The sequence below is a fragment of the Tachyglossus aculeatus genome, chromosome 2 (assembly GCF_015852505.1).
Source record: "Tachyglossus aculeatus isolate mTacAcu1 chromosome 2, mTacAcu1.pri, whole genome shotgun sequence".
Taxonomy (NCBI): Eukaryota; Metazoa; Chordata; class Mammalia; order Monotremata; family Tachyglossidae; genus Tachyglossus; species Tachyglossus aculeatus.
In genome coordinates, this window is record NC_052067.1 from 98,428,694 (window position 1) to 98,717,051 (window position 288,358).

Genomic DNA, 288,358 nt, shown 5'->3' on the forward strand with positions numbered 1-288,358 from the left:
GTCAATGGCCTGGGTCTACGCTCTGCCCGGCGGCTCCTAAGACCTGATTAAACGGCTACAAATTAGCGTCCTAAAAATGAGTAAAAAAGAAGACTACAAACATTTGGCTTACAAAATAAATACTAAAAAAGCAGAGAAAACAAAAAATGGAGGGAAATGGAGGGATGTAAACATGAAGAATTAATCCCCAATCTTTCAGGGCCTTGGGCCCCAGGGACAGGATGCCCAGAGAGTGGGATTTAATTGGTGGGGAAAGGAGCAGGGAGAATAGGGTGGGGGGGGGGGGGGCCCAAAGGGGTGGGCGCTCCAGGGATTTGAGGTGATTAAAAACCTATTGCTATGGTGGGGGGTGCAGGGGAGCAGAGGTGGTGACGGAGGAATCCAAACAGCGCAATAGTCCTGCCCTCCCCCACCACTCCCATCTCTAGGGTGTGTGTCCCCTGGAGAGGAAGGTTGGATCTGGGCCAGACTGCCCTTCTTAGGACACACCAGTGGGCAGACCCTGCCCCTGAGGGTCAGTGCTTTGGTGAGACCCTCTCCCAGAGTCTGCATCAAACCTCTCCCCTCCGCCGTCCATTGGAATAAACTCAAATGAGGTGGCTCGTTTGGCAAAACCCAGAGCTTCTTGTCTTGCTAGAGCATTCCCGCCTGGGCCACCGCTTTCTCCCACCCTAATGCTTGCCTTGGATTCCATTAAAAACTTCAGGGAAAGTCCTTCCGGAAGGGGCCCTGCGAGGATCACAAAGGGATGGAGAGGGAATCCGCCCAATTGCTGGCTTTGATTGTTGTTTTTAGTCAATGGCAGACCATCCTGAGTCAGTCTGGTTCAGGACTCTGTCTGAAACAGGGTCACCAGGGCTCCCACCCTCCTGGACACCCACCCTCATGGTCAGGGTTGGACAATCTAACACTTCTTACTCTCCCTACCTTGTCTCTACTGTTCCCTCTGGTGACCCAAAGTGAACTCTCTCTGGTTTTCCTAGATCCTTGACTTTTTTCCCTAAAGTCTGCCGCTCCAACGAGGGCCCTCTTGGCTGTGGGGACCCGCAAGGAAACTACCCAGGCTGGCATAAGGATGTTCTTGATTCCTGAAAGTGTGATTGTGCCAGCTCATCCAGATGGCCCTGAGTTTCCTGTATTAATAAATACCAGTGAACAGCTTCGGGGGATTGAAATGTGTACCAGAAAACCCAAATGTAGTCACCTGCACAACCATCGTCTAGGAAAACCATGTCTGGAAGAAGGGACGGGGGATTCAGCCACACTTTTCAAGTATGCCCCAAGAGTAGGCAGCCAGGGAGGGCTGAAGGGTGGGATCACCAGGCCGGTGGACCCAGCTCCCCTTCAATTTCGGCACAACTGCTTGTTCTCAGCGTCCTACACGTAGGTCTCCAGGCAGCCGAGGGTGTTTCCATGGTGGAAATGTTCCCCTCTTGGTCGTTAGGATGGGAAAGGTCACCGAGTGGCTCCTGGCAATCCGAAGTCCGAGCCGGGGAGAGGCTGGGCCTCCCCGGGCCCTCCGCGTCACACGTTTCATCAGCAGGAAGAGCCTTGCTCGGTGGAGGGGATGGAAAACCAGGGGGAGGGGATTGCCTCAGTAGGCCCCCGTTTGACCCAACTCTAAACAATGAAATCCCAAAGTCGAAAGATCCCGTTTCCCGGAATGGGCGGTGGATTACAAGAGGTCAAAAATGCTCACTGGACATCCCCCGCTGGAACAGAGGCTGGGGCGGTCGGAAGCCTGACCTCCCCTCAAAAGCTGCCCACCAATCCCCCTCCCTGCCCTGCCCAGTCGAGGACCACTGGAGCCACGTCTGTGGGAGAGCAGGGTCCTGGGAGGTCTGAGGGAGTCAGACCCTCACCTGCTCTGGGAAAGGCCAGAAGGACAGACGTCCAGGGGTTGGGCGGGCAGCTCTGTGGGGCCCCGGCAACGTTTCCCAGGGCCGCAGAATCCCCTTGTGTTCAGGGGTTGTGGCCCCTCAAAGGAGGGGGGGTGGGTGGGATGGAAGGGCAGAGTCAGAGGCCACAGGCCCCGGAGATCCCACAGGGGCAGCTGCAGGACAGTCTACTGGTCCCCTCGGGAACTTCTGGTCCGGATCCTGGAGGCCCCAGGGCAAGGAGCTCCAGCAAATACCTTTCTCCGGGGGCAGGCGGGAGGGCCGGCCATGACTCATGCCACGCGCACGTGGGGCTCCTCTTCCATCTCCTGGCCCAGGCTGGTGTAGGTGACCGCGGGCTCCGTCGGGGCCGGGGTCAGCAGGTCGACCACGGGGCCGGCCGGGTTGCGGAACTGCTTGTACACGCGGGGGTCCTGGGCCACGTAGGTGGACGTGGAGGAGTAGAGCAGTAGCCCGATGAGGATCGTGAAGAAGGACAGGAGGTAAAGGCCTGAAAACTGAGACACAAAGAAGAGTCATATCATGGTTGGGCACTGGGGCTCATGGCCCCCAAAGTGGGGTCAGCTGGACCCTGGACCTGCCCATCCCCCTTCTTTGACCAGCCCCGAGAAGGCCCAGGTGAGGATTAGGGAGGCCCAAAGGCAGATCTCTGGACTTTTAGGGCCCCAATTCCTGCCCCCTCCCAGCCCCCAGCCCCACTGAATTCTGCCCCCTTTCCTCCCCAACGCTCACAATGAAAAGTTGGCACTTTGGCTGCCAAACCTCAGGGAAGGTGCAGCCCCGGGAGGGATGCTGAGAAGAGGAAGCGGGCAAAGGGGGTAAGCGGGTAGGGGGCATTCTGAGAAGCAGCACGGCTCAGTGGAAAGAGCATGGGCTTTGGAGTCAGAGGTCATGGGTTCAAATCCCGCCTCCGCCAATTGTCAGCTGTGTGACTTTGGGCAAGTCACTTAACTTCTCTGTGCCTCAGTTACCTCATCTGTAAAATGGGGATGAAGACTGTGAGCCCCAGGTGGGACAACTTGTTCACCTTGTAACCTCCCCAGCACTTAGAACAGTGCTTTGCACATAGGAAGTGCTTAATAAATGCCATTCTTCTTATTATTATTCTGGATCATCTTTCTGTTTGGCCTCTTGTTGCAGGTGAATTTCTGCCCCTAGCCCCGCCTGGTCTCATCAAGTAACTGCTATTTCTTTTCATTATACTTCCCCAAGCAGCAATGGAGACAGTGCCCTGCTCACAGCTGGCATCCACCCCGCCCCACCCAGTGCTCTGTAGCCAGCAGGTGCCCAGCCTTGCCCCATCCCATCCAGGAACCTGCTTCCAGCAGATGCCCAATCCCTCCGCACCCAGTACTCCTCACCTAACAGGTGCCTAGCTCTGCCCGCCCAGCGATCTGCAGGTGGCAGTTTCCCACTCCCCGCCAGACCTGCATTCCATATATCATCATCATCAATCGTATTTATTGAGAGCTTACTGTGTGCAGAGCACTGTACTAAGCGCTTGGGAAGTACAGATATAATATATATATATAATATATGTATATATATATATAATATAGCATTTGTTCTTATACTATAATATAGTAATATAGTATTTGTTAAGCACTATGTGCAAAGCACTGTTCTAAGCGCTGGGGGATACAAGGTGATCAGGTTGTCCCACTTGGGGCTCACAGTCTTAATCCCCATTTTACAGATGAGGGAACTGAGGCACAGAGAAGTGAAGTGACTTGCCCAAAGTCACACAGCTGACAATTGGCAGAGTCAGGATTTGAACCCATGACCTCTGACTCCAAAGCCCATACTCTTTCCACTGAGCCACGCCGCTTCTCCTGCTCACTCTGCTCAGTGCTTTACCCCAAGCAGGCCCCTAGCCCCCCTCTGTCCTGCACTCTGCTTAAAGGAGGTACTCAATGTTTCTTCTTTTAATCCCAAACTAGCTTTTGAGACCTCTTCACTAATTCTCTCTCTCTAGCACAGGGCAAGGTAGCAAAACCAAAATACAGATTCAGAACAACGAAGCAGGTGAAAGGGAAGACAGAAACGGCAACCTCAGCCTTGGAAGGAAATGGAACTATGTTGGTAATGATAATAATAATAATAATTGTGGTATTTGCTAAGCACTTACTACGTGCCAGGCACTCTGCTAAGTGCTGGGGTGCATACAGGCAAATCAGGTTGGACACAGTCTCTGCCCCACGTGTAATCCCCATATTACAGATGAGGGAACTGAGGCACGGAGAAATAAGTGGCCTGCCTAAGGTCACACTGTAGACAAGTCGCGGAGCTGGGATTGGAACCCATGGCTTTCTGACTCCTAGGCCTGTGCTCTATCCAACCAATCAATCAATCAATCGTATTTATTGAGCGCTTACTGTGTGCAGAGCACTGTACTAAGCGCTTGGGAAGGACAAGTTGGCAACATATGGAGACGGTCCCTACCCAACAGTGGGCTCACAGTCTAGAAGGGGGAGACAGAGAACAAAACCAAACATATTAACAAAATAAAATAAATAGAATAGATATGTACAAGTCAAATAAATAAATAAATAAATAGAGTAATAAATATGTATCCACCACGCATTGTGGTACTAAATTGGTAGTATAAGGCCCATAAGAATTGGGACCCTCTGATTTCTAACCAATCCCAACTCTGCCACTTGTCTGCTGTGTGGCCTTGGGAAAGTCACTTCACTACCCTGGGCTTCAGTTATCTCACCTGTGATTAAGACTGTGAGCCCCATGTAGGACAGGGGCTGTGTTCAACCCGATTTGTTTTACCCACCCCAGCACTTAGTACAGTGCCTGACAGTAAACACTTAACAAATACCACCATTATTATTAATTATTATTATTATTACCTAATTCAGGCGCTCAATTCTCTGGAAGGGTTTTTCATTGGCTTTTGAGACACTTTTCATAGCTAGCATGCTAGAGAGTGGGGCAGATAGTCCAACCTGGTGGACGGCATTCAGATATAAGGTGGTCATCTAGAACAGTCCTCCAGACTGTAAGCTTCTTGTGGGCTGGGAAAGTTGTTGCTATATTATATTCATTCATTCAATCATATTTCTTAAGTGCTTACTGCATGCCGAGCACTCTACTAAGTGCTTGGGAAAGTACAATACAACAATAAACCGTGGAATTCCCTGCCCACAAACAAGCTCACAATTTAGAGGGACTAATAATAATTGCAATAGTTATTGTAGTTGTAACAATAATAATAGTAATAATTGTAATAATAATAATAACTGTGGTATTTGTTAAGCACGGACTTTGTGCCAGGCACTGTACTAAGTGCTGGGGTGGATACAAGCAAATTGGGTTGGACACAGTCCTTGTCCCATGTGGAGCTCACAACTCTCCCAAGCGCTTAGTATAGTGCTGTGCACACAATAAGCCTTCAATAAATACCAGTTAATCTACGCATCAGGCAAAAACTCCTCACTCTTGGCTTCAAGGCTGTCCATCCCCTCGCCCCCTCCTACCTCACCTCCCTTCTCTCCTTCTCCAGCCCAGCCCGCACCCTCCGCTCCTCTGCCGCTAATCTCCTCACTGTGCCTCGTTCTCGCCTGTCCCGCCATCGACCCCGACCCCCTCGTTTATTTAGAGAAGCAACATGGCTCAGTGGAAAGAGCCCGGGCTTGGGAGTCAGAGGTCGTGGGTTCTAATCCCGGCTCCACCACTTGTCAGCTGTGTGACTTTGGGCAAGTCACTTAACTTCTCTGTGCCTCAGTTACTTCATCTGTCAAATGGGGATTAAGACTGTGGGCCCCACGTGGGACAACCTAATGACCTTGTATCTCCCCCAGAGCTTAGAACAACTTTTGGCACATAGTAAGTGCTTAACAAATGCCAACATTATTATTATTCTTATTGAGCGCTGTCTGTGTCCAGAGCACTGTACTAAGCACTGGGGAGAGTGCTTCTTCTTCTCCCACTCCCCCAGACTCACCGGAAAAGGAGGAGGTGTCGGTTTCCTTCTCGCCCCCCAATGTCGCTTTTGCACTATCCCTCCTCCCCCTTCCCTTTCCTTCCATTCCTTTGAAGCCCTCTACCACCCCCTCCAGATTCTTGTAGCCATCATCTACCACCCTCCCAGCCCCACTTCCAACTTCTTTAACGACTTGGACCCCTTCCTCACCTTCCTTCTGTCCTTCTCCATGCCCACTCTGATCCTCGGAGACTTCAATATCCACATGGATATCCCTAACGACTCCTGTGCCACCCGCCTTCTATCTCTCCTTGATGCTGCCAACCTCTTCCTCCACCCCACCTCACCCACTCACCAACTTGGTCATACCCTCGACCTCATCATCTCCTACCGCTGCACTGTGTCCACCCTCACCAACTCTGAAATCCCTCTCTCTGATCATAATCTTCTCACCTGCCTCCTCACTCACACTCCTTTCCCTGTAAATCCGTATTACTCCCTCACAGAGATCTCCGCTCTCTGGACCCCACCCATCTTTCGGAGCGCCTCACACCCCACCTCGCCGCCCTCTCCTCTCTACCCAGTCTTGATGATCAGATTACTGCTCTCAACTCTACCCTTTCTACTCAGCTAGACTCACTCGCTCCCCTTTCCCTTCGCCACTCTCGTACCACTAACCCACAGCCCTGGATCACTGCCACTGTCCGCCTCCTTCGCTCTTATGCTCGAGCTGCCGAATGCTGCTGGCGAAAGTCTAAACACCATGCCAATCTCGTTCACTACAAGTTTATCCTTTCCTGCCTTAACTCAGCCCTCTCTTCTGCCAGACAAAACTATTTCTCCTCCCTTATTGACACCCATGCCCATCACCCCCGCCAGCTCTTCCGTACATTCAACTCCCTTCTCAGGCCCCCGGTTCCTCCCCCTCCTCCTTCCCTCACCCCCAACAAACTGGCCTCCTACTTCATTAACAAAATTAAATCCATCAGGTCCGACCTCCCCAAAGTCACTTCCCCCCCTTCTCCAACCCCCCGGCTCTCAACACTCTCTGCTACTCTCCCATCCTTCCCAGCAGTATCCTCAGAGGAGCTCTCCTCCCTCCTCACAAGTGCTACTCGGGCCACCTGTGCTTCTGTGCTTCTCATCTCATGAAATCTCTCGCTCCATCCCTTCTCCCCTCCTTAACTTCCATCTTCAACCACTCACTCTCCACTGGTTCCTTCCCCTCTGCCTTCAAACATGCCCATGTCTCTCCCGTCCTAAAAAAACCCTCTCTTGACCCCACCTCACCTTCTAGTTATCGCCCCATATCCCTCCTACCATTCCTTTCCAAACTCCTTGAACGAGTTGTCTACACACGCTGCATAGAATTCCTCAATAACAACTCTCTCCTCGACCCCCTCCAGTCTGGCTTCCGTCCCCTACATTCCATGGAAACTGCCCTCTCAAAGGTCACCAATGACCTCCTGCTTGCCAAATCCAACGGCTCATACTCTGTCCTAATCCTCCTCGACCTCTCAGCTGCCTTTGACACTGTGGACCACCCCCTTCTCCTCAACACACTATCTGACCTTGGCTTCACAGACTCCGTCCTCTCCCGGTTCTCCTCTTATCTCTCCGGTCGTTCATTCTCAGTCTCTTTTGCAGGCTCCTCCTCCCCCTCCCATCCCCTTAATGTGGGGTTTCCCCAAGATTCAGTGCTTGGTCCCCTTCTGTTCTCGATCTACACGCACTCCCTTGGTAGCCTCTTTCGCTCCCACGGCTTCAACTATCATCTCTACGCTGATGACACCCAGATCTACATCTCTGCCCCTGCTCTCTCCCCCTCCCTCCAGGCTCGCATCTCCTCCTGCCTTCAGGACATCTCCATCTGGATGTCTCCTGCCACCTAAAGCTCAACATGTTGAAGACTGAACTCCTTGTCTTCCCTCCCAAACCTTGCCCTCCCCCTGACTTTCCCATCTCTGTTGACGGCACTACCATCCTTCCTGTCTCACAAGCCTGCAACCTTGGTGTCATCCTCAACTCCGCTCTCTCATTCACCCCTCACATCCAAGCCGTCACCAAAACCTGCCGATCTCAGCTCCGCAACATTGCCAAGATCCGCCCTTTCCTCTCCATCCATACCGCTACCCTGCTCATTCAAGCTCTCATCCTATCCCGTCTGGACTACTGCATCAGCCTTCTCTCTGATCTCCCATCCTTGTGTCTCTCTCCACTTCAATCCATACTTCATGCTGCTGCCCGGATTATCTTTGTCCAGAAATGCTCTGGGCATATTACTCCCCTCCTCAATAATCTCCAGTGGCTACCAATGAATCTGCACATCAGGCAGAAACTCCTCACCCTGGGCTTCAAGGCTGTCCATCACCTTGCCCCCTCCTACCTCACCTCCCTTCTCTCCTTCTCCAGCCCAGCCCGCACCCTCCACTCCTCCGCCACTAATCTCCTCACCGTACCTCGTTCTCGCCTGTCCCGCCATCGACCCCCGGCCCACGTCATCCCCCGGGCCTGGAATGCTCTCCCTCTTCCCATCCGCCAAGCTAGCTCTCTTCCTCCCTTCAAGGCCCTACTGAGAGCTCACCTCCTCCAGGAGGCCTTCCCAGACTAAGCCCCTTCCTTCCTCTCCCCCTCGTCCCCCTCTCCATCCCCCCCATCTTACCTCCTTCCCTTCCCCACAGCACCTGTATATATGTATATATGTTTGTACATATTTATTACTCTATTTATTTATTTATTTATTTATTTTACTTGTACAGATCTATTCTATTTATTTTATTCTGTTAGTATGTTTGGTTTTGCTCTGTCTCCCCCTGTTAGACTGTGAGCCCACTGTCAGTCCCACTGTAGGGACTGTCTCTATATGTTGCCAACTTGTACTTCCCAAGCGCTTAGGATGGGAGAGACATGGGCATGTTCGAAGGCAGAGGGGAAGGATCCAGTGCTCTGCACATAGTAAGTGCTCAATAAATACGATTGATGATGTACAAGTAAAATAAATAAATAAATAGAGTAATATGTACAAACATATATACAGGTATATACATATATACAGGTGTGTGTGTATATATATATATATATATATATATATACATATATACACTACTGTCTGGATGAGCCCCTGGATGGTGGGCAACAAGGGCATTGGCTGGACTTGCCTTCCTAGCTACTCTAGATTGTAAGCTCGTGGTGGGAATGTGTTATATGGCTACATCGTACTCTCCCAAGCGCTTAGTACGGCTTTGTGCGCACAGTAAACACTCAATAAATGAGACTGATGGATTAATTTCCAAGGAGAAGGAATTACCAAGTGAGAAGCAACATGGCTTTGTGGGTAGAGCACAGGCCTGGGAGTCAGAAGGACCTGGGTTCTAATCCTGGCTCCGCCACCTGCCTGCTGTGTGACTCTGGGCAAATCACTTAACTTCTCTGGGCCTCAAGATTTTCCATCTCCTTGCTCCATGGGGCAGGTATTCAGGCCGTCCTGATTTCAAGAAGGCCAAACACCCCTCCAGGCTACACTGTATCACTTTTTTTTTTGTTTATAGCATTTGTTAAGACCTAATGGGGGAAAACCCAGATATAAATGGTCACATACAATTTTCAAGAGAGTGAGAGCAACTGTACAAGGTATACAGAGAAGCAGCGTGGCTTAGCGGAAAGGGCCTGGGCTTGGGAGTCAGAGGTCGTGGGTTCTAATCCCGACTCTGCCACTTATCAGCTGTGTGACTTTGGACAAGTCACTTAACTTCTCTGTTCCTCAGTTACCTTATCTGTAAAATGGGGAATAAGACTGTGAGCCCCACGTGGCACAACTTCATTACCTTGTGTCAACTCCAGTGCTTAGAACAGTGCTTGGCACATAGTAAGCACTTAACAAATACCATCATTATTATTCTTATTATCATTATAATTATTATACAGGTAAAGGTTAGTGATGCAGTAAATAATTGATAGATCTATGTGAGCCCTGAGGTGGCTGGGGTGCTCTGCACACAGTAAGCGCTCAATAAATACGATTGATTGATTATTGATTGATTGATTGGGGTGGTGGGAGACGGAGAAGGTATGACCGGGAAGGTGGGGGGATCAATCGGGGAAGGTCACCTGGAGGGGGTGACTTTTGAGGTTGGCTTTGAAGGAGGGAAGGATATGGTTGAGAGCAGGGTGGAGTCTAGACCCATGGCAAGTCTGCAGTCTCACCCCACCCCACCACCTCTGGGCCACAGGACTTGAGCCCAGACCAGACCAGAAAGCCAGCTCATCCCAGCTCCTCAGAGACACCTGCTAGGGTTGGGAAAGATGCCAGCTCCCTCAGATCAAATTCCCACTGGGCTCTTCCCACTGAGCCCCAGGAAAATCAGCCCATCGTTCGGTTTCCTGGCTTCCGGAACCGAACCTCCACGCCAGAGGGGAGAGGAGCTTTCTCAGAGAAACCGGAGTCTCCGGTTCCAGCTTCTTTCATTCATTCATTCAATCGTATTTATTGAGCGCTTACTGTGTGCAGAGCACTGTACTAAGCGCTTGGGAAGTACAAGTTGGCAACATATAGAGATGGTCCCTACCCAACAGTGGGCTCACAGTCTAGAAATATGTACAAGATATGAGATAATTGGGTTGGATACAGTGCCTGTCCCACACGGGGCTTACTGTCTCAACCCCCATTTTACAGATGAGGCACCTGAGGCACAGAGAATTTAAGTGACTTCTTCTGCCCCAAAAGTGCCTAGCCAGCCACACCTCTCTGGGGCATAGGCACCAGGAGGCTTATCTGACTTTATGAACATAGATCTCATGTTGGGTGGATTCCCTGAGATTCACTGTTTTAGAGGTGGCTTTACAAAGTGATAACTCCCTTTCTCAACTCCTTGAAAGCTTAATTTTGGCATTCCTAATGAGGAAGGGGCAGGGAGGGAGGAATAGCAGTGTGGCTCGATGGAAAAAGCCCAGGCTTGGGAGTCAGAGGTCATGGGTTCTAATCCCAGCTCTGCCACTTGTCGTCTGACTTTGGGCAAGTCACTTAATTTCTTTGTGCCTCAGTTAGCTCATCTGTAAAATGGTGATGAAGACTGTTAGCCCCACAGTCTTGTATCCACCCCAGTGCTTAGAACAGTGCTTTGCACATAGTAAGCACTTAAAAAATGACACTTTTTAAAAAAGGCAGAGTAGGGTAGGGTCCTTACCTCTACACCTCAGAGTCCTACCTACCCAGAGACCACCCACTCATCCCCAATTTTCCGGATCTGGAAACCTGGGTCCTGAGCCTGTATAACTCAGCTCAGATTTACCCTCCCAGGTTCCTTGCCTAACAAAAGGCTCTAATAATAATTATGATATTTGCTAAATGCTTACTATGTGCCAGGTACTGTATTAAATGATAGAAATGATGCAGCAAATCGGGTTCGACACAGTCTCTATCTCACGTGGGGCTCACAGTCTCAATCCCCATTTTACAGGTGAGGTAACAGGCATCGCATCTACTTCACAAAGCGCCGCACCCCTGCCCGCCTCACTGGCTTGGTGCCTGCCTTGATCTGGAGAGAACACAATGCCAGAGAAAGAGGATGAGAGAAGTGATGCCCAAACCATCATCATTATCATCAATTTCTTCATGTAAATTCTCAATCCTAGAAGGTCCGAGCTGAGTTCACCCCTCATTTCTGAGCACTGAGCGGCGTGGCTCAGTGGAAAGAGCCCGGGCTTTGGAGTCAGAGGTCATGGGTTCAAACCCCCGCTCCGCCACTTGTCATCTGTGTGACTTTGGGCAAGTCACTTAGCTTTTCTGTGCCTCAGTTACCTCATCTGTAAAATGGGGATTAAGGCTGTGAGCCCCAGATGGGACAACCTGATCACCTTGTAACCTCCCCAGAGCCTAGAACAGTGCTTTGCACATGGTAAGCGCTTAATAAATGCCATTATCATCATCATAGAGAAGTGAAGTGACTTGCCCAAGGTCACACAGCAGACAAGGGGACAAGTGATGGAGCCGGGATTAGAATCCATGACCTTCTGACTTCCAAACCCATGCTCTATCCTCACTCACTCACTCAATCCTATTTATTGAGTGCTTACTGTGTGCAGAGCACTGTACTAAGCGCTTGGGAAGTACAAGTTGGCAACATATAGAGACGGTCCCTACCCCAAAATGGGCTCACAGTCTAGAAGGGGGAGACAGACAACAAAACAAAACACGTGGACAAGTGTCAAGTCATCAGAACAAATAATAATAATAATAATATTGGTATTTGTTAAGCGCTTACTATGTGCCAAGCACTGTTCCAAGCACTGGGGGAGATACAAGGTGATCAGGTTGTCCCACATGGGGCTCACAGTCTTAATCCCATTTTCCAGATGAGGTAACTGAGGCACAGAGAAGTCAAGTGACGCGCAAAGTCACTATACCAAGCTGCTTCTCTAATTCTTGGACAGGGGCTGGAGAATATTTTTTGCTTTCCCTCCCACTTGTTTGCAGTTCATGTTGGAACTGGTTCTTATCCAGGTCTACCAAATCATCATCATCATCATCATCAATCGTATTTATTGAGCGCTTACTGTGTGCAGAGCACTGTACTAAGCGCTTGGGAAGTACAAGTTGGCAACATATAGAGACAGTCCCTACCCAACAGTGGGCTCAGTCTAAAATGGGGAGACAAAACCAAATGCTTTGGCACTCTGCCAGGCTTTAGAGGGGAGGAAAACACGTCTCTTCCGTGCCACACTTCTGTTCTTCCAGTAGCCTGATCTTACTTCCTGACCCCATTCTCTGCCCTCTCCCTTTCCCGAGATCTCTCCCGAACACCAGGAATTTCATGCAGACTGTTCACATCTCCCCCTGCCCTCTGCAGTTTCTGATTTCCCATTGCACTGGGAAATTGAGGATGCCTGCTGTCAAGAGAAGCAGGTTACAGTGGGCACCAAGGATGATAGAGGGCAGACTGGGAATAAGAGAATAAGGTTGTGCACAGGGAATGTGCATGTTTATTGTTATATTGTATTCTCCCAAGCACTTAGTACACTGCTCTGCACACAGTAAGCTCTCAAAAAATACGATTGAATGAATAAATGAATGAATGAATGAATGAAAGTACGTGTGTTTGAGGGAGGGAGCTGGGCTGGTGGTGTGGAGGGACACACTAGCACAGGCCTGGGAGCCAGAAGGACCTGAGTTCTAATCCCGGTTCTGCCACTTGTCTGCTGTATGACCTTGGGCAAGTCACTTAACTTCTCTGTGCCGCAGATAACAGTAATAATAATAATAATAATGATGGCACTTATTAAGCACTTACTATGTGCCAAGCACTGTTCTAAGTGCTGGGGAGGTTACAAGGGGATCAGGTGGTCCCATGGGGGGCTCACAGTCTTCATCCCCATTTTCCAGATGAGGGAACTGAGGCCCAGAGAAGTGAAGTGACTCGCCCACAGTCACACAGCTGACAAGTGGTGGAGTGGGATTCGAACCCATGACCTCTGACCCCCAAGCCCGGGCTCTTTCCACTGAGCCACGCTGCATCTCTAATCATAATAACAGTAATAACTGTGGTATTTTTTAAGCACTTCAGGCACTGTACTAAGTGCTGGTGTGGATACAGGCAAATCGGGTTCACTCATTCATTCATTCAATCATATTTATTGAGTGCTTACTGTGTGCAGAGGCCGAGGGCTTCACCCACGAGTACTCCCTTCATTTTCCTGAATCACGTCTGTCTGGCACCTGTCTGAATTGACAGACTCTCTCCTTCCCTCTTCCTTTTCTTTGCCTTCAACAGCTCTCTCCCTCGTCCCTTGATTTTACTTGTTTGCAGCAGTCTCGGTGGGAGACTGCTGGCAGCTCTCTCTGAGGAAGCATTTATGCACAGACGCACACCCACACACCCACCCATACACCCACACACCCATACACATACACACACACACCCCAACTCTCCTCCCCACCCCTCCGCTCCCCCCGAGCCCAGAAAGGCAGAGAGCAGGAGAAAGTGAGAGAGGGGGAATGAGGGAAAACCATACAGGGAGGAGTCAGGCAAACACACAAGATCAGGAGACAGATGGAGACAGAGACATGAATGGGAACACACAATACACACACACACACACACACACATATTTTTCTCCCTGAGGCTGTCCAAGGATTGAACTCTGCCATCTCAGCAAGCAGTCGTCCAGAGACAGGGAGAGGAAAAAGCTCTTTCTCTTTCTCTCTCTCTCTCCCCTCTACCTCTATTCCTTTCTCTCTCTCGCTCCCCCCTCCCTCTACCCCTCCCTCTCTCCCTCCCTCTCTCTCTCTCTCTCTGTGTCTCTCTCCATCTCTTTCTCCCTCTCCCTCTGTCCCTTTCTCTCTCTCCCCTTCTCTCTTCATCTCCCTCTCCCTCTCCCTCTATCCCGTTCTCTCTCCCCTTCCCTCTTTGCCTTTCTTTCTCTTTCTCTCCTCTCCCTCTTTCTTCCCCTTCCCTCCAGCCTCTCTCTCCCCCTCTCTTCATCTCTCCCTCTATCCTTTTCTCTCTCCTCCCCTCCCTCTATGCCTTTCTTTCTTGCTTTCTCTCCTTCTCCCTCTTTCTTCCCCTTCCCTCCAGCCTCTCTCTCTCCCCCTCTTTCCATCTCTCTCCCCCTCTTTCCATCTCTCTCTCCCCCTCTATCCCTTTCTCTCTCTCTCCCTCTCCCTCTGTGCCTTTCTTTCTCTCTTTCTCTCCCTCTTTCTTCGCCTTCCCTCCAGCCTCTATCTCTCCCCCTCCCTCTCATCTCCCTCTCCCTCTATCCTTTTCTCTCTCTCCCCCCATGCCTTTCTTTCTTTCTCTCCCTCTCCCTCTTTTTTCCCCTTCCCTCCAGCCTCTCTCTCTCTCTCCCTCTTCCTCCCCTCCCCCATCTCTCCTTCTCTCTCTTCCCCATGCTCTATCCTCTGTCCAGAGCCAGAGGGATTGAGAGTGTGTGCATGTAAATGCTGCAATTGGAGAATGAGGCTCTGTTTTTAGTGCCCTCAGCTACATCCCAGAACCACAGAAGGAGGATAAGGAGGCTGACTCTCCTGGGCGATGATGCTCAGGAACCGTGGAGATGAGAGCAACCTCTGTTCCTCCCTCACTCACTTCCCACCCCAGGCCCCCTCACCAGTCCTCCACTCGAAGCAGTCACATGCCCTCCATGCCCTCCTAGAGCTGAGAGCCACTCTCTGGGCCTCAGTTCTTCCTGCCCCCGGCTCCTCTCCGGGCCTACGTGACCCTCACCTCAGAGGAGATGCCACAGGGGGGAGGAGGGCCATGTTGATGGCAGAATCCCCAATCCCGCCCTCCCCCTCTGCCTCATCACACCCCGTCCCCCATGAGGTGATGGTCCCCAGGGCCAGGAGGCAGGGATGCTCCTTGGCACTCACAAGACCCCCCACTCATCTCCCTCCCTGCCCCCCACTCGTGTTTCCCCATGGGGTCCAGTAAGGTGGGAGTCCCTGCAGCCAGCAAACCCTCCTTGACATGATCTGCAGCCAACCCAAGGGTGAGGCGGATGCCCGAGGGGGCTGGGGATGGGCGAGGCCAGCCTGCCACAGAAACAGGAGAAGCAGCGTGGCTTAGTGGAAAGAGTCCAGGCCTGGGAGTCAGAAGGACCTGAGTTCTAATCCTGACTCTGTCACATATCTGCTGGGTGACCTTGGTCAAGTCACTTGACTTCCCTGGGCCTCAGTTACCTCATCTGTAGAACAGGGATTGAGACTGTGAGCCCCATGTCGGACAGAGACTGTGTCTGACCTGATTACCTTGTATCTACCCCACCTCTTAGAAAAGTGCTAGGCACAAAGTAAGTGTCTAATAAATACATACAAAACCCCCCAAAACCAGCCTCCACTCATGACTTACTGCTTGAGAGCAAGGATTGTGTTTAACTACTTTGTGCACAGTGTTCTGCACACAGTAAGAGCCCAATAAATACCACTGATCGATTGGCTGCTAGTTAACAAACTTTCCTGGATCATCATGGTTTTCCCTTGAAAAATGTGAGTGGAGAGAGGAATCCAGGCAGAAATGAGAGAGGGATCCAGGCAGAAGCATTATGACCTCTTACCCCAGGTGAATGTGAAGCCTCAGTGGGAAATAATAATAATAATAATAATTATAATGGTATTCGTTAATCACTTACTATGTTCCAGACACTGTACTAAGCACTGGGTGGATACGAGCAAATCAGGTTGAACACGGTCCCTGTCCCACGTGGGGCTCACGGTCTCAATCCCCATTTGACAGATGAGGTAACTGAGGCTCCGAGAAGTGATTTGCCCAAGGTCACACAGCAGACATGGGGCAGAGCCACGATTAGAACCCATGACCTCTCTAGCCACTAGGCCTATTGGATGGCATGAGTTGGTTCTGGTGCCTGGAAGGATGGAGGCCAGGACACACACAAAGTGGCAGGAGGAGCCCAGTTCATGACCCATTACTCATAAAGGCTAACAGCTCCTAAATGTCAGCCCTAGAATGTTTTTTTTTTTCCTGCCCAGGGGAATTCCTGCAGTTAAACCCTGTGTTTGCAAAGTGATGGCAGGTTGGAAAATATTTCCCAGATTCTCTGGGTCTCAGGACTAATGGAATCCATCTCATTAGTCAGTAAGCAAAGTGAGCTACCAGGAGTCTATTTCATTAACAACAGTGCCTGGAACATAATAAGCACTTAACAAATACTATTATTATTATTATTATGATCAGGGTAAGCCCATGTAGCATACTTTCCCTGAGAAATAGCCTCCTGGACCATGAGTTCTGATTGGTCCAGGAGTCCACCTAATTGACAGTTACTGCCTGGAGGTACCAGGGATGCATGACCTCCTCTAAACAGCTGCCATCTACCTAGCTGGGGTCCGGAGATGATCCAGAGGCTACCCAGGATGGTAGCAGGGTGGATGGCTGGGGCTTGGGAGTGGGTAAACTGTCAGTGGCATCAGGCGAATGTTTTGATGTCATGATTCCTGAGTTTTGGCTTGAGGGCTGATGGAATAACAATAGTAATTGTTGCATTTGTTAAGCACTTACTATGTGCCAAGGTTTGGGGTAGCCACAGGAAAATCAGATTGAACACAATCCCTGTCCCAAATGGGGCTCACAGTCTAAGTAGGAAGGAGAACAGGTGTTGAATCCCCATTTTACAAATGAGGAAAGTGAGGCACAGAGATGTGAAGTGACTTGCCTGAGGTCACACAGCAGAGCCAGGATTCGAACCCAGGTCTCCTGACTCCCAGGCCCGGGCTATTTCCACTAGGCCACGTTGCTTCCTAAACACCAGTCTTGTCTGCACAGCCCAATCTTCACTTAACTTGCCCGGCCTGAAGTGGATTTTTCTTTCCACAAATACTACTACTACTGCTACTAATAATGGTAATATTATTACCATTAATGGCATTAATTAATTACCATTAATGGCATTAATATAAATGCCATTATTATTATAATATTCACTCAATCATATTTATTGAGCATTTACTGTGTGCAGAGCACTATACTAAGCACTTGGGAAGTACAAGTTGGTAACATATAGAGACAGTCCCTACCCAACAATGGGCTCACAGTCTAGAAGGACTCCCAGTCTAATAATAATAATAAAAACTGTAGCATTTGTTAAACGCTATGTGCCAGGCACTGTACTAAGCGCGGGGATAGATCCAAGCAAAGAGGATTACCTCGTAGATCCTCAGGCTGGTGGGTCCAGCGGTCAGCTGGGGCCGGCCAAGAAGGGCTCCCCGCCCGGCCCTGCCTTACCTTGTAGTTGAAGAGGAACAGGCCGCAGAAGAGGCTGTACAGATCTGCCGTGAGCAGGGAGAGGTTGACGGATGTGGCGCTGGTCTTCTTCAGAACCACTGGCATGAAGCTGTACAGGCCGAACATGCAGGCACTGAAGCCCACGTACAGCAGCCCTGGGGGAGAGAGCATGAGGTGGCCAAGTGGCAGGCATCTGTCCTCCTCCTCTCCCTCTCCCTCCCGGGACAGGGCACCCTCAGGGTAGAGAGGGCTAGAGGAGGAAGGAATGGGATGCACTTCCCTGCCTCCAAAAGTAATGTTTAATTTCAGGATCCCTCTGCTTGAGGGACTTTGTAGCCAAAATGGGCCAGAAAAACGGAGCTCTGTCACAGTTCAGTTTTTGGTTGTTTTTTTTCCTTGGATGGCCTTTAAATGACAGGCACTGTACTGAACGCTGAGGTAGATACAAGATAATCAGGTTGGACACAGTTCATGTCCCACATGAGGCTCACAATCTTAATCTCTATCTTACAGATGAGGAAACTGAGCACAGAGGATGATAATAATAATAATCATTCTGGTATTTGTTAAGCGCTTAATATGTGCCAGGCACTTTGCTAAGTGGTGGGGTGGATAAAAGAGAATCAGGTTGGACGCAGTCCATGTCCCACTTGGGGCTCACAGTCTCAACCCCCATTTTACAGAGGAGGTAACTGAGGACCAGAGAAGTGAAGTGTCTTTCCCAGTGTCACATAGCAGACCATTGTCATCATCATCATCATCAATTGTATTTATTGAGCGCTTACTATGTGCAGAGCACTGTACTAAGCGCTTGGGAAGTACAAATTGGCAACATATAGAGACAGTCCCTACCCAACAGTGGGCTCACAGTCTAAAAGGGGGGAGACAGAGAACAAAACCAAACATACTAACAAAATAACATAAATAGAATAGATATGTACAAGTAAAATAAATAGAGTAATAAATATGTACAAACATATATACATATATACAGGTGCTGTGGGGAAGGGAAGGAGGTAAGATGGGGGATGGAGAGGGGGAGGAGGGGGAGAGGAAGGAAGGGGCTCAGTCTGGGAAGGCCTCCTGGAGGAGGTGAGCTCTTAGTAGGGCCTTGAAGGGAGGAAGAGAGCTAGCTTGGCGGATGGGCAGAGGGAGGGCATTCCAGGCCGGGGGGATGATGTGGGCCAGGGGTCGATGGAGGGACAGGCGAGACCAGAGGTGGAGCCAGGATTAGAACCAAGGTCCCTTCGGCTCTCAGGCCCATGCCCTATCCACTAGGCCATACTGCATTATGCTGCTACTGACTCTCCAGTATTATGGAGGGGATGGACAAGGTGAACCTAGAACCGTCCTCCCCAAAATTCCATCGGATCAGGGCGAGGGGCATCTCTGGTGGTGGATCTGTAACAAACACAGGGTATACTCCTTCTCCCAGCAGGGCGGGAGCAAAGGAAGCATGGATGAGCGATTCCGGCTGGCTCCCTCGAGGGGGAGAGGAAGTATGGAGAGGGGATAGTTTAGGCGTGGAGTGATCCACCCCTGACCCTGAGTGTGGGTGTCCAAAGGGTGACCGGCACATGGTTCCTGACATGATTCATGTTAGAGTCCTGGGCTGTGGGACATCACTTGGGGTCTGACTGCCTGAACCTCTGCTTGCCTGCCTGCAGGCAACTTCAGACTCAACTCTTACCCTCCTTTCCCCACCCCCTCCCATGGGAAAATCTCCCTCCCCCCTACCCCACCCACCCAGCCGCCCCTTCCCAGGCTGAGCCTTACCAATCTGCCAGTCCCAGGCCACCTTCAACAGCTCCTTGTGCTCCATGATGGCCCTGGGGGAGGGGACGGCAGACAAGGGTGAGCAGGAGCCTGACCGACCCTTGGGTTTCACCTCCTCTCCCCATCCTCCCTCCAGCCCAAGCCCCGGTCTAAGTGCTACAGAATGAGTCCCCACCTGAAGTAGATTTTTCTTTGCACAAATGATAATAATAACAATAACAAAAAATTGTAATGATGGTATTTGTTAAGTGCTTACTATGTGCCAGGCACTATATGCCAGCTGGAGGGATACAAGCAAATTGGGCTGGACACAGTCCCTGTCCCACTTGGGGCTCACGGTCTCAATCCTCATTTTACAGACGAGGTAACTGAGGCCCAGAGAAATGAAGTGACTTGCCCAAGGTCACAAAGCAGACAAGTGGCAGAGAACCCATGACTCCCAGGCAAGCACTTACTATATGCTGGCCACTGTACTAAGCACTGGGGTAGATCCAAGCAAATAGTGTTATCTCAGAGAGCCTCTTTCTCCTGGGTCCAGCGGTCAGCTGAGGCCAGCTCAGGAAGGGCCCTGCCCCATCCCATCCCACCTCTCCTTACCTTGTAGTGGAAGAGAAACAGGCCACAGCAGACCACACCCTCTGTCCTGGAACACTCTCCTTCCTCAAATCCGACAGACAATTATTCTCCCCTGCTTCAAAGCCTTATTAAAGACACATCTCCTCCAAGAGGCCTTCCCTGCCTAAGCCCACCTTTCCTCTTCTCCCACTTCCTTCTGCATCGCCCTGACTTGCTCCCTTCATTCACCCCCCCTCCCAGCCCCACGGCAAGTATGTACATAACTGTAATTTATTTATTTACATCACTGTCTGTCTCCCGCTCTAGACTGTAAGCTCGTTGTGGGCAGGGAATGTGTCTGTTTATTGTTATATTGTACTCTCCCAAGCTCTTAGTATAGTGCTCTGCCCACAGTAAGCGCTCAATAAATACAAGTGAAAGAATGAATGGGCTAACCGGGCAGTGTCCAGCCTCAGCACTTGTTTATGCCCACCCTCCGGGCAATCCTCTAGACCGTGAGCTCACTTTGGGCAGGAATGTATCTATTTGTTGTTATGTTGTCCTCTCCCAAGTGCTTAGTAGAGTGCTTTGCACACGGTAAGTGCTCAATAAACATATCCCCTTCCTTCCTCTCCCCATCCTCCCCCTCCCCATCCCCCCCACCTTACCTCCTTCCCCTCCCCACAGCACCTGTATATATGTATATATGTTTGTACATATTTATAACTTTATTTATTTATTTTACTTGTACATAATAATAACAATAATGTTGGTATCTGTTAAACGCTTACTATGTGCAAAGCACTGTTCTAAACGCTGGGGTAGATACAAGGTAATCAGGTTGTCCCACGTGGGACTCACAGTCTTCATCCCCATTTTACAGATGAGGGAACTGAGGCCCAGAGAAGTTAAGTGACTTGCCCAAAGTCGCACAGCTGACAAGTGGCAGAGCCGGAATTTGAACCCACCACCTCTGACTCCAAAGCCCGTTCTCTTTCCACTGAGCCACGCTGCTTCCCCATATTATTTATATTTATTTATTTATTTATATTTATATATCCCTCCATACATGTTTATTCTATTTATTTTATTTTGTTAATAAGTTTTGTTTTGTTGTCTGTCTCCCCCTTCTAGACTGTGAGCCCGCTGTTGGGTAGGGACCGTCTCTATATGTTGCCAACTTGTACTTCCCAAGCGCTTAGTACAGTGCTCTGCACACAGTAAGCGCTCAATAAATACGATTGAATGAATGAATGAATGAATGAATGAATGAATGAGCAAACTATGCCTCTGACAGGGGCCAACTTGTCCCAGCCCGAGAGGAGGGATGCCTTTTATATCGTTCAAGAGTATTTCCTGAACGCTCACTGGGTGCAGAGCACCCTATCGAGCTCTTGGAAGAGTACGATACAGTTAGTAGACAAGATCCCTGCCCTTAAGGAGCTTGCAGTCTAGCAGGGAAGCAGGCAGCACAATTAATTGCAGGTAATGGAAGCTATAGAGTTTAGAGTTTAAAATTTGAGAAGCACCATGGCCTAGTGGCAAGAGCACGGGCTTGGGAGTCAAAGGGCCTGGGTTCTAAGCCCGGCTCCTCCACTTGTCTCCGCTGTGTGACCTTGGGTAAGTCACTTAACTTCTCTGTGCCTCAGTTACCGCCTCTGTAAAATGGGGATGAAGACTGTGAGCCCCATGTGGGACCACCTGATTACCTTGTATCTACCCCACCCCTTAGAACAGTGCTTAGCACATAGTAAGGGTTTAACAAATACCATTATTATTATTATTTAAGAATATGGGCATGAAATCACTACATTGGAGTGAATGCCCAGTGCTTTGGGGGTGAGAACTCACGAATACAGGTTATGCAGATGGGTTGAGGGTTGAGGTGGCAGTAGTTGGGGAAAATAGGGTAGGGGGATGAGAGATTAATTAGAGAAGGCCTCCTGGAGGAGGGGTGATTTTTTTGTAGGGCTTTGAAGATGGGGAGAGAAGTAGTCTGCCAGAGGTGAAGGAGAGAGGGAGTCTTGGGAGGGGGGAAGGTCTGAGCAAGAGTTCTACAGGAGAGAGTTAAGAATGAGGAACAGTCATGGTCTAGTGGCAAAACCATGGACCTGAGAGTCTGAGGAGTGGGTTCTAATCCTGGATCTACCACATGTCTGCTGTGTGATCTTGGGAAAGTCACTTCACTTCTCTGTGCCTCAGTTATCTTATCGGTAAATTAAGACTGTGAGCCTCATGTGGGACAGGGACCGTGTCCAACGAGATTATCTCTCATTTGTCCCAGTGCTTACAACAGTGCTTGGCACATAGTAAGTGCTTAACAAATACCACCATTTTTATTACGTTATTAACTATGTTGACTTTCAAAAGACGAATAAGGTGAGCTGGATTGTAATGGAAGAGGAGCAAGGATAGGTAAAAGGAGGTGTGCTGATTGAGTGACCTAAGGCCAATGGTTTTCTTCTTGATGCTTTCTGCAGGAGTTTCTGCTTGATGCTCCCTGACTCCTTTGCTCCCTTGTTCCCCCATAACCTCACTTATCCGTTCCTTGCTTCCCCTCCCTCTGCCCCCCCATTACCTCACTTCCCCGTTCCCTGCTTCCCTGCTGCCCCCCATTTCCCCATTTCCTTCTCCCTCATTCCCTCACTTCTGCACTCCCTGTTCCCCCACTCCCTCACTTCCCCATTCCCTTCTCCCTCATCCCCTCACTTCCCTGCTCCTCTGCTCCTTCACTTCTCCATTCCCTTCTCCCTCATTCCCTCACTTCCCTGCTCCTCTGCTCCTTCACTTCCCCAATCCCTGCTCCTCCGGCCCCTGGTTCCCCTTGTCCCTCACCCCCATGGCCCAGGATGCTACTCTGCTACTCACAGCTGGATGCCGCTGAAGAAGGAGCCGAAGAGGCCGATCATGCCCAGGAACTCCACGCGGCTCAGGTTGCGCACGATGTACTCCTCGCACACGTTGGAGATGCCATACAGCGTCGCGCCCCCCAGCACCAGGAGGTCCCCGATCAGCTTGTTTTCTCCTGGGGACCCAACGTGGCTCCTGGTAACCATTGGGCTGGGACCTCCCAAGGGAGACCCCCTGCCCTCATCCCCAGGGAGAAATCCTCCCACCCTTGGCCATCCGGAGGGTCTGAGCTTGTGATGGTGGGGGCCAACACCCCTCAGAGATGACAGTAGGCTGGAATGAGCATTCACCTACCTGGGGGCTACCCAAGCTACCAAGGGAGAGGAGGTGGCAGTGCCCAGCTCTGCCATCTGCCCAGCTCAAATGCACTGTTCCCTCACTAGGGTCAGGTATTCATTTGCCTCTCTAGACTGCAAGTTCCTCTAGACTGTAAGCTCATTTGTGGGCAGGGAATGTGTCTATTTTTATATAGAGCCACGCTTAGAGAAGCAGCGTGGCTCAGTGGAAAGAGCCCGGGCTTGGGAGTCAGAAGTCATGCGTTCCAATCCCGGCTCCGCCACATGTCTGCTGGGTGACCTTGGGCAACTCACTTCACTTCTCTGAGCCTCAGTTACCTCTTCTGTAAAATAGGGAGGAAGACTGTGAGCCCCACGTGGAACAATCTGATCACCTTGCATCTCCCCCAGCACTTTTAGAACAGTGCTTTGCACATAGTAAGCGCTTAACAAATTCATTCATTCATTCAATTGTATTTATTGAGCACGTACTGTGTGCAGAGCACTGTACTAAGCGCTTGAGAAGTACAAGTTGGCAACATATCGAGACAGTCCCTACCCAACAATGGGCTCACAGTCTAGAGGATCAATCAATCAATCAATCGTATTTATTGAGCGCTTACTATGTGCAGAGCACTGTACTAAGCGCTTGGGAAGTACAAATTGGCATCACATAGAGACAGTCCCTACCCAACAGTGGGCTCACAGTCTAAAAGGGGAAGACAGAGAACAGAACCAAACATACCAACAAAATAAAATAAGTAGGATAGAAATGTACAAGAAAAATAAATAAATAAATAAATAAATAAATAGAGTAATAAATATGTACAACCATATATACATATATACAGGTGCTGTGGGGAAGGGAAGGAGGTAAGACGGGGGGATGGAGAGGGGGACGAGGGGGAGAGGAAAGAAGGGGCTCAGTCTGGGAAGGCCTCCTGGAGGAGGTGAGCTCTCAGCAGGGCCTTGAAGGGAGGAAGAGAGCTAGCTTGGCGGATGGGCAGAGGGAGGGCATTCCAGGCCCGGGGGATGACGTGGGCCGGGGGTCGATGGCGGGACAGGCGAGAGCGAGGTACAGTGAGGAGATTAGTGGTGGAGGAGCGGAGGGTGCGGGCTGGGCAGTAGAAGGAGAGAAGGGAGGTGAGGTAGGAGGGGGCGAGGTGATGGACAGCCTTGAAGCCCAGGGTGAGGAGTTTCTGCCTGATGCGCAGATTGATCGGTAGCCATTGGAGGTTTTTGAGGAGGGGAGTAATATGTCCAGAGCGTTTCTGGACAAAGATAATCCGGGCAGCAGCATGAAGTATGGATTGAAGTGGAGAGAGACACGAGGATGGGAGATCAGAGAGAAGGCTAGTGCAGTAGTCCAGACGGGATAGGATGAGAGCTTGAATTAGCAGGGTAGCGGTTTGGATGGAGAGGAAATGGCGGATCTTGGCAATGTTGCGGATGCCATTAGAGGATGTCATTATTATTATTATCATTTTGTACTCTCCCAAGTGCTTAGTACAGTGCCCTGCAACACAGTAAGCACTCAGTAAATACAATTGACTGACTGACTGACTCTCTACCTTCCTACCATGCCTCCACTTTGTGGCCCCACGAAGTGTTGTGAGGGAATAAGGAGGGCCTGCTGGCTTGGAAGCAGCTCTTTGGCCAAACACCTCCTTTACAGTTCCTTAACTCTCTCCTCCAGGAGGTCTTCCCTGTTGTTGGACCATCCAGCTTCCTGATCAAGCGATCCCATCAGTCGCCTCAGCACTCACATGTAATAATAATAATAATAATAATGGCATTTATTAAGTTCTTATTATGTGCAAAGCACTGTTCTAAGCACTGGGGAGATTGCAAGGAGCTCAGGTTGTCCCACAGGGGGCTCACAGTCTTAATCCCCATTTTACAGATGAGGGAACTGAGGCACAGAGAAGTGAAATGACTTGCCCAAAGTCACGAAGCTGACAATGGGCAGAGCAGGGATTCAAACCCATGATCCCTGACTCCCAAGCCTGGGCTCTTTCCACTGAGACACGCTGCCCTGTTGTGTCAGCTGTTACTCTTTCATTTAACAATTTGGGTTCATCTTTATATTTGTTTTATTGCTCTTAAGGATGATAAAGCCATCCCTTTATGGCTGCTGTCTCTACCAACAGACTAAGTTTACTGAGGGTGGGCAGCACATCTTTCCCTTCCTCTGACTGTTCACTAGGTCCCTAGCATACCACTCTCCACCCAGTACACACCCGAACCTGTTGTTGGGTAGGGATTGTGTCTATTTGTTGCCAAATTGTACTTTCCAAGTGCTTAGTACAGTGCTCTGCACACATTAAGTGCTCAATAAGTATGACTGAATGAATGAATGAATATAGCGCTCTGCACACATTAAGTGCTCAATAAGTATGACTGACTGAATGAATGAATATAGCGCTCTGCACACAATAGGCACTCAGTACAACATTCTGCATTCAAGAGGAACTCCGTACAGCACTCTTGACACAGTAGGCATGCAGTACAGTATTTTGCATACAACAAACACTCAGTACAGCATTCTGCATTCAGGAGGGATTTGGTACAACACTCTCAATACAGTAGACACCGTGTACAGTGCTCTGCACACAGTAGGCACCCAGGACAGTGGTCTGCACACAAAAGGCACTCAGTACAACATTCTGCATTCAAGAGGGACTCAGTACAGAACTCTTGACACAATAGACATCCAGTACAGTGCTCTGTACACAGTAGGCAACCAGTAAGGCGCTCTGCATACAATAATATTGATACTGTTAATTCAAGGAACAGTCTTTATTGCTCCATCCAATGAGTGTGAGGAAAGAGTTCCAATTCTGAATTTATTTGTGCTGCCTTTCTTTCAGGGAACTCCACTGTCTGTAACAAACTTTTTATCTTACTTCCCCGTCTTTTTATTCCCTCTTTCTTTTGATCTGTGGCTCCCACAGCTGCTTATCGGACTGTGCCCTGCTCCAGTTAAGCTTCTGGGTGATGTGAGAACTTTAAAAAGATAAATGGGTGTGCATATCTGAGGGTGTAAGGGGTAAATATGTGCATATATGTATATACAAACACCTATATTCATTCATTCATTCAATCTCATTTATTGAGCGCTTACTGTGTGCAGAGCACTGTACTAAACGCTGTTCATGCATACATATATGCACATATTTACCCCTTACATCCATTATTGGCCATGAAAATCCACAGAACAGAATAGCATAACGGACTTTGCACATAGTAAGCGCTTAATAAATGCCATTATTATTATTATTATTATTATTATTATTATTATTATTATCTCTTGACAGTAAGCTCACTGTGGGCAGGGAACTTGTCTGCCAACTCTGTTGTATTGCACTCTTTCAAGCGTTTAGAACAGTGCTCTACTCATAGTAAGCATTCAATAAATACCACTGTTCTTTATTGGGTGGTGGATGAGGTGTTTGCTCAATTGATTGATGGCACACCATGTGTAAACACCTGATTGTCACCCCACCTTCAGCCCTGCAGCACTTACACAGATATCCAAAATTTATTTTAATGCCTGTCTCCCCCTCTAGTTATGTTCTAGTGGGCAGGGAACACGACTACCAACTCTGTTGTATTGCATTCTCCCAAGCACTAAGTACAGTGCTGTGCACATGGAAAGCACTCAACAAATACCATTGATTGATTGATTGAAAAACTGGTTTTATTTTTCCTTAGATCTTCCCCATCAATTATCTCTTTGTGTTCTCACCACATCCCTGTGAGGTGGCAGGAGGCTGAGATAATTATCCTCATTTTACAGATGGAAAACTGAGGCACAGAGAAGTGAAGTGACTCTGCCCAAGGTCTCATAGCAGGTCGTCATAGGGCTGGGACTAGAACCTCTGTATAGACATCCTTCCCTCCTTCTCTATATCCCTAGAGGTATGTAGCTGTATAATCTTGTTGCCTTTGGGTTTGAAGACGTGGCTACTTATGATGAGTCATTTATGCATTCATTCATTCAATCATATTTATTGGGCACTTACTGGGTGCAGAGCACCATACTACCAGAATAAACAGAGAAGAAGGAGAAGGAGGAGAAGGAGGAGAAGGAGGAGAAGGAGGAGAAGAAGAAGAAGAAGAAAAAGAAGAAGAAGAAGAAAAGAAGAAGAAGAAGAAGAAGAAGAAGAAGAAGAAGAAGAAGAAGAAGAAGAAGAAGGAGAAGGAGAAGAAGGAGAAGGAGAAGGAGAAGGAGGAGAAGGAGAAGAAGAAGAAGGAGAAGAAGAAGAAGAAGAAGAAGAAGGAGAAGAAGAAGGAAAAGGAGGAGGAGGAGGAGAAGAAGAAGAAGAAGAAGAAGAAGAAGAAGAAGAAGAAGAAGAAGAAGAAGAAAGAAGAAGAAGAAGAAAGAAGAAGAAGAAGAAAGAAGAAGAAGAAGAAGAAAGAAGAGAAGAAGAGAGGAGGAGGAGAAGCAGCGTGGGTCAGTGGAAAGAGTATGGACTTGGGAGTCAGAGGTCATGAGTTTAAATCCCGGCTCTGCCACTTGTCAGCTGTGTGACTTTGGGCAAGTCACTTAACTTCTCTGTGCCTCAGTTCCCTCATCTGTAAAATGGGGGTGAAGACTGTGAGCCCCACATGGGACAACCTGATCACCTTGTATCCTCCCCAGCATTTAGAACAGTGCTCTGCACATAGTAAATGCTTAACAAATGCAATCATTATTATTATAATAAACAGAACTATTCCCTGCCCAAAATGAGCTGACAGTCTAGATGGGGGTGAGACAGACATTAATGTAGATAAATAAATGACAGCTATGTCCATAAGTGCTGTGGGGATGGAAAGGGGGATGAACAAAGGGAGAAAGTCAAAGTCACGTAGAAGGGAGTGGGAGAGGGGCAAAGACGGGGGTGCCTTCTGAAGGAGATGTGCCTTCAATATGGCTTTGAAGCCAGGGGGAGAGTAATTCCCCCTTCTAGACTGTGAGCCCGTTGTTGGGTAGGGACCATCTCTCTCTGTTGCCGACTTGTACTTCCCAAGCACTTAGTACAGTGCTCTGCACACAGTAAGCACTCAATAAATACAATTGAATGAATGAATGAATTATCTGTTGGATTTGAGGAGGGAGGGTGCTCCAGACCAGAAGCAGGACATGGACCAGGGGTCAGCAGTGAAAAGCAGCGTGGCTCAGTGGAAAGAGCCCGGGCTTTGGAGTCAGAGGTCATGGGTTCGAATCCTGGCTCTGCCACTTGTCAGCTGTGTGACTTTGGGCAAGTCACTTAACTTCTCTGGGCCTCGGTTCCCTCATCTGTAAAATGGGGATTAAGATGGTGAGCCCCACTTGGGACAACTTGATCACTTTGTCGTCCCCGCCCCCCCCCCCCCCCCCAGGGTTTAGAACAGTACTTCGCACATAGTAAGCACTATTGCATTACTCAATTGCATTAATTGACATCGTTAGCAGGAGTAAAGCATTTGAAGCTACTGCCTGATAAACAAATGTCCTAAGAGTTCCTGGCTCTGCCACTTGTCTGTTGTGTGACTTTGGGCAAGCCACTTAACTTCTCTAGGCCTCAGTTCCCTCATCTGTAAAATGGGGATTAAGACTGTGAGTCCCACCTGGGACAACCTGATAATCTTGTATCTCCCCCAGTGCTTAGAACAGTGCTTGGCACATAGTAAGTGCTTAACAAATATCATCATCGTCATCATCATCATCATAGATGAGATGGAGGCACAGTGAGAAGGTGAGCACTGTGACTGTATCAGTGTGAGCAGGTGCAAGTGATACGATGATGGGTGAATCACTGTTCTGTAAGGAACAGTTGCTTTTTGTTGGGTGGGTGTCCAGATAAATGCCCTCTGAGCCAATCCTGTTTGAAAACACAGCCTGTCTGGGGGAGGGGGAGAGAATAATAATAATAATGATAGCATTTTTTAAGTGCTTACTATTTGCAAAGCACTGTTCTAAGCGCTGGGGAGGTTACAAGGTAATCAGGTTGTCCCACGGGGGGCTCACAGTCTTAATCCCAGTTTTACAGATGAGGGAACTGAGGCCCAGAGAAGTGAAGTGACTTGCCCAAAGTCACACAGCTGGCAATTGGTGGAGCCGGGATTTGAACCCATGACCTCTGACTCCAAAGCCCGGGCTCTTTCGACTAAGCCACGCTGCTGCTAGCCCTGCACCTTCTGCCATGTCTACTATGCCCAGGGCCCAGTCCTGGTTGCTTTCTGTGTGCAAAGTGCTGTACTGGCTTTCTGTATGCAGAGCCCTGACCTGATCCCTACTGCAGGCAGAGCACTGTACTGGACCCTTTTTCATTCATTCATTCATTCATTCATTCATTCAATCAATCATACTTATTGAATGCGTACTGTGTGCAGACTACTGTAGTAAGCTCTTGGGAAAGTACAGTGCAACAATAAACAGTGACATTCCCTGCCCACAGTGAATTTATAGTCTGGGGGAGGCAGGGGTGGAGAGATGGACATCAATACAAATAAATAAAATGACAGATATGTACATAAGTGCTGTAGGGCTGGGAGGTGGGAAGAGCAAAGGGAACAAGTCAGGGCGACACAGAAGGGGGTGGGAGATGAGGAAAAGTGGGGCCTAGCCTGGGGCTTAGCCTTCTGTGTGCAGAACACTGTACTGGACCTTTCTGTGTGCAGAACACTGTACTGAACCTTTCTGTGTTCAGAGCCCTGTCCCAGGTGCCTTCTGTGTACAGAGCTCTGTACTTGGTAGATGCACAGAAGTAAAGGATCCAATTCCTGCCCTTGAGGAACTGACAACCAGTAGAAAGAAAGGGACAAGTACACCAACTTTGGAGGGTGAGAGTAGATGCCAACAGCGCTGAGGTGGCTGATGAGGTGGCCCAGCAGGGAAGGTAGGGGCTTCATCAGGGAAGGCCTCCTGGCAGTGGTGACATTTTAGGAGTCAAGGAGATGGGGGCCCACGTGTGACCCCAACACTACATGTGGAAACTGGAGGCGTTCTCTCCCCGAAAGATGTCTTGGTCCCCAGACGCAAAGGTTAATGGGAAACTCCTACCCTCACAGCAGGGCATCCCGGTCTGTTTCCGCCCACCCACCCACTCGGGCCCCATCCCCTGCCCACCTGCGTCTGCTTGGGGCCCAATGCCCACTCAGAGCCACGCACACCAGCTCAGGGCCCGCCTGACCTCCAACCACCCTTCCCCAAACAGGGGCCTGCTTCCCCTTCTTCCCCCCGTTGGGGACCAGCCCCCCTCCTCCAGCCCCACCGAGCCTGGGCTGACCTGATCCCTGCTGGCGGCCCGCCAGGACGTCGGCCCCGGCCATGCAGCCCATGCCCAGGATGCACACGACGATCCCGACGCAGTGCACGACCTTGTACCGCACCAGCAGGAAGAACCAGGACAGCAAGATGACCACGGGGATGACGAAGCAGTCCAGCAGCTGCAGGGAAGAGAGGGGAGCGGCGCAATGGGTGGTCACGGTGCCCAGGGGACCACCCATCACTCACCTGACACGCTTCTAGCACAGCAGGCTGGGCCGCCCAGGGCTGAGGGTCACCGAAGGAGTTCATTTCATTCATTCATTCAATTGTATTTGTTTATAATAATAATATTATTATTATTATGGTATTTGTAAAGTGCTTACTATATGCCAAGCACTGTTCTAAGCGCTGGGGTAGGTACAAGGTAATCAGGTTGGCACAGTCCCTGTCTCATATGGGACTCACAGACTCCATCCCCATTTTACAGATGAGGTAACTGAGGTCCAGAGAAATGAAGTGACTTGTCCAAGGTCACACAACAGACAAGGGGTGGAGCCGGGATTAGAACCCATGACCTCTGACTCCTTTAACCCATGTTTTTCCACTAGGCCATGCTGCTTCTCTGTTTAATGAGTGCTTACTGTGTGCAAAGCACTGTATTAAGTGCTTGGGAGAGTACAATATAACAATAAACAGATGTTTTCCCTGCCCACAGTGAGCTTGATTGACGCAAGCCCAGAGCAAATCCTCAAGGCAGTCACCAGCCTCAGAGCTTCACACCTCCAGGCCCCAGGCCCTCCTGCTCTCTGGCCCACCTAGAATTTCAGATTTCTCCCCTGCCAAAGAGGGAGAGGATCAGACTGCCTCTTTGCAGCAGGAAGGAAGCCAGGAGCAAAGGGAAGCAGCAGTGCTTTGCACATAGTAAGCGCTTAACAAATACCATCATAAAAAGCAGCATGGCCTAGTGAAGAGAAAACAAGCCCGGGAGTCAGAAAGACATGGTTTCTAATCCTGGCTCTGCCACGTGTCTGTTGTGTGACATTGGGAGTCACTTTACTTCTCTAGGCCTTAGTTCCCTCATCTGTAAAATGGGGATTAAGACTGTGAGCCCCATGTGGGAAGGGGACAGTGTCCGTGTATCTATCCTCCTGTTTAGTACAGTGCTTGGCATGCAGTAAGTGTTTAACAAGTACTGTAATTATTATTTTTACTAGAAAGCCCAGGCCTGAGAGTCAGGGGGCCTGGGCTCTAATGCCGGCTCCGCCACATCGTCATCAATCGTATTTATTGAGCGCTTACTGTGTGCAGAGCACTGTACTAAGCGCTTGGGAAGTACATGTTGGCAACAGATAGAGACAGTCCCTACCCAATAGTGGGCTCACAGTCACACATGTCTGTTGTGTGACGTTGGGAGTCACTTCACTTCTCTAGGCCTCAGTTCCCTCATCTGTAAAATGGGGATTAAGCCTGTGAGCTCCATGTGGGACAGGGACTGGGTCCAACCTGATTAGCTTGTATCTACTCCAGGGCTTAGAACAGTACTGGGCACATAATAAGTGCTTAACAAGTTCCGTAATTATTATTATTGTTATTATTATTATTACATTCAGCTGTGCTGGCCTGCTCCCAAAGGGAAGTGACCTCCTTGGGTTCTCAGCCTTGGGGGTCGTGGGGACCGACGCCCCCCCAGGTTCCTCAGGCAATGGGGTGGTGCGGTCCAGTGGTCTCCGGGTCCCCCCACCAGTGGTCATCCCGGACCTCCAACCAGACCTGAGAATCTCCCTGAGGAGCTGGTTGCTCTGCCCAGTCCTGCCCGCCCCTCCCTTCCCCATCCTGCTCCCTCTTTCTCAAGATGGACAGGCAGCCCAGCATGTCCTGGGGCCAGGCACCTATCCAGGTTCTGGATGTTGGCTGCCTCCTAATAATAATAATTATAATATTTGTTAAGTGCTTACTGAGTTCCAGGAGCGGGGTCGACACAAGCTAATCAGGTTGGACACAGTCCCTGCCCCAGGTGGGGCTCGCAGTCTCGATCCCCATTTTACAGATAAGGTACCTGAGCCCCAGAGAAGTGAAGTGACTTCGCCAAGGTCACACAGCAGACAAGTGGCGGAATAGAGCTGGTTCTGGGCAGGAAATGCAACAGCTATAGTGCTATATCGTACTCACCCTAGCGCTTAACACAGGCTCTACACACAGTAAGTGCTCAATAAATATGATTGACTGATAGATTGACAGCAGGAAACCAGGAGGACAGTGGCCAGGGGTGCAGCTAACCAAGGAGGTGGGCTTGGGGTCACTCCTACCTGGACACTGGTCAGCGTGGTGTACTGGTAAGCCTTGACTACCAAGTAATTCGCTTCAATGTCAACGATGCCCAGGATCATGTACTTCCACCATCGCCGCTTCAGAATGGCCAGCAAATTTTCTTCTCCTGCATGGAGGACAGGAGAGGGGAGGGGTGAGGCTCCAATCATCAATCAATCAATCGTATTTATTGAGAGCTTACTGTGTGCAGAGCACTGTACTAAGCGCTTGGGAAGTAACACATAGAGACGGTCCCTACCCAACAGTGGGCTCACAGTCTAGAAGGGGGAGACAGAGAACAAAACATATTAACAAAATAAAATAAATATAATAAATATGTACAAATAAAATAGAGTGATGGTAGCAGTGTTCTGTCAGAAGGATGCGTTCCAGCTAAAATGTTTAATTAGCATGGCTCGCCCCATGTTCAACACCTTCCTAAAAATCCCTTTTCCTTCAGCAAGCTTTCCCTGCTAACTCCCAACACCCCAAGTAATAACTCAGCCAGTGCAAACACTAATGTATTTATTTATACCATTCCTCAACACTAGTGACTGTGTTTAATCAATGCGCAATTAATGATGCATTTCTATGCCCGTCTTCCTCATTAAAGTGCAAGCCCCTTGTGGGCAAGGACTCTCATACATCTGCTGTCCTTTCTCTAGCCCTGGCGGGCTGTGGGGTGGAAAGGACCCCGACGTCCCAATCTGCTGTCCCTGTGGGCCCAGCCTCTCCGGCCTTTAACCGGGCCTTTAACTGCGGTCCAGCCCACAGATCTCTTCAGGAATTCACCTCTCCGGTCTTTAACCGAGCAGTGGTGGACCGGTCCATGAGCCCCATGGAGAATCCGCCTCTCTGACCTATACATTACCTGGGAAAAATCCACATCCAGGGCAGGATGGAAGAAGGATATAGTTCTTCTCGAGAGCAAAACATGGTTAGCATGAGTATTTGGAAAGTTCATCCCGGGACTTTAGACATGACAGGATGGCTGGGAAAGAAACATAAAGGCCTAGTGGATAGAGCATGGGCCGGGAGGCAGTAGATCTGTGTTAAAGTCCCAGCTCCACCACTTCATTCATTCATTCATTCAGACGTATTTATTGAGTGCTTACTGTGTGCAGAGCACTGTACTAAGCGCTTGGGAAGTACAAATTGGCGACATATAGAGACGGTCCCTACCCAACAACGGGCTCACAGTCTAGAAAGGGGAGACGGACAACAGAACAAAACATGTAGACAGGTGTCAAAATGGTCAGAACAAATAGAATTAAAGCTAAATGCACATCATTAACAAAATAAATAGAATAGTAAATATGGACAAGTAAAATAGAGTAATAAATCTGTACAAACATATATACAGGTGCCATGGGGAGGGGAAGGAGGAGAGTCTACTGTAAACCCTTGGGCAACTCAGTTTATTTCTCTGTGCCTCAGTTACCTCATCTGTAACATAAAAATGACTATGGTATTTGTTAAGCGCTTACTATGTGCTAAACACTGTTCTAAGTGCTGATGGGAATGAAGATTGTATATATATATATATGTATATATATATATATATGTTTGTACATATTTATTACTCTATTTATTTTACTTGTACATATCTATTCTAATTATTTTATTTTGTTAATATGTTTGGTTTTGTTCTCTGTCTCCCCCTTCTAGACTGTGAGCCCACTGTTGGGTAGGGACTCTCTCTATATGTTGCCAACTTGTACTTCCCAAGTGCTTAGTACAGTGCTCTGCACACAGTAAGTGCTCAATTAAATACGATTGATTGATTGATTGATTGATTGAAGATTGTGAGCCCCATGTGGGAAAGAAACATAATGGCCTAGTGGATAGAGCAAGGGCCTGAGAGTCAGAAGGTAATGGGTTCTAATCCTGGCTTCACCACTTCTCTGCTGTGTGCCTTTGGGCAAGTTACTTTATTTCTCTGTGCCTCAGTTATCTCATCTGTAAAATGGGGATGAAGACTGTGAGCCCCATGTGGAACAGGGAAGGTGTCCAACCTGATTAACTTGTATCTATCCCGGCACTTAGAATAGTGCATGCACATAGTAAGTGCTTAACAAATGCCATCATCATCATCATTGAACAGCAGTGAGCCCAAGTGCTTAGTACAGTGATTTTTTAATGGTATTTGTTAAGCACCTACTTTGAGCCAGGCACTGTAGTAAGTACTGGATAGATACAAGGTAAGCAGGTTGGACATAGTTCCTGTCCCACATGGGGCTCATAGTCTGAATCCCCAGTTTAAGAGTGGGTAACTGAGGCACAGAGAAGTTAGGTGACTTGCCCAAGGTCTCACAGAAGACAAATGGCAGAGCTGAGATTAGAACCCATATCCTTCTGACTCAGCTCTTAAAACAGTGCTTTGCACATAGTAAGCGCTTAATAAATGCCACTATTATTATTATTATTATTTATCCACTAGAACATGCTACTTCTCAGTGCTCTGCGCACAGAACGTTTAATAAAAACCACTGATTGATTGATTGATTGTTGCCAACTTGTACTTCCCAAGCGCTTAGTACAGTGCTCTGCACACAGTAAGCGCTCAATAAATACGATTGATTGATTGAAAGCAGATGTGGCCCCAGAAAGGGTTGGGATGCCAGAAGAGACAGGGAAGGGCCCTTTCTATCAGAGACATCAACTTTCCCTACTCAGTGATAGGCCGGAATGGCACAGAGATTTTACGGGGATGCAGGCCAGGATCAACAGACTTCCAAGGAGCCACCATTTTGGGTCTTTTCAGCCCTGTTTGGACACTCTTAGGTCTGGTCAGCACCTGTATATATGTATATATGTTTGTACATATTTATTACTCTATTTATTTATTTTACTTGTACATATCTATTCTATTTATTTTGTTAGTATGTTTGGTTTTGTTCTGTCTCCCCCTTTTAGACTGTGAGCCCACTGTTGGGTAGGGACTGTCTCTATATTTGCCAACTTGTACTTCCCAAGCGCTTAGTACAGTGCTCTGCACACAGTAAGCGCTCAATAAATACGATTGATTGATTGATTGATTGGTCAGGGACCTGGGGAGAAGGAAGCTGAGAGATTGGCAAAAAACGGCCATCAGGTCATCGCCCCAAATGCCTCCATCGCCCGTCCCCTTCACCCCCTAGGAGCTGTGCAAGTATGCTACCTGCCTTCCTATTTCAATCCAAATCAACAGCTACTCCACGAGTGGATTGAGGGGCCATGCTGTACTGAACGCCAACTCCGAAGAAGTGAAAGACAAGGCCTCTGATCTCCAGGGGCTTACAGTCAGACTTAAAGGGAGGTCATTTGACGTAAGTGAAGTGAGCAGATAGAGCTAAGTAATTGACATGTGAATAAATAAACTAAAATAAATACATATGGGGATCAGAGTACTGAGGGATGGTTGGGGGTGGTATAACTGGGATGGTCAGATAGATCAGTCAGAGAAGACCCTCTGGAGGGGCATTTCAGGATGGCCAGTCCATTCACAGGCTTGGCCCCTCCGACATTCTGGGATGTGTGGTCATTTCACTAAGTTGATCAATGATATTTATTGAGCGCTCGCTGTGTGTAGAGCACTGTGCTAAGTACTTGGGAGCGTACAATGCAACAGAGTTGGTAGATACGTTCCCTGCCCATAGTCAGCCCAGGCTACCACAGCATTCTGGGATTTTCAGAAGACTGAAAACTAGAGATTAGATTGTAATCTGCTACATGGTAAACTCCTTCAGGGCAGGGATCATGTCAACTAACTCTTGTACACTCCCAAACACTTAGTGCTCTGTGCAGAGTGTGTGTTCAATAAATACTATTAATGTGTTTTTATTAATGTCTGTCTTCCCCTCCAGACTGTAAGCTTGTTATGGGCAGGGAACGTGTCTGCTAATTTTGTTGTTTATACTCTCCCAAGCACTTAGTACAGTACTCTGCCCATAGTAAGCACTAAATAAATATCAGTGATTGATTGATTACTGGATTGAGTGAAGGATTGTAGTAGAGTCCTGGTATCCTGATGGGATCTTCAGTTCCTGCACTTTCCTCCCTCCCACTTTAATAGTCACTGAGAGGTAAGGGGAAGGTGTGCAAATTTAGGGTGGTAATCTTACTTTTTAACAAAAGTATGAAATAGTCTGATCTGTTCATAGGGTGGCTGTCAACAGCCCCGGGGATAAGATGGTCTGTTTGTAAGATGGCCATTGACGGCACAGGGATAATATGGTCTGTCAGTAGAATAGCCATCTACAGCCCGGGGATAGTACGGTCTCTAGACTGTAAACTCGTTATGAGCAGGTAATGTGTCCATTTATTGTTATATTGTACTCTCCCCAAGCACTTAGTACTTTGCATGCAGAAAATGCTCAATGAATACGATTGAATGAATGAATGAATGAACGAAAGAAGATGGCCAGGGGATAATATGTTCTATCCGTAGAGTGGTCATTGACAGCCAAGGGGTAATATGGTCTGGGCATGGGGTGCTCATCAGTGACCTGGGACTCACAGACACACGCGCCGTCAAATGCAGTATGCCAGGCCCACAACTAAACAGTGATATCATACGTGCTATTTTATAGGACCCTCACTGAGTCTACCCAGAACTAAGCCGTCTCGCTTGGGTGATCCCCAGTCCCTGCAACTTGATCAAGAGTAATGATGGTCCCAGCTGAACAGGGGTGCCATTTCTGAGCCAGGCACCGAGGAGGAGGGAGGTTGGGTGCTGAAAATAAAAGTAAAGATGTCCAGTGCCACATCTATTCCAGATGGCAGATGGACCAGCTGAAAAACCAGACTATCTGGTAGAGAGCCAGCTGAAGGGAGACCTTTCTATCTTCCTCTGGAGAGGACCTGCAGGCCACAGAACTAAGGCTGTAATCGGTAGAAGGGTGATGATGATGGCATTTGTTAAGCGCTTACTATGTGTAAAGCACTGTTCTAAGCGCTGGGGGGGATACAATGTGATCAAGTTGTCCCACGTGGGGCTCACAGTCTTAATCCCCATTTTTACAGATGAGGTAACTGAGGCTCAGAGAAATTAAGTGACTTGCCCAAGGTCACACAGCAGACTTGTGGTGGAGCCGGGATTCGAACCCATGACCTCTGACTCCAAAGACCGGGCTCTTTCCACTGAGCCACTCTGCTTCTCTAGCAGGATAGCAGGTGCTCCATTTTTCCTCTCCTTCTCCCCTTCCTATCGCCCCCACTCCCTCCCTCTGCCCTCCCCCTTTCCCCTCCCCACAGCACCTGTATATATTTGTACATATTTATTATTTAATTTATTTTACTTGTACATATTTACTACTCTATTTTATTAATGATGTGTATATGGCTATAATTCTGTTTATTCTGAGGGTTTTGACACCTGTCTACTTGTTTGGTTTTGTTGTCTGTCTCCCCCTTCTAGACTGTGAGCCCGTTGTTGGGTAAGGACCGTCTCTATATGTTGCCGACTTGTACTTCCCAAGCGCTTAGTAAAGTGTTCGGCACATAGTAAGCACTCAATAAATGCGATTGAATGAATGCATGCTCCTAGCCCAGCCCAATTAATTCAGCCACAGGGCATTACTGCAACTGACCTCTGCTAGAGAGGCCACCCAGAACCCTCACCCCAGAATTGTAGCAAGCCAGAAGCAGAATGGCATAATGGATAGAGCCTAGGCCTAGAAATCAGAAGGTCATGGGTTCTAGTCCCAGTTTTGCCACTTGTCTGCTGTGTGACCTCGGGCAAGTCACTTCACTTCTCTGGGCCTCAGTTACCTCATCTGTAAAATGGGGATTAAGGCTGTGAGCCCCATGTGGGACAGGGACTGTGTCCAACCCAATTTGCTTGTATCCACCCCAGCGCTTAGTACAGTGCCTGGCACACAGCAAGCACCTAACAAACACCACAATTATTATAATTATTAACAGCCCTCCAAAAAATTTGTCAGCGGTGGAGATCCTTCCCTTGATAGCGAAGGTTCCTGCTAGAATAAATATGACACATCGGGTTTTGTTTGTTTTTTTATGGGTTATTTTATGACCAAGGAAGCTAGCTAATCCCTTTATTGGTTTTTGCTAAAGAAAATCTAATCATCATAAAATCCTGGCCAAGTGAACAGCTTAATGAGGCCGATGAGCGATGTCAGATGAGATGGCAAGAGTGATTAAGCCACCGTAGGGGGTGAGGTGGGGGAAGAACAGGGCTGAAGATGAATAAATGTTTCTGTCTGGCTCTCAAAATGACACATCTTTGCTGGTGGCACCTCCTAAGTATGCTGAGGGAAGAAGCAGCGTGGCTCAGTGGAGAGAGCCTGGGTTTGGGAGTCAGAGGTCGTGGTTTCTAATGCCAACTCTGCCACGTGTCTGCTGTGTGACCTTGGGCAAGTCGCTTAACTTCTCTGAGCCTCAGTGATCACATCTGTAAAATGGGGATGAAGACTGGGAGCCCCACGTGGGACAACCTGATTACCTTGTATCCCCCCCAGTGCTTAGAACAGTGCTTCACACATAGTAAGCGCTTAACAAATGCCATCATTATTATAAGAAAACCACCCCCCCAACACACCTTTCCCCACATAACGGGGAGTCCCAAGCACCTCTTTAGTCCTCTGTTTGCCCTGCTTCATGCTAATTGGAAATGAACACTGTTCCCAAAGTGGCCAGCTTCCCAGTTCCCCTCCTATTTTTTTAAAATGGTATTTGTTAAGTGCTTACTATGTGCCAGGCACTGTACTAAGCACTAGGGCAGATACAAACTAATCATGTTGGACACAGTCCATGTCCCTCATGGGTCTCACAGTCTAAATCCCCATTTTGCAGATGATGTAACTGAGGTAGAGAGAAGTAAAGTGACTTTTCCAAGGTCAGACAGCAGACAAATGGTGGAGCCTGGATTAGAACCCAGATTCCTATGCTTTTTCCACTAGACCACGCTGCTTCTCAATTCTTTCCAGGATCCCATTTCCTTAGCAGGCTGGCCCAGTCAAAGGGAGCAATTCCTTTTAAAAAGGTTACAAAAGTAATGATACCGTAATAATAATACCATTGTTATTATTAATACTACTGGTAATAATGGTATTTATTAAGGGCTTATTATGTGCCAGGCACTGTACTAATCACTGGGGTGGAAAAAAGCAAATTGGATTGGACACAGTCCCTGTCCCTGGTGGGGCTCACAGTCTCAATCCCCATTTTACAGATGACATAACTAAGGCACAGAGAAGTAAAGCAACAGAGAAGTGAAGTGACTGGCTTAGAGCCCCACAGCATGTCTGCCCTCCACTGGGCGGCCCTGCCTCTACCGAATAATAATATAACAATAATAATAATGGTATTTCTTAAGTGCTTACTATGTGTTGGGCACTGTACAAGAGAAGCAGAGAAGCAGCGTGGCTCAGTGGAAAAAGCCCGGGCTTGGGAGTTCATTCATTCATTCATTCAATTGTATTTATTGAGTGCTTACTGTGTGCAGAGCACTGTACTAAGTGCTTGGGAAGTACAAGTTGGCAACATATAGAGACGGTCCCTACCCAACAATGGGCTCACAGTCTAGAAGGGGGAGACACAACAAAACAAAACATATTAACAAAATAAATAGAATAAACATGTACAAATAAAATAAATACACAGAGTAATAAGTACGTACAAACATATATACATATATACAGGTGCTGTGGGGAGGGGAAGGAGGTAAGGCGGGGGGGATGGGGAGGGGAGGATGGGGAGTCAGAGGTCATGGGTTCAAATCCCAGCTCCGCCACTTGTCAGCTGTGTGACTTTGGGCAAGTGACTTCACTTCTCTTAACCTCAGTTCCCTCATCTGGAAAATGGGGATGAAGACTGTGAGCCCCACTTGGGACACCCTGATTACCTTGTATCCCCCCAGTGCTTAGAACAGTGCTTTGCATGTAGTAAGCGCTTAACAAATACCATTATTATTATTACAAAGCGCTGGAGTGGATACAAGCAAATCGAGTTGGACACAGTCCCTGCCCTACAAAGGGTTCACGGTCTTCATCCCCATTTTATAGATGAGGTAACTGAGGCCCAGAGAAGTGAAGTGACTTGCCCAAGGTCACCCAGGAGAGTCAGGATTAGAACCCATGACCTTCTGACTCCTAGGCCCATGCTCTAGCCACTATGCCATACCACTCCTCAAGCAGCAAGCTGTGTTTGTTCACCCATGCTGCCCACCGTGTTCTGCACACTGAGTGAATTTAAGTGGGTCAAATTTCCACCCCTTTCCCCGCGCTGGGGTGGTCGGTCCCTGGGAGGGGCTGGGAAAAGTGTTACAAGTGTTAAAGAGGTGTGAAAGATGGAGCCAGACTCAGCTGGCATCTACAAGGAGCTAAAGGAGTGTTACAGGACACTGCCCCAATCAGGAACTTGGTTTTGTTTTATTGAATCGTAATAATAATAATTATACCGTTGGTATTTGTTAAGCGCTTACTATGTTCTGATCACTGTTCTAAGCGCTGGGGTAGATACAGGGTAATCAGGTTGTCCCACGTGGGGCTCACAGTCTTAATCCCCATTTTACAGACAAGGGAACTGAGGCACCGAGAAGTTGTGACTTGCCTAAAATCACACAGCTGACAAGTGGCGGAGTCGGTCTTAGAACCCAGGCCCTCTGACTCCCAAACCCGTGCTCTTTCCACTAAGCCACACTGCTTCTGGGATTTATTTATTGAGCATTCACTGTGTGCAAAGCACTGTACTATATAACAACAAAAACAGATACATTCTCACCCACCACTTCACGAGGCCCCCTCCCACTTCTAGACTGTGAGCCCATTGTTGGGTAGGGATTGTCTCTGTTTGTTGCCAAATTGTACTTTCCAAGCGCTTAGTACAGTGCTCTGCACACAGTAAGCGCTCAATCAATATGATTGAATGAATGAATGAGGCTCATGGTCTATTATTTGTTAAGCACTTACTATATGGTTCTAAGCACTGGGGAAGGTACAATTAAATAGGACACAGTGCTTGGCACATAGTAACCACTATACACAAATCACAATTATTATTATTATTACTACTACTACTATTACTACTAATAATAATTTAATAATAGTAATGTTGGTATTTGTGGAGTGCTTACCAAGCATTGTTCTAAGCGCTGGGGTAGATACAAGGTAATCAGGTTGAACTCTGTGGGACTTACATTCTTAATCTCCATTTTACAGATAAGGTAACTGAGGCAAGAGTTGGCAGCGAGATGGATGAGATCAAGGTACAGTGAGAAGGTTAGCATTAGAGGAACAAAATGTGTGGGCTGGATTGTATTAGGAGAGTAGTGAGGTGAGGTAGGAGGGGGGCAAGGTGATTGACTGCTTTAAAGTTAATGGTGGGGAGTTTTTGTTTGATGCAGAGGTGGATGGGCAACCAGTGGAGTTTCTTGAGGAGTGGGAAAACATGGTTTGATTGTTTTTGAAGGAAAATGATTGGGGCAGCAGAATGGAATATGGACTGGAGTGGGGCGAGACAGGAGGCGGGGAAGTCAGCAAGGAGGCTGATACAATAATCAAGGCATGATAGGATCCGTGCTTGCATTAATGTGGTAGCAATTTGGACGGAAAGGGAGGGGTGGATTTTGGAGATGCTGTGAAGATGCTAACAGGATTTAATGAGGGCTTGAAAATGTGGGTGGAACGATAGAAAGGAAGTCAAGGAAAACGCCAAGGTTACGGTCTTGTGAGACAGGATGGGAAAGTGAGCAGGAGGACAGGGTTTGGGTGGGAAGATAAGAAGTTCAGTTTTAGCCATAATAAGTTTGAGGTGATAGGAGAACATTAAAGTAGAGATGTTTTGAAGGAAGGAGGAAATGTGAGACTGCAGAGAGGGAGAGAGATCAGGGCTGGAGATGTAGATTTGGGTGTCATCAGTATAGAGGTGATAGTTGAAGCCGTGGGAGTGAATGAATATTCCAAGGGAGTGGGTGTAGATGGAGAAAAAAAGGGGAACTAGAACTGAACTTTGAGAGCCACACGCAGTTAGGGGGTGGTCGGCAGAGGAGAAGCCTGCGAAAGAGACTGAGAGTGAACTGCCAGGGAGATAGGAGGAAAACCAGGAGGGGACAGTGTCAGTGAAGCCAAGGCTGGATAATGTTTCCAGGAGAAAGGAGTGGTCAGTAGTGTCAGTGGCAGCTGACAAAGATGATTAGATGGAGTAGAGGCCATTGGATCTCTATCTACTCCTGCCTTCAGAACAGCTCCACCTGGATGTCTGCCCGCCACCTAAATGTCCAAGACCGAGCTCCTTATCTTCCCTCCCAAACCCTGTGTTCTCCCTGACTTCCCCATCATTGTGGACAGCATTACCATCCTTCCCATCTCACAAGCCCGCAACCTTGGTATCATCCTTGACTCTGCTCTCTCATTCTCCCCAAACATCCAATCCATCATCAAAACCTGCCGGTCTCACCTTCACAACATCTTCAAGATCTTCCCTTCTTCTCCATCTAAACCACTGCCATGCTAGTACAGTCTCTCATCCTATCCCGACTGGATTACTGCAATAGCCTCCTTTCTGATCTCCCAACCTCCTGTCTCTCCCGCTTCAGTCTATACTTTACTCTGCTGCCAGGATTATCTTTCTGCAGAAACACTCTGGGCATGTCACTCCCCTCTTCAAAAATCTCCAGTGGTTGCCCCTTCAACCTTCACATGAAGCAAAAACTCCTCACTCTCGTCTTCAAAGCTTTCCATCACCTCACCCCCTCCTACCTCACCTCCTTTCTCTCCTTCTACAGCCCAGCCCACACACTGCATTCCTCTGCCACTAGCCTCCTCAATGGGACCTCATTCTCACCTGTCCCTCCATCAACCCCTGGCCCACATCCTACCTCTGGCCTGAAATGCTCTCCCTCTGCATATCCACCAAACTAGCTCTCTTCCTTCCTTCAGAGCCCTACTGAGAGCTCACCTCCTTCAGGAGGCCTTCCCAGACTGAGCCCCACCTTTTCCTGTGCTCCTTCTCCCCTCCGCATCATCCCCACTCCCTCCCTCTGCCCTAACTTCTTCCCTTCCCCAAAGCACTTCTGTATATTTGTACATATTTTAACTCTATTTATTATATTAATGATGTGTACATATCTATAATTCTATTTACCTATTTTGATGGTGACACCTGTTTACTTGTTTTGTTTTGTTGTCTGTCTCCCCCTCCTAGGCTGTGAGCCTGTTGTTGGGTAGGGACTGTATCTGTTGCCAAATTGTACTTTCTAAGCATAGTGCTCTGCTCACAGTAAGCGCTCAATAAATACGATTGAATGAATGAATGAATGATTTGCCAAGGAGGCGATCATTAGTGACCTTTGAGAGGGTGGTTTCTGTGGAGTGAAGAGAACGGAAGCCAGATTGGAGAGGGTCAAGGAGAGAATTGGAGGAGAGGAACTTGAGGTTGCTCAAGGATTTGGAGAGAAATGGTAGGTGTGAGATGGAGCAATAACCAGAGGGAGCCATGGGGTCAAGGGAGGGTTTTTTTTAGGATGGGGAGATACGGGCATGTTTAAAAGTAGTGGGAAGAAGCCATTGGAGAGTGAACAGTTGAAGATGGCAGATAGGGAGGGAAAAAGGAAAGGGCAGGTGAGTGCTTTGCACATAGTAGGCACTTAACAAATGCCATTATTATTATTATTATTATTATTATTAGTGATGATGTGCAAAGGAATGGGGTCCTATGCACAGCCAGAAGGGGTGGATTTTGAGAGAAAGCAGGAGATTTCCTCTGGAGATAGTGCCGAGAAAGATGGTAGAGATGAAGAAGGGGCAGGAGAGGGGAGGGACTGGAAAGGGTCAGGGGAGATTTTCAGGAGATCAGGCCTGACGGTGTTCATTTTGTTGATGAAGTAAGTAGCCAGGACATTGGGGGCAAGAGATGGGGAAGGCAGGGGGACAGGGAACCAGAGGAGGGAGTTAAATGTCTGGAACAACTGGCGAGAACGATGGGCATGCGTGTCAAGAAGGGTGGAGAAAAGTTTTGCCGGGCAGAGGAGAGGGCAGAGTTAAAACATGGAAGGATAAATTTGAAGTGGACAAAATCTAGGCCTGACATCTAGATTTCCTCCAGTAAGCACACAGTACGCATTCAATAAATACGACTGATTGATGTGATTGGTAGATATGATCCCTGCCTTCAGGGAGTTTATATTAATAATAGTAATAATAATAATAATTGCAGTATTTGTTAAGGGCTTACTATGTGCCAGGCATTGTACTAAGCACTGGGGTAGATACAATGAAATCAGGTTGGACACAGTCCCTGTCCCATGTGGGGCTCATAATCTCAATCCCCATTTTACAGATGAGGTAACAGAGGTAGAGAGAAGTAAAGTGACTTGCCCAAGGTCACACAGCAGACATGTGGCAGAGCTGGGATTAGAACCCATGACCTTTTGGCTCCCAGGCCCTTGCTCTAACCATTATGCAAGATTGCTTCTCTAATCTACAGAGGGAGAAAGACACTAAATTTGATTACACATAGGAGAAATAGGAATAGTCTAAGTATTTACATAAGTGCTTCTTGGGCTGGGATGAGTATTCAAGTGCTTAAGGGCTACACAGGCTAGTGCATAGTCAACACAGAGGGAAGGGCAGGTAGATGAAATAAAGGACCTAATCTGAGAAGGCCTCTTGGAAGAGATGTGATATTAGGAGGGTTTTGAAGGTGAGTGGAGTGACAGACTGTCAGATTTATTCATTCATTCATTCAATCATATTTATTAAGCACTTACTGTGTGCAGAGCACTGTACTAAGCACTTGGGAAGTACAAGTTAGCAACATAGAGAGACAGTCCCTACCCAACAATGGGCTCACAGTCTAGAAGGGGGAGACAGACAACAAAACAAAACCTGTAGACAGGTGTCAAAACTGCCAGACTAAATAGAATTATAGTTATATGCACATCATTAACAAAATAGAGTAGTAAATATGTACAAGTAAAATAAATAGAGTAATACATCTGTACAAATATATACAAGTGCTGTGGGGAAGGGAAGGAGGTAGGGCGGGGGGGGACGGTGAGGAAAGTAAAAAGGGGGCTCAGTCTGGGAAGGCCTCCTGGGGGAGGTGAGCTCTCAGTAGGACTTTGAAGGGAAGAAGACAGCTAGCTTGGCAGATGTGTGGAGGGAGGACATTCCAGGCCAGAGGTAGGACGTGGGCCGGGGGTCGATGGCGGGACAGGTGAGAATGAGGTACAGTGAGAAGGTTAGCGGCAGAGGAGTGGAGGGAGCGGGCTGATCTGGAGAAGGAGAGAAAGAAGGAGAGAAGGGAGGTGAGGTAGGAGGGGGCGAGGTGATGGAGATCCTTGAAGCCGAGAGTGAGAAGTTTTTGCCTGATGCATAGGTTGACAGGCAACCACTGGAGATTTTTGAGGAGGGGAGTGACATGCCCAGAGCTTTTCTGTACAAAGATAATCTGGGCTGCAGAGTGAAGTATAGACTGAAGCTGGGAGAGACAAGAGGATAGGAGATCAGAGAGGAGGTTGATACAGTAATCAGGATAGGATAAGAGATTGAACCAGCAAGGTAACGGTTTGGATGGAGAGGAAAGGGCAGATCTTGGCGATGTTGTGGAGGTGAGACTGGCAGGTTTTGGTGACGGATTGAATGTGAGGGGTGAACGAGAGAGCAGAGTCGTGGATGACACCAAGATTGCAGGCTTGTGAGACGGGAAGGATGGTAGTGCCGTCAACAGTGATGGGAAAGTCAGGGAGAGGGCAGGGTTTGGGAGGGAAGATAAGGAATTCAGTCTTGGACATATTGAGTTTTAGATGGCGGGCAGACATCCAGATGGAGATGTCTTGAAGGCAGGAAGAGATACGAGCCTGGAGGGAGGGAGAGAGAGCAGGGGCAGAGATGTAGATTTGGGTGCCATCAGTGTAGAGATGATAGTTGAAGTCATGGGAGTGAATGAGTTCACAAAGGGAGTGAGTGTAGATAACAGAAGGGGACCAAGAACTGATATAAAGGGGCCTGAAGACTAGACTGTAAGTGCCTCGTTGGCAGGAAATGTACTTACCAACTCTTATATTGCGCTCTCCCAACTACTTAGTACAGTGCTCTGTGCACAGAAAGTTCTCTCGTTGTGGGCAGGGAATGTGCTTAGTACAATGCTCTGCACACAGTAAGTGCTCAATAAATATGATAGACTGGCCGACTGACAATAAATACAATTGATTGAGTGATTGAGAGAGCAGGAAAGGGATTGGTGGTGAGATAGATGAGCTTGAGATACAGAAAGTAGCTAGGTGTGTGGGATGGGTTGTAGTAAGAGATGAGTGACGTTAGGAAGGTGGGAGAAAGCTGAGGCATTCAGTAGATGCTATCGATTTATTAATTCTGAGCCTTTTTTTAAAAACACATTTCTAGATTTTTCTCAGTGACAACCAACTCCAGTGAGTTTTCTAGCCCCAGAAGTCAACCCTCTGGGACAAAGAGGCCTCTGTCATCCTGAGCTGCTTAAAAGCATTAGCCTCCAAGGCTCTGCCCGGGTCACATAGCAGCCTCAGTGGTCAATGGGAGTAGGAGAGAGAACTGACTGAGCCTTTGGACCCATCAGATACTGAGAAACAACGAGACTTAGTGGATAGAGCATAGGCCTGTGAGTCAGAAGGACCTGGGGTTCTAATCTTGGCTCCACCATGTCTGCTGTGTGACCTTGGGCACGTCACTTAACTTCCCTGGGCCTCGGTTACTCATCTGTAAAATGGGTATTAAGAGTATGAGCCCTATATAGGTCAGGGACTGTGTCCAACATGATTAATTTGTATCTACCCCAGCACTTAGAACAGTGTTTGGTATATACTAAGTGCCCCTGGCCTGGAATGCCTTCCCTCCACACATCCCCCAAGCTAGCTCTCTTCCTCCCTTCAAAGCCCTGAGAGCTCACTTCCTCCAGGAGGCCTTCCCAGACTGAGCCTCCTTTTTCCTTTCCTCCTCCCCATCCCCTCCACCCTACCTCCTTCCCCTCCCCACAACACCTGTATATATGTTTGTACAGATTTATTACTCTATTTATTTTACTTGTACATATTTACTATTCTATTTTGTTAATGATGTGCATATAACTATAATTCTATTTATTCTGACAGTTTTGACACCTGTCTACAGGTTTTGTTTTGTTGTCTGTCTCCCCCTTCTAGACTGTGAGCCCGTTGTTGGGTAGGGACCATCTCTATATTTTGCCAACTTGTACTTCCCGAGTGATTAGTACACTGCTCTGCACACAGTAAGCGCTCCATAAATACGATTGAATAAATGAATTAATGCATGCTTAACAAATGCCATTATTATTATTCCACATCAGTGTGAGTTGGAAACAGAGGACACTGGAGTGAAGGCAGCAGTTGAGGTTTTGTTTCGGGGGAGTGCTTTGGTGCCACAGAAGAACTCAGAGGTAGGGCCACCATGTTCCAAATTTGTACTGATTCGAACCTAGGACCCCGAATCCTGAGCCACGCTACCCAGGTTCAGCCCCAAACAACCAATTAGTCAGTCAGTAGTATTTAAGTGAGCGCTTACTGCGTGCAGAGTACTGTACAAAGTACTTGGAAGAGTTCAATAGAACAGAGTTGGTAGACACGTATGTATATATATTTGTACATATTTATTACTCTATTTATTTATTTTACTTGTACATATCTATTCTATTTATTTTATTTTGTTAGTATGTTTGGTTTTGTTCTCTGTCTCCCCCTTTTAGACTGTGAGCCCACTGTTGGGTAGGGACTGTCTCTATATGTTGCCAACTTGTACTTCCCAAGCGCTTAGTACAGTGCTCTGCACACAGTAAGCGCTCAATAAATACGATTGATTGATTGATTGATTGATTCCCACAGTGAGCCTTAAGGTTCATGTTGTCCACATATTTCTTCTGACAGAGGAGACAGAGAGAGAAGAGGAACCGACCCCCACCCTCATGAGTAGGGTGGATGATTCACCTGATAATAAGAGTAATAATGGTGCTATTTGTTAAACAATCAGACCATCACATTTATTGAGCACTTACTGTGTGCAGAACACTGTACTAAGTGCTTGGGAGAGTACGATATAGCTGAGTTGATAGACATGTTCCCTGTCCAGAATTTATTGTGTGCCGAGGGTTGGACTAAATGCTGGGGTGGATATATGAAAATCAGTTTGGACACAGTCCCTGCCCCTCATGTAGTTCGCAGCCTTAGAGGAAGGGAGAAGAGGTGTTTAATCCCCATTTTACAGGTGAGGAAACTCAGCCATGGAGAAGTTGAGTGACTGGCCCAAGGTCACACACAACAAAGTGGCAGAGCCGGATTGGAACTGAAGGCCCCGGACTTCCAGGCCCTCATTCCACTAGATCACACAGCTTCTCTAATTCAGCTAACTCACCTCCCTTCTTCATTCCTGTTGTACCTTCAGTAATTCGGTATGGTCCAGTCAGTCAGTCAATCATAGTTATTGAGCACTTTGTGCAGAAAACTGTAGTAAGTGCTTGCAAGTGTACAATACAACAATATAACAGACATATTCCCTGCCCACAATGAGCTTACAGTCTAGAAGGACAGATAAATATTAATAGAAATAAATAAATTTCAGATATGTGCATAAGCTCTGTGGGCCTGGGGTGGGGACAGATGAATAAAGGGACTAAGTCAGGGTGATGCAGAATAGAGTGGAAGAAGAGGAAAGGAGGGCTTAGTCATGGAAGTCTTCTTGGAGGAGATGTGCCTTCAATAAGGGTTGGAAGTTGGGGAGAGTAATTGTCTGTTGGAAAGCTTTCCAGGCCAGAAGAAGGATGTGGGCAAGAGGTCACTCATCCATGATTTGGAGCAAACCAAACCTCTGGGCGAGGGGCCGCAACCTACAGCGAGCCACTCCAGAAGCCCCCAGCCCTGCAAGTCACCAGCTTGTTGGTAGCTTGGGTTTGTCAGCATCGAAGCTCGGTGACAAAGTCACTGATAAAGTCACGTCACAAAGTCACAAAGTTACGAAGCTCCCAGTCACTAGGGCCTATTACTGGGAAGCTCCTGGTGTGACTGGCATCACCCTCTCCAATAATAATAATAATTTTGGTATTTGTTAAGTGCTTACTACGTGCCAAGCACTGTTCTAAGTGCTGGGGTAGATATAGGGTAATCAGGTTGTCCCACATGGGGCTTACAGTTTTAATCCCCATTTTACAGATGAGGGAACTGAGGCACAGAGAAGTTAAGCGGCTTGCCCAAGGTCACATACCAGACAAGTAGGGAAGCTGGGATTAGAACCCATGTCCTCTGACTCCCAAGCCCTTGCTCTTTCCGTTAAGCCATGCTGCTTCTTAATGATTATAATGGTGGTATTAGTTAAGCACTTACTGTGTGTCAAGCACTGTTATACTGTTATAAGCACTGGGTTAGATACAAGTTAATCAGGTTGGACACAGTCCCTGTCCCAGAAGGGGCTTATGATCTTAATCCCCATTTTACAGATGAGGTAACTGAGAAGTGAAGTAAGTGAAGTGATTTGCCCAGCAGAAAGATGGAGGAGACAGATGAGAACCCCGGTCCTTCTGACTACTGGGCCTGGGCTCTATCCATTAAGCCACGTTGTAGGGAAGTGAAATGCCTTGCCCAAGGTCATACAGCAGACATGTGTTGGATCGGGATTAGAACCCAGGTCCTTCTGACTCCCAAGCCAGTGCTCTACCCACTAGGCCATGCTGCTTCTGGACAATGATCTTATAGTCCAAAGAGATCAATTTGGTTTTGATCTGAGCCAGCCCATCCCAACCAGACATGGAGCATGGGAAACTCAGCCTATCGTCTCCTGGATCACTTTCAAACACTCCAGATCAACTTCCCCCCACCTCTCCAGCCCCTACCCCCATCCTGGCCCCCTGGCCCACCCCTCACCCCTAGACCTCAGCTCCAGCCGCTATCCTGACCCTCAGCTTCTGCCCCTGGAGAGGGGTAACCCCTACCCCAAGTCCAGCATCAGTCATGGACAGTGAGGAGCTGGAAGAAGAGTCACAGGCTGAAGCCCAAGGCTCAGCCCAAGAACAGAGCTAACAGAAACTTGTGACCATCGGCTTCCAGGCTCCCTGCCAGCTAGCTCCTCCTTACCCATCTGCTACCTCCTCCCACCACATCCCAGCTCACACACATTGCTTTTCACAAGATAATCTGCTTTTGGCTTTCCAGACGGTGACCCCTTCCTCCCACCCTCCAAATCCAGCAGAACCCAGCCCTCCCCATCATCAAAGCCTCTGAAGAGCCACCTCCTGCCCCTAACTCTCTAGACTGTGAGCTCCTTGTGGGCAGAGAATGTGTCTGTTTGTTGTATTTGCACACAGTAGTGCTTTGCACACAGTAAGCGTTCAATAAATACAATTGAATGAGTGAATGAATGAATTCATTCTCATATCTTCCTAGTTATGCCACTCCATTAACTGCTCATTTATTCATTTAATTGCTTATTTTGGTTATATCATTGCCAGCTGTGATCTGACTGTTTTATTTATGACCCATTAGGCAATCACCCGTGATGTCTACCCTTTAGAGTGTAAACTTCAGTGCATGTTTCCAAGTGTCTACTACAACACCCTGCAAAGAATAGATGTCCAGTACAGTGCTCTACCCAGAATATTAGCCACTAGTTGGAGCAGAAAAACTCCTCACCCCATCCCCATCCAGCAGGAGAAAAGTTTTTCTTCTCCTTCTCCTTTTTTTTAAAATGATATTTGTTAAGCATTTACTACGTGCCAAGCACTGATTTAAGGTCTGGGGTAGATACAAGTGAATCAGGTTGGGCACAGCCCATTTTCCACCTAAGGCTCATAGTCTTAACCCCCATGTTAAAGATGAGGTAAGTGAGGCACAGAAACGTTAAATGACTTGCCCCAGGTCACACAGCAGACAAGTGGCAGAGTCGGTATTAGAACCCAGGTTTTTCTGTCTCCCAGGCTTGCTCTATCCAGTAGGCTACGCTGTTTCTTCTCCTTCTCCTCCTTCTCTTTCTCCTTACGTTTTCATCTTCTCCTTCAGTTTCAACTGAGTGCCTACTGTATGAAGAACACTGCACAAAGTAGTTGGAAGCACTTGGGAGTACTCAGGGTCCTGTCTTGCTTACTCTCAAATGGGAGAGACCGGCAGGTGAGGATCATTCGCGAACATTGGGTTCAAGAAACAACACATACTACAACTGGTGACTAAGAAGTCAGTGAAGAATAAATTTATGAATGAATAAAGAAATGATCCACACACAGGTGAAGGCCAAGGGTGGATGGTGGGGTGACTGGATTAGGGATGTGGGGATAAGTGGGGGGATGGTCCCACGCCCCTCTCCCGAGCAGAACACCAGCAGGGCTCTGTTCCCTTCTATCTTGGTTGCCTAGAAACACCCCAGTCTTTTCTGGGCCCACAAATCCCCCTGCATACCCAACTGGGAAGGTGGAGAGAAAGAGAAAGAGAAAGAGAGAAAGAGAGAGAGAGAGAGAGAGAGAGAGAGAGAGAGAGAGAGAAAGAGAGAGAGAAAGAGAGAGAGAAAGAGAGAGAGAGAGAGAGTTCTCTCACTTGCATTATTCAAAGCTCCAGAAATGCTCTTTCCTCCTAGGCATGTCAAATGGCCACTCTGGCGAACATCCAGGACAGACCAGAGAAGGCAAAGCTTTCTCCATTCCCTGGAAATTTCTCCCCTCGCCTGCTTCCTCCCCTCACAGATGAACCAAATATAGCCTCGGAGAAGAAGTTCGAAGAGGAGAGGGCGGGGAAAGAGGGGAAAGATCGGGGAGAAGGAGGAGGTCAGTGCAAAGGACATGTCTGGAGAGGGAATGGAGGCACAACTGGTTTCGACACCTGTCTACTTGTTTTGTTTCGTTGTCTGTCTCCCCCATCTAGACTGTGAGCCCGCTGTTGGGTAGGGACCATCTCTCTCTGTTGCCGACTTGTTCTTCCTAAGAGCTTAGTACAGTGCTCTGCAAACAGTAAATGCTCAGTAAATATGATTGAATGAATAAATGAATGAATTGCTTCCCTTTCTGCCAGGTTGGCTGTGGAAGGAAAGAGCCATTTGAATGCCCCTCCAGTTTCTCTAGAGCATTTCTCTGGTACCGCCCCCGTCCACCCGCTGGCTCACCCAGAACCACTGTTTTTCCTCCCAGGTTCCTGTTCACCCAGACTCCATTTATGACTTGAGCAGAGGGAGACTGGACATTTCCAAATTTTCAGCCCCAGTGACCCATGACCTCTCTTCCCAGACGGCAACTGCACAAGCCTGGAAATCAGGTGGTCATGGGTTCTAATCCTGGTTCTGCCATTTGTCTGCTGTGTGGCTTTGGGTAAGTCACTTCGCTTCTCTGAGCCTCAATTCCTTCATCTGTAAAATGGAGATTAAGGGGCATGGCTTGTATCCACTCCAGTGCTTAGTACAGTGCCTGGCACATAGTGAGCACTTAACAAATACCACAATTATTATTGATTATTATTCACTTTTCCACCTGAAGCCGGCCCTTGGGTACCCCCTCCATCCATCCAGCTCAGGACTCTTTCTCCAACATGGTTGCCAAGATGCTTGGAAGAAACGTGTGCCAGTTGCCCCCATTACACCCACTCTTACCATTCCGTATCCCTAGCTCAACCCTCTCCATTAATTAATTAATTATGGTATTTGTTTAGCTCTTACTATGTGTTGAGCACTGTTTTAAGTACTGGGGAGATACAAGCTAATCAGATTGGACACAGTCTCTGCCCCTCATGGAGCTCTCAATCTAGGAAGGAGGGTTTAGAGTTTAATCACCATTTTACAGTTGAGGAACCTGAAGCCTAGAGAAGTTAAATGCCTTGCCCAAGGTAACAGAACAGACAGGTGTTGGAGCTGGGATTAGAACCCAGGACCTATGACTCCGAGGCCCGCGCTCTATACACTAGGTCAAGCTGCTTCTTTATCCCTGACTTTCCAGTGTTGTGAGATTTGAAGAGCAATAATTCTGTGTCACCCATGCCCACCCTTTTCCTGGTTTTGTAAAATCCAATCTGGCCTCCTGAAGCTGCATCTCTCCAGAATGCAGAGTCCTGACCCTTTCAATTCATCCTCTATAAAGGAAGCACTTCATCCTCTCTGTAAAATGGGGATTAAAATTGTGAGTCCCATCTGGGACAGGGACTATGCCTGATTTGCTTGTATCCACCCCAGCACTTAGTAGAGTGCCTGGCACATAGTAAGCACTTAACAAATACCTTAATTATTATTATTATTTATCATCCACTGCCCTCTCCTGGTTCTCCTCCTTTCTCTTTGGCTGCTTCTTCTCAATCTCTTTCGTGGGCTCCTCCTCTGTCTCCCACCCCCTAACTGTGGGAGTCCTTCAAGTTTCAGTACTGGGTCTCTTTCTATTCTCCATCTACACCCAATCTGTTGGAGAACCCATTCGCTTCCAGAGCTTCAACTACCATCTCTTCCCTGATGATTCCCAAATCTACCTCTCCAGCCTCAACCTCTCTCCTCTGCAGTCTCACATTTCTTCCTGACTTCAGGACATCTCTACTTGGATGCCCCGCTGACACCTCAAACTAAATATGTCCAAAACCTGTGCTCTTCTACTTTCCCATCACTGTAGGAAACGTGACCACTCTTTCTGTCTCACAAACCTTATCTTCTTACCTTATCTTATCCTTTATCACACACTTGATCTCATCATCTCTAGTCACCATACAATGTCACGTGGCTCAGTGTAAAAAGCCCGGGCTTGGGAGTCAGAGGTCGTGGGTTCAAATCCCAACTCCACCGCCTGTCAGCTGTGTGACTTTGGGCAAGTCACTTAACTTCTATGGACCTCAGTTACCTCATCTGTAAAATGGGGATTAAGACTGCGGGGCAACCTGATCACCTTGTAACCTCCTCAGTGCTTAGAACAGTTCTTTGCACATAGTAAGTGCCTAACAAATGCCATTATTATTATTATTATTATTATTACCCTCACCTCCTCTGAAATCCCTCTATCTGACTCTACCTCCTCCCCGCAAATCTGTGCTGTTCCCCCAAAGAAACCTCTGATCTTCTGACCCCTTCCATTTTCTTAAGTTATCATGCCCCATTTATCCTCCATGCCCAAACTACCTGCCCTCGATGACCAAATTGACACTGTCAACTCCACCATATCTACTGAAAGCAACTCTCTCGCTCCCCTATCCCTTCACCAATCTCATACCAATAGCTCACAGCCCTGGATTACCTCCGCTGTCCACTTCCTTCGCTCCTATGCATGAACGGCTGAGCATTGCTGGTGGAAATCCTTGCATGTTTTAATGCTGCTCTTTCCTCTGCCCAGCAAAAATTGTGTCTCCATTCTTATTTATACCCATGACCATTGCCCTCACCAGTTGTTCCAGACATTTAACTCCCTCCTCAAGCCACCTGTACCCTGGGCTCCCTCATCCCTTGCCTTTAATGACATGGCTTGCCCAAGATCACACAGCAGACCAAGTGGCAGAGCTGGGATTAGAATCCAGGTCCCTCTAACTCCCAGGCCCGTGGTCTAGCCCCTAGACCATGCTACTTCTCCATGCTACTCCTTATTAGCTCTCTTTCCCTCCTTTCCTCCCAAGTGAACTTTATCACTGTACCTTTCTCTGGCCCTTTGCTCATATCCTTTCCTGAGCCCAGAACTCCCTCCCCACCTTCAAATCTTCCAGATCACAGCTCTCTCCATCTTCAAAACCCTCTGAGAAGTGCTTAATAAATGTCATTGATTGATTGCATTTCCACCTCCTCCAGGAGGCATTCCCCAACTAATCTCCTTCCAAGTTTTGAATCAGTCCAATGACTGCCATTTGCTTCAACGTTTCTATACCTACTCTCAGCACACAGGGATATCTTATGTTCACTGATGCTCATTCTGAAACAGCTTGGCTCAGTGGAAAGAGCCCAGGCTTCAGAGTCAGAGATCATGGGTTTTAATCCCAGCTCCGCCAATTGTCAGCTGTGTGACTTTGGGCAAGTCACTTAACCACTCTGGGCCTCAGTTACCTCATCTGTAAAATGGGGATTAAGACTGTGAGCCCCCCGTGGGACAATCTGATCACCTCGTAACCTCTCCAGCGCTTAGAACAGTGCTTTGCACATAGTAAGTGCTTACTAAATGCCATTATTATTATTATTATTATTATTATTATTATTATTATTACCCATGCAATCAGTGGTTGGCATGTCACCCATTCTTCTCTTACTACTGCCAATAATTTATCACTTTCTGTCTCCCCTGTCTAGAGCATAAGCTTCTCAAGGGCAATCAATCAATCAATCAATCAATTGTATTGAGCACTTTCTGTATGCAGAGCACTGTACTAAGTGCTAGGGAGAATACAACATAACAGAGTTGGTGACAGGTTCCCTGCCCAGAATAACTTTACAGTCTAGAGGGGAGGGATCATGGCTTCTATTTTTATTACATTCTCGCAAGTGCTCAGGACAATGTTCAACACACAGTAGGCAAACCACTGTACTGGACACCCACAAATTCTTATCCCAACTGGTTTGGCTTTCACTTACCTATTTTTCTAGCTCCCAAGGCTCTTTTTTCTAACTCATTTGGTCCTGCAAGATCTTGCTAGAAATCAGGTTGGTAATAATAATTTAATAATTTAATAATAATGTAATAATTTAATATTGGCATTCGTTAAGCACTTTCTACGTGCCAAGCCCCATTCTAAGTGCTGGGGGAGATACAAGGTAATCAGGTTGTCCCATGTGGGGCTTGCACTCTTAATCCCCATTTTACAGATGAGGTAACTGAGGCACAAAGAAGCAAGCACTTAGTACAGTGCCTCAGTGCTTAGTACAGTGCCTGGGAAATAGTAAAAACTTAACAAATACCATTATTATTATTATTAAGTGGCTTGCCCAAGGTCATACAGTTGACCGATGGCAGAGCTGGGATTAGAACCCATGTCCTCTGACTCCCAAGCCCATGCTCTAGGAATAATAGTGCCTGTTAAGCGCTTACTACATGCCAAGCACTGCGCTAAGCATTGTAAGGTAAGGCACAGTCTCTTTACCACAGTGGGGCTCAGAGACTTAGGAAGGGGAAGGATAGGTATTAAATCTCAGTCAATCAATGGCATTTATTGAGCATTTATTGTGTACAGAGCACTACACTAAGTGCTTGGGAGGGAACATTACAGTAGAGTTGGAAGGCATGACCCCTGCCCACAACAAGCTCTGTTTTAATGATGTGGAGGTTGGGGCACAGAAAAGTGAGTGGCTTGTCCAAAATCCTGGGCAGGCAAGTGGCGGAACCAGGATTAGAAAACAGGTCCTCTAGACTGTAAGCTCACTGTGGGAAGGGAATGTGACTGTTTACTTTTACATCGTATTCTCCCAAGGACTTAGTACAGTGTTCTGCACTCAGTAAGTGCTCAGTAAATACGATTGACTGGCTGACTGACTTCCAGATCTGTGCTCTTCCTCTGGACTCTACACTCCTTGTGGGCAGGAAATGTGTCTGCTATATTGTTAAACTGTACTCTGTCAAGGCCCCACTCAGTATCACACTTGGAGGGTGTCCAGTACTCTATCAGTCTCGGCAATGGAAGAGAGTCAAGCAGAGGCATACTCATTCCAATCCTAGCTTGGCCCATGGCTAGCGAGTGGAAGGCAATCTGCTACAAGTCAAAACTCCCCTGTGCTGGACAGTAGAGTCATGGGACAGAGTCATGAGTTTACTGCGCAGAAGGTGGTGATGGTTAAGCCCCTTCCATATTTTTACCAAGAAAACTGTATGGATACACTACCAGAACGACTGCCGACGGAGAGCGGGGAGGTCTGGGAGAAATGTGTCCATGGAGTCGTTATGGGTTGGAGACAACTCAACAGCCTAAGACAAGACAAGATTCTCCCAAGAGCTTAGTACAGTGCTCTGCTTACAGTAAGTGCTTAATAAATGCGATTGACTGACTGATTGACTTCCCATTAGGTCAAGCTGCTCTTCTGTTCCATCTCTCACGTGGGTTTGCATTGAAAATGAGTTCATTCATTCATTCATTCAATCATATTTATTGAGCATTTTGGCTCAGTGGAAAGAGCACGGGCTCCTTCGCTCTTATGCTCGAGCTGTTGAACACTGCTGGCGAAAGTCTAAACACCAAGCCAACCTCGTTCACTTCAAGTTTATCCTTTCCTGCCTTAACTCTATCCTCTCCTCTGCCAGACAAAACTATTTCTCCTCCCTTATTGACACCCATGCCCATCATCCCTGTCAGCTCTTCCATACATTTAATTTCCTTCTCAGACCCTCTGTTCTTCCCTCACCCCAAACGATCTGGCCTCCTACTTCATTAGTAAAATTAGCTCCATCAGGTCTGAGCTCCCTAAAGTCACTCCTCCCCCTTCTCCAACCCCCAGGCTCTCAACCCTCTCCTCTACTCTCCCATCCTTCCCAGCAGCATCCTCAGATGAGATCTCCTCCCTCCTCTCAAGTGCTACTCTGGCCACCTGTGCTTCTGACCCCATTCCCTCTCATCTTATGAAATCTCTCACCCCTTCCCTCCTCCCCTCCTTAACTTCCATCTTCAACCGCTCACTCTCCACTGGTTTCTTCCCCTCTGCCTTCAAACATGCCCACATCTCCCCCATCCTAAAAATACCCTCTCTTGATCCCACCTCTCCTTCTAGTTATCACCCTATCTCCCTCCTACCCTTCCTTTCCAAACTCCTTGAACGAGTCATCTACACCCGCTGCCTCGAATTCCTCAACACCAACTTTCTACTAGACCCCCTCCAATCTGGCTTCTGTCCCCTACATTCCACCGAAACTGCCCTCTCAAAGGTCACCAATGACCTCCTGCTTGCCAAATCCAATGGCTCATACTCTATCCTAATCCTCCTCGACCTCTCAGCTGCCTTTGACACTGTGGACCACCCCCTTCTCCTCAACATGCTATCCAACCTTGGCTTCACAGACTCTGTCCTCTCCTGGTTCTCCTCATCTCTCCAGCCATTCATTCTCAGTCTCCTTTGTGGGCTCATCCTCCCCCTCCCATCCCCTTACTGTAGGGGTTCCTCAAGGGTGAGTTCTTGGTCCCCTTCTGTTCTCTATCTACACTCACTCCCTTGGTGAACTCATTCGCTCCCACGGCTTCAACTATCATCTCTACGCTGATGACACCCAAATCTACATCTCTAGGCTCGTGTCTCCTCCTGCCTTCAAGACATCTCCATCTGGATGTCTGCCCACCATCTAAAACTCAATATGTCCAAGACTGAACTCCTTATCTTCCCTCCCAAACCCTGCCCTCTTCCTGACTTTCCCACCACTGTAGACAGCATTACCATCCTTCCTGTCTCACAAGCCTGCAAACTTGGTGTCATCCTCGACTCTGCCCTCTCGTTCACCCCTCACATCCAATCCATACCAAAACCTGCTGGTCTTACCTACACAATATGGCCAAGATCTGCCCTTTCCTCTCCATCCAAACCGCTATCCTGCTGGTTCAATCTCTCATCCTATCCCGACTGGATTACTGCATCAGCTTCCTCTCTGATCTCCCATCCTCCTGTCTCTCCCCACTTCAGCCTATACTTCACGCTGCTGCCCGGATCATCTTTGTGCAGAAACGCTCTGGGCATGTTACTCCCCTCCTCAAAAATCTCCAATGGCTCCCAGTCAACCTACGCATCAGGCAAACACTCCTCACTCTCAGCTTCAAGGCTGTCCATCACCTCGCCCCCTCCTACTTCACCTCCCTTCTCTCCTTCTCCAGCCCAGCCCGCACCCTCCACTCCTCTGCCGCTAACCTCCTCACTGGGCCTTGTTCTTGCCTGTCCCACCATCGACCACCAGCCCATGTCCTCCCCCTGGCCTGGAATGCCCTCCCTCCACACATCCGCCAAGCTAGCTCTCTTCCTCCCTTCAAAGCCCTACTGAGAGCTCACCTCCTCCTGGAGGCCTTCCCACACTGAGCTCCCACCTTCCTCTCCCCCTCCCCATCCCCCCGCCCTACCTCCTTCCCCTCCCCACAGCACCTGTATATATGTTTGTACAGATTTATTACTCTATTTATTTTACTTGAACGTATTTACTATTCTATTTATTTTGTTAATGATGTGCATCTAGCTTTACTTCTATTTATTCTGATGACTTGACACCTGTCCACATGTTTTGTTTTATGGTCTATCTCCACCTTCTAGACTGTGAGCCCATTGTTGGGTAGGGACCATCTCTATATGTTGCCAACTTGTACTTCCCAAGCGCTTAGTACGGTGCTCCGCACAGAGTAAGTGCTCAATAAATACTATTGAATGAATGAATGAGTCAAAGATCATGGGTTCAAATCCCGACTCCTCCAATTGTCAGCTGTGTGACTTTGGGCAAATCACTTAACTTCTCTGGGCCTCAGTTACCTCATCTGTAAAATGGGGATTAAGACTGTGAGCCCCCTGTGGGACAACCTGATCACCTTGTAACCTCCCCAGCGCTTAGAACAGTGCTTTGCACATAGTAAGCGCTTAATAAATGCTATTATTATTATTATTTACTCTGTACAAAGTGCTGCACTAAGCACTTGGGAGAGTATAATATAACAATAAACATACACATTCCCTGTCCACAACGAGCTCACAGTCTAGAGGGGGAGATAGCCTTTAACATAAATAAATAAATATATAAATAAATAGATAGATAGATAAATTACAGGATTCCATGGTCCCTGGGCTTACCCCTGGACAGAATCACACCTGTACCATTAAAGGGTAAGCTCAATGTGAGTAAACTATTAGAGGGTAAACTCAAGCAATTAGTACAGTGTACTGCACTGAGTGGGCACTCAATCATTGTTACTTCCACTTGGACTATGGTGAGAAAGGCAGGTCACGGCTGACAGGAATCAGAGAGGTTGATTGCCCTTTTTTCCCATCCTCAGAAGAGGAGCACAGCGGGAGAAGGAGGGATATTGCGCTGGGCTGCTGTGGCTCATTCACTCTCATTTTCATTTTCTGTTTAAGGGTCACGGAGGAGAATGATACCATCCAGGGGGAGCGAGAGATGATCATCACCTCCCGGAAATCATGACCGAAATCAGCTCTTGGCCCTGGCGGGGAAAACTGACCATTTGAAACCCAATGAAGCGATGAAGAAATAACAAAAAAATGTTTTCTCAGGAGATATGTTTCCTCCCGAACAGAAGTGGGGATAACCCCAGACACGAGTCTATTTCTTGGAAAGGAAATCAGGCTTGAAAATCGCTGGACCTCCAGAAAGTCTTGCTAATGATACCAGCATCATTTCGGTTGTGAATTCTGCACACTCAGTATTGATCCTAGGCTGCTTTGGGTGTCAAACGTGCCCCAGGCCAGCCGATGAAAGCGGGCCCACATACCCTAGACCTTTAGGGAGGAAGCTCTGAAGCTTGAAGGCCATTTTGTCAAAATGAACATTATTTTTTACAAATGACGGTCTTTTCCTAGGCTCTTACTAAGTGTCCAGCATCACTCTTGACGGCACTACCATCCTTCCCATTTCACAAGCCTGCAACCTTGGTGTCATCCTCGACTCTGCTCTCTCGTTCACCCCTCACATCCAACCTGTCACCAAAACCTGCCAGTCTCATCCCCGCAACATTGCCAAGATTCACCCTTTCCTCTCCATCCAAACCGCTACCCTGCTCATTCAAGCTCTCATCCTATCCCATCTAGATTAATGTATCAGCCTCCTCTCCGATCTCCCATCCTCCTGTCTCTCCCCTCTTCAATCTGTACTTCACGCCACTGCCTGGATAGTCTTTGTCCAGAAATGTTCTGGGCATGTTACTCCCCTCCTCAAAAATCTCCAGTGACTACCAATCAACCTACACATCAGGCAGAAACTCCTCACCCTCAGTTTCAAGGCTGTCCATCACCTCGCCCCCTCCTACCTCACCTCCCTTTTCTCCTTCTACAGCCCAGCCTGCATCCTCCGCTCCTCTGCCACTAATCTCCTCACTGTGCCTCGTTCTCACCTGTCCCGCCGTCGACCCCCAGCCCACGTCATCCCTCTGGCCTGGAATGCCCTCCCTCCGCACATCCGCCAAGCTAGCTCTCTTCCTCCCTTCAAGGCCCTACTGAGAGCTCACCTTCTCCCGGAGGCCTTCCCAGGCTGAGCCCCCTCCTTCCTGTCCCCCTCTTTCTCCTCTCCATCCTCCCCACCTTATCTCCTTCCCCTCCCCATAGCACCTGTATATATGTATATATGTTTGTACGCATTTACTACTCTATTTATTTATTTTATTTGTACATATTTATTCTATTTATTTTATTTTGTTAATATGTTTTGTTTTGTTCTCTGTCTCCCCCTTCTAGACTGTGAGCCCACTGTTGGGTAGGGACTGTCTCTATATGTTGCCAACTTGTACTTCCCAAGTGTTTAGTACAGTGCTCTGCACACAGTAAGCACTCAATAAATATGATTGAATGAATGAATGAATGAGACACAAGAAGGCCGTCTTCCACCAGTTGGTGTGGGTCACATTGAAGAGAAATTCTTTGGGTTCCAAGACTCAAGCTCGGAGACTTGTCTGCTGTATGACCTTGGGCAAGTCACTTCACTTCTCTGGGTCTCAGTTACCTTGTAAGCCCCACTTGGGACTGTGTCTAACTAGATTATCTTGCATCTATCCCATTGATTAGTACAGTGCCTGGCACACAGTAAGCGCTTAACAAATACTACAATCAACATACAAGATGCCAAGCAGTGGCCTAGATGCCGGAGAAGCCGCTTTGGAAATCAGTCACGTTTGCATCTCAGAGGAAACATAACTGAGCAAAGATGGGGACTGGGAAACTTTGGAGGAGTCAGGGGGGAGGGGAGGAAGGTTCTTTGAGGGGGATGGCAGATTTAGGTCCTGGGGTTGCTGTGGGAGCAGAGAGCCTGAGGCAGCTGCTCCTTCCATCCATTGGTTACTACCGCCAGGTGGGAGGACATTGCGGTCAGCAGGGATGATTGAAGACCCCCATGAACAAAGAGACGCTCAGATGGTCAGCCCATTAGATTCCAGAATCTCCCACTTTGTGGGCCAGGGAAAACAGCCCAAATCTAGACTGGAAGCTCTTCGTGGGAAGGGAATGTGACTATCAATTCTGTTATATTCTACTCTCAGGGAAGCTTGCTATTCTCAGAGAAGGGAATAGAGCACGGGCCTGGGAGTTGGAAGGACTTGGGTTCTAATCCCAGCTCTGCCATTTGCTTGCTATGTGACCCTGGACAAGTCACTTAACTTCTCTGTGCCTCAGTTACCTTGTCTGTAAAATGAGGATTAAGAGCGTGAGCCCCATGTGGGACAGGGATGCTGTCCAACCTGATTTGCTTATGTCTACCCCAGCACTTAGTACAGTGCCTGGCACATAGCATGGGCTTAACAAATACATTATTATTATGATTAATTATTATTATTACTTTCCCAAGTGCTTAGTATAATGCTATGCGCAGAGCACTACAGTAAGCACTAAATACATATGATTGATTGATCAGGGAAAAATGAAAGACTCGCCCACCCCCCTTCTCCTATATCCAATCAAGCAGACTAGAGGAGAGGAGCTCTAAACTATAGGCAGAGGCCTCAGTATCCTTTTGCGTCCCAGTTGGCATGACTGGGACACGTGTATGTAGGGGTGTGTGTGGATGGGGGCCAGGAAAGACCCACGTCCCATTTTCACTGGCCATCCCTGTTCTTCTGCAGGTGGGAAGGGCCAAAGCATTTCTAAACTCAGTGACCAAAGGGCAGGACATCACCAGGATCAATACCCCCATGTCCTGGCAGGTATAATCTCCCAATCCCCCTGTGAGGAGGGCGAGCCTTTCAGCGGGGACCCCACGGATCCAGTTTGTGGCGATGACATCAACTGCAAAGGCAGTGGGTGCTTGGGTTGACATCATTACTCCACCAAGTGTTTGGAAAAGAGCTTGGGGTAGTTTGGGAGGAGAGCAGCATGGCCTAGTGGATAGAGCTTGGGCCTGAGAGACAGAAGACCTGGGTTCTAATTCTGGCTCCGCCACTTGCTGCTGTGTGCCCTTGGACAAGTCACTTCACTTCTCTGTTCCTCAATTCCCTAATCTGTAAAATGGGGATTAAGATTGTGAGCTCCACGTGGGAAAGGGACTACATCAAACCCAATTATCTTGTGTCTATCTCAGTGCTTAGAACAGTGCCTGGCACATGGCAAGCATTTAACAAATGCAATAATAATAATAACAATAATAATGGCATTTGTTCAACCCCAGCACTTAGTACCATTAATCATATTTATTATTGATAAAATCATAATAATAATAACAACAATAATTATGATTGCTTACTATGCACAAAGTACTGTACTAAGTGCTTGGGAGAGTACAATACAACTGAATCAGCAGACACTCTCCCTGCCCATACCGAGCCTACAGTATAGTGCCAGCACATAATAAGCACTTAACAAATATTAATTAAAAAAAAACCCATAAAACAAAACAATAGAAAGAAAAAAGAAACCCATGCCATGGTTTTCCTATACCATCCTACAGTTTGGGTGGAGATTCCAGAGTCCAGAAAGGAGCAAAGCGGCTCCTTTTTGAAAACTCAGGCTCTGGGAAGTCTGCTTTGTATGATGAAGGGGCGGGCCCCCAGAGAGGGAGGCAGATCTCAAGAAAAAGCACATTTTTCTGGGCCTTTGGGGGGATTTGGAGGGATGGTGAAGGGCTGGCGGTTTGGGGACGGAGAAGAGACCCTTTTCACCTCGTCTGTTCATCTGTGAGAACAGGAGCATTGCAAATCCTCCAGCAGCCCCTATAACAGACTCCCGCTGCTGGGGAAACCCGGGGGGCTCTGTGGGGGGGTCCCGGGGGGGGCCCAGGCTGTTCTAGAAAGTGGGCTTTTCAGATGCAAAGTAGGTTATTTTTTCCTCCTCTTCCCTGCTGGAAGCGGACAATTTAAGCCTTCAAAATTCCCCCCTTTTCCGTTGGGTGAACATTTGTAAGAGGCCGGAACAATGGAGGCCCAGAAGCGGGGTCTTTGTGCAAGCAGCTGCCCTGCCTTCTGGGGGAGGAACCCTCCCTCCAAGACAGGCGGGCAGCTGTCAGTCTCACCCTCCAACCGGCCTTGGAGAGCCCCGGCTGAGGCCCTGGGGTTTACACCTACGTGGGCACCCAAAGGGCAGAGGGGCCCTGCAAGGAGAGAGGACTCTTAGATCTCTCGAAGTGCAGGGGTCGGGACTCAAATGAAGTCCCCAAAATGGAACAATGGGTGGATTGTGGACAGAGCAGTACCAACGGCCATCACCGAGATGCTCCTGGCATAGTTGTGCCCAGGTACCCCACCTTGGGGGAGGTTAGAATAATAATAAGTTCAGTATTTGTTAAGCACTTACTATCATCATCATCATCAATCATATTTATTGAGCGCTTACTATGTGCAGAGCACTGTACTAAGCGCTTGGGAAGTACAAATTGGCAACATATAGAGCCAGTCCCTACCCAACAGTGGGCTCACAGTCTAAAAGGGGGAGACGGAGAACAAAACCAAACATACTAACAAAATAAAATAAATAGAATAGATATGTACAAGTAAAATAAATGGAGTAATAAATATGTACAAACATATCTACATATATACAGGTGCTGTGGGGAAGGGAAGGAGGTAAGATGGGGGGGATGGAGAGGGGGACGAGGGGGAGAGGAAGGAAGGGGCTCAGTCTGGGAAGGCCTCCTGTAGGAGGTGAGCTCTCAGTAGGGCCAGGCACAGTATTAAGCACTGGGGTAAATACGAGAAAATCAGGTTAGACCCGATCCCTGTCCCACATGGGGAGAAGCAGCGTGGCTCAATGGAAAGAGCCCGGGCTTGGGAGCCAGAGGTCATGGGTTCAAATCCAGGCTCTACCAGTTGTCAGCTGTGTGACTTTGGGCAAGTCAGTTAACTTCTCTGTGCCTCAGTTACCTCATCTGTAAAATAGGGATTAAGACTGTGAGCCCCACGTGGGACAACTTGATCACCTTGTGTCCTCCCCAGGGCTTAGAACAGTGCTTTGCACATAGTAAGCACTTAACAAATGCCATCATTATTATGGGGCTCACAGTCTTAATCCCCATTTTCCAGATGAGGGAACTGAGGCCCAGAGAAGTGAAATGACTTGCCCAAGGTAACACAGCAGACAAGTGGCAGAGTTGAGATTAGAACTCAGGTCCTTCTGACTCCCAGGTTCGTGCTCTATCCACTAGGCCACGATGCTTCTAGTTATGGTTGTGCATCATGCTTACTATTTATAGAGCACTGCACTAGATGTCTACCATATGGTGAGCACTGTACCAAGCAGCTATTGTATTGCATTGTATTTTATTATATTGAGAAGCAGCATGGCATAGTGAAATAGAGCACGGGCCTTGGAGTCAGAAGGTCATGGGTTCTAGTCCCGGCACCACCACTTGTCTGTTTTGTGACCTTGGGCAAGTCACTCTACTTCTCTGGGCCTCAGTTACCTCATCTGTAAAATGAGAATCGAGATAGTGAGACCCATATGAGACTGTGCCCAAACTGATTTGCTTGTATCCACCCCAGCTCTTAGTACAGTACCTGGAACATAATAAGAGTTTAACAAATACCATAATTATTAATATAATTGTTATTAACCCCACACAAATACCATAATTATTATTATTATTATTAACTCCCTGGACCTCTGCTAGTGGGCTTCCCAGACTGGGTCCTGGTCAATGTCCGGAACTTTAAAAACTTGAGTGGGAATCTCCTTGCTATACTGGGAACAATTTGAGGGCAGAAATGGTGCCTATTTTATCAATCAGTTGTGCTCAGTGTTTAGAACAGTGCTCAGCATTTAGAACAGTGCTTGGCACATAGTAAGTGCTTAACGAATACCATCGTTATTAACTACATTTATTGAGTGCTTACTGTTGTTGTTGTTAATGGTATTTGTTAAACACTTACTCTGTGCCGGGCACTGAGCTAAACTCTGGGGCAGATGCAAGCTAATCAGGTTGGACACGGTCCCTGTCCCACGTGGGGCTCACAGTCTCAATCCTCATTTTACAGATGAGGAAACTGAGGCACAGAGAAGTGAAGATACTTGCCCAAGGTCACACAGCAGACAAGTGGCAGAGCTGGGATTGGGAAGCAGCATGGTCTAGTGGAAAGAGCACAGACCTTGGAGTCAGAAGGATCTGGGTTCTAATCCAGCTCCACCATTTGTCTGCTGTGTGACCTTGGGTAAGTTACTTCACCTCTCTCTACCTCAGTTACATCATCTGTAAAATGGGGGTTAAGACTGCAAGCCTCATGTGGGACATGAACTGTGTCCAACCTGATTGCTTTGTATCTATCCCAGCACTTAGAACAGTGCTTGACACTTAGTAAGTGTTTAGCAAATGTCATCATTATTATTATTAGGATTAGAACTCAGGTCCTTCTGGCTCCCATGCCTGTGCTCTTTCCTCTAGGCCTCACTGCTTCCTCTCTTTTCCTTCTGTACGAAAACCATCTGGGATGGTTTGTCACCCCCATTAAATTGTAAATTGAAAACACCTTCAGGGTAGAGACTGGTTCTTCTCCTTTTATGAAGTGTTCTGCCACTTGCCTGCTGTGGGGTCTCAGGGAAGTCACTTAACTGTAACTCTGCCTCAGTAACATCATATGTAAAATGTGGATTAAATCCTACTTAGAATGGGAGCCCCAATGTAGGACCTACCTACCCCAGATACTGTTTGGCATACAGTAAGCACTTAACAAGACCCACCGCAATAATAATAATTATTAATAATTATTAATAATTATTAATAATAATCCCTGGAAGGCAGTAACAACCAGCAACAAAAAAAGGAGTAAAAAAAATGAAAAAAGGAAGGAATAAATGCAATAAGTAACGTGACATATAAATGGTCAGCTTGGACTTGGGCTGGTGAGCAGGGGCATACAGTTAGGCATCAGCCTTCTCTCCGCCCCCAGTTGGGTTAAAGGGGCCACTGTTTTGGGGTAAAAGGAGTCTATCCATACTTCACTCTGCAGTCCAGATAATTTTCATTAAAACTGTTTAATCATTCATTCATTCATTCAATCTTATTTATTAAGTGCTCCTGGTGTGTAGAGCACTGTACTACGTGCTTGGGAAACTACAATACAACAATAAACAGTGATATTCCCTGCCTACAACAAGCTGACAGTCTAGATCAGGGGAGAGAGACATCAATAATAATAGCAAATAAATAGCATAAAATAAATAGAAATAAATAATAAATAGCAAATAAACAAATAAATAAAATGATATGTACATAAGTGCTGTGAGGCTGGAATGGGAGCAGAGAGGGCGGTGAAGAACAGAGAGAACAAGACAGGGCAAAGAAGAGGGGAGTGTGGGTTCAAATCTCGGCTCCGCCACTTGTCAGCTGTGTGACTTTGGGCAAGTCACTTAACTTCTCTGTGCCTCAGTTACCTCATCTGTAAAATGGGGATTAAGATTGTGAGCCCCACATGGGACAACCTGACCACCTTGTATCCTCCCCAGTGCTTAGAACAGTTCTTTGCACATAGTAAGCGCTTAACAAAAGCTATTATTATTATTATTATGATTATTATTATTATTATTATGAGGAAAAGTGAGGATTACTCTGGGAAGGCCTCTTGGAGGAGATGTGCCTTCAGTAAGGCTTTGAAGGTGGGGGGAGCAATTGTCTGGAGGATTTGAGGAAGGAGGGCGTTCCAGGCCAGAAGCAAGACATGGGCCAGGGGTCGGCATTGAGACAGACAGACATCTCCCCACTCCTCAGGAGCCTCCAGTGGTTGCTCCACATTGAACAGAAACTTCTCACCACTGACTTTAAAGCACTCGATCACCTTGCTCCCTCCTATCTCACCTTCCTGCTCTCCTACTATGACCCAGCCTGCACATGTGTTCCAGCTTACTCCCTGTACTTCGATCTCATCTATCCCACCACCGACCCCTCGCCCACAAGCTCACTCTGGGCTGGAACTCCCTCCCGCTTCAAAGCTAACTTTCCCCACCTTCAAAGCCCTAGTCAAATCATTCCTTTTTCAAGCTGTCTTCCCTAAATCCTCACCTCCCTGTGCCACTGGTGGTCCTTTGAGGGAGGAAGGGGAGTGACAGAAAAACGAAATTGCCCAGGCATTTGGCGGTGGAGCTGAGATTAAATTCCCCAGACCCTGCTGGCAGTTTTTTCCCTGGCATCTGCGAGGCTTTGCTAGAAGGGAGCAATCCATGTGCCGTTCACTTTTCATTACCGATACTATCTCTCTGGGAAAGTCAAATGGATTATCCATGATGCTCTCCATTTTATTTTGCTCCACTGGTACCATCAATTCTTACAGACTTCATTTGCCCGCCCATGCAGCAACAACCCAGTTAAATAAAAACAACTACAGAAAATGCTCCAGGAGCAATGTTTCCTGCAATCTCTGCCTTTCCGGCCACTCTAGGCTGCCTCAACCAGCGTGAGTTCCTCTAGGAAGAGTCATTCAGTCAGTCAGTTGCTTTTTTTGGGAGCTTCCTGTGCATAGAGCACTGTGCTAAGCGCTTGGGAGAGTACAATGCAACAATAAACAGCACATTCCCTGCACACAACGAGCTAACAGCCTAGAGGGGGAGGAATTGTGTGCCACCTTCAGGGGCTCTGTCTCGGAGGCCCCTCCTCACGACTTCGTCTTGGGGTCCCCTCCTTTCTCACAGTTGCCGGGGGTCAGAGCCATGGCCTATGCTGCTGCTGTGTGGGTCAGGACCACTGAAGGAGGCCATTGGGGAGCTGGCATCTTTGGGAAAGAGGCCACTCCGGCCTCCCACATAAGGCTTGGTTGCGTTTTCCACTTGGGGAGGGGGAGGCTGGCTCCAAGGGGGCAGAGCACGGACCCCTTCGGCCTCATCGACTGAATCTTTGGCTGTGAACACTCATCTCGGAGGTCTTTGAGATGAGTCCAGTGGAGGTGCCCCCTCAGCCGTGGTGCACAAGCCAGCAGGGCCGGCTTCAGGCCGCCAGCACAGAGGGCCACTTGGCTGGTTGCTGGCAGGGAATGTGTCTGTTTGCTGTAGTATTGTACTCTTCCAAGTGCTTAGTACAGTGCTCTGCACACAGTAAGCAGCCCAGTGGATAAAACACGGGCCTCGGAGTCAGAAGAACCTGGCTTCTAATCCCGGCTCTGCCACTTGTTTGCTATGTGAACTTGGGAACAACACTTCACTTCTCTGTGCCTCAGTTCCCTCCTCTGTAAAATAGGGATTAAGACTGTGAGCCCTGTGTTAGATGGTGTCCAAACCAATTAGCTTGAATCTATCCCAATGCTTGGAACAGTGCCTGACACACAGTAAGTGCTTAACAAATATTATGATTACTATTATTATTATTATCAATACAATTGACTGACTGACTGATGACTCCATCCTGGGGTAATGCTTGAGGTAAGTTCATTGTGGGGAGGGAACGTGTCTATTCATTGTTATATTGTACTCTCCCAAGTGCTTAGTACAGCGCTTTGCACACAGTAAGTGCTCAATAAATACTATTGAATGAATGGATGAATGAAAGTTAAGGTTCGGGGTGGGTGGGGGAGGGCAGTTTACCAGAGAGAGCAAAGGAAACAGTGAGTGGTGGTACAATTCTCCTCAGGATCGACCCTCAGATCCCTGCCTGTTTGAAAAGCCCATTCCCCAGCAGGTTTGACTGTGGGCCTGTCCTGGGGGAGGGTGGGCCCATGGCTGGGCAAACACTAGCCCAGGGCACATTTAGGAGGAGTTCTGTTTCTTCTTTCATTCATTCAACCGTATTTATTGAGTGCTTACTGTGTGCAGAGCACTGTACTAAGCGCTTGGGAAGTACAAGTTTGCAACATATAGGGACGGTCCCTAGCCAACAGCAGGCTCACAGTCTAGAAGGGGGAGACAGAGAACAAAACAAAACTTATTAACAAAATAAAATATATAGAATAAATATGTACAAATAAAATAGAGTAATAAATACATACAAACATATATACATATATACAGGTGCTGTGGAGAGGGGAAGGAGGTAAGGCCAGGGGGGTGGGGAGGGGAGCAGTCAAGCTCTGCATTGACTTTCCCAGTGTCAATTTTGATCCCTCCTATCTGTACCCTCCCAAGCACTTAGTACAGTGCTCTGCACATAGAAAGCACTCAATAAATACCATTGACTGATTGATTGATTGATTCGTGGTAAAGAGAGAAAGATGAGGAACCAGGATTTCTGAGGTTTGGAGTGGAGGAGGTGGAGTTGATTCTGGAAAAGCACATGGGAGTTTGGCTTTGCTTTCAAAGAGTCTGCTTAGAGAGGAGCGAGATACGCAAGTTTGCTGCTGCTCCCAGAACCTGCGATTGAATGTGTCGTCTCCAAATTAATGTAATTACTGTGTTGACTTCCAGATGTTAACTTAATGCCAAACTGTTTCAACCACTCTGACTGCAGATTAAAACAAACAGATATTCCACATAAACAAAGTCCCCAGAGGAAAGGTGTCTGCACACTCTCTTGGGCCTTGGGTGGGAAGAGGGGAGGGGGACAGAAGGGAGAGTTCACTCTTTCCAGGCCTCACTGCACTTCCACAGCCCCGTCATGGCTGGACCCTCTGTCCTCACAGATTCCTCTGCAGCATCTTTGTTCTGAGGATCTGACAGCTCAGGCAGAGAGACTGGACAGTTGGAGGAATTATCTGAGAATTTCCAGCTTGGGAAAAGCATTTTTTTTCAATGGTATTCATGAAGAGCTTACTATATGCCAGGAATTGTACTAAGCGCTGAAGTAGACACAAGATAATCAGGTTGGATACAGTTTATGTTCCACACGAGGCTCGCAGTCTTAATCCCCATTTTACAGATGAAGGATCTGAGGCATGGAGCACTTAAGTGACTTGCTTAAGTGACAGCAGATAAGTAGCAGAGCCAGGATTAATAATATTAATAACTATGGTATTTGTTAAGCACTAACTATGTACCTGGTCCTGTATTAAGCCCTGGGGTGGATACAAGCAAATTAGGTTGGACACAGTCCCTGTTCCATGTGGGGCTTACAGTCTCAACCCCCATTTTACAGATGAGATAACTGAGGCACAGGGAAATAGAACCCTGATCCTCTGATTACCAGGCCTGGACTCTTTCCACTAGGCCGTGCTCCTTCTCCTCAATTTATCGCAACCATTCTAGTTATACATATTTTTAAAGTTGTCTCAATCACTGGAGTGTAAGATCTCTGTGGGCAGGGAGTGTGCCATTTGGTTATTCTGTACTTTCCAAGCACCAAGCAAGGACTTAATAATAATGATCAATAATTATGGTACTTGTTAAGGGCTGGCCAGGTACCGAGCACTGTGATAAGCCAAGCACTGCTCTAAGTGCTGGGGTAGATACAAGGTTATCAGGTTGTCCCTCATGGGGCTCACAGTCTTAATCCCTCTTTTACAGATGAGGTAACTGAGGCACAGAGAAGTGAAGTGACTTGCCCAAAGTCACACAGCTGAAAAGTGGTGGAGCCGGGATTAGAATCCATGACCTCTCACTCCCAAGCCTGGGCTTCTTCCTCTAAGCCACGCTAGTGCTGGGATAGATACAAGTTAATCAGGTCCCAAATGGGGCTCACAGTCTATGAAGGAGAGAGAACAGGTATTGAGGGAACTGTAGCACAGAGAAGTTAAGTGACTTGGCAAAGGTCACACACTAGACAAGTGGCAGTGGCAGGATTGGAACCCAGATCATGGCTCTTTCCACTAGGCCACGCTGCTTCTCATTTTTAACACCGTGTTTAGACTCCAGTTCCCCTTGCCTAGCCTGGAGTGGACAAAAAGTCACTATAGTTCCCCAGGCTGGGGAGAGGCTGTGTCCTGTTTGATGAAAGAGTGGAAGCATTACGAGACGCAGAAGGGTCTAAGAGGAAAAAACAGAGGACCTAGGTTCTAATCCCGGCTCCGCCATTCGTCTGCTGCATGATCTTGGGCATGTCACCTAAATTCTCTATGCCTCAGTGACCTCATCTATAAAATGGGGATTCAGTGCCCTGTTCTCCCTTCCTCTTAGACTGTGAGCCCCATTTGGGATAGCGTCTGTGTTCAAGCAGTTTCTATTGTATCAACCCCAGTGCTTGGCCCATAGTAAGCACTTGTTGAAAACCACACTCATTATTATGGAGGGCAGGCTGCATTTCCCCCATCCCCACCCCAGGGCAGACCTCGTGTCCTCTTTGCCCCACCCAGAGCCATGCCCAGGTCTGCTGAGGAGCCAAAAGAAAAAAAAATCTGCTTTCAAATAGTTCAAGATGGAATGGGTGATCTGGCAGGGAATGTGTCTTGTCTTATGCTGTTGAGTCATCTCTGACCCATAACGATGCCATGGACACATCTCTCCTAGGACATCTCACCTCTATCTGCAATCTTTCTGGTGGTGTAAAAATATGGAAACAATTTACCATTGCTTCCTTCTATACAGTGAACCAGAGTCCCCACACTTGATTCTCTTCCGTGCCGCTGCTGCCCAGCACAGGGGAGTTTTGACTTGTAGCTGATTGCCTTCCACTTGCTAGCCACTGCCCAAGCTAGAAACGGAATGAATATGCCTCTGCTTCACTCCCTTGGCCGAGACTGGTAGAGTACTGGAAACTCTGTGTGACCCTGAGAGGGGAGGGAATGTGTCTACCAACTCTGTTATGTTGCACTTCTCCAAGGCACTTAGCATGGTGCTCTGCAGGCAGTTAGTGCTCAATAATTACAATTGATTGATTGATTGATCTGGCACTTATTCTCTTACCAGTGCCCTGTTCTGGACTGGTCTGCTTTTCCCACGCTCCTGTTTCTGTCTCTTTTAACTATGGATTTCACCAATTAGACCAACACGTCTTTAATCTGAGAGCAAACTCATTCATTCAATCATATTTATTGAGTGCTTACTGTGTGCTAAGCACGGTACTAAGCACCTGGCAGAGTACACTATAACAACAAACATTCCCTGCTCAAAGTGAGCTCACAGTCTAGAGAGGGAGACAGATATTAACATAAGTAAATAAATAAATACACAGATCTATACATATGTGCCATGGGGATGGAAGGGAGGTGAATGGAGGGGGCAAGTAAGGGTGAAACAGAAGTAGGCCTACCGGCATGGAAACTAGACTCATCTCAACCCAAATGATCCAATAGTCATAGGGTACCCAGGCAGCAGCTGCATGGTGGGTGGAAGTGACTCAAAGTTTGGGGGATAGAGGAAATGCTTTAAGGATACAATAAAACAAAGGCTTAGGCAAAGCTCCATCTGGCTGAAAGTTGGGAGGAGAAGCGAGGTCTAATGGAAAGCGCACGGATCTAAGAGTCCACAAATCTCTGCTCTAATCTCTGCTCCATCACTTTTGTGCTGTGTGAACTCGGGCGAGTCACTTAGCTTCACTGTGTTATTGCTTGTATCCACTCCAGTGCTTAGTATGGTGCTTGTCACATAGTAAGTGCTTAACAAATACCAGGATGATGATGATGATGATTATTATTATTATTATTATTATTAATTGCCCCAGAGAGACCAGCCTGGCCATCTAGAAAGAAATGACTTTTTCCAAGCAGACACTCCAGCAGGGTCTTGAGGCAAAGGAGCAAAAGTGAAAACAGCACCAGACCCTACAAACAAGACAGCACACCACAGCACAGACTATTTATGTGATAATGAAGGTTGTAGCATTTGTCAGCCCCCTCAGGATGGCACCTGGAATGTTTTGAATACTCTACCAGTCTTGGCTATGGGAGGGAGAGTGGAGCAGAGGCCTAACCATTCCATTCCTAGCTTGGCCAGTGGCTAAAGAGTGGAAGGCAATCTCCTAAAAGTCAAAACTCACTTGTGCTGGGCAGCAGCAGCATGGGAAAGAGTTGAGGGCAGCAACTCAAGTTTACTGCCCAGAAGAAGGCAATGGCACTTCCATACTTTTACCAGGAAAACTCTATGAATACACTATCAGATTGATTGCAGATTGAGGTGGGGTATTCTGGGAGATGTATGCCCATGGAGCTCCCCTCCCTCATCTCAAGTGCTACTCTGGCCACCTGTGCGTCTGACCCCATTCCCTCTCATCTCATGAAATCTCTTGCTCCATCCCTTCTCCCCTCCTTAACTTCCATCTTCAACCGCTCACTCTCCACTGGTTCCTTCCCCTCTGCCTTCAAACATACCCACGTCTCTCCCATCCTAAAAAAAACCCTCTCTCGATTCCACCTCACCTTCTAGTTACCGCCCTATCTCCCTCCTACCATTCCTTTCCAAGCTCCTTGAATGAGTCGTCTATACGCACTGCCTCGAATTCCTCAATGCCAACTCTCTCCTCGACCCCCTCCAAGCTGGCTTCCGTCCCCTACATTCCACGGAAACTACCCTCTCAAAGGTCACCAATGACCTCCTGCTTGCCAAATCCAACGGCTCATACTCTATCCTAATCCTCCTCGACATCTCAGCTGCCTTCGACACTGTGAACCACCTCCTTCTCCTCAACACGCTATCCAACCTTGGCTTCACAGACTCCGTCCTCTCCTTGTTCTCCTCTTATCTCTCCAGACGTTCATTCTCAGTGTCTTTCGCAGGCTCCTCCTCCCCCTCTCATCCCCTTACTGTGGGGGTTCCCCAAGGTTCAGTGCTTGGTCCCCTTCTGTTCTCGATCTACACGCACTCCCTTGGTGACCTCATTCGCTCCCACGGCTTCAACTATCATCTCTACGCTGATGACACCCAGATCTACATCTCTGCCCCTGCTCCCTCCCCCTCTCTCCAGGCTCGCATCTCCTCCTGCCTTCAGGACATCTCCATCTGGATGTCTGCCCGCCACCTAAAACTCAATATGTCCAAGACTGAACTCCTTATCTTCCCTCCCAAACCCTGCCCTCTCCCTGACTTTCCCATCACTGTTGACAGCACTACCATCCTTCCCGTCTCACAAGCCCGCAACCTTTGTGTCATCCTCGACTCTGCTCTCTCGTTCACCCCTCACATCCAAGCCGTCACCAAAACCTGCCGGTCTCACCTCCGCAACATTGCCAAGATCCGCCCTTTCCTCTCCATCCAAACTGCTACCCTGCTTGTTCAAGCTCTCATCCTATCCCATCTGGATTACTGTATCAGCCTCCTCTCCAATCTCCCATCCTCCTGTCTCTCCCCACTTCAATCCATACTTCACGCCGCTTCCCGGATTGTCTTTGTCCAGAAATGCTCTGGGCATGTTACTCCCCTCCTCAAAAATCTCCAGTGGCTAGAAATCAACCTATGCATCAGGCAGAAACTCCTCACCCTCGGCTTCAAGGCTCTCCATCACCTCGCCCCCTCCTACCTCACCTCCCTTCTCTCCTTCTACAGCCCAGCCTGCACCCTCTGCTCCTCTGCTGCTAATCTCCTCACCGTGCCTCATTCTTGCCTGTCCCGCCGTCGACCCCTGGCCCCTGTCATCCCCCTGGCCTGGAATGCCCTCCCTCCGCACATCCGCCAAGCTAGTTCTCTTCCTCCCTTCAAGGCCCTACTGAGAGCTCACCTCCTACAGGAGGCCTTTCCAGACTGAGCTCCCTCCTTCCTCTGCCCCTCGTCCCCCTCTCCATCCCCCCACCTTACCTCCTTCCCCTCCCCACAGCACCTATTTATATGTATATATGTTTGTATGTATTTATTACTCTATTTATTTTACTTGTACATATCTATTCTATTTATTTTATTTTGTTAGTATGTTTTGTTTTGTTGTCTGTCTCCCCCTTCTAGACTGAGAGCCCACTGTTGGGTAGGGACCTTCTTTATATGTTACCAACTTGTACTCCCCAAGCGCTTAGTACAGTGATCTGCATACAGTAAGTGCTCAATAAATACAATTGAATGAATGAATGAATGGAGTCGCTATGGGTCGGAAATGACTAGATAGCATAAGACAAGACAAGCATTTGTTAAGTGCTTACTATATGGCACGCACTGTACTGAGTTCTGGGGTAGACAAAAGATAAGCAAGTCAGATAATCAGCACCTAAGAAATACTACAAAACAAGAAAAGAGGGGAGGAGGAGAGGCAGAAGCTCCCAAGAATGGCAGAGACGCCTCGCTAACTGGAATGCCCACTGGACATACCACAGGACAGGTGAAGGTTTTTGCTTTTGGGGGGGTTTATTTAATGGTATTTGTTAAGTGCTTACTATGTGCCAGGCACTGTACTAAGCACTAAGGTAGATACAAGCTAATCAGGTTGGACACAGTCCAAGTCCCACATGAGGCTCACAGTCTTAATCCCCGTTTTACAGATGAGGGAATTGAAGCGCAGAGAAGTTAAGTGACTTGCCCAAGGTCAAACCTCAGAAAAATGTCAGAGCCAGAATTAGAACCCAGGTCCTCAGATTCCCAGGCCTGTACTCTTTCCACTAGGCCATGTTGCTTCTTGCTGCTGGTTCTGAAGGTCTAGACTGTAGACTATAAACTCCTTGTGTACAGGGAACAAACATTTCTACCAACTCTGTTATATTGTACTCTCCCAAGCACTTAATACAATGCTCTGCACACAGAAAGCGCTCAATAAATACCACTGATTGAGAGTCAGAGGTCATGGGTTCTAATCCCAGCTCTTCCACTTGTCTGCTGTGTGACCTTGGATAAGTCACTTAACTGCTCTGTGCCTCAGTTACCTCATCTGTAAAATGGGGGTTAAGACTGGGAGCCCCACAAGGGACAACCTGATTGCCTTGTAACTATCCAGTGTTTAGAACAGTGCTTGGCACATAGTAAACGCTTAACAGATATCATTATTATTATTACTGGTTGATTGAAGGCCCAGTTGGTTCGTCTGCCTCTCCAACTCTGAGAAGCTAGGCCCAGAAGAGTGCTCTCTCTTAGCCTCTCTACTTCAGACATTTTAAATCTAGGCCCAACTTGACTAACTCCTTCTCCTCGTCATGCCTGCCCTTTCCTCACCTGGACCCCCCTCTCTCCCCAACCCCAAATCCCAAGTCAGACTGAAGAGAAAATGCCACAAGTGCTCTCTGCAGGGATAGGCCATAGATTAGAATGCAAACTCTCTGAGGGCAGGGACTGTGTCTTTTTCCAGTGGTGTGCTCTCTCCAGGGATTAGTGGCATTGTTCTGCCCCCATTAGGTCCTCGATAAACTCTACCAATTGGTTGAATGCTTGGGATGAGTCACAGTATGGCTAAATCAGGGCGGAGGGAGGAATCCAGTCAGCAGGAAACAAGAAGAAGCAGGTCTCCCAGCATCTGACTAGGTCCTCATTTCCGCTTCCCCAACTGTGTCACCCTTGCACTTGGATTTGCACTCTTTATTAACCTCTCTCTCAGCCTCACAGCACTTATGGGCATATCCATAATTTTATTTATTTACATTAATGTCAATCTCCTCCTCTGGACTGAATGCTCGTGGTGGGCAGGAGATGTGTCTATCAACTCTGTTATATTGTACATCCCAAGAACTTAGTACAGCACCCTGCACACAGTAAATGCTCAGTAAATATGCTTAAATGTTTGATTGATCTCTTAGCCTCTATGCCTGCATTCATTCGTTAGTTCAATTGTATTTATTGAGCACTTACTGTGTGCAGAGCACTGTACTAAGTGCTTGGGAAGTACAAGTTGGCAACATATACAGACGGTCCCTATCCAACAATGGGCTTACAGGCTAGAAGTGGGAGAACAGTCTAGAAGGTGGAGAGATACATTCCTGGCCACTCTCAGAGCTGGATCCACAGTCGGCGTTGGCTCCCAGGGTGGTTCTGAGAGTCAGGGTGCTCCCCCCAGGCTGGAGCTAATTGGGCTGGGGCTGATTGGGAAAGGGTTGACTGTAGGATTGGGCTAGGGTTGGCATGTTCCCCCACAGAAGCACACAGGTCATTGCGGGTACCCCCGGGATACCCCGCCTTTCTTGGGATCCCCCATCCCCACTCCATTTCTCCGGAGGTCCAGAAAGGAAGGAAAGGCGAGCACCTACCTTGCCGGACTGCCAATGTGGTAGTGTAGACCAAGAACAGGAGGATATAGTTGAGAAAACTCTGAAAGACCGGGGTGTTGGCATGGAAGTCCTCTGACAGGTATTTGCTGGTCAGGCCAATGCCACAGATGAGCAGGGAAAGAACCTGGCCCAGCGCCACGGAGACCAGAAGCTCCCTGCAAAAGAAGCAGAGAGAAGAGAGAAGGGGGTGAGCACAGGGGTGAAGAGTTAGCGGGCAGCCCATGTGGGGTCACCTTAGGGGACAGGCTCCACCATTTTGCACAGTGTTCCCCAGGAGCAACCAAGGGGCAACAGTGGCTCTAGGGCAGCCGACCCATCCGGAGTTGACCAGGCCGGGGCTGATTGGGCTAGGGATGACTGGACCAGAGCTGATTGAGCCAGCTCTGATTGGGCCAGGGCTAATCAGGCAGAAACTCCTCACCCTCAGCTTCAAGGCTGTCCATCACCTCGCCCCCTCCTACCTCACCTCCTTTCTCTCCTTCTCCAGCCCAGCCCGCACCCTCCACTCCTCTGCCGCTAATCTCCTCACCGTGCCTCGTTCTCGCCTGTCCCGCCGTCCACCCCTGGCCCACGTCATCCCCCTGGCCTGGAATGCCCTCCCTCCGCACATCCGCCAAGCTAGCTCTCTTCCTCCCTTCAAGGCCCTACTGATTGCTCACCTCCTCCAGGAGGCCTTCCCAGACTGAGCTCTCTTCTTCCTCTCCCCCTCCTCCCCGTCTCCATCCCCCCCGCTTTACCTCCTTCCCTTCCCCACAGCACCTGTATCTGTCTCTATATGTTGCCAATTTGTACTTCCCAAGCACTTAGTACAGTGCTCTGCACATAGGAAGCGCTCAATAAATACGATTGATGATGATGATGATGTATATATGTTTGTACGTATTTATTACTCTATTTATTTATTTTACTTGTACATATTCTATTTATTTTATTTTGTTAATATGTTTTGTTTTGTTCTCTGTCTCCCCCTTCTAGACTGTGAGCCCACTGTTGGGTTGGGACCGTCTCTATATGTTGTCAACTTGTACTTCCCAAGCACTTAATACAGTGCTCTGTACACAGTAAGTGCTCAATAAATACGATTGAATGAATGAATGAATGAATAATAGGGCTGGCTCTGACTGGGCTGGTGCTGACCGGACCAGGGCTGACTGGGCCAGGGCTGATTGGGCCAGCGCTGATGAGGCTGAGGCTGCCAAGGCCAGGGCTGGCAAAGCCGGGGCTGGTGGTTCCAGGCTGGCAGGTGATGCAGAGACTGCACAGCTGCAGCAGCCCGCAATGGTCACCCCATTTTGTCCCTGATAAATTCCCCATCAAAGCCTTATTAAAATCACATCTCCAAGAGGACTTCCCCGACTAAGCCCTGATTACTGGTTCTCTGATTCCCTTCTGCATCGTCTTTGCACTTGGTTTTGCACCCTTTATTCACTCCACCCTCAGCCCCACAACTGTTACGTACATATCCGTAATTTATTTATTTATTTACATTAATGTCTGTCTTCCCCTCTAGACTGTAAGCTCCTTGTGGCAAGGAACATGGCTTACAACTCCAGCATACTGGACTCTCCCAAGAGTTTAGTACAGTGCTCTGCACACATTAAGTACCCAGTAAATATGATTGATTGATTGATTGATGGATCCCCCAAGCTGCTAGACAGGAGGATGGGTGATCAGAAAGTAAGGAGGCTGTTGCAGTAAACCAGTAGGGATAGGGTGAGAGATTGTACCAACAAGGTAGTGGTTTGGATGGAGAGGAAAGGGCGGATCTTGGTGATGTTGTGAAGATGAGACTGGCAGGTTTTGGTGATGGATTGGATGTGTGGGGTGAATGAGAGAACAGAGTCAAGGATGACACCAAGTATGCCAGCTTGTGAGAAGAGAAGAATGATAGTGATTAGAACCCAGGTCCTTCTGACCTCCAGGTATGGGCCCTATCCATTAGGCCACATTGCTTTTCTTCTGTGCCCTCTCCCATTTCTTCCCTTTCCTCCAAATGATAATAATAATACTAGTGGCATTTGTTAAGCACTTTACCTGTACCAAACACCGTACAAAGCCCTGGGGTAGTCACCGTATAATCAGACCGGACACGGTCCCTGTCCCACTCTGAGCTCACATTCTAAATAGGTGGGAAAACATGTATTCAATCCTCTACTTTTCATTTGAGGAAACTGAGGCAAGAGAAGCTAAATTACTTTCCAAGGCCACACAGTGGGAAAACCAGGATTAGAACCCTGGTCCTCGGACTCAGAAGACACTGAAAACTGTGCTCTTGCCACTAAGCTGCACAGCTCCTTGTCCCCTCCATCTCCTCTTTCTCCCAATCAATTCCTCCCCCACACCTCAAAGCCCCAGGTTCAATTTCCCCTACCCCCCGATCCCCAATCCCCAATTTTTCCCTGCAATCAAAATGAAAAATGGCACCCTGGAACCTGTTTTGTGCCAAGAAATGTCCTGAGTATCTACTGGGTACAGTGTACTGTAATGGATGCTTACTGGGCACAAGGTACTGAAAGAACACGGGCTTTGGAGTCGGACATCATGGGTTCAAATCCCGGCTCCACCAACTGTCAGCTGTGTGACTTTGGGCAAGTCACTTAACTTCTCTGTGCCTCAGTTACCTCATCTGTAAAATGGGGATTGAAACGTGAGCCCCCCCCATTGGACAACCTGATCACCTTGTAACCTCCCCAGCGCTTAGAACAGTGCTTTGCACATAGTAAGTGCTTAACAAATACCATCATCATTATTATTATTATTAATTAGAGCCTTACTGTGAGCAAAGCATTGTGTGCAGAGCACTATCCTGGCCGCTTTGGAGCAGGTACTAGAAGTTGAAGGACATGGCCCCTGTCCTCTAGGAGTCCAGTCACTCAGTCAGTCAATTGTATTTATTGAATGCTTACTGTGTGCAGAGCACTAAGCGCTTGGGAGAGTACAAATATAGCAATATAACAGACACATTTCCTGCCCACAATGAATTTACAGCCTAGAGGGAAAAACAGACATTAAAATAAATCAATAAATCACAGATATGTACACAAGTGCTGTGGTGCTGGGAGGGAGGATGAATAAAGGGAGTGAGTCAAGGCGAAGTAGAAGGGAGTGGAAGAAAAAGGAAAGAGGGCTTAGTTAGGGAAGGTCCCTTGGAGGAGATGGGTCTTCAAAAAGGCTTTGAAGAAGGGGAGAGTAATTGTCTGATATGAAGAGCGGGGGCATTTCAGGCCAGAGGCAGGATGTGGGTGAGAGTTTGGCAGCGAGAGAGACAAGATCGAGGCACAGTAAGAAGGTTGTCATTAGAGGAGTGAAGTGCACGGGCTGGGTTGTACTAGGAGTCTATCAATCAATCAATCAATCGTATTTATTGAGCGCTTACTGTGTGTAGAGCACTGTACTAAGCGCTTGGGAAGTACAAATTGACAACATATAGAGACAGTCCCTACCCAACAGTGGGCTCACAGTCTAAAAGGGGCAGACAGAGAACAAAACCAAACATACTAACAAAATAAAATAAATAGAATAGATATGTACAAGTAAAATAAATAAATAAATAGAGTAATGAATATGTACAAACATATATACAGGTGCTGTGGGGAAGGGAAGGAGGTAAGATGGGGGGATGGAGAGGGCGACGAGGGGGAGAGAAAGGAAGTCTACAAGACGGGCCCCCATTTGAACGGGTTGATAACTGGACAGATGGATGGAAGCTCTTGTATCTACCTCAGCACTTAGAACAGTGCTTGACACATACTAAGTGCTTAACAAGTACCATAATTGTACATATTTCCTATTCTCTTGTACATACTTACTAGTCTCTTGTACATATTTACTATTCTGTTTATGTTTTTAATGATGTGCATTTAGCTTTAATTCTATTTGTTCTGATGACTTAATAATAATAATAATGGCATTTATTAAGCACTTACTATGCGCAAAGCACTGTTCTAAGTGCTGGGGAGGTTACAAGGTGATCAGGTTGTCCCACGTGGGACTCACAGTCTTCATCCCCATTTTACAGATGGGGTAATTGAGGCCCAGAGAAGTTAAGTGACTTACCTAAAGTCACACAACTGACAAGTGGCAGAGCCAGGATTTGAACCCATGACCTCTGACTCCAAAGCCTGGGCTCTTTCCACTGAGCCACACTGCTTCTTTGACTCCTGTCCACACGCTTTGTTTTGTTGTCTGTCTCCCCCTTCTAGACCGTGAGCCTGTTGTTGGGTAGGGATCATCTCTATATGTTGCCAACTTGTACTTCCCAAGTGCTTAATACAGTGCTCTGCACACAGTAAGCGCTCAATAAGTACGATTGAATGAATGAATGAATAACTATTACTACTACTAGAGCCAGAGAGCACTCAGCACCTGTTCCCGACTCTCTTCAAAGCAGCAGCACCAGTGCAGAGCGGAGCTGCTGAATTCCATTTTCTGCTTTTAATTAGTTAGTGACCGTGTCATTCTGCGGCACTTGGGCTGGTGCGATCTGTGATGTTCATTATGGGGTTTCCCGCCTCGCTAATGAGCAGAACGTGTAGGACAGGAAGGGGGCCGGCTCTCCCCCAGCTTCTGAGGGAGGGGACTGGAGTCATTGTAGGAGTTGCGGCAGGTCGGGTCCGTCAGCCACCAAGCAAGGATTTTTCCAGCGTTCTTCCTGAGTTTCCCACTCATCCTACTGCCCCAAAAGCAGTGTTAATCCCTTAGGGTTCATCCACAAAGCCCAAATGTCCATCTGGAATAAGGATCACGCACACTGGGTGAGGAGGACATGGGATTGAGTCCAAACAGGTTATGCGGACTCTTCCCTGTGTGAGGCCTACAGTGTTTGGAAAGCAAAATCTGCCTTCATGCAAACTTTGGCTTGGCATAGTGAGCGCTTAACACATATTACTATTATTATTATCATCATCATCATCATCAACAGGCTGAATGTGAGAGAGAAAAGAGAAGTGTAAAAGAGGGTCAAAAGTTTTGAGGGAATTCAGTTGTATTTATTGAGCACCTACTGTGGGCAGAGCACTATATTAAGCGCTTGGGAGAGTACAATATAATAATATAACAGACCCATTCCCTGCCCACAGTGACCTTATAGACTTAAGGAAAGGTGGCAGTATTGTCGACTGGGATGGGAAAGTTAGGTGGAAGAGTTTCTTTTTTTTATGGTATTTGTTAGGCACTTACACTACTGTACTAAGTTCTGGGATAGACGCAAGGTAATCAGGTTGGATAGTCTGTGTCCCTCCTTAGAACAGTGCTTGGCTCATAGTAAGCACTTAACAAATACCGTAATTATTATTATTACTATGGGGCTCACAGTCGTAATTCTCATTTTACAGATGAGGTAACTGAGGCACAGAAAACTTAAGTGACTTGCCCAAGGTCCCTCAGCAGACAAGCGATGGAGCTGGGATTAGAACCTAGGCCCTTCTGATTCCCAGGACTGTGCTCTATGCACTAGGCAAAGCTGCTTCTCGTGGAGGAGGAAAGATGAGAAGTTCAGTTTTTGCTATACTGAGTTTCATATACTGGCAGGTTGTCCATATTAAGATGTCCCAGAGGTAAGAGGAAACAGAGGGTTTTAGATTTGAAGAAAGATAAGGACTGGAGTCGGGGTTAGATCTCAGAATCATCCATACTGTGGTGAGAGTTCAAGTCATGGAGTAGTTGAGCTTCCTGACAGAATAATAGTAGAGCTGGGAGACTGTGACTGTGAGCCCACTGTTGGGTAGGGACTGTCTCTATGTGTTGCCAACTTGTACTTCCCAAGCTCTTAGTACAGTGCTCTGCACACAGTAAGTGCACAATAAATACGATTGATTGATTGATTGAGAAGTAGGAGACCCAGAATTCAATTCAATTCAATTGTATTTATTGAGTGCCAGAACAGAGCCTTGTGCTAGAGGGGGTGGGGAGGAAAAAAAAAAAGCTAGCCACAAAGACTGAAGGATGCTTGGACAGTTAGGAAGGGAATGTAAGGGAAAGCAAGACTGGAGAAAGCTTCTAGGAGAAGGAAATCATCAGCTGTGCCCAAGGTAGCGGAGGGGTTTTGGCCCGAGTGGGGCCTATCTACCTGAAAGGAGGGTCAATGGGGAGTCTGGGGAGTCAGTGGAACAAGGGAAAGGAAAGCTCCCTTGAAGGAAGGAGAGGAGAGAGAGTTGGAAGGGAATGAAGCCAGTAAGAGCACACAGCTCCATCAGGAATTGGGGGCAGTGGGCAGGGGAGGGAGCTAGATAGGGTGAAATACTATCACAGCCCAGCCCACTCTTCACTCCTCTAGTGTCAGCTTCCAACCCCTTTTTCACATCCTCCATCAACCAATCAATTAATTGTATTTACTGAGCGCTTACTGTGTGCAGAGCACTGTACTAAGCGCTTGGGAAGTACAAGTCGGCAACACATAGAGACAGTCCCTACCCAACAGTGGGCTCACAGTCTAGAAGGGGGAGAAATTCTCAAATCCACCAGTGACTCTCCCCCCCATTCAAAGCCTTAGCGAAGGCCCATCTCCTCCAAGAAGCCTTCCCTGACTGCGCCCTCCTCTCCTCTTCTCCCGCTCCCTTCTGCGCTGCTCTGCCTCGCTCCCTTCCTTCATCCATTGGAGAAGCGGCGTGCTTCAGTGGAAAAGAGCCTGGGCTTTGGAGTCAGAGGTCACGGGTTCAAATTCTGGCTCCGCCAATTGTCAGCTGGGTGACTTTGGGCGAGTCACTTCAGAGCCCGGGCTTGGGAGTCAGAGGTCATGCCTGGAACGCTAGCCTGGAACTCCCTCCCTCTCCATATATGCAAGACCTCCACCCTCCTCAACTTCAAAGCATTATTATAATCACCTTTCCTCCAAGAGGTCTTCCGCGATTAAGCCCTCTTTTCCCCAGCCCCCTTTCCCTTCTACGCCATCTATGCACTTGGATCTGTGACCATTGGTCAGTTGATATTCGTCCCACCCTTAGCCCCATAGAACTCAACTACATATCTATAAATTATTTATTCAGAGTAATATTTGTCTCCCCCTCTAGACCGTAAGCTTGTTGTGGGCAGGGAATGTCCTTTTTAACTCTATTATACTGTGCAAGTGCTTAGAACAGTGTTTGGAACACAGTAAGTGCAGTAAATGAGAAGCAGCATGGCTCGGTTGAAAGAGCACGGGCTTTGGAGTCAGAGGTCATGGGTTCAAATTCTGGCTCCGCCAATTTTCAACTATGTGACTTTGGGCAAGTCACTTAACTTCTCTGTGCCTCAGTTACCTCATCTGTAAAATGGGCATTAAGACTGTGAGCCCCCCCTGAGACAACCTGATCCCCTTGTAACCTCTCCAGGGCTTAGAACAGTGCCTTCCACATAGTAAGCACTTAATAAATGTCATTATTATTATTATTATTAAATGAATACGATTGATCGACTGATTCAAGAGGCCTTCCGCAATTAAGCCCCCTTTTCCCCAGCTCCCTCTCCCTTCTGCATCATTTATGCACTTGGACCTGTGACCACTGGACATTTGATATTCGTCCCACCCACAGCCCCACAGCACTTAAGTACATATCCATAAATTATTTATTTATATCAATGTTCTGTCTTCCTCTCTACCTCGTTGTGGGCAGAGAACATATCCACCAACTCCACTGTACTCTCCCAAGCTCTTAACACACTGCTCTGCACACGGTAAGTGCTCAATAAATGCCACTGATTGAAATCCTGGGGTTGTGGAAGTATTGAGAGACGATGTTCATTTCACTGGGGATGTTGCTTAATCAGTTGTTTTCAAAGTCTAACAGGCAATGAGGCTCTTTGATGAGAGGCCGCTGCCCCAGCCCGGGAAAGCAAAGGAGCTTGTCAGATTCGATTAGTTCCTTGCACATTCCTAACACCGTGCAGGAAGAGGCGTAGAGAACAAGGGTAGCAAATCGGTCAAATTAGATTCCATTAAATGCTGACCCTCTCTGCCCAGAATTAGAAGCTGTTTGGGGAACAGCGGCCAATCAACTGGGATTGGTAAAGGCTCTCCTTCCTCTCCCCCTTGTCCCCCTCTCCATCCCCCCATCTTACCTCCTTCCCTTCCCCACAGCACCTGTATATATGTATATATGTTTGTACGTATTTATTACTCTTTGTATTTATTTATTTTACTTGTCCATATCTATTCTATTTATTTTATTTTGTTAGTATGTTTGGTTTTGTTCTCTGTCTCCCGCTTCTAGACTGTGAGCCCACTGTTGGGTAGGGACTGTCTCTATATGTTGCCAACTTGTACTTCCCAAGTGCTTAGTACAGTGCTCTGCACACAGTAAGCGCTCAATAAATACGATTGATGATGATGAGGAGGAGGAGGAGCAGTCCAGTGAAGGGAAAGGCCCGTAGGGAGGGGCTGGATTGGGAACATGCTGTGTACCAGACACTGGGGAGGAGGCTGGAGCTGCTGAGAAGCAGCTTGGCCTAGTGAAAAGGGCACGTCCTGGGAGTCAAAAACCTCCAATGGCTACCGATCAATCTGCGCATCAGGCAGAAACTCCTCACCCTGGGCTTCAAGGCTGTCCATCACCTCGCCCCCTCCTACCTCACCTCCCTTCTCTCCTTCTACTGCCCAGCCCGCACCCTCCGCTCCTCCACCACTAATCTCCTCACTGTACCTCGCTCTCGCCTGTCCCGCCATCGACCCCCGGCCCACGTCATCCCCCGGGCCTGGAATGCCCTCCCTCTGCCCATCCGCCAAGCTAGCTCTCTTCCTCCCTTCAAGGCCCTGCTGAGAGCTCACCTCCTCCAGGAGGCCTTCCCAGACTGAGCCCCTTCTTTCCTCTCCCCCTCGTCCCCCTCTCCATCCCCCCGTCTTACCTCCTTCCCTTCCCCACAGCACCTGTATATATGTATATACGGTTGCACATATTTATTACTCTATTTATTTATTTATTTATTTATTTATTTATTTTACTTGTACATTTCTATCCTACTTATTTTATTTTGTTGGTATGTTTGGTTCTGTTCTCTGTCTCCCCCTTTTAGACTGTGAGCCCACTGTTGGGTAGGGACTGTCTCTATGTGATGCCAATTTGTACTTCCCAAGCGCTTAGTACAGTGCTCTGCACATAGTAAGCGCTCAATAAATACGATTGATTGATTGATTGATTGAGTCTCAGGACCAGGGTTCTAAACCCGGCTCTGCCACTTGCCTGCTGTAAACTCCCTCTAGACTGTAAACTCGTTGTGGGCAGGTATTGTACCCTCTCAAGTTCTTAGTGCAGTGCTCTACACACAGTAAGCGCTCAATAAATTTGATTGGCAGGCTGCTGCACAACCTTGGGCAAGTCACTTAACTTACGAGAAGCAGCGTGGCGGGCCTGGGATTCAGAAGGTCATGGGTTCTAATCCCCGGCTCTGCCACTTGTCTGTGTGCGACCTTGAGTAAGTCACTTCACTTCTCTGTGCCTCAGTTCCCTCTGTAAAATGGGGATTGAGACTGTGACCCCCATGTAGGATGGGGACTGTGTCTAACCCAATATGCTCATACCCACTCCAGGGTTTAGAACAGTGCCTGGGACATAGTAAGTGCTTACCAAATGCAATAATAAAAAACGCTTAAAAATACCATAATAATAATAATAATTATTCTTTGTATCTCTGTTTCCTCATCTGTAAAATAGGGATTCATTAGCTGTTGTCCCTCCAACTTAGACTGTGAGCCCCTTGTGGAACAGGAACTGGGTCCAACCTGAGGATCTTGCATCTGCCCCAAGACTTAGTAGAATGCGTGGCACATAGTAATCACTTAACGAACACCACAGTTATTATTACTAGGACCTCTCCGGCATTGAAATCAATCTATCAATCAATCGTATTTATTGAGTGCTTACTGTGTGCAGAGCACTGTAGTAAGCGCTTGGGAAGTACAAGTTGGCAACATATAGAGACGGTCCCTACCCAACAGTGGGCTCACAGTCTAGAAGGGGGAGACAGAGAATAAAACAAAACATATTAACAAAATAAATAGAATAGATATGTACAAGTAAAATAAATAAATGGAGTAATAATTGAAACCCTTGTGGTACCTGATACCACAATGGTGGGGGATGGACGATGGAAAGGAACATGCTTGCCAGGTGACAGGAGATCCATGACCCATGATCCATGACTCCCTGGCTGGGGAGGATTCCCAGGAACTGGGCAGGATCTTTGGGGACCCTAGAGGAAGCCACACTGACCACACTGATCACCCTGGGTTTCCTCTGACCCAAGACATTTCAGCCACTTTCCAAGCCTAGATGTGGATGGCCAAATCAGCATCCTTAGGCAAAAGAGGCAGGGATTCTTCTGCCTAACCGGTGAGCCCAGCACGGCCCTAGTGGACCAAACACAGACCTGGGAGTAAGAGGACCTGGATTTTAATCCCACCTCTGCCACATCCTGCTGTGTGACCCTGGGCAAGTCACTCAATTTCTCTGCTTCTCTGTGTCTGTACACCCTACTCATTGGACTCCGTGTCCTATGTGGAACAGGGACTGTGACCTACCTGATTGTCTTGTATCTACCCCAGACACATGATAAATACCATTTTTACAAAAAAGCTATTCTTAGATGTGTAGAGTGATTGTTTATGTTCCCAAAGGATTTCCACCTCTCTCATCTCATTCAACCCTCCCAACAGCCCTGTGAGCTTGGAAGAGGTGGGTGTGATTCTCTCTATTTTACAAATTAGGAAACTGTGGCCAGAGAGGTTGAATGACCTGTCTGAGGTCGCCCCGCAGGCCAGGGGCAGAACTGGAACTAGAACCCAAGTCCTCTGACTCACAGATTTCATGCTCTTCCATTAGACCAGCCTGAGAAGCCCTACACCTAGTGGATAGGGCATAAACCAGGTAGACAGAGGACCTAGGTTCTAATCCAGACCCTGCCACTTGTCTTCTGCGTGGCCTTGGGCAAGTCAGTTAACTTCTCTGTGCCTCAGTTACCTCATCTGCACAATGGGGATTAAGACTGTGAGCACCACATGGGACATGGACTGTGTTCAACCTGATGAGTTTGTATCTACCCTGGCTACTGTTTAGAGATAAGCTCTCCGTATAAGTAAAATCCTTCCATTTTAACTGCACAGGTGTTTTTAAAAATGGGATTATTTTCACTTCGGACACTTTAGGTTCCAACAAAATTCTCAGGTTTTCCTCCCTGACTAGTGAAACAGGTGAGGCTGTGATCAACTGGCTAGCGAGGGGCAGTTCTGCAAACTCAGTATTTGATCGCCATATGGCCTGGAGTAACTGAGCTATCTCCCACGTTAGACTGTGCACTCCTCAAGGACTGGTACAATAGTGCACTATCTTCCCTCGGGATGTCCCCTGAGCAGTTGGCACAGAATTCAGCACTCAGTACGGGCCCAGTAAGGTGCTCTGCTCCTGTTGCTTCTGTTGGTGATGATGATGATGATGATGATGATGATGATGATAAGAGAAGCAGTATGGCTTAGAGGATAAATAATAATAATAATAATAGTGGTATTTGTTAAGCACTTACTATGTGCCAAGCACTGTTCTAAGCACTGGGGGAGAGGCAAGGTAATCAGGTTGTCCCACATGGGGCTCACAGTCTTCATCCCCATTTTACAGATGAGGTAACTGAGGCACAGAGAAGTTAAGTGACCTGTCCAAAGTCACACAGCTGACAAGTGGCAGAGACAGGATTAGAACCCATGACTTCTGACTCCCAAGGCCATGGTCTTTCCACTAAGCCACGCTGATACAGCACGGGCCTGGGAGTCAGAAGGACCTTGGTTCTAATCCCGGTTCCGCCACGTCTGCTGTGTGACTTTGGACAGGTCACTTAACTTTTCTGTGCCTCAGTTACCTCATCTGTAAAATGGAGATTAAGACTGTGAGTCCCATGTGGGACAACCTGATCACCTTGTGTCCTCTCCAGCACTTAGAACAGTGCTTTGCACATAGTAAGCACTTAACAAATGCCAGCATTATTATTATTTTCCGGGCCTCAATTACCACATCTGTAAAATGGGGATTAAGAGTGTGAGCCCCATGTGGGACAGGGACTATGTCTAACCCAATTAACTTGTATTTATCCCAGCGCTTAGAACAGTATTTGGAATACAGGAAGTGCTTAACAGGAAACATAATAATAATAATTAGTATTGATAATGATGATCAATAATTCAATGGTATTTATGGAGTGTTTACTGGGTGCAGAGCACTGATCCAAGTGCTTGAAAAAAATTAATACCTTAGTTTTCTATAACTTTTTCCTCCCAAGGCACTCTCACATTAATTCCTTTTTGTCCCACAACAACCCTGCGAAGTAGGAAATTCAGGTGCTATTGTCCCCATTTTGTAAATGAGGTAACTGAGGTTCAGAAAGTTAAGTGACTTGCCCAGGGTCACACGTCAGTTTGGCAGCAGAGCTTGGACTCAAACCTGAGTCCTCCCACACCCAGACCTGCACTCTGCCACTCTGTCACGCTGCTTCCGATGATGATGATGCTGACGATGATAATGAAATCAAGATTTACATTTTGAAGCACAGAAGAGTAAGGATGCCAGAGCATTACGATCCAAATAGAAAGGAAGGAAGAACTCCAACTTCCTACCCTGCCACGCCTCTCCTCCATCCCAGGGGAGCTGGGAAAACAGACATCTGTCTGTCACAGAGACAAAACTCTGCAAGTTTGTGCCGGGTGAAAATGCAACTGCCTCTATCACCACTCAGAAGCTTAGTGGGGAAAGTGATTCTTTTCCAGACATAAATAGTTCTGCATCTTAATTCTGTAAAAATATTCCATGCAGTTACAGGGCTCCACCCCCATGGGGGTTTGCTGTCGGTTTCTGCATTCGTGAGCTGTTTCTGGCCTAGCTCTGCCGACCCAATCTTCTTTCCCTCCTCAACCTCCATCCACCCCACACTCCCAAATCCTTTGAGTCCTGGCTTGGGGTCAGCCTCAAGTGAACTCTGAGCCTTCCCATCCCCCCGTCACCCGGGAGTGCCGGGGATGGGTCAGGGAAGCGGTGTCGCCCGGAGCTGGTGAGGAGTGGACTTGAGTGCAGCTGGTGAGGAATGGACTTGTCCATCAAAGGTCACGGCAATGAGGTGGAAGGCCAGGTCCAAAACGTGGCAAGGGGTGGTCTTCGGATCCTGAGGCTGTTAGATCCGATCAGGTGAGGTCAAATGCAGCCCCCATAACTCTCCATTACCCCTGGCTGCTGCCTGGGTTCCTCAGCTGGTAAAACCCAGTAAGGGAGTAGGGAGGAAGGGAAGCCGGCTCTTTGTTAAAGTGAGCTCCATTCACTTTGGGGCTCATAGTCTTAATCCCCATTTTACAGATGAGGTAAACTGAAGTACAGAGAAGTGAAGCGACTTGCCCAAGGTCACACAGCAGACAAGAGGAAAAGTCAGGATTAGAACCCAGTTCTTTCAGACTCCTAGAACCAACCCCCTAGAAGTAGGGTGGGGAAGGAAATATCTTGGTGTCCATGGCTGGACTAGCCTACTTAAGGGAAAACAGCTCACGAGGCCAGTTCTTGCTGGTGCTGCCAAGCAGATGGATGGCTATAAATACTGTGGCATCACATGTCTGTACACCCTTAAGAACATGGAAGTGTAGCGTGTCCTTAGTAAGAATATTTTAATTTGGAATGCTTTCTTTCTGTCTTTCTGTCTCTGGGTGAGGAGTTTATCTTGGGAAGAAAACTAAAGAGTGCTTTGCAAGGCAAGACGAAAGTTTGTCTGTGCAGGTTGGAAATCTCCGTCCATAGGCCATGAGGGACACCCTCAGCCCACCCGGCTCAGGATTCTGACTCTGACAGCGACACTCGGACGCTTGGAGAAACACTGTGGTGGTCACCCTCCTGCTGAGGGAAGGGTTACCCAACACCTAAACTGTCCCCACTCCATCCTTAACTTTCCCTCAAGTGACCCAGCATGTGACGCCCAGCCCTAGCTTACCCACATATTCGCATATTCATATATTCCATCTGTCACCAAATCCTGTCGGTTCGACCTTCACGACATCGCTAAAATCTGCCCTTTTCTCCTCATCCAAACTGCTGCCACGTTAATCCAAGCAATTATTCTATCCTGCCTTGATAATTGCATCAGTTTTCTTGTTGACCACCCCCTCCCCGGCTCCTGTCTCTCCCCACTGAAGTCCATACTTCACTCTGCTGTCTAGATCATTTTTCTACAGAACTGTTCAGTCCATGTTTCCCCATTCCTCAAGAACCTCCAGGGGTTGCCCATCCACCCCCTCATCAAAAAGAAACTCCTTATCATTGGCTTTAAAGCAGTCAACCCCTTGCCCGCTCCTCCCCTACCACCCTGCTTTCCTAATACAACCCAGCCTGAACAACTGCGCTCCTCTAATGCCAGCCCACTCACTGTACCTCAATCTCGTCTATCTCGCTGCCAACCCCTCGCCCACGTCCTACCTCTGTCCTGAATTCCCTCTCTTTTTGTATCCAACAGATGATCACGCTCCCCACCTTCAAAACCTTATTAAAAACAATTCTGCTCCGAGACCTTCTCCCGACTAAGCTCTCATTTCCTCTTCTACCATCCCCTTCTGCATCCCCCTTGCACTTCATTCATTCATTCATTGAATCATATTTATTGAGCACTTACTGTGTGCAGAGCACTGTACTAAGCGCTTGGAAAGTACAAGTTGGTAACATATAGAGACGGTCCCTACCCAACAATGGGCTCACAGTCTAGAAGGGGGAGACAGACAACAAAACTAAACACGTGGACAGGTGTCAAGTCATCAGAATAAATAGAAATACAGCTAGATGCACATCATTAACAAAATAAATAGAATAGTAAATATGTACAAGTAAAATAGAGTAATGAATCTGTACAAATATATATACACTTAGATTTGCACCCATTATTCACCCCTCCCTCAGCCCCATAGGACCTAAGTACATGTCTGTAATTAATTAATTTATTTACATTAATGTCAGTTTCCCCCTTTAAACTGCAAGCTTGTTGTGGGCTTACAATGTCTACCAAGTTATACTGTACTCTCCCAAAGCTTAGTTCACTGCTCTGCACATGGTAAGTGCTCAATAAATTCAATTGACTGATTGATTACCCTGTAGAGTCATGAGTTGGTTATGTTTTGGCACTGTGTTTTGGAACATCCCAAATCTGGCCAGTAGCTCTTTCAGCTGCCCCAGCAGCCACAGACCTGTCAGCACTCGAGCCTGAGGTACAAGGCTGAAACACAAGTTATCTGCTGCTCCCGTCCACGGAGGGGATGCTGATGCTGGGGAACAAGGGGGGCTGTGATGTCATTGCTTGCTCGTTTCCCAGGAACATCGACCACAACAACGAGAGAGAGAGAGAGAGAGAGGAAGTCAGAGGAGAGAGGGAGAGGAAAACAGAAAGAGTCAGAGAAAGAGAGAGTCAGAGGGAGAGGGAGAGGAAGACAGAAAGAGAAGGAGAGAGGAAGTCAGAGAGAGATGGAGACAGAATGGGAGTTGGAGAGGAATACAGAGAGAGAGAGAAAGACCAAGAGAGGGAGAGAGAGAGAGTCAGAGAGAAAGAGAGAGAAAGGGAGAGGGAGATACAGAGGGAAAGAGAGAGGGAGACAGAGTGAGAGAGAAAGAGTGGGAGAGAGGCATAGGGAGACATGGAGAGAGAGAAAGAGGGGGAGACAGATAGAGTGAGAGAGAGAGTGGGAATGGGGGAGAGGGAGGTGGATGGAGAGAGGTTGAGGAAAACAGAAAGAGGGAGATGGAGAAAGGAAATGGAGAGGGAGTCAAAGAGAGGGTGAGGAAGACAGAGAGAGAATGGGAGAGGGATACACAGAGAGGGAGACAGAGAGGAGAGAGAGGAGAGAGGGGGTGGAAGAAAAAGAGGCAAAGAGGGAATCAGAGGCAGGTGGAGACCGAGAGAGGAAGAGAGAGAGAGAGGAAGAGAGAGAGAGAGAGAGAGAGAGAGAGAGAGAGAGAGAGAGAGCGAGCTGGGAAAAGCCCTGAAGCAGCATGGCTCAGTGGAAAGAGCACGGGCTTTGGGGTCAGAGGTCATGGGTTCAAATCCTACCTCCATCACTTGTCAGCTGTGTGACTTTGGGCAAGTCACTTAACTTCTCTGTGCCTCAGTTCCCTCAGCTATAAAATGGGGATGAAGACTGTGAGCCCCCCGTGGGACAAACTGATCACCTTGTAACCTCCCCAGCGCTTAGAACAGTGATTTGCACATAGTAAGCACTTAATAAATGCCATCAAAGATAAACCACAGGGAAATGGAAGAAGTCAGTTCTTCCCATTTCCATCCACAAAGGGAATACCACATCCCCTCCCTCCTCAGGACACAGATCAGCCCCTCAGCTTCAGGGTGTGGTGCTATGATATCTGCCTTATGTTTCTCTCTCTCTCCCTTTCTCCCTCTGGGAACATTGATTAAGCCAGGGGAAAGGACTGGCTGAACTTCCATGGCCCACCTCTGACTCAGAACAAGCCAATGCATAAGCACGTGCAGACATGTCTGTGTGTGCATGCGTGCCCAGATGTAGGAACAGATCACTAGCCTTGAGAATCCCCGCTGCCTTTCCCCAAATCCATTGCATCCTAGAGGCCCAGCTCTGCAGGAATTGGAGAAAATGGGGATTAGTGATGATGAGGGATGGACTCCCCCATTAAGAATGATGGATGAGTCCCCGCCTCGACACTTCAGGCCCAAGAACCTGCAGGGAGGAATTGATTGTAGAGCTAGAGGTTTGTTTAGCGCCACTCTCTCATCCCTGTTATTCATGTTCCTGGTTATCTCCCACTCCCTTCTGCATCTCCCTGACTCACTCCCTTTGCTCTTCCCCCCTCCCATCCCCACAGCACTTATGGACATATTTGTAATTTTATTTATAATAATAATAATGGCATTTATTAAGCACTTACTATGCGCAAAGCACTGTTGTAAGCACTGGGGAGGTTACAAGGTGATCAGATTGTCCCACGCGGAGCTCACCATCTTAATCCCCATTTTACAGATGAGGTAACTGAGGCCCAGAGAAGTGAAGTGACTTGCCCAAAGTCACACAGCTGACAAATGGCAGATCCAGGATTGGTGTCTGTCTCCCCACACCCCCCAGACTGTAAACTCATTGTGGGCAGGGAATGCCACTGTTTATTGTTGTGTTGTACTTTCCCAAGCACTTAGTACAGTGCTCTGCACACAGTAAGTTCTCAATAAATATGAATAAATGAATGATTGAATGAATGAATGAATGTTCCCATAGTGCCTGGAGCACAACTAGCAAGCAAGTAGATATGAGGGCAGTACACTGCTGAGTTCTCACAAAAGTTTGCTTTTTTTTCCCCATGCAGGACTTATTTGGCCAGAGAGACCACAGCACAGTGCTAATGTTCTGCCCTAGAGCTGTGACCTAGAAGGCAGTTGCCTTGGTAGTCACCAACGGTCTTCTCTGCCCCTGTTAGCCAGCTATTTTTCAAAATGCCTGTCCACCCCATGGAAGGATCTAGGTGATTCTTTGGTCGGAAATCTTCATTATTGATGGCCTGGCCCCAGTGGGATGAACCAGTGCTCTGCACACAGTAAGTGTTTAATAAATTTAATAATTTAATAATTTAATTTAATAATGCATTTAATAAATGAATGAATGAACTAGGCATTGAACCCAGGTCTCCTGAGGCTCAGTGCTGTGCTTTTTCCACTAGATTGACAGCAAGACTACGGGCGGTGATTGAGCCAAATCAAATGGGGAGCAAAAGCAAAATTATCAGAAACTTCAGCATGAGGGAATCGGAGTGTGGCCAATGCAGGGAGACAACTCCTCTCACCCGTCCATGTGGGTCAGGACTGGAGAAGGCTGAAACTCCTGGCTCCTGAGGGGGCAACTCAGACCCTTCCCCTGAGCTGGTATGATCCCATGCCCACCTCTTCCTCATCTTCTCTCCCCCTGGGCACCACTCTCTTGACACAGGGCATTTGATTAGAATATACTTGAAAGTTCATCTCTGAATAAAAAGCAGACCTTCAGCTTCAATTCTAAGGAATCGATCATTCAGTGGTATTTACTGAGCACTTACTATGTGCAGAGCACTCGGAAGAGTACAATACAACAGAGTTGGGAAACACATCCCTTCCCCATAATGAGCTTATTCTAGAACCTTGCCTTCTAAGGACATCTGTGAGAACATTTGACTGCACTGATTGTTTACCCAATATTACTCTTGCTTCCTTCCTGAAAATTAGTTAATGACCATTGCACACTGCAACATGGTTCTGAACTGTTCTGTGTTATATTTGCTTTAAAAATGTTCCCAAGAGTCAATCACCCAGCTTGCCAGCGTCTGACGCTTTATCATGGATTTGAAGGTCGCCTTATGCTGCTTTGGAGAGACACGTGCCCAAGGAGGAAAAAACAGTTTTCTTTCCTTGCTGTGGCAGAGACCAACTCCTTCACCCTTCAGCTCAGATGGGGCTCGGTCTCACCACCTCAGGGGTCAACTCAGGAATGAGGGAATCCACCTAATAATAACAATAATAATCTTTTTTTGGTATTTGGTAAGCACTTATTATATGCCAAGCACTGTTCTAAGTGCTGGGGTAGATGCAAGCTAACCAGACTGGACACAGTCCCTGACCCACATGGGGCTCACACTCTTAATCCCCATTTTACTAATGGGATAAATGAGGCCCAGAGAAGTTAAGTGACTTGCCCAAGGTCACACAGCTGACATGTGGTTGAGCCAGGGTTAGAACCCAGATCCTTCTGACTCCCAGGATCATGCTCTAATCAGGAAGCCATGCTGATTAGCCTGTCAAGGCAGAAGCATTGGCCCCGGGTGAGTTGGACTGTGAGTTGAGTGTGGGGAATGGATCCGCTCCTGGACCGCATTGTCTCGTCATCAAACACTGTAAGCAATGCGATAATAATTCTGGTATTTGTTAAGCACTTACTACGTGGTGGGAACTGTACCAGGTGCTGGGGTGGATACAAACAGTTCGGGTTGGACACAGTCCCTGTCCCACATGGGGCTTACAGTCTCAATCCCCGTTTTACTGATGAGGTAACTGAGGCACAGAGAAGTGAAATGATTTGTCCAACATCACGCAACAGAAAGGTGTTGGAGCTGGAATTAGAACCCATGACCTTCCAACTTCCAGGCCTGTACTCTATCTACTAGTTCATGCTGCTTCCCAGTGTAAACAGTGTGGGAGGCAATGCGGCCTAGTTAGCGGAAAAGGCATTGGTCTGGGAGCTACAGGACTTGGGTTCTATTTCCGGCTTCTCCATCCATCTGCTGCAGATTCTGGACAAGTCATTTAATTTTTCTGTGCTTCACTTTCCACATCTGTCAATGGGCGGATTTGATATCTATTCTCCCAGCCACAGAGCAGGGAGGAGCCCCGCGTGGGACAGGGACTGTAACTGCCACAACTATCTCGGTTCTACCCCAGTGCTTAGTGCAGTGTGATTGGCTCTGTGAAGCTCTCAACAAATACCATTATCATTATTATAATTACCGTATTTGTTCACTTAGCTGCGTAACTGGACTTCAAATATATCACATCCACGAAACCATGAACAATCACAGGCTGAGAAGGGGCAGAGTTGGAGTTCACAGAACCATGGAGGGGGTGGGCAGAGTTAATCCAGAATTGCTGTTCCTCAAATCCCATCCCACCAGGGTGAAGGACTCCCATTGATTTGAGAAGGTGTCAGGTTCGAAACGAGCTAATGGAAACACTTTCTCCAGCAGCAGATGCTGTGCAACCAGAAACGTCTGCAGGTTCTAGAGAGGTTTGGACAGATCCATGGACAGGTGGTCAAAGTTGGGTCAGAGAGGGAAAGTCAGCGATGGAAAGGGGAAGTTAAGGATGTTAAGTGGCTCCATCCCTAGCCAGAAGAGTATACATCTCAGTAGTAGAGGTACTGGAGTGAATAAACCATGGGATTGATGCAGTGGGACCTTGCTCATGTCTGATAGATACGAAATTTAGGAAACCAAGCTTCTTGATTTCTGGGAACTGTAGTCTCCAAGGACTCCTCAGCCCAACCCAATCTTGCAGCGGTTCTCTAGTTTTAGGCCCTGAATGTGGAGGGGACCCCAGCCCCAAGTTGAGGACAGACAGGACCATCCTTTCAGGAGAAGCTAATGAGTCTGTTTGCCCCCCCTCACTAAATTGAAAGCTCCTCAAGGGCAGAGACCATGAATTCTACTCATAGTGTATGTTCCCAAGTGGTTAGAATGGTTCTGCTCACATATTATGCACTCAGCATAGTCCTCTGCACTCAGAAGATGATAATGATGATGAGGAGGATGATTAGGGTACTTGTTAAGCACTTACTATGCACCAAGCATGTTCTAAGTGATGGGATAGACACAACGTAATCAGATTGGACAAAGTCCCTGTCCCACAAGGGGCTCACACTCTCAATCCCCATTTTATGGATGAGGTAACTGAGGCCCAGAGAAGTTAAGTGATTTGCCCAAAGTCACACAGCGGACAAGTGGCAGAGCTGGGATCAGAACCCAGGTCTTTCTGACACCCAGGCCCGTGCTCTTTCCACTAAGCGACGCTGCCCAGAACAGTGTTCTGCATTCAGTAGGTGCTCAGTACAGATGATGGTGAAAAGGAGGAGGAGGAATAGAATGACAAGGAGAAGGAAAAGGAAAGTAAAGAGGAGGTGGGGAAAAAGAAGGAGGGAGAGAAGTAAGAAGAGGAGAAATCAAAGGAGGAGGATGAGGACAAGGAAGAAAAAAAGGATCGGGAGAGGTGGAGGAGTAAAAGAGGAAGGAGGATAAGGTGGAGGAAGAGGAGCATGATTGTACTCTCCCAAGCACTTAGTACAGTGCTCTGCACAAGGTAAGTGCTCAGAAGTACAACCGAATGAATGAATGAATGAGAAGACCTGACGTGGGACAGGGACTGTGTTCAAGCCAATTTGCTTGTATCTACCCCAGCGCTTAGTACAGTGCCTGGCACATAGTAAGCGCTTAATACCATAATTATTAATTATTAGAAGAGGAGAGAGGATGATGAGGAGGGGAAAGGGGAGGATAAGGAGGAGGAAGAGAGGGAGGAGAAGTAGGAAGGAAGAAAATGAGGAGGAGGAGGAGGAGAACAAAAAGGAGGTGGAAGAGGAGGAGGACATTGCATATACACGTGCCTACGTGGGTGTGGGAGGAACCTGGGCTCACAGCACGATTCAGACTGAACACAGTCCTATCTGAACCAACTGAATCCTGGCAGAAGTTTAATTTTCACAGCGTGAGAAAACAGCCTTTCAAAGTGTCAGTGTAAGATGAGAAGTTAAATGCATTTCCACTGCCGCCGTTCGCTAAGAATAACCAGTCCCGAATGAGCTGGGCTGAAACATTTGTCTCCGGCAGGCAGACCGAGCGGCGGGGAGTAGGGCCCGCCAGTCACCCACCTTCCAGGAATGGCTCCAGGGGACTGGGGGAGTCTCCGAGACCTCTGACCCCAGTTCCACATACATACATTCATTCATTCAATCATATTTATTGAGCTTTTACTGTGTGCAAAGCACTGCACTAAGCACTTGGGAGAGTACATATGGAAAGAAAGCTCTAATAATAATTAATATTTGTTAAGCACTTACTATGTGCCAGGCACTAAGTGCTAGGATAGACACGAGATAATTGGCTTGGACACAGTCCCTGTCCCACATGGGACTCATAGTTTAATCCCAGTATTACAGCTGAGGTAACTGAGGCACAGAAAAGTGAAGTGTCTTTTCCATGGTTACAGCTTTCTCTTCCTTCAACCCCTTGTCAGTGTGCAGGTGTCTACCAACTCCATCATACTGTACTCTGTGAGCCCCCCTTCTAGAGGAGCCCCCGTTCTAGACTGTGAGCTCATTGTTGGGTAGTGACCGTCTCTATATGTTGCCAGCTTGTAATTCCCAAGCACTTAGTACAGTGCTCTGCAAGCGCTCAGTAAATACGATTAAATGAATGAATGAATGAACACTACAATAAATAGCTATAATTCTATTTATTCTGACGGTTTTGACACCTGTCCACTGGTTTTGTTTTGTTGTCTGTCTCCCCCTTCAAGACTGTGAGCCCGTTGTTGGGTAGGGACCGTCTCTATAGGTTGCCGACTTGTCCTCTCCCAAGAACTTAGTACAGTGCTCTGCTCACAGTAAGCGCTCAATAAATACGATGGAATGAATGAATGAATGAACAATGTTGCATCTACCGACTCTATTGCATTGTGCATTTGTTGCCGAATTGTACTTTCCAAGCGCTTAGTACAGTGCTCCGCACACTGTAAGCACTCAATAAATTCTATTGAATGAATGAAGCATGTAGAACAATGCCCTGCACACATACACCAATAAGCATTCATTAAATATCATTGATTGATTGATTGATCACTTTGTGAGAGCTAGGGAAATATGTCTGCCACACATGGTGATGGAAACTTCTCCAGTCCTGGCAGCCGTCCATGCCAATAGCTCCACATTCTCAGAGGCCCAAATTCGGCCAGATTCGGTCAAATGAGACTTGACCAAAGAGGCCAAGGCCTTGAGAAATACCGCCCTTGGTCAGCCCCTGACCCACTAGGTCCAGGACTGTCTCCAACATCTACTTAACCTGCTCTCTCTCTCTCTCTCCCTCTCTCTCCTCTACACTGGCTGGCCAGTCCAATCAGGGAAATAGTTTTCCTTCCCTAATCTGAACCCCTTTAGACAACCAAGAAGATGCTGTGTTTTGGGTTCCACCGAATGCCAAGGAAAAGGAAGCCACAACATAATGCTGAACATAAAACGGTTTGTAGAGGAAGCCTTGGTTCCTGACACTCTGGAAGCAAAGGTATTTAGGCCAGGAGCCCCATAGAAGACAGAATTCTAGATTGTAAGATCACTGTGGTCAGGGAGTATGCCTACCAACTCTGTTATAGAGTACTCACCCAAACAATTAATAAGGTAGTCCACACACGGTAGGTGTTCAATCCAATCTATCCAGAGCTTAATTTAAGCCTTGGCTCATAGTAAGTACTTAAAGGATACCAGTACTAGTAGTTCCTCTAGACTGTAAACTCACTGTGGGCAGGGAATGTGACTGCTGTTATATTGTATTCTTCCATGAGCTATGCACCAAGTGCTCAATAAATATGACTGACTTGCTAACAAGTTGCCCAGTACAGTGCTCTGTTCTCAGAAGGCAACTGATTCAGCACTTTGCCCAGAGCAGGAACCCAGGGAATGCCTCTGCTGCTGCTGATGATATGTTCATAAAAAGGCATACTCCACTTAGCACTGCCAGGATCAATCATCAGTCAGTGGTATTTACTGAGTACTTACCATGTACAAAGTACTATGGTAAAAGGATGGGAGAGTACAAAACAATAGAGAAGGAAGTAGGCCATGAGAAACAACGTGGCCTAGTGGAGAAAGCACAGGCCTGGGAGTGGAAAGGACCTGACTCGCTTTGCCACTTGCCTGCTGTGTGACCTTGGACAAGTCACTTAACTTTTCTGGGCCTCAGCTCTTCTTTAAAATGGGGATTAAGAATGTGATCCCCAGGTGGGATGTGTACTGTGTCCAACCTGATAAGTTTATATCTGCCCAGTGCTTAGTACAGTGCCTGACACTTGGTAAGTACTTAACAAATACCATAAAAAAGTAGATAGAGACTATTCCTGGCCACAAGGAGCTTACAGTCCTAGAAGGGAATACAGACATTAAAGTAAATTACAGCTGGACATGTACCTAAATGCTGAGGGGCTGAGGGTAGGGTCAGTGGGACCAGTGGACCGAGGACCCAAGTCAGCCAGTCCAGTGCTCGAGGGGTTGCCAACTTGGAGGACTCCAGCTCCCAGGCATACATTTCCATTTCATCGCTCAAAGCAGTTGATCTGCCTCCTCTCGGGAGCAAGAGAGAAGAGTCAGTGAGCGAGAGTGAGAACCCAGACTATTCATTCATTCATTCATTCAATCGTATTTATTGAGCACTTACTGTGTGCAGAGCACTGTACTAAGTGCTTGGAAAGTACAATACAACAATAAAGAGAGATAATCCCTGGCCACAATGGGCTCACAGTCTAGGGTGGGGCGGGAGACAGACATCAATACAAGTAAATTGGCAGAAGTGATTTAATATTGCCTCCTTCCACGCAGTCAACTTGAGTCTCCACCCTCTACTCTCTCCCATGCGACTGCTGCCCAGCACAGGGAAGTTTTGACTGGTAGCAGATTGCCTTCCACTCTCTAGCCACTGCCTAAGCCAGGAATGGAAGGGACAGGCCTCTGCTTGACGCTCCCTCCCGTAGCCGAGACTGGTAGAGTACTGGAAACTCTCCAGGTATGATCCTGACAGGGGGCAGAGCACTGTACTAAATGTTTAAATACCACTGATGATGATGATGATGAAGAAGAAGTCTCCTACAGTCTTCAGGATTCCCAATCCCATTAAAGAAGGCCTCCTGAGTTCTTGGTCCTTCATACTTGAGCTAGGGGGAAGATTTCTCACGGACCTTCGTACTCTCCCAAGTGCTTATACGTTCTCTACACTCAGTAAGCGCTCAGTAAATACGATCGATGTATGACCTGGTGAATACCTCATGGTAGCAGGTTGCCAGAGCCCAGATTTGCTGGTGACACCAAATGCTTTTGTAAAGATCTACTGATGTAGAATAGAGGTCTCGATAGGCTTTTCTGCACTTTTTCTGAACTCCATTGCCTCCCCCTGCAGCCCTCTCTGAAACAATACAGAAGAGAAAACTCCTTGCCGGTACCCTAAGCAGTGGATCCAATAAAAACATTATGAATATTAAACCATCTGCGTGACAGACCCACTTTTAGCTCACAGCCCACAGGAACTGCAAAAACAAACACAATTTTTCTGGAAGGCAGGAGGGGACGCAGAGTGCCTGTTTCTGCCCTAATGTTAAGCATCATTACCTACATATGTGTTGAGTGGAACTAGTTGATAGGGAATTTGGCTATAATGAAGCTTTCCAAATTGCTTTTTTTGTGGTTTGTTAAGTACTTCCTATGTGCCAGGCCCTGTACTAAGCGTGCTTCTTTCAGTACCGCTTCCTGCTGGAGTTCCAGTGCTAATGTAATGGGGTTCCCTGCGTAATGGGGTTTCTGAGCTGCTTGGCCTTGTTCAAATTAGCCTAACATGTATATCTCATTATAATAATGCTCATTAATAATAATTGTAAATAATAACAAATAAATAAATGTAATAAATGCTTACTGTGTGCCAAGCACTTTAATAAAGAATAATAATCATTGAGGTATTTGTTAAACAATTACTACGTGCCAGGTACTGTACTGAGCGCTGGGGTGGACACAGGTAAATCAGATTGGGCATAGTCCAGGTCCCACATGGGGCTCACAGTCTTAATCTTCCTTTTACAGCTGAGGTAACTGAAGCATAGAGAGGTGAAATGACTTGCCAGAGATCAAGCGCTGAGGTCAAGATAATCAGGTCTCACACGGGGCACTCACAGTCTAAGTAGGAGGGAGAATGGGTATTTAATCTCCATTTTATAGATGAAGGAGCTGAGGCTCAGAGAAGTTAAGTGACTTGCCCAAGGTCACACAGCAGGAACATGGCAGATGTTAAGAACCCCTACCCTCTAACTCCCAGGCCTGGGCTCTTTCCACTAGGCTATGCTGCTTCTCCGGAACAAAGAGTGTGTCCAACCTGGATATCTTGTACTTAGGATATCTGGATAACTGTCCAACCTGGATATCTCAGCACTTAGGACAGTGCTCGGCACATAGTAAGCACTTAAAAAATACCACAATTAATTCATTCATGGCATTTGTTAAGCACTACACATCAAACTGTTCCAAGCGCTGGGGTAGATACAGTATATCTACAGTATATCAAGCCCCTCTCAGGGTTGTGTCTGAAGAGTTTCCAGTCCTCTAGCAGTCCCGACTATGGGAGGAAGAGTCAAGTAGAGGCCTGTCCATTCCATTCCTAGCTTGGCCAGTGGCTAGCAAGTGGAAGGCAATCGGCTACAAAATCATCTGTGCTGGGCAGCAGCGGCATGGGAGGGTCGAGGTACGGCGCGGAAGGAGGTAATGGTAAACCACTTCCGTATTTTTGCCAAGAAAACTCTGTGGATACACTACCAGACGGATTGTAGATGGAGGTGGGGCGTTCTGGAAGAGATACGTCCATGGCGTCGCTATGGGTTGGAGACGACTCTAGGTCCACACATCCACCAAGTTAGCTCTCTTCCTTCAAAGCCCTACTGAGAGCTCACCTCCACCAGGAGGCCTTCCCAGACTGAGCCCCTTTTTCCTCTCCTCCTCCCCATCCCCCCAGTGCCCTACCTCCTTCCCCTCCCCACAGCACCTGTATATATTCATTCATTCATTCAATCGTATTTATTGAGCGCTTACTGTGTGCAGAGCACTGTACTAAGTGCTTGCGAAGTATAAGTTGTCAATATATGGAGACGGTCCCTACCCAACAGCAGGTTCACAGTCTAGAAGGGGGAGACAGACAACAAAACAAAACATATTAACAAACTAAAATAAATAGAATAAATATGTACAAGTAAAATAGAGTAATAAATATGTACAAACATATATACATATATATAGGTGCTGTGGGAGGGGAAGGAGGTAAGGCGGGGGAATGGGGAGGGGGAGGAGGGGGAGAGGAAGGAGCGGGTACCTGTATATATTAATTCATTCATTCAATCGTATTTATTGAGCTCTTACTATGTGCAGAGCACTGTACTAAGCGCTTGGGAAGTACAAGTTGGCAACATAGAGAGACGGTCCCTACCCAACAGCGGTCTCACAGTCTAGAAGGGGGACAGATTTGTACAGATTTATTACTCTATTTTACTTGTACATATTCACTATTCTATTTATTTTGTTAATGATCATCATCATCAATCGTATTTATTGAGCGCTTTCTATGTGCAGAGCACTGTACTAAGCGCTTTGTGCACCTAGCTTTATTTCTATTTATTCTGATGACTTGACACCTGTCCACATGTTTTGTTTTGTTGTCTGTCTCCCCCTTCTAGACTGTGAGCTTGTTGTTAGGTAGGGACCATCTCTATATCAATCAATCACATTTATTGAGTGCTTACTGTGTGCAGAGCACTGTACTAAGCGCTTGGGAAGTACAGGTTGGCAACATATAGATATAGATATATGTTGGCAACATATAGATGTTTCCAACTTATACTTCCCAAGCGCTTAGTACAGTGCTCTGCACACAGTAAGCGCTCAATAAATACGATTGAATGAATAAATGAATAAGACAAGATAAGACCACATATCAGACACAGTCCCAGCCTCACCTGGGGCTCACAGTCTAAAAGGGAGGGAAAATGGGTATTTTAACCCCATTTCATAGATGAGGAAATTGAGGTAAAGAGAAGGCAAGCTAACCATTATTATTATTACCATCATTCATTTACTTGGATACTCATAATAAGAATTGTGGGATTTGTTAAGCTCTAACTTCGTGCCAAACACCATGCTAAGTGTGCTACATGATAGGCATGAGAGTCACCGTTTAAGTGGGAAGGGGAAGAGGTACTGAATCCCCATTTGGCAGATGAGAAGTTAAGTAGCTTGTCTGAGGTCACCCAACAGACATGTGGTGGAGTCAGGATTAGAACCTGGGCCCTCTGATTTCTAAGTCAATGCTTTCTTCACTAAGTTGTGCTGCCTTGTGAGTGGTGGATTATCAGGTGCTGATTTTTACCTGACTTCCCTCTGACCCTCTCACTCTGAGACCCCCCACTGTTCTCAACAGCAGATCTCTCCGAGACTGCAAAACTCAGGACTGCCTCCTGGCTTTCTTACCCTCTCTCCTGAAGGCCTTAGGGGTCTCCAGTCCTTGGCTTATTGATTTGTATTGTCTGCTGTTTTGCGTTTTCCCATGTTATTCCTGCAGATCTGGAGAGAGTCTATTGGCTTTGAAGGGCTCTGAGCCCCTCGAAAGAAAATCAAAAAACAAAATCCATTCAGAGGAGTCGTGTGGCGTAGTGGAAACATCACAGACCCAGGAGTCGGATAACCTGAGTTCTAATACCAAAGCATTCATTCATTCATTCAATCGTATTTATTAAGCGCTTACTGTGTGCAGAGCACTGTACTAAGCACTTGGGAAAGTACAATACAACAATAAACAGTGACAATCCCTGCCCACAACGAGCTCACAGTCTTGGGGGAAGAGGGGTAGGGTCAGGGGGAAGAGAAAGACATCAATAAAAATAAATAAAATGACAGATATATACATAAGTGCTTGGGGCTGCGAAAGGGGGGAAGAGCAGAGAGAGCAAGTCAGAGGGGTGCAGAAACCTGTTGTATGATCTTGGGCAAGCCACTTAACTTCTCTGTGCCTCTGTGAAATGGAGATTCAATACCTGTTTTCCCCAGTGCTTAGAACAGTGCTTGACACGTAGTAAGTGTTTAACAAATACCACAGTTATTGTAATCATCATCATCGTCATCATTATTATTATACTGCTCATTGTGGGCAAGGAACATGTCTGCTAATTCTGTTGCATTGTGCTCTCCCAACCACTTAGTACAATGCTCCACACGCGGTAAGTGCTCAATAAATACCACTGATGGATTAATACTGCAGAAGACAACAACTGCAGCAGGGTCCTGCTCAACTTAAATTTGGAGCAATCATCCAAAGTCTCAAATCTCTCTTATGAGCCCCACCTGGAGGGCAGGCCCCAGGAAAGTCCATGAGGTGAGAAGCAGTGTTGCTCAGTGGAAAGAGCATGGGCTTGGGAGTCAGAGGTCATGGGTTCTAATCCCAGCTCCGCCACTTGTCTGTTGCGTGACTTTGGGCAAGTCACTTAACTTCTCTGTGCCTATCTCATGTGTAAAATGGGGATTAAGACTGTGAGACCCACCTGGGGCAACCTGTAACCTTATATCTTCCCTAGTGCTTAGAACAGTGCTTGGCACATAGTAAGCACTTTACACATAGCATTATTATTATTAGCAGGGGTGCTCTCTGGGGGTGAGGCCACAGAGGATCGTCTGTGGGAGAAAACTGTGGGTGCTGCCACCCGCCTTGCTCATTCCGCCTACCTGCCTTTTCCTCTTCTGCTGGGCAGAGGGGCAAAACCAGGAGAGAGTCCTGCTGGACAGAGGGGTGAAGCCAGGGCATCTCCCTCACATCCTGTCTTTGGCCTGGAACACCCTTCCTCCTCAATCCGACAGACAATTACTCTCCCTTCAAAGTCTTACTGAAGGCCCATCTCCTCCAAGAAGCTTTCCCTGATTAAGCCCTCCTTTTCTCTTCTCCCTTCTGTATCACCCTGACTTGCTCTCTTTGTTCATCCCCCGTTCCAGCCCCACAGCACTTATGGCTATATCCGTCATTTATTTATTTCTATTAATGTCTGTCTCTTCCTCTAGACCGTAAGCTCGTCATGGGCAGGGAATGTATCTGTTTATTGTTATTATGTACTCTCCCAAGTGCTTAGTACAGTGCTCTGCACACAATAAGCGCTCAATAAATACGAACAAATGAATGAGTGAATAAGTGCTGCAGAAGCAGGCTCCATTCCTCTCCCTCTGGGCAGAGGCAGCCAGTTAGAGCTGACCCTGCTCAGACCACCGATCAGAAGGCATATTCCTCCCCAAGGCCACCTTGCTCTACCTGGGCTTTTCCAAATCTCTGCTCTCTTGATACATAAATCCACACCTCAATATGGGATTGGAGTCAGAGGACCTGAGTTCTAATCCTGCCACTTGTCTGCTGGCAGATCTCTAAGAAGCAGTATGGCGTAGTGGAAAGAGAAAGGTACTGGGAGCCAGTAAGTTATGGGTTCTAATCCTGGCTCCGCCACTTGTTTGTTGTGTGACCTTGGGCAAATCACTTCACTTCTCTGGGCCTCAGTTACCTCATTTGTAAAATGGGGATTGAGACTGTGAGTACCTCGTTCTCGCCTGTCTGGCCGTCGACCCCGGGCCCACGTCATCCCCCGGGCCTGGAATGCCCTCCCTCTGCCCATCCACCAAGCTAGCTCTCTTCCTCCCTTCAAGGCCCTACTGAGAGCTCACCTCCTCCAGCAGGCCTTCCCAGACTGAGCCCCTTCCTTCCTCTCCCCCTCGTCCCCCTCTCCATCCCCCATCTTACCTCCTTCCCTTCCCCACAGCACCTGTATATATGTATATATGCTTGTACATATTTATTTATTTTATTTTACTTGTACATAGCTATTCTATTTATTTTATTTTGTTAGTATGTTTGGTTTTGTTCTCTGTCTCCCCCTTTCAGACTGTGAGCCCACTGTTGGGTAGGGACTGTCTCTATATGTTGCCAACTTGTACTGCCCAAGCGCTTAGTACAGTGCTCTGCACACAGTAAGCGCTCAATAAATACAATTGATGACTGTGAGTCCAGGTGGGACAGGGACTGCGTCCAACCCGATTTAGTTGTATCCACCCCAGTGCTTGATACAATGCTCGGTATATTCTTTCTAGACTGTGAGCCCATTGTTGGGCAGGGATTGTCTCTGCATGTTGCCGACTTGTACTTCCCAAGCACTTAATACAGTGCTCTGCACACAGTATGCGCTCAGTAAATACGATTGAACTCATTCATTCATTCAATCATAATTATTTAGTGCTTAATGTGTGCAGAGCACTGTACTAAGCGCTTGGAAAGTACAATTCAGCAACAAGTAGAGACAATCCCTGTCCACAATGGGCTCACAGTCTAGAAGGGTCACAGTCTAGAAGGGGTAAGCACTTAACTACCACAGTTATTATTATTTCACTTCATCTGTTCCTGGGCTCGTGCTGAAGAGTGTCATTGGTGGAAATCCAGACACTAGACCAATTCCTGCCCATTTCACATTCACCTTTGCTTGCACCGACTCTGCCCCTTTTTCTGCTCGGAAATAATACTATCAATAATAATAATTATTATCCTAATAATACTCCTATGCTCGTTGCACTCATCAATTATTTCCATTCCTGAAACCCACATTTCCACCTCCCTGCTCTCTTGTCTCTGGTAACCTCACTGATTACTCTACTGTTTTTTGGTGTGTTTTTTTAATGATTACTTGATAAGCACTTATTATGTTCCAGGCACTGTATATAGTACTGGGGTAGATACAACTTAATCGTGTTGGACACAATCCATGTCCCCTGTGGGGCTCACAGTCTTGATCCCCATTTTACAAATGAGGTAACTGAGGGACAGAGCAGTGAAGCAACTTGTCCAAGGTCACACAGCAGGCATGTAGCAGAGTTGGGATTAGAACCCAGGCTCACTGACTTCCAGGATCATGTTCTTTCCACTAAACCATGCTACATAATAATAGTGGTGTTTGTTAAGGGCTTATTATGTGCCAAGCACTGTTCTAAGTGCTACTGTTAAAATTGAAACCATCATGTGTGAGCAAACCCAAACTTTCTCCCTCACCTTCTCAACTCCCTCCTACCCGTACATCCACCAGTTTCCTTCCCAGTCATCTCTCAGGAGATCTCCTGCCTCCTTTTCCAATCTTCTTCCTTTGCCTCCGACCTTATCCCTTCCCACCTTCTAAAAATACTTGCTTCCATTCTTCCCTCCTGAACCATCAGTTTCAATCACTTACTCTCTATTGGTTCCATCCCTCCACCTTCAAATGCTTTTAAGTTTCTCCTATACTTAAAAAGCCTTCTCTGGATCCTTCCTCATATCCTCATTTCTTCATATCCCTGCTCCAATTCCTGTCCAAACTCTTTCCACTGGTTATATACATCTGCTGCCTTACCTTTATCCCTTTGTCTGTCCCTACGGACTGTAATCTCCTTGTGGGCAAGGTTTGTGTTTATTCATTCATTCAATTGTATTTAAAAAGTGCTTACTTTGTGCTGAGCACTGTACTAAGTGCTTGGGAAAGTACAATACAGCGATAAACAGTGACAGTCCCTGACCACAGTGAACTTACAGTCTAGAGGGTGGGAGACAGACAGCAATACAAATAGACATCAACACAAATAAATAAAATGACAGATATATGCATAAGTGCTGTGGGGCAGGGAAGGGGGAGAGAAAAAGCAGCAAGTCAGGGCAATGCACAAGAGAGTGGGAGAAGAGTTTAATCAACTTTTTTGTATTGTGCTTAGCTTAGTGTGCTCTGCACACAGTGAGTGCTCAATAAATGCCATTAATCAATTCATTTCCTCTCCTCCAACTCTCTTCTCAGCCAACTACAATCTGATTTCAACCCTTTTAACTCCACTGGCAATTCAATTTCCAAGTCACAATGATATCTTGTTTGCTATAATGAACTCTCTGTCCCAATCCACCTTGACCCCTTTAATGCCGTGAGCAATTCCTTCCTCCTGGAAAAGCTACCTGACCTTCCTGTCTAACGGTATCCATTCTGATTATCTTGCACCTACCCCAGTGCTTTGTACAGTGTTTGGCACATAGTAAGCACATAACAATTACCATTAGAAAAAAAAAAAACAACCTTTCATTCTTTCATTCAATCATACTTATTGAGCGCTTACTGTGTGCAGAACACTGTAATAAGCATTTGGGAAGTACAAGTCAGCAACATATAGAGATGGTCCCTACCCAACAATGGGCTCACAGTCTAGAAGGGGAGACAAACAACAAAACAAAACAAGTAGACAGGTGTCAATACCATCAGAATAAATAGAATTATAGCTATATACACAGCATTAATAAAATAAATAGAATAGTAAATATGTACAAGTAAAATAGAGCAATAAATCTGTACAAACATATATACAGGTGCTGTGGGTAGGGGAAGGAGGTAGGTTGGGGGGATGGGGAGGAGGAGAGGAACCTTCAATGAATCCTGATTCTAATACTAAATCCCACTGTAAGCAGGGAGTTTGTCTACCAACTCTGTTATATTGTACCCTCCCAAGCGCTTAGTATAGTGCTCCACACACAGTAAGTGCTCAATAAATGCAATTGATTGACTGATGCCCCGGATGCTCCTTCTTGAGTGTGTTTGCTGTCTTCTTCCTCCACTCACTCCCTAACTGTGAGTGTCTCTCCAGGCTGGGTTCTGCGTCCCCTTCTATTATCACTTTATGTTCATTCACTCATGGAGTTATAATAATAATAATGGTATTTGTTAAGAACTTACTATGTACTAAGCGCTGGGGTGGATACAAGCCTATCAGGTTGGACACAGTCCCTGTCCCACATGGGGCTCACAGTCTCAATTCTGAGTCCCCTTCTATTGTCACTTTATGTTCACTCTCTCAGTGAGTAATAATAATAATAATAATAATAATAATAATAATAATAATAATGGCATATGTTAAGCACTTACTATGTACTAAGCGCTGGGGTGGATACAAGCCTATCAGGTTGGACATTGGGCCTCAGTTCCCTGTCTGTAAAATGGAGACACAATAGCCCTTCTCCCTGCCTTTTAGACTGTGAGCCTTGAGGGGGACTGGGACACTATCTGATCTGATTATCTCGTGTTTACCCCCAGAATTTAGCCCTGTGCTTGAACTGTAGTAAGCACTTAGCGAATACTATCATCATTATCACTTAATACAGTGCTCTGCACATAGTAAGCACTGGTTAATTGATTAAGAGTGAGAGAAGAGTGATAAATAACAGAAACAGGAAAATAGAGCGATCAATAACAAATCAATGGAAAATGCATGTATGATCAGATGGTTGATGAGTCTCCTTGGGCAAGGCACTTAACTGATCCTCCTGAACCCTCATTCTCAGGATGGGGGACGGGCCATCTTACACCCCAACTCTCCTCTGTCCATCCCTAACACTTCCCTTCAATGATCCAGTATAGACATAAGGCCATCAGGCTTGGTTCAACCCCATAAGTCGCTCAGCCAAGGGTTATGTTTCCAACAAAAGCAGCGTGGGAAGCAGCATGGCATAGTGGATAGTGGATTTCCACGGCCTGGAAGTCAAAAGATCATGGGTTCTAAACTTGGCTCTGCCACTTGTCTGCTGCGTGACCTAGGGCAAGTCGTTTCACTTCTCTGGGCCTCAGTCTCCTCATCTGTAAAATGGGGATTGAGACTGTGAACCCCACATAGGACAGGGAATGTTTCCAAACCAATTTGCTTGCATCCACCCCAGTGCTTAGTACAGTGTCCGGCACCTAGTAAGCACTTAACAAATACCATAATTACTATTATAACAACAACAATAATATTTGTTAGGCCCTTTCACTATGCCAAACACTGTACTAAGCACTACCTCTTTGCTTATTTTGTTTTGTTGTCTGTCTCCCCCCTTCTAGACTGTCAGCCCATTGTTGGGTAGGGATTGTCTCTATCTGTTGCCGAATTGTAATAATAATAATTATAATGATGGTATTTGTTAAGCACTTACTATGTGCCAAGCACTGTTCAAAGTGCTGGGCTAGACACAATGTAATCAGATTGTTCCACATGGGGCTCACAGTCTTAATCCCCATTTTCCAGATGAGGTAACTGAGGCCCAGAGAAGTTAAGTGACTTGCCCAAAGTCACACAGCTAAGTGGTGGAGCTGAGATTAGAACCCATGACCTCTGACTCCCAAGCCCAGGCTCTTTCCACTAAGCCACGCTGCTTCTCTGTACTTTCCAAGCACTTAATATAGTGCTCCGCACACCATAAGCGCTCAATAAATACGATTGAATGAACGAATGAATGACAGATGCAATATAAGCAGATCGGACAGGACCCTTGGAGAAACCATATGCTGTTTGTCATGGTTAGAGGTGAACCATCCAACATTCCTTCCGCCTATAAGATCATAAGCTCACTCTGCCTTCATCCTCATTTTAAAACAATCACAAATCAGGAATCCAGACACGGTAAGCAGGCCGACAGTTTCTAGGTCCTAGGAGAGAATCTTCCCATTCTCCCCAGATGACTCCAAAATCCAGCTGGGAGAGGACCCATAGGGGAAGGCTGAAGTTCAAACACGGCAAAATCATTTTTTAACCCCCCGTCTTGTTCGTTCAGAAACAATAATTCACACTACTCAATTTACAGGCACTCAGAATGGAGTTATTTTTAAAACCCCCTAAATCAGATGAAAGCCTCCATGTAGAGCGGTTATAATTAGCCAGCAGTGTTAGGGGAAGCAATATAAGTATAAGAACCAACTGGAATCTGAATTTAGAGTCCTCAGTGGTGGTTGATTTTAGGGTGCTGGGTTTCTGGTGAAAGTTGTATTTCTACACTGTGTCAGCACGAAGTGGGGAGAAACCTCAAAAAATTCATTGGTCTGTGAAGTTTTGTGAGTTTCCAAATGCCACTCTGGGGCACTAGTTGCTAGTGGCCCTTTGTGCCCAGTTTATCATTATTATTATTAGTGTTATTATTGTTTAATATTTTTATTGTATATTTGTTAAGTGCTTACTACGTACCAAGCCCTGTTCTAAGCACTGGGATAGATACGATTGAACTCAGTCCCTGTCTCACATGGGATTCACAGTCTAAGCCAGAGGGAGAACAGGTATAGAGTCCCTATTGTTCAGTTGAGGAAAGTGACTTGTCCAAGGTCACACAGCAAGCAATTAGCAGAGTCGGGATTAGAACCCATGTCCTCTGTCTCTTAGGCTGGTGCTCTTTCCTCTAGGTCATGCTGCCTCTCAACTTAAATGTAGAGCCCAACCCCAACACAGGAAGTTTGAGCCGGTGCCATAGAACAGGTTCTACAAAATAATCTACCTCTCCCTCCCTCCCCACCTAACCTCTCCCCTTCCCTACACACTTCACTCACCTTTCTCTCTAATTACCATCGTCATTGTTAACAGTAAGTGTCCAGTACAAAACTGTAGATTATAAGCACCCAGAGGGACAGGGACCAGGTCCTAATCCTCCTCGACCTCTCAGCTGCCTTCAACACTGCGGACCACCCCCTTCTCCTGGTAACGATATCCAACCTTGGCTTCACTGATACTGTCCTCTCCTGGTTCTCCTCCTATCTCTCCAACTGCTCCTTCTCTGTCTCTTTCGCGGGCTCCTCCTCTGCCTCCCACATCCTAACTTTAGGAATCCAGCAAGGTTTAGTTCCGGGTTCCCTTCAATTTGCTATCTACACCCATTCTCTTGAAGAGCCCCTGCTCTTTCTCTCTCCCTCCCTCCAAACTCATGTCTCCTCCTGCCTTCAGGACATCTCCATTTGGATGTCTGCCTGCCATCTGAAACTCAGTATGTACAAGACTGAACTCTTTATCTTCCCTCCCAAACTCTTCCCTCTCCCTGACTTTCCCGTCACTGTAGACGGCACTACCATCCTTCCCATCTCACAAGCCTGCAACCTTGGTGTCATCCTCGACTCCGCTCTCTCATTCACCCCACACATCGAATCCGTCACCAAAACCTGCCGGTCTCACCTCCGCAACATCACCAAGATCTGCCCTTTCCTCTCCATCCAAACCGCTACCCTGCTGGATCAATCTCTCATCCTATCCTGACTGGATTACTGCATCAGTCTCCTCTCTGATCTCCCATCCTCCTGCCTCTCCCCACTTCAGTCTATACTTCACTCTGCTGCCTTGACTGCTGGTGCCCTTAGGCTAGTCAATTTTTTTTTTCAGTAGTATTTGTTAAGCACTTACTACGTGCTTGACTTCACTGACTGTCTTTTCCTGGTTCTCCTCTCAACTCTCTGGCTGTTCATTCTCAGACTCCTTTGTGGGCTCCTACTCTGCTTCCCAACCACCTGGGTCATATTTGTGCAGAAATGCTCGGGGCATGTTACTCCCCTCCTCAAAAATCTCCAGAGGCTACCAATCAACCTACGCATCAGGCAGAAACTCCTCACCCTCGGCTTCAAGGCTCTCCATCACCTTGCCCCCTCCTACCTCACCTCCCTTCTTTCCTTAATAATAATAGTAATGGCATTTATTAAGTGCTTACTATGTGCAAAGCACTGCTCTAAGCGCTGGGGAGGTTACAAGGTGATCAGGTTGTTCCACGTGGGACTCACAGTCTTAATCCCCATTTTACAGATGAGGTAACTGAGGCACAGAGAAGTTAAGTGACTTGCCCAAAGTCACACAGCTGACAATTGGCAGAGCCGGGATTCGAACCCATGGCCTCTGACTCCAAAGCCCGTGCTCTTTCCACTGAGCATGCTGCTTCTCTACAGCTTCTCGGCTTCTCTACCTGCTGCTTCTTTACAGCAGAGAAGCTTCTCAGCTTCTCTTCTTTCCTTCTACAGCCCAGCCCACACCCTCCACTCCTCCACCGCTAACCTCCTTCCCCTGGCCTGGAATGTCCTCCCTCCACACATCGGCCAAGCTAGCTCTCTTCAAAGCCCTACTGAGACCTCACCTCCTCCAGGAGGCCTTCCCAGACTGAGATCCCTTTTTCCTCTCCTCCTTCCCCTCCCCACAGCACCTGTATATATATATATATATATATATTTGTACAGCTTTATTACCCTATTTATTTAACTTGTACATATTTACTATTTATTTTGTTAATGATGTGCATATAGCTTTAATTCTATTTGTTCTGATGATTTTGACTCCTGTCTACATGTTTTGTTTTGTTGTCTGTCTCCCCCTTCTAGACTGTGAGCCCGTTGTTGGGTAGGGACCGTCTCTGCATGTTGCTGACTTGTACTTCCCAAGTGCTTAGTACAGTGCTCTGCACACAGCAAGCGCTCAATAAATACAACTGAATGAATGAATGAATGAATCTCTAAACTAATGACACCTAAATCTACATCTCTGCCCCTGCTCTCTCTCCTTCCCTGAATGAATGAATGAATGAACTAATTCACTCCCACGGTTTAACTACCACCTCTGTGCAGATGATTCTACAACTCCAGCCCTGATCTCTCTCCTTCTCTCCAGGCTCACATTTCTTCCTGTCTTCAGGATATCTCTACTTCGATGTCTTGCCATCACCTCAAACTTAACATATCCAAAACAGAACTCCTCATCTTCCCACCCAAACCCTAACCTTCCCGTTACTTTCCCATTACTGTAGACAGCACCACCATCCTCTCTGTCTCACAAGCCCGTAACTTTGGCGTTAACCTCGACTGTTACCTAATATCCCCCTGCTTCCTTACTTCCTTGATTTCCTACTACAAGCCACCCCACACAATTCACCTCTCTAATGCCAACCTACTCACTGTCCCTTGGCCTCATCTATCTCACCACTGACCCTTTACTCACGTACTACCCTCTTGATATCCACAGATCACTCTCCCCACCTTCAAGTCCTTTTTGAAGGCTCATCTCCTCCAAGAGGCCTTCCCCGACTCATTTCCCCTTCCTCCACTCCTTTGTAAGTCACCCTTGCACTTGGATTTGCACTCTTTAGTCACCCCTCCTTCAGACCCACAGCACTTATGTGACTTTGGGCAAGTCACTTAACTTCTCTGTGCCTCCGTTACCTCATCTGTAAAAGGGGGATTAAGATTGCCAGCCCCACGTGGACAACCTGATCACCTTGTATCCCCCCAGTGCTTAGAACAGTGCTTTGCACATAGTAAGCGCTTAACAAATACCATTATTATTATTATTATTATGTACATATCCCTAATTTATTTATTATTATTATTGTCTGTCTCCCCAACTAGACTGTAAACTCACCATTGTCAGGGAACGTGCATATCAACTCCGTTATACGGTACTCTCCCAAGTGCTTAGTACAGTGGTCCACACACAGTAAGCCCTTAATAAATACGATTGATTGATTGAGTCTCACCTGGGTATTCTCTCCCAGCTCTTAGTATAGTGCTCTGCCCACAGTAAGCGCTTAATAAATACTATTATTACTAATAATACTGCTATATAGAACAGGTGCTCCATATAATCAAATACACACTGAAGGTTCCCAGTACAGTGATCTACAAACAATAGGTAACCAGCAAAGCACCTACATCCAATAGGCACACAGTAGATGCTTAGTACAGTGCTTTGCACACTGTACGTGCTCAATAAATGCTGCTGCTGTTGACAAATAATTAAGTAATCAAATAGCTATCAAACAAGCAGATATAATAGAGAAGCCACATCGACTAGTGGTTAGAAGATGGGCCTGAGAGTCAGAGGAGCTCTGCCACTTGTCCACCGTGTGACTTTGGGCAAGCTACTTAACTTCACTGTGCCTCAGATACCTCATCTGAAAACTGAGGATTAAGACTGTGAGCTCCATGTGGGACAGGAACTGTGTCCAACCCGATCTGCTTGTATCCACCCCAAGGCTTAGTACCGTGCCTGGCACACAGCAAGCACTTTATGTCCTCCATTTCAGTTAGAGGACTTACCTGACCGGAATGTGATTTAAATGATGACAGACATTTTAGCCCTCCCACATCCTAGGGAAAGCATTAGGGAAAGCCTAGTACCAACCTTGATTTGTCTCAGCCCAGAGAGGAATCATTTGCAGGGGCTGATGAAAGGAAGAAAAGCCCTCCTATACTATGAAATGTTTATGAACTTCAAGTTTCATAAAGCTCGCTGTTGTAGATCATCAGAGGTTCTCCTAGCCACTGGCAGTGTGGGCAGATTACATGCCTCTGAGTAGCAAGGAAGAAAAGCGTAACGAGATGGAGCCTTGTGAGCCACAGGGAGCCAGGGAGTAGGCTTGAGGGGCGGCACTGTTGGCATTGAAGAAGTAGGTGAGGCGTTTGAGAGCGCTCTGGAGGCTGTGGATCAAGCGTATTAAATAGAAAGGGTTGGGGGCAGGAATGCTTCAAGAAAGTGAAAAGGAAAAGCAGCATGGCTAGGAGAAGCAGCGTGACTCCGTGGAAAGAGCATGGGCTTTGGAGTCAGAGATCATGGGTTCAAATCCCAGCTCCGCCACTTGTCAGCTGTGTGACTTTGGACGTCGTTTAACTTCTCTGGGCCTCAGTTACCTCCTCTGTAAAATGGGGATTAAGACTGTGAGCCCCCATTTGGACAACCTGATCACCTTGTAACCACCCCAGCGCTTAGAACAGTGCTTTGCACATAGTAAGCACTTAATAAATGCCATAATTATTATTATTATTGTTATTATTATCTACCTCATCTACTCTACCTACTGTACCTGTGGGTGCTGAAATGGCTGAGGAGATTATCTGAGGAAGCAGGGATCAATCAAGGAAGGCCTTCTGAAGGAGGCGGCTTTCAGGAGGCTTTGAAGAAAGGGAGGGGCCTAGTCTGGCAGATCTGAGAGAGTCCAATCAGGTAGTTAACTGACTCCTACTTAATGGCTTGGGAGTGATGAGGACTTTGTTTTTAGCAGTTTGAATTCTAGCTTTTGGATCATCCAGTCCATGAAGGAAGGACACCCTCAATGCCATCTGCTTTTTCCCCAGCTCTGACCCTGTTTCCCGCATTTCCACCCACCCAGAACCCTTCCTCCCTGTCATCCTTTTAGACTGTGAGCCCACTGTTGGGTAGGGACTGTCTCTATATGTTGCCAACTTGTACTTCCCAAGCGCTTAGTACAGTGCTCTGCACACAGTAAGCGCTCAATAAATACGATTGATGATGACGATGATGATCCTGGCCCACCACCTTCTCCTGCCCTCCCATCCACCTAGCTCATGATGGTCAGGGAACATGTCTACCAACTCTTCCACGAGCTTAGTACAGTGCTCTGCACACCATACATGCTCGATAAATACGCTTGATTGATATGACTGATTGGGACTCCACCTGTCCCCTCCATTCACCACCCGCTGCTGACCACCTCCCCTGCCCACAACCATTGATCTGCCCCAATGCCCAGATCTCATGAGCTTGTTATGGGCAGGGAATGTGCTTGTTTATTGTTACATTGTACTCTCCCAAGCACTTAGTACAGTGCTCTGAGCACCATAAGCACTCAATAAATACGATTCACTGACTGAATGAATGATGTCTAAATAAAAACATGTAGAAAACAAACCTTGTGGCCAAGACTTATGTCAGGGGACAGTTAGGAGGATGAGGGAGAGGGAGGGTCACTGTGAAGGAAATAGAGATGGCTGCCAGGCATGAGCTACTGCAGCAGAGGAAATGCAGGGACTCTGAGCATGCATAGAGGCCATCTTGATGAGGGACTCTAGATCGGGTGCCTTTTTGAATAGCCCAAGAGGCAGTCATCTTGATTACATCAAGGAAACTTACTACCATCCCCCATGTGTGCCACTCTGAAGCAACTTCTTCTATGCTGCTGCTGTCTGAAGTCACCCCTGATGGAGAGGGGAGAGTTAGAGGGGGTGGATCATACTAAGCACTGGGGTGGATACAAGATGATGAGGTTGGACACAGTCCTTGCCCAGTGAGGGGCTCCCAGTCTCAATCCCCATTTTCCAGATGAGGTAACTGAGCCCAGAGAAGTGAAGTGGCCCGAGGTCACACAGCAGACAAGCGGCAGAGCTGGAATTAGAACTAAGCCACATTGACCTCTACACCACTCAGAGAAGTGTCAGAAAGCAGGTGGCAGCTTCATTCATTGGAAGACTGGCATAGTGGATAGAGCATGGGCCTACGAGTCAGAAGGTCATGGGTTCTAATCCCGGCTCTGCCACTTGTCTGCTGTGTGGCCTTAGGGAAGCCACTTCACGTCTCTGTGCCTCCATCACCTCTTCTGTAAAATGAGGATGAAGACCGTGAGCCCTATGTGGGACAGGGACTGTGCCCAACCCAATTTGCTTGTATCCATCCCAGGGCTTAGCACAGTGCCCGGCACACAGTAAGCACTTAACAAATACCATAATAATAATAATATTATTATTCATTCCCGAGACCTTGCCTTTCTCCCTGTTCCTCCCTGAGACAGCTGATGAGTGGGGCTCAGCATACCCAGCCCATGTCCTGTCCCTGGATTACACAGATTACCCTTGTGCTAAACCCAGTGGGAAGTAGTATGAATAATACTACTTGCTGAGGGCCCACTGCCTGCAATGCACTGCACTCCATACACTGAAAGCTCCCTGTGGGCAGGGAATGTATCTACCAACTCTGTTATATTGTACTCTCCCAAGTGCTTAGTTCAATGCTCTGCACATAGTAAGTGCTCAATAAATACCATTGATTGACTGACTCATATTTACAACTAGTTATATATATATTTGAATAAACATATGCACAAATGTGCTGCTGGAGGTGTAAATAGATACTTTAGTGTTGAAAATGGCTGATAGGAGCTCAATAAATATCATTAATTGATTGATTGATTGATTGGTGGGTTTGCATGCTAGGGGTTTGGGGGGAGAACTAGAGACAGGAAGACCAGTGAGGAGGCTGATTCAGTAGTCTAGCTATGATGTGATGAAAGCTTGGACCACAGTGGAGGCTATTTAGGTGGAGAAGAAGAGGCAGATCTGGGAAATATTGTTTAGGAAGAATTAGCAGTAGAATGAATGAGTGGAAAGATTGCAAAGAGTTGAGGCTGGCACTAAGGTAGGGATAGGGATAGGGATGATGGTGATGTTATTGACAGAAATGGAAAAAGTGAGGAGGAGGAGAATGACAACGAAGACACCGAAAAAGAAGAGGAGGAGGAGGAGGTTGGGGAAGGAAGTCAAAGATGAGTAGCTCTGTTTCAGACATGATGAGTTTGAGGTGGGACATCCAAGGGGAGGTGTTCTGGAGGTAAGAGGTCATAAGGGATGAAAAATTAGATAAGAACTCAGAAATAGAAAGGTAGATTTGGGAGCCAGTCACATCGCAGTGGTATTTGAAGCTGGGTAAGTGGATGAGTTCTCGGAGAAAATAAGAGTAGCACCAAAAGAGCAGGGGATCCAGAATAGAACTTTGTGGAAAGCCTACAAAAGAGGGTGAGAGGCAGAAGAGAAGACAGCGAGCTCCAGTACTTTACTGCTGGTGCCCTTAGGCTGGTCACTTTTTTTTCAATAGTATTTGTTAAGCACTTACTACGGGCTGGGCACTGTACTAAGTGCTGGGGTAGATACCTTGACTTCACTGACTGTCCTTTCCTGGTTCTCCTTTCAACTCTCTGGCCATTCATTCTCAGACTCCTTCATGGGCTCTTCCTCTGACTCCCTCCCCCTAACTGTGGGATCCCTCAAGGTTAGGTTCTGGGTCCCCTTCTATTCTCCATCTACATTCTTTCCTTTGGAGAACTCATTCACTCCCACGGCTTCAACTACCAACTCTATACAGATGACACCCAAATCTACAACTCCAGCCCTGATCGCTCTACCTCTCTGCAGTCTCATATTTCCTCCTGCCTTCAAGACATCTCTACTTGGCTGTCCTCCTGTCACCTCAAGCTTAACATTTCCAAAACAGAACTTCTTATCTTCCCACCCAAACCCTGTCCTCCCCCTGATTTCTCATCACTGTAGACGGCACCACCATTCTTCCTGTTTCACAAGCCCGTAATCTTGGCATTATATTTGACTTCTCTCTCTCATTCAACCCATTCAATCTATCACTAAATCCTGTCGTTCCCACCTTCACAACATCACTAAAATCTACCTTTTCTTCTCCATCCAAACTGCTACCACGTTAGTACAATCACTCATCCTAACCCACCTGGATTACTGCATCAGGCTCCTTGCTGACCTCCCAGCCTCCCTGCATCTTCCCACTCCAGTCCATACTTCACTCTGCTGCCTGGATCATTTAGTCCATGTCTCCCCACTTCTCAAGAACCTTCAGTGGTTGCCCAACCACCGCTGCATCCAACAAAAACTCCTCACCGTTGGCTTTAAAGCACTCCATCACCTTGCCTCCCTCCATCCTCACCACACTACTTTCCTACTACAACCCAACCCCGCACACCCTGCTCCTCTGGTGCTAACCTCACTGTGCCTCCATCTCGCTTATCTTGCCACCGACCCCTGGCCCACATTCTGTCTCTGGACTTGAATGCCCTCCCTCTTCAAATCTGACAGACAATTACTCTCCTCCACTTCGAAACCTTTTTGAAGGCACATGTCCTCCCCTATCTTCCCCGAGTAATTCCCCCCTTTCCTCTTCTTCCACTCCTTTCTGTGTCACCCTGACTTGCTCCTTTTTCTTCCTTCCCCAAGCCCCACAGCACTTATGATGATGATTTTTTGTTGAGCACTTACTATATAATAATAAATAAATAATAAGTAATAATGGCATTTATTAAGCGCTTACTATGTGCAAAGCGCTGTTGTAAACACTGTGCTGATACAAGGTAATCAGGTTGTCCCACATGGGACTCACAGTCTTAGTCCCCATTTTACAGATGAGGGAACTGAGGCACAAAGAAGTTAAGTGACTTGCCCAAAGTCACACAGCTGATAAGTGGTGGAGCTGGGATTAGAACCCATATATTCCAGGTACTGTACCTATCTGTAATTTACTTATTTATATTAATGTCTGTCTCCCCCCAGCCCCCAGACTGTAAGCTCACTGTGGGCAGGGAATGTGTCTATTTCTTGCTATATGGTATTCTCTCTAGTGCTTAGTACAGTGCTCTGCATACAGTAAATGCTCCATAAATATGATTGAATGAATGAATGAATACAAGATAATCAGGTTGGATACAATCCCTGTCCTGCATGGTGTTCACAGTCTTAATCCCCATTTTACAGATGAGGTAACTAAGGTACAGAGAAGTTAAGTGACTTGACCAAGGTCATGTGGGAGGCAAGTGGTGGACCCAGGATTAGAACCCAGGCTCTCTGATTCCTGGGCCCATGCTCTTTCCACTACATCACACTGCTTCTCACTTAATTTCTTTGAGATGGTGCAAAATGAGGATTTGATACCTATTTTCCCTCCTGTTAAGACTGTGAGCCCTGTATGGGACAAGGACTATGCCCAGTCTAATTTTCTTGTATCGATCCCAGCACTTAGTACAGTGTCTGGCATATAATAACGGTATTTGTTAAGCATTTACTATGTGCCAAGCACTGTTCTAAGCCCTGGGGTAGATACAAGGTGATTAGGTTGGACACAGTCCCTGTCCCACATTGGGCTCACAATCTTACTCCCCATTTTACAGATGAGAGAACTGAGTCACAGTGAAGTGAAGTGACTTGCCCAGTATAGTAAGGGCTTAACAAATATAATAAAATAATAATGATAAAAATACTAATACTACTACACTGAGAAGAAGCCATCAGAGAGGCTGGAATAAAACCAGGTCAACAAGGTGTCAGCACAAGTGTAAAAATTATGTCAAGGAGAAGGAGTGGTCCACAGTGTCAGTGGCAGCTGGGAGGTAGAGAGGATTAGGATTTGGATTTGACTCTGAAGAAGTCGTTGGTGACTTTAGGCAGGGCCTTCTCAATTGAGTGAAGGGGCGGAGAGAGCCTGTTGGCAACCGGACAAGAAGAGAGTTGATGGAGAAGAAGGAAAGCCATTTCAGGAGTCTGAAGAGGAACAGGAGCAGGGAGGTGGAGAGAAAGCTGGAAGGGGCTGTGGGATCCTGAGAATATACAATCCTCTCCCTCTTGAACTGGCTGAGGGCTCCTTCCTGAAGACCTGAGTCTCCTGCCCCTCCTCCCCAGGTGTCCTGGGGGCTGCCAAGACCACCCCCTCACCCAGCCCTTCAACCTTGGATGCATCGTGCCCCGGGTTAGGGGGCTGGGGTGGGGGGGGTGGGGGGCTAGAGGCCTAGCGGGTCTGGGGGTGATCTCAGTGCTGGGTACCAGGACCTCCTCTCTCCTCTGCCAGCCCCTGGACCGATCGGTTCACTGCCCTGCGAGAAGCTGTGCCCATTGGGTCCACCACGGGCGGGTATTTCAGTCCTCGGCCCCGGGGGGCCTTGGGGAAAACTATAAAAAGCAGGAAGAGGCTGGGAAGGGAGGGAGAAAATGAAATGGCATTCAGCCGGGAAATGCAATCTAGCATATTTCCTGGGTGAAGTCATCAGAAACATAAATAAGGAGAGAAAAACTGGGGACTCAGCAGTGCTGGAGAGAATGGAGTGGGGGCAAGGGCCGCAAATGGAGTAAATGAATTTGTGAACCCGATTCTGAGCCACAGATGCCTTAAGCCTGTTTGTTAGGTGTGTTTGACCTGCTTTTATCTGAAGCTGCTGTTCTCATATCCTCCATCCAACTGGCAGCATGGACTATCTTCTCGCTCTGTCCCTCTCCCTAAGCCCAGTACTGTTTGTCTATGTATGTGTGGGTGTGTGTGCGCACACACACACACACACACAGAGACTTTGTGCATATCTGCAATTTTATGTATTTGTATTGATGTCCGTCTCCTTGTCTCTAGACTGTAAGCTCATTGTGGGCAGGGAATATCACTGTTTCTTGTTGTACTGTACTTCCCCAAGTGCCTAGTACAGTGCTCTGCACACAGTAAACATGTTTGAATGAATGAATGAACGAATGAATGTGTAGGTGTATGGGTGCATGTGTCTGTCTGTCTGTCTTTGTGTCTGGGTCACTTGCCCCATTCTCCCTTTCTAGACTGTAAGCTCCTTGTGGGCAGGGGTCACATCTACCAACTCTGTTCTAATTGCCTTCCGTTCTTACTGTCCTCTGCACACAATAAGCGCTCAATAATTACCGTTGATTGATTAACTGATCTGACCGACAGTTCCAAGAGGGCAGGGACAGTCTTCTCCTCCCTCTGTCCCATTCCCCAGAGTGTGTGTGTGTGTGTGTGTGTGTGTGTGTGTGTGTGTGTGTGTGTGAGAGAGAGAGAGAGAGAGAGAGAGAGAGAGAGAGAGAGATGTCCCCCGTCAGAGTGTCCCCCATTATGGGAAGCAGCATAGCATAGTGGAAAGAGCACAGGCTTGGGAGTCAGAAGGACCCGCATTCTAATCCCACCTCCATCACTCATTAATTCATTCAATCGTATTTATTGAGTGCTTACTGTGTGCAGAGCACTGTACTAAGCACTTGGAAAGTACAGTTCAACAGCAAAGAGAGACAATCCCTGCCCACAATGGGCTTACAGTCTAGAAGCGGGGTGACAGACATCAAAACAAGTAAACAGGCATCAATAGCATCAATATAAATAGAAAATTATAGATATATATGCATCAAAACAAGTAAATGGGCATTAATAAAAATAAATTGAATTATAGATATGTACATATATACACTACTGCTGTGGGGCAGGGAGGGGGAAGGGGCAAAAAAAGTGAGTCGGGGCGATGGTGCGGAGGGGGAGCTGCGGAAAAGGGAGGCTTAATCAGGGAAGGCTTCCTGGAGGAGGTGAGCCTTCGGTAGGGCTTTGAAGGGGGGAAGTGTGATTGTTTGGTGGATTTGAGGAGGGAGGGCATTCCAGGCCAGAGGTAGGTCATGGGCCAGGGGTTGATGGTGGGACAGGCGAGATCGAGGCCCAGTGAGGAGGTGAGAGGCAGAGAAGTGGAGGGTGCAGGGTGAAGGAGAGAAGGGAGGTGAGGTAAGAAGGGGCAAGGGGATGGATGGAGAGCTTTGGAGCCAATAGTGAGGAGTTTTTGCTTCATATGGAGTTTGATAGGCAACCCCTGGAGATTTTTGAGGAGGGAGGTGACATGCCCAGAATGCTTCTGTAGAAGGATAATCTGGGCAGCAGAGTGAAGTATAGATTGAAGCAGGGAGAGACAGGTGGATGGAAGATCAGAAAGGAGGCTGATGCAGAAATCCAGTCGGGATAAGATGAGAGATTGTACCAACAAGGTAGCAGTTTGGATAGAGAGGAAAGGGCGGATGTTGGTGATGTTGTGGAGGTGAGACCGGCCAGTTTTGGTGATGGATTGGATGTGAGGGGTGAATGAGAGAGTGGAGTCAAGGATGACACCAAGGTTGCGGGCTTGTGAGACAGGAAGGATGGTAGTGCCATCCATAGTGACGGGAAAGTCAGGGAGAGGACAGGGTTTGGGAGGGAAGATAAGAAGCTACGTCTTGGCCTTGAGTTTTAGATGGTGGGAGGACATCCAGGTGGAGATGTCCTGAAGGCAGGAGGAGATGCGAGCCTGGAGGGAGGGAGAGAGAACAGGGGAAGAGATGTAGATTTCGGTGTCATCTGCAGAGAGACGATGGTTGAAGCTGTGGGAGCGAATGAGTTCACTAAGGGAGTGAGTATAGATGAAGAAGAGAAGGGGATCAAGGACTGATCCTTGAGGAAACCCTACAGTAAGGGGATGGGAGGGGGAGGAGGAGCCGGTGAAGGAGACTGAGAATGAGCGGCCAGAGAGATGAGAGGGGAACCAGGAGAAGACAGTGTCAGTGAAGCTAAGGGCAGTGAAGCCAAGGTTGGATAATGTAACAAGGGGAAGGGTATGATCCACAGTGTCAAAGGCAGCTGAGGGGTCGAGGAGGATTAGGATGGAGTAGGAGCTGTTGGATTTGGCAAGAAGGAGGTCATTGGTGACTTTTGAGAGGGCAGTTTTGGTGGAGTGGAGAGGACCAAAGCCAGATTAGAGGGGGTCCAGAAGAGAATTGGAGGAGAGGAATTTGAGGCAGCGAGTGTAGATGACTTGCTCCAGGAGTTCGGAAAGGAAGGGTAGGAGGGAGACAGGGCGATAACTGGAGGGGTCAAGGGAGGGTTTTTTTAGGACAGGGGGAGATGTGGGCATGTTTGAAGGCAGAGGGAAAGAAGCTGTTGGAGAGTGAGCGGTTGAAGATGGAAGTTAAGGAAGGGAGGAGGGAAGGGGCGAGAATTTTCATTAGGTGAGAGGGGATAGGGTCTGAAGCACATGTGGGGGGGAAACACTTTGAGTGGAGGGGGTTGCACTTTGAGAGGAGGGAGGAGATCTCTGAAGATACTGCTGGGAAGGATGGGAAAGTAGAAGAGGGGGCTGAGAGGAGGGGGATAGAGGAGGGGGAGAGGTGATTTTGGGGAGCTCAGACCTGATGGCGTTAATTTTCCTAATGAAGTAGGTGGCCAGATCTTTGCGGGTGGGGGAGGCACAGGGGGCCTGGGAAGGGAGTTAAATGTCCGGAACAGCTGACAAGGATGACGGGCATGGGTGTCAGTAAGTGAAGAAACCACCTGTCTTCTGTGTGACCTTGGTCAAGTCACTTCACTTCTCTGGGCCTCAGTTACCTCAGCTGTAAAAAATGGGGATGAAGAGTGTGAGCCTCATATGGGACAGGGACTGTGTCCAACTTGATTAACTTGCATCCTCCCTCCCAGTGCTTAGAACAGTGCTTGGCATAGAGAAGCAGCATGGCTCAGTGGAAAGAGCCTGGTTTGGAGTCAGAGGTCATGGGTTCAAATCCTGGTCCCACCAATTGTCAGCTGTGTGACTTTGGGCAAGTCACTAAACTTTTCTGTGCCTCAATTGCCTCATCTGGAAAATTGGGATTAAGACTGTGAGCCCCCCGTGGGACAACCTGATCACCTTGTAACCTCCCCAGTATTTAGAACTGTGCTTTGCATATAGTAAGCACTTAATAAATGCCATCATTACATAGTAAGTGCTTAACAAGTACTATCATGATTATTATTATTATTACTATTATCTCATCGAAGGTAGTAACCCCTTAGCGCTTGTTTCACTTTCCCCAACTGTTCCCACTCTCCACCGTCCCAATTTCCCACCCACCCACTCTCCACCCTCTAGAGGGGCTCGACGAACTCCTTGTGGGCAGGGAACCAATCAATCGTATTTATTGAGCGTTTACAATGTGCTAAGCACTACATTAAGCACTTGGGAGAGTACAATACAATCGAATTAACAGTCACCTTCCCTGCCCATTATGAGTTTACAATCTAGAGGGAGCGGCAGATATTAATATGAATAAATAAGTAATTTATAACATAATTAAAAGATATGCACGCGTATCTTAAATGTGCTTAATTTAAAGACACGTGGGAGAATTGGGGGTGTGGAGAATTGTTATATTCCTACCCTCCTAAGCGCTTAGTGCAGTACTTTGCCCATTGCAAGAGCTCAATAATAGGATTGAATGAAGTGTCCAGAGGTCACAGACTGAGGTACATAGACGACGCAGAAGGGAGAGTGAGCCCTGGGAAAAGAGTGAATGTGTCTACTACTACTACTACTACTACTACTACTACTACTACTAATTACTCTAATAATTAGAGTACTAATTAAGCACTTACTCTGTGTCAAGCACTGTTCTAAGCGCTGGGGTAGATACAAGGTAATCAGGTTGTCCCAGGAGGGGTTCACAGTCTACCAACTGTGTTATGTTGTCCTCTCCGAAGCGCTTAGTGCGGTGCGACCTCTCTCCCATGCCCCCTCTCCACCTCCTCCCCCGATCCTCCTCCCTAGCCCCCGTGCCCCTCTCTAGGCCCTCACCCCTTACCATCTGTGCCTCTTGCCCCTTCCATCCCCGTCTCACGCCCCCCATGTGCCCCTGCTCCCTTTCCACCCCTTCCCCATGTCCCGCCCATGCCCCCAATCAATCAATCGTATTTATTGAGCGCTTACTGTGTGCAGAGCACTGTACTAGGTGCTTGGGAAGTACAAGTTGGCAACATATAGAGACAGTCCCTACCCAACAGTGGGCTCACAGTCTAAAACTGTGCCCATGTGCCACTCACCCCCTCTCCACCCTTCCCCCATCCCTCTCCCTCGCCCCCAATGTGCCCCTCACCCCCTCTCCACCCTTTCCCCATCCTCCCTTGCCCCCTCCGTGCCCCTCACCCCCCTCCATATCCCTGCCCTGCCCCCCTTGTGCCCCTGCCCCCTTCCACCCCTCTCCCCATCCTCCCTCGCCCCCTCCGTGCCCTTCACCCCCACTCCATCCCCCTCCCTCGCCCCCTCCGTGCCCCTCACCCCTTCTCCATCCCGTTCCCCGGGGTCCCACAATCCCGCCATTCATGGCCCGGGCACACAGGCCCCCATTGAGCCCTGGGCACTGGCCCCACCCGGCCCGGCTGCCCGCTCCACCCTCGGACGCCATGGGCAGCGCAGACCCTGCTTGCTGGGCGCCAGGAGTCCCAGGGCAGAGGACTGGCAGGACAGGACAGGGAGGAGGAGCATGGAGGACCGCCAGGAGGAGGAGGAGGACCGGGAGGGCCAGGAGGAGGACCAGGAGGGCCAGGAAGAGGATGGACAGGAGGAGGAGGAGGACCAGGAGGAGGAGGGTGAAGAAGAGGAAGAGGAGGAGGACCAGGAGGAGGAGGGTGAGGAAGAGGAGGGAAGGAGGAGGAGGAGCAGGAGGACCAGGAGGAGGAGGACCAGGAGGAGGGCAAGGATGACCAGGAGAAGGAGGACCAGGAGAAGGAGGACCAGGAGAAGGAGGAGAAGAGTGAGGAGGCGGAGGACGAAGAGGAAGAGGAGGAGGAGGAAGAGGAGGAGTATGAAGGATGGAGGAGGGTAAGGAGGAGGAAGACCAGGAGAAGCAGGAGGAGGAAGGTGAGGAGGAGAAGAGTAAGGAGGAGGAGGAGGAGGAGGAGGAGGGTAAGGAGGAGGAGGACCAGGAGAAGCAGGAGGAGGAAGGTGAGGAGGAGGAGAGTGAGGAGGAGAAGGAGGGTGAAGAGGAGGAGGAGGAGAGTGAGAAGGAGGAGGAGGAGAGTGAGGAGGAGGAGGAGGAGAGTGAGGAGGAGGAGGAGGGTGTGGAGGAGGAGGACCAGGAGGAGGATCAGGAGGACCAGGAGGAGGAGAACCAGGAGGAGGGGAAGGACCAGGAGGACCAGAAGAACCAGGAGGAGGAGGAGGTGGAGGGAGGGGAAGGGAGGGGGAGAGGCAGGCAGGAGGAAGGCTATGGTCTACTCTCACCATTGCTGTCATCCTGGACTGCACCCCCTCCCCTCCCTTCTCCCCTCCTCACCCCCGTCCACTGCCCACCTCCCCACCACAATTCCCAAAACCGGACAAAGGTAGAGGCAGGAGACAGATGGGGGAGGGCGGGCAGAGAATTGGGGGGTTCTGGCCACCACTGCAGCTCCATCTTGCCTGAGGGGAATGGCCATGGTGGAAACTGAGGGGTTAATGGGGGAGGATGGGTGGAAGAATGGGTGGATGGATGGATGAATGAATGAATCCACTATAAAGCAGTTTCCTCCCTCCTCCCCTCTCCGCAGTGACCCCGCAATGAGCCTCGCAGAGAAACCATGGCTGAGAAAGCAGACGAAAAAAACAGAGTGGTGTCTACTGCTCCAGGGGTTCTGCAGAGAGATCTGGTCCTCCTTCTCTCACCGACCGCAACCCTAAGGGTGGCCAGTTGGCTCAAGATACCCGCTGCACAAGAAACACAAGATTCACAAGCAGACCGGGCAAGGGGGCACAAACTCTTGCCACCTCACGCAGGAAAAATCTATCTTTTTGTTGCCATCATTAACTGTAAAAATAGGAACACAACTTCCACTACTAGAGCATGCCACTGATCAATCAATCAATTTATGGAGTGCTTACTGTGGACCGAACACTGTAATAGCTCTTAGGAGAATATTAGAGAAGCAGCATGGCCTAGTGGATAGCACACAGGCCCAAGACTCAGAAGAACCTGGGTTCTAATCCCAGCTCTGCCACTTGTCTGCTGTGTGATCTTGGGCAAGTCACTTCACTTCTCTGTGCCTTAGTTCCCTCATCTGTAAAATGGGGATTAAAATTGTGAGCCCCACATGGGACAGGGATAGTGTCCAACTGGATTACCTTGTATCTACCCCAGTGCTTAGTACGGTCCTGGCACATAGTAAGCACTTAACAAATACCAGTATATTATTTTTATTACTATAAAACAGAGTTGGTAGACATGTCCCTTGCCCACTGAGCTTCCAGGATAACATCCTCTTATTCCCATTGAAGATGTACCGTCTCCAACCTTAGACTGTAAACTCCTAGAGGCCAGGGGCTCTTCATTTTACTTTCATTGTTCTGATTGCAAACAACCAGTTCAGTGCTCTGCATTAATAATACTAGTATTTGTTAAGTGCTTACTAGGTGCCAGACCCTGTTCTAAGCGCTGGGGTAGTTACAAGACAATCGGGTTGGACACAGTCCCTGTTCCACGTGGGGCTCACAGCCTCAATCACCATTCTACAGATGAGAGAACTGAGGTCCAGAGAGGTGAAGTGACTTGTCCAAGGTCACATGGCAGACAAGTGGCAGAGATGGGATTAGAGCCCGTGCTCTAGCCTCTATCCCATGCTCACCTCCTTACATAAAATAGGTACCAGTATAGTGCTCTGCACTTCATTCATTCATTCATTCATTCATTCAGTTGTATTTATTGAGAGCTTACTGTGTGCAGAGCACTGTACTAAATGCATGGGAAGTACAAGTTGGTAACATATAGAGACAGTCCCTACCCAACAGCAGGCTCACAGTCTAGAAGGGGGAGACAGACAACAAAACAAAACATATTAACAAAATAAAATAAATAGAATAAATATGTACAAGTAAAATAAATAGAGTAATAAATATGTACAAACATATATACATATATACAGGTGCTGTGGGGAGGGGAAGGAGGTATGGCGGGGGGATGGGGAGGGGGAGTAGGGGGAGAGCTCTTTCCTACTGGAGATTGCTCTACTGGTTGTCTAGAGCACTGTACTAGATGTCTGTGAGTAGAACAATGAAAGTAGAAGACATGACCCCACCCCACAAGAAGCTTGCCATCTAAATGTGGAGACGGGTAGACACAGGAGTGCACAAACCAGGGGAATAAGAGGGAAAACATAGATACGTCTGGCAGTAACAATGATGGTATTTGTTAATCGCTTACTATGTGCCAGGTCCTGTATTAAGTGCTAGGTGGATACAAGCAAATCGGGTTGGACACAGTCCCCGTCTCACGTGGGGCTCACGGTCCCAATCCCCATTTTACAGATGAGGTAACTGAGGCACAGAGAAGTTAAGTGACTTTCCCAAAGTCACACAGCTAAGTGGTGGAGCTGGGGTTAGAACCCATGACCTCTGACTTCCAAGCCCGTGCTCTTTCCACTGAGCCACACTGCTTCTCCAATGCAAGGCTTAGACCACTGTGCTGCCACAAAGGTCAAGTTAACAATGTCAGATAGCTTCTCCCTAACTGTACAGCAATGAGCACACATTTTCTCCAAGCGGCCTGGTGCCCTTTTCAGAGACAGTCCTGGGCTATAAGAAACCTGAGGCTGGCCCTCAGTGGGGTTGCTCATTCATTCATTCAATCGTATTGAGTGCTTACTCTGTGCAGAGCACTGAACTAAGCACTTGGGAAAGTATTTATTTATTTATTTATTTTACTTGTACATATCTATTCTATTTTATTTTGTAGTATGTTTGGTTTTGTCTCCCCCTTTTAGACTGTGAGCCCACTGTTGGGTAGGGACTGTTTCTATATGTTGCCAATTTGTACTTCCCAAGCGCTTAGTACAGTGCTCTGCACACAGTAAGCGCTCAGTAAATACGATTGATGATATTCCCTGACCGTGGTCCTATCATCCTGTGGGTCAGGAATAAAACACAACTCTAGTACTGGTTGGCCTTCTAAGCCAAGATGTCACTGCTACTCTGCTAAAGCAGCTTTAAGTCATTTTCTAGGTCCCGTACTCCTGCCTTTGAAATGTTTTTAATTAGCTAAACTAAATGTAAACATCTCGTGTGCTGGCGTTTTAGATCCGTAGGGGCAAATTCTCCATAAGCTGCTTGTCCATTTCCATATCATTATAACACTCGAATGCAAATGTGCACGCGATGTAGTACGGGGAGCATTATTGGAGTCTCCTCTCAAGTCTCCAGGAAAACATTCATTTTTATGGAAGCTTGGAGGGCAAATTAATCTCTGAGAAGAGGTTGCTTTTTTTTTCCCTGCAAATATGGTTTTGCAATTTGGGTTAGACCCAATTTGGCAAGTGGTAGAAGATACCATCGAAATTAATGGGCCACGGTTTTGACACAGTATTTCGGAACAGATGTAGCTCTGCTACCGTGGGTAGATTTGGGGATAGGAAGTTGAAGAACCGAGGGATTGCTAGGAAGCAACTACCTCTTGACTTCCTGGATCTGTTCCTTACTTGACATGACTTTCTCAGCCTGTCTCCTATTCATCACCCTCCACTTCACATTAGGATACCCAGATCTGAAGGGTATAAATGTCCACTATGGTAACTGTGAGCTGCGAGACCAACCCCTCAGAGGCATGGGAGTCGCACTGGCAGAGCACGTAGGGTCATGAAATTAGGGTCTTAGAATGTGAGCTCATCGAGGTGGGGATCACTCCTCAAGAGTTCTAACTGTGCCCCAAGAATTCAGTCAAGATGGGTGCCAAGTCCATTCTGATGAACCTGTTTATATTGATTCTGGACGTGCATTAGACTCTCCCTCTGAACTATCCCAGGCGCATAGCCTCTTCATTCATTCAACTGTATTTACTGAGCACTTACTGTGCACAGATCACTGTCCTAAGCACTTGGGAAGTACAATTCAGCAACAAATAGAGACAATCCCTGCTCACAGTGGGCTCACAGTCTAGAAGGGGGTGGGAGACAGACATCGAAACAAGTAAACAGGCATCAGTAGCATCATTATAAATGAATAGAACTATAGCTATATACACACCATTAATAAAATAGATTTACAATGATAAATATGTACATATATACACAAGTACTATGGGGCATGGGGGTGGGGTAGAGCAAAGGGAGAGAGTTGGGGCGATGGGGAGGGGAGGGGGATCCTCTTGCCCTCAGCTTGCCCATTTGTTAGAAGAGTGTTTCATTTCCTATCTGGGTTACCAATCATTCATTAATCACTCCATCATATTTATTGAGCACTTATTGTCTGCAGAACACTCTACTAAGCACTTGGGAGAGTTCAAAACAACAATAAACAGACACATTCCCTGCCCACAGAAAGCTTCGAGTCTAGAGGGGGAGACAGACATTAATATAAATAATAAATAAATTACAGATTCATATATAAGTGCGTATATTATAAGTGGGTGAGAACTGCATCTTGCAATGTGGGGCTAGGTTTGAACCTTTCTAGTCTCTTCTAGACTGTGAGCCCGTTGTTGGGTGGGGACCATCTCTATATGTTGCCGATTTGTACTTCTCAAGTGCTTAGTACAGTGCTCTGCACACAGTAAGTGCTTAATAAATTCAATTGAATGAATGAATCTTATATAAGTATCTATATAAGTACATATATAAGTACATTTATTAATATAAATAAATTACAGATACGTATCTAAGTACTGGTCACAGTCAAGAACAGCCATAAATGATCCAGCAGGAAACAGAGAGCTGGGAGATTCCAACAACAGGCAGACCAGTGTGGCATGCTGCAGCCAGAACTGGGATGACGTTCCTGGATTCAAGGCTTTGGGTAAACTGGGAAACCCAGAGGCAAATTCAAAAATAGGCAATGCATACTATAAAAAGCAAACACATCAGGATGGTATTTTTGTTCACATGGGGAGAATAGAGTCATGTGTTCAGCTGTTGAGCTGACAAAATCTGGTGGTCAATAGCATCATCTTCAAAAGCCTGACATACATGTAATATAAACAGATTATATAATTAGGGTCAAAATTAAGGTGCACTTGGATTTGCACCCTTTATTCACCCTTTACCCAGCCCCAAGGCACTTATGTACATATCTATAATTTATTTATTCATATTAATGTCTTGCACTGCTTCCTAGACTGTAATCTCAATGTGGGCGGGGTATGTGTCTACCAACTCTGTTATACTGTACTATCCCACATGCTTAGTACAGTGCTCTGCACACAGTAAACACTTAATACAATTGACTGATTGAAGAAATACTTTCTAACCCCAAAACAGAGAATATACTCTGAAGCAGTGTGGCCTTGAGAGAAGATGCTGGGCTTGGGAGTCTGGAGACCTTGGTTTTAATCCTGGCTCTCCCATTTGCCCCCTCTGTGACCTCGGGCAAGTCACTTAACTGCTCTGTACCTCACCTTCTTCATTCATTCATTCATTCAATCATTTATTGAGCACTTTCTGTGTGCAGAGCACTGTACTAAGCGCTTGGGAAGTACAAGTCGGCATCTGTAAAATGGTGATGAAATACCTGCTCTCCTTCCCACCACCTTACAGGCTGAGTCCCGTGTGGAGCAGGACGTGTCTGATCTGATTATCCTGCATCTACCCCAACACTTAGCAGAGTGCTTGGCACAGAGTAATGGTTTAACAAACACCACAGATAGTATTATTATCATTATTAATATTATTGTCATTATTATCATTATCATTATTATTACTAGACTCAGTCCATCTGGAATCTTATGAAAGCTCTTCATCTCTGAATGATCTAAAACTCTTCTCTCTGAATGATCTAAAATTCTTCATCTAAAACTCTTCATCTTTCACTGAATGATTGTCACATGAACAGGCAGACTGTTGCTCCAGTGAAACTGCAGAGATATCACTTCAGAAGAAATGAAGTTAGGAAAAAAGCAAGATTAAAGCTAGCCCACCCGATTCCCCCTTAATTGCATATGGATGGTTCTAAGACTGGTTCCAGTCATTAATGACCGTTTGCTTTGGTCTGTCCACTTTGGTCTATCACTAAAAATGGAAAGGAATGAAGATCTGGAAGATTATAAAGCTCACAATTTAGCTCCATTACGAGGAAATTAAAAGGCCTGAAAGGTCTTCTGGAAATGAGCTCACCCTGCTGATGTGGACACTTTGCAGGAGAGACGCACAAGGACTAGTTGATGTGTTTACAGCCTCTGGGATATTGGGAAGGGAAATGAATGCTTCCCGGCCCAAAGAAACCAGTATTCCTATGGTTTCAGGTGCTAGCACATTGAGCAATTTGGACACCAAGAAGAGATATAGTTTATGATTTCAGAAAACCTCTTGCGTCTCAATTTGGGGGAGAAATTTCCTGGCATAGAATTTACTCAGCCCAGGCAGCTTTATGCTGAGTTTACAGAAAAGCCCCTCTAATAGCCTCATAAAATTGCAGCCATTACCCCTGCATAAAAACAGAATGTAAGAGAATGTCACAAATACTAGCAATAGAATATTATGTTTGTAAAGGAGATTTTTACATCCAAAGCTCTAAACATTTTTCTTTAAGCACAGCCAAACTTCTCTTTTCACAAGCCCACGTTGCTTCAGAGCATATTCTCCGTTTTCAGGCTGCAAAGTACTTTTTCAATCAATCAATCAATCATATTTGTTGAGTGCTTTCTGTGTGCAGAGCACTGTACTAAGCATACGGGACCGTGCAAATCCCTAAGTCCTCTCTCTTCTTCTTCTCCCATTCCCTTCTGGGACTGAGTTGTTCGTTTTATTCATCCCCCCTCCCAGCCCCACAGCACTTATGTATATATCTGTAATTTATTTATATTAATGTCTGTCTCCCCATTTAGACTGTGCTCACTGTGGGCAGGGACTGTGTCTGTTAATTGTTATATTGTACTCTCTCAAGCATTCAGTACAGTGCTCTGCACACAGTAAATGCTCAATAACTACAATTGACGGAGTGACTTCTTACAATATAACAGAGTTGGTAGACACATTCCCTGCCCACAACAAACTCACAGTCTAGGGAGCAGAGACAGACATTAATTTGAAATTAATAAATAAATGCAAGGGCTGAAATACCTTTTTTGGCAGAGGAAGTGAGGGGGAGATTCATTTGTTTATGAATGTTAGAGAACTCCTGGATGGCAATCAATCAGTGAATGACACTGATTGAGTGTTTACTGTGTGAAGAGCACTATACTAAGTGGAAGAGTACTTAGTGTATTCTATTTGGGAGAGTATAATACAGTAAGTGGAGTTGGTAGACGTGTTCTCTGCCCACAAGGAGCTTACAATCTAGAAGGGGAGACAGACATTAAAATAAAAAACTGCTACATATATAAGTGCTGTGAAGCTGAAGGTGGGGTGACTGCCCAGTGCTTAGAACAGTGCCCAGCACTTAGAACAGTGCTTTGCACATAGTAAGCGCTTAACAAATACCATCATTATTATTATTATTATGGGCTTTAAAGGATACAGATTCAGATGCACAGGCAAGGCAAAATTGCAAGGGAGCAGGGAAATGAGGGTTTAATCTGGGAAGGCCTCAGAGGAGAAGTGATTTTTGAAAGTGGAGAGAGTGGTGGTCTGTTGAATATGAAGGGGGAGGAAGTTGGTAAGGGGTCAGTGGTGAGATAGACGAGATGGAGAAACAGTGAGTAGGATGGTATTAGAGGAGCGAAGTGCGAGGGCTGTGTTGGGGGAAGGAAATCGGTGAGGTAAATTAGGAGGGGGAACTCGGATTGAGTGCCTGAAAGCCGATGGTAAGGAGTTTTTGTTTGATGAGAAGTGGACGGGCAACTGCTGGAGGTTCTGGGGACTGGGGAAACAGTTATTTAGAAAATATATCCAGGCAGCAGGGCAAAAAATGGACTGGAGTGGGGAAAGACAGGAGGAAGGGAAGTCAGCGAGGAAGGTGATGCAGCAGTCAAGGCAGGTTAAGAGAAAGGCTTGAATCAGTGTGGTGGCAATTTGGAAGGGGAGATAAGGGTGGATTTTAGAAATGTTCTGAAGGTAGAACCGATAGGACTTGGTGACCGATCGAATATGCGGGTTGAATGAAAGGTGAGTCGAGGATAGTGGGCTTGTGAGGGCATGGCTTTGTAGATAGAGCACGGATCTGGAAGTCGGAAGGTCATGAGTTCTAATCCCTCTCTGTCACATGTCTGCTGTGTCACCTAGGGCAAGTCGCTTCACTCCTCTGGGCCTCAGTTACCTCATCGGTAAAATGGAGATTGAGACTGTGAGCCCCACGGGGGCCAGGAACTGTGTCCAACCCTTTTTTGCTTGTATTCACCCCTGCGCTTAGTCCAGCCCTTGGTACATACTAAGTGCTTAACAAATACCACATTTATTAGAGAAGCAGTGTGGCTCAGTGGAAAGAGCACAGGCTTTGGAGTCAGAGGTCATGGGTTCAAATCCTGACTCTGCCACATGTCTGCTGTGTCACCTAGGGCAAGTCACTTCACTCCTCTGGGCCTCAGTTACCTCATCGGTAAAATGGAGATTGAGACTGTGAACCCCACGGGGGCCAGGAACTGTGTCCAACCCGATTTGCTTGTATTCACCCCTGCGCTTAGTCCAGCCCTTGGTACATACTAAGTGCTTAACAAATACCACATTTATTAGAGAAGCAGCGTGGCTCAGTGGAAAGAGCATGGGCTTTGGAGTCAGAGGTCATGGTTTGAATCCTGACTCTGCCACATGTCTGCTGTTTGACCTTGGGCAAGTCACTTAACTTCTCTGAGCCTCAGTTACCTCATCTGTAAAATGGGGATGAAGACTGTGAGCCCCATGTGGGACAACTTGGTCACCTTGTATCCCCCCCCCAGCGCTTAGAACAGTGCTCTGCACATAGAAAGCGCTTAACAAATGCCATTATTATTATTGTTATTATTAATAGAAATACCACATTTATTATTATGGGCTCTGTGAAACATGGAGGAGGGGGGTGTTGTCTACAGTGATGGGAAAGACTGGGAGGACAAGGTTTGGGTGGGAAGATGAGCATCTCTGTTTTGGACGTATTTAGTCTGAGGTGTTGGTGGGACATTCAAGTATGTCCTGAAGGCAGTAAGAAAGGCAGGACTGAAAAGGAGAAAGGTGGATTAAAGGGAATCATGGAAATCACCTTATTGTCCTTTGGCTGTGAGATGATGCTAGGTTGCTGAGCGGACGTGATTGACAGGCCCTCACTCTGGTATCCAGGTAGAGAATACTCCCCGCTGCACTGATGCATTCACTACCCTTGTGGCCTGGGTCTCTCCCTCTAGGTACAGTGATCTTCCCGAAGCCTTGGTTTTAAAATGGTAGCCCTATTTCTGATTGTTGAACAGCAGGTTAATCAAGTTGATGCTGATGCCACCCAATTGCCCCCAGCTGAAGCACATCTCAACTCTGCTCCTCTGCAGGCTCTGAGTGGGCAGGGATCTCGTCTACCCACTCTGTTGTATTGTGAGCATTTCCCAAGCATTTAGGATTCTACTCTGTACAGAGTAAGTGCTCAATAAATACCATTGATTGATCAATCAGGTATAGGATTAGGGAATGGCAGCCTCAGTCCAAAGGCGGCAAATCACATCCAGTGAGTGACTGGATGAAACATAAAACCTTGGGCAAGTCACTTAACTTCTCTGAGCCTCAGTTCCCTCAACAGTAAAAAGGGGATAATGGTTCTCTCCTCCTACTTAGACTGTGAACCCCATGCAGGACAGAGACCGTGTCCAACCTAATTAACTTGTAGCTACCCCAGTGCTTAGAAGAGTGTCTGACAGGTAGTAAGTGCTTAGTGAATACCATTTTAAAAAATGTCACAGATATGACCCTACTAAATAGTTGCAGGGCCCTAAAGACAGTTTTATCCTGTCACCTGGATGGGATTTAGGATCCAAAATTCCTGTTCTAATAAACCTCCTTTTCCTTCCTCAATCAAGCAATCGATCAAACATACTTATTGAGCACTTACTGTGCACAGAGCACTGTATGAAGCGCTTGGGAGAGAACAATGTAACAGGGTTGGTAGACATGTTCCCTGCCCACAACAAGCTCTCTAGGGTTTTGCTTTGCAATGTTGCAGCATTCCAAGAGTTTGGAGTGTGGTACACTGTAACCAGTGGATACTGAATAAATACCATTTCTACTATTCCAAAAACATTGTCAGGATAGCAACACAAAGTCCAAGCTGATTTTCTCCATGGGATCATCATTCAATCAATCAATCAATCAATCAATCGTATTTATCGAGCGCTTACTATGTGCAGAGCACTGTACTAAGCGCTTGGGAAGTACAAATTGGCAACACATAGAGACAGTCCCTACCCAACAGTGGGCTCACAGTCTAAAAGGGGGAGACAGAGAACAGAACCAAACATACCAACAAAATAAAATAAATAGGATAGAAATGTACAAGTAAAATAAATAAATAAATAAATAAATAGAGTAATAAATATGTACAACCATATATACATATATACAGGTGCTGTGGGGAAGGGAAGGAGGTAAGATGGGGGGATGGAGAGGGGGACGAGGGGGAGAGGAGGGAAAGGGCTCAGTCTGGGAAGGCCTCCTGGAGGAGGTGAGCTCTCAGCAGGGCCTTGAAGGGAGGAAGAGAGCTAGCTTGGCGGAGGGGGAAAGGGAGGGCATTCCAGGCCCGGGAGATGACGTGGGCCGGGGGTCGACGGCGGGACAGGCGAGAACGAGGTACAGTGAGGAGATTAGCGGTGGAGGAGCGGAGGGTGCGGGCTGGGCAGTAGAAGGAGAGAAGGGAGGTGAGGTAGGAGGGGGCGAGGGGATGGACAGCCTTGAAGCCCAGGGTAAGGAGTTTCTGCCTGATGCGCAGATTGATTGGTAGCCACTGGAGATTTTTGAGGAGGGGAGTAATATGCCCAGAGCATTTCTGGACAAAGATAATCCCGGCAGCAGCATGAAGTATGAAGTATCATTCCCACCTAATGGTCACTTGAGGATCCACTCCACTTCCATGTTACTTTAAAAGGCAATTATTTCCCATTTCAAATCTACATTAGATAGAATTTGATCCTCCTAGCAAACCCAGGATGGGGCAGGGGAGGGAACAGTAAGGAAACATGAAGATTATCCTCCAAACCCTCTGCTGTTGCCCAGAGAATTAATAATGAATTAATAACGGTGGCATTTAATAGCGGTATTTGTTAAGTACTTACTAGGCACCAAGAACTATACTAAGCACTGGGGTAAGTAAAGATAATCAGGTCAGACACAGTTCCTGTCCCATAGCAGGTTCACAGTCGAAGGAGAGGAAGAACAGGTATTGAATTCCTACTTTACAGTTGAAGAAACTGAGGCAGAGCAGCCAAGTAACTGCCCAAGGTTACACTACGGGAAAATGGCAGCATAATCTAGAATATAGACCGAGGGCCTGGGAGTCAGAAGGTCGTGGGTTCTAATCCCAGCTCTGCCACTTGTCTGCTGTGTGACCCTGTGTGACAGCATGATATAATCATCATCCCAGAAGAGTAATCACAGGACTTGGGGGATTCTGCATTTCTCAATTTTTTGGTCATTGGATGGCCTCTCAGTCAATCAATCAATCAATTGAATTGATTGAGTGCTTACTGTGTGCAGAACACTGTACTAAGTGCTTCTTTGTGCCTCAGTTACCTCATCTGTAAAATGGGAATTAAGACTGTGAGCCTCCTATGTGGGACCAGGGACTGTGTCCAACCCCATTTGCTTGTATTCCCCCCCAGTGCTTAGTACAGTGCCTGGCACACAGTAAGCACTTGAGAAGTACCATAATTATTATTATTATGGCAGAGGCAGAATTAGAACCCGGGTCCCCTGACTTTGAGGCCCGTGCTCTTTCCTCCCTTCTCCCTAAAGACACAACATTGAAAAATGATAGAATTTTCTTAGTTTTACAAGGGATATGCAGTTTATGGGTGGGGTGGGGGGAGCTAAAAGGACCCTTTTGAAGACCACTGGGATTGCTTTGAGCTAACTTGGGGGCTACAAACCTCAGCCTTCCTGGGCCAGAGTCAGGCCGGCACACTACATCCGAACCACTCAACCTTCCCGATGTTTGCCAGGAAAAAGTACAGAAGAGACGTCAGCAGCTTCAGCAACCTCGAGAACCCCAGGGCCATTTTCTCCTTTAAAGCCAGCGAAAAAAACAATGTTTTCGAAATAGCCCAGAAATGGTCTGAATGATTTCTCAGGATTGGGATATTTATATTGTTCAAGGGACCACTTCTCTACCATCGCCTCAGCTCTTCCCTGGAACTGAACCCATCCCAGAGAAGACCAGCAGCCTATGAGAGCCTCTCTTTGATTGTGTCTCTCCAGGAAGGAGCAAAAGTTATTCACTCCCTTAGAGTGAGAGCTTCTACTTGTACTAAGCATTTGAATGGCTAGGGAAATAGAGATCTAAAGCCAAGTCCACTCCAATCGTGGAACAGCGTAATGTAATCATCATCCCAGAAGAGTAATCGCAGGACTTGGGGGATTCTGCATTTCTCGATTTTTTGGTTGTTGGACGGCCTCTCAATCAATCAATCAATCAATTGAATTGATTGAGTGCGTACTGTGTGCAGAGCATGGTACTAAGCACTTCGGAGAGTTTGATGTGACAGAGTTTGTAAACACATTCCCTGCCCATCGAAACACAGCAATTTGAGAATTGATTCTTACTATTAATAATAATAATTGTGGTATTTGTTAAGCACTTACTATGTGCCAGTCACTGTATTAAGAGCTGGGGTGGATATAAGCAAATTGGGTTGGATCTAATCCCTGTCCCACGTGGGGCTAACACTCTCAATCCCCATTTTACAGATGAAGCAACCGAGGCAAAAAGAAGCAAAGTGAGTTGCCCAAGGTCACACAGCAGACAAGTGGCAGAGCTGGGATTAGGACCCATGACCCTCTGACTCCCAAGCCCGTGCTTTATCCACTAGGCCATGCTGCTTATTCCAACCCCCGCCCTTCCCATCCTGTGGAAAGAGTCGTGTCTCTTCTGAAGACCCCATTTCTGCTCACACACAACCAACTCCCCTTTAAAATGTGGAGAGCACAAAGGCAACCTTCTAAGTGGCCTCCTAAATAGAAGACCTAATGTCACTGAATTCTGCTACTTAAGCAATTTACTGTCCTCAGGTAGCAGATGACGGGAGAAGCAAGGGCCTGGGAGTAAGAAGGAACTGGGTTCTAATCCCAGTTCTGCCACTTGACTGCTGTGTGACCTTGGGCAAGTCACTTCACTTCTCTGTGCCTCAGTTAGGAGAAGCAGCATGGCTCAGTGGAAAAAGCACGGCCTTGGGAGTTGGAGGTCATGGGTTCTAATCCCGGCTCCGCCACTTGTCAGCTGTGTGACTTTGGGCAAGTCACTTAACTTCTCTGTGCCTCAGTTACCTCATCTGTAAAATGGGGATGAAGACTGTGAGCCCCCAGTGGGACAACTTGATAACCTTGTATCTTTCCCAGTGCTTAGAACAGTGCCTGGCACATAGTAAGCACTTAACAAATACCATCATTATTATTATTATACTTATTACCTCATCTGTAAAATGGGAATTTAGACTGTGAGCCCCATATGGGACAGAGACTGGGTCCAACCCGATTTCTTTGTGCCCACCACAGCTCTTAGTACAGGGCCTGGCACACAGTAAACACTTAACAAATACCATGATTATTATTATTATGATGATGATGATGACGTGGGGTGGGGGGGAGTAGAAAACATAATCAAGGAAGTTAGAATGGACTTTGGGAGACCTACAGACAGAGTTGGTTGAATACAGGCTCTGAGCTTCAAACTAAACATCCAAATTGAAGATGTCCAAAGTAGAGTGTGTCTACCCTTCTATAGGTCTGTAAGATCTGGACTTGCTCCTCTGGGCATATCCAGCTTCTTGAGCAATTTCAGCAAAAACACCTCTTAGTCAAAAAAGGCAGGGCAGGGTCATTACCAATGAAGTCTTGGATCCCAATTATTTCACCGTCACTAAAGCAATGCTCACAGGAACACAGCTTTGCTAGGCAGGACAGGTGAAGAGTAGAGATGACAGCAGAATTCCCAAGCAGCTGCTGTATAGGGAATGGGAATGGGGCACACCCCGACAGGGAGGGTAGAATAGAGCTTTGACTGGTTTAATGAAGCACAGAGTCATCAACATGAGATGAATCAGTGGACTGTACAGGATAACAGAGTGGCTCAATAGAAAGAGCTCTGGACTAGGAACTAAGAGATTCAGGTTTTAGATCCATCTGTCTTTGGCCCGCTGTGTGACCTTGGGCAAGTCATTTAGCTTCTGTGTGCTTAGAGTTTTCTTGTTTGTAAAATGAAGATAAGACACCTGTCCTCCCTCCCTCTTAGACTGTGATGTCTAGGTGGGTCAGGGATTGTCTGGTCTGATTTTTTTTTTGTTTCTGTCCCTGGGTTTAGCACGGTTCTTGGCACATAATAAGCAACCAAGATATTATGGTTATTATTATTATAACAGACAGACAGGTGGATGGGTTGCTCTCATTGAGAAGCTTCAGGAAACTTCAGGAAACCTGAATCAAAAACAGCTCGAGGCACTGCAGAGAACAAGAATGATCTTTATGAGTATAGGGTAGAAGGGATTGTCCATCACACACTGGCCTTTCGAAACACCCAACAGGCACATCCTCTGACAGGAAGGATGACGACTCATAGACACCCACAGCTCTGTTTCCATTGGAAGCTGTGGGAATGGAATTCCCTTAGCACTTTGCACAGGGCAGGAGAAAACCCCACTAGATGCTTAATCAGGGGCCAAGAACTCGGCAGATTGTATGCTCCTTGTGGGCAAGGATCACGTCTACCAACTGTACCATCTTCTCCCAAGCACTTAGTAGAGTGCTCTGAAAACAGTGTGCCCTCAATAAATTCCAATAATGAATAGATCGGTCGAGGTTGCCCCACTAAGATAGGGAGAGATCAGCAGGGGGAGAAGATCTGAGCCTCTTTTCCCACCTCACAGCCTGCTCACACTCAACCGTTGAACCGTGGAAGAAAGAGGACTCTACAGAAATTCTGGGAGCTAATACAACTGCGGTAGGTAGCGGATTCCTTGTTCTAATTCTTGTTTCATTAAGAGCATGCTGTTGTTCTTTTTTCCCCTAACCTTTCTACTGGTCTCTTGGGCCACAACTCAGAAAGAACTAGCTGAAGAGCCGGGGCAGCCTCTGTAAGGGGCTGATGCTGAAGAGCCCCATCTCCAGCGCTTAGAATAATAATAATAATAATAATAATAATGATAATGGCATTTGTTAAGCGCTTACTATGTGCAAAGCACTGTTCTAAACGCTGGGGAGGATACAAGGTGATCAGGTTGTTCCACTTGGGGCTCACAGTCTTAATCCCCATTTTACAGATGAGGTAACTGGGGCCCAGAGAAGTTAAGTGACTTGCCCAGAGTCACACAGCTGACAATTGGCGGAGCCAGGATTTGAACCCATGACCTCTAACTCCAAAGCCCGTGCTCTTTCCAATGAGCCATGCTGCTTCTCTGTAACAGTGCTTTGCACATAGTAAGAACAGTGCTTTGCACATAGCTAGAACAGTGCTTTGCACATAGTAAGCGCTTAACAAATACCATCATTATTATTAGTAGTAGCCAATTACACACTCGCTGAAGGGAGGAATTTTGCTTCCACGTCTTCTCCCTGTACCACCTATTCTGCCCCTTGGAGCAAGAAACACACACACACACACACACACACACACACACACACACACACACACACACACACACACACACACACACACACACACTCCTACTTAGACTTAGACTCCTACTTAGGGAAGCCACAAGAGCGATTCAGGAGGGGAAGAGTGAGAAGGATTACAGAACAGCAGCAGAGCACATTGGATAGAGCACAAGTCTGGGATTTAGAAGGTCATGGGTTCTAATCCTGGCTCCGCCACTCATTTGCTCTGTGACCTTGGGCAAGTCACTTGACTTCACTCACGAGCCCCCTTTTTCCTCTCCTCCTCCCCAACCCCCCCGCCCTACCTCCTTCCCTCCCCACAGCACCTGTATATGTGTTTGTACAGATTTATTACTCTATTTATTTTACTTGTACATATATACTATTCTATTTATTTTGTTAATGATGTGCATCTAGCTTTAATTCTGTTTGTTCTGATGACTTGACACCTGTCCACATGTTTTGTTTTGTTTTGTTGTCTGTCTCCCCCTTCTAGACTGTGAGCCCGTTGTTGGGTAGGGACCGTCTCTATGTGTTGCTAACTTGTACTTCCCAAGTGCTTAGTACAGTGCTCTGCACACAGTAAGTGCTCAATAAATGCGATTGAATGAATGAATGAATGAATGAACTTCTCTGTGTCTCAGTTAACTCATCTGTGAAATGGAGATTAAGACTGTGAGCCCCATGCAGGACAAGGACTGTTTACAACCTGATTTGCTTGTATCCATCCCAGAGCTTGGTATGGTGCCTGGTATACAGTAAACACATAATAATAATAATAATAATAATAATGATATTTATTAAGTGCTTACTATGTGCAAAGCACTGTTATAAGCACTGAGCACTGTTCTAAGCACTGAGCAGTGTTCTAAGCGCTGAACAAATACCATAATTTTTATTGTTATTACTATTATTATTATTATTATTAAGGATTAGGTTTTATGATCATCACCTACAGGGGATGCCTGGGCTGGTGGGTTTATTCTTTCTTTGACATGGGTTTTTTTTGCCATTTTCCCAGTGGGTATTGCCTAAAGTAACCAGTCTCAACTACAGGAGGGAGAGTCAGGCAGAGGCATATCCATTCTATTCCTAGCTTGGGCCATGGCTAGCAAGTGGCAGGCAATCTGCTACAAATCAAAAGTCACCTGTGCTGGGCAGCAGTGGCACGAGAGAGAATCAAGGGCAAAGACTCAAGTTCACTGCATGGAAGGAGGCAATGGTAAACCACTTCCATATTTTTACCAAGAAAACTCTATGGATCCACTACCAGAACGATTGCAGATGGAGGTGGAGTGTTCTCAGAGAGATGAGTCCATGGTGTGGCTATGGGTCGAAGACAACTCGATGGCATAAGACAAGACAATTGCCTAAAGTCAGACCTGCACAAATCCATATAAAAGCATCCCAGACGGATAATCTCCCCAAGCCGGCCCACCCCAATCTGCTCAGTGATGGATGACTACGGTCCATCCCTAAGAGTCACTCGGTCTGCAGTGAAACTCAAGGAATCTCCACGTTGTTCCACAGAGGAGAGATGGGAATATCTTCCCATTCTCTTCTCCATAGAGCAGAGTCAATGGGGTGGAAACTGTGGGGTGGAGGCTTGGGAGAGAATAAGTGGCTAGCACAAGGCTCTGCACATAGTGATGACCTGCTGTTGACTGACTATTGAGAGGGAGAGATGGGTGAGAGGATAGACGGGAAGGAGGTTTGGCCAATAGCAACTGATCAATCGATCATTTTATTAAGCACTCTCTGTGTGCAGAGTATGTTATTAAGTGTTTAGGAGAGTACAGTATAACAGGGTTGGTAGACACGTTCCCTGCCTACAATAATCTTACAGTTACTACAGCCATCTAACTCTTTTTTTATGGTATTTTTTAAGTGCTTACTATGTGCCAGGCACTACACTAAGTGCTGGGATAGATACAAGCTAATCCGGTTGGACACAGTCCCCATCCCACATGGGGTTCCCAGTCTTAATCCCCATTTTACAGATAAGGTAATTGAGGCACAGAGAAGTGAAGTGACTTGCCCAAAGCCACACAGCAGACAAGTGGGAGAGCAAGGATTAGAACCCAGGTCCTTATGACTTCAAGGCCTGTACTCTATCCACTTGGCCATGGCTGTTTCCCAGACACTCAATACTATGCTCTACACATGGGGCTCACAGTCTTAATTCCCATTTTACAGATGAGGAAACTGAGGCACAGGGAAGTTAAGTGATTTGCCCTCTTCCTATCTCTGGAGCAGGCTAGTCCCCTCAGAGGTGTTCAAAACGTCTCGGGGGGTCTTGCCCCCGGCTTAAAGCTCCCAGCTTGGAAGGTCCCGGTTTAAATACACAGCATCTGAAGCATGAGAAGCAATTGTGGCTTAATCAATCAATCAATCAATCAATCGTATTTATTGAGCACTTACTGTGTGCAGAGTACTGTACTAAGCGCTTAAAGAGCATGGGCTTGGGAGTCAGAGGCCTGGGTTCTAATCCCGGCTCTGCCACTGTCAGCTATGTGACTTTGGGTAAGTCATTTAACTTCTCTGTGACTCAGTTACCTCATCTGTAAAATGGGGATTAAGACTGTGAGCCCCATGTGGGACAACCTGATTACCATGTATCTACCCCAGAGCTTAGAACAGTGCTTGGCACGTAGTAAGCGCTTAACAAATACCATAATAATAATTATTATTATTATTGAAGAGAGTCTGGTAGAAGCTCCCATCCAAGACAGCCAGTAGATGGGTGACAATATCTAGTTTCCCTCAGAACACATGCTCGCTCCCATGGCTCACCCAATTTGGTCCACAGAATGGACTCTGATGATCAGGTATTCCCGGAAAGGTTCTTTGTGCTAGCCCTCTCCCTTTCCAATCACGGCTGTCTGCCTGGTGATTTGCGATAACAGGAACCGCCGCCTCCATCGTTTACTACTCTCCCTCACTTTACTGAGTGATGATCAGGAGGATGGGGCTGCTTCCTTGAGGGAATGGAGTGAAAAGGACAAGACTCTGCAGACTGCAGGGATGCAGGCTGAGAGAGGATAGAATTTACAGAATCTCGAAGGGTAGGGATGCTGTTCCCCAAATCCCACCACACCAGAAGGAGGGACACCCCTTAAGGAGCTGCATAGCCTAGTGGAAACCAGTTAGAGGACCCCGCAAAATCTTCTTGGTAGACTATAAGAGACACGACAGCCTTCCAAAAGAAACACCTATCCCTTACTCCAATTATGGATTATGAGCCGAAGTGAGGGAGGGAGGGAGGGAGAAGCAGCATGGTGTAGTGGATAGCGCACAGGCCTGGGAATCAGAAAGTCATGGGTTCTAATCCCGGCTCTGCTGCTTGTCTGCTCCGTGACCTTGGGCTAGTCACTTCACTTCTCTGCACCTCAGTTACCTCATCTGTAAAATGGGGATGAAGACTGTGAGCCCCATGTGGGACAGGGACTGTGTCCAACCTAATTACCTTGCATCAATCCCAATACTTAGCAACAGCACAGTACTTAGAGAAGCAGTGAGGCTCAGTGGAAAGAGCACGGGCTTGGGAGTCAGAGGTCAAGGGTTGTAATCCCGGCTCCACCGCTTGTCAGCTGTGTGACTTTGGACAAGTCACTTCACTTCTTTGGTCGTCAAGTTACCTCATCTGTAAAATGGGGATTAAGACTGTGAGCCCCATGTGGGACAACCTGATCACCTTTTATCCCCCCCGGGGCTTAGAACAGTGCTTTGCACATAGTAAGTGCTTAACAAATGCCATCATTAGTTAACAGTGCTTGATGCATAGTAAGTGCTTAACAAATATCATTATTATTATTAAGTAGCCACCTGCCCTACCATGATCATTTCAAGCATTTTGGATCCAGTTGCTTTCCAAAAAGTCAACTGAACAGGGAAAATATTTGGTTAGGAAGCAAATCAATCAATCAATCAATCATCATATTTATTGAGCGCTTACTGTGTGCAGAGCACTATACTAAGCACTTGGGAAGTACAAAGCGCTTGGGAAATCGGATCTGGAATAGTGGTACCTTGAATGTGTAGTGCGCTTTATCAATTTGTTTTCTCACAGTGCCTTCATGCCAGAAATGTCACTTAATCCTTACGAATCCTTATTGGATATTAGCAAAGTAGAGTAAGTATGCCTCCACAGATGTTTGAGTAATGCTAGTGCTGGGGCTGTGATTCATTCATTCATTCATTCAATCATATTTATTGAGCACTTACTGTGTGCAGAGCATTGTACGAAGCGCTTGGGAAGTACAAGTTGGCAACATATAGAGACGGTCCCTACCCAACAACGGGTGCGGTTTGTGTATTGTGGCTGTGCTATTGCTGTTGGTGATTGTGGATGTTGTGCTCTGAGCCACACAGAGCCTGAAATTGGGCCCCTCTAGTCCCAGGACCTAATTGCTCTGTTTCATTTATCATTTCCCTTGCCTTGGGTTGTTTTGTTTGCTTTTTTTAAATCTTTCCTTATATGTCAATCTCTATCCTTCCCCTGCCCCTATTCTTAGATTGGGAGCCCTCGCTAGACTTTAAACTCACTGTGGACAGGGAATGTGACTGTTATATTATTATGTTGTACTCTTCCAAGAGTTTAGTACAGTGCTCTGAACACAATAAGCACTCAATAAATACAACTGACTGACTTCGGCTCATAATCCATAATTGGAGTGAGGGATCAACCGTTTTTTATTGTTATTATTATAGCATTATCATTATTAATATATGCATATATTATATTATATTTGCCCTTAGGTCTGTGATCTTTGGGCATTTGATATTCATCCCACCTTCAACCCCACAGAACTTATATACATATCTATAAATTATGTATTATAAATTATGAATTTACATTAATGTCTGCCTCCCCCTCTAGACTGTCTATGTCTACCAACTTTGTGGTATTGTACTTTCTCAAGCGCTTAGTACAGTGCTCTGCACCCAGTAAGTGTCCAGTCGATCCCATTGTTAATGATGATATATATGTATGTGCGGGTGAATATATCATACTTGTTAAGTGCTTATTTGGGGCCAAGCATTGTGGTAGATACTAGATAATCAGGTAGGGCACAGTCTCTATCCCATGTAGGGCTCTCAGCCTAAGTGGAAGTAAGTGGAAGGGAGAATAGGTCATGCAACTCCAATTTAGAGATGAGGAATCTGAGGAACAGAGAAGTTGAGAGACTTGCTCATGGTCACACAGGCAGGCGGAACTGGGATTAGAACCCAAGTCCTCTGACTCCCAAGCCCTTGCTCTTTCCACCTGGCCACACTGCTCCTCATTCTCTCCCGTGTAATTTTCTCCTAGCACTTAGTGCAGTGCTGTGCATCCAGGAGGGGCTGAATAGATCCTATAACTGCCAAAACACAGTCCTGGCACTCAGGGAGCTTATGCTATATGGGGGAGAAGGGCAGACCGAGATCCTATCTGTGCAGTAGGAACGAGAGGGAGAAAAGCCACAACAGAAAGCCTAGATGAATAACAACCTTCAGAGAATCTTGAAGGCTAGGCCCCCTCCTCACCCCCTACCCTGAGACTAGGGTTTGGGGCTTGCGGGGGAGAAGCAGCATGGCTAGGAGAAGCAGCGTGGCTCAGTGGAAAGAACACAGACTTTGGAGTCAGAGGTCATAGGTTCAAATCCCGGCTCCGCCAATTGTCAGCTGTGTAACTTTGGGCAAGTCACTTCGCTTCTCTGTACCTCAGTTATCTCATTTGTAAAATGGGGATGAAGACTATGAGCCCCCCATGGGACAACCTGATCACCTTGTAACCTCCCCAGTGCTTAGAACAGGGCTCTGCAGATAGTAAGTGCTTAATAAATGCTATTATTATTATTATTATTACACCATCTTAGGAGCTATACATATTTGATAAGCACTTACTGAACACTCAGAGCTCACTGTGGGCCGAGAATGTGTCTGTTTGTTATTATATTGTACTCTCCCAAGCGCTCACAGTAAGAACCAGAGCTAAACAGTCAGGGACTGATTTCTGTTCCTCTCCACCAAATCGCTCCCCCACCCCTCCAGCCCCCATTTGCTCCCCCCTGCTCTCCGCTCCCTTTCTGGATCCAGGCCTGGGTTCCCAAAACCCGGGCCAGAAGAGCAGCTCGGCTCTGTGCGGGTGCTGTGCGGGCGTTTATCCGGTGCTGGGGTGGGGGTCTGTGGCCGGGGTGCACGGACACAAAGGCGCAGTCATGCCTGCGGCCTTGGGATTTGTCCCTGAAGGGCCCTGGCTTGGCCCGGCGCCCCAGTTGCCTGGAAAAAGAGCGCTCATTCACCGCCTCAACTCATGCCTGGACTCCCGGCCGGGCTGGGCCGGGGGAAGGGGAAGACGAGGAGGAGGAGGAGGAGGAGGACACTTTAATGCAGCCCAAACCCTGAAGCAGCACACCACTCCTGCAAAAAAAAACCCCAACAAACCCGTCTGAATACCGCTCCAACTCTCACCCACGCCTACCACCACCATCAGCAGTATTTAGTAACTGTGGTATTTGTTGTACTTCCCAAGCGCTTAGTACAGTGCTCTGCACACAGTAAGCGCTCAATAAATACGATTGATGATGATGATGATGATGCTAAGCACTTCCTATGTGCCCGGTACACCGCTGGGGTGGAAACAAGCCAATTAGGTTGGACACAGTCCCTGTTCCATGTGGGGCTCACAGTCTCAATCCCCATTTTACAGATGAGGTAACAGAGGCACAGAGAAGTGAAGTGACTAGCCCAAGGTCACGCAGCAGACATGTGGCCCGAGCCGGGATTAGAACCTATGACCTTCTGACCTCCAGTCCGGTGATCCATCCACTATGCCATGCTGCTCCTCATTTCGTCTAGACTGTAAGCTCATTGTGGGCAGGGAATGTGTCTGGTATATCGTCCTTTCTCAAGTGCTTAGTACAATGCTCTGCACACAGTAAGTGCTCAGAAAATACGATTGACTAACTGAATGGGAACCGTCAGGTGCGAAGCGTTCTAATGAACGACATCGGAGGCAGAGCACTGTACGGAGCCACACCAGGTGCTGAGTGCTGTACTGGGCATTTAGAACAGCGTTTTGCACATAGTAAGCACTTAATAAATGCCATTATCATCATCATCATCATCACTTAGGGAGCAGACAGAAGTACAGACAGAATCCCTGCCTTTGAGGAGCTCTCAGTCTAGTAGGTTGGAGGGAGAGAATTAACATAGAATACCCTCAGATGCATCAGTGGAAACTAAAATCTGAATGAGTTAGTGAGCGCTGAGCATCCTGAGCAGGCGGCGTAGCTGGGGAGGGCAGGGGATTCATTCATCAGGGAAGGCCTCCTGGAGGAGGAGACAGGTGGCAATTTAGATGGGAAAACCGAGCAAGAGGGTATTTGTCTCTGATGGAAATCAATGGCTCTGGTTGAAGGTATTAAACAAAGACTGCTCACCATTGGCTTTAAAGCACTCCATCACCTTGTCCCCTCCTACCTCACCTCACTTCTCTCCTACAACCCGCTCCTCTGGGGCTTCTCTCCTTCTACAGTCCGCTCCTCTGGTGCTAACCTTCTCACTGTGCCTCCATCTCTCCTGTCTCGCTGCCGACCACTGGCCCACTTCCTGCCTCTGGCCTGGAATGCCCTCCCTCCTCTAATCCGACAGACAATGACTCTCCCCCCCTTCAAAACCTTACTGAAGGCCCATCTCCTCCGAGAGGCCTTCCCAGACTAAGCCCCACTTTTCCTCATCTCCCACTCCTTTCTGCGTCACCCTGATTCGCTCCGTTTGCTCTTCCCCGCTCCCGGGCCCACAGCACTCATGTCCATATGTAATTTTATTTATTTGTATTAACGTCTGTCTCTCCCAGCCCCAGACTGTATGCTCCTTGCGGGCAGGGAATGTCGCTGTTTATTGTTGCGTCGTACTTTCCCAAGTGCTTAGTACAGTACTCTGCACACAGTAAGCACTCAATAAATACGACAGAATGAATGGATGAATGAATTCTAAGAGACGCAAACGTGTGCACACACACGGCCACACAGGCAGGTGTATGCATGCGCACACACACCACACACACATCCCTAGAGGTAGCAGCAGATGGCTTAGTTTCAGCCTGGACTCAGCAGGGCATCCATCTGGCAGTCTCTCCTCTCCCCCACCCCCCATTCCCTGTAACATCCAGCTGCAGGGGGAGGAGGGGAGAAAGCAATTTTGGGGCGGGGAAGTTCCCCTCATTGCAGGATAGGAATAGCATGACCCTCCTTCTTCCCTCTACCATCTGGAGGAAGGTCAGGGGTACCGCAAAAGCCCCCTAGACCCTAAGTCAGTCAGTCAATCGAATTTTTATCATGTGCAGAGCACTGTGCTAAACGCTTGGGACGGTACAATAGAACAGACACATTCCGGCCCTCCATGACCTTACAGTCCAGAGGGGAAGACAGACATTAGTATAAATAAATAAAATTACAGATATGGGTTAGGGGCTCCTCTACCACCTCCACCCTTTCCTAACTTTATGGGTTCATTTCATTTTAACAAATCAAGGAAGGTATCTTCCTTTTCCCAGGGTCCATCAGTTTTTGAAGACTTCCTGGACCCAAACCAAAATCCAGGTTCCTTGTCCTTGTCCTTGTCTTTGTCCTGCGGAGAAGGGATCTGAGAAGCAGCGTGGCTGAGTAGAAAGAGTACAGGTTTGGGAGTCAGAGGTCATGGGTTCTAATCCCGCTCCGCCACTTATCAGCTGTGTGACTTTGGGCAAGTCACTTAACTTCTCTAGGCCTCAGTTACCTCATCTGTAAAATGGGGATTAAGACTGTGAGTCTCCTGTGGGACAACCTGATCACCTTGTAACCTCCCCAGCACTTAGAACAGCGCTTTGCACATAGTAAGTGCTAATAAATACCATTATTATTATTATTATTATTATTATCCTGCAAGCTCCCCTGGAAAGTGGCCACAGGCCGGTGGAGGCAGTTGTGTTTAAGCTCGGCCCATCTAAGCAGGCCCTGGTTGGAGACCATTTTCTCTGGATGTGAAGGTAGATACTGGAAAAGTTTTGGCTGTGGTCTAGCAGAATTTGAGTCCTTTAGGAATTCTTCTTAGCTGATTACCTTGTATCGACCCCAGTGCTTAGAACAATGCTTGGCACATAGTAAGCACTCAACAAATACCATCATTATTATTATTATTAACCCACTCATTCGTGGATCTCCCCCGTCTCTCGGGACCCTGCTGGCATCTCCAGCTGCCCAGCTTCCTGTGGAAACTGATTCCATATCCTCACCCCCTTAGGGCTAGGAGTGTTTCCTTCTGTTGGATGGATGCGAACCTAACAGCCTCCAGCTCCAATGGGTCACCCCTCATTGGGAGAACAATGATTCTGTGTCCACCCTATCCCTCTCCCTCCCCACCCCCATGGTTGTAAATGCCAGTTTTCTCAGCCTGCATCTTTTCTTCCGTTTTTTTCCGTTCATCTTTGAACAGGCCCTGCTCTATCCGCTGATCATCTTGGCTGCCGGAGGTCAGAGAACAGGTTAACCTGTGTCCTTACCCTCATCACATCCACAATGAGCTTCCTTCTTCCGTGCCCACAGTTCAAAGGTCAAATTGTGCCCCAAACGGTCATGGCATATTTCGATTGTCTCAAAGTGGCAGGGGAGGGTCCGAAACCAGACGGGAACCCCGAATCTATCTGTGGAGTAGAATCCATTTCATCTGCAGCTTCAAATCCCCAAGGACAGGAAAAATAAACACCCAAATGTCAGTGTTTGCGAACTACAGACTTCAGAGCAAAAAAAGAGTAGGACCTAGTGGAAGAGCATGAGCTTGAGAGGCAAAGGACCTGGGTTCTAAGCCCGGCTCTGCCACTTGTCTGCTGTGTGATCTTGGGCAAGTCACTTAATTTCCCTGGGCCTCAGTTTCCTCATCTGTGTAATGGGAGAGTCAATACCTGTTCCCCCATCCTATTTAGATTGTGAGGCTGATGAGGGACTGTGTCCAACCTGATTGTCTTATATCTATTACAGTGCTTGATACAGGGTGACTGCTTAACAAATGCCATTATTAATTTCAGCTGGGAGGATTTACTTCCCCCATGATAAGTGTAAGCTCCTTTAGGGCAGGGACTATATCTTCAACTTTTCTTGTATTCTCCCAAGATCCCAGTGCTGTGTTCTGTCTGCTCTTTACATATAGTATTCAAGTAATCAATTAATAGTATTGTATTTCCCCTCTCCGGAGTGCAGAGGATTACTAAGTGTTTGGCAGAGTACAAGAGAATTTTAGACAGGATCCTTGCCCTCAAGAAGCTTACAATCTAGGCAGGCAGACAGACACTAATGTAATTTAAAGAAAGAAAGAGGTAATAGGTATAAAGATATGGACATAAGTGCAATGGGTGTGGAGTGGCAGTGGGGGGTGGGGAAAAGAGGTGATTATCCAAATGTGGAGATGGAAGTCCTGAAGTGGAAGTTGGGGGGATATAAGAAGCAGCGTGGCTCAATGGAAAGAGCACGGGCTTTGGAGTCAGAGGTCATGGGTTCAAATCCTGGCTCCGCCACTTGTCAGCTGTGCGACTTTGGGCAAGTCACTTCATTTCTCTGGGTCTCAGTTACCTCATCAGTAAAAATGGGGATTAAGACTGTGAGCCCCCCCTGGGACAACCTGATCACCTTGTAACCTCCCCAGCGCTTAGAACAGTGCTTTGCACTTAGTAAGCGCTTAATAAATGCCATTATCATAAAAGGTGCGGAGATGAGAAATCATCATCATCATATAAGGTGCGGAGTTGAGAAATTACTTCACGAAGACCTCCTGGAGAAGATGTGCTTTAAGAAGGAATTTGGATATGGGGAGAGTAGTGATATGCTGGATGTGAAACGGGAGGGAGTTCTAGACAAGAGAGACAGTGTGAACAAAAGGGGATTCAACACCTGTTCTCCCTCATACTTAGATTGAAAACCCCAAGTGGGATGTACCTACCCCAGCACTTAGTAGAATATTTGGCACATGGTAAGCACTTAAAAAATACCATTATTATCATTACTATTATGACCAAACTGACTTTCCCTTTCCAGTTCATACTTGGGGCTGGTGGGAATCCATAGTCTCCAATCTACTCTCACTTTCTCCACTGAAAAAGAAACCCAAAATTCCCATCTTCAGGATGGTCAAGGAGTCGATTTAATGAATGAGTCCAGGAATGCTGACCCTGCAGGGCAGCAAACTTGAAAATTTGCTTCATTTGGCCCTTTTCAAAACCAGCGGCAAGGATTTCCAAAAGGTTTTCTTACCCAAAGCCAAAAGGTCAATATATAAACGATTCTAGAGAAGGATTTCTTTCCCTCTCTCTCTCTCTCCCCCATTTCGCTTCAGGAAGCACTCCTTTCTGTGTGGGAATTATGCATCTGACAGCTGCCAGGACTTTTTAAAGAAACAAATTTGCACTCCCCCAAGGGAGTGTGCAGTCACCTTATCCCCAGCCCTGGAGCTCCAAAGAAGCTGTGAGCTCCGATGGTGGAGTTTCCCGGCATCGATCTGAGTCAGCAGGGGCCCATCACACCTGAACCCAGAGCTCAGTATGGTTCTGCTTGCTAGAGGAGGAGAGGTGTTCGCAGAGAGGTGACTAGAGCCTGTTGGTTTACGGGGGAGAGGAAGGGGGAGGAGGGAGATGGAATGGTGATCCTGTGGATGGTCTTTCTAGGAAGATGAACATCTTCCCCATGGATTCGGCTTTGGGCAATCTGTATAGCTCCTCCTCCCAGATACCCAATATGGTTTCTCCCCAGGCACCTTGATAGGGTTGCACCCCCAACTCCCAAACCATAAGCCCCATTGTGTGGATTGAAATGGCGTCCAAAGTGTCCAAAACTTGTCAGCCCCGTGGAAATCAGACTTGGTCCCCAAAGGGTACTGACTCCATGCCAGCCCCTCTCAATCGCTCTGCCTTCCCCTCTGGTTCCTCAAATTCCTGAGCTCAGAGAAAACAGAAGAATGTGAGGCCCTGAGTAATAATAATAATAATTGTGGTATTTGCTAAGTGCCTACCTACTATGTGCCTGGCACTGTACTAGGTGCTGGGGTGGATACAAGCAAATCAGGCTGGACACAGTCCCTGTCCCACATGGGGCGCACAGTCTCAATCCCCATTTTAGAGATGAGGTAACTGAGGCCCAGAGAAGTTAAGTGACTTGCTCAGGCCACACAGCAGACAAGTGGTGGAGCTGGAATTAGACCCCGGGTCCTTCTGACTCCCAGGGCCGTGCTCTATCCACCACGTCGTACTGCTTTATGTGATCTTTGTTTTGTGTTGTTGTCTGTCTCCCCCTTCTAGACTGTGAGCCTGTTGTGGGGTAGGGACCACCCAACTCCACCACTTGTCAGCTGTGTGACTTTGGGCAAGTCACTTAACTTCTCTGTGCCTCAGTTACCTCATCTGTAAAATGGGGATTAAGACTGTGAGCCCCACGAGGGACAACCTGATCACCTTGTATCCCCCCCAGTGCTTAGAACAGTGCTTTGCAAATAGGAAGCACTTAACAAATGCCATCATCATCATCATCATCATCTCCATATGTTGCCAACTTGTACTTCCCAAGCACAGTGTTCTGCACACAGTAAGCGCTCAATAAATACAATTGAATGAATGATCTTGGACAAGTCACTTGATTACTCTGGGTCTCAGTTTCCTCAGCTACAAAATGGGGATTCAATACCTCCTTAGACGCTGAGCCCCATGTCAGCCTGAATAACTTGTATCTGCTGTTCTATTTTAGAACAGTGCTTGACACATAGTAAGTGCTTAACACATACTAGTAAAAAAAATATCAGGAGAATGGATGATGGCAGCTTTTGTGGAGAGAGCCGAAATTGGGGAACCCAAAACTAGGAGGACAGAGGAGACAATCTAAGAATACAATTCAGACAGTGCTCAATCTCCGCTGAAAACTGGGAGGCAACCGCAACAGACGGCCCAGCCTGGCATACTGCGATCCAGAAAAGGAGCAGTCCTTTGTGAGCAGAACGGTCGGCAGGAACATGAGGCAAAAAGGCAAAAGTGAAAACAGCTCCAGGCTCTACAAACAGCAAACAGGATGGCACAACGAAGGACCGTGTCGGAGTGTGCCCACGGTGCTGCTGATTGGGAAGCAGCATGGCCTGAGAATCAGCATAGCATAGCGGACAGAGCACGAGCCTGGGAGTAATAAGGTTATGGGTCTAATCCTGGCTTCGCCTCTTTGTCTCTGTGACCTTGGGCAAGGAATTTCACTTCTCTGGGCCTCAGTTACCTCATCTGTAAAAGGGGGATTGAGACTGTGACATTAATATACAGAAATAAATAAAATTACAGATATGTACCCAAGGGTTAGGGGCTTCAGTGTCCTCCTCTACCACCTCCATCCTTTCCTATCTTCACGGGTTCATTTCATTTTAACAAATCAAGGAATGTATCTTCCTTTCCCCAGGGTCCAGCAGTTTTTGAAGCCTTCCTGGACCCAAACCAAAATCCAGGTTCCTTGTTCAGAGAAGGGATCTGAGAAGCAGCGTGGCTCAGTGGAAAGAGCACGGGCTTGGGAGTCAGAGGTCATGGGTTCAAATCTTGGCTCCGCCAACTGTCAGCTGTGTGACTTTGGACAAGTCACTTAACTTCCCTCTGCCCCAGTGACCTCATCTGTAAAATGGGGATTGAGACTGTGAGCTCTCTGTGGAACAACCTGATCACCTTGTAACCTCCCCAGCACTTAGAACAGTGCTTTGCACATAGTATGCAGTTAATAAATGCCATCATCATTATTATTATCGGTTCTATTGCTGGCTCCGCCACTTATTGGCTATGTGACTTTGGCCACCATGGGACAGGGACTGTGTCCATTTCAATTACCTTATCTCCATCCCAGTGCTTAGTACAGTGCCTGGCACATAGTAAATGCTTAACAAATAACAAAGCGCTTAAGTGCTTAGTACAGTGCTCTGCCCAGAGTAAGCACTCAATAAATATGATTGAAATACCATCATTATTATTATTATTATTATTGTTGTTGTTGTTATGTGGGTCCCTCATGGACTTTTCCAGCTCCACTAGCACCCCTGGATGAACTTCACCATCAGCTTCATGCAGCAGGACAGCAGGGTACATCCAGTTCTCCTCCAAAGCAGGAATTTCATTCTTGGAAAAACCCTGCTTTAAAGGAAACTCATTGCTCTGTTGCTCCTTGTAGGCAAGGATCATGTACTTTCCCAAGAGCTTAGTACATCCTTCTCCATACAATAAGTGCTCAATAAATACCATTAATCCCGGCATCAAAACCAGGCCCACGTCCTCCCCCTGGTCTGGAATGCCCTCCCTCCACACATCCGCTAACCTATCTCCCTTCCTCCCTTCAAAGCCCTACTGAGAGCTCACCTCCTCCAAGAGGCCTTCCCAGACTGAGCCCCCTTTTTCCTCTCCCCCTCCCCATCCCTCCTCCCTACCTCCTTCCCCTCCCCACAGCACCTGTATATATGTTTGTACAGATTTATTACTCTATTTATTTTACTTGTACATATTTACTATTCTATTTATTTTGTTAATGATATGTGTTTAGCTTTAATTCTATTTGTTCTGATGACTTGACACCTGTCTACATGTTTTGTTTTGTTGTCTGTCTCCCCCTTCTAGACTGTGAGCCCGTTGTTGGGTAGAGACCATCTCTATATGTTGTCAACTTGTACTTCCCAAGTGCTTAGTACAATGCTCTGCACACAGTAAGTACTCAATAAATACGATTGAATGATTGAATGAATTAATCGAACGATTGGTCGAGTACATATGCAAAAACTATTTCTTCTGACACCACAGAACACTGTTGCTATGGTTGTTGTTATTGTTGTTGTTATGGTATTTGTTAAGCATTTACCATGTGCCAGGCATTGTACTAAGCACTGGGGCAGATACAAATTAATCAGGTTGGATACAGTCCCTGTCCCATGTAGGGCTCACAGTCTTAATCTCCATGTTACAGATGAGGTCACTGAGGAAGAGGGAAGTGAAATGACTTGCCCAAAGTTAAACAGCAGACAAGCAGCAGAGCCGGGATTAGAACCCAAGTCCTTCTGATTCCCAGGCCCAGGCACTGTATCCAAACAGCCTTATGTTGTCAGTTGAACATTCCTTAATAATAATATAATAATGATGGTGTTTGTTAAGTGCTTACTATGTGCCAAGCACTGTTCTAATAATAATAATAATGGCATTTATTAAGTGCTTACTATGTTCAAAGCACTGTTCTAAGCGCTGGGGAGATTACAAGGTGATCAGGTTTTCCCACGGGGGGCTCACAGTCTTAATCCCCATTTTACAGATGAGGTAACTGAGGCACAGAGAAGTTAAGTGACTTGCCCATATAAAAATCTAATAAAAATCTATAGTGAAAATACACCTTTTGGCAGAACAGAGTGTATTTTTAAAGGCAAAACTGACTTGATACCAACTTAAATTATGATGAACAGCACTTATTATTTCTAAATTCACACTCTCAGCTTTACAACTGTCTCCCCCCCTCTAGACTTTGAGCTCATTTGGGCAGGGATTGTCACTCTTTATTGTTGTATTGTACTTTCCCAAGAGCTTAGTACAGTGTTCTGCACACAGTAAGTGCTTAATAAATATGATTGAATGAATGAACACACTGGGCTTGACTTTACTAGCCTGGCAGGTGTGGGCTGTTGGGGTGGGGTGTGGGGCATGGGGACCTTTCTTAAAATTTTTTCAAACAATAGAGAAGCACTTTGGCCTAGTGGAGAAGCAGCATGGCTCAGTGGAAAAAGCACGGGCTTGTACCTTTTAGTACAATGCTCTGCACACAGTAAGCACTCAATAAATACGATTGAATGAATGAATCCTTGACTCAGCTCCTTCATTCACCCCACATATCCAATCCATCACCCAATCCTGTCTGTCTCACCTTCACAATATCGCCTAGATTCACCCTTTCCTTTCCATCCAAACCGCTACCATGTTAGCACAATCACTCATCCTATCTCACCTGGATTACTACATCAGCCTCCTTTCTGACCTCCCAACCTCCTGCCTCTCCCCACTCCAATCCATATTTCACTCAGCTGCCGGATTATCCTTCTAAAGAAACATGCAGGGTATGTCATCCCCCTCTTCAAAAATCTCCAGTGGTTGCCTATCCACCTGGAGAGCAAATAAAAACTCCTCACTATTGGCTTTAAAGCTTTCCATCACCTTGACCTCTCCTACCTCACCTCTCTTCTCTCCTTCTACAACCTTGTCACTGTGCCTCATTATTGCCTGTCCCACTGTCGACCCATGACCCACAACATCCTGCCTCTGGCCTGGAATGCCCTTTCTCCTCAAATCACCAGACAATTACTCTCCCCCCACTTCAAAGTCTTACCAAAGGCACATCTCCTCCAAGAGGCCTTCCCAGACTGAGACCCACTTTTCCTCATCCTCATTTTCCTCATTTCCACTCCATTCCACGTCACCATGACCTGCTCCCTTTGCTCTCCCCCCCTACCCCACAGCACTTAAGTATATATCTTTAATTTTATTTATTTATACTGATGCCTATTTACTTGTATTGATGTCTGTCTCCCCCTGCCTAGACTGTGAGCTCATTGTGGGCAGTGACTGTCTCTCTTTATTACAGAACTGTACTTTCCCAAGTGCTTAGTACAGTGCTCTGCACACAGTAAGTGCTCAATAAATGCTATTGAATGAATAGGGACTGTCTCCATACGTTGCCAGCTTGTACTTCCCAAGCACTTAGTACAGTGCTCTGCACACAGTAAATGCTCAGTAAATACGATTGATTGATTGATTGAATGAATGAGAGAATTAATTAATTAATTCTAAAGATGAATCGCATCAGGGAGGGGCAGGGAATGTGTCTGTTTATTGTTGCATTGTACTCTCCCAAGAGCTTAGTAGAGTGCTCTGCACACAGTCACTGCTCAGTAAATACAATTGAATGAATGAAAGAGGACAGTTGGGCTTACAGAAATTCTGCCCAGAGCCATTGTTGGCCACTCTACTCCTCCCTAGACACCTCCCGTCCACACCATCCTCCCGCCTCCTTAGACTGTTAGGCCACAAGGGATAAGGACTTTGTCTGATTCATTCATTCAGTTGTATTTATTGAGTGCTTACTGTGTGCAGAGCACTGTACTAAGCACTTGGGAAGTACATGTTGGCAACGTATAGAGACGGTCCCTACCCATATTGTGTCTTCTCCACTGCTTGGTACATAGAAAGCTCTTAACCAGTGTTATTATTATTTCGGTTATCATTATAATTGTTTGTTGTGGTTGTTGGTGTGATTGTTATGCTTCAGACTGGACAGAATCAATCAATCAATCAATCGTATTTATTGAGAGCTTACTGTGTGCAGAGCACTGTACTAAGCGCTTGGGAAGTCCAAGTCGGCAACATGTACAGACGGTCCCTACCCAACAGTAGGCTCACAGGCTAGAAGGGGGAGACAGAGAACAGAACAAAACATATTAACAAAATAAAATAATTAGAATATGTACAAATAAAATAAATAAATAGAGTAATAAATACGTACAAACATATATACAAGTGCTGTGGGGAAAGGGAGGAGGGGGCTCAGTCTGGGAAGGCCTCAGAACCCCTGGGGTTAAATTGCAGGATATTTTAAGAGAGGAGAAGGAGGGGAAGGAGATAAGACTGGTAAGGTTAAAGATCCTCATCCTCCCTGGGTGGCCTGAACTTCTGGTTTCAGGATGAGGTCTGGAGACATTGTGGACTAGTTGGTCCAGAGAGAGTCTTCAAGTAGGGAAACACCCTCTCCTTCCAACCACCAGCGTGTTCCTCCTTAGGGTTCGGTTCTCTAAGGCTATCCAACCTGCCCTCATCCCCAAGGGGCTCCCCACAAATCAGCCTCCAGAACAGGCAAAGGTGGGCCAGCCACCTCTCCCCTCTCCTCATCACACCTCCCTGCCTCTGGAGCAAAAAAAACCCCCAACAAACAGAAGTGAGAAACCGAGTCACCAGGGCAGCTCCATGGGGCATGTTGGGAAAATGCCCGGGGGTTTGTATTCTGCGGGCTCCGTTTCAGGGGTGATTAATTTCCATGGTAACCCTGCATCCCTGAGCCCGGCAGGGATGCTGACTCTGCAGTCTGGGAAGTCGGCCGCCGCTCCTCGTGGGAAACTACGTATGGACAGTCAGGGGAACCCCTTTCTCCCAGGGATGCTGATCTGGGCTGGAGGGACACGGTGGAACCCGGATGGTGTCATCATCTCCCATATCTCACTACATCTCTAGGAGCACAAAGAGAACGTGCATGGAACGGGTCACGGAGAGATGTGGCCTGGAGAGAGGCAGATTGTGCTGGGCTGGAGTTTGAAGAACTAGGAAAGGAGAAATCCACAATTGCCAGCCAAACCCCTCCCTGTCAAGTCACTGAAGGGAAACATAGTATGTTTGGTTTTGTCTCCCCCTTTTAGACTGTGAGCCCACTGTTGGGTAGGGACTGTCTCTATATGTTGCCAATTTGTACTTCCCAAGAGCATAGTACAGTGCTCTGCACACAGTAAGCGCTCAATAAATACGATTGATGATGATGATGATAGGGGATGTTTCTCAGCCAAGCTCTGGCCTGGGCAGAGCCCTATAATAATAATAATAATTGTGGTGCTTGTAAAGAGCCTACTTTGTGCCAGACACTGTATTAAGTGCTGGATACAAGCAAATCGGGTTGGACACAGTCCCTTTCTCATGTGGGGCTCACAGTCTCAATCCTCATTTTCTAGATGAGGTAACTGAGGCTCGGAGAAGTGAAGTGACTTGCCTAAGGTCATACAGCAGACAAGTGGTGGGCTCAGGATTAGGACCCATGGCCTCCTGCTTCCCAGTCCCATGTTTTATCTACTATGTCATGCTGCTTCTCTATGGCAAGGCAGATCCAATGGGAGGGACAGGGACAAGAGATGTGAGTGACCTTGCACCCAATCAATCAATCAATCTATCATATTTATCAAGTGCTTATTGTGTGCAGAGTATCATCATCATCAATGACATTTATTGAGTGCTTACTATGTGCAGGGCACTGTACTGGGAAAGTACCATATAAAAGAGTTGGTAGATGCGTTCCCTGCCCACAAGGAGCTTACAGTCTAGCGGGGAGGGCAAATGTTTGGGATAAAGAGAGCGGGAATGGATATTTGCTTCCATTGTGCATTTTCCAAGAGCTTACTATGGTGCTGTGCATATAGATGAAGCCCAATCAATCAATCATCAGTATTTATTGAGTGCTCACTGGGTACAGAGCACTGCTAAGCACTTAGGAAAGTGCACTACAAAGGAGTTGGTAGAAGCAATCCCTGCCCACAAGATAATAATAATAATAATGATGGCATTTATTAAGCACTTACTATGTGCAAAGCACTGTTCTAAGCCCTGGGGAGGTTACAAAGTGATCAGGTTGTCCCACAGGAGGCTCACAGTCTTAATCCCCATTTTACAGATGAGGTAACTGAGGCCCGGAGAAGTTAAGTGACTTGCCCAGAGTCACACAGCTGACAATTGGCAGAGCTGGGATTTGAACCCATGACCTCTGACTCCAAAGCCCGCGCTCTTTCCATTGAGCCACGCTGCTTCTCCTTCACGCTTAACAGATGCTTCATAGCCTTAGTATTGATCTAAAAAAATGGGAAACAGCATGGCCTAGAGGGTAGAGCACAGGCCCGGGAGTCAGAAGGTCATGGGTTCTAATCCCAGCTCTGCCACGTGTCTGTTGTGTGACCTTGGGCAAGTTACTTCACTTCTCTGGGCCTCAGTTACCTCATCTGTAAAAAATAGGGATTAAGAGTGGGAGTCCCAATATGGGACGGGGACTGTGTCCAACCTGATTACCTTGTACTACCCCAGCACTTAGAAAAGTGCTTGGCACATTGTAAGTACTTAACAAGTACCATTATTATTATTATTATTAATACTACAAAAAGCAAATGTAAGAAATTAGATAAATAGGTCATTGGCGTCTGGCAGGTAAATGGCTGAGAATCTCGTGGAGGAAACCCAAAAAACCAAGAGGTCTTTGCAGTGACACATCTCCAACTGATAAAGACTTTAAAAATTGAATCTTTCTTTCACTAATAGTCAAAATGGACTGGATTGTACACACTTGTTAGGGAGATGAGTGTCAGGGGCAAAAGGAGAGGAAAAGTTGTTAGAAGGGAATCTATATCCACGTGACAAACCTTTACATCCTCCACAACAGTAAAAATCATTCCAGTAAGCTCCTAGTGGGCAGGGAACATGTCTACCAACCCTATTGTATTGTACTCTCCCAAAAACTTAGTTCAGTGCACTGCACACACTAAAACTCAATATTGATTGATTAATGGTGTGCAGGGTCTTACAACCTAAGGTTCTGTTGTTTTTGGATCATCTCCCCTTGTTCCTCTCCACTACCAGTATGCCTTGCTCAAAAATGTATCATTTCCTTACTGGATTATTATATCCTTTTGCTTTCAGATGAATTATATAAAAGCTTGTTAGAGGTGGGAGTAGAAACTTAACAACCCCCATCTTTTTATATAGAAAAAGAAGCTAAACCCATCAATCTTTATTATGAGGCTTAAATGTGTGTGTGTGGGGGGGGTGTACACATGTGTACACGTGTGTGTGCATGGGGGGAGAGAAAGGTCAGAAAGGGCCAAAGGGAGCTCGGGGTTCAATAAGCTTGAGGAAAAGAGAGAGGGAATGAGGGGGTGTTGGGAGTGCGAGGGAGCTAAAGTTGGGAAGCCATATGGGTTTTATTTTGAGCCATCTGCCTTTACCACACTGATGCTCCTCTGCTTTGCACACAGTAAAGAGCACGCAATTTGGAGAAGCAGCATGGCTCAGTGGAAAGAGACCGGGCTTGGGAGTCAGAGGTCATGGGTTCTAATCCCGACCCCGCCACTTGTCAGCTGTGTGACTTCGAGCAAGTCACATCACTTCTCTGTGCCTCAGTTCCCTCATCTGTAAAATGGGGATTAAAACTGTGAGCCCCACGAGGGACAACCTGATCACCTTGTATCCCCCCCCAGTGCTTAGAACAGTGCTTTGCACGTAGTAAGCGCTTAATAAATGCCATCATTATTATTAGTAGTAGTAAACACATACAGTATTCTGCATGCAGTAGATGCCCATAAGAGTTTTCTGCACACGATACATGCTGCTGCTCTTCGAAACCCCAATATTGGAGTGCTCGAGAGTAGGTGTATACGCAGACTAGCTAAAAAAAGACAAACAAACCAACCAAAATGCCTCCTCTAGAAAGATTTCTGAGTTAATAGGTGACAGAAGAGTTCTGATAGCTCCCAGACGGGAAAACACACTCCTGCATCAGGATGAATATTGACTGGGGAGGAGGAAGGGGGAGTGCTTGTGTGCGTGTGCGTGTGCGTGTTTGTGTAAAACTGAGCTTCATGGACTGTGTCCTACTTGATTATCTTGTGTTTACCCCAGCGCTAGGTACAGTACTAGACACTGTAAAGTAGAAAGCAAAGTACTATGTGTTTGGCACATGGTAAGCGCTGACCAAATTTATGACTATGATTCTGCTGGCAGAGAAAGAGGGACAAAGAGAGAACAGAGAGAGACACCGATGAGAAAGACAGGGAGACAGAGCCTTCCCCACAGCACCTGTATATATGTATATATGTTTGTACATGTTTATTACTCTATTTATTTATTTATTTATTTTACTTGTACATATCTATTCTATTTATTTTATTTTGTTAGTATGTTTGGTTTTGTTCTCTGTCTCCCCCTTTTAGACTGTGAGCCCACTGTTGGGTAGGGACTGTCTCTATATGTTGCCAACTTGTACTTCCCAAGGCAGGCGCTCCTCCCTGGGGGGCAAATGGACCCCTTCCCCGGGGGGGGGGAAGAAGAGTGGACAACAATCATCTCTATAGCAGAACTAGGCACTGCCCACCCCCAACCCCATCCCCTGGCTGGGGCAGGGCGGGGCATGCAGGGCTCAGCGACCCCACAGAAGGGGCTTTGTTACCACAGTGGGTTTCAACCCCTCTCTATAGCATGGCTCAGAGAAGCAGCATGGCTCAGTGGAAAGAGCATGGACTTTGGAGTCAGAGGTCATGGGTTCAAATCCCGGCTCCGCCAATTAGCTGTGTGACTTTGGGCAAGTCACTTCACTTCTCTGTGCCTCAGTTACCCCATCTGGAAAATGGGGATTAAGACTGTGAGCCCCACGTGGGACAACCTGATCACCTTGTAACCTCCCCAGCGTTTAGAGCAGTGCTTTGCTCATAGTAAGCGCTTAATAAATGCCATTATTATTAGTATTACTTCCAGAGTGCCCAGCCTGGCCTAGTGGACAGAGCTCAGGCCTGGGAGACAGAAGGGCATGGGTTCTAATCCCGCCTCTGCCACTGTCTGCTGTGTGACCTTGGGCAAGTCACTTAACGTCTCTGGGCCTCAGTTACCTCTCATCTATAAAAATGGGGGTTAAGACTGAGCCCTATGTGGTGCAGGGACTGTGTCCAATCTGCTTAGCTGGCATCTACCCCAGCGCTTAGTACAGTGCCTGGCACATAGCAAGTGCTTAACAAAAATGTGTCCTTCCCGATTATCTTGTAGCTACCCCAGCACTTAGAATAGTGCCTGGCACATAGTAAGCACTTAGCAGCCTGGCATAGTGGATAGACCAAGGGCTTGGGAGTCAGAAGGTCATGAGTTCTAATCCCAGCTCTGCCTCTTGTCTTCTGTGTAACCTTGGGCAAGTCCTTTCACTTCTCGGAGCCTCAGTTCCCTTATCTGGAAAATGGGGATTGAGACTGTGAGCCTTATGTGGGACAGGGACCGTGTCCAACCCGACTTGCTTGTATCCACCCCAGCTCTTAGTACAGTGCCTGGTACAAAGTAGGTGTTTAATAAATATCATAATTGTTGTTATTATTATTATTGCACCCCAGGCAAACTTTCGAGCTGTGCTGAGCAGTGCCAGGTGTGCTGAGATGCATAGGGCTGTGCCATCTGTGCCAGGCTGGGCCAAGCAGGGCCAGGTGCACCACGATGTGCGGAGCTGTGCCACCTGTGTCTAGCTGGGCCGGGGTTTGCCAGCTTTGCCCAGCAGTGCCTCAGGCTAGGACCCGCTGCTCACACAGATCCTCCTGCCCGAACACCCTCTCCACTCAAATCTGCAGCTCTCCCAGTCTTCCCAAACTTCCCGAAAACCCACCTCCTCCGGAAGGTCTTCCCCGGTCGATCACCCCACCTTTTCGGTCACAGCTTTCCCTCATCTACTTCGGAGTTCTTCTGCACTTCTCTGGAGATTATTTATTATTGATTCATTTATTCACTTTACATGCACACGATGTAGAAGGGATTGCCAGTCACCCATCAAATGCACATCAGCCCCACTCACATATGCTGATAAAAATCTCTCTATCGGTCATGTCATCTTAGAAGATAAAAGACAGCTATACATTATTTATATCAACTCTCATGCTCTTTTCATTATGGTGCATTCATCAATATATGCCCGCTTTATCTTCCCCATTAGGCTGTAGATTCTCCTAGGACAGCGATTACCACATCTTTAAGTTCTCCAGTCTTTCTCTCAGGTGCCCAAACAGGTGCTTGGCACACACAGCACACAAATACCCAGTCCACTGTTATGCAGTCAATCACTTGATTGTATTTATTGAGCACTAACTGTGTGCAGAGCACTGTACTAAGCGCTTAGAAGAGTGCAGTCAGTAGATAGTATCCCTGCCCACAAAGAGTTTACAATCTAGTGGAGGGGTATTTATGCATTCAAACGCACTTATTGAGCGCTTACTACATGCAGAGCACTGTACTAAGTGCTTGGGAGAGTACAATGTAAGAATAAACAGATACATTCCCTTCCCACAATGCACTGACAGTGTAGAGGAGATATGGACATTAAAATAAATTTCAGATAGGAGAAGCCGCAGAGTCTAAGGACAAGGATACGTACATAAGTGCATGAATCAAAGGGCATAGGGGATAAGGACTCAAATGCACATAGGAGGGACAGAGAATAGGGTAGAGAGATAAGAGATTAGTCAGGGAAGACTTCCTGGAGGAGATGTGATTTCAGTAGGGTTTTGAAGAAGGTGGTGGTCTGTCAGAAATGAAAGGGGAGGGAGTTCCATTCAGGAGAGAGAGTGTGAACAAGGGGTCGACGGTGAGAGAGATGAGAGCAAGGCACAGTAAGCATGTTTGTGTTAGACACGGTAGGCATTCTATACAGTGCTCTGTACCCGGTAGATACTCAGTCCATCCTGAGGACGATGATAAAGGTGACTGTGGTGATGAGAAGATGATAAAGAGGATGACCAAACTGAACCACAGGAAATTGTTTTCCGAGTGCTTGAGGTCAATTCCTTGTCTCACGTTTTGATTCTGGTTTTTGCTTCATCCCCCCACTGAACCCTGTGCTGGGGATTCATTAAGAGCCAATCTTTACCTTATTCTCATTCTCAATATGACACAACAAAGAATGGGTCGCTGGGGATGGGCAGGAAAGGCTCCAGATGATGTCTTCCTCAGGATTTCTTGAGAAAACCTCTCCCACCAGAAGAGAAACTGCCATCCCCTTTAAGGGCCGCAGTGCTCTGATGAACGCCTTGTTTCATGTGCCAAAGATTAGTCTGGAGGCCTGGCTGGTGCCTTAGTTGATCCACTTCACCAGTTCACACGCAGGTAGATTAAATGCTCAAACGGTGAAGACACCAGCTCCTAAGCTATCCCCCTTCTTAGTTTAGTCCCTGAGCATCCCCCACCTCCAGACCAGCCCCCCTAGTCCACTGAGCCCAGGACTGTGGGCTTAGCACAGCGCTTAATACAGTGTTCTGCCCACAGAAGTGTTCAGTTAAAAAAAGTGGTATTTGTTAAGTGCACACTATATGTCAACACTGTTCTAAGCGCTGGAATAGATACAAATTAGTCAGGTTGGATAAAGTCCCTGTTCCACATGGGGCTAACAGTCTCAATCCCCATTATACAGATGAAGTAACTGAGGCACAGAGAAGTGAAGTGACTTGCCCAAGGTCACAGCAGACAAGTGGAGCGGTCGGAATTAGAACCCGTGCTTTCTCCACTAGGCCATGCTGCCTCTATTAATTAATAATTATTATGGCATTGGTTAAGAGCTTACTGTGTGTCAAGCACTGTTCTAAGAGCTGAGGTAGTTACAAGGTAATCAGGTTGTCCCATGCGGGCCTCACAGTCTTAATCCCCATTTTGCAGATGAGGTAACTGAGGCCCAGAGAAGTAAAGCAGCTTGCCCAAGGTCACACAGCAGAGAGGGAGCAGAGCCGGGATTAGAACCCATGTCCTCTGACTCCCAAGCCTGCACTCTTGCCACTAAGCCATGCTCCATTTCCAGTGTGAGCAGCAGGACAGGAAGTGTGACCATGTAACTGGTTGTCTTTGTAGTTACAGATGGACCATCCAACACCCCAAACTCCACCCTTTCCATCCTCGACTCTCCCTCCAGCAACCTAGCATGAACCACCAGTCCATGGATCTAACAATAATAATTATGGTATTTGTTAAGCACTTACTATGTTCCAAGCACTATACAAAGCGCTGGAGTAGTTACAAGGAAATTGGGTCGGACACAATCCTGTCCCACATGGGGCTCACAGTCTCAATCCTCATTTTTCAGATGAGGTAAGTGAGACCCAGAGAAGTGAAGTGACTTCATTCAATTATTTTATTGAGCACTTACTGTGTGCAGAGCACTGTACTAAGCACTTGGAAAGTACAATTCGGCAACAGATAGAGACAATCCCTATTCAGCAACGGCCTCTTGCCCCAGGTCATACAGCAGACAAGTGGCGGAGCCGGAATTAGAACCCATGACCGTCTATCTCTTCAAATCGTGTTAATAATGGTACCTGTTAAGCGCTTACTATGTGCCAAGCACAGTACTAAGCACTGGGATAGATACAAGATTATCTGGGTGGACACAGTCCCTTTATCATATGGAACTCACAGTCTAAATAGGAGGGAGCAGGATTTAATCTCTATTTTACAGATGAGGAAAGTGAGGCCCAGAGATGTTTGATGTCTCACCTAAGGTCACCTAGCAGACAAGTGGCAAAGCCAGGATTAGAACCCAGGTCCTCTGACGCCCAAGCCCGTGCTCCTTCTGCTAGGCCACGTTGCTTCCCTTTTACAAATAGTAAGGGCTGATGCAGCAGGTTGCTGTCTGACGCAGGAGGTCTTCTCTGGGACCTGCTGATATTCTAAATTTGCACAACTAAACTCAACCATCACTGGCTCCTCTCTTCACCATGCCCGTTTCTCTCCCTGGATGAATACAACGGGTCAAATCGGATTTGTGATTGAGGCTGGTGTACACATCTCAGACTGGACAGAAAAGCTATCTAAGTGGACACTGGCAAAGATAACTGGAAGTCTTTTGGCATGAATTCCAAAAAGTGTGGACAAGAAAGAACCGCTGGGGAAAATATGGGATTGGTCTTCAGCTCTCACAAGATTTACTGAGAAACAGACGTGAATCAAGACAAAGTAGAGGCTTTCCCTCACTAAGCCCTCTTTTCATTTTCTTCCACTCCCTTCTGCATCTCCCTGACTTGCTCCCTTTATTCATCCTCTGTCCAGTCCCACAGCACTTATGTACCTATTGGTAATTTATTTATTTATACTGGGGTCTGTCTGTCTCCCCCTCTAGACTGTAAATTCACTGTGGCCAGGGAATGCATCTGGTATGTTGTCAATTGTACTCTCCCAAGCATCTTTCGGGATCACACCTGGGGAGTTTCCGGTACTCTACTATTCTTGGCTACAAAGTTGGGAAAGAAGCAAACTGTTAGATATTAAATGACCTAGCTCCAGGACTGAGGGAGGCCACGGGCAAGCAGTCACTGGTGAGATAAATGAGATCGAGGTAAGAGAGTAGGTTGGTACTAGAGGAACAGAGTGTACAGGTTAGACTGTAGAAAGAAAACAATGAGGTAAGGTAGGAGGGAAAGATTCATTCATTCAATTGTATTTATTGAGCGCTTACTGTGTGCAGAGCACTGTACTAAGCGCTTGGGAAGTACAAGTTGGCAACATATAGAGACGGTCCCTGAGATCTAATGAGTGCCTTAAAGCTGATGGTAAGGAGTGTCTTTCTCAGGAGGAAGTGGATTGTCAACTACTGGAGGTTTTTGAGGAATGGGGAGCTATGGATTAGACAATTGTTCAGAAAAATGATCTGGCCAGTAGAGTGAAGCATGGAGGAAAGAGGAGAGGCAGGAAGCAGGGAAGTCAGTGAGGAGGCTGATGCAGTAAACCAGGAGGGAAATGATAAGTGCTTGCATCAGTGTGGTAGCGGTTTGGTTGGAGGGGAAAGTCTTTTGACTGTGAGCCCACTGTTGGGTAAGGACTGTCTCTATATGTTGCCAACTTGTACTTCCCAAGTGCTTAGTACAGTGCTCTGCACACAGTAAGCACTCAATAAATATGATTGATTGATTGATTGATTGATTGAAAGGGTGGATTTTAGCAGTGCTGTGAAGGTAGAACCGACAGGATTTGGTGACATATTGAATGTGTGGTTTGAGAGTGATAAGTGAAAGTTGATGCCAAGGTTACAGGTTTGTGAGACAGAAAGGATGGTAGTGTTGTATTCAGTGGTAGAAGAGTCAGGGAGAGGATAGAGTTTGGGTGGGAAGATGAGTTCTGTTTTGAACATCATAATAATAATAATGATGGCATTTGTTAAGCGCTTACTATGTGCAAAGCACTATTCTAGGCGTTGGGGAGGTTACAAGGTGATCAGGTTGTCCCACAGGGGGCTCACAGTCTTAATCCCCATTTTACAGATGAGGTAACTGAGGCCCAGAGAAGTTAAGTGACTTGCCCAAAGTCACACAGCTGACAACTGGCGGAGCTGGGGTTTGAACCCACGACCTCTGACTCCAAAGCCTGTGCTCTTTCCATTGAGCCACGCTGCTTCTGAAGTTTGAGATGTTGGTGGGCCAACCAAGTAGAGAAGTCCTGAAGGCAGGAGGAAATGAGAAGGAGAGGGGTCAGGGCTGGAGAAATATATTTGGGAATCATCTGCATAGAGATAGCAGTTGAAGCCATGGGAGCAAATTAATTCTCCAAGGGAATGGGTACAAATGGAAAATAAAAGGGAACCCAGAACTGAGCCTTGAGGGACCCCCACAGTTAGAGGGGGAGATCTAGAGGAGGAGCTGGTGAAAGAGACAGAGAATAAGCAGTCAGAGAGACAGGAGGAGAACCAAGAGAGGACACTGTCAGTGAAGCCAAGATTAGATAATGTTACCTAGAGAAGGAGTTGACCCTCAGTGTTGAAGGCAGCAGAAAGAAGAGGAGGATTAGGATGAAATAGAGGACATTGGATTTTCAAGAAGGAGATTATCAGTGACCATAAAGAGGACGGTTTCAGTGGAGTGAAGTGGGGAAAGCCAGATTGCCGGGGGCCGAGGAGAAAATTGGAGGAGAGCAAGTGGAGGCAGTGGGTGTAGGGAATTTGCTCAAGGAGTTTGGAGAGGAAAGGTAGGAGGGAGATGGGGCAATATCTGGAGAGTGCCTTGGAGACAAGGGAAGGTTTTTTTAGGTTAGGGGGTACATGGGCATGTTTGAAAGCAGAGGGGAAGGAGCCATGGGGAAGCAAGAGGTTGAAAATGGCGTCAGGGAGGGAAGAAGGGAGAGGACTGTTGTTCTGATATGGTGATAAGGGATGGGGTCAGAAGCACAGGTGAGGAGAGCAGAATTTAAGAGGAGGTGGGAGATCTTCTCTTGAGCTACCGCTGGGAAGGATGGGAGAGTAGAAGATGGGGAAGGAGAAGAGAGGGCCTGGAGAGGAGCAGAAGAGTTTTCAGGGAGATCACACCTGATGGTTTTACTGTTTCGACAAGATCATTAGGGTAAGAGATGGAGGCTTGGGCAGGGGCTGGGGGGAAGGAGAAAGTTAAAAGCCTGAAACAGCTGTTGTGGGCAATGGGCATGGGAGTCTGTGAGGATGTAGAAGTATTGTTGTTCGGGACGGGACCAGATCACAAGAGGAGAGAAAATCGACCGAGCATCAGGATTACAACTCGGTCACTATCAGCTGATTGACATCCCCACCTCCTCCAGGAAACATCCTGTGATTAGTCCCTTCACTGTCCTGATCAGGTCATACTCCTAGCCACCTCGACTTTTGTTTGTGTCTTTGTTATTGATTTGCTCCTGATTTTTTTCATCCCCTGGTGATTGTCATTTACGTTCACTTTCTCTCTAGATTTTCACCCTAATCCTCCAATCTTGAACCCCCGCGTAACCTCCATGGAGGTCAGCTCTGAATGCCTGACAAGAAGCAAAAAAGAAAAGTCAGTCCATCACTAAGGTGAACCCCTCTGTGGGCCAAGCTCTGTACTAGATGTTTGGGGGTTCAAAAGGGAAGTCAATTATGTTAACCCAGATCTCTGATGGGGAAGACCAGAGACATAAATTGCTGAATGTACTATAGTTAAAAGAAGCTGAGAGCAGATGTATTATAATAAACACCGAGGTTAAAAAAACTTTAAAACAAACAAATGGATACATGCATGAAGCTGAAGAGCCTCAGCGCCATCTGTATGCAGAAGCCCTAACCCTCCCAGTGACATAAGGCTCTGATTTTTCTGTTGTCCCAAGGGATTCTTTCTTCCCAAGAGAAATAGGTTTTAAATCCACCCTGGAGAATTAAAAAACTTTATCATATTGGAAGAGGCAGTCGGGACCCTCTGGAGAAGCGTAATTCCAAAGTCTCATTCCAGCTGAACTTTTTGGGGGGAAACGGAGCAATGCAGTGGATTTTCATGCCTTTGATTTCAAACCCAATCTTTGGGAAGCAGCTTGGCCTAGTGGACAGAGCACGGGCCTGGGAGCCAGGAGGATCTGAGTTCTAATTTGAGCTCCGCCACTTTGCTGTGTGACCTTGGGCAAGTCACTTAACTTCTCTGTGCCTGAGTTCCCTCACCTATGCGCAAACTGATTAGCTTCTATCTACCCCAGCACCTAGTAAGAGCTTATCAAATTCTGTTTAAAAACAAAAATCCAAGACGTTGAACCTCTCTGACTAGGTATATACATTTGAAAACTAGGGTGACGATACTGCTTATGCTACATAACCAGCTGTTAGTAAAGGCATCAAGACTGTGTCCACCAGGTAATGCCCTGCACTGGAATTGATCCAAGTAACTTGATTGAAGTCAGTCAGACAGTCAATTGTATTTATTGAGCGCTTACTGTTTGCAGAACACTGTACTGAATGCTTGGGAGAATCTTGTCTTATGCCATTGAGTCGTTTCCAAATAGAACAATATAACAGACACCTTCCCTGCCTACAACGAGCTTACAGTGTAGAGGGGGAGACAGACATTAATGTAAATAAATAAATTGTACATAAGTGCTGTGAGCCTGGGCCGGGGCGGGGGCGGGGGCGGGGGGCAGAGGGAATGAGTAAAGATTAGCAAATCAGGGCGATGCATAAGGGAGATGAAAAAAAGGAAAAGAGGGCTTAGCCAGGGAAGCGCACCCTGTCCTTTACATTCTCACAGGAGACAGAGCAAGAGCTTATCCAAAGTGGGAAATCTCCATTGCCTTGTGGGGAAGAGAAGGTGGAGAAGTGGTCCCGGGTGACCTCACAGAGAAGCCTCAGGGGTGTGATCGGCCTCAGGTATCTGAGAGGACAGGACAACATGATGAGTGCTTCCCCGGCAAGGATCTGGGAACAATTACAGGTGCAGACTCTGGGGTGATGGTGGAGCCAACGCCCCCCAAGTTTCCAGCTCTGGGACCAAATGGGATTAGTGTCCTCTGAATGTGTCCAGCTGTGGGGCATAGGAAGTCGGTGCCTCCCAGACTTCCAACTCTGGAGGTGAAGCTATTGTTTCCCCAAAGCTGCCTGCCCTGGCACCAACAACACCTGGGAGTTTCCATTTAGGGCTGGAAAGGTCCAGAATCTGGCACTTGTGACCTATTAGCTGTGGCAGACTTCTTGCCCCTCACCGCCCCGTCCCCTTCCACATCAGGCCCAGGTTTCTAAAGGGTTCCCGGCATCATTTGAGCTCAAAGCACTGGGGAGCAGAAACCTGCAACGGACTGACCGCTAACAAGAAGCCAAAGCCCACTCCAAATCGCGCATCCAGATCAAGCAAATGTTTCCCAGCGCTTAGAACAGTGCTTGGCACATAGTAAGCACTTAACAAATACCATGATTATTATGACTTTCCTCCCTGCCCCGTGGACTCCCTTCCCTGCAGGCTGAGGGCTGGCTACCTCCCCCCGCCCCCACATGGGAGCAAATCCAGCAGCAGACAGTCTCTCCCTGTGCTTCTGCTGCTCTGAGTGTGAGCGTGCATGCAGGGATCTCCATCTCTCTCTCTCTCCCTTTCTCTCCGGCCCCCTCCCCACTCCCCAACCAGAAGCAGTGACCAGGAGGAGCCCCACCAAAAGGAAGGGGTAGCTCCACTTAGAGACCCTCCACTAGTGTGGCGGGGCAGGGAGGAGATTCCCTGGGGAAGACTTCCCACTAAGATTCAAAACCCTAATCCGGACGGACAGCGAGCTGTCCATGCACACCCCTACTCCAGAGCATTCCCACTCCCATGCAAATTCACACGCTCCCGCAGGCACGTCCACATATATGTACATTCCGGCTAGGAACATACAGACCCAAACCCAAGGATACATGCCCGCACGCCCACCCACCCACCCACCCCCAGTATCTTTGGTTCTTTCTCTTTCGGATTGAAGCTTCTGGCTTTTCCCTCCTCTCCCCTCAATCTGTTCCCACGGGAATTCCTTCCAGATCCGAGGAAGGGTGCTGCGGGGGGGCCGGGGCACGAGGGGGGCGGTGCTGGCAAAGGGCTGATGGCAACCTCCAAGGCGCCCCCCGCCCCTCGCCCCCTTCCCCCAGCCTGGGGGCTGCCCCGGGGTGCCAAGCAGGCGGTCTCCGCGGGCATTTGGAGCTGGTCCCGCCCCCCCCTCCCCTCCGGCCTCGCCTCCGGGATGTCCTGGGTCCCCGTTGTCCCCCCTCCCTGTCCCCGCTCCCCAGCCCCTCCCCCTCCTCTCCCCGGCACAATGAAGGACTGGCTTGGCCGGAGGAGAGCAGGAGGGGGACAGCTGGAGGGGGGAGAGGGGAGGCCCCAGAAGCCCTAGGACCCACTGGGCCGCCCCCCACGACCCCTCGCTCCTCGGCCCGACTGCCTCTCCCCACCCCTTCCAGCCAGACGACCCCCATCAGCCCCCCCTCCCCCACGATGCGGTGTCTCCCCCACCCAGCCCCTTAAGCCCCTTTCCCCCGCATCCCTCTCCTTGGCTGGAAGCCTCCCGGTGGGGTGGTACCCCCCACCCCAGCCCGCAGCCCCTTAAGCCCCCTCCCCCGTCATCCTTGTCCCTCGCTGGAAGCCCCCTCAGTGGTGGAGAACCCCGACTCCCAGCCCCTTAAGCCCCCTCCTTCGCTGGAAGTCCCCCCCCCCCAGTGGTTTGGTACCCCTTACCCCCAGTCCCCAGCCCCTTAAGCCCCCTCCCCTGGCATCCCTGTCCCTCTCTGGAAGCCCCCCCCCCCCCCCAGTGGGGTGGTATCCCCTCCCTCCGAACCCCCAGCCTCTTAGGCCACCTACCCTGGCATCCCTGTCCCTCGCTGGAAGCCCCCCCCCCCCCCCCGCAGTGGGGTGGTACCCCTTACCCTCAACCCCCAGCCTCTTAAGCCCCTTCCCCTGGCATCCCTGTCCTGTCCCTCGCTGGAAGCCCCCCCAGTGGTGGAGAACCCCGACTCCCAGCCCCTTAAGTCCCCTCCCTCGCTGGAAGCCCTCCCCAGTGGTGTGGTAGCCCCCTACCCCCAATCCCCAGCCCCTTAAGCCCCTTTCCCTGGCATCCCTGTCCCTCGCCGGAAGACCCCCCCCCCCAGTGGGGTGGTACCCCCCTACCCCCAATCCCCAGCCCCTTAAGACCCCTCCCCTGGCATCCCTGTCCCTCGCTGGAAGCCCCCCCGCAGTGGGATGGTAATTTCTACCCCCAATTCCCAGCCCCTTAAGCCCCTTCCCCTGGCATCCCTGTCCCTCGCTGGAAGCCCCCCCAAGTGGTGTGGTACCCCCCTACCCCCAATCTCCAGCCCCTTAAGCCCCCTCCCCTGGCATCCCTGTCCCTCGCTGGCAGCCCCGCAGTGGGGTGTCCCCCCCCCCCCCCGTGTCCCCCCGCACCTGTTGAGCGCTCTGCGGAGCCTCTGGCGCGCGCTGGGGGCGGCGGCTGCGGGCTGGGGTCCGCCCGGGGGTCCGTCTTGGGGTCCGTCCGGGTCCGGGTCCGGGTCCGGGTCCGGGGCGGGGTCCGGCCGGGGGGCGGCGGCGGGGGGCCCGGCGGCCAGGGTCTCGATGGTGGCCACGACGTGGCGGGGCCCGGGGGGAGCGCCCGGGGGGCCGGGGGGCGGCTCCGGGGAGATCATCGCGGGGGAGGAGGCGGCCAACGGGGGGAGGATGGAGGCTGCCCTGCTCTCCCCCCTCCCCGCCCCCCACCCCCGGATCCCTCTTCCGCTCCGGCTCCCGCTGCCTCCTCCTCCTCCTCCTCCTCCTCCTCCTCCTCCTCCTGCTCGTCCTCCTCCTCCTTCTCCTCCTCCTCCTCCCTCTCCCGGGATCCGGGCCGCCCCCTCCCCTCCCCGGGGTCCGGGTGTGTGTGTGTGTGTGTGTCTGTGTGTGTGTGTCTGTGTGTGCGCTGGGGGGGAGCGGGGGCGTGTCAGGGATGCTCAGCCCGAGGGGCCCGATGGGAAAATCCCTGCCGCCCCGCCCCGCCCCGGGGCCATCCCCTCCGGGCTGCTGTTCGTGGGGGGGTCCTCCCCGGGGAAGAGTCGGGTTCGGGGACGGGGGTGGGCCGGACTCCTCTCCCTCCCCCCCCGTCTCGGGGCTGGGAGGGTCCTGGGGGGGGGGGGGATGGTTTGAGCCCCGGGAGGGGAGGGGGAGACACGGAGTTGGCAGGACCATCCCACCCTGGTCAAGCGGCCGGGGGCAAAAGGCCGTCGGGCCTCGGGGGGAGGGGCGGGGGGGCGCGGAGATTGAGGGAGGGGGGCAGCAGAGATTAGGGAGGGGGCAGCAGAGATTAGGGGAAGGGGGAGCAGAGACTGAGGGCGGGGGATGCAGAGATTAGGGAGAGGGGAGCAGAGACTGAGGGCTGGGGGAGCAGAGATTAGGGGAAGGTGGAGTAGAGACTGAGAGCAGGGGGAGCAGAGATTAGGGGAAGGCGGAGTAGAGACTGCGGGACGGGGGAGCAGAGATTAGGGGAGGGGGGAGCAGATATTGGGGGGAGCAGAGATTAGAAGAGGGGGAGCAGAGATTAGGGGCGGTGGAGCAGAGGTTGAGGGCAGGGGGAGCAGAGACTAGAGGCGGGGGAAGCAGATATTGGGGGGAGCAGAGATTAGAGGAGGGGGAGCAGAGATTAGGGAGGGGAGTAGAGATTAAGGGAGGGGAGCAGAGATTAGGGAAGGGGGAGCAGAGATTAGGGAAGGGGGAGCAGAGATTAGGGAAGGGGGAGCAGAGATTAGGGAGGAGGGAGTAGAGATTGGGGAGGGGGATCAGAGATTGGGGGGAGCAGAAACTGAAGGCAGGGGAGCAGAGATTAGGGGAGGGGGGAGTAGAGATTAGGGGAAGGGAGAGCAGAGATTAGGGAGGGCAGAGCAGAGACTGAGGGTGAAGGAGCAGAGATTAGGGGAGGGAGAGCAGAGATAAGGGGACAGGGGAAGAAGAGATTTATTATAAATAATGATGGTATTTGTTTAACGCTTACTATATGCCAAGAACTGTTCTAATCACTGGGATGGGAGGATCAGAGAACGGGGTGGGAACCAACAGAGCCTGGGGCCAGGGGACTCAGAGGCTGGGGGTGCGGGGTTGCAGAGATTAGGGGCAGGGGGAGCAGAGACTCAGAGTAGGGGGAGAAGAGATCAGGGGCCGGGGCACCAGCTCTGCCCATATATACATCACCACCCCTGGCCCTCGTCCATCTGCCCTCACCCACAGCCCCCTAAGGCAGGGAGGGAACAGGCCAGGGAGGGGGAAGGTGTTCCTGGCCACTGCCGGGCAGGGCATGGGCTCGGGACAACCGTGGGGTGGAAGGGGATGGGTGGCACCATCCCCATCCCCACCCTGGTTGTTACAAGCATCCTAGTGCTGTGGCTAGAGAGGACCGGCCGCAGAGGACATCCCCCCGAGGTGCCAGGGACTAGGTGTGAGGAAGGGAGTCTTGGCTCCAGGCCTGCTATTAATAATAATAATAATGATGATGATGATGGTAAATATGAAGTGCTTACTAAGTGCTGGGGTGGATACGAGCAATCCAGTTGGAGACAGTCCCTAGCCCAAGTGGGCCTCACATTCTCAATCCCCATTTTCCAGATGAGGGGATTGAGACCCAGAGAAGTAAAGTGACTTGCCCAAGGTCACACAGCAGACCAGCGGCGGAGCTGGGACTATAACCCGTGATCTTCTGATTCCTAGGCCCATGCTCTAACCACTTACTTCACCACGCTGCTTCTCATTCATTCATTCATTGATTCGTATTTATTGAGCACTTACTGTGTGCAGAGCACTGTACTAAGCACTTGGGAAGTACAAGTTGGCAACAGATAGAGACGGTCCCTACCCAATAAAAAGCTGCTCACGGGTCTTCCCCCACCCTCCAGCTCAGAGCTTCCCCTGGTCTCAGGGATGATCTTAACCTGGGGAGTCGACACCCCCCACCCATCGCAACCGACCGTCCTCAGGCCTTCTGCCACAGCCTGCCCCGAGACCACCAAGCCCGCTGTTGGGTAGGGACCATCTCTATATGTTGCCAACTTGTACTTCTCAAGCACTTAGTACAGTGCGCTGCACACAGTAAGCGCTCAATAAATATGATTGAATGAATGAATAAATGCCCCCAGGATCTGGCCCCAGGTCCGGGACCTCAAACCTAACCCAAGGCAGGCACTGTCATCGCCTCCAGGAGACCCTCCCTAACTAGTGTTTAGTACAGTGCTCTGCACACATTAAGCACTCAATAAATACGATTGAATGAACTACCCCTCACCTCATCCACCTCTATCCCATCATGCCAACCATGAAGTCACCTCGGCACTCACGTATTGGTTTATGTGCTATCGATTTATTCATTCCCCCACGTGACTCATTTCTATCCGCTTTCACACTTTTTCAACTGCTTTATAGTCTTCCTCTAATGACAACTATTACCGTCTCCCCTGTAAGATTGTAAGTGCCTCAGAGGCATAAATCACATCTTTTACTTTGGTCGGCTATGCCATGAACACCCAGTAATAATAATAATAATGATGGCATTTGTTAAGTGCTTACTATGTGCAAAGCACTGTTCTAAGCACTGGTGGGGGGATTCAAGGTGATCAGGTTGTCCCACGTGGGGCTCACAGTCTTAATCCCCATTTTACAGATGAGGGAACTGCGGCCCAGAGAAGTTAAGTGACTTGCTCAAAGTCACACAGCTGACAAGTGGCGGAGCCGGGATTAGAACCCATGACCTCTGGCTCCCAAGCCCGGGCTCTTTCCACTGAGCCACGCAGTGATGTGCAGTACAGCCCTCTGCACACCGTAGGTACTCACTACAGTGCCCTGCAAACAGATACGCAGTGGATGCTCAATACTGATGATGTTGATTCATTCATTCATTCATTCAGTCGTATTTATTGAGTGCTTACTGTGTGCGGAGCACTGTACTAAGCGCTTGGGAAGTTCAAGTTGGCAACACATAGAGACGGTCCCTACCCAACAACGAGCTCACGGTCTAGAGGGGGAGACAGACATTAATACAAATAGATAAAACAATCAATTACAAATACCTACAGATAGATGCATATGTGCTGTTGATGATGATAAGTGCTTAGTACAGTGCTCTGTACACAGTCAGTGCTCAATAAATACGATTGAATGAATGAATAGGAAGCAAAAGTCCACGAAGGAAAACAACAAAATCACACCCATTGACTGCACTTGTATCTCCTGTTTAGGTTCCGGATGAAGGCAGAGGGTCCTACTCTCTAAGGAGGTTCTCTCCAGGTAAGCTCAAAGTGTCCTGGATAATAATAATAATGGTAGTACTTATTAAGCGCTTAGTTTGTGCCAAACACTGCTCTAAGTGCTGGGATAAGATACAAGTTAATCAGACAGGACACAGTCTCTTTCCCACATGGAGTAGGAGAGGGAACAGGTATGGAGTCTTCATTTTACAGGTGAGGTAACTGAGGCACAGAGCGGTTAAGTGACTTGCTCAAGGTCACACAGCTGACACGTGATGGAGCCGGGATTAGACAGTCCCTGTCCCACGTGGGGTTTACAATCAAAGGGTTGGGGGTGGGGGCAGGGGGGGGAAGAACAGGCATTTACTCCCCATTCTACAGATGAGGAAGCTGAGACACAGAGAAGTGAAGTGACTTGTCCAAGGTCGCACAGCAGACAAGTGGCAGAGCTAGGATTAGAACCCAGGTCCTCGGACTCCCATGTTCTTTCCTCTAGGCTGCACTGCTTCTTAATTCCTCACATAGGAACTGAACTCTGGCGGGGCAGGCAGGTTGTATACTGCCAGAATTCTCCCACGGGACAACGGTTGATCAATCATTTAATCAATTTATGGTATTTCATAATGATAATAATAATGATGATGGTATTTATTAAGCACTTACTATGTGCCAAGCACTGTTCTAAGTGCTGGGGTAGATACAAGGCAATTAGGTTGTCCCACATGGGACTCACAGTCTTAATCCCCATTTTCCAGATGAGGTAACTGAGGCACAGAGAAGTTAAGTGACTTGCCCAGAGTCACACAGCAGACAAGTGGCGGAGCTGGGATTAGAACCCATGACCTTTGACTCCCTAGCCTGGGCTTTTTCCACTAAGCCACGCTGTTGAGCACTTACTGTGGGCAGGGAACTGTATTACGCACTTGGGAGAGTACAATACAATAATCAATCAGTGGGATTTATTGAGTGCCTACTATGTGCAGAGCAGTGTACTGAGCGTTTGGGAGAATACAATGCAACAGAATTAGCAGACAGGTTCCCTGCCCACAGCAAGTTTACAGTCTATGTCGGAAGGCAGGGTCCCTGCCCTCAGGGAGCCTGCGGTCAACTAGGGGAGACTAGCCAGTGATACCATCCAATGATATTGCCTGCTTAATAATAATAATAATAATAATAATTGTATTTGTTAAGCACTTACTATGTGCAAAGCACTGTTCTGAGAGCTGGGGGGATACAAGGTGATCAGGTTGTCCCACATGGGGCTCACAATCTTAATCCCCATTTTACAGATGAGGTAACTGGGGCCCAGAGAAGCGAAGTGACTTGCGCAAAGTCACACAGCTGACAATTGGCGGAGCCGGGTTTTGAACCCATGACCTCTGACTCCAGAGCCCGTGCTCTTTCCTCTGAGCCACGCTGCTTAATGACGATGGGCGCTCTCCCATAATACCAGCCCACGACCCCAATCCTCATCACCTAATTTGAGCTCTAGCGCTTTCCAACGCTCCAACACTGGCTTGCTTTGTCGTGTGATGCCGAAGTCGCATCTTAGAAACTAGCTCAAGGCATGCTGTGTTCACAGAGTTTAGAGCAGGCACAAATCAATCAATCAATCAATCAATCAATCAATCGTATTTATTGAGCGCTTACTGTGTGCAGAGCACTGTTTGGGGGGCCTAGAGAAGAAGGGGGAGGGCTAGACTGGAATCCCCTTTGCTAAATTGTATGTTCCTGGGAGGATCTGTAAACAGTGAGCGCTCCGATGGTTAAGTCAAACAAACTCCTCACCATCAGTCAATCAATGGAATTTACTGAGCGCTTACTTTGTGAAGAGCATTGCTATAAGCACTTGGGAGAGTTTAATATAACAGAGTTGGTATGATCACAAAGAATATCGCTTAGAACAGTGCTTTGCACATAGTAAGCGCTTAATAAATGCCATATAAAAAATATCGGTTTTACGGCACTCAATCAGCTCTCGCACTCCCAACTCACCTCCTCGATCTACTTCAATCCAGTCCTCCTACTTCACTCTTCTAACACCAGCCTGCTCACTGTACCTCAATCCCAACTTTCTCACCAACACCCCCTTGCCCACAACCTTCTTCTGATCTGGAATGCCCTCCTCTTTTCATTCATTCATTCAATTGTATTTATTGAGCACTTATTGTGTGCACCTGTATATATATATATATATATATATATATATATATATATATATATATATTTGTACATATTTGTTACTCTATTGTTTATTTATTTATTTATTTATTTATTTTACTTGTACATATCTATTCTATTTATTTTATTTTGTTAGTATGTTTGGTTTTGTTCTCTGTCTCCCCCTTTTAGACTGTGAGCCCACTGTTGGGTAGGGACTGTCTCTATATGTGGTCAACTTGGACTTCCCAAGCGCTTAGTACAGTGCTCTGCACACAGTAAGCGCCCAATAAATATGATTGATGATGACGATGTACTAAGCGCTTGGAAAGCACAATTTGGCAACAGATAGAGACAGTCCCTGCCCAACAACGGGCTCACAGTCTAGAAGGGGGAGACAGACCACAAAGCTAAACAAGTAGACAGGTGTCAATACCATGAAAATAGAATTATAGATATATACACAGATATATCTTCATATCTGACAGACCACCACTCTACTCACCTTCAAAGCCCAACTAAAATCATAAGCCCTCCAAGAGACCTTTTCTTTTTCATTATTATTAGTCCCCATAGTACTAAGGTACATAGCTGTAATTTTATTTATTTATATTTAAGTCTATCTCCCCCTCGAGAGTGTAAGATTGTTGTGGGCAGGGAACCTGTCTACCAATTCTGTTATATTGTACTCACCCAAGAGCTTTTTACAGTGCTCTGTACACAGCATGTGCTCAATAGTAATGGCATTTGTTAAGCACTTACTATGTACGAAGCACTGTTCCAAGTGCTGGGGGGAATACAAGGTGATGAGGTTGTCCCACATGGGGCTCACATCCCCATTTTACAGATGAGGAAACTGAGGCCCAGGGAAGTGAAGCGAGTTGCCCAAAGTCACACAGCTGACAAGTGGTGGAGCCGGGAATAGAACCCATCACCTCTGGCTTCCAAGCCTGTGCTCTTTCCACTGAGCCATGCCGCTTCTCTATATAAGCTTCAACATATGCTTCAATTATGCTTCAATAAATACGATTAACTATTATTGTACTCGTTAAGCACTTACTATGTGTCAAGCACTGTCTCTTTCATTTCCACAGCATATATGTATATATCTGTAATATTTTTTTATCTATTTATGTATATTAATGTCTGTCTTCCCCTCTAGACTGTGAGCTCGTTGTGGGCAGGAAATATGTCTGTTTGTTGTTCTATTGTACTCTCCTAAGCACTTAGTACAGTGTTTTGCACACAGTAAATGTTCAATAAGTTCAACTGAATGAAGGAATGTCCTAAGCACTCCCTGACTACGTCCTCACTTCCTTACGACCTTCCTTCCGCGTCGCCTACGCCCTTGGGTCTGTACCGCTTAAGCACTTTGATTTTCACCCCCACAGCCCTTATCTACGTAGCTATCTGGGATTTATTTTAATGTCCATCTTGCCCACGAGCTCCTTGGGCAACTCGCGCCGGCCCAAAGAATTATCCACAGTACATCGGGGAGAGCCGAGCACGGAAAACATTTTCATCTGAGGAAGGACAATTAGGGAATGCGTCAGCTTTACCCCCTGCGCCCATCGTGGGAATGTGGCCAACCCGCAGGAAGGAGCGGAGCTCCCGAGGATATCCTCCGCACATACAGTGCGCACACAAACACACATATGGTAGCACCACGGAGCAAGTGGACCCGTCAGACCGACGCGGGGCCACCCACATGGGCGGAGGCCCCATTTCTGGAACGAGCTCGTGCCAAAGAGTGCCCATCTCCTTGGCCGCCATCCACCCCAATGAAGAGGAGGACCACCTGGATGCTCTGCACACAGTAAGCGCTCAATAAATACGATTGATGATGATGAGGATGAGCAGAGAGCCAGAAAAAAGCCTACAGAAGGCAAGCATTCGCGGAGGGAAGCATGGGCTCCAACCGGACCGACCGCAGAGGTGTCAGACTGCCGAGAGTTAAGCCGCTGTCCATCTAGCCGACAACGCAATAATTAATAATAATGATTGTGGTATTTTGTTAGGTCTGGAGATGGGACGTTCTGAAGAGGGTCTGTCCATGGAGTTGCTACCGGTCAGAAACGACTCGATGGGCACTTGAAGAAGATTTGTTAAGCGCTTACTCTGTGCCAGGCCCTCTATTTAAGCCCTGAGGTGGATACCAGCAAGCTGGGTTGGACACAGTCCCTGTCCCACGTGGGGAAAACAGTCTTAAGTCCCCATTTTACAGATGAGGTAACTGAGGCCCAGAGAAATGAAGTGATTGGCCCAAGGTCACACAGCAGACCCACAGCAGGATTAGAACCCAGGTCCTTCTAACTCCCAGACCCGGGCCCTATCCACTAGGCCATGATATAACAGAGTTGGTAGACAGGTTCCCTGTCCACAACCCACTTACAGTCTAGAATTCATTCATTTAATCGGATTTATTGAGTGCTTACTGTGTGCAGAGCACTGTGCTAAGCTCTGGGGAGAGTACACTACAGCAATAAACAGACCCATTCCCTGCCCACAGTGAACTTACAGTCTAGAGGGGGAGATCGACATTAATATAAATTAATAAATGACAGAAAGGTACATAAGTGCCGCGGGGCTGGGAGCGAGAGTGAATGGGAAACAGATATTAATAGAAATAAACAAATTACGGATATATGCATAAGTGCTGTGGGGCTGAGGGAGGGGCGAATAAAGGGGGCAAATCAAGTACAAGAGCCATGCAGAAAGGAGTGAGAGAAGAAGAAATGAGTCTCCTTCTCCTCCTCTCCCTCCTCCTCCTCCTCCACCCCGGTCACCAGAAAAGCAGCGTGGCTCAGTGGAAAGAGCCCGGGCTTTGGAGTCAGAGGTCAGGGGTTCAAATCCCGGCTCCGCCACTTGTCAGCTGAGTGACCTTAGGCAAGTCACTTAACTTCTCTGTGCCTCAGTTACCTCATCTGGAAAATGGGGGTTAAGTCTGTGAGTCCCACGTAGGACAACTTGATTACCTTGTATCTACCCCAGCGCTTAGAACAGTGCTTTGCACATAGTAAACGCTTAATAAATGCCATCATTATTATTATAGGCAGCTGGCGATAAAGTGGCTGGTGATAATGATTATGCCTATCCATGTCTCTCTCACACCCGGGTCTTCAAACAAGCCCTTACCACTGCTCTATTGAATTGTATTCTCCCAAGTGCTTAGTACAGTGTTTTCCACCCAATAAATACTCAGTTAATCAATCAGTGGTGTTTATTGAGTGGTATTATTCATTCATTCAATCAATCATATTTATTGAGCCCTTACTGTGTGCAGAGCACTGTACTAAGAGCTTGGGAAGTACAAGTTGGCAACAGATAGAGACGGTCCCTACCCAACAACGGGCTCACAGTCTAGAAGGGGGAGACAGACGACAAAACAAAACCTGTGGACAGGTGTCAAGTCAACAGAACAAAAAGAATTAAAGCTAAATGTACAAAATGGTAAATGGTATTAGAGAAGCGGTGTGGCTCAGTGGAAAGAGCACAGGCTTTGGAGTCAGAGGTCATGGGTTCAAATCCCAGCTCCGCCAATTGTCAGCTGTGTGACTTTGGGCAAGTCACTTACTTCTCTGTGCCTCAGTTCCCTCATCTGTAAAATGGGGATTAAGACTGTGAGCCCCCCGTGGGAAAACCTGATCACCTTGTAAACTCCCCAGCGCTTAGAACAGTGCGCTGCACATAGTAAGTGCTTAATGAATGCTGTTATTATTATTATTATTGTTGTTGGATGCTTACAGTATGCAGAACACTATAGTGGGAGCTTAGGATAGTACAGTGGATAGAGCATCGGCCTGGGAGTCAGAAGGTCCTGAGTTCTAATCCCAGCACTGCCACTTGTCTGCCGTGTGACCTTGGGCAAGTCACTTCACTTCCCTGAGCCCCAGTTACCTCATCTGCAAAATGGAGGTGAAGATTGTGAGCCCAATGTGGGACAGGGACTGTGTCCAGTCAGTTACCTTGCATCTACCCCAGTGCTTAGAACGGTGCCTGGCACTTTATAAGTGTTTAACGAACACCACAATTATTATTATGATTATTATTACAATACAAGAGTTGGCAGACACATTCCCTGCACACAAGGAACTGACAGTGTAGAGGGGGAGGCAGGCAAAATCGATCAATCAATTACAGATAAGCTGTGGGGTTGAGGGTGGGGTGAATATCAAGGCCTCAAAGGGCATGGATCGATCGGTGCCTGTAGCCTCGGACCTGCTGCAGAGCTGCTGGGAGTGAGGTGAGAGTAGGGGCCGTGGGAACCAAAATAGGGCACCAACAAGCATCATTTCTGAGAGCCACAGCTGGGCTTCCCTCAGCGAATAATAATAATAATAATAATGGTATTTATTAAGCGCTTACTATGTGCAAAGCACTGTTCTAAGCGCTGGGGGGCGGTTATAAGGTGATCAGGTTGTCCCATGGGGGCTCACAGTTTTAATCCCCATTTTCCAGATGAGGGAACTGAGGCACAGAGAAGTGACTTGCCCAAAGTCACACAGCTGGCAATTGGCAGAGCCGGGATTTGAACCCACGACCTCTGACTCCAAAGCCTGGGCTCTTTCCACTGAGCCACGCTGCTTCTCTCACTCCTTCTATCTGCTGCGGGTGTCCTCTTCTCACCTTCTGCTATTGACCATTCCTGGGGCACAGGGGACCCCAGCTGAACCTCAATTGGGCTGTTTTGAAGCCCTCAGAGAGACGAGACTTGTCTCTTTTAGACTGTGAGCCCACTGTTGGGTAGGGACTGTCTCGATATGTTGCCAACTTGTACTTCCCAAGCACTTAGTACAGGGCTCTGCACACAGTAAGCGCTCAATAAATACGATTGATGATGATGATGATGTGGTGTGGCACTGTGTTTACTCTAACTTTTAAGTTTCACCACACACCGCTGCCAGGAGCCATGATAACCTCTTCATCAGAACCATCTCTCTGACTCCTCCTTTCTCTGGCAATTGCCCCTTTGGAGAGAGCACAAGCCCTAGTGGGCAAATTTCCCGGAATGAATGATTCACAGACAGGTACAGACAGGTAATAAAAATAATGATGGCATTTATTAAGCGCTTACAATGTGCAAAGCACTGTTCTAAGCGCTGGGACGGTTACAAGGTGATCAGGTTGTCCCAAGTGGGGCTCACAGTCTTAATCCCTATTTTACAGATGAGGTAACTGAGGCACAGAGAAGTTAGGTGACTTGTCCAAAATCACACAGCTGACAACTGGCGGAGCCGGGATTTGAACCCATGACTTCTGACTGCAATGCCCGCGCTCTTTCCACTGAACCACACTGCTTCTCTAATGTTCGGTATGGGTGTGTGGATTTGTCTATCTGTGTCCGTGTGTGTGTGCATGCATGTATATGCGTGTATATATGTCATATATATATGACATATCCCCTCGTCCCCCTCTCCATCCCCCCACATCATAACTCCTTCCCTTCCCCACAGCACGTGTATATATGTATATACGTTTGTACATATTTATTACTCTATTTATTTATTTATTTATTTTACTTGTACATATCTATTCTATTTATTTTATTTTGTTAGTGTGTTTGGTTTTGTTCTCTGTCTCCCCCTTTTAGACTGTGAGCCCACTGTTGGGTAGGGACCGTCTCTATATGTTGCCAACTTGTACTTCCCAAGCGCTTAGTACAGTGCTCTGCACACAGTAAGTGCTCAATAAATACAATTGATTGATTGATTGATTGATTGATATACGGGGACGAGACTCTACCAGTATCAGCCCTGTGAAAATCATATCGATCCATCAATCAGATGTATTTATTGAGCACTTACTGCGTGCAGAGCACTGTACTAAGAGCTTGGGAGAGTGCGACATAACAGAGGTGGTAGACATGTTCCCTGCCCACATGCTCACAGTCTAGAGAGGGAGACAGATATTGGCAGAAATAAATAAATGACAGATATGCCCGTTGTTGAGTAGGGACCATCTCTATCTGTTGCCCAGTTGTACTTTCCAAGCACTTAGTACAGTGCTCTGCACACAGTAAGCGCTCAATAAATACGACTGACTGAATGAATGAATGCTGTGTGATCCTGGGCAAGTCCCTTCATATCTGTGCCTCATTTCCCTCATCTGTAAAATGGAGATTAAGACCTTGAGCTGCATGGATAGAATAGAATAATATTCTATTTTATTTTGTTAATACGTTTTGTTTTGTCATCTGTCTCTCCCTTCTAGACTGTGAGCCCATTGTTGGATAGGGACCGTCTCTAGATGTTGCCAACTTGTACTTCCCAAGCGCTTAGTACAGTGCTCTGCACACAGTAAGCGCTCAATAAATACGATTGAATGAATGAATATGTCCATCAGTGCTGTGGAGCTGAGGGAGGGGTGAATAAAGGGTGTAAATCCAAATGCAAGGGCGACGCAGAAGGAAGTGGCACAAGAGGAAATGAGTTTCCTCCAAGAAGCCTTCCCTGGCTTACGTTTTATTTCCCCACCCTGTTAGCCCACCTTTCTCCTTCACCTATGCTCTTGGATCTGTACCCCCTAAGAACTTTGTTGCCCACCCCATCAATCAATCAATCAATCGTATTTATTGAGCGCTTACTGTGTGCAGAGCACTGTACTAAGCGCTTGGGAAGTACAAGTTGGCAACATATAGAGACAGTCCCTACCCAACATTGGGCTCACAGTCTAAAAGGGGGAGACAGAGAACAAAACCAAACATACTAACAAAATAAAATAAATACAATAGATATGTACAAGTACACCATCACCAACCCTAGAGCACTTATACATAGCGTGGCGTAGTGGATAGTGGAGCTGGGAGTCCGAAGGTCATGGGTTCGAACCCCAGCTCTGCTACTTGTCTGCTGTGTCACCTTGGGCAAGTCACTTCACTTCTCTGGCCTCAGTTCCCTCTTCTGTAAAAGGGGGATTTTAGGGGAAGCAGCGTGGCTCAGTGGAAAGACCACGGGCTTTGGAGTCAGAGGTCGTGGGTTCAAATCCCGGCTCCGCCACGTGTCAGCTGTGTGACTTTGGGCAAGTCACTTCACTCCTCTGGGCCTCAGTTCCCTCATCTGTAAAATGGGGATGAAGACTGTGAGCCCCTCGTGGGACAACCTGATTACCTTGTATCTACCCCAGTGCTTAGAACAGTGCTTTGCACATAATAAGCGCTTAACAAATACGAACATTATTATTATTATTATTATTATTGAGACTGTGGGCCCCATGTGGGACAGGGACTGTGTCCAACCCGGTTTGCTTGCATTCATCCCAGATCTTAGTACAGTGCCTGGCACATAGTAAGCCCTTAACAAATACCAACATTATTATTATTGAGACTGTGGGCCCCATGTGGGACAGGGACTGTGTCCAACCCCGTTTGCTTGTATTCCTCCCAGATCTTAGTACAGTGCCTGGCACATAGTAAGCCCTCAACAAATAAAATACTAATAATAATTATACTCTGCCACTTACCCCATCTGTAATTTATTTTCATGTCGGCTTCCCCTACCAGATGGAGAGCTCCTTGAGGGCAGGGATCATGTCTACCAACTCCCTTCTATTGTAATCTCCCAAACGTTTAACACAGTGCTCTACAATCAGAAAGTGCCCAGTGAATACCGTTAATTCAGTGATTGTTTGTGTGGCTGATCAGACTGACAGGGGGTTGACGGTCCCTGTCACCCAGAGAGCTGACAGATGACTCCGAGCTGCACTAGTCGATCCAGGGTGCCTGGGGTTGTTTATATTTTTCCCTCTCGGTGTCATGATCTTCTGCTCTTGGCCTCTGATCTAAGACAGGCCACGGCATTTCTGATCGCGGCACGTGCAGCCGTCTGCTATCGTCAAAGGCCCAGTTGCTAATGGGAGAGAGGGAGTGGCATCTATAGGAAAGGGGAGGGCAAGCGTGGCCGACCCCCGCAGCCTCCCTATTCCCTCCGGGAAATGTAGCCCTAGCTGGAGCGCTCTCCAAGAGGGCAGGGGAATCAGCCATACTCGGGGGAAGCTAGTCAGTCAGTTAGCCAGTTGTATTTATTGAGCACTTACTGTGTGCAGAACACATTACTAAGCGCTTGAGAGAGAAAGGTAATAATAATAATGACATTTGTTAAGCACTTACTATGTGCAAAGCACTGTTGTAAGCGCTGGGGGGATACAAGGTGATCAGGTTGTCCCACGTGGGGCTCACAGTCTTAAGCCCCATTTTACAGATGAGGGAACTGAGGCACAGAGAAGTGAAGTGACCTGCAGTAGGTCACACAGCTGACAAGCGGCTGAACCGGGATTTGAACCCCTGACCTCTGACTTCCAAGCCCGCAAGAGACAAATTCCCTGCCCACAGTGAGTTTGCAGTCTAGAAGCGGAGACAGATATTAGTATCAATAAATAAATGACAGATGTGTTCATAATCAACCAATCAATCGTATTTATTGAGCGCTTACTGTGTGCAGAGCACTGTACTAAGCGCTTGGGAAGTACAAGTTGGCAACATATAGAGACGGTCCCTACCCAACAGTGGGCTCACAGTCATAAGTGCTGTGGGGCTGGGAAGGAGAATGAATAAAGGGAGCAAGACAGGGCGACGCAGAAGGGAGTGGGAGAAGGGCGTTGGAGAATGCTTCTTGGAGAAGATGTGCTGCTTCGATAAAACTTTTAAGCGGGGAAGAGTCATGGTCTGTCAAGATACGAGGAGGGAGGATGTTCCAGGCCAGAGGCAGGACATGGGCGAGAGGTCAGCGGTGAGATAGAGATGGAGGAACAGTGAAGTTAGCATTAAAGGAGTGAAGTGTGAGGGATGGGTTGTAGTAGGAGAGTAGAGAGGTGAGGTAGGAGGGGGCAAGGTGATGGACTGCTTTAAAGTCAATGATGAGGAGTGTCTGTTTGATGAGGAGGTGGATGGGCAACCACTGGAGGGTCTTGAGGTGTGGGCAGTGATGCTCACAACCTCCCTCTGCTCTCCGGGAACAATAGTCATAGCTGGAGTGCTGTCTGAGAGGGCAGGGGAGTCAGTCATGTCCAGAGGTAGCCTAGGAGGAGCTCATGAAAAGACAATTCCCACTTTCAGCTCTTCAAGGGCTCAAGAGCAGGCCAGCCCCCAGGCCAGGAAGGTGGGAGGCTCCTGGCTGCTCAGGTGGGAGGATTGGGCTGGTAGGGCTCTCTGAGGATCCTAGTTTGGGAATAATAATAATGATGGCATTTGTTAAGCGCTTACTATGTGCAAAGCATTGTTCTAAGCACTGGGGAGGATACAAGGTGATCAGGTTGTCCCACGTGGGGCTCACAGTCTTCATCCCCATTTTACAGATCAGGGAACTGAGGCATGAGAAGTTAAGTGACTTGCCCAAAGTCACACAGCTGACAATTGGCGGAGCTGGGATTTGAACCCATGACCTCTGACTCCCAAGCCCGTGCTCTTTCCATTGAGTCATGCTGCCTCCTACCCCCGATCCTGTGGCCGCAACCCTCAAGTCAAATTTCCTTGGAGAGTTGGGCAGATTCAATCGGATTTGGGGTCAAAGGTGAGAAGAGGGGTGAATGGCTGAACACCTCAGAGTGGTTCCTCACCAAACTGGATGCTGAGAGAGGAAAGAAGGCAAGACTGGAGCATGACCAGTCCTCTCAAACAATGTCAATCGTATTTATTGAGCGCTTACTGTTTGCGGAGCACTGGACTAAGCACTTGGGAGAATACACTATAACAGAATTAGTAGACATGTTCCCTGCTCACGACGAGCTTACAGTCTAGATGGGGAGACAGACAATAATACAAATAAATAAAGTACAGATACGTTCGTAAGTGCTGCGGGGCTGAAGGAGAGGTGAGTAAAGGTGAGAATCCAAGTTCCAGGGTGACACAGAAGGGAGTGGGAGAAAAGGAAATGAGGGCCCAGTTGGGGAAGGTCTCTCGGAGGCGATGTGCCTTCAAATCGTACAGTGCTCTGCACACAGTAAGCACTCAATAAACACGATTGAATGAATGAATGAATGAATGAATGAATAAATAAATGAATGAAATAGTCTTTGAAGGTGGGGGCAAGCAAGGATATGAGGAGGGAGGGCACTTCAGGACAGACCTGGGCGAGAGGTTGGCAGTGAGAGAGATGAGATCGAGGAACAGTGATTAATAATAATAATAATAATAATGGCATTTATTAAGTGCTTACTATGTGCAAAGCACTGTTCTAAGTGCTGGGGAGGTTACAAGGTGATCAGGTTGTCCCCCGAGGGGCTCACAGTCTTAATCCCCATTTTACAGATGAGGGAACTGAGGCCCAGAGAAGTGAAGTGACTTGCCCGAGGTCACACAGCTGACAACTGGTGGAGGGGGATTTGAACCCATGACCTCTGACCCCAAAGCCCGGGCTCTTAGAGGATGCAAGGCCATGGGCAACACCAACGAGGGCCAGAGTTGACAGGGTGGAAGCACAGGGTGTGGTTAAGTCCCCTTGGGTCCCTCCAGCCCCATCCAGGGCCACAATCAATCAATCAATCAATCGTATTTATTGAGCGCTTACTGTGTGCAGAGCACTGTACTAAGAGCTTGGGAAGTACAAGTTGGCAACATATAGAGACAGTCCCTACCCAACAGTGGGTTCACAGTCTAGGAGGGGGAGACAGAGAACAAAACCAAACATACTAACAAAATAAAATAAATAGAATAGATATGTACAAGTAAGATAAATAGAGTAATAAATGTGTACAAGCATATACACATATATACAGGTGCTGTGGGGAAGGGAAGGAGGTAAGATGGGGGGGATGGAGAGGGGGACGAGGGGGAGAGGAAGGAAGGGGCTCAGTCTGGGAAGGCCTCAACAGTGCACTGTGAGAAAGGAAGGGGAAATCAGGAGGAAAGAGACCACAGGGACCTCACAGAGGGGAAGGCCGGGATCCTGGGCGGTGCAGCAGGAGAGGCCAGCCCTGGCTGAGGAGAAGCAGCATGGTGAAGTGGATAGCACGGAGGCCTGCGGGTCAGAAGGTCATGGGTTCTCTGCCAGTTGTCTGTTGTGTGACCTTGGGCAAGTCACTTCACTTGTCTGGGACTCAATTACCTCATCTGTAAAACGGGGATTGAGACTGTGATGGGATAGTCCAACCTGATTCGCTTCTATCCACCCCAGGGCTTAGTTCAGTACCTGGCACGTAGTAAGAGCTTAGCAAATACCACAATTATTATTATTATTACTATTATCAGGACAGGCAGGTATATCCAGGCAGGCAGAGGGCTAGAAAGGGCAAACAGAAAAGCTGATAGGGAGAACTCAGGACAGGCAACCGGAGAACAGGAACCAGTATTCCTTAACAAATGCATAACAAATGCCACCATTATTATTATCGTACGTTCCCAAATTCTTAGTACATTGTTCTGCACACAGTGTGAGCTGGATAAATACTATTGGTTGATTGATTAGAAGATTTGGCTCACAAGAGAACCTCAGTGGCCTCAACTCCCCAGGAGGGATTGAGAACACCTTTTGAGGCCACCAGGAAGATGAATCAATCAATCGGCTCAGCCACATGTCTGCTGTGTGACCCTGGGCAAGTCACTTCACTTCTCCGGGACTCAGTTACTTCACCTGTAACTGCTTAGTTACAGTGCTCTGTGTGCAGTGCTCTGCACACAGTAAGCGCTCAATAAATACGATTGATGATTGATGATGATCTGTAAAATGGGCATCAAGAGTGTGAGTCCTGTGTGAGACAGGGACTGCATCCAATCTACCTTGAATCTACCCCGGCAGTTGGAACAGTGCTTGGCACATACTAGGCGCTTAACAATTACCATTATTTACTGAACACTTCCTGTGTTCAGAGCACTGTACTAAGTGTTTGGAAGAGTGCTCTGGGGGGAGATGTCTTCGGGGGGAGGGGTGCTGATGGGGGCTGGGTTGGAACCTTGACTGGTTCCCAACTTTCCACAGAAGTGAAATCCGAGGTCACGATCAGGAATCACGATCCCAGGTTTACCTCCACCCTGGAGCCTCTTCCCGGTCCTAACTCACGAGAACCTCACAGGGTATCCGAGATCCAGCCCCGGATTGCCGGATTTCAGAGCTACGGCTCCTTGCCGACCTTTCCCGGTCGTTGGGCCTCGCGGCCCTACGGCTCTCCTGGGAGTTTTCTGATGTTTCCCTCTGGTTTTGAGCGCAGGCCACCCAGGTTAGCTCATTACGGGGCAGCTGATGGGTTTCGATCATCATTTATATTCCAGGCGACTCTGACTCTGCAGTACCTCGCCACTCGTTTGCATAATCGGCGATGTGTTCGGGGCCTTGGTTTGCTCTGCATAAATCAATCTAATTAGCGGCGGCTCAAGAAGAGCCTCTCCTCTGCCTTTCCCTGAATTCCGTAATTCTCCGAGGGAGACCGGGGCAGCTTTCAGCCGGCAGTGGGGTCCGCCTGATTCTGGCCTTTTCCGGAGGAATTCTGGACGGCGGAAGGTCGCCGGGTTCATGAGCAGGTTTTATCTGTGCCGGGAAGGATGGTTATAAGGGGGGGATGCGGTCATGGCGGTTGGGTAAAGGAGAGAGGGAGGGAGGGGCTCAATACAGGATTCTGCACCCAATAAGCACCAAGTACAATGCTTCATGCACTGCAGCCTTCCAGTAGGCGCTTATACAGTTGCCTGGAATGGCACTCTGGGAACACTAAGCAACTATAAACAGCGTGGCTCAGTGGACAGAGCATGGGCTTTGCAGTCAGAGGTCATGGGTTCAAATCCCAGCTCCGCCAATTGTCAGCTGGGTGACTTTGGGCAAGCCACTTCACTTCTCTGTGCCTGTTACCTCATTTGTAAAATGGGGATTAAGACTGTGAGCCCCCCGTGGGACAATCTGATCACCTTGTAACCTCCCCGGCGCTTAGAACAGTGCTTGGCACATAGTAAGTGCTTAATAAATGCCATCATTGTTATTATTAATATTATCTATAAAATGGGAATTAAGACCGTGAGCCTCACGTGGGACAGCCTGATTACTTTGTATCCCCCCAGTGCTTAGAACAGTGCTTGGCACATAGTAAGCACTTACCAAATACCATCATCATCATCATCATTATGACAGTGCTCCATGCAGCAGGTGCCCAGTACAGCAATTCTCACACAGAAGGCATCCAGTACAGTGCTAGTCACATAATTAATGCCCAGTAGAGCACTCAGAACAGAGTAGGGGCCCAGCACAGTGCTCTAAGTGCTCAATGGAGAGTTGTGCATTTAATAGATGCCCAATCCAGTGCCCAGCTAGTGTCCAGTGCAGTGCTCAGCACCAAGAAGGCTTCCAGGGCAGTACAATGACTGACTCCACCCACTCTGCTGGTAACCTGGGGGCCTCTGATCTACCACAAACATGATTTTTGAGGATTTTCTCCAGCCCAATGACTCTGCGAGGCAAAGTCCTGGAAAATGGTCCCTTTACAACAAACCGAGAAAGGGGCCATGATGATGATGATGATAAAGGCATCATTAAGTGCTTGCCCTGGGTCAACACTGTTTTAAGCACTGGGATAGGTACAAGCTAATCAGATTGGACACAGTCCATGTCCCACACTCTTAATCCCCAGTTTACAGATGAGGTAACTGAGGCACAGAGAATTTATGTGATGTGCCCAAGGTCACACAGCAGACAAGTGGCAGGGCTGGGATTGTAACAATCAACATCATCATCATCATCATCATGGTATTTGTTAAGCACTTACTAGGTGCCAGGCACTGTACTAAGCGCTGGGGTGGATACAAGCAAATCATTCATTCATTCATTCATTCAATCGTATTTATTGAGTGCTTACTGTGTGCAGAGGACTGTACGAAGCGCTTGGGAAGTACAAGTTGGCAACATATAGAGACGGTCCCTACCCAACAACAGGCTGACAGTCTAGAAGGGGGAGACAGACAACAAAACAAAACTTGTGGACAGGTGTCAAGTCATCAGAATAAATAGAACTAAAGCTAGATGCACATCATTAACAAAATAAATAGAATAGTAAATATGTACAAGTAAAATAAATAGAGTAATAAATCTGTACAAACATATATACAGGTGCTGTGGGGAGGGGAAGGAGGTAGGGCGGGGGGGATGGGGAGGGGGAGAGGAAAGAGGGGGCTCAGTCTGGGAAGGCCTTCTGGAGGAGGTGAGCTCTCAGTAGGGCTTTGAAGGGAGGAAGAGAGCTAGCTTGGCAGATGTGTGGAGGGAGGGCATTCCAGGCCCGGGGAAGGACGTGGGCCGGGGGTCGACGGTGGGACAGATGAGAACAAGGCACAGTGAGGAGGTTAGTGGCAGAGGAGCGGAGGGTACAGGCTGGGCTGTAGAAGGAGAGAAGGGAGGTGAGGTAGGAGGGGGCAAGGGGATGGACAGCCTTGAAGCCGAGAGTGAGGAGTTTTTGCTTGATGCGTAGGTTGACTGGCAGCCACTGGAGATTTTTGAGGAGGGGAGTGACATGCCCAGAGCGTTTCTGCACAAAGATGATCCGGGCAGCAGTGTGAAGGATTGACTGAAGTGGGGAGAGACAGGAGGGTGGGAGATCAGAGACGAGGCCGATGCAGTAATCCAGTCGGGATAGGATGAGAGACTGAACTAGCAAGGAAGCGGTTTGGATGGAAAAGAAAGGGCGGATCTTGGTGACATTGCGGAGGTGAGACCGGCAGGTTTTGGTGACAGATTGGATGTGAGGGGTGAACGAAAGAGCGGAGTCGAGGGTGACACCAAGGTCGTGGGCTTGTGAGACGGGAAGGATGGTAGTGCCGTCAACAGTGACGGGAAAGCCAGGGAGAGGGCAGAGTTTGGGAGGGAAGATAAGGAGTTCCGTCTTGGACATATTGAGTTTTAGATGGCGGGCAGACATCCAGATGGAGATGTCCTGAAGGCAGGAGGAGACCCGAACCTGAAGGGAGGGAGAGAGAGCAGGGGCAGAGATGTAGATTCAGGTGTCATCAGTGTAGAGATTCATTTATTCATTCAGTCAGTCATATTTATTGAGCACTTACTGTGTGCAGAGCACTGTACTGAGCTCTTGGGAAGTACAAGCTGGCAACATATAGAGACGGTCCCTACCCAACAACGGGCTCACAGTCTAGCTGTTGAAATCAGGTTGGACACGGTCCCTGTCCCACGTGGCGCTCACAGTCTCAATCCCCATTTTACAGATGAGGAAACCGAGGCCCAGAGAAGTGAAGTGACTTGCCCAAGGTCACACAGCCGACAAGTGGTGAAGCAGAACTGGAACCCATGACCTTCTGACTCCCAGGCCCAAGCTTTATCCACTATGCCGTGCTGCTTTTCGTACTCTCCTTCATTCATTCAATCGTATTTATTGAGTGCTTACCGTGTGCAGAGCACTGTACTAAGTGCTCACCCAAGCGCTGAGTACAGTGCTTTGCGTGCAGTAGGCTTTCGATAAATACGATCGAATGAATGACGTACTCTCTTTCATTCATTCAATCAATCATATTTACTGAGTGCTTACTGTGTGCAGAGCACTGTACTCAGCGCTTACCCAAGCGCTGAGTACAGTGCTTTGCGTGCAGTAGGTGTCCGATAAATACGATCAAATGAATGACGTACTCTCCTTCATTCATTCATATTTATTGATTGAAATAAATATGATTGAAAGGGAAGCAGCGTGGCTCAGTGGAAAGAGCCCAGGCTTTGGAGTCAGTGGTCGTGGGTTCAAATCCCGGCTCTGCCAATTGTCAGCTGTGTGACCTTGGGCAAGTCACTTAACTTCTCTGGGCCTCAGTTCCCTCATCCGTAAAATGGGGGTTGACTGTGAGCCCCCTGTGGGACAACCTGATCACCCTGTAATCTCCCCAGCGCTTAGAACGGTGCTTTGCACATAGTAAGTGCTTAATAAAAGCCATTATTATTATTTATTGAGTGCTTACCGTGTGCAGAGCACTGTACTAAGTGCTTACCCAAGCGCTTAGTACAGTATCCCACGTGGCAGGCCCACCGTAGCCCGGCAGGATGAAATGGGAGGGGTCCAGCAAATAGAGCTGTGTCCTAGGGCTGGGCCGGAGGGACAGACGGACTGACGGACGGACAGATGGGGGAGATGGTCCGGGAAAGCCAGGCGGTCCCCCCTCCCCAGCGTTGAGGCAGGAGGTGTCTGGTGTGAGCCCACTGTTGGGTAGGGACTGTCATCATCATCATCATCAATCGTATTTATTGAGCGCTTACTGTGTGCAGAGCACTGTACTAAGAGCTTGGGAAGCACAAATTGGCAACCTATAGAGACAGTCCCTACCCAACAGTGGGCTCACAGTCTAGAAGGGGGAGACAGAGAACAAAACCAAACATACTAACAAACTGAAATAAGTAGAATAGATATGTACGAGTAAAATAAATAAATAGAGTAAAAAATATGTACAAACATATATACATCTATACAGGTGCTGTGGGGAAGGGAAGGAGGTAAGATGGGGGGGATGGAGAGGAGGGACGAGGGGGAGAGGAAGGAAGGGGCTCAGTCTGGGAAGGCCTCCAGGAGGAGGTGAGCTCTCAGTAGGGCCTTGAAGGGAGGAAGAGAGCTAGCTTGGCGGATGGGCAGAGGGAGGGCATTCCAGGCCTGGAACTGTCTCTCTATGTTGCCAACTTGTACTTCCCAAGCGCTTAGTCCAGTGCTCTGCACACAGTGAGCGCTCAATAAATACGATTGATGATGATGATGATGGTTCCGGATGGGGCTCACAGTCTTAATCCCCACTTTGCAGATCAGGTAGCTGAGGTCCAGAGAAGTGAAACAATAATAATAATAATGACAACGATAATAACGGTATTGGTTAAGTACTTACTATGTGCCAAGCACTGTTCTAAGCGCTGGGGTAAATACAAGGTGATCAGGTTGCCCCACGTGGTGCTCCCAGTCCTAATCCCCATTTTACAGATGAGGTAACTGAGGCCCAGAGAAATGAAATAATAATAATAACGATAATAACAGTATTTGTTAAGTACTTACTATGTGCCAAGCACTGTTCTAAGCGCTGGGGTAAATACAAGGTGATCAGCTTGTCTCACGTGGGGCTCCCAGTCCTAATCCCCATTTTACAGATGAGAGAACTGTGGCCCAGAGAAGTGAAATAATAATAATAATAATAATAGCGATAATAACGGTATTTGTTAAGTACTTACTATGTGCCAAGCACTGTTCTAAGTGCTGGGGTAAATACAAGGTGATCAGCTTGCCCCACGTGGAGCTCTCAGTCCTAATCCCCATTTTATAGATGAGGTAACTGAGGTCCAGAGAAGTGAAATAATAATAATAGCAATAATAACGGTATTTGTTAAGTACTTACTATGTGCCAAGCACTGTTCTAAGCGCTGGGGTAAATACAAGGTGATCAGGTTGCCCCACGTGGGGCTCCCAGTCCTAATCCCCATTTTACAGATGAGGTAACTGAGGCCCAGAGAAGTGAAATAATAATAATAATAATAATAATAATAGCGATAATAACGGTATTTGTTAAGTACTTACTATGTGCCAAGCACTGTTCTAAGCACTGGGGTAAATACAAGGTGATCAGGTTGTCCCACGTGGGGCTCCCAGTCCTAATCTCCATTTTATAGTTGAGGTAACTGAGGCCCAGAGAAGTGAAATAATAATAATAATAGCAATAATAACGGTATTTGTTAAGTACTTACTATGTGCTAAGCACTGTTCTAAGCGCTGGGGTAAATACAAGGTGATCAGGTTGCCCCACGTGGGGCTCCCAGTCCTAATCCCCATTTTACAGATGAGGTAACTGAGGCCCAGAGAAGTGAAACAATAATAATAATAACAATAATAACGGTATTTGTTAAATACTTACTATGTGCCAAGCACTGTTCTAAGCGCTGGGGTAAATACAACGTGATCAGGTTGTCTCACGTGGGGCTCCCAGTCCTAATCCCCATTTTACAGATGTGGTAACTGAGGCCCAGAGAAGTGAAATAATAATAATAGCGATAATAACGGTATTTGTTAAGTACTTACTATGTGCTAAGCACTGTTCTAAGCGCTGGGGTACATACAAGGTGATCAGGTTGCCCCACGTGGGGCTCCCAGTCCTAATCCCCATTTTACAGATGTGGTAACTGAGGTCCAGAGAAGTGAAGTGACTTGCCCAAAGTCACACGGCAGACAAGCGGCGGAGCCAGAATTGGAACCCAAGACTTCTGACTCCCAAGCCCGGGCTCTTTCGACTAAGCCATGCTGCTGCCCAGGGTCCCATCTCTCAGGGTCCAGTCTCTCCCTCCCACCACATACCCGTTAGTCGCTCAGCCCCTCCAGGGAAGGGGTTGTGGGCTTAATTACTGAGACTGTGAGCCCACTGTTGGGTAGGGACTGTCTCTATATGTTGCCAATTTGTACTTCCCAAGCGCTTAGTACAGTGCTCTGCACATAGTAAGCGCTCAATAAATACGATTGATGATGAGTGAGCACTCCGAGATATTTCAGCTGATAAACGGGAATCGTGTGGGATGGTGCAGCACTGGGGAGGGAATGGAAGAAGGGTTGAAATGATCTCTGGGTATTTAAACTCAAAACGTGTCTCAGAATAATAATAATAATAATAATAATGGCATTTATTAAGTGCTTACTATGTGCAAAGCACTGTTCTAAGCGCTGGGGAGGTTACAAGGTGGTCAGAGAAGCAGCGTGGCTCAGTGGAAAGAGCCCGGGCTTTGGAGTCGGGAGTCATGGGTTCAAATCCCAGCTCCGCCAATTGTCAGCTGTGTGGCTTTGGGCAAGTCACTTCACTTCTCTGGGCCTCAGTTACCTCATCTGGAAAATGGGGATTGACTGTGAGCCCCTCGTGGGACAACCTGATCACCTTTGTAACCTCCCCAGTGCTTAGAACAGTGCATTGCACATAGTAAGCGCTTAATAAATGCCATTATTATTATTACCAGGTTGTCCCACGGGGGGCTCACAGTCTTAATCTCCGTTTTACAAGGTAACTGAGGCACAGAGAAGTGAAGTGACTTGCTCAAAGTCACACAGCTGACAATTGGCAGAGCTGGGATTTGAACCCAAGACCTCTGACGCCAAAGCCACTTTTCCACTGAGCCACGCTGCTTCTTTAAACTAAACTAAACTTCTCTAAACTTCGCTGCTTCAGAACTGATCTCTTTCTCTTGGAGTGAAAGTAAAGACAATTTCTTGACTTAGTGCACTTAGGACGTCTCTATATGTTGCCGACTTGTACTTCCCAAGCGCTTAGTACAGTGCTCTGCACACAGTAAGCGCTCAATACATACGATTGAATGAATGAATCATGTTACGTACAGCCCTCGGCATAATGGGATGGTGTTGTGAGCTGGATGAGAGGCCATTGTCCCCCACCCTCCCCTGGCCTCTACCTGTAAAATGGGGGTCAGAAATCATTTATTCTTGCATTCAGTCGTATTTATTGAGCACTTACTGTGTGCAGAGCACTGTACTAAGCGCTTGGGAAGTACAAGTCGGCAACATATAAATCCCCAGAAAGGGTTACCTGATCATCTGCCCTCTCCCTGGATCCCACCGAGTGGTTCTTTCCACAGGCCGGTGGGAGCCCAGGGCTGATGTTCAGATGATGATGATGGCATTTATTAAGCACCTACTACGCGCAAAGCACTGTTCTAAGCGCTGGGGAGGTTACAAGGTGACCAGGTTGCCCCACGGGGGGCTCACAGGCTTAATCCCCATTTTACAGATGAGGTGACTGAGGCACAGAGGAGTTAAGTGACTTGCCCAAAGTCACCCAGCTGACAGTTGGCGGAGCTGGGATTTGAACCCATGACCTCTGACTCCCAAGCCCGGGCTCTTTCCACTGAGCCACGCTGCTTCAGATGGCGCAGGGGCTATAGGGATGGGCCGGACCCTCCCGCTGGTACCCTACATATTTATTACTCGACTTATTTATTTCCTTCCTCTCCCCCTCGTCCCCCTCTCCATCCCCCCCATCTTACTTCCTTCCCTTCCCCACAGCACCTGTATATATGTATATATGTTTGTACAGATTTATTACTCTATTTATTTTACTTGTACATATCTATTCTATTTATTTTATTTTGTTAGTATGTTTGGTTTTGTTCTCTGCCTCCCCCTTTTAGACTGTGAGCCCACTGTTGGGGAGGGACTGTCTCTATATGTTGCCAACTTGTACTTCCCAAGCGCTTAGTACAGTGCTCTGCACATAGGAAGCGCTCAATAAATACGATTGATGATGATGATGATGATGATATTTATCTATTTATTTTATTTGGTTTATGTGTTTTGTTTTGTTGTCTGGCTCCCCCTTCTAGACTGTGAGCCCGCTGTTGGGTAGGGACCGTCTCTGTATGCTGCCAACTTGGACTTCCCAAGCGCTTAGTACAGTGCTCTGCACACAGTAAGCGCTCAATAAATACGAACGAATGAATGAATGAATGAATCTCCCGCCTCCTCCACCCTCTGACCCAGTCACCCCCTTTCTGGGAACCACCCCCGCCACCCCCCAGCTCCCTCCCCATTCACCCTGGTGACAGCGACAGTCGTTGCTTCCTTCACCCCGGACATCAGATTCAGGACTTGGGCTAGGAATAAGCGCTTAGTACAGTGCTCTGCACACAGTAAGCGCTCAATAAATACGATTGATTGATCAGTGCGGTCTAGTGGTAAGAACAAGGGCCTGGGATTCAGAAGGAGCCGGGATGTAATCCTGGCTCGGCTACTGTCTGCTTCTGTGTGACCCGCGGCAGCAGGGTGGCTTAGTGGAAAGAGCATGGGCTTGGAGTCAGAGGTCTTAGGTTCTAATTCTGGCTCCGCCACTTTTCATTCAATTCATTTAAATGTATTTATTGAGCGCTTACTGTGTGCAGAGCACTGTACTAAGCACTTGGGAAGTACAAGCTGGCAACATATAGAGGCGGTCCCTACCCAACAATGGGCTCATAGTTTAGAAGGGGGAGATAGACAACAAAACAAAACATGTGGACAAGTGTCAAATCATCAGAATAGAAATAAAGCTAGATCCATCAATCAATCGTATTTATTAAGCACTTACTGTGTGCAGAGCACTGTACTAAGCACTTGTGAAGTACAAGTTGGCAACAAATAGAGATGGTCCCTACCCAACAACGGGCTCACAGTCTAGAAGGACATCATTAAGATGTGCATCTAGATGCACATCATTAACAAAATAAATAGAATAGTAAATATGTACAAGTAAAATAAATAGAGTAATAAATCTGTACAAACATATATACAGGTGCTGTGGGGAGGGGAAGGAGGTAGGCCGGGAGGGATGGGGAGGAGGAGAGGAAAAAGGGGGCTCAGTTTGGGAAGGCCTCCTGGAGGAGGTGAGCTCTACACAGGGCTTTGAAAGGAGGAAGAGAGCTAACTTGGAGGATGTGTGGTGGAGGGAGGGCATTCCATCATCATCATCAATTGTATTTATTGAGCGCTTACTATGTGCAGGGCACTGTACTAAGCGCTTGGGAAGTACAAATTGGCAACATATAGAGACAGTCCCTACCCAACAGTGGGCTCACAGTCTAAAAGGGGGAGACAGAGAACAAAACCAAACATACTAACAAAATAAAATAAATAGAATAGATATGTACAAATAAAATAAATAAATAGAGTAAAAAAATATGTACAAACATATATACATATATACAGGTGCTGTGGGGAAGAGAAGGAGGCAAGATGGGGAGAGGACGTGGGCCAGGGGTTGATGGCGGGACAGGCGAGAACGTGGTACAATAAGGACTGTGTGACTTTGGGCAAGTCACTTAACTTCTCTATGCCTCAGTTACCTCATCTGTAAAATGGGGATTAAGACTGGGAGCCCCACATGGGACAACCTGATCACCTTGTACTTACCCCAGCACTTAGAACAGTGCTTGGCACATATTATTATTATTATTATTATTATTATTATTATTATTATTATTATTATTATTATTATCATTGTCATTGTCATTATTTCACTTCTCTGGGCCTCAGTTACCTGATCCGCAAAGTGGGGATTAAGACTGTGAGCCCCATCCGGAACATGAACAGTGTCCAACCTGATTACCTTGTATCTACTCCAGCGCTTAGTGAACAGTGCCTGGCACATAGTAAGTGCTAAACAAATACCATAAAAAAAGTAGACTGTTAACTCTGCAGGCTGTTCAGCACCCAATCCACCCAGTTTTCTCAGTAGGGACTTGTTTTGGTGAAGTTGTTGTGGTGTAGTTGGTGAAAAATAGAACCCCCGGAGCCAATGGGGGCGTGGAAGAGGAACATAAGGGTAACCACTCCCTTCCTCCTGCAGCAAGAATAGCTCCAAAAATTGGCACGATCATAATAATAATCATCATCATCATCATCATCATCATCATCATCATCATCATCATCATGGCATTTGTTAAGCGCTTACTACGTGCAAAGCACTGTTCTAAGTGCTGGGGGGGATACAATGTGATCAAGTTGTCCCACGTAGGGCTCACAGTCTTAATCCCCATTTTTATAGATGGGGCAACTGAGGCTCAGAGAAGTTAAGTGACTTGCCCAAGGTCACACACAGACTTGTGGTGGAGTCGGAATTCGAACCCACGACCTCTGACTCCAGAGCCCGGGCTTTTTCCACTGAGCCACGCTGCTTCTCATGTCCTCTGGAAGAAAAACTAGCTGCAGAGAAATGGACACCTTGGCCACTGGCAGCACCAAGCATTCCCACCGTTCCCTGGAGTGGGAGACACCATAGTAGGGAAAGGGCAGGTTCACTGCACCTAGGAAAATCAGGGATAGGAAAGTGGAGGAGTCTGCCCAGGGTTCCCCTGGAAAAATGGCAGGCCAGAAGCAAGCTGGAAGGGTTCGACACATGCTAATCAAGAAAAAATCCTGGCCCGGAAATCCAGCTTCTCTTGCCTGACGGGGAGGGAGCTGGTTACAATAGGATTTCTCAGAGAGGAAGCACACATTGGTATTCCAGGCGCAGAGACACGCATGTTTAATCCGGGCTGGTTTCGGGCAGATATGCTCCTAAGGACGGGGCGAGATGGGCGTCCAAACAGAAGCTCACAGAAGCCTGGCTGATGCTGTGACTCCTCAGAGGGAGAGGAGGGGCTTGGGGTCATTCATTCATTCAATTGTATTTATTGAGCGCTTACTGTGTGCAGAGCACTGCACTAAGCGCTTGGGAAGTCCAAGTCGGCAACATATAGAGACGGTCCCTACCCAACAACGGGCTCAGCAACTGCCAGGGCAACCAGTACCTACCTCCGACTGGCCCTCATCATCCCGGGCTCAATCAATCAATCAATCAATCGTATTTATTGAGCGCTTACTATGTGCAGAGCACTGTACTAAGCGCTTGGGAAGTACAAATTGGCAACACATAGAGACAGTCCCTACCCAACAGTGGGCTCACAGTCTAAAAGGGGGAGACAGAGAACAGAACCAAACATACCAACAAAATAAAATAGGATAGAAATGTACAAGTAAAATAAATAAATAAATAAATAAATAGAGTAATAAATATGTACAACCATATATACATATATACAGGTGCTATGGGGAAGGGAAGGAGGTAAGATGGGGCTCCAAATACCTAGTGTTTCCGGGCCACGAGGGACTGTGCAAACGTTCACCCACAGCTGGGAGAGAAGATCTCTGGAACTAGTTAGGAATCGCTGCCGGTAATAATAATAGTAATGGTTAATAATTGTGGTATTGGTTAAGCGCGATGTGCCAAGAACTGTACTAAGCGCTTAAAGAAGGTAAAGTCCTGGAACAGGCACAATCAATCAATCATATTTATTGAGCACTTACTGTGTGCAGAGGAGGAGACTCTGGAAAGTGGCTCCTTCAGTGACTGGCTGTATCCCCCACGGTCCTTCCCAAAACCTGCTCGCTGATCACCTGTACATTTCCAGGACAGCGGGAGGGAGCGGGGCACTGAGGAGGCGGCAGTGGAATTTAATGGTGTTCTGGTTAAAAGAAAAATTCATCATCATCAATTGTATTTATTGAGCGCTTACTATGTGCAGAGCTTGGGAAGTACAAATTGGCAACATATAGAGACAGGCCCTACCCAACAGTGGGATCACAGTCTAAAAGGGGGAGACAGAGAACAAAACCAAACATACTAACAAAATAAAATAAATAGAATAGATATGGACAAGCAAAATAAATAAATAAATAAATAGGGTAATAAATATGTACACACATATATACATATATACAGGTGCTGTGGGGAAGGGAAGGAGGTAAGATGGGGGGATGGAGAGGGGGACGAGGGGATTAATTAATTTATTAATTAGTTAATTAGTTATAATTATTACTAATTAACTAATTCGTTAATTAGTAATAAATTAGTTAATTTATTCACTGCCTCTAAGTGAGATACTAAACCATGCTGGGCAGGAAGACAAAGCCATTCAGAGGCAGACTCTGGGAGAACGGGAAGCAGAGCAGAACACGGAGGGAGCATGGCCTAGTGGATACAGCATGGGCCTGGGAATCAGAAGGTCATGGGTTCTAATCCCAGCTCTGCCAGCTGTCTGCTGTGTGACCTTGGGCAAGTCACTTTGCTTCTCTGGGTCTCAGTTACCTCATCTGGAAAATGGGGATTGAGACTGGGAGCCCCACTTGGGACAGGGACCGTGTCCAATCTGATTTGCTTGTCTCCAACCCAGCCCTTAGTACAGGAAGTGCTTAGCAATCAATCAATCATATTTATTGAGCACTTACTGCGTGCAGAGCACTGTACTAAGCGCTTGGGAAGTACAAGTTGGCAACAAATTGGTAACAAAGTTGGTAACAAGTTGGTAACAAATACCATAATTATTGGGGACAGGGTCGGGGAGCGGCCTTTGGCCTTCTAGCACTTGGCTAGAGAGGCAGGCGTGGATTCTGGAGATGTGATGGTAGAAATGAGAGGATTTGGTGACTGACTGAATGTGTTGGTTATCAAGGATAATGCCAAGGAGGACCAGGAGGACTCCGGTGTTGGCTAGAGAAGCAGCGTGGCACAGTGGAATGAGCACGGGCTTGGGAGTCAGAGGTTATGGGTTCAAATCCCGGCCTGCCAATTGTCAGCTGTGTGACTTTGGGTAAGTCACTTAATCAATCAATCAATCGTATTTATTGAGCACTTACTGTATGCAGAGCACCGTACTAAGCGCTTGGGAAGTACAGGTTGGAAACATATAGAGACGGTCCCTACCCAACAGTGGGCTCACAGTCTAGAAGGGGGAGACAGAGAACAAAACATATTAACAAAATAAAATAAATAGAATAAATATGTACAAGTAAAATAGAGTAATAAACATGTGCAAACATATATACATATATACAGGTGTTGTGAGGAAGGGAAGGAGGTAAGAAGGGGGGATGGAGAGGGGGAGGAGGGGGAGAGGAAGGAGGGGGCTCAGTGTGGGAAGGCCTCCTGGAGGAGGTGAGCTCTCAGGAGGGCCTTGAAGGGAGGAAGAGAGCTAGCTTGGCGGATGGGCAGAGGGAGGGCATTCCGGGCCTCTGGGCCTCAGTTACCTCATCTGTAAAATGGGGATTAAGGCTGTGAGCCCCCCACCGTGGGACAATCTGATCACCTCGTAACCTCCCCAGCGATTAGAACAGTGCTTTGCACATAGTAAGTACTTAATAAATGCCATTAGTATTATTATTATTATTATAGAGAAGGGAAAGTTGGAAGGAGGACAGGGTTTGGGTGGGAAGAGGAGATATCTGTTTTGGACATGTTAAATTTGAGGTGTCGGTGGGACACTCAAGTAGAGATGTCCTGAAAGCAGGAGGAAATGTGAGACTACAGAGGAGAGAGGGCAGACCCGGAGGGGTAGACTTGGGAATGAGAAGCAGTGTCACCTAACGGATAGAGCCCAGGGGCTGGGAATCAGAAGGACCTGGGTTCTAATCCCAGCTCCACTACTTGTCTGCTGTGTGTGACCTTGAGGTAGCCACTTCACTTCTCTGGGCCTCAGTTCCCTCATTTGTAAAATGAGGATTAAGACTGCGAGCCCCATGTGGGACATAGAATGAATCCAACACGATTTTCTCCTACTCATCCCAGCGCTCAGTATAGTGCCTGGCACATAGCAAGTGCTTGACAAATACCACAGTTATTATTGTTGTTGAATGTCACGCCAATCTTAAGCACCTCAAACCCCCTCAGGGCAAGGCTTGTAGCCCCTCAGCCCTCAGAGCCAGCAAATCCCCCTTAAAACTGCTAACCATCACCTAGCTTTGTTGTCCTTCTAGACTGTGAGCCCGTTGTTGGGTAGGGACCGTCTCTATATGTTGCCAACTTGCACTTCCCAAGCGCTTAGTACAGTGCTCTGCACACAGTTAGCACTCAATAAATACAATTGAATGAATGAATGAATGAATGAATGAACTCAAGGTCCCTGAAGACCACCACAACTCCCTCCTGCCCTTTCCTCTTTCCCTCTCGGCTTTACACTCCCCTGGTAGAAGACTGCCTTTCCTTGGATGGCCTAGCTTAAAGTGAAACCAATCCATCAATCGATCGATCATATTTATTGAGCCCCTGCTGTGGAGAAGCCCTGAACTAAACGCTTGGGAGAATGCAATAGAAACAAAAAAACACATGCTCTCAAGAAGCTTACAGTCCAATAGGAAAGTCACTAAATAATTTAGAAATAGGAGGGAAAAGTGCTTAAATAGAATATGTAAATCTATATATCAGTGCTGTCACGCTGCAAAAGGGCTGACCTGGGAAGAAATTTTAATCAGGGAATGCCTCCTGGAGGAGGTGGAATTTCAGAATAGTGAGAAGCAGCGTGGCTCAGTGGAAAGAGCACGGGCTTTGGAGTCAGAGGTCATGATGGGTTTAAGTCCCGGCTCCGCCAATTGTCAGCTGTGTGACTTTGGGCAAGTCACTTAACTTCTCTGTGCTCCAGTTACCTCATCTGCAAAATGGGGATTATGACTGAGCCCCCCCACCCTGCAAGAGACAACCTGATCACCTGGTAACCTTCCCAGCGCTTAGAACAGTGCTTTGCACATAGTAAGCGCTTAATAAAAGCCATCATTTTTTGTTTCGGAAGACTGGGAGATCTTGACATCTGGCTGACTTGAAGGGGGAGGCAATTCCAAGTAAGAAAAAGGTGTGAGCCAGGAATCGGCTAATAGTGATAATGATGGTGTTTGTTAAGTGTTTACCCTGTGCCGAACACCGTACTAAGCACTAGGGTAGATACAAGATAATTAGGTTCGACTCAATCCTTGTGCCACATCAGACTCACAGTCTAAGTAGGAAGGAGAACCGGGATTGAATCCTTATTTTACAGATGAGGATACAGAGGAACACGGAAGTTAACTGAGTTACCCAAGGCTGCACAAGAAGGCAAACGGTGGATTCTGGATTAGTATCCAGGTCCTCTAATTCCCAAGCCCATGCTCTTCCCACTAGGCCACGTTTGCTCCTCTAGGGAGTGGAACTATCCAGTAATAATTGCTTGGCTTGTACTGGGGGCCAAATTGGCAACCAGTACACTCCCCCTCTCATTGTGGGCAGGGAATGTGTCTGATGTTATATTGTACTCTCCCAAGAGCTTAGTACAGTGTTTTGCACACAGTAAGTGCTCAATAAATATATTTAATATATACTAATAACTGCTGAAGAAGCTAAGACTTCTGTCCCTTGAAGAATGTATTGTGGGGAGGCAAAAAGCCAGAGAGAAGGAGCGCTGATTCTCACTTATCCATTAACCTGATCCTTTCCCCTTGAGAGTCTCTGGTAACTCTCCCACCTCTCGCCCCTTGCTCACACCTTTTCTTACATGGAATTCCATCCACCCTGAAACCAAATCAAGTAAATCCCTCCTTCCCTTCAAAGCCTCCTCCTCAATGGGGCTTTCCCTTATTCGTCTTCACTATCCTACTCAGATGGAAGGTCGACGTGGGCAGGGAACATCTCTGCCAACTCTGTAGCATCGTACTCTCCCAGGTGTTTAGTACAGTGCCTTGCACATAATAAGTGGTCAATAAATACCTCGGATGATCCCATCTGCCACTTTAGCATTCCCCCATGTATGTCACCTGATGGTTCTTTTTTCGTTTCGTTTGTATCGTCTGTCGGTCTCACCTTCACAGCATCGCTCAAATCTGTGTCCAACCTGATTAACTTGTACCTACCCCAGCGCTTAGAACACTGTTTGGCACATAGTAAGCACTTAACAAGTACCATCATCATCATATTATTATTAATATTACTAGAATGGCCTGTAAAATAGGGATTTAGAGTGTGATCCCCATGTGCAACAGGGACTATGTCCAACCTGATTAACTCGTGTCTACCCCAGCACTTAGAACGCTGCTTGGTATGCAGTAAGCACTTGACAAGTACCTTAGTAATAAAAATAATCCCGATAGTAATTATTATTAGAGTGGCTAAGGAGAAGTGGGAGACCAGGAAAGAGCGCCTTGGGTAAGGAGATAGGCCCACACGCTAACATTGGCGTTCACGGGGTGGCCCAGGGCCACAGTTGAGTTGACCGTGGCAATAAAGGCATTCCGGATCTTCACTGGGCTGTGCCCAACAGATGCTCAGCACCGAGTTTGTTTTGATTTGGGCAGGTCCCCCGTTTCCTCCCCCGCACATGACCCATCACGAAACTCTCGGCTCCTGTATTTAATCCCCAAGGGCCTGGCCAGTGCCGGCCTGACACTCTTCGGGCCCAGCCAGTGCTGGGGGCCCAGCGCCTTCTGCGTGGAGAGGAACGGTAGTCCTCACATACCACCACAGCCTGTGGAAACATTCAATTCTTTTTTATTGGCTTCTTTGTCGTTACATGTGCAACTTTTAATAATAAAATTTCATCGGGTTGATCCCTTAATCATAAAAACTGGCTTTACACATTATTTACACGTTGCCAAAGTCGAACATGTTCACAACGGGGTGTTTTCACCTCTACACGGGGTACCATTTCACAGGACGAGGAGGGGGATTATTATTACTGGAACCAGTACATTCAGAGGCCGAGGTGTTAGATATGCACAGTGAGTTTGGCACCGCTCGACAGGATGAGATCACCGGCCCGTCTCCTTCGGCCGGGCTTTTTCCCTTTAGTTACAGCATGGAGGAATGCACAGGTAGAAGCGAACACAGATTCCCCACATCCACTTCCGCAACTCAGCGCGTGAAAGTCAAACTGAAATGGAGGGGAACGACAACACTGAGATGGAAATGGGAACTAAATACAAATACACCAGTCCCCAAAATGTCTTAATCCCTTCACACTGCACTCTAAGGAGGTGTTGTTGGCATTACCAACTGATTTGAGGGGCAGCGTGGAAAGAGCACGGGCTTGGTAGTCAGAGGTCGTGGGTTCTAATCGCAGTTCCGTAACATCAGCTGAGTGACCTTGGGCAAGTCACTTCGCTTCTCTGTGCCTCAGTTCCCTCATCTGTAAAATGGGGATTAAGACTGTGAGCCCCATGTGGGACAACCTGATCACCTTGGCACATAGAAAGCGTTAAACAAATACCATCATCATTATTATGATGATTTTGTTTTAGACAACTATCTTTATTATTCCAAAATAAGGAATTAAACATATTTTAAAGAGCCCCAGAATGCCATTCTTTTCTCTCTGGGATGTCATGCAAAAGGGACTCAACCGTTCAGTTGGTTTTGATTAGAAACAAGGAGATAGAAGCCTGTGGAGCTGCCTTAGATGTGAACTCAGTGTAAAACAACCTGTTCAGAGTGCTTCCCAAGGAAGAGATCAATTCATGAGTTTACAGCTTATGGGTTTCCTAGGATGGGAAAACGCATTTGGTCTTGAGAAAGGGAGAGAGCAAACAAAACACACAAAACTCGCCGCAAACACGAATCCCTTCGGAGAGTTAGGTGTTAGCGCCTTCACGCTCCTGAACATGGAATGTGCTTTCCTATTTGTTTTATTTACTATTTTATTCCAACGGCATCTCTTACCACCATTCCCTCCAGGTTCCCTTGTTAAGAACTGCTTACGGTATTTCCAGCTTGGCCTTGGAGCCCAAGAATACTCCAATCCTTAATGAACATACAAAACACGAGATACAAATCTAGAAATCAGTCCTGGCGGGCCAATCGGGTCTGTATTATCTGAAGACGAAGAGGCATACGGTGTAGCTTTCCAACGAGACAAGACTTTCAGCGATATGTGAACACAAAACCCGTCAGCCTCCAAGGGGGTGAAGGGCAAAGTAATAGAGCACTTGATCACATTTTAGTTTAAAGGTTTTTATTTCAAGGGCATTTCAAAAATCATAATCAGGAGTTTGATTACTTGGTGTTGGACTGCATTCCCACTTCACTGCCTCCAACCTCAGAACCTGAAGAGCAATTCCAAGCCAATTTCTCAAGAAGCCTCAAACGCTCTGCAGGCCTATTACACAGACTTCTGAAACAGGGATTTCCAATAATGACCCAGTTCCAAAGATACAATTGTAAGACAAGAAGTGAACATTTACTGTCAGAGCCTCTGTTTGAAATATCCACAGCTCATCTGATCAGTGACATAGTGTCAGAGACCTTCTTAAATAGTAGCAGGGAGAAAGGGAGTGCTGAAGGCAATGATTGTAGACCTATAAAATAGATAGTCCTTAATTTTCACAATAAAATAGTCGGTGCTTCTTCATCTTTTCTTGAAAAATGAAGCATATAGTGAAATCTTAATTTCATTCAAGTCTTGGGTCATACATGATCTACCGACGTCTCAACCCCTTGAAAAGTGATTCTAATTAAAACTCCCCAACCAGTGCAATATAAAAATCAAGTTCCACTTATAGAAAACAAAACATGCCACCACTTCATCATTGGTACAGAGGAATATTTCTGGAGGTGGAGGGTAGACTCTGAAAGCAGGAAGAGGACACAGACACCTACTTGTTATTTCTAAGTGACAAAGACACCCGATTCTAAGGGGGAAACAGATTTTTGGAATTAACTGCACAGGCTAGAATCAGCACCCTGCTCAAAAAAGCAATAAAGGAACAGGACAACCTTCCTTTTCACGAACTGGAAATTTCCACCTTCTCAGTCCAGAACTGACCACTTGGTGACTTCTGAATTTAACATTTAAAAGTAAAAAAAAAAAAAAAAAAAACCAAAGTAGCAATATATTTGAATTGACTCTCGCCCCTGGGCTAACAAAACCAAAGTGATGCTGTTTGATCATGATGCAATGGACAGAAACGGACGGACAACTGAGACTCTAGTTTCCTCTCGGCTCTGGAGATGAGCTTGCTTGGAGTGGAAGAGACACATGAAAGAAACCGTTTCCTGGGAGATTTTCCAAACTGAGAAGACTCCCAACTCGAGAGTTGTTCCATGATTCTTGCAACTTAAAAAGTTTTGGTCACTAGGAAAGCAATGCCCTCCCCCACCTCCCCCCAACAACGAAAAAAAACCCACCCAAATAACCCCAATCACCTTCTGCCCTCCCCACAAAAACAGGGAAGGGGCTGAGGCCGAGAGAAGCCTACATTTCATTCGCTTAAACAGTGTCTCCGCTCAAAATTGCAGGTCCGCGCACACCCCAACTTCCGAATCTCCCAATCGATTTATCGTCCTACGCCTCCTGGGTGCACAGAGGCACAAACATCTCCTGCTGGGCCCTCCCTCCCCAGACCTGCACTTGCCTCCAAGACACTTATTTGAGTTTGTGGATAAATTAAGGAGAGGATCGGGAAGGATGAGGGGTGAGGAGGGCGGAGAGAGAGAGGACGACAGCTTCCATCGCAAGTGCCTGTAAACAACAGCGACGTTGAGACCTCTCTTCCAAGAGTCTGGATTCAAGTTGTTCAGTGGGGTTGGGGGGCCGGGGGTGGGCTCATTTTCCCAGGCGCTGCTCGCACGCGGCATAGCAGTGGAGGGCTGAGAGAAAGTCTTCGTAGCTGACGTCGAGGTGGGAAGGCAAAGAGCTGGGAGGCAAACAGAGCAAACACCGATGAGCACCTGGCACCGCCTTGGCTGGAGGAAGCGACAGGGATTTGAACACAAATTGAGCCTCTTACACCTCCCCACCCTCCACCTCGCAATCCTTCAGCAGCGACTGCTCCCTCTTTAGTGAAACCAAAACTCCCCCCTGTCCTGCCCCGCCTGAACCTGGATTTTCTCACGTCCCCCCACGGGGCTGGAGAACCAAGCAGCCAAGTCAGAACCCAAGACGGCGGCATTCCCGGCTACCACGAGGTTTCGGTTACTCACACAATCTCTGTCAATCTGATGTGCCAGGGAAGGAATCCTAACGTGCTGTCCACAGGACCAAACTTTAATACTAAATCTGGGTCGGGGAAACCATCAGAACCTGGAAAACAGAGAAACACATGCCCTTTTAACAGAGACCATGGAGACAGAGCTGAAGAAAGAGATTAAGCTGTGGCTAGTCTTAAAGGGGAAATCTCATGCAAGGGTTTTTTCCCCTTTTTGGGTGCAGAGATGAAGACCCTGAACCCCCAGATCCACCCTTTGACCCCTCCGCTCTCAACCCACACCTCCAACACAAAGTGGGTTCCACCTGAAATATCAAACTCTAGCACTCTGAACTCTCCGACAACTCCTTCGCTCCCTCTGGCCCATGTCTGAAAACACCACTGAAGCAGGTGGCTTTCGAACAGCATTTTCCAAGAAGCAGCAGCTAGTCCAGTGTGATTCACGCTTGCTCTCCCCAAAATGACCTAGGATGCTAGATTCATTCATTTGATAATATTTATTGAGCATTTACTGTGTGCAAAGCATTGTACTAAGCACTTGGGAGAATACAATGCAACAATAAATAGATGCTTGCCGTAAGAACACAATACCCAACACCCCCACTCCCCATTTCACATTCTCCCGGGACGGAAAAATGGATTTGGGTGGAAGGGTTAATTCTGAGCAACCCCTATGTACACGAGAGTCATTTACACATAATTGGCATAATTGCTCTACCCATAGAGTCTCCTCCATTTGGGGGTATCTTAGTACTTCCCCTTAGCAGCAGCATGGACTAATGGAAAAAGCAAAGGCGGAGGACTTGGATTCTAATCCCACCTTTGCCATTTATATAGTGCGTAGCCTTGGGCAAGTCACTTAACTTCTCTGTGTCTCAGTTACCCCATCTGTAAAATGGGGATTCAATTCCTGTTGCCCCTCGTACTTGGACTGTGAGGCCCGTGTGGGACCTGATTGTCTTGTATCCACAGTCATGATTATTATTATTATTATTTCACCAAAAGCCCCCTTCGGCCAAGAGTCATTAAGTAGAAAACGATATTCCAATAGTGAAAAATGAAGATAAAATCTGGGTAGTCCACAGACACGTAAGATGTCAACTGCAGAATCACGAATCAATCAAAAGAGTGAACAATCAATCCTATTAAGTTTGAAAAAATTCCAAACTCTGCATCCCAATTGATCGTCTAAGCCAAACTAACTTAACATTTCAACAAAAACGTTGACATGTCTGCAATGAGGGCAGAGATAATACATCCAAAATAAATAATATGATCCAAAATAAATACAACCACAGTGCAAAATAACACCCTTTAGGCAGGAGGAAGGGGAAAAAAAGCAGCTTGGCCTCCTTGTCTGCTGTGTAACCTTGGGCAAGTCACTTCTCTGTGCCTCAGTTACCTCATCTGTAAAATAGGGATTAATATCGTGAGCTCCACGTGGAACAGGGACCGAGCCCAATCCGATTAACTGGTATCTACCCCAGTGCTGAGAAGAGTGCCTGGCACCTAGTAGGTGCTTAACAAATACCATTTAAATAAAAGAGCTAAGTTTTCAAGAGGAGGAAATTTGCAAGAACCACATTTTAACGTAGGGGGAAAAGCAAGGTAGGTGAGACACACTGCCTTAAACTTTATTATGCAGCCCAGTGTCAATATGAAGTGGGATTCTACCTGGTTCTTCCAACACTGAAACAGACCCCATTCCAGTTCTCTTTTTCTTCCCGCAAGGCCAAGCCAATTCATGGACAAAATGAGGGGCAAAGAACTAGTCCCGCTCTGACACTCACACTTAAAGAATCTGGATGGCTTGAAATAAGGCACACATAAAGCCAAAGCCGTGAAAGGGAGGTGCCGATTAAGAAAGCTAGTTGAGCGGGTGCTGGGTAAATTTGCAGTACGCTGGTGGCAGGCTTAGCTGAGTAGGCGAGATGGCTCCAAGAGTCACTGTAAATCGACTTCAAACGCCCACAGATTAAATAGAAGACCCTTACCTAAACTCCCCACAGGCATCAGAAAAGAGCACCAAATGAGCTAGGGGATGAACACTGAACAGATTAATCCCAACCCAACTAATGAACTGGCCTGATAATCCCTGCTGACTGGGGGGAGAGGTTGTCAAACCTGAAAACCAACCGGCAGGATGGATCAAGAGCTTAGTACAGTGCTCTGCACACAGTAAGCGCTCAATAAATACAACTGAATGAATGCTTCCTCCACCTAATCTATGCTGGGAGATTGGCTTAGCCTAATTCCCCCTCCTGGAAATCTAATGGCATTTCCCCGGCTGACCCTTTGAGGATTCCAAGAGGAGAGTAAGGCCTGATGGCTCTTTACCATGGTCATCAAGCAAAAACTCCTATCTCTCAGCTTCAAGGCTGCCCATCACCTCGGTCCCTCCTACCTCACCTCCCTTCTCTCCTTCTCCAGCCCAGCCCGCACCCTCCGCGCCTCTGCCGCTAACCTCCTCACTGTACCTCGTTCTCGCCTGTCCCACCGTCAACCCCGGACCACGTCCTCCCCCGATCTGGAACGCCCTCCCTCCGAAAACCCGCCAAGCTAGCTCTCTTCCTCCCTTCAAAGCCCTACTGAGAGCTCACCTCCTCCAGGAGGCCTTCCCAGACTGAGCCCCCTTCTTCCTCTCCTCCTTCCCCTCCCCACAGCCCCTGTATATATGTTTGTACAGATTTACTACCCTATTTATTTTACTTGTACATACTTACTATTCTATTTATTTTGCTAATGATGTGCATCTAGCTTTACTTCTATTTATTCTGATGACTTGACACCTGTCCACATGTTTTGTTTTGTTGTCTGTCTCCCCCTTCTAGACCGTGAGTCTGTTGTTGGGTAGGGACCGTCTCTATATGTTGCCAACTTGTACTTCCCAAGCACTTAGTACAGTGCTCCGCACACAGTAAGCGCTCAATAAATATGATTGAATAAATGACTGAATGTTATGCTCAATGGGTTGTGGGTTCATCTGAGCAGAACTATAGTCCAATCAATCAGTGGTATTTATTGAGCATTTACTGCATGCAGGACACTGTACTAAGTGCTTGGGAGAGTACAATGCAGTTGGTGGATCCGATCCCTCCCCATGGTGAGCCTACAGTCGATGGGCGTGGGGGGGGGGGGGCGGATAATCAATCAATCAATCAATCGTATTTATTGAGCACTTACTGTGTGCACAGCACTGTACTAAGCACTTGGGAAGTACAAGTTGGCAACACATAGAGACAGTCCCTGCCCAACAGTAGGCTCACAGTCTAAAAGGGGGAGACAGAGAACAAAACCAAACATACTAACAAAATATAAATAATTTATAATACGTAATTTAAAGATACATCCACAAGTGCTGTGGGCTGGAGGGTGGGGCAAGCACCAAAAGCCCAAAGGTCACAGATCAAGAGCACAGACCACGCAGAAAGGAGAGGGAGCCAGGGAAAAGAGCGCTCAATCGGGGAAGGCCTCTTGGTGGAGATGTGACCTTAGGCCATTAATCTGCCAAAAAAAGACATGGATCCCACTGGTCTAGAATGCCCAGGATCATCTCTAGAACTCTTCCAGGAGGTGGGAGTTTCACTGGAGAGCCTCCAGCACTCCGGGGCAGTGGCCATTTATACCTGGGAATCGCATTCTGGGTACTGCCAGCCCCCACAGATGCTCTCGATGTTCTTCTACCTCCTAAACAGTGCGAGGCAACTTGAGGGGCGGGGGGGAGAGTTGAAGGCATTTATAGAGGCCTCCAGACTGTACGCTTTTTGTGGGTGGGGAATGTGTTTATTCTTATATTGTAGTCTCCCCAAGTGCTCAGTACAGTGCTCTGCCTACAGTAAGTGCTCAATGAACACGACTGAATGAATAAAAAAGGCAGTTCAGGGGCACCTAAGAAATTAGGCAGCCAAAAGGGAGTTTGAAGTGCACTCGGCAATGGAAGCTAATTATGAAGGCTTCTCCAAACACATCGAAAGCAGGAAGCTGGCTCAGGGAGCAGAGGAGCCACTTGACCGTGTGGAGTACAAAGTACACCCTGGGTTGAAAAGGAGTAGCCAAGAGGCTCAGGGAATTCTTTCGTTTGATCTTTACTAAGATGCTAGACAGGTTCCCCACACCCCACTTATATTCTTGAAGCAGACGGGTCAGAGGAAGTGGGTCGGGCTGTGGTGACCACATAGGGAGAGTGAGGGAAAATGGATAACTTGGGGTAAACAATTTAGCGGGACTGGATGGCAACCACCTCAAAGGGGCAAAGGAATTCTGAATGGAAGCCGAGGATTTCCTGGGAAGGGTAACCAAGCACTGGAAAGGGCCAGACTCAGCTTCAGCACCACCTTTTCATAATAATAAACGCATGGTGTAGTGCGTAGAGCACGGGCCTGGGAGTGAGAAGGTCATGGGTTCTAATCCTGGCTCCACCACTTGTCTGCTGTACGACCTTAGGCAAGTCACTTCACTTCTCTGGCCCTGTTACCTCATCTGTAAAATGGGGATTAAGACTGCGAGCCCCACATGGGACAGGGATTGCGTCCAAGCCGATTTACTTGTATCCACTCCGGCACTTAGAACAGTGCCTGGCATATAGTAAGCACTTAACAAATACCATTATTATTATATAGCAATATAATAAGAATAATTGGTAAGCACTTACTATGTGCCAAGAACTGTACTAGGTGCTGGGGTAGATAATTAATAACAACTGAGGTATCTGTTAAATGCTTATTTTGTGCCAAGCACTGTACCAAGGTTGGACACAGTCCTAGTCTCACGTAGCATTCAGTCTTATTCCCCATTGTACAGACTCTCCCAAGTGCTTAGTACAGTGTAGCACACAGTAAGCACTCAATAAATACTTTCAGTAATAATAATGAGGAACCTGAGGCACAGAGAAGTGAAGTGACTTGCCAAGGTCACAGAGCAGAATCAAGATAGTCAGATCCCACAATCTAAGTTAGGAGAACCTGGATTTTGCAGACGAGGGATCTGAGGCAGAGGGAGGTTGACTTGCCCACGGTCAGAGTGGGTAAGTGGCAGAGCTGTGATTAGAACCCAGGATCTTTGACTCCCAAACCTGTGCTCTTTCTGCTAGGACACGCTGCTTCCCTATGCTTCTTCCCCTCAAATCACTTTCCTTAGGGACAACCATGCCTCCTTGGAGGCCTTGAAAGGTCAGGAAGCTGGTGGATAGAGGAGGACCAAGGGGTGTAACAGATTTACATTTTTAAAAGGCCTTCGACGAGGCTCTCAAAACTCTGAGTAATGGTGGAACTGGAGGGAATAGTATGTCAAGAACAGAAAACAGGCTAAGGGAAAGGGAACAGGGCAGGGATAATGGAAGAGGCAAATTTCCACATTACCCCAAGGGAGAGCTGCCATCTCATGACAGCAAAAAGTGGTTCTTTCTGTTCTCCACAGTTAATAATAATAATAATAATAATGGCATTTATTAAGCACTTACTATGTGCAAAGCACTGTTCTAAGCGCTGGGGAGGTTACAAAGTGATCAAGTTGTCCCATGGGGGGCTCACAGTCCTCATCCCCATTTCACAGATGAGGGAACTGACGGAGAAGTGAAGTGACTTGCCCAAAGTCACACAGCTTAGAGGAGGAGCCAGGATTTGAACCCATGACCTCTGACTCCAAAGCCCGGGCTCTTTCCACTGAGCCACACTGCTTCTCTGGAAGCTCAACTTCAAGCACCACGTTTTTTTTTAAAAAAATTTACAGTTCTATTTACCGCTGGTTGAGCTGGTTGAACCTATCTTCACGTTTGATCGACGAGCACAAATCATTGCCTATACCTTAATACAAACATATATTCTACTTGCAGTAATTGCTCTGTGCCAAGCAGTTCTAAGCGCTGCGGTAGATACAAGGTAATTGGACTAGACACAGTCCCTTGTCCCACATGGGGCTCACAACCTTCACCTCCATTTCACACATGAGGTAACTGAGGTCCAGAGAACTGACTTGCCCAAGGTCACAAGGTCGACAAGTGGCGGAGCCGGGATTAGAATCCACGTCCGCTGATTCCCAAGCCCGTACTCTTGCCCCTAGCCCAGGCTGCGCCTCACAAATCTCTTCTCACAATTTGTTCACCCATCATCTTTAGGGCAGGGACAGCGTCTTCAGGTTCTACTGTATCTTTCTAAGCATCTAATAATAACAATTGCGATAGCATTTGTTAAGCGCTTACTATGTGTCAAGCACTGTTCTAAGAGCTGGGGTAGGGACAGGCTAATCAAGTTGGACACAGTCCCCGTCCCACACAGGGCTCACAGCCTCCATCCCCATTTTACAGATGAGGTCAATGAGGTGCAGAAGTTAAGTGTCTTGCCCAAGATCACACGACAGCAGAGAAGTGGTAGAGTCTTCTGACTTTCAGGCCTGTGCTCTATCCACTAGGCCATGGTGCTTCCCTAGTTTAGAAGTGGCATGCTACTGATGCTCAAGAAATACCGAATTATTCTTTCATTCATTCATTCGTATTTATTGAGCGCTTACTGTGTGCAGAGCACTGTACTAAGCACTTGGGAAGTACAAGTCAGCAACATATAGATGATAAATGAATAAATGATCACCCTTTTGGATGAAAAAGGGTAAATCATAGGGTTTGCCTGGGATCAGCAAGTACCAAATTCTGTCACCCCCTCTAGACTGTGAGCTCACTGTGGGCAGAGAATGCATCAGGTATACCGTATTCTCCCAAGCGCTTAGTACAGTGCTTTGCATACAGTAAGCGCTCAATAAATTTGATTGAATGAATGAATCAGGGTAGGATGGACCAGTTTTTAAGATCTCCATGAAGTGACCCAGAGGGAGGGTACTGTGAAATTACCAGCTGATTCCAGGGTAAGCCACTGATCATCACTCAGAAAAAATGCTTTGCACATAGTAAGCGCTTAACAAATGCCATCATCAAATCAAATCAAAAATTTCAGAGTCATCAAATATTCTTTTAAATCAGTGGCCCAGAGTGTGGTAGCCGTCAAAAGGGCCAATCGGCACGGCCTGGCGGAAAGAGCACCTGTCTGGGAGTCAGGGAACTGGGTTCTAATCCCACTCCGCTACGTGCCTGCTGAGTGACCTTGGGCAGGTCACTGAGCTTCTTCATTCGGGGATTAAATACCTGCCTTCCCTCCTTGGGCGCTCCATGAGGGACAGGGAGGGTGTCAGACCTGATATCCTGTTATCTACTCCACTGCTTAGTACAGTGCTTGGCACACGGCAGGTGCTCAAACAAATATCACAATTACTATTAGCGGATGAAAAACAAAAAAAGGCATAGCTCTGCCACTCAATAAAACAATGGTGCAGACACACCCAGTCACTGGGAACTGGAGATATATTCGGAAAGTCTTTTAAGCCGCCAATGCTCCAGATGTGGGTTGACTGGCTTTTCTACATTGCCCACCATATACTGGCCACAAATTCCTCTTTGCAAGACCCCTCAAGGGGGAAACCGGAGGCCAAATAACCTTCAAAGTGAATGACCATTCCTCTGCGGCTCAAAGCCAGCCCCAGTTAGGAGAAATGCCCCAAACTGCAGGAAGCTTTGTTAAAAGCACATCTCCTCCAAGAGGCCTTCCCCTATGAAGCTCTCATTTCCTTTCCACTTGCTCCCTTGTCACCCTTGCACTTGGATTTGCCCCCTTTATTCAACCCTCCCTCAGCCCCACGGGTCTTATGTACATATCCGAAATCTATTTATTTATATTAACGTCTGTCTCCCCCTCTAGACCGTAAGCTCGTCGTAGGCAGGGAATGTGTCTGTTTATTGCTATATCGTACTCTCCCAAGTGCTTAATACAGCGCTCTCCACCCAGCAGGCACTAAATAAATAGGATCGAATAAATGATGACAGGGATCAGCGGGATTGTTTTCCTGTGACGAATGGAGTACTAAATAGATCTGCCTTCTGGGATGAGGAGAAAGAGTGAGGTTGAGCCAATAAAGCTAGAGTGTAAGCTCCTTGCGGGCAGAGAATGTGTCTACCGACTGTTCTTTTCTACTCTACCAAGCGCTTAGTACAGTGCTCTGCACTTAGAAAGTGCTCAAATACCATACTGATAGATGCTCAATAATTACGGTTGATCGATTAGAACCATTTGGAGCCAGGCTCCCTTGGCGCTTTGCTGTAACATGAACAATGGTCAGAAGATCACGGGTTCTAATCCCAGATCTGCCGCTTGCCTGGTGTGTGACCTTGGGCAAGTCACTTCACTTCTCTGTGCTTCAGTTACTTCATCTGCAAACTGGGGATTGAGACTGTGAGCCCCACAGAGGACAAGGGACTGTGTCCAACCCTATCTGCTTGTGTCCACCCCAGCATTTAGTACAGTGCCTGGCACATAGTAAGCACCTGACAAATACCATAATAATAATTATTATGATTACAATGACAAATGCATCCAATTGGCTCACTCAGCCCTTTCCCCGCTCCTTCACTTCAAATTTCACACCAATCCCAAGTGTGCTTCTACATGTCCGTCTCTGACAAGCAGCCAGTCTCCCTAGCCAGCCAAGAAGCTCCAACACCCCCGTGGAAACACGGATAAATAACAATAGGGATAATTAATAAGGCAGCTATTTGGAAGGTCACCGTGACATTCTCATTTCCCATATCATTGCCTAACTCACAAAAAATGTCCTGTGTGATTCTCCCAAATGTTCGGACTAAAATATCAACCTCTAAACCACTGAGCATTTACAAAAAAAACCACAAAAACACCCCAAAGCCCAACTACAAAACAACTGTGCTGTCATTACAGGTTTGCTTTGACCTTCTCACCCTGGACGAGAAAGAGGTCCCCAACTTAATAATGAAAAGCAAGTTAGGAATTTGTGCTCACTCAAAATGTGAGGGCTGTGGAGCAGCGTGATGAAGAGATGGAGAGAAGGGGTTTAAAGTCTTTATGTTCATGAGTTCGGAGCAACAATGGTTATATCACTGAGCCCCTTCCTTCCTCTCCCCCTCGTCCCCCTCTCCATCCCCCCCATCTTACCTCCTTCCCTTCCCCACAGCACCTGTATATATGTATACATGTTTGTACATATTTATTACTCTATTTATTTATTTATTCTACTTGTACATATCTATTCTATTTATTTTATTTTGTTAGCATGTTTGGTTTTGTTCTGTCTCCCCCTTTTAGACTGTGAGCCCACTGTTGGTTAGGGACTGTCTCTATATGTTGCCAATTTGTACTTCCCAAGCGCTTAGTACAGTGCTCTGCACACAGTAAGCGCTCAATAGATATGATTGATGATGATGATGATATCAATGAGACGAGAGCCACACAGGAGAAGACCCAGAAAAGCTGCTCAGCTCAAGAACCTATTCTTACACTTGCGTGATTTTACATATATGCCCACTAAGATCTTGAAGGTCCAGTCCATTGCTGGTCCGATGTACCAGCACATTGTCAGGCAAAGCTAGCAGCCACTACTGTTAACACCTTAAGGGAATCCACCGAGCAGACAACTACCAAGAAGGTTTTTGGTCTGTAGAAGGTGAAAGTGAGGAAGGAGACAGAAAGTGGTGCTGGAAGAAGGTGGCCTAGGAGACCTGCACACAGAAGATGCGAGCATCTGAAGGGAGGGGTCCTGGACAGAGGGATCGGGGCACTGGCGAGAGGCCAAACACGGGCTGAGCTAGGCAGCTCCCACCACCCTTGGCGGTAAGATTCAGAGATGCGGCAGTGATCAACCAACCTCCACCCCTGGAGGAAGAGCAAAAGGCTATGGGGGAGAGGATGCTGGCGAGAGCTGAGATGAACCTTGGAATGGGTCAGGCACTGAGTGCTTATTGTGGGCAGAACACTGTGCTAAGCACATGGGAGAGTGCACTATAACAATAAACGGACACATTCCCTGCCCACAACGAGCTTACGGACTAAGGGGGAGACAGACATGAACATAAATAAATGAATTACAGGTACATATATAAGTGCTGTGGGGCTGGGATTGGGGAGATGAATAAAGGGGGCAAGTCAGGGTGATGCAGAAGGGAGTGGGAGAAGAGGATAGGAAGGCTTAGTCAGGAAAGGCATCTTGGAGGAGATGTGCCTTCAATAAGGCTTTGAAGTGGGGAACAGTAATTGTCTGTTGGATATGAGAAGGGAGGACGTTCCAGGCCAGAGACAGAGAGGTCGGTGGCGAGATACCTGAGATCGAGGTACAGTGAGAAGGTTGGCATTAGCACAGGAAAGTGCGCGGGCTGGGTTGTAGAAGAATAGCGAGGTGAGGTTGGGGCGGGGGGCAAGGTGTTTTAAAGCCAAGGGTGAGGCGTTTCTGTTTGGTGGGGAGGTGGAGGGGCATGGAGTTTCTTGAGGAGTTGGAGAAACCTGGCTTGAACGTTTTTGCAGAAAAATGATCCGGGCAGCAGAGTGAAGTATGGTCTGTATTGGGAGAGAAAGGGGACAGAGAGGTCAGCAAGTAGGCTATGTGAGGAGCTTATTAACAAGCAGATGGCCTTGTAACTGTCCAGTTTGGCTGAAAGGCTGACTTGGAGACAGAAGGGCAGACTAAGACTTGGCATGGGCCACCTTTCCCCTCCTGTCTGGCCAGAGCAAGGAGACGCCTCCGCTGCCTTCCCAAGGGGAACACGGTTCGGTGGGATGGAGGAGGAGGGGACGGAAGAAGCCGGGACATCTGCGTGGCCTGAAATCTAGATACAAAGGTTGAAGTAACATGGTCCTCGGGTTAGGTTTGGGGTCAAAGCCAAGGACGGAGGCCTGCCGGTCACCCTGACGGGCCGCACCTCGACTCGACGGGCCTGTGAGGTCCCTCCCGGCCCAATAAGGTTGGAGGCTGGCATGGGCAGATAGTGAGGGAAGGACTAAAGGGGGAGAGGCCATGGCGCCTGGAAAAGGAATGCAGCTGGTGGGATTGGCAATAAAAAGAGTCAACTGCTCTGTGGCACTTTTCTGAATACACTGGTGAAGGATCAACCATAGGTACCGAGTGCTTAGTGCGTGCAGAACACCATACTAAGCAGTACAGTAAAACAGGAAACAGACCCATCCCCTGCCCACAACTAGCTTGCAGTCTAGAGGGGGATGTCTACCAACTCTGTTATAGTGTACTCTCCCACGCACTTAGTACAGTGCCATACACACAGTAAGCGCTGACCACTGACCAACTGACTGCTCACAAGAAGATTACAGTCTAAAAGTGAAGGGGAGACAGAAACAAGAAATTACAGCAAAAAATGAGAAGAGGAGGGGTTAGAATTTTAGCAGTGGGAAGGGGAGGGATTTTAGAGAGGCTGGAAGGCTTGGGGACAAGGCTGTCAGGGAGAAGAATAAATTAGGAATCAGGATAACACCCAAGGTATGTTTTGGGGATGACTTGCCCAACAGCTTCCCAAAAACCCTGACTGGTGGGGAACTTGGTTTAAGAGAAAGGAAGAAACACTTTGCTGAGCACTACGGGAATACTGCCGAATCAAGAGTCTCCAGAAAGGGAAGAGAATGACCAGTAGGGCTTTTTACAGTACTCTGACCATGGTAAGCACTCAACAAATACCACTGAATGAATGAATAGAAAGTCTTTTCCAGATCTGCTCCACTCCCACACACCTCCCTGTGCAACTGCACTGAAATGCTTTCCACAAGGAACCCATTAAGCCACCGGCTCCAGTGATGCTTTCTATGATGGGGATTTCTTTTTTTTTTTTAAGGTATTTGTTAAGTACTTACTGCCTAGCAAGCACTGTTCTAAGCACTGGGGTAGGTACAAGTCAATCAGGTCAGATACCGTCCCTGTCTCACATGGGGCTCACAGTCTAAATAGGAGGGAAAACAGGTACTGAATCCTCATTTTACAGATGAGAAAACTGAGGCACAGGGAAGTTAAGTGACTTGGCCAAGGTCACAAAGCGGGCAAGTGGCGGAGCCAGGATTGGAACCCAGGTCCCCTACTCCCAGGACCATGTTTCTTCTTCTTCTAGACTGTGAGCCCACTGTTGGGTAGGGACTGTCTCTATATGTTGCCAACTTGTACTTCCCAAGCTCTTAGTACAGTGCTCTGCACACAGTAAGCGCTCAATAAATACGATTGATTGATTGATTCCACTAGGCTGCTCTGCTTCCTAATACCATTCTAGAGATCGAATGCGTGCTGGTCACAGAAGGCCAGACCAAAGGTACTCCTGGGGAACTTACTAAGTAGGTTATCTAAGACATTCACATCCAGGTCTGTGGACTTCTTTTGCCGTTGAGCTACTAACTGACAGAAGTCCCGCGCTGCTCTCACAATATCTGCTTTTCCGTCCTCTGGAGACAGCACCTTCACTGCTGATTGGCAATTTAAAACTGGAGAAAGAAAAACAAAATCATCACATGATTATTTCCAAAGCTGTCACAGTTTTAAAGAGCCACAGAGCTTTGACCCCTGGAATGGCACTTTTACAAAACAGTGCACTACAGACGCTCTGCTCTAAAAACGCTCAGACCACAGATGACTGTGGTACTTCTTGGGTGCTTTACCGTGTGTCTAGCACTGCACTAAAGTGCTAGGGTAGGTACAAAGCAATCAGTTCAGATACAGTCCCTGCCTCACATATGGCTCACTGTCTAAGTTCAAGGGAGAACAGGCACTGAACCTCATTTTACAGATCAATAACTGGTATTTATCGAGCACTTATTACGTGAGGAGCACTGCACTAAGCGCTTGGGAGAGTACAAAAGAATGGAATTAGCACACACGCTCCCGTCAACAACAAGCTTACAGTCTGGACGAGGAGACGGACATTAAAATAATTTATTACTGTATCATTTACAGATGAGGAAACTGAGGCACGGAGATGTTCAGTGACTTGCCCAAGGTCACACAGCAAGGAAGTTAGAAAGTCAGGATTAGAACCTGGGTCTTCTGACACTCCAAGGCCTGGAGTCCTCTGACATTCCAAGGAGTCTTACCTCCTTCCCTTCCCCACAGCACCTCCATATATGCATATATGTTTGTACATATTTATTACTCTATTTATTTATTTTACTTGTACATATCTATTTTATTTATTTTATTTTGTTAGTATGTTTGGTTTTGTTCTCTGTCCCCCCCTTTTAGACTGTGAGCCCACTGTTGGGTAGGGACTGTCTCTATATGTTGTCAACTTGTACTTCCCAAGCGCTTAGTACAGTGCTCTGCACACAGTAAGCGCTCAATAAATACGACTGATTGATTGATTCCAAGGCCTGGACTCTTTCCACTAGGCCACAGCGGCTCCTCGGGGTCAACTGATTTACTTCCCCGTGACACTTTCAGAACTTCTCCCTCCAAAAGCTCCTGGGGAACAGTGGTGTTCACAGGAGTCTCCAATTACAGACAATTTTTACAGTGCTCATCTAATAATAATAGTGGTTTTTGTTAAGCGCTTACTATGTGCCAAGCACTGTTCTAAGCAGCAGTCAGTAGAAAGGAGACAACAATGGCTTAGGGAGCTCTCTTTCTCAAGAGAACCTATCTGCATGCCAAGAACTCTTCCCACACACCCACCTTGCTTTTCTTTTTCATTCCTGTTTGCAAACCCCTGCGAATACTTGGAACAATCCAGATCCAGGAGTTCTCGCTGCTGTTTTAAAATTTCATCCATCAGTCTGGAATTATTTCTTTTGAATATACCTTAAAAAAAAAAACACACAAAAAAAAAAAGCAAGTCATCACCACTGAGTCCATTTTCTCTTTTCCTTAAACAACAGGTACTTGTCATCAAAACAAGAGCAAAAGCATCTGGGACGAGTAGAGTTCTGCAGGAAGCAGTAAAGACCAGACCCAAACCAGTCTACAAGGAATGTAGGCGGAATGAATTTCCCAATTATTAAAGGGATCCTTGGTTCAGCCTGCTGGTCACTCAATCATTTATTGAGTGCTTACTGTGTGCAAGCATTGTACTAAGCGCTTGGGTCAATGATGAATAATAATAATGGTATTTGTTAAATGCTTACTATGTGCCAAGCACTGTCCTAAGTGCTAGGGGAGATACAAGGTAACCAGGTTGTCCCATGAGGGGCTCACAGTCTTCATCCCCATTTTACGACAGATGAAGTAACTGAGGCACAGAGAAGTTAAGTGGCTTGCCCAAGGTCACACAGCAGACGAGTGGCAGAGCCAGGATTAGAACCCACATCCTCTTACTCTCAAGCCCTTGCTCTTGCCACTGGTGATGAAATCACCCGACTCATGACCGGTGGTAAACACGATTACGCACGCTAATAGAAATAGAAGGTGGCAACACTGTTTTCTGGGCAGATCCATTTTCACTAAAAATACAGTTTTGGCCTGACTGCACGGGTCAAAAATTTAGAGCTGCAATCAGGTACCTGGGACCTTCCTGAGCCACCAGAACTAATGTTTTTGGAGCAAGATCTGATTTGCTCTGCTTGTCAGGCTCTCTCAGGAACCCCGAGAGATAAGATCTGCTGCGTGACCTTGGGCAAGTCACTTCTCTGTGCCTCAGTTCCCTCATCTGTAAAATGGGGATTAAGAATGTGAGCCCCATGTGGGACAGGGGCCGTGTCCAACTCGGTTTGCTCATATCCACCCCAGTGCTTGGTACAGTGCCTGGCCCAGAGTAAGCACTTATCAAATAGCACCGTTACTGATGGACACGGTCTGTTGGACATTAAGATCTAGGTGGAATGAATGTGTTTTTAAAAATCCGGACATTTGGTTTGAGCTCTCCAGAAATGGCATTAATTCAAGAAATAATGTCAGCAAGAAATAACGCCACAAGAGAAGCAGTGTGACCTAGTGGTAAAAGAGCACGGGCCTGGGCGTTGCAAGGTTCTGAGTTCTAATTCTGGCTCTGCCACTTGTCTGCTGGGTGGCAAGTCTCTTAACTTCTCTGTGCCTCTGTGACCTCATCTGTAAAATGAGGATTAAGACTGTGGGCCCCAGATGGGACACGGACTCTGTCCAACCTGCTTATCTTATCTACCCCAGCGTTTAGTACAGTGTCTGGCATATAGTAAGTGCTTAACAATTACCATCTTAAAAAAAAAACATGTTTTTTCCTAGCACCAAGTGGGTGCTCAAATGCCACTACAAAACCTCGGCCAAAATGCACTTAGGTCCCAAGTGTATGAACCAGGTGTTATAGGAAAAAGAGTTGTATTATGAGTGTACCTAAGAGGACAGAGACAAATTAATGGGAGATGATAAGGCTACCTAAAAGCACCCTTCTTATGCAACCCCAAGGTGTGAACTTATACACCATAAATCAATCAATCATATTTATTGAGCGCTTACTGTGTGCAGAGCACTGTACTAAGTGCTTGGGAAGTACAAGTTGGCAACATATAGAGACAGTCCCTACCCAACAGTGGGCTCACAGTCTAGAAGGGGAAGACAGAGAACAAAACCAAACATATTAACAAAATAAAATAAATAGAATAGATTTGTACAAGTAAAATAGAGTAATAAATATGTACAAACATATATACATATATACAGGTGCTGTGGGGAAGGGAAGGAGGTAAGAAGGGGGGGATGGAGAGGAGGTTGAGGAGGAGAGGAAGGAGGGGGCTCAGTCTGGGAAGACCTCCTGGAGGAGGTGAGCTCTCAGTAGGGCCTTGAAGGGAGGAAGAGAGCTAGCTTGGCGGATGGGCGGAGGGAGGGCATTCCAGGCCCGGGGGATGACGTGGGCCGGAGGTCGATGGCGGGACAGGCGAGAGCGAGGTACGGTGAGGAGATTAGCGGTGGACGAGCGGAGGGTGCGGGCTGGGCAGTAGAAGGAGAGAAGGGAGGTGAGGTAGGAGGGGGCGAGGGGATGGACAGCCTTGAAGCCCAGGGTGAGGAGTTTCTGCCTGATGTGCAGATTGATTGGTAGCCACTGGAGATTTTTGAGGAGGGGAGTAACATGCCCAGAGCGTTTCTGGACAAAGACAATCCGGGCAGCGGCATGAAGTATGGATTGAAGTGGGGAGAGACATGAGGATGGGAGATCGGAGAGAAGGCTGATACAGTAATCCAGACGGGATAGGATGACAGCTTGAACGAGCAGGGTAGCGGTTTGGAAGGAGAGGAAAGGGCGGATCTTGGCAATGTTGCGGAGCTGAGACTGGCAGGTTTTGGTGATGGCTTGGATGTGAGGGGTGAATGAGAGAGCAGAGTCGAGGATGACACCAAGGTTGCGGGCTTGTGAGATGGGAAGGATGGTAGTGCCATCAACAGTGATGGGACAATCAGGGAGAGGGCAGGGTTTGGGAGGGAAGACAAGGAGTTCAGTCTTGGACATGTTGAGTTTTAGGTGGTGGGCAGACATCCAGATGGAGATATCCTGAAGGCAGGAGGAGATGCGAGCCTGGAGGGAAGGGGAGAGAGCAGGGGCAGAGATGTAGATGTAAATAAATTAAACTCCAAAGACTGTATGGTGTGGATAAGGTCTTCACATTTATTAGAAAATTTCAGTTCACTACCTTTCCTCTACCACGTTCCAGATAGGTGGAGTACCAGCGCATGGTGGTCTTTTTAAGAAACACCTGAGCTCCCTCTGTGTACTGAAAATGCTGATCTTCATTGCTGATGTGGGCCTGAAAATCATCTTGTCGAACCACAATGGAAGTGAAAACCAAATGACCAGGTGACTAACCCAGTTCTTTCTAAAATGGCATATTGTTTAGAAATCTGGAGGTGGGGTCGGGGGGTGTCTCTTTTTACCAATTCAAAACAAAGGCCAATCCCAGGAATCTATCCAGGACCCCTTGCCCACTTCCTGCCTCTGCCCTGGATAATAACGATAGCATTTATTAAGCACTTACTATGTGCAAAGCACGGTTCTAAGTGCTGGACCTCCCTCCCCTTTCATATCTGACGGACTACAACTCTCCCTGCCTTCAAAGCTTTATAAAAATTACATCTCCTCCAAGAGGCCTTCTCCTAAGCCCTTATTTCCCCTAATCTTTCTCCCTTCTGCATCACCCTTGCACTTGGATCTATATATATATATATAGATATATATATGTTTGTACATATTTTTTACTCTATTTATTTATTTATTTATTTCTACATATCTATTCTATTTTATTTTGTTAGTATGTTTGGTTTTGTTCTGTCTCCCCCTTTTAGACTGTGAGCCCACTGTTGGGTAGGGACTGTCTCTATATGTTGCCAATTTGTAGTTCCCAAGAGCTTAGTACACTGCTCTGCACATAGTAAATGCTCAATACGATTGATGATGATGATGATATCCTTTATTCACCCCACAGCACTTACGTACATAGTTGTAATTTATTTATTGCATTAATGGATGTCTCCCCCTCTCTCTCCAGTGTGTGTCTTTAGGTAATAAATCTCTTCATTGTGCCTTAGTTTCCTCATCTGTAAAACTGACTACCTGGTGTGCTTCCCCCTTACACCGTGAGTCCCATGTGGGGCAGGGACTATGTCATGATTATATTGTATCTACCCAAGAGCTTAGCACAGTGCTTGGCACGTAGTACATGCTTCACCAATACCACAGCTGTTACTATGGCCAAGACCCACAGCCTCAGAGGAACTAAAGACTCAGAAACGTTTAGACTCCCATAGATATTTTAGTCATCTAAGCAGGTATTCTGGGCTGGTAGCAGCAGTTTCTGAATCCAAAGAAGCCACTTAAAGAGAAAGAAACAAATGAGGTCCATAACAGAAGTGTAAGGTACAGAGGAAGGATGCAGTGTTTTCCCATTCTAAATCACTGGCCTTCTGGAGCTCTGACCCGGCTCTGGGGTTATCGATTTCAGAAGAAAGTACCTGAAAATGAGAAATTTAATAAAGTGAGGCTGCCCACCCGCACGCTACCCGGAGTCCCATTGGTCCCTTCCCTGGCCGAAATGGAGAGGAGACACCACCAAGGTCCCGTTGGGAAAGCCCCTCCTGTGGGGTGACTGTTGGACTCTGAGTCATATACAATCTGAAACTCTTGCTCCTCTAGCCACGATGTCCTCCTACACTAGGGCTTAATTGTCATTTTTGGCTCATATCGTTGTACCTTATGTGTCGGTCATCAGCCTCCTCTCTCCGATAATATTTTTACCGGACTGTGAGCCCCGTAAGGGCCAGTTAACATATCCTTTTCATCCACGTATTTATTTCCCAGCATTTAGTATGGCGCTTTGAACACATATATATATGGTACACACTGAAGCCCTTAAAAACAGTGCTCTGCACACAGTACGTGCTCAACAAGTCCCATTGATTGATGATACACACACACACACACACACACACACACAAATATCTCTCCTAAGTACCCCAACTCTCCTATGAATTAACACCTTCCCGTAGCAGAAGAGTTCACTTATGCTAATGAAGCTTAGAGCGATGCCACTGAGAGATACGCTCTCATCAGGGTTACCCAAAATGGAAAGGAAGTGTCAAAATTAATTCACCTATGTTGGGCAGCATTGTCACGGGACAGAGTTAAAAGCGGGTGATCAAAATGTTGATCAGAAATAAAGGCAGAGACTTAAAGTCTTTACCGCGAAGAAGGCAATGGCACTTGTGTTTCTTACCAAGAAAGTTCTAGGTCCCCTTCTGTTCTCAATCTACACTCACTCCCTTGGTGACCTCATTCGCTCCCACGGCTTCCACTATCATCTCTACGCTGATGACATCCAAATCTACATCTCTGCCCCTGCTCTCTCCCCCTCCCTCCAGGCTGGCATCTTCTCCTGCCTTCAGGACATCTCCATCTGGTTGTCTGCCCACCATCTAAAACTCAACGTGTCCAAGACTGAATTCCTTATCTTCCCTCCTAAACCCTGCCCTCTCCCTGACTTTCCCATCTCTGTTGACGGCACTACCATCCTTCCCGTCTCACAAGCCCACAACCTTGGTGTCATCCTCGACTCCGCTCTCTCCTTCACCCCTCACATCCAAGCCGTCACCAAAACCTGCCGGTCTCAGCTCCGCAACATTGCCAAGATCCGCCCTTTCCTCTCCACCCAAACCGCTACCCTACTCGTTCAAGCTCTCATCCTATCCCGTCTGGACTACTGCATCAGCCTTCTCTCCGATCTCCCATCCTCGTGTCTCTCCCCACTTCAATCCATACTTCATGCTGCTGCCCGGATTTTCTTTGTCCAGGAACGCTCTGGGCATGTTACTCCCCTCCTCTAAAATCTCCAGTGGCTACCAATCAATCTGCGCATCAGGCAGAAACTCCTCACCCTTGGCTTCAAGGCTGTCCATCTCCTCGCCCCCTACTACCTCCCCTCCCTTCTCTCCTTCTACAGCCCAGCCCACACCCTCCGCTCCTCTGCTGCTAATCTCCTCACGGTGCCTCGTTCTCGCCTGTCCCGCCGTCGACCCCCGGCCCACGTCATCCCCCTGGCCTGGAATGCCCTCCCTTTGCCCATCCGCCAAGCTAGCTCTCTTCCTCCCTTCAAGGCCCTGCTGAGAGCTCACCTCCTCCAGGAGGCCTTCCCAGACTGAGCCCCCTCCTTCCTCTCCCCCTCCTCCCCCCTCCATCCCCCCCGTCCTACCTCCTTCCCTTCCCCACAGCACCTGTATATATGTATATATGTTTGTACATATTTATTACTCTATTTATTTATTTATTTTGCTTGTACATATCTATTCTATTTATTTTATTTTGTTAGTACGTTTGGTTTTGTTCTCTGTCTCCCCCTTCTAGACTGTGAGCCCACTATTGGGTAGGGACTGTCTCTATATGTTGCCAACTTGTACTTCCCAAGCGCTTAGTACAGTGCTCTGCACACAGTAAGCACTCAATAAATACGATTGATTGATTGATTCTATGGAAAAAACAAAACAGAGTCGCTATGAACTGGAAACGTCTCGACGGCACCTAAGAAGAAGTATCCCAAGGAGATGCCACTGATGGAAGAAATTAAGCTACAAGTGTGCATTTGATTGCAATGTGAGACTACCATCCCAGTTACAGTATTCGCACAAAAAACCTGTACACTTTCTTGTGTTGCTGTGTTTAATGTTGGCAGCATTTTCTTTGCTGTTACCTCCTTTTCTCTCAATCCCTGCAGAGCTTCTGCTCACGATGAGGCACTTCGATCTTGACTGTAGTTGTACACACTTCTGGTCTACCCATGGTAATTGACTCCCGGTTTTCAGCAGTGCTGCAACACTGTCTAAAGCTTTGTTTTACTGTAGCCTTAAAATGTTTCAACTGTCTTTACTTTCAGTTTCCCGATTTCCGTTTACCATCTGGCAACTGGTTAGGCATTCTATTGTCCGTTCTCACGACAGTCCTACTCAGGATAGCTCTACTGAGGGGAACATGGTGGCTTCACAGCTAAGCGCTCAATAAATACGATTGACTGAATGAATAAGACAGAGTGACTCTGGCTGGGTTCCAGAGAGGCACTGTTTCAGATCCTGTCTTGCCATTTGTTGTTGAGTCTGGCCTGTAATGATCCTGAGAGAAGGGTTCAAGGAGCTGGATGTGGGGTCCAGGTCGTGTGCTACAGCTTCCAGAGACCCCGAGTTTGGTTTGGAGCCAAATACCCTACCGTCACCGCATTTTTTGACAGTTTCCCTAAGGATGTGCTGGCCATCTTGGCTTGGGTTTCTACTTCCTTGCTGTAATAACAGAATTTATTAAGTGCTTACTGGGTGCAAAGCACTATACTAAAGCCCTGGGAGACAATACACATGCGGGAAATTAGACACGGTCCCTGTCTCCTTGGGGAGCTTGGCTATCATTTGCATTATTAGTCAATGTGCTGCCTAGTCAATCAATTATATTTACTGAGCGCTTTCTGTGTCAGATCCCTGTATTAAGCTCTTGGGAGAGTAAAACAATAACAGACACATTCCCTGCCCACGACGACCTTACAGTCTAGAGGGAGAGACAGACATTAATGTAAAGAAATCACAGATATGTTACTAAGTGCTGAGGGGCAGAGAGGGGTAATGAATAAAGGGAGCAAGTCAGGGGGAATGCAGGGCGGGGGGGGGGGAGAAGAGGAAAGGAGCGCCTAGTCAGAGATGGGCTCTTAGGGGAGATGTGCCTTCAATAAGGCTTTGAAGGGTGAAGAGTAATTGTCTGTTGGATATGAGGAGGGAGAGCATTCCAGGCCAGAGGCAGGATGTGGGCGAGAGGTCAGTGGCGAGACAGACGAGCTCGTGGTACATCGAGGAGACCAGTATTAGCCTTCAGGTCTGGGCTGTGCATATATGCCTTCCTTTGTACAGACTAATAATAATGACAATAACGGTACTTCTTAAGTGCTTACTAATGTGTCAAGCACTGTTCTAACCACTGGGATAGATACAAGTTAATCAGAGTGAACACAGTCCCTGTCCCACATGGGGCTCACAGTCTCAATCCACATCTTCCATATGAGGTAACAGTCACATAGAGGTTAAGTGACTTGCCCAAGTTCACTTAGCAGCAAAGTGGCACAGCTGGAATTAGAACCCAGGTCCTTCTGACTGCTGGGCCCAGGCTCTATCCATTAAGCCACGCTGCTTCTCTAAAACATTCATTCATTCAATCGTATTTATTGGGCGCTTACTGTGTGGACAGCACCGCACTAAGCGCTTAATAATCATCTTGGTTTTCTTCAACATGTGAAAGTGGACCATGCCAGCAGGAATCCTGAGAAGTCACTGGCTATTTGGGGACAATTAAGCAACTGCCTGCTTAGTTATAGTGCTGGGAGAGAGTACTGCCACTCTGGCCCGTGACCCCAGCCTAAATGGGCTCTGCGTGTTAAACGCTTTGGGGGGCATTTCACAGCGGGCAGCAGTCCAACCCTCCTACTTACTGCATTGCATTTTGGGCCCCAGAGAACACCCGACTGGCAGCGGGGCCAAGAGTGGTGCTGTGCAAATCACCAGCGCTAGAAGCAAGCCCCAGGTGCAGGTTCTCTGTCTTGACTTCTCAGGCCAAGGGTCGCCTGTCATTTTCGACGGGAGAGCCCATCATCATCATCATCACTGGAGTCCAAGGCGGTCATTGGGATGCCTATCTTCGCTCTGAATGAAAATCCATTAGTATCTTTCACGGGCCTGTGAGCTCATCATGGGCAGGAAACTTGTCTGCTCATTCTGCCGTGTTTTACGCTCCCAAGTGCTTAGCACAATGCTCTGCATTCATTCATTCAATTGCATTTATTGAGTGCTTACTGTGTGCAGAGCACTGTGCTAAGTGCTTGGGAAGTACAAGCTGGCAACATATAGAGACGGTCCCTACGCAATAGCAGGCTCACAGTCTAGAAGGGGGAGACAGACAACAAAACAAAACATATTAAAGTACACAAAGCACTCTGCACAAAGTGCTCAACAAATACCACCGATGGATTGCATTTAAATGAGATCTGTAGGGGGTGGTGGTTATGGTATCTGTTAGGTGCTTGCTACATGCCAGGAACTGTACTAAGCGCTGGGGTAGATACAAGCTAATCAGGTTGGACCAAGTCCACATCCCACATGGGGCTCACAGGATTTATCCTCATTTTACAGATGAGGATACAAAGGCACAGAAAAGTAAAGTGGCTTGCCCAAGGTTACATGGCAGACAAGTGGCAGAATCTGGATTAGAACCCGGGTCCTTCTGACTCTCGGGGCCATGCTCTACCCACTAGGCCACCCGACTTCTCAGTTTACATGAGCTTACATCATTGCTGGGTTCTGCCTCTGTGATAGTTTGTCTCGAATCTCCACGGGGAAAATTTTCAGACCTTTTTGATGACAAGTAAATGGCTGAGGGATAATTGCTGCCGCCCCTTCTGCGTAGTCTAAAAGGGGCAAGGGTCACCAGCTGGATGGCCACCTGTAAATGCTCTAATTGGCTGGCCTGTGGCCAGCAAGTGCCCTGCCTCGCAGAGGGGCAACTTCATAGAAAAAAGGGCCTTGGAACGTGGGTTCTGATCACCTCCCGCCTCCGGCGACCGCTGCCCTACCTTGGCCTTCCCTGAAACAGAGGGAACCGGTCTGGGGGGGCCTGGTGACATTTTGAAGCTGTCAAGACAGAAGAGCTGCAACACAAGGTGAAATCTCATAACCTCAAATACCATAATTATTATTATCTCCTGTTCCCTCTCTCTGGGCCTTCCCCACATAATAATAATGGCATTTGTTAAGCGCTTACTAATGTGCCAGGCTGGGGTGACTAAGAACAGGGGTGGATACAAGCAAATCAGTTTGAGCAGAGTCCCCCATGACAGGGGGCTCATTGCCTTAATCCTCATTTTACAGAAGAGATAACTGAGGCCCACAGAAGCAAAGTGACTTGCCCAAGATCACACAGCAGGCAAGTGGCAGAGCCAGGATTAGAACCCAGGTCCTTCTGACTCCCGTGCTCTATCCACTAATACCCCTCCTCTCATTGCGTCCCCACCCGCTCCACTCCCATTCATTCATTCATTCATTCGTATTTATTGAGCGCTTACTGTGTGCAGAGCACTGTACTAAGCGCTTGGGAAGTACAAGTTGGTAACATATAGAGACGGTCCCTACCCAACAGTGGGCTCACAGTCTAGAAGGGGGAGACAGACAACAAAACAAAACATGTGGTCAGGTGTCAAGTCATCGGAATAAATAGAAGTAAAGCTAGAAGCATATCACTGACAAAATAAATAGTAAATATGTACAAGTAAAATAGAGTAATAAATCTGTACAAACATATATACAGGTGCTGTGGGGAGGGGAAGGAGGTAGGGCGGTGGGGAGGGAGAGAGGAAAAAGGAGGCTCAGTCTGGGAAGGCCTCCTGGAGGAGGTGAGCTCAGTAGGTTCTATTCCCCGCCCACCCCATTCTAGACTGTAAATTCACTGTGCGCAGGGAATGTGTCTGTTATATTGGTGTAGTGTAATGTCCGAAGCACTCAGTACAGTGCCCTACATACTAAGCATTCAGTAAATTTGATTGATTACCGTGCCTGTCCACCTGACAGCCTGCAGTACTGAGTCCTACCCGCAGACAGCATCTTTTTGCTATGGAGAAATTAAAAATGCACATACATATCACCCACGCTACTTCCCTCTAATTTTGGGAATTGATCTCAGCAACATGCATTTCGTAGCTTTCTTGTTTACTGACTTTATCCAATTTGTACTTCCCAAGCGCTTAGTACAGTGCTCTGCACATAGTAAGCGCTCAATAAATACGACTGATGATGATCATACTCTCCCAAGGGCTTACAAAAGTGTTCTGCACCCAAAAGGCGCTCAATAAATACTACGTGGTTGTGTTATACTCTTCCAAGTGCTTAGCACAGTGCTCTGCACAAAGAATTCGAAAAAAACCACTGATAGATTGCATTTAAGTGAGACTTTCAGGGGGGCTTCTTATGGTATTTTTTAAGTGCTTACTATGTGCCAGGCTGGGGTAGATGCACTGAGCCACCCCCTACATCAGCTTCTTTGACCCCATTCTCCCTCCACAGCAAGTAGTTCTGCTACAGGGGAAAGCAATCCCTGGGACAGGGCCCCCCTTCCAAAGAAATGGTCTGCATTTCCACAAAGTATCTTCAGTGGGTTCTTTCTACAGATTAATGACATTGAAAACGCAGGGGGCCGAGATGGCTTGTGGGGGGCTAGTCCGTTCCCCGCTACAACCTCGGGGTGCAAATTGGGGAGCAATCGGAAAAAATGTGATTGAATGAAATATGACTGAATGAATGATTCCGCAACAGAGTAGGGCTCCGGGCTCCAAGGAATCAGGATCCTTTGCACAATCACCTCCAGATATTGAAATTCAAATACCAACGTCTATGACTCACCCATGAAGGGCGGCGGCTTTTACAGGAACAGCACTTCTCACATGTGATGTCTTCCTCCCTCCAGGGCATGGTTTCTCCCTAGCTTTGGCCTGACGGCTCAGGTGACGATAAAAACTTGCGGAGGAGAGGCGCGTACAACAGAGAGTTCCCATCATAACGACGATCTTCATATATTACAGCGCTAGAATTGTTACTCTCATTCGAGCTTATTCTGGAACGCAAATGAGGAAATGGGAGCTGGGTCTCCCCTAGGGAGGCGATGAGGAGGAAGACTTGCTCTGGGCCAACAGGTCCAATGGAAAGCCTCAGACCAGCCAAAAAATCCAGTTGGAGGTTTGGATTAGCCTTTGGGATGGTCCGCCTGGAGCAAAATTCAACCCACGCATAGTCAATTTTGTTTAGGTTGTGCAGACCCAGCTGGGGGAAGCGAGAGAGAGGGTAGTCTTCATTCATTCATTCATTCCATCATATTTATTGAGTGCTTACTGTGTTGCAGAGCACTGTACTAAGTGCTTGGGATACACTATAACAGACACATTACCCACCCACAACGAACTTACAGTCTAGAGTCTACAGTTTTCAGAGCCTCTGTAAACCCACCAATCTCCGGGTGGATGGTAGGGTGCTGCTTTGACTTTTAAAATGAAAAGCATCCATTAATCTTTTCCAGGGATTAGCTAATAATCAACATCAGTGGTATTTATTGAGCCTTTATGGTGTGCGGAGCATTCTAGTAAGCACTTGAGAAAGTCCAATACAGTCAGTAGACAACATGCATACCCCGGAGGAGCTTATGGTCTGTGGTCAATCATTGTCCAGAATGCCACAATGAGCCAGGAGCCCCAGTATGAGGACTCCGAGGCTGGGTGTCTCAAGAAGTACCATTCCTTGTGCCTGCCTCTAACAAAATCCCCTACAAAATGAAAAGGTTTTAAAAGGGGAAAAACAGAAAGGGAAGGACAGGGTGGAAAGGGGCAGGTTTGGATGCTATAGAAACATTTAGAAATAACAATTCTTAATGAATGATTTATTTCACTCAAATGTCCAAAAAACATTCCAGTCAGAGACTACGTTTAGAGTACAGCCATCAAGTGAGCCGGAAATGGAATTCAATTCTCCCAGGGACCAAGTCTGGTGTTAGGGCTGGTGAGAAGTGTTGCCACATGGCATCGATGACTCACCCATTGTGACAGCAGGGTTAAAGTGCACTGGCACCTAACAGAAAATAAAATGCCATCTCTTAAGGAGGAAACATTTCTGGGGGACAAAAAGCACCCCTCTCTTTGATTTCTAGACTGTGAGCCCATGGTTGGGTGGGGTCCATCTCTACATGTTGCCGACTTGTACTTCCCAAGCGCTCTGCACACAGTAAGCACTCAATAAGTACGACTGAATGAGTGAATCCTCCCATGCACACTTAACTATAACTTGCTTCCAACTCTTCCAACTCACTGCTCGCCTCTTTCCCCTGGACATCCTATCCCTAAGTGCTTAGTACAGTGCTCTGCACACAGTAAGCGCTCAATAAATGGATTGAATGAATGAATCTTTTTCGAACTTCAGTGCCTTCTTTAAAAAATGACCTCTTTCAAGAGGCCCTCCCTGATAGGTTATCATTTGCATTTGTGTGTATTAATTACTTAATATTCGTTTATCATGTGCACCTGGCTACGCTCCCACTCCTTTACCTGTTGTATATTTGGTAGTTTGTGTCCACTTGTCTTTCCCATAAGACTGAAAACTCCAGGGCAAGGGACAGATCGTCTACTTTTGTCTTTTATCTACGTGGCCTAGTGGATAGAGCCCAGGTCTGGGATCAGAGGACCTGGGTTCCAATCGCAGCTCCACCACTCACCTGCTGTGTGACTCTGGGCAACATTTCTGTGTCTCAGTTCCCCCACTTGCAAAATGGGGGTTCAATACCTGTCCTCCCTCTTACTTCCTCTGTGAGTCCCACGTGGGACCTGATTATCTACCCCGGCGTTTAGTATAATGCTGGGCACATGCCAAGTGGTTAACAAATATCACAACTGTTATTATTATGTGTTCCCAAGTGCCTAGGGTAGTGCTCTGTCCACAAGAGGTGCTCAGAAAATGTTGTCCATGATACAGCGGGAGTGCATAACTTACCAGTGTTTACATGTATCGATCAATCAATAGTACTGAGTGCTAACTGTGGGCAGAATACTGTGCTAAGCACTTGGGAGATGGCAATACAGAACCTTGCCATCAAAGAGCTTACAATCTAAGCAGGGAAGCCGAGAATTAAAATAAATTACAGATAGGGGAGGGCAACTGAGAATAAGGATAGGTACCGTAAGTGCTGTGGGAGATGTGAGTACCAAAGTGCTTTAAGGGGAAGGACTCAAGTGCCTAGGTGTCAACAGAAGAGAGAGAAAGCACGATGGGGAGATGATGATAATAATAATAATGATGATGGTGATGATGGCATTTAAACGCTTACAATGTGCTAAGCACTGTTCTAAGCTCTGGGGCAGATACAAGCTACTCAGGATGGACACAGTCCCTGATCACATGGGGCTCACAGTCTTAATCCCCATTTTACAGCTGAAGTAACCGAGGCTCAGAAGTGACTCGCCCAGGGTCACACGGCAGACAAGTGGTGGGGCCGGGAATAGAACCCGGGTCCTTCCGACTTCCAGGCCTGGGCTCTACCCACTAGGCCATGCTGCTTCCCACTATGAGATATGAGCGATTAGGCAGGGAAGGCTTCCTGGATATCATTTTAGTAGGTCTCCCTCCCTCTTTATGTCCAAATGAACATCACTCTCCCAACCTTCAACACCTTATTAAAACCACATCTGCCCCAAGACCCCTTCCCTAAGGCTTCCCTTACTGCCTCTCCTTTCTGCATCACCCTTGCATTTGGGTTTGCATCTTTTTCACCCACCCTCCGCCCCATAGCACATATGTATAGACCCGTAATTTCTTTTAATGTCTGCCTCCCCACCTAGACCGTAAACTCCTTCTGAACAACTGTTAGACTGTACTCTCCCAGGTGCTTAGGACAGTGACGTGTACACAGAATGTGCTTAAGAGATTGATTTGAAGATAGGGAGGGTGGTGGTCTGTCAGAGATGAAGGGGGACAGGGTTCCAGGTAGGAAGGAGGGGGTCGCTGGTGAAAGAGATGAGTAAGGTACAGGAGTAATATAATAATAATGACGGCATTTATTAAGCGCTTACTATGTGTAAATCACTGTTCTAAGCGCTGGGGAGTTTACAAGGTGATCAGGTTGTCCCACGGGGGGCTCTCAGTCTTAATCCCCATTTTACAGATGAGGGAACTGAGGCCCAGAGAAGTGAAGTGACTTGCCCATAGTCACACGGCTGACAAGTGGCGGAGCCGGGATTTGAACCGATGACCTCTGACTCCAAAGCCTGGGCTTTTTCCACTGAGCCACGCTGCTTCCCCTAGGATTCAGAAGGTCATGGGTTCTAATCTTGACTAGGTCAGTATTGTTAATGATGTGCATCATTGTTAACGATGTGCATCTTTGTTAATGATGCGCATCTAGCTTTAATTCTATTTGTTCTGACGACTTGACACCTGTCCACATGTTTTGTTCTGTTGTCTGTCTCCCCCCTTCTAGACTGTGAGCCTGTTGTTGGGTAGGGACCATCTCTATATGTTGCCAACTTGTACTTCCCAAGCGCTTAGTACAGTGCTCTGCACACAGTAAGCGCTCAATACGATTGAATGAATGAATGAATGAATGAATGAAAGAGGGAAGTATGCAGACTGAGTTGGAGTGGATGAGGCATAAGGAGAGTTAGGTACGTGGAAACGCTTATACATGCCAAGCACTGAACTAAGCGCTGGGCATTGAACTGAATGCCTTAGAGTCACTGTCGAGGAGCTGCAGAGCTTGATGTGGGAATGGGTGGGTAGCGACTAGATGTTTTTGAGGAATGGAACGATAAGTGTAGAATGATTTTTTTTTTTTTAAATGATGTGGGCAGCAGAGTGAAGTATGGACTGGAGAAGGGAGAGACCAGAGCAAGGGAGGTCAGCATGGGAGCCAAGACAGATTATGGCAAGTGCTTCAGCCTAAGTAGTAAAAGTCTGGATGTAAATTTTGTGCAGAATGCCTAAGAAATTTAGATTTTCCATGTGTTCTATTCTCCTGTACTAGCAAATTATTAATCAACTAAATGAGTTTCAGGCAGGATCAAATACGATTCATCAGATCATACTGCATCAATTTTAAATATGAACACATCCAGTAAGAGCCCATTTAATGAAGAAAATAATGCAAGTGTCCTGATTTTTCTTCCCCTGCATACATGCAATAGTACGGGGACAATCTGCTGGGTTCACCCACAGTTTTAGCCTTGCACATGGCTATGGTGTTTTATCTCTTTTACTTCCCCACAATTCAATTTGGGTCCCAATAAATTGAATAAGACTTTCAAAAAGATTCCACTGTTGTTGGGAGAAGAGAAAAGGGGAGGCAGCGGATTAAAATTGGGGCTAAGAATACTTTACAATCTTATCTGATTTTTGAGTTAGGTCTACCAAGAAATTACCTGGGAAGAGAAAAAAGAAACGGTACTTTCAATAAAAGAAATAAGGACATGGATGACCCACATATGATGATGCTGATATTTGTTAAGCGCTTACTACGTGCCAGGCACTGTGCTAAGTGCTGGGGTGGATACAGGCAAATTGAGTTGGACAGAGTCCCTGTCCCAAGTGGGGCTCACAATCTCAATCCCCATTTTACAAATGAGATGACCGAGGCACAGAGAAATGAAGTGACCTGCTCAAGGTCACACAGCAGACAAGTGGTGGAGTCAAGATTAGAACCCATGACCTTCTGAATCCTAGGCCCATGCTCTATCCACTACCCCATACTTTTTCTTCATACAGAGTAACTGCTCAGTAAATACCACTGACTGATTGATAGCAATGAGTCTGACTTGATTACCTTTGGGCATTTATAAGAATTGCAAGGCCACAAACAATGTCATACTGAGTCAAAGGGTCATCTAGTCCAGTGTTACGACTCTCACAGCTGTAGGGACTGTGCGAAGGGACAGATGCCCAAATGCATTTTTAAGGGAAATTTCCACCTTAGGTCCCACATTTGAACTGGAGCACACTTGCCCAGTAGAGATCAAGCTGAAAGTCTCTGAGCTACCTAATAGATTTAGTTTGTTGGGTGAAGTCGATTGGCCTCACCCATTTTTCTATTATATCATCTGATCATTCAATTCATTCATTCAATCATATTTATTGAGCGCTTATTGTGTGCACAGCACTGTACTAAGCGCTTGGGAAGTACAAGTTGGCAACATATGGAGACGGTCCCTACCCAACAGTGGGCTCACAGTCTAGAAGGGGGAGACAGAGAACAAAACATATTAACAGAATAAATAGAATATGTACAAGTAAAATAAATAGAGTAATAAATATGTACAAACATATATACATATATACAGGTGCTGTTGGGAAGGGAAGGAGGTAAGGCGGGGGGATGGAGGAAGGAGGGGGGTCAGTCTGGGAAGGCCTCCTGGAAGAGGTGAGCTCTCAGTAGGGCCTTAAAGGTAGGAAGAGAGCTAGCTTGGCGGATGTGTGGAGGGAGGGCATTCGAGGCCAGGGGGAGGACGTGGGCCGGGGGTCGACGGCGGGACAGGCGAGAATGAGGCATGAGATCATCCACCACACAAGCAGCTATAATTACTGCCATTTTACAAATGAAAAAACTGAGGCAGAGAAGAATGAACAGATTTGCTCTTTGTCACCCAGCACGCCAGTGGCAGAGCTGGCCCAGAACTCAGGCCTCCTGACTCCTTGACGTTTGTTCTTCCTATTGGACCAGACTGACTCACATGAAGACAGGGCTCTCCTCTGCCCCATAGCCCACCCTAGGAAACTATGTGCTGAACACTGTACTAAGCATTGGGGTAGACAAAGCTTATCCGATTGCACGGTCCCTCTCCCACATGGGGCTCGCAGGCTTAATCCCCATTTTGCAGATGAGGCAACTGAGGCACCGAGAAGTAAAGTGATCTGCCGAAAATCACACAGCAGACAAGAGGAAGAGCAGGGATTAGTACAGGGGTCCTTCGAACCCCCAGGTCTGGGCTCTACCCTCTAGACGGCGTTGCTTCTCGACTTGACATCAGCAGATCTGGGTCCTTTCACCCCTGCAGGCTTCCCAGCTCCTACTGTCCTGAGGCCACTGAGTGGCACAGAGCCCAGGGGGCAAGGCAGGGCAGGATCACCGGCCCCACCAGACAGCGGTAGATCATCAGGCGGCACACACACTACACACCTGCTGCCTTGTCTCCAGTTTCTGGAAACTGCAACCAACTATAACAAGACTGGATTCCCTTCTATTCTCCACCTACACCCACTCCCTTGGGGGATCCACTCATTCCCATAGCTACAACCACCACCTCTACACGGCTGATCTCATTCATTCATATTTATTGAGTAGGGGCCGCCTCTATATGTTGCCAACTTGTACTTCCCAAGTGCTTAGTACAGTGCTCTGCACACAGTAAGTGCTCAATAAATACGATTGAATGAATGAATGACTCCTTTAACACCAACTGAGTCACAATCTCAACCTGTCTGCCAACCTCTTGCCCACGCACACCCCCGGAGCTCCTTCCCCCTTCATATATATTAATGGTATTTGTTAAGTGCTTACTATGTGCCAAGCACTGTTCTAAGCGCTGAGGCAGATACAAGGTAATCAGGTTGTCCCACGCGGTGCTCACAGTCTTCATCCCCATTTTACAGATGAGGGAACTGAGGCACAGAGAAGTTTGCCCAAAGCCACACAGCTGACGTGGCAGAGCCAGGATTAGAACCCATGAACTCTGACTCCCAAGCCCGGGCTCTTTCCACTAAACCACACTGCTTCTCATATATGACAGACCCCCCACACACCCTCCCACCCTCCACTCTCACCTTCAAAACCCTCTTAAAATCAGAGAAATAGCTTGGCCTTGTGGACAGAGCACGGGCTTGGGAGTCAGAGACACCTAGGTTTTAATCCCAGCTCCGCCACTTCTCTGTTATGTGACCTTGGGCCAGTCACATAACTTCTCTGGGCCTCAGTTACCACATTCTGTAAAAAAAAAAAATAAAAAAAATGGGGATTAAGACTGGGAGCCCCATGTGGGACAAAGACTGTGTCTGACCCGATTTGCTTGTATCCACTCCAGCACTTAGTACAGTTCTTGGCACACAGTAAGCACTTTTATGTCATTATTATTACCTCCTCCAAGAGGTCTTCCCTGAGCAGATCAAGGAACTCTGGGCTCAGCATGAAGAAAATATTAAGAAGCTGGCAGACCAGTTTTTGAAAGAATAAAAGGTAAATTGCAATGCAGAACAGCCTCCTTTTTGGAAACTAAATCTGGAATCCGGCACTAATCAAGGCGCTGCTGAGCCTCTATCACTTTGAGTAGGGTCACGGTGTCTGTGAAGGTGATCACCCGTGCTATCCTGCTGTGGGGTTTGCCAAGTTAGGCCACGTGTCAAACTCCATGAAGATGAGCCACCTGTCTACATGTTTGGTTTTGTTGTCTGTCTCCCCCTTCTAGATGAGCCCATTGTTGGGTAGGGATCGTCTCTATATGTTGCCGACTTGTACTTCCCAAGCGCTTAGTACAGTGCTCTGCACACAGTAAGCGCTCAATAGATGATTGAATGAATTAAACCCCCATTTCCCTTATTCCCTTTCCCTTCTGTGCTGCCGTTACATGTAGATCTGCACTTGTTAAGCACCCGACAGCCACCTCACCCTCACGGTATTTATGTATATAATCCGTGATTTATTTTAGTGTCTACCATCCCCTCCATCAATCATATTCACTGAGTGCTTATTATGTGCACAGGACTTCACTAAGCGCTTGGTAGGGCATAACACAATGAGCAGACATGTTCCTTACCCCTAACGAGCTTATAGTCTGGCAGGGGGTGGGGGAGACAAGCTCATATGTTAGACTGTAAGCTCACTGTGGGCGCTGTTTATTGCTGTACTCTCACTAACTACAGTGCTCTGCACACAGTAAGCGCTTGATAAATACAATTGAATGACCTCTTTCAAAAGGCCCGCCCTGACTGGCTGCTGTCATTTGCATTTGTGCACAGGAGTACTTAATTACTTAATATTTTTTTATCACACTCTCACCTGTTTATCTAGTGTCCATTTGGTAGTTTGTGTCCACTTGTCTTCCCCATAAGACTGAAAACTCCAGGGCAAGGGAGAGGTCGTCTACTTTTATCTCTGTCACCTACTGGGCAGCCGCTATTCGGTAAGTACCAATCAATCGCATTTATGGAGCACTTACTGTACGCACAGCATTGCATTTCCCCCACTTCGGAATCCTGTACTATTGCCATACACCTCCCACCTCTCTTCCCTGTCTGTGTGAGAGGTCAGGGCCGCTCTAACAGGGCCAAGTTTCACAAGCCAAGAAAAGCCGCTTTGGTGCGACACAAGCCCCGTGGAACCCCGGGGGTACTCAGGAATCGGCAAGGAATGGAAGAATCGTGGTTCTAATCCAGCGCCGCTACTTTAAGTAAGGTCAGAACAACTCCACCTGCCTCCAGATTCTAACTTTCCATTTGTAAATTGGGGAGAAAAGGGTCTGGGTAGTGTTTTGTACACAATGAAGGCTGCTGCTGAATTGGTACAGCAAACACTCACAGGGTGATTTAAATACTTCGAAATAGCCACAGCCTTCCCCCTCATCCCCCACCCCCAAATTCTGCTGCAACTGTGTAGGGAAGCCCCGTTTCTCAATAAAAGCATGCCTCTTTAAGCACTGAAGCTTCTCCAACTGCCAAAGTGCTCAGAATCGTATTTGGAGAAACACTAAGCCATTTTGGGCCACGCTTCCCCCACCCAGTCATTTTATTTCCTGTGTGGTGTCAACACAACAATGAAAGTCTGTTCATAGATTGAGACCGATTTTCCAGTTAGCAAAAGGTACAAGGAAGATTACGAAAAATGCCAAGGAGGTGAGCCAAATGCGACAGAGATAAGAAAGTCCTCCTCCCGATGAACACCACTACCTGACCTGCTTTCCTCAGTCAGTCAGATCACTTGCAGTAGTTATTCATTCATTCATTCATTCGTATTTATTGAGCGCTTACTGTGTGCAGAGCACTGTACTAAGCGCTTGGGAAGTACAAGTTGGCAACATATAGAGACGGTCCCTACCCAACAGTGGGCTCACAGTCCAGAAGGGGGAGGCAGAGAACAACACAAAACATATTAACAAAATAAAATAAATAAGAATAAATATGTACAAATAAAATAAATAAATAGAGTAATAAATACATACAACCATATATACATATATACAGGTGCTGTGGGGAGGGGAAGAAGGTAAGGCAGGGAGGATAGAGAGGGGTGGAGGGGGAGAGGAAGGAGGGGGCTCAGTATGGGAAGGCCTCCTGGAGGAGGTGAGCTCTCAGCAGGGCCTTGAAGGGAGGAAGAGAGCTAGCTTGGCGGATGGGCAGAGGGAGGGCATTCCAGGCCCGGGGGATGATGTGGGCCGGGGGTCGATGGCGGGACAGGCGAGAGCGAGGTACGGTGAGGAGATTAGCAGCAGAGGAGTGGAGGGTGCGGGCTGGGCTGGAGAAGGAGAGAAGGGAGGTGAGGTAGGAGGGGGCGAGGTGATGGACAGCCTTGAAGCCCAGGGTGAGGAGTTATCCTGAACATACAGGGAAGCAGTGAGGCCTAGTGGAAACAGCACAGGGCTGGGGAGTCAGAGGACCTGCGTTCTAATCCTGGCTCTGCCAACTGCTTTCTGCGTGACCTCGGGCGAGCCACTGAACTTATCTGTGCCTCAGTTTCCTCATCTGTTAAATGGGGAGTAAATCAGACTTTCTCCTACTAGACTATGAGCCCCATGAACGTGACTGGATTACTGCATCAGCCTCCTCTCTGCTCTCCCATCCTCCTGTCTCTCCCCACTTCAGTCTATACTTCACTCTGCTGCCCGGATTACCTCTGTACAGAAACGCTCTGGGCATGTCACTCCCCTCCTCAAAAATCCCGTGTTTGCCTGTCAACCTACAAATCAAGCAAAAACTCCTCATTCTCGGCTTCAAGGCTGTCCATCCCCTCGCCCCCTCCTACCTCACCTCCCTTCTCTCCTACAGCCCAGTCCGCACCCTCCGCTCCTCTGCTGCTAACCTCCTCACTGTGAGCCTGTTGTTGGGCAGGGACCGTCTCTATATGTTGCCAACTTCTACTTCCCAAGCACTTAGTACAGTGCTCTGCACACAATAAGAGCTCAATAGATACAACTGAATGAATGAACGTGCCTTGTTCTCGCCTGTGTCGACCCCTGGCCTGGAATGCCCTCCCTCCACACATCCACCAAACTAGCTCTCTTCCTCCCTTCAAAGCCCTACTGAGACCTCACCTCCTCCAGGAGGCCTTTCCAGACTGAGCCCCCTTTTTCCTCTCCTCCTCCCCATCTACCTCCTACTGCCATACCTCCTTCCCCTTCCCACAGCACCTGTATATATATTCGTACAGATTTATTACTCTATTTTACTTGTACATATTTACTATTCCATTAATTTTGTTAATGATGTGCATGTATCTTTAACTGTATTTGTGCTGACAACTTGACATGTCTACATGTTTTGTTTTGTTGTCTGTCTGTCTCCCCCTTCTAGACTGTGAGCCCATTGTGGGGTAGGGACCGTCTCTATATGTTGCCGACTTGGACTTCCCAAGCACTTAGTACAGTGCTCTGCACATAGTAAGCGCTCAATAAATATGATTGAATGAATGAATGAATGATGGGATAGGGATGGTGTCCAACCTGATTATCTTGAATCTACACCAGCTCTTGGCACCACATTAGCATTTAACAAGTACCATAAAAAATATACCCTTTCCATTGATGCTCTGTCCTCTTCTCTCCCCTCCATTTCCAAGTTTCGTACCACAATAAAAGCCACAGACTTTTCAACCAATACTTGACTGAAATTCTGCTTGCAAATGGGATTCACTGGCATTGCACCAAAGCAAAGAATGGCTCAACTTCTTTAAATGGTAATTAAGTGCTTACTATGTGTCAGAAACTGTTGTAAGCACTGGGGTAGACACATGCTAATCAGGAGGGACACAGTCCATAACCCACACGGGGCTCACAGTCTTAATCCCCATTTTACAGATGAGATAAATGAGGCACAGAGAGGTGAAGTGACTTGCCCACGGTCACACAGCAGACAAACGGTGGAGCCGAGATTAGAATCCAAGTCCTTCTGACTGCAGGGTCTGTGCTCTTTCAACTAGCTGACTCCCTTAATTATGTGTGTCCCGTCCCATTCCCCATTCCCCATTCCTCCCTCCCTAGTTAGGGGCTTTGATGCACAGATATTGCACTGTGATACCTAGACCGTAAGCTCCTTGGGAGCAGGGAGTGTGTCTACCAACTCTGCTGTATTGTACTCTCCCAATCACTTTATACGGTGCATTTATTAAGTGCTCAACAAATACCACTGATGATGATAATGACATTTTAGGAAGCAGTGGATTCAATTCAGTTTACTGCAGTCTTCTGGATTTGCTCTCTGCAGGGGAGACCTGATTCTGAAGATTATCTTCTAAAACACAATCAATCGATGGTAATTATTGAGTGCTTCTTGTAGGCAGAGAGTATCTTAATTATTCCTGTGGAATCATAATGCCAACTGCAGTCAGCACACGCTGTTGGAGACAGGAGAGATGTCAGAGAGACACTACTTCTGAAATGTTGAACTCTTCCCATCTGCTTTAAATATTGTGATTTATGAAGTGTATTAGTTTATCAGCTCTTCTCCACATGAAATTATTCAGAACTTTACAAAGGAAAAATTGTTTTCCAATTCCAGCTGGAAGAAGTTTCCTCAAAGGCTTACATGTAGCTATTTTTTTTTAACTCCTCAGCAGCAGGGCTGATTCCAAAAGCAGAGATGAGCCACAAAAACCTTTAAAACTCTTGTTGTGGGTGAGTTATTTCATTCATTCTTTCATTCAATCATATTTATTGAGGGCTTACTGTGAGAAGAGCACGGTACTAAGCCCTTGGAGAGTACAATACAACAATCTTATTTCTTTTATGATGCAGCTTGGAGGGTGGAGAAGAGACCCCTTCCCTAGAAAGTGCTATACGCTCTAGCAAAAACTTGCTCAATCTTAGACCTTTGAGTAACTACTTGAGTGCAACACAGCACACAAAAAAGCTTTTGCTGTCTTCATTTTGGGGGCACAACTAGCCATCACCCTCAAAACTAAAGCTGTACTCAGAAATGCACCTTAACTGAGGGTTGTGATGCCCACGGAGCCTAAGGGCCCTCTTCTAGGCAGCTTTCTAGGCAGCTAATCAATCAATCAATGGTATGAGAAGAGCGAAGTCTGAGTACAATCTAACCCGATAGAAATGATAGTGAGATAGTATCTACCATTTGTATGCATACAAATTTTTACACTCCCCTTGAGATTTTCTAATGCAAATAAGCAATAAGGAACAGACGGAAGTAGATATTAAACTGGAAAGTAATTGTAATTGTGGTATTTGTTAAGGGCTTACTCTGTGCCAGGCACTGTTCCTAGCGCCAGGGTGGATATGAGCAAATCGAGTGGGACGTGGTCCCTGTCCCATATGGGGCTCTTAGTCTTAATCCTCATTTTACAGATGAGGTAACCGAGGCACAGAGAAGTTAAGCGACTTGCCCAAGGGCACAGAGCAGTCACGTGGTGGAGCCGGGATCAGAACTCAAATCTTCCTGACTTCCTGGCCAAAGTAGCACTTCAGCTAGGCCCGGAAGCTTCCAGACTTTCCCAATCTAAAAATCAATCTGCAGTAAAGTTCTCTGTTGAACAGAAGAAATAAAGGAACATGATCTTTATAAAGAGCTGACAGCAGCACAAATGGAACAGCCTCCATTTTCTTCCCCCAAACATTGGTACCCAAAAATAACAGTAGAATGGGAGAACTTTTCAAAATGACATCTAAAATTACTCCCAATCACGTTAAAGCCCATTCAAAGATTGGCACCCTCTCCCCAATATTGACAACTTGTCTGTAAATTATGTAGATTAACGGAACTCTTGAATCCATTAAAAACTCACACATACCAGATGAGGGGCAGTGTGGCTTAGTGGGCAGAACACGGTCCGGGGAGTCGGAAAGACCTGGGTTCTAATCCTGGCGCCGCCCCATATCTGCTGTGTGCCCTTGGGCAAGTGCGCTTAGTACAGTGCTCTGCACATAGTAAGCGCTCAATAAATACGATTGATGATTTAACTTCTCTTGTTCTCTGTCTCCCCCTTTTAGACTGTGAGCCCACTGTTGGGTAGGGACTGTCTCTATATGTTGCCAACTTGTACTTCCCAAGCGCTTAGTACAGTGCTCTGCACACAGTAAGCGCTCAATAAATACCACTGATTGACTGATTGATTGATTGATTGTCTGGGCCTCAGTTACCTCCTCTGTACAACGGCTATCAAGAGTGAGCCCTATGTGGGACAGGGACTGTGTCCAACCTGACTACCTTCTATCTACCCCTGCGCTTGGAACAGGGCTTGGCACACAGCAAGTGCTTAACGAGTACCATAATTATTACTATCTGAATATCAGAGGATGATGGGAGTCTCCCTTCAAGGATAAGGGACTGATCTTAGTCCTGAGCCTTGAGGACCAAGAACTTGCAAGACGAAATTGATTATAGCGATAGTGGTTGGGTAACACTACATGCACTCTTCATCTTAATATCTACGTACAGTCTACATTTACAGGGTATGCATACAGGCCATGTCAGAGGGTCAATTTTTTTTAGAGGCAACACAGATCCCACCTACCCAATTTGCTTGGATCAACCCAGGGCTTGGTATAGTGCCTGGTACATAATAAGCACTTAACAAATACCATTATTATTATTATTATTACCCTACTAGAAGAGAATCCTCTCAAGATCAGCGGGCTTTATTTTTAGACAGTCTAAAGAAGCTATTTCTGCCTGATGCCTCAGACCTGCCTCTCCCCCTCCTCCTTTCCTAGAGGAAAGCCGTCCGAATGATGCAAAGTCATATGTTCTCTAGTAATCCTGCCTGGATTGTTCAACTGTTTTCTCCTGGACGCTGCTAAACAAGCCTGTTAAAATGTTACCATGGGGGCCAGGGTCATCAGAGAAGGACAGTTCAGTATGGAGTCCCCACCCCGCTGAGGAGTTGAAGAGGCGGGAGTTCTAACGCTATGCTTGCACTGTACCCTTGTCAGAGAAGCAGCGTGGCATGGTGGATAGAGCCCGGGCCTGGGAATCAGAAGGTCAGGGGTTCTCAGTCTGCTGCGTGACCTTGGACAAGTCCCTTCACTTCTCTGGGCCTCGGTTCCCTCGTCTGTAGATGTTTGTCCATGTTTATTACTCTATTTATTTTACTTGTGCTTCATCATCATCATCAATCGTATTTGTTGAGCGCTTACTGTGTGCAGAGCACTGTACTAGGCGCTTGGGAAGAACAAGTTGGCAACATATGGAGACGGTCCCTACCGAATAGTGGGCTCACAGTCTAAAATTGTGCATATCTATTCTATTTATTTTATTTTGTTAGTATGTTTTGTTTCGTTGTCTGTCTCCCCCTTTTAGACTGCGAGCCCACTGTTGGGTAGGGACCGTCTCTCTGTGTTGCCAACTTGTGCTTCCCAAGCGCTTAGTACAGTGCTCTGCACACAGTAAGTGCTCAATAAATACGACTGACTGATTGATTGATTGACTGTGAGCCCCACATGGGACTGTGTCCAACCCAAGTGGTTTTATCCACCCCACACTCAGCACAGTGCATGGCACATAAGAGGAGCTTAATGAGTACCATAATTATTACTATTACCCTGAACGGTTCCTTCTTTCTGCAGAGGGCCCGTCTCCACATGTTCCCAACTTGTACTTCCCATGCGCTTAGTACAGTGCTCCGCACACGGTAAGTGCTCAATAAATACGATTGACTGAATGAATGAATATATTCATATTTTCTCTCTCTCAATCAATCAATCAATCAATCAATCGTATTTATTGAGCGCTTACTATGTGCAGAGCACTGTACTAAGCAGTTGGGAAGTACAAATTGGCAACACATAGAGACAGTCCCTACCCAACAGTGGGCTCACAGTCTAAAAGGGGGAGACAGAGAACAGAACCAAACATACCAACAAAATAAAATAAATAGGATAGAAATGTACAAGTAAAATAAATAAATAAATAGAGTAATAATATGTTTATTTATTACTCTCTCCCTTGAATGAACTGGCTTGGCACCACAATCTCTAGAACCAGCTCAGGCAAGTAGCCAGGGCAGGAGGTTCATTGTGGGAAGGGAGCGTGTCTGTTTACTGTGATACTACACCCTCCCAAGCATCCAGCATAATGCTCTGCACACACCAAGCGCTCCATACAACTGAATAAATGAATGAATGATTGAGAACATGGCACAGACCCGTTAGGATGTCCAGGACCGGCAAATGATCCCCCCGTGACTTGTCCAACTAGAGGCGCGACTCGCTGCGGGGCAGGACCTAGTCTTCCTTCTTTGGGCAAGCCCGCGCTCCACATTCCCCTGCCCTTCCCAGCCCTGCGAGCTTGGTGCTGGGCGACAAGAGCCGGCACAGGCGTGGCTGGCAGCCGCCGGCTGCAGACCCTTCCTCCTGGCACCCCTCTATGCCTGGCACCGGAGGCCTCTGCACGTCTCCCCACGACCTCAGTCACCCCGTTTCTTCCACCTGCCTCCCCTGCGGCCACCTACACCCCGGCTGATGTGACTAACAGGTAGCTATTCTTGCGCTTAGCACAGTGCTTCTGCTGTTCAGTCAGCCGGGCAATCGTAGCAGAGAAAGCAGCGTGGCGTAGTGGATCGAGTCAGAAGGCTGTGGGTTCTGATCCCGGCTCCACCCCTTCTCGACTGTGACCTTGGGCAAGTCGCTTCAGTTCTCTGGGCCTCAGTTCCCAGTTCTGCAAAATGGGGATTGAGACTGTGAGCCCCACATGGGACAAGGGACCATGTCCAACCTGATTTGCCTGTATACCCCCCCCAATGCATCGTACAATGCCTGACACATTACAAGCACTTAAAAAATACCATAGATAATAATAATTATTATTATTATTATTGAGCTCTTACTGTGTGCAGAGCAGTGAACCAAGTGCTTGGGAGAGTCTTGTATACGACAATATAACAGACACATTCCCTGTCCACAGTAAACTTACAAATACCCATTCAGGTGAGCCCACTGTTGGGTAGGGACTGTCTCTATATGTTGCCAACTTGTACTTCCCAAGCGCTTAGTACAGTGCTCTGCACACAGTAAGCGCTCAATAAATACGATTGATGACGATGATTCACTCAATTGTATATTTATTGAGCACTTACTGTACTGTATTGTGCTGTACTGTACAGCGGAGCACTGTACTGAGCACTTGGGAAACTACAATATGACACTAAAACACACTGCCTGTCCAGAGTGAACTTACAAATACCCATTCATTCATTCGATTGCATTTCATTCATTTATTCAATCGCATTTACTGAGCGCTTACTGTGTGCAGAGCACTGTACTAAGCGCTTGGGAAGTACAAGTCAGCAACATATAGAGACGGTGCCTACCCAACAACGGGCTCACAGTCTAGAAGGGGGAGACAGACAACAAAACAAAACATATGGGCAGGTGTCAAGTCATCAGAATAAATAGAAGTAAAGCTAGATGCACATCATTAGCAAAATAAATAGAATAGCAAATATGTACAAGTAACTCTTACTGTGTGCAGAGCACTGTACTGAGTGCTTGGGAGAGTACACGACAACAATAAACAGACACATTCCCCGCCCACAACAAGCTTACAAACACCCATTCATTCATATTTACTAGGCACTTACTGTGTGTGGAGCACTGTACTAAGCGCTTGACAGAGTACAAGATGACAATATAACAGGCACATTCCCTCCCCACAGCGACTTTACAAATATTCACTCATTCATATTTACTGAGCACTTCCTGTGTGCAGAGTACTGTACTAAGCGGCTGGGAGAGTACACTTGAACAATAAACAGAAACATTCCCTGCCCACAGAGACTTGCCAAAACCCATTCATTCATTCAGTTGGATTTACTGAGCCCTTATTGTGTGCAGAGCACTGTACTAAGCTCTTTGGTGACCTTATAGACACCCATTCATTCAAACTTACTGAGCACTTTCTATTTGCAGAGCACTGTACTAAGTGCTTGGGAGAATACAATATGACAATAAACAAGCCCATTCCCTGCCCACAGGGACCTTACAGACCCCCCTTCATTCATTCTTATTTACTGAGCACTTCCTGTGTGCGCAGCACTGTACTAAGCGCTTGGGAGAGTACACTTCAACAATAAACAGACACATTCCCTGCTCACAGCGACCTTACATCTATCCCTTCATTCGATCGTATTTACTGAGCACGTACTGCGTGCGGAGCGCTGCACTAAACGCTTGGGCTTTTAGTACAATCTAACAGACACATTCCTGCCAACAGCAACTTTAAAAATACCCCTTTATTCATTCCTATTTACTGAGCACTTACTGTGGGTGGAGCACTGCACTAAGCGCTTGGGAGAGTACAATACGACAGTATAACATGCACATTCCCTGCCCACAGTGACCTTACATATTCCCCTTCATTCAGTCGTATTTTCTGAGTATTTCCTGTGTGTGGAACACTGCACTAAGCACTTGGGAGAAGACAGTACTACATGAAACAGACACACTCCCTGCCCACAGCAATTTTACAAATATCCATTCAATCATTCCTATTTATTCAGCACTTCCTGGGTGCAGAGCACTGTCGTAAGCGCTTGGGAGAGTACAATCCAATATAACAGGCCCATTCCCTGCCCACGGCGACCTTACAGCGTGGCTCAGAAGAAAGAGCCTGGGCTTGGCAGTCAGAGGTGGTGGGTTCTAATCCCAGCTCTGCCACTTGTCTGCTGTGTGACTTTGGGTATGTCACTTCACTTCTCTGGGCCTCAGTGACCTCATCTGTAAAATGGAGATGAAGACTGTGAGCCCCACGTGGGACAACCTGATCACCTTGTATCCCCCCCAGTGCTTAGAACAGTGCTGAGGTGATCAGGTGTCCCATGTGAGGCTCACAGTCTTCATCCCCATTTGACAGATATCACGGAGGCACGCAGAATAATAACATTTATTCATTCATTCAATCGTATTTATTGAGTGCTTACTGTGTGCAGAGCACTGTACTAGGCACTTGGGAAGTACAACTTGGCAACATACGGAGACGGTCCTTACCCAACAACAGGCTCACAGTCTAGAAGGGGGAGACAGACAACAAAACAAAACATGTGGACAGGTGTCAAGTCGTCAGAACAAATAGAAATAAAGCTAGATGCACATCATTAACAAAATGAATAGAACAGTAAATATGTACAAGTAAAATAGAGTAATAAATCTGTGCAAACATATATACAGGTGCTGTGGGGAGGGGAAGGAGGTAGGGCGGGGGGGATGGGAAGGAGGAGAGGAAAAAGGGGGCTCAGTCTGGGAAGGCCTCCTGGAGAAGGTGAGCTCTCAGTAGGGCTTTGAAGGGAGGAAGAGAGCTAGCTTGGCGGATGTGCGGAGGAAGGGCATTCCAGGCCAGGGGGAGGACGTGGGCCAGGGGTCGATGGCGGGACAGGCGAGAATGAGGTACAGTGAGGTTAGTGGCACAGGAGCGGAGGGTGCGGGCTGGGCTGGAGAAGGAGAGAAGGGAGGTGAGGTAGGAGGGGGCGAGGTGATGGACAGCCTTGAAGCTGAGAGTGAGGAGTTTTTGCTTGATGCGTAGGTTGACAGGCAGCCACTGGAGATTTTTGAGGAGGGGAGTGACATGCCCAGAGCGTTTCTGCACAAAGATGATCCGGGCAGCAGTGTGAAGTATAGACTGAAGGGGGGAGAGACAGGAGGATGGGAGAGCAGAGAGGAGGCTGATGCAGTAATCCAGTTGGGATAAGATGAGAGACTGAACCAGCAAGGTAGCGATTTGGATGGAAAGGAAAGGGCGGATTTTGGTGATGTTGCGGAGGTGAGACCGGCAGGTTTTGGTGACAGATTGGATGTGAGGGGTGAACGAGAGAGCGGAGTTGAGGATGACACCAAGGTTGCGGGCTTGTGAGACGGGAAGGATGGTAGTGCCATCAAAAGTGATGGGAAAGTCAGGGAGCAGGCAGGGTTTGGGAGGGAAGATAAGGAATTCAGTCTTGGACACATTGAGTTTTAGATGGTGGGCAGACATCCAGATGGAGATGTCCTGAAGGCAGGAAGAGACCCGAGCCTGAAGGGTGGGAGAGAGAGCAGGGGCGGAGATGTAGATTTGGGTGTCATCAGCGTAGAGATGATAGTTGAAGCCGTGGGAGCGAATGAGGTCACCAAGGGAGTGAGTGTAGTTAGAGAACAGAAGGGGACCAAGAACTGACCCTTGAGGAACCCCTTACAGTATGGGGAAGGGAGGGGGAGGAGGAACCCCGAAAGGAGACTGAGAATGAACGGCCAGAGAGATAAGAGGAGAACCAGGAGAGGACGGAGTCTGTGAAGCCTTCCAGACTGTGAGTGCGTTGGTGGGTAGGGACCGTCTTTATATGTTGCCAACTTGTACTTCCCAAGCGCTTAGTACAGTGCTCTGCACACAGTAAGCGCTCAATACATACGACTGAATAGCGTGTTGAGGAGAAGGGGATGGTTCACAGTGTCCAATGTGGCTGAGAGGTCGAGGAGGATTAGGATAACGGCTAAATGCTTACTATGTGCCAAGCACTGCTCTAAGCGCTGGGGTAGATACAAGGTGATCAGGCTGTCCCACGGGGGGCTCACAGTCTTCATCCCCATTTTACAGATGAGAGAACTGAGGCACAGAGAAGGGAAGTGACTGGCTCCAAGTCGCCCACAGGTGATGAGCAGCAGAGCCCGGGAGCCAGCGCTTAGAATAGTACTTTGCATTCATTCATTCAATCGTATTTATTGAGCGCTTACGGTGTGCAGAGCTCTGTACTAAGCGCTTGGGAAGTACAAGTTGGCAACATATAAAGACGGTCCCTACCCAACAGCGGGCTCACAGTCTAGAAGAGGGAGACAGACAACAACACAAAACATATTAACAAAATAAAATAAATAGAATCAATATGTATGAGTAAAGTAGAGTAATGTATGAGTAGAGTAATAAATATGCACAAACATATATATATATATATATATATATACAGGTGCTGTGGGGAGGGGAAGGAGGTAAGGCGGGGGGATGGGGATGAGGGGGAGAATAGAATAGAATAAATAATAATAATAATGATGGCATTTATTAAGCACTTACTATGTGCAAAGCACTGTTCTAAGCGCTGGGGAGGTTTCAAGGGGATCAGGTTGTCTCACGGGGGGCTCACAGTCTTCATCCCCATTTTAGGGATGAGGTAACTGAGGCCCAGAGAAGTTAAGTGACTTGCCCGAAGTCACACAGCTGACAAGCAGCAGAGCTGGGATTTGAACCCATGACCTCTGACTCCAAAGCCCAGGCTCTTCCTACTGAGCCACACTTATGTACAAGATAAATAGAGAAATAATAATAATAATAATAATAATGGCATTTATTAAGTGCTTACTATGTGCAAAGCACTGTTCTAAGTGCTGGGGAGGTTACAAGGTGATCAGGTTGTCCCACGGGGGGCTCACAGTCTTCACTCCCATTTTACAGATGAGGTAACTGAGGCCCAGGGAAGTGAAGTGACTTGCCCAAAGTCACACAGCTGACAATTGGCGGAGCCGGGATTTGAACCCATGACCTCTGACTCCAAAGCTCGGGCTCTTCCTACTGAGCCACACTTATGTACAGGTAAAATAAATACGTACAAACATATATACAGGTGCTGTGGGGAGGGGAAGGAAGCAGCGTGGCTCAGTGGAAAGAGCCCGGGCTTTGGAGTCAGAGGACATGGGTTCAAATCCCGGCTCCGCCAATTGCCAGCTGGGTGACTCTGGGCAAGTCACTTTACTTCTCTGGGCCTCAGTTCCCTCGTCTGTAAAATGGGGGTTGAGACTGTGAGCCCCCACGGGGGACAACCTGATGACCTTGTATCTACCTCAGCGCTTAGAACAGTGCTTGACACATAGTAAGCGCTTAATAAATGCCATTATTATTATTATCATGGGGGTAAGGCAGGGGGAGGGGGAGAGGAAGGAGGGTCTGGGCTCAGTCTTTGCACATAGTAAGCGCTTAATCTACCTCAGCGCTTAGAACAGTGCTTTGCACATAGTAAGCACTTAATAAATGTCATTATTATTATTAGTAGTAGTAGTAAGGAGGTAAGGCGGGGGGGAGGGGGAGAGAAAGGAGGGTCTGGGCTCAGTCCTTGCACATAGTAAGCGGTTAATCTACCTCAGCGCTTAGAACGGTACTTTGCCCATAGTAAGCGCTTAGTAAATGCCATTATTATTATTATTATTAAGGAGGTAAGGCGGGGGAGGGGGAGAGGAAGGAGGGTCTGGGCTCAGTCTTTGCACATAGTAAGCGCTTAATCTACCTCAGCACTTAGAACAGTGCTTTGCTCATAGTAAGCGCTTAATAAATGCCATTATTATTATTATGTTGCCCACTGGCCTCATTCAAAGGGTAGATGAAATCTTTTAAACTAAATTAGCCGAGCCCCTTTCACTTCTGGACAGGTACCGTGCAAAATGTGAGCCCACTGTTGGGTAGGGACTGTCTCTATATGTTGCCAACTTGTACTTTCCAAGCGCTTAGTACAGTGCTCTGCACCCAGTAAGTGCTCAATAAATACGACTGATTGATTGATTGATTATTAGTAGTAGTAGTAAGGAGGTAAGGCAGGGGGAGGGGGAGAGGAAGGAGGGTCTGGGCTCAGTCTTTGCACATAGTAAGCGCTTAATCTACCTCAGCGCTTAGAACGGTGCTTTGCCCACTGTAAGCACTTAATAAATGCCATTATTATTAGTAAGGAGGTAAGGCGGGGTGAGAGGGAGAGGAAGGAGGGTCTGAGCTCAGTCTTTGCACATAGTAAGCGCTTAATCTACCTCAGAGCTTAGAACGGTGCTTTGCCCATAGTGAGCGCTTAATAAATGCCATTATTATTATTATTATGGAGGTAAGGCGGGGGGAGGGGGAAAGGAAGGAGGGTCTGGGCTCAGTCTTTGCACATAGTAAGCGCTTAATCGGCCTCAGCTCTTAGAACGGTGCTTTGGACATAGTAAGAGCTTAATAAATGCCATTAGTAGTAGTAGTAGTAAGGAGGTAAGGCGGGTCTGGGCTCAGTCTTTGCACATAGTAAGCGCTTAATCTACCTCAGCGCTTAGAACGGTGCTTTGCCTATAGTAAGTGCTTAATAAATGCCATTATTATTAGTAGTAGTAGTAAGGAGGTAAGGCAGCGGGAAGGGGGAGGAAGGAGGGTCTGGGCTCAGTCTTTGCACACAGTAAGCGCTTAATCTACCTCAGCGCTTAGAACGGTGCTTTGCCCATAGTAAGCGCTTAATAAATGCCATTAGTAGTAGTAGTAGTAAGGAGGTAAGGCGGGTCTGGGCTCAGTCTTTGCACATAGTAAGCGCTTAATCTACCTCAGCGCTTAGATCCGTGCTTTGCCCATAGTGAGCGCTTAATAAATGCCATTATTATTATTATTATGGAGGTAAGGCAGGGGGAGGGGGAGAGGAAGGAGGTTCTGGGCTCAGTCTTTGCACATAGTAAGCGCTTAATCGGCCTTAGCTCTTAGAACGGTGCTTTGCACATAGTAAGCGCTTAATAAATGCCATTATTATTAGTAGTAGTAGTAAGGAGATAAGGCGGGTCTGGGCTCAGTTTTTGCACATAGTAAGCGCTTAATCTACCTCAGCGCTTAGAACGGTGCTTTGCACATAGTAAGCGCTTAATAAATGCCATTATTATTAGTAGTAGTAGTAAGGAGGTAAGGCAGGGGGGAGGGGGGAGGAAGGAGGGTCTGGGCTCAGTCTTTGCACATAGTAAGCGCTTAATAGATGCCATTATTATTAGTAGTAGTAGTAAGGAGGTAAGGCAGGGGGGAGGGGGGAGGAAGGCGGGTCTGGGCTCAGTCTTTGCACATAGTAAGCGCTTAATCTAGCTCAGCGCTTAGAGCGGTGTTTTGCCCATAGTGAGCGCTTAGCAAATGCCATTATTATTATCATTATTATTATTAAGGAGGTAAGGCGGGGGGAGGGGGGAGAGGAAAGAGGTTCTGGGCTCAGTCTTTGCACATGGCGCTTAATCTACCTCAGCGCTTAGAACGGCGCTTTGCACATAGTGAGCGCTTAATAAATGCCATCATTATTATTAGCAGCAGTAGTAGTGAGGAGGTAAGGCGGGTCTGGGCTCAGTCTTTGCACATAGTAAGCGCTCCATACACGCCGTTATTATTATTATAAGCGTTGAGTGCGTCCGACGGAGGGAGGGAGGGAGGGAGGGGCCCGTCCGCTCACCGTGGTGGTCGTAGACGCTGACGTAGGAGATGCCGACGGCCAGGCACCAGACGACGAGGCCAGCCAGGTCCGGGAGGCCGGGCTCCTCGTCGGCGGCCACCAGCAGGCCCACGTGCACGGGCAGGCGGGACGGGGGCCGCGCCGGCGGCGGCGGCGAGGGGGGGCGGCGCCGACGGGGGCCTCGCCACAGCCGCCTCAGGGCGCGGGGGCCCCGGACCCTCCCCGGGCCCGCCCCGCCGAGGCGGCCGGGCCCCGCGCGCAGCCAGACCAGCAGCGCGCGGCACAGCCCCAGCAGCGCGCGCACCCACCGCCACCACGCCGCCGCCGCGGCCGGCGCCCCCCCCCGTCATGCTCCGCGCGCCGACGGCCTCCCCTCAGCGCCGGGCCCCGCCGCCCGGACGCCCGCGCGCCGACATCTTGGCCCACCCCCGGCGAGCCGCGCCCCTCCCGCGCATGCGCGCGCTCGCCCGCCTCTCGGGGGCGGATGGGCGCCCCCTGCACGTCGGAGGGCCGAACTGCCACCTGGCAGGCGGACGGGCGGCGTGGGGAAGGGGACCCACGCGTCCGCTCGTTTATCAATCAATCAATCAATCAATCGTATTTATTGAGCGCTTACTATGTGCAGAGCACTGTACTAAGCGCTTGGGAAGTACAAGTTGGCATCACATAGAGACAGTCCCTACCCAACAGTGGGCTCACAGTCTAAAAGGGGGAGACAGAGAACAGAACCAAACATACCAACAAAATAAAATAAGTAGGATAGAAATGTACAAGTAAAATAAATAAATAAATAAATGAGTAATAAATATGTACAACCATATATACATATATCCATTCATTCGTTCATTCATTAGTCCATTCGCTCATTTGTTCACTCACGCGGCCGTCCCTCGGTTCATTCATTCGTTCGCTTGCTCGTTTGTTCAGTCATTCGTTCGTCCGCTAGTTAATAACAATAACGGCGTTTGTTAAGCGCTTACTGTGTGCAAAGCGCTGTTCTAAGCGATTCGCTCATTTGTTCTCTCACGCGTCCGTTTGCTCATTTGTTCATTCATTCGTTCGTCCATTACTTAATAATAATAACGGCGTTTGTTAAGGGCTTACTATGTGCAAAGGGCTGTTCTAAGCGATTCGCTCATTTGTTCCCTCACGCGTCCGTTCATTGGTTCTTGCATCGGTTCATTCATTCGTCCGTTTGCTCATTTGTTCATTCATTCGTCCGTCCGTTTGTTCATTTGTTCATTCATTCGTCCGTCCATTTGCTCCCTCACGCGTCCGTTCATTGGTTCATTCATTCGTTCATTCATTCGTTCATTCGCTCATTTGTTCACTCACGCGGCCGTCCCTAGGTTCATTCATTCGTTCGTCCATTAGTTAATAATACTAACGGCGTTTGTTAAGCGCTTACTATGTGCAAAGCGCTGTTCTAAGCAATTCGCTCATTTATTCCCTCACGCGTCCGTTCATCGGTTCATTCATTCGTCCGTTTGTTCGTTTGTTCATTCATTCGTCCGTTCATTGGTTCATTCATTCGTTCATTCATTAGTTCTTTCGCTCATTTGTTCACTCACGCGGCCGTCCCTTGGTTCATTCATTCGTTCGCTTGCTCATTTGTTCATTCATTCGTTCGTCCGCTAGTTAATAATAATAACGGCGTTTGTTAAGGGCTTACTATGTGCAAAGCGCTGTTCTAAACGATTCGCTCGTTTGTTCCCTCACACATCCGTTCATTGGTTCATTCATTCGTCCGTTAGTTCATTTGTTCATTCATTCGTCCGTCCGTTTGCTCCCTCACGCGTCCATTCATTGGTTCATTCATTCGTTCGTTTATTCATTAGTTCATTCGCTCATTCACTCACGCGGCCGTCCCTCGGTTCATTCATTCGTTCGCTTGTTCACTTCTTCATTCATTCGTTCGTCCGCTAGTTAATAATACTAACGGCGTTTCTTAAGCGCTTACTGTGTGCAAAGCGCTGTTCCAAGCGATTCGCTCATTTGTTCTCTCACGCGTCCGTTCATTTGTTCTCTCACGCGTCCGTTTGCTCATTTGTTCATTCATTCGTTCATCCATTAGTTAATAATAATAATAACGGCATTTGTTAAGGGCTTACTACGTGCAAAGGGCTGTTCTAAGCGATTCGCTCATTTGTTCCCTCACGCGTCCGTTCATCGGTTCTTGCATCGGTTCATTCATTCGTCCGTTTGCTCATTTGTTCATTCATTCGTCCGTCCATTTGCTCACTCACGCGTCCGTTCATTGGTTCATTCATTCGTTCATTCATTAGTTCATTCGCTCATTTTATCACTCACGCGGCCGTCCCTTGGTTCATTCATTCGTCCGTTTGTTCATTTGTTCATTCATTCGTCCGTCCGTTTGCTCCCTCACGCGTCCGTTCATTGGTTCATTCATTCGTTCATTCATTCGTTCATTCGCTCATTTGTTCACTCACGCGGCCGTCCCTTGGTTCATTCATTCGTTCGCTTGCTCATTTGTTCATTCATTCGTTCGTCCGCTAGTTAATAATAATAACGGCGTTTGTTAAGCGCTTACTATGTGCAAAGCGCTGTTCTAAGCGATTCGCTCATTTGTTCCCTCACGCGTCCGTTCATCGGTTCATTCATTCGTCCGTTTGCTCATTTGTTCATTCATTCGTCCGTCCATTTGCTCACTCAGGCGTCCGTTCACTGGTTCATTCATTCGTTCATTCATTAGTCCATTCGCTCATTTGTTCCCTCACGCGTCCGTTCATTGGTTCATTCATTCGTCCGTTTGCTCATTTGTTCATTCATTCGTCCGTCCATTTGTTCCCTCACGCGTCCGTTCATTGGTTCATTCATTCGTTCATTCATTAGTTCATTCGCTCATTTGTTCACTCACGCCGCCGTCCCTCGGTTCATTCATTCGTTCGCTTGCTCATTTGTTCATTCATTCGTTCGTCCGCTAGTTAATAACAATAACGGCGTTTGTTAAGCGCTTACTGTGTGCAAAGCGCTGTTCTAAGCGATTCGCTCATTTGTTCCCTCACGCGTCCGTTCATTGGTTCATTCATTCGTTCGTTCATTCATTAGTTCATTCGCTCATGTGTTCACTCACGCGGCCGTCCCTCGGTTCATTCATTCGTTCGCTTGCTCATTTGTTCATTCATTCGTTCGTCCGCTAGTTAATAATACTAACGGCGTTTGTTAAGCGCTTACTATGTGCAAAGCGCTGTTCTAAGCGATTCGCTCATTTGTTCCCTCACGCGTCTGTTCATCGGTTCATTCATTCGTCCGTTTGTTCATTTGTTCATTCATTCGTCCGTTCATTGGTTCGTTCATTCGTTCATTCATTAGTTCATTCGCTCATTTGTTCACTCACGCGGCCGTCCCTCGTTTCATTCATTCGTTCGCTTGCTCATTTGTTCAGTCATTCGTTCGTCCGCTAGTTAATGACAATAACGGCGTTTGTTAAGCGCTTACTGTGTGCAAAGCGCTGTTCCAAGCGATTCGCTCATTTGTTCTCTCACGCGTCCGTTTGCTCGTTTGTTCATTCATTCGTTCGTCCATTAGTTAATAATAATAATGGCATTTGTTAAGGGCTTACTACGTGCAAAGGACTGTTCTAAGCGATTCGCTCATTTGTTCTCTCACGCGTCCGTTCATTGGTTCTTGCATCGGTTCATTCATTCGTCCGTTTGCTCATTTGTTCATTCATTCGTCCATCCGTTTGCTCCCTCACGCGTCCGTTCATTGGTTCATTCATTCGTTCATTCATTAGTCCATTCGCTCATTTGTTCACTCACGCTTCCGTTCATCGGTTCATTCATTCGTCCGTTTGTTCATTCATTCATCCGTCCATCTGCTCCCTCACGCGTCCGTTCATTGGTTCATTCATTCGTTCATTCATTAGTTCATTCGCTCATTTGTTCACTCACGCGGCCGTCCCTTGGTTCATTCATTCGTTCGCTTGCTCATTTGTTCATTCATTCGTTCGCTTGCTCATTTGTTCATTCATTCGTTCATCCACTAGTTAATAATAATAACGGCGTTTTTAAGCGCTTACTATGTGCAAAGCGCCGTTCTAAGCGATTCGCTCATTTGTTCCCTCACGCGTCCGTTCATCGGTTCATTCATTCGTCCATTTGTTCATTTGTTCATTCATTCGTCCGTCCATTTGCTCACTCACGCGTCCGCTCATTTATCCATTCATTCGTTCATTCATTAGTCCATTCACTCATTTGTTCACTCACGCGGCCGTCCCTCGGTTCATTCATTCGTTCGCTTGCTCATTTGTTCATTCATTCGTTCGTCCACTACTTAATAATAATAATGGCGTTTTTAAGCGCTTACTGTGTGCAAAGCGCTGTTCTAAGCGATTCGCTCATTTGTTCCCTCACGCGTCCGTTCATCGGTTCATTCATTCGTCCGTTTGTTCATTTGTTCATTCATTCGTCCGTTCATTGGTTCATTCATTTGTTCATTCATTAGTTCATTCGCTCATTTGTTCACTCACGCGGCCGTCCCTCGGTTCATTCATTCGTTCGCTTGCTCGTTTGTTCATTCATTCGTTCGTCCACTAGTTAATAATACTAACGGCGTTTGTTAAGCGCTTACTGTGTGCAAAGGGCTGTTCTAAGCGATTCGCTCATTTGTTCCCTCACGCGTCCGTTCATCGGTTCATTCATTCGTCCGTTTGTTCAGTTGTTCATTCATTCATCCGTCCATTTGCTCCCTCACGCGTCCATTCATTGGTTCATTCATTCGTTCGTTTATTCATTAGTTCGTTCGCTCATTCACTCACGCGTCCGTTCATTGGTTCATTCATTCGTTCGTTTATTCATTAGTTCATTCGCTCATTCACTCATGCGGCCGTCCTTCGGTTCATTCATTCGTTCGTCCACTAGTTAATAATACTAACGGCGTTTGTTAAGCGCTTACTATGTGCAAAGCGCTGTTCTAAGCGATTCGCTCGTTTGTTTCCCTCACGCGTCCGTTCATCGGTTCATTCATTCGTCCATTTGTTCACTTGTTCATTCATTCGTCCGTTCATTGGTTCATTCATTCGATCATTCATTAGTCCATTCGCTCATTTGTTCACTCACGCGGCCGTCCCTTGGTTCATTCATTCGTTCGCTTGTTCATTTGTTCATTCATTCGTTCGTCCATTAGTTCATTCGCTCATGTGTTCACTCACGCATCCGTTCATCGGTTCATTCATTCGTCCGTTTGTTCATTTGTTCATTCATTCGTCCGTCCGTTTGCTCACTCACGCGTCCGTTCATTGGTTCATTCATTCGTTCGTTCATTCATTAGTTCATTCGTCCATTTGCTCACTCACGCGGCCGTTCATTTGTTCGTTCATTCATTCTTTTGTTCATTAGTTCATTTGCTCATTTGTTCACTCACGCGTCCATTCATTTGTTCATTCGTTCATCTGTTCACTCATGCGTCCGTTCATTTGTCATTCATTCGTTCATTCACTGGTTCATTCATTTGTTCATTTGTTCATTCATTCGTTCATCCATTAGTTCATTCATTCATTTGCTTATTCACGCATCCGTTCATTTGTCATTCATTCGTTCATTCACTGGTTCATTCATTCGTTCATTTGTTCATTTATTCGTTCATTCACTGGTTCATTCATTCGTTCATTTGTTCATTCATTCGTTCGTCCATTAGTTCGTTCGTTCATTTGCTCACTCATGCGTCCCTTCATTTGTTCATTCATTCATTCGTTTGTTCAATAGTTCATTCACTCATTTGTTCACTCACGCGTCCGTTCATTTGCTCATTCATTGCTTCATTCATTCGTTCATTCACTGGTTCATTCGTTCGTTCATTTGTTCATTCATTCGTTCGTCCATTAGTTCATTCGTTCATCTGTTCACTCACGCGTCCGTTCATTTGTTCATTCATTCATTCATTTGTTCGTTAGTTCATTCGTTCATTTGTTCACTCACGCGTCCATTCATTGGTTCATTCATTCATTCGTTCATCTGTTCAATCATGCTCCGTTCATTTGTTCATTCATTGGTTCATTCATTCGTTCATTCACTGGTTCACTCATTCCTTCATTTGTTCATTTGTTCATTCATTCGTTTGTCCATTAGTTCATTCGTTCATTTGCTCACTCACGCATCCGTTCACTTGTTCATTTGTTCATTCCTTCGTTCCTTAGTTCATTTGTTCTTTCATTGGTTCATTCATTCGTTCATTCACTGGTTCACTCACTCGTTCATTTGTTCATTAGTTCATTCATTCGTTCGTCCTTTAGTTCATTCGTTCATTTGCTCACTCATGCGCCCGTTCATTTGTTCATTCATTCGTTCATTCGTTCATCCATTAGTTCATTCGTTCATTTGCTCACTCACACGTCCGTTCATTTGTTCATTCATTCGTTCATCCATTAGTTCATTCGTTCATTTGCTCACTGATGCGTCCGTTCATTTGTTCATTCATTCGTTCATTCAATAGTTCATTCATTCATTCAATGGCGCATTCATTCGCCCCATAAATTTGTTCAGTCATTAGTTCATTCATTCATTAGTCCCAGACTGAGCCCCTTCCTTCCTCTCCCCCTCGTCCCCCTCTCCATCCCCCCATCTTACCTCCTTCCCTTCCCCACAGCACCTGTATAGATGTACAAGGTTCGGTGCTTGGTCCCCTTCTGTTCTCAATCTACACGCACTCCCTTGGTGACCTCATTCGCTCCCACGGCTTCAACTATCATCTCTACGCTGATGACACCCAGATCTACATCTCTGCCCCTGCTCTCTCCCCCTCTCTCCAGGCTCGCATCTCCTCCTGCCTTCAGGACATCTCCAACTGGATGTCTGCCCGCCACCTAAAGCTCAACATGTCGAAGACTGAACTCCTTGTCTTCCCTCCCAAACCTTGCCCTCTCCCTGACTTTCGCATCTCTGTTGACGGCACTACCATCCTTCCCGTCTTACAAGCCCGCAACCTTGGTGTCATCCTCGACTCGGCTCTCTCGTTCACCCCTCACATCCAAGCCGTCACCAAAACCTGCCGGTCTCAGCTCCGCAACATTGCCAAGATCCGCCCTTTCCTCTCCATCCAAACTGCTACCCTGCTCATTCAAGCTCTCATCCTATCCCGTCTGGACTACTGCACCAGCCTTCTCTCTGATCTCCCATCCTCGTGTCTCTCTCCACTTCAATCCATACTTCATGCTGCTGCCCGGATTATCTTTGTCCAGAAACGCTCTGGGCATATCACTCCCCTCCTCAAAAATCTCCAGTGGCTACCAATCAATCCGCGCATCAGGCAGAAACTCCTCAACCTGGGCTTCAAGGCTGTCCATCCCCTCGCCCCCTCCTACCTCACCTCCCTTCTCTCCTTCTACTGCCCAGCCCGCACCCTCCGCTCCTCTGCCGCTAATCTCCTCACCGGGCCTCGTTCTCACCTGTCCGGCCATCGACCCCCGGCCCACGTCATCCCCCGGGCCTGGAATGCCCTCCCTCTGCCCATCCGCCAAGCTTGCTCTCTTCCTCCCTTCAAGGCCCTGCTGAGAGCTCACCTCCTCCAGGAGGCCTTCCCAGACTGAGCCCCTTCCTTCCTCTCCCCCTCATCCCCCTCTCCATCCCCCCATCTTACCTCCTTCCCTTCCCCACAGCACCTGTAAATATGTATATATGGTTGTACATATTTATTACTCTATTTATTTATTTATTTATTTTACTTGCATATCTATCCTATTTATTTTATTTTGTTAGTATGTTTGGTTTTGTTCTCTGTCTCCCCCTTTTAGACTGTGAGCCCACTGTTGGGTAGGGACTGTCTCTATGTGTTGCCAATTTGTACTTCCCAAGCGCTTAGTATGGTGCTCTGCACATAGTAAGTGCTCAATAAATACGATTGATGATGATGATGATGATATATGCTTGTACATATTTATTACTCTATTTATTTATTTATTTATTTTACTTGTACATATCTATTCTATTTATTTTATTTTGTTAGTATGTTTGGTTTTGTTCTCCATCTCCCCCTTTTAGACTGTGAGCCCAATGTTGGGTAGGGACTGTCTCTATATGTTGCCAATTTGTACTTCCCAAGCGCTTAGTACAGTGCTCTGCACATAGTAAGCGCTCAATAACTATGATTGATTGATTGATTCAATAATTCATTCATTCATTCATTCAATCTTATTTATTGAGTGCTTACTGTGTGCAGAGCACTGCACTAATTAAAAATAATGATGGGATTTGTTAAGCGCTTACTATGTGCCAAGCACTGTTCTAAGCGCTGGGGAGGATACAAGGCGATCAGGTTGTTCCACGTGGGGCTCACAGTCTTACTCCCCATTTTACAGATGAGGTAGCTAAGGCACAGAGAAGTGAAGTGACTTGCCCAAAGACATACAGCCGACAAGTGGCAGAGCCGGGATTTGAACCCATGATCTCCTACTCCAAAGCCCGGGCTCTTTCCACTCAGCCATGTTGCTTCTATGTGCAAAGCACTGTGCTAAGCGCTGGGGGAAAAACAAGGTGATCTACATGGGGCTCACAGTCTTCATCCCCATTTTACAGATGAGGTAACTGAGGCTCAGAGAAGTGAAGTGACTTGCCCAAAGTCACATAGCTGACAAGTGGCAGAGTCGTGATTAGAACCCGGGCTCTTTCCACTGAGTCACACTGCTTCTCTAATTAACAACTAATTTGTTAATTTGTTCAATCATTAGTTCATTCATTGATTCATTTGTTCATTCAATAATTCATTCATTCAATCGTACTTATTGAGCGCTTACTGTGTGCAGAGCACTGTTCTAAGCCACTTGGAAAGTACAAGTCGGCAACATATAGAGAAGGTCCCTACCCAACAACGGGCTCACAGTCTAGAAGGGGGAGACAGACAACAAAACAAAACATGTAGATAGGTGTCATTCGTCAGAATAAATAGAATTAAAGCTATATGCACATCATTAACAAAATAAATAGAATAGTAAATATATACAAATAAAATAAATAGAGTAATAAATCTGTTAGAGAAGCAGCATGGTTCAGTGGAAAGAGCCCGGGCTTTGGAGTCAGAGGTCGTGGGTTCAAACCCTGGCTCCACCAATTGTCTGCTATGTGACTTTGGGTAAGTCACTTCACTTCTCTGTGCCTCAGTACCTCATCTGTAAAATGGGGATTAAGACTGTGAGCCCTCCATGGGACAACCTGATCACCTTGTAACCTCCCCAGCACTTAGAACAGTGCTTTGCACATAGTAAGTGCTTAATAAATGCCATAATAATAATAATAATAATAATAATAATTATTATTATTATTATTATTATTATACAAATGCTGTGGGGAGGGGAAAGAGGTAGGGCAAGGGGATGGGGAGGAGGAGAGGAAAAGGGGGGCTCAGTCTGGGAAGGCCTCCTGGGGGAGGTGAGCTCTCAGGAGGGCTTTAAAGGGAGGAAGATTCATCGGTTCATTCACGTGTCCGTTCATTTGTTCAATCATTAGTTCATTCATTCATCTGTTTGTTCATTCATTTGTTCATTCGGCAGATCATTCATTCATCTGTTCATTCATGCGTCCGTTAATTTGTTCATTCAGTAGTTCATTCATTTGTTCATTCAGTAATTCATTCATTCGTTCGTTTAGTTCAATCAATAGTTCTTTCATTAATTTGTTCATTCATTAGTTCATTCATTCATTTGTTCATTCATGCGTCCGTTAATTTGTTCAGTCACTAGTTCATTCATTCACTTGTTCATTAATTTGTTCATTCATTCATTCGTTCGTTCATTCGTTCATTAGCTCCTTCATTGTTCATTAATTTGTTCATTCGTTTATTCATTCATCCGTTCATTTGTTCATTCATTCATTCGTTCGTTTGTTCGTGTGTTCATTCATTCATTCATTTATTCTGGTACATATTTATTATTCTATTTTTTTTATTTTGTTAATGATGTGCGTTTAGCTTTAATTCTAGTTGTTCTGACGACTTGACACCTGTCCACATGTTTTGCTTTGTTGTCTGTCTCCCCCTTCCAGACTGTGAGCCCGTTGTTGGGTAGGGACCGTCTCTAGATGTTGCCAACTTGTACTTCCCAAGCGCTTAGTACAGTGCTCTGCTCACACCAAGCGCTCAATAAATACGATTGAATGAATGAATGAATGAATGAATGAATTTGTTCGTTCGTTCATGTGTTCCTTCATTCATTCATCATTCATTCGTTCATCCATTCATTCGTATTTATTGAGTGCTTACTGTGTGGAGAGCACCATGCTAGGCGCTCAGGAGAGTACAATAGAACAATAAACTGACACAGTCCCTGCCCACAGTGAGCTGACAGTCTACCAGCGCTTAGAACAGTGCTTTGCACATAGTAAGCGCTTAATAAATGCCATTATCATTATAATTAGAGGGGAGAGACAGTAATCATCCCTATCTTAGAGAAGAGGAAACTGAGGCACAGGGACATTCAGACATTAGACTGTGTGCCCACCTTTTAGACTGTGAGCCCACTGTTGGGTAGGGACTGTTTCTGTATGTTGCCAACTTGTACTTCCCAAGCGCTTAGTACAGTGCTCTGCACACAGTAAGTGCTCAATAAATACGATTGATTGATTGATTCAGTGACTTGTTGCTCAAGGTCACACAGCAGGCAACTGACAGAGCCAGAATTAGAACCCAGGTTCTCTGACTGTAAGCTCCTTATGGGCAGGCAATGTGTCTGACGTTACACTGTACTCTCCTAAGCACTTAGTACAGTGCTCTGCACACAGTAAGCGCTCAATAAATGCAATTGAATGAATGATTGAATCTGATTCCCAGGCCCATGCTCTTTCAGTTGTATTTATTGAGCACTTACTGTGTGCAGAGCACTGTGCTAAGTGCTTGGTAGAGTACAATAGAATTAGCAGACATGCTCCCTACCCACAATGAGTTCAAAGTCTTGCGGGGAGACAGATAGTTATATCAATAAATAAGTCCTTTATAATATATAATTTAAAAGATACATTCCCTACCCACAGTGAGCTTGAAGTCTAGCAGGGAGACAGTTATATCAATAAATAAGTCCTTTATAATATATAATTTAGCAGACATGTTCCCTACCCACAGTGAGCTTGAAATCTAGCCGGGAGACAGATAGTTATATCATGATGGCATTTATTAAGCGCTTACTTAAGTGCACCAATGGGGCGTATTAACCCACTGCATTGGGGAAGATGAGAAATCTGGTTTCTTTCCAGTGTTCAGATGGAATGACCCATAATAATAATAATGATGATGGCATTTATTAAGCGCTTACTATGTGCAAACCACTGTTCTTATATCAATAAATAAGTCCTTTATAATATATAATTTAGCAGACACATTCCCTACCCACAATGAGCTTGAAGTCTAGGGGGATACAGATAGTTATATCAATAAATAAGTCCTTCATAATATATAATTTGGCAGACACGTTCCCTACCCACAGTGAGCTTGAAATCTAGCGGGGAGACAGATAGTTATATCAATAAGTAAGTCCTTTTATAATATATAATTTAGCAGACACGTTCCCTACCCACAATGAGCTTTAAGTCTAGCGGGGAGACAGATAGTTATATCAATAAATAAGTCTTTTATAATATGTAATTTTGTGGACACATTCCCTACCCACAGTGAGCTTGAAGTCTAGCGGGGAGACAGATAGTTATATCAATAAATAAGTCCTTTATAATATATAATTTAGCAGACACATTCCCTACCCCCAATGAGCTTGAAATCTAGCGGGGAGACAGATAGTTATATCATGATGGCATTTATTAAGTGCTTACTATGTGCAAAGCACTGTTCTTATATCAATAAATAAGTCCTTTATAATATATAATTTAGTAGACACGTTCCCTACCCACAATGAGCTTGAAGTATAGTGGGGAGACAGATAGTTATATCAATAAATAAGTCATTTTATAATATATGATTTAGCAGACACGTTCCCAACCCACAGTGAGCTTGAAGTCTAGTGGGGAGACAGATAGTTATATCAATAAATAAGTCCTTTATAATGTATAATTTAGCAGACACGTTCCCTACCCACAGTGAGCTTGAAGTCTAGCAGGGAGACAGATAGTTATATCAATAAATAAGTATTTTATAATATGTAATTTAGCAGACACATTCCCTACCCACAATGAGCTTGAAGTCTGGTGGAGAGATAGATAGTTATATCAATAAATAAGTCCTTTATAATATATAATTTAGCAGACACGTTCCCTACCCACAATGAGCTTGAAGTCTAGCAGGGAGACAGATAGTTATATCAATAAATAAGTCCTTTATAATATATAATTTAGCAGACACGTTCCCTACCCACAGTAAGCTTGAAGTCTAGTGGGGAGACAGATAGTTATATCAATAAATAAGTCCTTTATAATATATAATTTAGCAGACACGTTCCCTACCCACAATGAGCTTGAAGACTAGCAGGGAGACAGATAGTTATATCAATAAATAAGTCCTTTATAATATATAATTTAGCAGACACGTTCCCTACCCACAGTAAGCTTGAAGTCTAGTGGGGAGACAGATAGTTATATCAATAAATAAGTCCTTTATAATATATAATTTAGCAGACATGTTCCCTACCCACAATGAGCTTGAAGTATAGTGGGGAGACAGATAGTTTTATCAATAAATAAGTCATTTTATAATATATAATTTAGCAGACACATTCCCTACCCACAATGAGCTTGAAGTCTAGTGGGGAGACAGATAGTTATATCATGATGGCATTTATTAAGCGCTTACTATGTGCAAAGAGCTGTTCTTATATCAATAAATAAGTCCTTTATAATATATAATTTAGCAGACACGTTCCCTACCCGCAATGAGCTTGAAGTCTAGTGGGGAGACAGATGGTTATATCATGATGGCATTTATTAAGCGCTTACTATGTGCAAAGTGCTGTTCTTATATCAATAAATAGTCCTTTATAATATATAATTTAGCAGACACATTCCCTACCCACAGTGAGCTTGAAGTTTAGCGGGGAGACAGATAGTTATATCATGATGGCATTTATTAAGCGCTTACTATGTGCGAAGTGCTGTTCTTATATCAATAAAAAAGTCCTTTATAATATATAACGTAGCAGACATGTTCCCTACCCACAATAAGCTTGAAGTCTAGTGGGGAGATAGATAGTTATATCAATAAATAAGTCCTTTATAATATATAATTTAGCAGACATGTTCCCTACCCACAATAAGCTTGAAGTCTAGCGGGGAGATAGTTATATCAATAAGTCCTTTATAATATATAATTTAAAGATATGTACATAAGTGCTGTGGGGCTGGTGTGACTATCAAATGGTCAAAGGTCACAGATCCCAGGGCATAAGACGACATTGCTGAATTGTTGCCGAATTGTGCTTTCCAAGAGCCTAGGACAGTGCTCTGCATATAGTAAGTGCTCAATAAATACATAAATAAATAAATAAATGATGTAAAAAGGAGAGTGAGCAGGGGAAAAGAGGGCTTAATTGGAGAAGGCCTCTTGGAGAAGAGTCATTCATGCAGTCCTATTTATTAGACTGTGAGCCCACTGTTGGGTAGGGACTGTCTCTATATGTTGCCAACTTGTACTTCCCAAGCGCTTAGTACAGTGCTCTGCACACAGTAAGCGCTCAATAAATACAATTGATTGATTGATGGATTATTGAGCACTTACTGTGTGCAGAGAACTGTGTTAAGCACTTGGGCTAGTACTCTATGGCAATAAAAATAATAAACAGACGCATTCCTGCCCACAACACAGTCTACAGTGAGGGGGAGACAGACAGGAAAACAGTACTTTGCACATAGTAAGCGCTTAACAAATACCATCCAAAATAAATAAATAAATTACAAATGTGTATTTAAGTGCCGTGGGGCTGGGAGTGGGCAAGAGGTATGACCTTAATAATGAATGCTTGGAAGGTGGAGAGAGTGGTGGTCTGGTATATATGGAAGGGAAGGGAGTTCCAGGGTAGGGGGAGGATGTGGGAAAGGGGTCAGTGGTGAGATAGATGAGATTGGGGCACAGTGAGTAAGATAGAGGAGCAGAGTGAACCGGCTGGGCTGTGGTAGGGGATCAGTGATGTGAAGTAGGTTGGGGTAATAATAATAAGGGTACTTGTTAATAATAATAATAATAATGACATTTATTAAGTGCCTACTATGTGTAAAGCACTGTGCTAATCTCTGGGGAGGTTACAAGGTCATCAGTTGTCCCACGGGGGGCTCACAGTCTTAATCCCCATTTTTACAGATGCGGTAACTAAGGCACAGAGAAGTGAAGTGACCTGCCCAAAGTCACACAGCTGACAAGCGGCGGAGCCTTTTTAGACTGTGAGCCCACTGTTGGGTAGGGACCGTCTCTATATGTTGCCAGCTTGTACTTCCCAAGCGCTTAGTCCAGTGCTCTGCACACAGTAAGCGCTCAATAAATACGATTGATTGATTGATTGAGCCTAGATTTGAACCCATGACCTCTGACTCCAAAGCCCGTGCTCTTTCCACTGAGGCACTTACTATGTGTCAGGCACTGTACTAAGCAGTTGGACACAGTCCCTGTCCCAGGTAGGGCTCACACTCTCAATCCCCATGTTACAGATGAGGTAACTGAGGCATAGGGAAGTGACTTGTCCAAGGCCGCACAGCAGACAAGTGGCAGAGTCAGGATTAGAACCCATGACCTTCTAAATCCCAGGCCCGGGCTCTATCCACTAGTCCACGCCGCATCTCTGTGGGCTGATTGAGTGCTTTCAAGCTTGTGGTAAGGGGTTTGTGTTTGAGGAGGAGGTGGGTGGATAACCACGGGAGGTTTTTGAGTGGGGAGACATGGACTGAATGTTTTTGTTGAAAAGTGATGTGTGCAGCCGAGTGAAGTATAGGCTGGAGTGGGGAGAGACAGGAGGCAGGGAGGTCAGCAAGGAGGCTGATGCAGTTGTCAAGGTGGGGTAAGATGCGTGCTTGGATAACCTGATAGCAGTTTGGGTGGAGAGGAAAGGGTGGGTTTTTAGCGATGTTGTGAAGGTAGAACCGACAGGATTTGGTGACAGATGGAATATGTGGGTAGAAGGAGAGAGATAATAATAATGAATAATAATAATGATATTTATTAAGCACTTACTACATGGAAAGCACTGTTCTAAGCGCTGGCGAGGTTACAGGGTGATCAGGTTGTCCCACAGGGGGCTCACAGTCTTCATCCCCATTTTACAGGACGAGGTAACTGGAGACACAGAGAAGTTAAATGACATGCCCAAAGTCACACAGCTGACAATTGGCAGAGCTGGGATTTGAACCCATGACCTCCGACTCCAAAGCCCGGGCTCTTTCCACTGAGCCACGCTGCTTCTGTCGAGGAGGGATGAGTCGAGGACAATGCCAAGGTTATGGGTTTGTGAGAGAGGAAGGATAGTGGGGTCCCAGTTCTGGGCCTTGGCTTTGGAGTTTTCTCCACATTCCCTGTGGAGAATGTGCATTTAACCCGTTCATTCGTTCATTCAATCGTATTTATTGAGAGCTTACTGTGTGCAGAGCACTGTACTAAGCGCTTGGGAAGTACAAGTTGGCAACATATAGAGACGGTCCCTACCCAACAGTGGGCTCACAGCCTAGAAGAAGCAGTGTGGCCTAGTAGCTAGAGCACAAACCTGGGAGTCAGAAACACCTAGGTTCTAATCCCAGCTCCACCGCGTGTCTGCTGTGTGACCTTGGGCAGGTCACTTCACTTCTCTGCCCCTCAGTTACCTTAACTATAAAATGGGGATTAAGACTGGGAGGCCCATGTGGGACATGGACCCAGTCCAGCCTGATTAGCTTGTATCCACTCCAGTGTTTAGCACAGAGTAAGAACTTAACAAATACCAGAGAAAAATCTTTATCATCAATGGTATTTACTGAGCACTTACCGTGTGCTGAGCACTGTACTGAGTGCTTGGGATGGCACCAGGCGCTAGAGAAAAACCCTTTCCTCTCCACACCCCTCACCACGGTGGTCCTGCATACGTTACAGGGGAGTGATTCTCCCTCCCAAAGCACCCTCCACCCTTTCTCCCCCTGCACCTACAGGAAGGTCCCGGGAAAGAGGTCCGGCCCTACCCCCTTCCCCTCCCCACAGCACCTGTATATATGTTTGTACAGATCTATTACTCTATTTATTTTACTTGTACATATTTACTATGCTATTTATTTTGTTAATGATGTGCATCTAGCTTTATTTCTGTTTATTCTGATGACTTGACACCTGTCCACATGTTTTGTCGTCTGTCTCCCCCTTCTAGACTGTGAGCCCGTTGTTGGGTAGGGACCGTCTCTGTACGTTGCCAACTTGTACTTCCCAAGCGCTTAGTACAGTGCTCTGCACACAGTAAGCGCTCAATAAATATGATTGAATGAATGAATGAAAGAGGGTTGGAAGAGTGTAGGCAGGGAATGTGACTGTTCACTGTTGTATTCTACTCTCCCAAGCGCTTAGTACCGTGCTTTCCACACAATGAACACTCCATAAATACGATTGATTAAATGAATGAATGAATGAATGAATGAATGAATGAAAGGTTAAACAGGCCTCATGGACTGCTATGCATTGCCTGCAGCCCCTTCTGCTGACCCTACTCCATCGGGGAGAAAGGGAGGGCTTGAGGTGGGAATAAGGATATGAGGGAAAGCTGGGCAACTCTCCAGGTGCGATCCTTCACCTCCTCCAGGAGGCCTTCCCAGATTGAGCCCCTTCCTTCCTCTCCCCCCACCCCCCTCTCCATCCCCCCATCTTACCTCCTTCCCTTCCCCACAGCACCTGTACATATTTATGTACATATTTGTACATATTTGTACATATTTATCACTCTATTTATTTATTTATTTATTTATTTTACTTGTACATGTCTATTCTATTTTTTTTTATTTTGTTAGTATGTTTGGTTTTGTTCTCTGTCTCCCCCTTTTAGACTGTGAGCCCAATGTTGGGTAGGGACTGTCTCTATATGTTGCCAATTTGTACTTCCCAAGCGCTTAGTACAGTGCTCTGCACATAGTAAGTGCTCAATAAATGCGATTGATGATGATGATGATGATGGGCACCCACTGCCCTCTGCATATCCTTCTTGAGCCCACTAAATGCCACTTCATGCTGGGCTTTGTCAGAATCACTCCTCTCTTCCTACAATCCAGCCCACACGCTTCGTTCCCCTAATGCTAACCTTCTCACTGTACCTCGATCTCGCCTTTCTCACCTCCGACCTCTCTCCCCGATCCTACTTCTGGCCTGGGATGCCCTCCATCCTCCATCGGACAGATCATTGTTCTCCCCCACTTCAAAGCCTTATTGAAGGCACATCTCCAAGAAGCCTTCCCTGACTAAGCCCTCCTCTCTTTTCCCACTCCCTTCTGCACCGCTCTTACTTGCTCCTTCCCATCCCCACAACACATATGTATTCATTCAATCATATTTATTGATAACTTTGCAATGGCCCTGAACCTGAACTCACACTTCCTCCTGTAAATTTTGGTCCAACATGGCACCCTTCCAGAAGCCTTTGCTAGTGAAGATACCTACAGGATCACGGGCAATTACCTAAACAATCACTGACCAGAAAGAGAGGAGGGGTGGAGGTCTGGAGGGTGTAATAATAATAATAATAGTAATTATGGTATTTGTTAAGCACTTACTATTTGTTAGGCACCATTCTAAGCACTAGTGTCTTGTCTTATGCTGTAGAGTCGTTTCAGACCCATAGCGATTCCCTGGACACATCTCTCCCAGAATTCCCCATCTCCATCTGCAATCGTTCTGGTAGTGTAACTGTAGAGTTTTCCTGGTGAAAATATGGAAGTGGTTTATCATTGCCGCCTTCCGTGCAGTCAGCTTGAGCCTCCGCCCTCGACTCTTCTCCCATGCTGCTACTGCCCAGCACAGGTGAGTTTTGACTCGTAGCAGATTGCCTTTCACTCGCTAACCACTGCCCAAGGTAGGAATGTAATGGACAGGCCTCTGCTTGACTCTCCCTCCTGTAACCGAGAGTGGCAGAGTACTGGAAACTCTCCAGGTGCGATCCTGAGAGGGTAGCACTGGGGTAGATACAAGATAATTGGGTTGGACACAGTCCCTGTCCCACACATTGCTCACAGTCTTAACCCCCATTTTACAGATGAGGGACCTGAGGCACGGAGAAGTGAAGTGACTTGCTCGAGGTCACATGGCAGACAAGTGGCAGAGCCAGGATTAGAACCCATGACCTTCTGATTCGCAGGCCCGTGTGGGCAGCCTGGAAGAGGGAAGGGACACCTAATCAAAGTGAAGAGAAGTGAGAGGGATGGACAAGAGAAAAGGGTTGGGTGGGAGTGATTAGATGTGCTGATGTAAGTACTCCCCACTTCAAAACCCTACTAAAGTCACTCCCTCTAATCAATCAATCAATCGTATTTATTGAGTGCTTACTGTGTGCAGAGCACTTTAATAAGCGCTTGGGAAGTACAAGTTGGCAACATATAGAGACAGTCCCTACCCAACAGTGGGCTCACAGTCTAAAAGGGGGAGACAGAGAACAAAACCAAACATACTAACAAAATAAAATAAATAGAATAGATATGTACAAGTAAGATAAATAGAGTAATAAATATGTATATACATATATATACAGGTGCTGTGGGGAAGGGAAGAAGGTAAGATGGAGGGGATGGAGAGGGGGATCGTAACCATGTGGGCAGAGAACATGTCTTCCAAATCCATTCCACTGTATGCTTTCAAGTGCTTAGTACAGTGCTCTGCACAAAGTGAGCTCTCAGTAAATACGATGAACTGATCTCCAAGAGGCTTTCCCGGACTAATCTCTCATTTCCCCTACTCCTTCTCCCTTCTGCACTTGAATACACTTGGAAGCACTTGATATCCACTCACCCTCAGTCCCACAGCACTTATGCACATAACTGTAATTTATTTTAACGTCTGCCTCCCCCTCTAAACCACAAGCTATTCGTGGGCAGGGAATGCAGCTGCAGAGTCTGTTGTATTGTACTCTTCCGAGCATTTAGTGCAGAGCTCTGCCCACGGTGAAAACTCAATAAATTCGATTGATTGATTACTGATTAGCGGGGTGAACAAGTAGAGGCGGATGGGAATTCAAGCAAGGGGATGAAGCATAGCGGAGTGACCGAAGGTGGGAGAGATAGATGAATCTGAGAGAGACTGATGAGAGAGGGAGGTAATCCAAATAGCTGGTCTAATTGCCTTCATTAGTGAAGCACTTTATCAGTGTTTCTACATTTATTTAAAGAGTGAAGTTTCACTCAAACCCGTCCAAAGAAAGTGTCGAGGGACGGGGGAAAGAAGGAAACGAAGCAGCATGGCCTAGTGGAAAGAGCACGGGCCTGGGGAGCAAAGGACCTGGGTTCCAATCCCTGCTCCACCATTTGTCTGCTGGGTGACCTTGGGTGAGCCACTTAACTTCTCTGTGCCGCAGTCACCTTGTCTGTAAAGTGGGGATTAAGACTGTGAGCCCCACGTGGGAAGGGGACCCGATTATCTTGCATCTACCCCAGTGCTTCGTACAGGGTCCGGCACACAGTAAATGCTTAACCAATCCCATGAAAATACCCCTTTCCCAAAGGAGAGAAGCTGAAGTCTGCAACAGGAAATGGTAAGTAACTATTGAGCAGGCCCAGGTTAACTGCTAGCTCTTCTTAGGAGCGTGCCTGTGTGGTGAGTAGGGGAATAAACAGGAAAACAGGCTGAAGGATTGGGATCCGATGAGGTGCCCTTTGTCCTGAGTCACAGAGCTCTTCCAGGACTGCTGTTGTTGCTGTCTAATGCGGTCGAGTCTGTCCCACAAATAGCTATGCCAAGGACACATCTCTCCCAGAATGTCCCACTTCCATATGCAGTCATTCAATCATATTTATTGAGCGCTTACTGTGAACCCCACGTGGGACAACCTGATCACCTTGTAACCTCCCCAGTGCTTAGAACAGTGCTTTGCACATGGTAAGCGCTTAATAAATGCCATCATTATCATTACCATTCAGCAACAGATAGAGACAGTCCTTACCCAACAACGGGCTCACAGTCGTTCTGTTAGTGGATTCGTGGGGTTTTAGACACACTGAACTGGCCCCATCCACTCTGCTCTGCTCCCCTCACTCCCAGCCCCGTTCCTTTTTCAGTGCCTATGGGCTGGGAGTCAGAAGGTCATGAGTCTAATCCCGGCTCCCCCACTTGCAGCGTGGCTAAGTGGAAAGCGTGGCTCAGCGTGGCTCACTGGACGTGGGGCTCACAGTCTTAATCCCCATTTTCCAGATGAGATCACTGAGGCCCAGAGAAGTTAAGTGACTTGCCCAAAGTCACACAGTTGACCAGTGGCAGAGCCAGGATTAGAACCCATGACCTCTGGCTCCCAAGCCTGGGCTCTTGCCACTGAGCCACGAGACCATCCAACCTGCCTGTAGTCAGTAAATAATCCATTACCTCTGCATCATGTTTCACTGGAGTTGACCTGTAAATCCCACCAAAAATCAGAGTGACAGTTACTGTTGGATTTAGGCAAGGGTTTCCTGCAATCATGAGGAAACGTGCTTACAGCTCTGCTTTATTCTACTTGAGGCCTTTCCAGACTAAGTCCCTCCTTTTCCTCTGCTCCTCCTCCCCTCCCCATTGCCCAGACTCCTTCCCTCTGCTCTACCCCCCTCCCTGCCCCACAGCACTTGTGTATATTTGTACATATTTATTATTCTATTCATTTTATTACTGATGTGTATGTATCTATAAATCTATTTATATTGATGCTATTGTCTACTCGTTTCGTTTTGTTTTGTTTTGTTGTCTGTCTCCCCGCTTCTAGACTGTGAGCCAGTTGTTGGGTAGAGATTGTCTCTATCTGTTGCCGAATTGTACTTTGGAAGCACTTAGTACAGTGCTCTGCACACAGTAAATGCTCAATAAATACAATTGAATGAAGGAATGAAGGAATCGTACTCTCCTCAAGCGCTTAGCATAGTGTTCTGCACACAGTGAGCATGCGATAAATATGGCTAATTGAATAAATAAGGTTTCCTTTATTTTATAATCAGAGTCCTGGCATGGCGGTCAGAAGACTGGACTTTGTTTCAGTCAGCCACCTACTTGCTTTGCACCGGAGAAGTCCCTGAGTCACTTCTTCCTTATCAGGAAAAATGAGAACAAATACTTGACTTCTCTTTCCTCCTCCGCATAAAAGGCGTTGAGCTCCTCAGGAAAAAGACCTTTGTTATATAGCTTTAAATTTTACCCCCTGGAAGAGGGCTTCCCTGTCTAATCTCTCATTTTCCCACCCTATTCATCCTGACTTCTGCATCACCATACCCTTGGGTCTGTATGCCTTAAGACCCACTTATGACCCACGGTACGTGCTTAATACTTGCTCCACCACACTCATGTACCTATCCTTATACTCTGCCATTTCCCCTATCTGTAATTTATTTTAATGTCTGTATGTCTACTATACAGACTTACACTCTCCAAAGTGCTTAGCACAGTGCTCTGAACACAGTAAGTGTTCAGTAAACATGACTGATTGGTTGATGGATTACTTCCAGAGGAAAAGGAAAAATTCACTGCATCTGCCACGTAGGGGAGGTTCAGCTTTAAAGCAGAATATTAATAATAATAATAATAATGGTATTTGTTCATTCATTCATTCATTCATTCAATTGTATTTATTGAGCACTTACTGTGTGCAGAGAACTGTACTAAGCACTTGAGAAGTACAAGTTTGCAACGTATAGAGACAGTCCCTACCCAACAGTGGGCTCACAGTCTAGAAGGAGGAGATAGACAATAAAACAAAACATATAAACCAAATAAAATTCATTCATTTCATTCAATTGTATTTATTGAATGCTTACTGTGTGCAGAGCACTGTACTAAGCGCTTGGGAAGTACAAGTTGGCAACATATAGAGATGTTAAGTGCTTACTATGTGCCGAGCACTGTTCTAAGCCCTGGGGTAGATACAAAGTAATCAGGTTGTCCCCCATGGGGCTCATAGTCTTAATCCCATTTTTACAGATGAGGGAACTGACGCAGAGAAGTGAAGTGTCTTGCCCAAGGTCACACATCAGACAAGCGGCGGAGTCGGGATTAGAACCCACGTCCTCTGAGTCCCAAGCCCAGGCTCTTTCCGCTAATTGTGGTATTTGTTAAGTGCTCAACATATGCCAAGCACTGTACTAAGCGCTGGAGTAGATGCCGGATAATCAGGTTCTACATGGGGATCTCTGAGTAAGTAGGTAGGGAGAATAGGTTTTGAATACCCATTCTGCAGATGAGGGAACTGAGACACAGAGAAATTAATGAGATTAATGGGATTAAGACTGTGAGCCCTATATGGGACAGGGAGTTAGCCCAACCCAATTACATGGTACCTACCCCAGTGCTTAATATAGTGTCTTGCACATATTCATTCATTCATTCATTCAATCGTATTTATTGAGCACTTACTGTGTGGAGAGCACTGTAGCTCTTAGGAAAGTACAGTACAACAATAAACTGGAACATGTCCTGTCTACATTGAGTTTACAGTCTAGAGGGGAGGAAGACAGAAATCAATATAAATGAATAAAATTACAGATATGTTTCCAAGTGCTGTGGGGCTGGGAGGGAGGAAGAGCTAAAGGGCCACACAGAAGGGAGTGGGAGATAGTAGGGCTTAGTCTGGGAAGGCCTCTTGGAGGAGATGTGCCTTCGACAAGGCTTTGAAGGAAGGGAGAGTCATTGTCCAGAGGATTTGAGGAGGGAGGGCAATCCAGGCTGGAGGTAGGATGTGGGCTAGGGCTTGGTGGCGAGACAGGCGAGATCGAGGCGAGATCGAGGTGAGAAGGTGAGCGCTAGAGGAGCGAGGTTTGCTGGCTGAGTTGTAGGAGGGGGCAAGGTGATGGATCGCTTTAAAGCCAATGGTGAGTAGTTTTTGTTGATCAGGAGGTGGGTGGGCAACCACTGGAGTTTTCTGGCCAGGGGGCAGTGACATGTCCTGAACGTTTTTGTAGAAAGATGATCCGGGTAGCTGACTGAAACATAGACTGGAGTGGGGAGAGACAGGAGGCTGGGAGGTCAGCATAGTAAGTGCTTAACAAATATTATTCTTATTATTATTATTCTCTCCTTCCTGTGTCACATGCTACTTATGTTACTTAGTACAGTGCTAAGCGCTTAGTACAGTGCTCTGCACACAGTAAACGCTCAATAAATACGATTGATTGATTATGCACTTGAGTCCTCACATCCTATGCACTACTTAGGCACACTCCCAACCCAGTTACAGCACTTCTGTGTAAACCTTTAAACTCTGTAGCTACCCTCTGCGTGTTATTTTAGTATCTGTCCTCCCTGTTGAATTGTAAGTTCCTTGGGGGCAGCGATCAAATCTGTTTAGCTCTCTTGTACTCTTTCAAGTGCTAAGTACAGCGCTCTGCGCAATGTAAGCCCTCAATAAATATAAATGATTCATTG

The 288,358-nt window shown here is 47.1% G+C and overlaps 2 protein-coding genes and 2 non-coding genes across 4 annotated transcripts; all 4 read right to left on the bottom strand.

Annotated features, from left to right (window-relative positions):
* Positions 1-287: 287 nt before the first annotated feature.
* On the bottom strand, positions 288-178,839 carry SLC35F1 (solute carrier family 35 member F1). The gene is made up of 8 exons (XM_038762635.1): positions 178,601-178,839; positions 78,493-78,668; positions 32,624-32,751; positions 30,337-30,496; positions 22,764-22,920; positions 19,341-19,393; positions 17,565-17,719; positions 288-2,395 (listed from the first exon to the last, which is right to left on the bottom strand). Exons 1-8 carry the CDS (start codon positions 178,837-178,839, stop codon positions 2,171-2,173), a joined length of 1,293 nt encoding a protein of 430 aa, XP_038618563.1. The 3' UTR covers positions 288-2,170.
* LOC119924581 lies at positions 102,666-102,803 on the bottom strand. The gene has a single exon (XR_005449286.1). It is a non-coding gene; the product is annotated as a small nucleolar RNA SNORA7 (small nucleolar RNA).
* A 35,889-nt stretch (positions 178,840-214,728) lies between the features above and the next one.
* On the bottom strand, positions 214,729-265,244 carry NUS1 (NUS1 dehydrodolichyl diphosphate synthase subunit; the record flags this gene model as incomplete). The annotated part of the gene is made up of 5 exons (XM_038762636.1): positions 214,729-216,426; positions 216,713-216,812; positions 228,885-229,034; positions 230,218-230,343; positions 264,905-265,244. Coding segments are annotated over 5 exons (807 nt in total), but the record flags the coding sequence as incomplete, so codon positions are not given.
* Positions 265,245-282,806: 17,562 nt separating this feature from the next.
* LOC119925140 lies at positions 282,807-282,944 on the bottom strand. Its single transcript, XR_005449806.1, has one exon. It is a non-coding gene; the product is annotated as a small nucleolar RNA SNORA7 (small nucleolar RNA).
* Between the last annotated feature and the right edge of the window lie 5,414 nt (positions 282,945-288,358).

Excerpts from the sequence above, each read along its gene's own strand:
- SLC35F1 (XM_038762635.1), bottom strand. The coding sequence starts at position 178,839 with ATGATCTCCCCGGAGCCGCCCCCCGGCCCCCCGGGCGCTCCCCCCGGG. Across the intron at positions 32,752-78,492 it reads CACATTGGCAGTCCGGCAAG|GAGAAGAAAATTTGCTGGCC; the intron begins GTAGGTGCTCGC and ends TCCTCCATGCAG. Across the intron at positions 17,720-19,340 it reads GGCCTGGGACTGGCAGATTG|GGCTGCTGTACGTGGGCTTC; the intron begins GTAAGGCTCAGC and ends TCTCTCCCCCAG.